Source organism: Sorex araneus, chromosome 2 (genome assembly GCF_027595985.1).
Source record: "Sorex araneus isolate mSorAra2 chromosome 2, mSorAra2.pri, whole genome shotgun sequence".
NCBI lineage: Eukaryota > Metazoa > Chordata > Mammalia > Eulipotyphla > Soricidae > Sorex > Sorex araneus.
The window spans coordinates 239,753,087-240,029,442 of record NC_073303.1 but is presented as its reverse complement, the minus strand read 5'-3'; the positions used below and the strand labels follow the sequence as shown (position 1 = coordinate 240,029,442).

At 56.4% G+C, this 276,356-nt stretch overlaps 14 protein-coding genes and 1 pseudogene across 24 annotated transcripts in view; 7 read left to right on the top strand and 8 right to left on the bottom strand.

Moving 5' to 3' along the window:
* The window catches only part of CLEC4G (C-type lectin domain family 4 member G), a 3,951-nt gene extending 373 nt beyond the window's left edge, over positions 1-3,578 (bottom strand). Inside the window, exons 1-8 of the mRNA XM_004614866.1 lie at positions 3,524-3,578; positions 2,744-2,845; positions 2,429-2,482; positions 2,166-2,228; positions 1,599-1,703; positions 1,206-1,295; positions 913-1,061; positions 654-769 (exon numbers count right to left, since the gene is read on the bottom strand). Of these exons, the coding sequence (XP_004614923.1) occupies positions 654-769; positions 913-1,061; positions 1,206-1,295; positions 1,599-1,703; positions 2,166-2,228; positions 2,429-2,482; positions 2,744-2,845; positions 3,524-3,578 (734 nt within the window). The remainder of the gene's footprint in view (positions 1-653; positions 770-912; positions 1,062-1,205; positions 1,296-1,598; positions 1,704-2,165; positions 2,229-2,428; positions 2,483-2,743; positions 2,846-3,523) is intronic.
* A 16,633-nt stretch (positions 3,579-20,211) lies between these two features.
* LOC101537848 (CD209 antigen-like protein A) lies at positions 20,212-23,313 on the top strand (annotated as a pseudogene).
* Positions 23,314-47,688: 24,375 nt separating this feature from the next.
* Positions 47,689-57,031, bottom strand: LOC101537047 (CD209 antigen-like protein E). Its single transcript, XM_055124694.1, has 8 exons — positions 56,983-57,031; positions 56,767-56,853; positions 50,565-50,636; positions 50,380-50,466; positions 49,553-49,624; positions 49,193-49,344; positions 48,716-48,828; positions 47,689-47,830 (listed from the first exon to the last, which is right to left on the bottom strand). Exons 1-8 carry the CDS (start codon positions 57,029-57,031, stop codon positions 47,689-47,691), a joined length of 774 nt encoding a protein of 257 aa, XP_054980669.1.
* A 2,621-nt stretch (positions 57,032-59,652) lies between these two features.
* Positions 59,653-62,922, bottom strand: LOC101559427 (CD209 antigen-like protein C). Its single transcript, XM_055125097.1, has 8 exons — positions 62,869-62,922; positions 62,681-62,752; positions 62,480-62,566; positions 62,150-62,212; positions 61,635-61,706; positions 61,268-61,419; positions 60,789-60,901; positions 59,653-59,892 (listed from the first exon to the last, which is right to left on the bottom strand). Exons 1-8 carry the CDS (start codon positions 62,906-62,908, stop codon positions 59,751-59,753), a joined length of 741 nt encoding a protein of 246 aa, XP_054981072.1. The 5' UTR covers positions 62,909-62,922; the 3' UTR covers positions 59,653-59,750.
* Positions 62,923-72,069: 9,147 nt separating this feature from the next.
* On the top strand, positions 72,070-103,648 carry EVI5L (ecotropic viral integration site 5 like). Of its 4 annotated transcripts, none has more exons than XM_055125048.1 (20): positions 72,070-72,254; positions 83,083-83,180; positions 85,132-85,321; positions 85,690-85,914; positions 86,499-86,573; positions 87,169-87,294; positions 88,923-89,066; positions 89,190-89,279; positions 90,916-91,013; positions 91,120-91,180; positions 93,611-93,664; positions 94,546-94,578; positions 95,708-95,848; positions 99,441-99,569; positions 101,105-101,245; positions 101,316-101,471; positions 101,571-101,717; positions 101,801-101,896; positions 102,157-102,252; positions 102,363-103,648. In XM_055125048.1, the coding sequence occupies exons 1-20, from the start codon at positions 72,234-72,236 to the stop codon at positions 102,633-102,635; spliced, it is 2,394 nt and encodes a 797-aa protein (XP_054981023.1). In that variant the 5' UTR covers positions 72,070-72,233; the 3' UTR covers positions 102,636-103,648. The 4 variants fall into 4 exon arrangements, with proteins under 4 accessions (XP_054981023.1, XP_004614830.1, XP_054981022.1 ...); XM_004614773.2 differs by having other exon boundaries at positions 72,096-72,254; positions 83,000-83,180; XM_055125047.1 differs by having other exon boundaries at positions 72,096-72,254; positions 82,996-83,180.
* Positions 103,649-105,696: 2,048 nt separating this feature from the next.
* PRR36 (proline rich 36) lies at positions 105,697-111,651 on the bottom strand. Its single transcript, XM_055125042.1, has 6 exons — positions 111,268-111,651; positions 110,485-110,759; positions 110,295-110,391; positions 109,285-109,397; positions 106,604-109,174; positions 105,697-106,430 (listed from the first exon to the last, which is right to left on the bottom strand). Exons 2-6 carry the CDS (start codon positions 110,750-110,752, stop codon positions 105,928-105,930), a joined length of 3,552 nt encoding a protein of 1,183 aa, XP_054981017.1. The 5' UTR covers positions 110,753-110,759; positions 111,268-111,651; the 3' UTR covers positions 105,697-105,927.
* Positions 111,652-123,081: 11,430 nt separating this feature from the next.
* On the top strand, positions 123,082-127,767 carry LRRC8E (leucine rich repeat containing 8 VRAC subunit E). Its single transcript, XM_004614772.2, has 3 exons — positions 123,082-123,219; positions 124,595-125,242; positions 126,160-127,767. The coding sequence occupies exons 1-3, from the start codon at positions 123,082-123,084 to the stop codon at positions 127,765-127,767; spliced, it is 2,394 nt and encodes a 797-aa protein (XP_004614829.1).
* A 4,074-nt stretch (positions 127,768-131,841) lies between these two features.
* MAP2K7 (mitogen-activated protein kinase kinase 7) lies at positions 131,842-141,072 on the top strand. Of its 2 annotated transcripts, XM_004614770.3 has the most exons (12): positions 131,842-132,099; positions 133,843-133,890; positions 136,185-136,326; positions 136,443-136,509; positions 136,598-136,711; positions 136,812-136,931; positions 137,435-137,542; positions 137,651-137,830; positions 137,920-138,000; positions 138,127-138,269; positions 138,968-139,013; positions 139,144-141,072. In XM_004614770.3, the coding sequence occupies exons 1-12, from the start codon at positions 131,976-131,978 to the stop codon at positions 139,276-139,278; spliced, it is 1,308 nt and encodes a 435-aa protein (XP_004614827.1). In that variant the 5' UTR covers positions 131,842-131,975; the 3' UTR covers positions 139,279-141,072. The 2 variants fall into 2 exon arrangements, with proteins under 2 accessions (XP_004614827.1, XP_004614828.1); XM_004614771.3 differs by lacking the exon at positions 133,843-133,890 and having other exon boundaries at positions 131,850-132,099.
* Positions 141,040-144,047, top strand: TGFBR3L (transforming growth factor beta receptor 3 like). 6 transcript variants are annotated; one of them, XM_055125062.1, is made up of 5 exons: positions 141,040-141,484; positions 141,871-141,983; positions 142,065-142,361; positions 142,938-143,519; positions 143,913-144,047. In XM_055125062.1, exons 1-4 carry the CDS (start codon positions 141,040-141,042, stop codon positions 143,499-143,501), a joined length of 1,419 nt encoding a protein of 472 aa, XP_054981037.1. In that variant the 3' UTR covers positions 143,502-143,519; positions 143,913-144,047. The 6 variants fall into 6 exon arrangements, with proteins under 6 accessions (XP_054981037.1, XP_054981035.1, XP_054981038.1 ...); XM_055125060.1 differs by having other exon boundaries at positions 141,847-141,983; XM_055125063.1 differs by having other exon boundaries at positions 141,847-142,361; positions 142,938-143,061; positions 143,170-143,519.
* Positions 143,630-148,065, top strand: SNAPC2 (small nuclear RNA activating complex polypeptide 2). Its single transcript, XM_055125080.1, has 5 exons — positions 143,630-145,285; positions 146,416-146,535; positions 146,658-146,726; positions 146,906-147,395; positions 147,484-148,065. The coding sequence occupies exons 1-5, from the start codon at positions 145,103-145,105 to the stop codon at positions 147,846-147,848; spliced, it is 1,227 nt and encodes a 408-aa protein (XP_054981055.1). The 5' UTR covers positions 143,630-145,102; the 3' UTR covers positions 147,849-148,065.
* Positions 148,066-149,390: 1,325 nt separating this feature from the next.
* On the bottom strand, positions 149,391-150,871 carry CTXN1 (cortexin 1). Its single transcript, XM_055125105.1, has 2 exons — positions 150,590-150,871; positions 149,391-150,263 (listed from the first exon to the last, which is right to left on the bottom strand). The coding sequence occupies exon 2, from the start codon at positions 150,241-150,243 to the stop codon at positions 149,995-149,997; it is 249 nt and encodes an 82-aa protein (XP_054981080.1). The 5' UTR covers positions 150,244-150,263; positions 150,590-150,871; the 3' UTR covers positions 149,391-149,994.
* A 375-nt stretch (positions 150,872-151,246) lies between these two features.
* On the bottom strand, positions 151,247-163,728 carry TIMM44 (translocase of inner mitochondrial membrane 44). Its single transcript, XM_004614768.2, has 13 exons — positions 163,572-163,728; positions 160,971-161,072; positions 157,979-158,149; positions 157,184-157,264; positions 156,678-156,827; positions 155,966-156,105; positions 155,783-155,868; positions 155,361-155,453; positions 155,115-155,239; positions 154,247-154,297; positions 152,287-152,376; positions 151,857-151,967; positions 151,247-151,756 (listed from the first exon to the last, which is right to left on the bottom strand). The coding sequence occupies exons 1-13, from the start codon at positions 163,614-163,616 to the stop codon at positions 151,637-151,639; spliced, it is 1,365 nt and encodes a 454-aa protein (XP_004614825.1). The 5' UTR covers positions 163,617-163,728; the 3' UTR covers positions 151,247-151,636.
* A 6,495-nt stretch (positions 163,729-170,223) lies between these two features.
* ELAVL1 (ELAV like RNA binding protein 1) lies at positions 170,224-198,676 on the bottom strand. 2 transcript variants are annotated; one of them, XM_055125081.1, is made up of 6 exons: positions 198,528-198,676; positions 184,507-184,694; positions 180,866-180,969; positions 180,579-180,732; positions 177,066-177,291; positions 170,224-174,637 (listed from the first exon to the last, which is right to left on the bottom strand). In XM_055125081.1, exons 2-6 carry the CDS (start codon positions 184,676-184,678, stop codon positions 174,313-174,315), a joined length of 981 nt encoding a protein of 326 aa, XP_054981056.1. In that variant the 5' UTR covers positions 184,679-184,694; positions 198,528-198,676; the 3' UTR covers positions 170,224-174,312. The 2 variants fall into 2 exon arrangements, with proteins under 2 accessions (XP_054981056.1, XP_054981057.1); XM_055125082.1 differs by having other exon boundaries at positions 177,066-177,201.
* A 15,414-nt stretch (positions 198,677-214,090) lies between these two features.
* CCL25 (C-C motif chemokine ligand 25) lies at positions 214,091-217,754 on the top strand. The gene is made up of 5 exons (XM_055125100.1): positions 214,091-214,381; positions 216,184-216,301; positions 216,398-216,495; positions 217,490-217,552; positions 217,631-217,754. Exons 1-5 carry the CDS (start codon positions 214,309-214,311, stop codon positions 217,648-217,650), a joined length of 372 nt encoding a protein of 123 aa, XP_054981075.1. The 5' UTR covers positions 214,091-214,308; the 3' UTR covers positions 217,651-217,754.
* Positions 217,755-219,218: 1,464 nt separating this feature from the next.
* On the bottom strand, positions 219,219-256,578 carry FBN3 (fibrillin 3). Its single transcript, XM_055124693.1, is given in 37 exon segments — positions 219,219-220,288; positions 222,857-223,010; positions 223,539-223,773; positions 226,023-226,142; positions 226,236-226,364; positions 226,670-226,786; positions 226,924-227,046; positions 228,057-228,182; positions 229,060-229,266; positions 229,849-229,974; positions 230,171-230,305; positions 231,571-231,693; positions 231,773-231,892; positions 233,399-233,524; positions 233,715-233,780; positions 233,910-234,062; positions 235,458-235,583; positions 236,409-236,528; positions 239,115-239,240; positions 240,065-240,133; positions 241,246-241,407; positions 243,152-243,274; positions 243,389-243,511; positions 247,458-247,583; positions 247,802-247,927; positions 248,472-248,597; positions 249,327-249,455; positions 249,950-250,093; positions 251,222-251,365; positions 251,454-251,606; positions 252,576-252,770; positions 252,773-252,973; positions 254,045-254,140; positions 254,970-255,065; positions 255,406-255,504; positions 256,228-256,310; positions 256,433-256,578. Coding segments are annotated over 37 exon segments (5,112 nt in total). The 3' UTR covers positions 219,219-219,949.
* Between the last annotated feature and the right edge of the window lie 19,778 nt (positions 256,579-276,356).

Genomic DNA, 276,356 nt, shown 5'->3' with positions numbered 1-276,356 from the left:
TGTATCCGCCATCCTATCGCCCAGCTCTGGGTAGCCTGATTATTGATTGGGTCTCACCTTAGATACCCTGCCTGAGCCGTCTGCACTCAGCAAGCACCAGGACCATAATTTCCTTTTATGCCTTGCGTGCAGCCAACCTGGGTTCGATTCCTCCGCCCCTCCCGGCAAGCTACCGAGAGTATCCCGCCCACACGGCAGAGCCTTGGCAAGCTACCTGTGGCGTATTCGATATGCCAAAATCAGTAACAAGTCTCAAAGTGGAGACATTACTGGTGCCCGCTTGAGCAAATCGATGAGCAACGGGATGACAGTGACATGACAGTGACATTAGGAACGCAATTTCTTAACACCTCTTCCTCCTAAAAGGGAGTTCTTGGGGCTGGATCAGGGAGGGCGTTTGCCTTGCACGCGGCCAACCCTGGCTCGATCCCCAGCACCTCATACAGTCCCCCGAGCATCGCCAGGAGTAATTCCTGAGTGCAGAGCCAGGAGTAACCCAGGAGCATTCCTGGGTGTGACCCAAAAAGCAAAAAAAAAAAAAAAAAAAAAAAAAAAGAGGAGGGGTGTTCTTTTCTCCTTTGAAGGCTGCCCATCCTGACAGTACCTGAGATTTTTGTCACATCTTCCCTCTGCTGCAGCTTTTCTCCCCTCACCTGAAGGTGAGCTTGACTCCGTCCACCCACTGGTAGTTTTGGATCACGTGACCCTTGCGCTGGGCTCTCAGGCCCAGCCAATAACCGAAGTTGCCTTTGTTGTGGGTCAGGAAGATCTGGGCAGGAAGAGCAAAGGGGACAGTGGCGTTGACACTGACACCGCCTCACATTTCCCCCTGCACAGCCCCCCAGCCCAAGCGCGCCCCCTGCCCGGGGCGAACGCTCTCTGCCGGGCTCCGACCGCCTGCATTGCGTGCACCTGCTCTTGCAGGTCCTTAACGATCACCAAGTGCGCCCCCTGGATTTCGCAGTGCCGCAGTGCCTTGTCCCACTGCGCTGTTTGCTGGGAGAAAAAGTAGCAGGAGCCCTGGAAAGGCAGCCAGGACGCAGGGCACGGCTGGCAAGAGCCTGGAAGGAGCGAGAGGCGAGAGACACGGAAGAGGAAGAGGGTGCTTGCAGGCAGAGAATTCCACTAAGACGTGTGTGGACGTGGGGCCAGATCACGGATTCCAAGGCCAGCTCTGACCCCCTCTCCCCCACACCCCTTCTCACCATTGGTCTGTCGGACCCGCTCCACCGCCCGGAGCAGCTCCGTGCGGATGTTCTCGCGGTCCCTCCCCGCTTCCGCCAAACTCTGGGTCACTGCGAGGCCAAGAAGGGGTGCAGAGGATGGCCGGGGTCAAGATCCGGAGTAGGGTCATGATAAGGGTAGGGTCATGCGTGTCCCTGACCCCGGCCACGGCACCAAGGCTGCTGGGGACCGCAGGGTTCAGGCTGGGGTTGGGGTCAAGAGTTGTCATCAAGGTTCAGACTCCCGTGGCCAAAGTCAGGCCTCACACGGGAAAGGAACCGGGTGTTCCTGAAGAGTCCAATGTGACTGGACGAGTATGATAAGGAATGGGGGTGGGGGTGGGGACAGACGGGGTGGGGAGATGCCATCCTCACCCCGCTGGTTCAGTTCACTCAGGCCGCTCTCCTGCTCCATCAGCTTCCCCTGCGCCTTCTGGAGCTGGGCATATGCCGTCTGGAGCTGCACCTGCATGCTCATGCCTGCTCCAAGAAGGGGGCGATGGTGGGGGCAGGGTTGAAAAAGCAACCGCCCATCACCACTGGGCCCACCCACAAGCCCCGCCCACACGCCTTGGGTCCGCCCACAACCCCACTCCATCATTGAAGCCACCCACAGGCCCCACCCACAAACCGTAGCCCCGCCCACCAGCCCCACCCGCAAACTGTGGGACTTCCCACAAGCTCCACACACACACCTTGAGTCCACCCACAGCCCCACCCACATCATTGGACACACCCACAAACTTTGAACATGTCCATAACCCCCACCATAAACCTTAGTCCCGCCCACATTCCCACTCACACCATTGGGCCCATTCACAAAGCCCCACCCATAAACCTTGGGCCTGCCCACAATCCCACCCACTTTATTGGACACACCCACAAGCTCCACCCACAAGCCTTGGGCCCGCCCACAATTCCCACCCAGCCTCCATGTCTCACAGCTGCTATTGTAGGCTTTGACCTCCTTCTTCAAGTCATCCAGGAGCGCCGTCAGCTTGGAAGCTGGAAGGAGTCCCCCCAGAGCCCCCCAGCACATTCAGAGTCACCCACAGAAACGCAAAGGAACCCTCCCTGCCCTTAGATCACACTCTCAAGCGAAGTCCCCATCCACCCGCTATCCGGACCCCAGGACCCCTGATACTCGGACCTCATCCGCGAGGACCTCAGCCCCGCCCCCACCCCTACCCCACTTTACTGCGCACCATTTGTCACCTGCTGGTCTTGGCGGCTGAGCAGCGTCCCGCACTCGGAGGAAGCTGCAGAGAGAAGTTCCCGCAGGCATGATGGCCAAGCCTGCCCTGTGTTGGGGTCCGCTTAGGAGGGGGCAGGCAGGCGGCGCGCACAAGCCCTGCACGTACACCCTCCGAGGGGAGCCGGTTCCCCTGCATTCATGCTCCCCCGCGCACACACGGGTGCATGTGCACAGACTCATGTTCCCCTCAGCTTGGTCCCCCACATAATTGGAGCACTGTGGTTTGGAGGTGCATGCCTCTCCACATCCTCAGGCAGCCGCTCACCCCTGGAGGAGAGGATGGTCAGCGCCAGGATCCACAGGATGGTGCTGGCCACCAAGGCCAGGGCCAGGATGAGCAGCCTCTGGCCCCAGCACCTGTAGGTACCTGGGAGAAAACAGGAAGATCTGGGTCCTGTAACAGACAGGCCTGGAATCCCCAGCCCCACGCTTTGTTTGGTTTTGTAATTGGGGGCCATGCCTGACAGTGCTCAGGGGCTACTCCTGGCTCTGTGCTCAGGGTTACTCCTGATTCTGTGCTCAGGGGCTGTTCCTGCCTCTGTGCTCAGGGGCTGCTCCTGGTGTTTGGGGGCCCACGCAATGTTGAGGACCAAGACCAGGGTTCCTGCACACAGCGTGTGCCCCTAGCTCTGAGGCACTGAGGATGGAGCTTGGGCAGCCTGGTCCCCCTCTAGAGTTCAGAGAGGTTTTTGTGGCTTGCCTGTGGCCACACAGCCCTTAAGTGGCAGAGTTAGAATTTGAATCCAAATTCTCAGCTGGTGCGAGGGGTAAAGAGTCCTTGCTGCACCCACACCTTAGACATGCTTTTTTGGGGGGAGGTGGCATCAGACCCGATGATGTACAGGGGTTACTCCTGGCTCTGCATTCAGGGATTACTCCTGGCGGTGCTTGGGGGACCCTATGGAATGATAGGAATCGAACCCGGGTCGGCCTGTGTGCAAGGCAAATGCCCTACCTGCTATGGTATCACTCCAGCCCCACCTCCCCACCCTCCCGCCATCAATCCCTGAGCTCTGCTCAGAGGGACTCAAGAAGCTGCTCTTACCTGCAGGGCGTTTCGGGAACCCTTCGTTCCACTCACTGTACCCCGTGTCATCCATGGTGGCCAGCAGGCGACTGTCCTGGGCAGAGACAGACAGGCAGCCCCGCGTCCCGCCCTTCACCCTGCTCCTCCCCTGTTCGCTTCCTTCCCATCTCTGTGCCGGGAACTCTGGCCGGTCAGACAGCAGCTTCTTTTCCGGGCTGGTAGGGACAGGAGGTGAGGTGAGGACACGGAAGATTGGGTTGGAGAATGGTGGAGGTATGGGTATATGAGCATGTATTTGTATACATGAGATTATGTGTATTCGTGTGTGAATGTGCATTGTGTGTGATTATGTGCGCTATTTGGGAATGCGTGGCAATGTGTATTTGTGCATGGATGTCTGTGAACATGTGCATGTGCATTCGTGTGGGTGTGCATATGTGTGCGGGTACATGTGCAGATAGATGTCTGTCCATAGCGTGTGTTAGTGCATGTCTGTTCGTTTGTCTTTGTGTGTGTGTTGTGTGATTATGCGGGGTGAGGGGTGTGCATTTGTGTGCACTTGACAGCCTCAAGAGCAGAACCCCTAAGTAGGCCTGCGGTGACAGGCCTCAGGGGGTGCAGGAGCAGACCCCACTCTGTCGGGTAATAGAACTGTGAGCTCTAAATGTGTCTTTTTGTTGTTAGGCGGCCGCACCCAGCTATGCTCAGAGATTACTCCTGATTCTGCACTTAGAAATTACTCCTGGCAGTGTTTAGGAGACCCTATGGGATGCTGGGGATTGAACCTGGGTTGGCCACATGCAAGGCAAACGCTCTCTCCCCGCTGGAGTGTCGTTTCAGCTTTCTAAATGGCTCTTCTTGTTATTTTCTTGTGTTTGTGGGGGGTGGTGTTTGGGCGACACCTCAGTGCTCAGGAGCGACCCCTGGCGGTGCCTAGGGACAGTGCGCGTGCAGGGTGGCAGCCACTGCAGCCTCATGCAAGCCCCATGCAAGTGTGTCCCACACTATTTCTCCAGCCCCCTCAAAGAGTCATTGTGTGTTTTCAATCGGTTTGAGGGTCACACCCAGCTGAGCAGAGGTCTTATTCCTGGTTCTGTGCTTAAGAATGTCAGGGACCGAACCCAGCCTGGCTGTGTGTAAGGCAGGCACCCTCTCCTCACCCCCTCCCCCACTACTGCCCTGGCCACTTTATTTAATTTATTTATTTATTTATTTATTTATTTGCTTTTTGGGTCATACCCGGCGATGCTCAGGGATTACTCCTGGCTCTGCACTCAGGAATCACTCCTGGCAGTGCTCAGGGGACCATATGGGATGCTGGGAATCGAACCTGGGTCAGCCGCATGCAAGGCTGTGCTATCGATCCAGCCCCTGCCCTGGCCACTTTAAATGGATTTATTTTTTTTCTTTGCTTTTTGGGTCACACTCATGATGCACAGAGGTTTCTCCTGGCTTTGCACTCAGGAGTTACTCCTGGTGGTGCTTGGGGGACCATATGAGATGGTGGAGATTGAACGCTCGTCAGCTGCGTGAAAGGCAAACACCCCTCCCCACTATACTATCACTCTGGCCCTTAAATGGGTCTTAAACGGGTCTTGCATGCAGCCGACCCGGGTTGATTCCCAGCATCCCATAGGGTTCCCTGAGTACCGCCAGGAGTAATTCCTGAGTGCAGAGCCAGGAGTAACCCCTGTGCATTGCCTGGTGTGACCCAAAAATGCAAAAAAAAAAATGGGTATTAAGCCAGAGAGTTTGAGGCCATCTGTTACATCCGCTGCAGGAAACTAATGAAGAGCTTACTTTGAAGTCACCCATAACCTGAGCAGAGTGGGGGTGGCCCCCCAAAAGTGGGGGCTGGAGAGATACTACAGTGGACAGGGCACTTGCCTTGCATGCATCCGGCCTGAATTCAACTTCTGGAACCCCATAGGGTCCCCCCGACACCCACCAGGAGTGATCCCTGAGCACAGAGCCAGGAGTCAGCCCTGAGCGCTGCCAGATGTGGTCCCCAAACAAAACAAAAACAGCAACCAAATAGCACAGACTTCACCCCTCAGCTTCCCAGCCCCTCCCCCCTCCTCCCTCTAGGAAAACAGCAACTCCTTGGCTGCTTCCTGTTTTCCCGGTTATTTGCTTCACTTTCAGCTGTTTCTGCTCTTCTGTGGTGTTTCTCTAACGACACACTGTGACTGCCTCGGTCAGGAACCCCGAGCCACAGTACAGCGGGGTGGCTGTTTACCTCGCGAGCGGCCGACCTGGAGTCGATCCGCAGCATCCCATAGTGTCCCAAGTCCCGCCAGGAGTGATCCCTGAACACCACTCAGTGAGGCCCCCCCAATCCTCCTCTTCACCATAAAAGGACACGGGACAGGAGTGGGGTGCAGGGACATAATGTGCAGAGATCAGAGGTGCTTTGTATGCACCAGGGCCGGGGTTTGAAGCACAATATATTGCAGGCTCCCTGAGCACCACCTGTGCTCTTGGGGGTCCCTGAGCTCCTCGGGGTGTCCCTGGTGAACCCCAGCATCGTAGCCAGACTCAGCCAAGTATTCCCAGTAGTGCTTCCTGCCTCCCCTTCACCCCCAAAGAAACTTGGGATGGGTGTGTTTCTTTTCTTCTTTTTTCCCCATTTTTATTTATTTTTTTTCTTTTTGTTCACACCAACTGTGCTCAGGGCTGACTCCAGGCTCTGTGCTCAGAAGTCACTCCTGATGAGGCTCAGGGAACCATACGGGAGGGGTTACTGGGGGTTGAACTTGGGTTGGCCACGTGCAAGACAAGTGATCTGCCCACTGTACTATCTCTTCATTCAGTCTTTAAGTCTGTTGAATTCTATTTTTTTTTTCTTTTTGGCTTTTTGGGTCACACCTGCGATGCACAGGGGTCACTCCTGGCTCTGCACTCAGGAATTACTCCTGGCGGTGCTCGGGGGACTATATGGGATGATGGGAGTTGAACCCCGGTCGGCCCCGTGCAAGGCAAACGCCCTACCCACTGTGCTATCGCTCCAGCCCCAGTCCATTGAATTCTTAACTCCAGTTCTTGACTCTAATTCATTCCATTTGAATGTTGACTTTCAAAGATCTTTCCTTCCTTTCCTTCTGTTTTGGTGTTTTTGTTTATTTTGGGGGGGGCACATCTGGCAGGACTCAGGGCTGACTCCTGGCTCTGTGCTCAGGGACCACTCCTGGCGGGACTCAGAGGGACCTTATGGGATGTCTGGGATCCAACTTGGGTCTGCAAATATCCCACTTGCAAAGCAAATACCCCACTGCTATTTTATCGCTCCAGTCCCGACTTTCAAAGATCTTGGCCCCCGTGCTTTTTTTTCTTTTTAGGTCACACCCAGCGATGCTCAGGGGTTACTCCTGGCTCATGCACTCAGGAATTACTCCTGGCAATCTCCGGGGACCATATGAGATGCTGGGAATCAATCCCGGGTTGGCCGCGTGCCATCCTACCCGCTGTGCTATCATTCCAGCCCCGGCCCTCGTGCTTTCTTTTCCGAGGGACTTTCCTTTGGAACCCACGGAAATAATCACCAACTCTCGGGAGATTGAGTCTCTGGTCCGGTTTTTTTTTTTTTTTTTCCAGTACTAAAGTGAGAACGAGAGTCGCAGGTCCGCAGCGCCCCCTGCCGGCCAGTCAGCGAATCGCCGCGACCCTTTATGGTTTTTGTTTGTTTGTTTGTTTGCTTGCTTTTTGGTCACACCCGGCAATGCACAGGGGTTACTCCTGGCTCTGCACTCAAAATCACCCCTGGCGGTGCTCAGGGGACCATATGGGATGCTGGAAATCGAACCCGGGTCGGCCGCGTGCAAGGCAAATGCCCTACCCGCTGTGCAATTGCTCCAGCCCCCCTGGTTTTTGTTTTGGGGCTACACCCAACGATAGCACTGTCTCACTGTTGTAGCACTGTCATCCGTTGTTCATCGATTTGCTTGAGCCTGCACCCGTAACATCTCCATTGTGAGACTTGTTACTGTTTTTGGCATATCGAATATGACATGGGTAGCTTGCCAGGTTCTGCCATGCGGGCAGGATACTCTTGGTAGCTTGCCAGGTTCTCCAAGAGGGGCAGAGGAATCGAACCCAGGTCAGCCGTGAGCAAGGTAAATGCCCTACCCGCTGTGCTATCACTCCAGTCACACCCAGGGGTTATTCCTCTCTCTCTCTCTCTCTCTCTCTCTCTCTCTCTCTCTCTCTCTCTCTCTCTCTCTCTCTCTCTCTCTCTCTCTCTCTCTCTCTCTCTCTCTCTCTCTCTCTCTCTCTCTCTCTCTCTCTCTCTCTCTCTCTCTCTCTGCTCCGGTGGTTATATGGGATACCAGGGATTGAACCCAGGTTGACGTGCAAAGCAAACGCCCTATCCATTGTACTATCACTCTGGCCCTTGTATCACTGCTTCTTGAACATTCCTACAGAATACACCTGTATACCTCTGCTGGTATTCCTTCTTCCAGAAACATCCCAGGGGCTGGAGCGATAGCACAGCGGGTAGGGCATTTGCACGTGTTTTGCACACAGCCAACCAGGGTTTGATTCCCAGCATCCCATATGGTCCCCTGAGCACCGCTAGGAGTGATTCCTGAGTGCAGAGCCAGGAGTAACCCCTGAGAATCGCTGGGTGTGACCCAACAAGAAAAAAAAAAAAAAAAAAAAACCAGAAACACTCCAACCCCCCGCCCCACTTTTGAGTCCCCAACTTTAGTTCTGTTTGGTCTCAAAATTCATATAACATGGGGCCCTAGTGTGTGCTTTCCCTTCCTGCCTTCCCTTTCCTTTGTTGCTGGTATGACTGGATGCGGTGCACTGGGGCGTCTCACCCCTGACTGAGGTGCTCACAGGCACTTGATTGTGGATGGGAAATCATACCTGAGCACCAAATGTGGAGTCATCCCTGAGCACAGATCGTGAGCACCAGCTTTTGGAGGGAGTAGGTCATATCTGGTGTTGCTCAGAAGTGACTCCTGTCTCTGCACTCAGGAATCACTCCTGGGGGTGCTCAGGAGACCCTACGGGATGCTGGGGATTGAACGTAAGTCGGCTGCACGCAAGACAGGTGCCCTACTAGAGGTACTATCTCTCCAGCCCCAAGTCCCCACTTTTTATTCTGCTTTAGGCGACACCCAATGATGTCGAGGGTTTACTCCTTGCTCTGCACTCAGGAATTAGTCCTGGCGGTACTCTGGGAGCCATATGGGATATTGGGGATTCGCTAAGAGCACTTGCCCTCCCTGCTGTACTATTGTTCCAGCTCCCCACCACCATTTCTTTCTTTTTTTCTTTTTTTGGCTGTTTGGGTCACACCAGGTTATGCTCAGAGGTTACTCCTGGCTCTGCACTCAGGAATTACTCTTGGCGGTGCTCAGGGCACCTTATGGGATGCTGGGAATCGAACCCGGGTCGGCCGCGTCCAAGGCAAATGCCCCACCCACTGTACTATTGCTCCAGTCCCTCCTCCCCCCCACCATTTCTTAAGAAAAGTCTGTTTCTCGCCCCACCCTCTCTTTTTTACCTTCTCAGAATAACTGCAGGATCTGCAAACAGAACAGCAGAAGAAGCCGCTGTGGCATCACACTGAAGAACTTCTGGGTCCAGGGGCCTCAGCGCTGCCAGGAGTGATTTCTGAGTACAGAGCCGGAGTAACCCCTAAACATTGCCAGGTGTGACCCCCAAAAGCCAAAACAAACAAACAAACAAACAAAAATCCCCTCTGGGTCGATTTTCCTCTTGGAGAAATCAACTCATCTTTGCACGGATCATTCAAGTTCTCAGAGCAAGAATCCCCCACCCCGCCGTGATTTCCCTGCTCACAGACCCGGAAGACGAAGGAGCGGGGTTCTGGTCCCAGCCTACTACCCACCAAGAACAATCACCCAACTTCTCTGTGCTTAGGCTTCATCTCTCTGCAAACTTGCGGTGCGGGGCGGAGGTGGGGAGGGGAATCTCAGAGTTTGACAGCCTCAATTTCCCTTCGCCGGCTGCTGCAAGCAGCTCAATTCTAGCTGTCTTTATTCCACATTGTAAACACCCACAAAGGCCCAGGTTCTTTCTGGGAATGGGAAGTCTACAATTTCTCAAGATGGGGCCAGGGAGCCAGAGCGATAGCACAGTGGGGAGGGCGTTTGCCGTGCACACAACCGGGTTCAATCCCCAGCATCCTATAGGGTCCCCGCCAGCCACGCCAGGAATAATTCCTTAGTGCAGAGCCAGGAGTAGTCCTTGAGCATAGCCGGGTGTGACCCCACCTCAAAGAAAGAAAGAAAGAAAGAAAGAAACAAACAAACAAAAACCCCAGAAAACTTAACCAGATGCCAAAGATGGGGCTGGAGTGATAGTACAGTGGGGAGGGCGCTTGCCTTGCACAAGGTCGACCAGATTTCACCTCAGTCATCCCAGAAGTTCCCTCGAGCATCACCACGAGTGATTCCTGAGTGCAAAGCTGAGAGTAACTCCTGAGCATCGCCAGGTATGACTCCAAAAGACAAAAAAAAAAAAAGTTTCTGAAGATCTTAGTTTCTTCCCCAGAACTTAAGCTCACAGAAAACGAAGAGAAAATGACAAAATATCTAACCAGACAGATAATTCAAGAGGCTCTAAAACTAACCAGATCACTGCACAATCCTTGCACTCGTTGTAACAGTCTTGTTATTATTATCAGTGAAGCAAGGTAAGTTTTCACTGAATGAAAGTTACAGCATATGGGCTGGAGCAATAGCACAGTGGGTAGGGCGTTTGCCTTGCACTCGGCCGACCCAGGTTCAATTCCCAGCATCCCATATGGTCCCCTGAGCACCTCCAGGAGTAATTCCTGAGTGCATGAGCCAGGAGTAACCCCTGTGCATTGCCAGGTGTGACCCAAAAAGAAAGAAAGAAAAAAGAGAGAGGAAAAAGAAAAAAAAGGAAGTTACGGCATGTAATGCATTTGCCTTGCACGTGGCTGACACAGATTCGATCTCCATCACCCCATAGGGTCCCCTGAGTACTGCAAGGAGTGATACAAGTGGAGAGTCAGGAGTCAGCTCCGAGTACAGCTGGGTTTGGCCCAAAAGAACAATGGAAACAAGAACCAAATAAATAAATAGGGCTGCAGCAATAGTACAGCGGGTAGGGCATTTGCTTTGCATGTGGCCAACCCGGGTTTGATTCCCAGCATCCCATATGGTTCCCTGGGCACCGCCAGGGGTGATTCCTGAGTGCAGAGCCAGGAGTAACCCCTGTGCATCACCGGGTGTGACACAAAAAAGCAGTGAATAACCAACCAACCAAACAAACAAATAAATATATCATAAAAGCCATCCTTAGCCCCATATAAAGTTCCTCCCCCACTAGGGAATCCCTTTCCCTTTCCATTTTATTTTCCAAATAAGCTTTTCTATCTTTCCAACTCTGAATCATAGCAACTTTATTCGTCAATATTTTCATTCTTGAAAATATTGAAAAACCTGGGGCCGGATGGGTGTTAGTGCATCAGGGAGGGCGTTGGCCTTGCATGGGGTAGACTCACTCAGGTTCCATCCTCATGGGCCCCCTGTGCACCGCCAGGAGTGGTCCCTGAGTCCCTGAGCACAGAGACTGGAGTCATCCCGGAGCACCGCCGAGTGTGGCTCCCCAACAAAACATAAAGAATAGCGTAACTGGGACTTTTGAACATGACCCACTGTCACCTCTGCTGCACCAGGCTGTGCCACGTGGGTCACCTCCCACGTCCCGGGGCTTGGCTTGAGCCCTGGGCTGAGCAGGACCAGGAGGTGATGGGGGCGCTGGATCGTGGTAGCATCCCTGGTACATGGTGCATAGCAGGGCCCAAGCTAGGGGCGCGGGGCAAGGAGGCAGACTTGCATCAGGACGGTGGGGGATGCAGAGCTGCCCCCTTGTCAGACCCTGACATCCTAGCCGGAGCGAACAACAGCCACCAGCCAGGATCAGATCCCGTGTTGAGTGGCTGAAAAAACAGCACCGGAATCTTTGGATGGCGGGAACCGCGGGCGGAACCAGAAGGAAATGCAGGGCGGACGCCACTTCCGGCGGCGCTCTCTGGGAAAGAGACCCGGGTGTGGCTTTATTGGCAAAGAAGCCACTCGGAATTGGACGCTGACCCCAGCGTCGATGCTGTCTTTGTTTTGGTTTTGGGTCCCCATCTTCGGGAACTCGGGGCATCATGGCACAAGTCGGGGAGCAAACCCAGAGCTCACCCCTTTGCAAAGCAGGTCCCCCAACCCCGCTAGGACAGATCCCCTGCTCACTGAGCCAGGAATCAGCCCTAAGCATAGCAGGGTGGGGCCCCAGGACAAAATGAAACAATAAAGCACGCGCAGCTTTGGAGCCACTTCCCAGCCCAGACGATTCCTCCTCCAGCGCCCTCCCCCCCCCCAACCCCTTTGCAAAAAAAGGGGGCAACTAGCAACAGTGGTTGGAACTGGAAGATAGCAGGTTGAGTGAAAGAAGACAGAAGAAAACAAACACAGGATGATCTCACACAAGAGAGGAAGTGTATTGTAGTAGGGATGTAGTAAATGTAAATAGGGATGCCTAGATCACCCACCACCCCATGTTTAGAGAGGAGAAGGACAGAGAAGGAAAGAAATCGGGGGTGGGGGAGAAGAAGAGAATAAGAAGTAATGGGTGAAATGGCATCAGGGCTTCATTTATACCAGAGATATGAATGAGGGGTAGATCCATATATCCAAAACACGGACTCAACAACACTGAAAGCATGAGATCTAAGCTGCAGCCCTTGAAACTCTGTAATGTGCCTGTCACATTCACAGGCAGGGAAGGGGTGTGGGGCAGGGCAGGGAGGGAATACAGGTCAAGGAAAGTTAACACTGGTGGTGGGTTTGGTGTTGAAATATTATATGCCTAAAATGCAACTCATTAACTTTGTAAATCTCAGTTCTTTAATTTAAATATATATGTACATATATATGTACATATATATTTATATTTAATATATATGTTTTAAACCTGGGCGCTAACATAGCCAGAATTGGCTTTATTTCCTGGGGGTGGTCTACACTCCATGCAATTGTTCTTTTCCTCCCAATAAATGTGTTTTCCGAGTGCCCGAGAACAGATGACTGGTTAAAGAAACTTTGGTATATCTACACAATGGAATACTATGCAGTTGTTAGAGAAGATAAGACCATGAAATTTGCATATAAATGGATTGACATGGAGAGTATCATGCTAAGTGAAATGAGTCAGAAAGAGAGGTACAGGGGGCTGGAGCAATAGCACAGTGGGTAGGGCATTTGCCTTACACGCATCCAACCCGGGTTCAATTCCCAGCATCCCATATGGTCCCCCAAGCATTGCCAGGAGTAATTCCTGAGTACATGAGCCAGGAGTAACCCCTGTGCATCGCTGGGTGTGACCCAAAAAGGAAAAAAAAAAAGAAAGGGACAGACATAGAATGACTGCACTCATTTGTGGAATACAAAATAATATAATAGGAGACTAACACCTAAGGATAATAGAGACAAAGGCAAGAAGGATCGCTCCATGACTTGTAAGCCGATCTCATGTGCTGGGGGAAAAGGCAGCTGGAATGGAGAAAGGACCACTAAGTAAATGATGGTTGGAGGTATCGCTTGGGATGGTAGATGTGTGCTGAAAGTAGACTATGGACCAAACATAATGGCCGCTTAGTGCCTGTATTGAAAACCATAACACCCAAAAGGAGAGTAAGATGAAATGTGTCTGCCACAGAGGCAGGGGGTGGAAAGGGGTGGGGTTGGTGGGAGGGATACTGGGAACATTGGTGGTGGAGAATGGTGGAGAGATGAGTACTCAAACTTTTTTTTTGCTTTTTGGGTCACACCTGGCGATGCACAGGCGTTACTCCTGGCTCTGCACTCAGGAATTACTCCTGGCGGTGCTCAGGGGACCATATGGGATGCTGGGATTCAAACCCGGGTCGGCCACGTGCAAGGCAAATGCCGTATCCGCTGTGCTATCGCTCCAGACCCCGACCCGTAGTTTTTTTTTTTTTCGTTTCTGGACTACACCAGGCAGTGCTCAAGACTTACTGGGGGCTCTATGCTCAGGGATCACTCCTGATGGGGACTGGGCCACTATGGAGTGCTGGGAATTGAACTAGGGTCAACCACATGTAAGGCAAGCACCTTACGTGCTGTAATATCACTCCAGTTCCTCAGTAACCAATATTTATTAACACATTTAACACACATGTCTTGGCATACACATTCTGTTCTCTACTTAAAAGCCACTGTGGGGTTTTTTGGGGGAGGGGAATAAAAGGCTGATTCTGGGATTAAAACAGGGAAAACCCCAGAACGTATTGCAGGGCAGAAAGAAAAAGAAAACCAATCAGCAAAAACCCAATAGACATATGCCAAAAAGACACAGAAGCAAGTCTACAAAACACTCCTTCAAAGATAATTTAAGCATCAAAAAAGTGGGGGGAAGAGGACATCAGCAAAATTTGCAGCCAAAAATTTGACTTTGCATAAAAGTTATGGAAATATTTCAAAACTTGCTAGAATCAACAGCTAGCCATTTTTAACTCACTCTAGTTTCATTCTCTATTTCCTGGCTTGGAAACAGTTTTGGAAATTACCTGCCCCTATTCTCAATGCTAGAGGGAGAAGTGTACAGTCTCCTGTCCAAGGAACCATCATTATTTGATCTGTCTGTTAGAGGGATCCCTGGCAATTTCCAGAACCCACTGGAAATCATTGTGTACTTGACCTCACTTGAACTTCTCTAATTTTGAAATCCTCTCCCTGGGATGGACATGTCAAAAAAATGGGGGGGCACACCCTGCGATGTTCAGGAGTTACTCCTAGCTCTGTGCTCAGGGGTCACTCCCACACACTTGGGGAACCCTATGAAGTGCCGGGGATCAAATCCGGGTCAGCCACATCCGAGGTAAGAACTGCTGTACTATTTCTCTGGCCCCTCAACAATATCACTTTTAAAAATATATAAAAATGTACATATAAACCATAATTTGTCAATAAAAGATTAAATACTTAAAATCCAATTAAAAAGTGGATAGGGGGGGCTGGAACAATAACACAGTGGGTAGGGCATTTGCCTTGCATGCGACTAACCCGACTTTGAGTCCCAGCATCTCATATGGTCCCTTGAGCACCGCCAGGAGTGATTCCTGAGTGGGTAAGCCAGGAGTAACTCCTGTGCATCTCCGGGTGTGACCCAAAAAGAAAAAAAAAGTGGATACAAGGGCAGAGTGATAGTACAGCGGGTGGGCCTTTGCCTTGTATTTGGCCAACCTGGGTTTGATCCCAGTATTCCATATGGTCCCCCAAGCACCATCAGGAGTAGTTCCTGAGTGCAGAGCTAAGAGAAATTCCTGAGCATTGTCGGGTGTGAACCCCTCCCAAAAACCGTGGGTTACAGGGAACAGAGAGATAGTACGGGGGGTGTGTATTTGCCTTGTATGAAGCCAACCCCAGGTTCGATCCCTGGCATCCCATATGGTCCCACAAGCACCACCAGGAGTAATTCCTGAGTGCAGAACTTAAAGTAACCCAAAAAAGTGAATATCAAATGAATTTTTTAAGTTAGGCAATAATTTATAAATTAGCAATGATTTATAAAATTATTGATCACTGAGTATTTTTTTTCTTTTGGGTCACATCCGGCAATGCACGGGGGTTACTCCTGGCTCATGTACTCAGGAATTATTCCTGGAGGTTCTGGGGGGACCATATGGGATGCTGGGAATCGAACCCAGGTCAGCCACATGCAAGGCAAACGCTCTACCCACTGTGCTATCGCTCCGGCCCCTGATCACTGAGTTTAAGGTATTCAATGTCCCAGCTCCAAACCCACCTCCAGTGTCACATCCCTCCACCAGTTCCCTAAGGTTCCTTCCTTATCCCCAGTGCACCTCCTTAGAAAACTCTTTCTTTAAATTGCTTCTTGGGTCACACCTGGCAGTGCTCAGGGGTTACTCCTGACTCTGCACTCAGGAATCACTCCCGGTGGTGTTCCGGGGACCTATGGGAAGTCAGGGATTGAACCTGGGTTGACCATGTGCAAGGCAAACCCACAGTACTTTCGCTCTGGTCAAAAATTCACTATTTTAAAAAATAGTTCATTTATTTTTTTAATTGAGTCACCATGAGAATAGTTACAGGGCTTTTAGGATCAAGTCTCAGTCATACTATGATCAAACACCTGTCCCTTCACCAGTGCACATGTTCCCCCACCAAGAACCCCTGCATACCCCCTTCCCACTCCCACTCTGCCTGTGTGGCAGATGATTTTCACTTTACTCTCTCCTTACTTTGATTACATTCAATTTTTTACAGAAAACTCACTATCATTATTTGGAGTTTTTCCCTCAACAGTCAGACTTGTTGGAATGGCATCATTAGATTGTATGTTTCCTATTGTCGATAACAAAGAGCATATGATGTTGCATGGTCACGAAAGCGGCCGCCCAGTTTTGGGATTCTGGTATTAAGTCCAGAGGTATTTCTGCCTGCAACCGCTGCATTCCGAGATTGGTTTGTGCGCCTCTGGGATCATGGTTGTTCAGGAGCGGAGGAGCTGTTCGTGGGTGACCGCTTGGTGTCTCATTTGGGCAGGAGGCAGGGCCGGTTCTGCCCCCACCATCGCGAGATTCCCCATGCGTCCCATCACTGCAAACTCCTACCTCTCTGTCCAATTGGTTATGAACGGTGGTGGTTGCCATGCTGCCGCAAAGGGGAAAAGGCCAAGGAACAAAAACCTTCCCCTCCCAGGGCTGCACGGGGCCGTAGCTTAGTTCACAGTCCAGGAGTATATCTGCCAGCAGCCGCTGTGTTCTGATTGATTTCTGTGCCTCTGGGATAATGGACGCTCAGGGGTGGCAGACCCATTCCTGAGCGTATTTTTTGTATATCAGGAAAGGTTTGGAGAGATATCCCAGTCCCTCATACCGGAGCCGTGTTAGTAGCTCAGTGTCACCGGGATTCCATTTGGAGAAGGCGGGGACACTGCACCTTCTCCGTCTGGAACCCAGGTGTTGTTGGTCCGGTCTGGGGTCTGGAGCATTCTCCGGCTTGCAGTGCCCACCAGCCCATATTCTTCACTGCTGGCTGCTGTGGCAAGATGGCATCAAGGGTGGGATGAGGACGTAATTTACGGCGGCAGGGGGTGTTGGAAGCTGGGCTAGCGCCGCCCCGTTCCAGGAAAATTTGCTATTTTTATTTTATTTATCTTTTCTTTTTGGGTCACACCCAGTGATGATCAGGGGTTAGTCCTGGCTTTGCACTCAGGAATCACTCCTGGCGGTGCTTGGGGGACCATATGGGATGCTGGGGATTGAACTCGGGTCGGCCGAGTGCAAGGCAAATGCCTTACCCGCTGTGCTATCGCTTCGACCCCCGAATTAGTTATTTTTAAAAAAATCATTTTTATAATTTGGGCCATATGCCAACATTAGAGTTGGTTTCTGTCGGGGGTTTCCTTGTTTTATCTTAGGGGCACAACTAGCGGTGCTCAGGATTCTGGGCATAAGTGATCTATCCAAGCTGGACTCAGGAGACCTATCGGGGTGCCAGGAATCAAACCCAGGTTGGCTGCACGCAAGGCAAATGCCCTTCCCACTGAATTATCACTCCAATTCCTGAGATTTTTGTTTGTTTGTTTTTGGGCCACACCCAGTAATGTTCAGGGCTTACTCTTTTTTTTTTAAATAATTTTATTTTTTTTATTGAATCACCATGTGGAAAGTTACAAAAGTTTCAGATTTAAGTCTCAGTTATACAATGCTCAAATACCCATTCCTTCACCAGTGCACATATTCCACCACCATGAATCACGGTATACCTCCCCCCTTCCCCCCACCTCCCCACCCCCCACCCCGCATGTGTAACTGGTAAATTTCAATTTACTTTCACTTTACTTTGATTACATTCAATATTTCAACAAAAAATTCACTATTGATTTGGAGTTCCTCCCCTCAGGGCTTACTCTTGACTCTGCATTCAGGGATCACTCCCAGCAGTGCTTGGGGACCCTATGGGATACCAGGAATTTATCCTAGGTTGGCTGTGTGCAAGGCAATTGCCTTCCCTGTTGTACTATTGCTCGGGCTTCTAAATTCTGGTATAGCTTGAAGGTCTTTAATAGAATTAGAATGAATTCTTGTGTAACATATGAGATACCGTTAAAATTTTATATTTTCACAAGTGGCTATTGAGTCCTAGGACCATTTCTTTTTTCTTTTGCTTTTGATTTTTGGGGCCCACCCAGCGATGTTCAGGGCTTACTCCTGGCTCTGCACTCAGGAATTACGCTGGGAATCAAATCTGGGTCAGCTGCGTGCAAGGCAAACGCCCTCCCCACTGGACTCTTGCTCTGGCCCTCAGTACCGTTTGTTGAATAGGCATTTTCCTCACTCCACTTCATACACCAAACTCCTTTTGCATAGGCTATCTATAGAGCTGAGGTTATCTAGGATCTCTAAATTCTTTTGCTTGTGTTTTGTTTTGAGGGTTACACCTCCCTTAATGCTCAGGGATCTCTCCTGGCTCTGTGCTTAGGGATCACTCCTGGCAGAGCTCGAGGGACCATATGGGATGCTGGGGATTGAACTCTGGTCAACCATGTGTAAGGCAAGCATCCTCCCTGCTGTACTATCTCTCCAGCCCCTAATGCAATTATCTATAAAATTTTAAATGGGGCCGAAGTGATAGTACAGTGAGTAAGGCAATTAACTAGTTGAATCAAATAGGAAGTCAAAGGTCCATACATAACAAATGAATGTTTTGTACACATCATGCCAAAGTGACTTTCTTTTTTTATTTTATTGAATCACCATGTGGGAAATTACAATGCTTTCAGGCATAAGTCTCAGTTATACAATGCTGAAACAACATTTCACCAGTGCACATATTCCACCACCAAAAAAAACCCAGTATTCCTCCCATCCCCCCAGCCATCCCCCCCACCGCCTGTGTAACTGATAAATTTCACTTTACTTTCTCTTTACTTTGGTTACATTCAATATTTCAACAAAAAAACTCACTATTATTGTTAGGAGTTCCCCACTAGAGTCAGACCTGCTGTGAAGAGATATGAGGTTTTGGATTTCTGTATTTTAGCAACTAAGTCCAGGGAAATTTCTTCCAGAAATTGGAATTGGATCATTGCAAGCTTGTATCTCTCATTAGTGGTCCTCATAATATGGTGGTCGCCACGCCCTCCCCCCACCCCCCCGCAAGGAAAAGGCAAGAGAGAAAAACCTTTCCCCTGGGCAGGCATGGGGCCACGGCTCAGTTCTCAGTTTGGAGACACTTCTGCAAGGAGCTGCTAGTACCAAAAGTAGTTCAGCTGGCCTCTGGAATCATGCTCGTGCAGCTGTGGTGAGGCCGCTGGGATCACATCTTGGTGGAGAGCCCGAAGTGACTTTCTTAAAACAAATCAGTAAATCACTGTCATCACTGTCACTGTCATCCCGTTGCTCATCGATTTGTTCGAGCAGGCACCAGTAACGTCTCTCATTGAGAGACTTATAGTTACTGTTTTTGGCATATCCAATACACATGGGTAGCTTGCCAGGCTCTGCCGCACAGGCTGGATACTCTCGGTAGCTTGCCGGGCTCTCCGAGAGGGGCGGAGGAATCGAACACGGGTCGGCCGCGTGAAAGGCGAACGCCCAACTGCTGTGCTATAATGGGAAAGAAAAACAAAAGCTTAATTTATTGATTAAAGCAGGATTCAGGCTCAACCTACCTGGGATCAACTTCTGCTCTCGAGATCTGAGCGATAGTACAGTGGGGAGGACACTTGGTTTGGTCCCCAGGATCTCATTCGGCACTGCCAGGATTAATTTCTGTGTGCACAGCCAGGAGTAACCCCTGAGCATCACCAGGAGTGACCCCAAAACCAAAAAACACCACCCCCCCAAAAAAAACAACAGCAAAAAAACACCCAAGACACTCCCACTGTTTATGTGCTGTGTGTTCTCAGGCACTAGCATGGCCTCTCTGTTTCAGTTTCCTTTGAGCTGTAGAGGCAGTGGAGCACCTTCCCCCTGACAGTTGTAAGAATTGTCAGAGACCACTGGGATCTCCATCTGTGGTGGATCAAATCTGAATTTTTTCCTTGGTGCGGCAGGAAACGGTACTTCCCACGGAGGGGACAAGGAAGCCCTGACCTGTGAGGGTCTAGGGCTGAAATAAGCCAATGCGTGAGCCAGGCATCTGAGTGCCTCAAACTTTTTTATCTGGGCTGGAGCGATAGCACAGCGAGTAGGGTGCTTGCCTTGCACGCGGCCGAGCCGGGTTCGATTCCCAGCATTCCATATAGTCCCCCAAGCACCGCCAGGAGTAATTCCTGAGTGCAGAGCCAGGAGAACCCCTGTGCATTGCCGGGTGTGACCCCCCAAAAAATACCCCCCCAAAAAAATCTAACAAAACTTGTCATCATCAAGAAAAAACTGAGTCCAGGGACCACAGAGGGGGCCGGGGAGACTGGACTTTGGGGCTTCTGTCTCCAAAATTGACCCAAAAATGACAGCCCTGCCCCCAAATCTCCTCTCCCCAAGCTGTGTCAGGAATTTCTCTCTCTCTCCTTGTACTTTTCTAAGAGGAAAGTGTGGCACCGGCTTCTTCTTTCTGAGGGAAGGGGGAAAATCAAGGAGTGGTTGAGGTAAGCCCTGGGCTATAAAAAAACAGAGTCCGGCGCAGGGGAGGAGAAGAGCGAGGAGGAAGGAGCAGGGTAGAATGGAGGAGCTGTTTAACCCCAAAGCCCCAGGAGGAAGAGGTGAGGCTGGACGGGACGGCAGAGCTTGGCTGGGGGGACCTCGGGTCGCGGCCAGCTTGCAACGTGGAAAGCAGGGGCCCGACCTGTGACAAAGTCAGTGGAACGCGTGTGTCCCTTGCAGAGCAGGAGACGTTTGGGGACCTGGCCCCGGCTGAGAAGGATGCTGGGATATTCCGAACCAGGAGCAGATGCTCAGGTATGGGGTAGCTCAGCCACCTGGGGAAAGGGGGACCGGGGAGGCGTGTCCAGCGAGAGCTTCAGCCTTGGGCCAGGTCTCTCCTGCAGGGATCCTGTCCCGGGTCCGTCTCGCTTCCCTGCTGCTTCTCGTCTCTCTGTGCTTCTTCCTGCTCCAGGTCATCATCCTGGTTCAAGGTGAGTTCAAGGGCATGAGCTTCGGCGGGATGAAGCCCTTTAGGTTTGTTTTTTTTGTTTTGTTTTGTTTTTTTGCTTTTTGGGTCACACCTGGCGATGCACAGGGATTCAGGAATCACCCCTGGCGATGCTCAGGGGACCATATGGGATGCTGGGATTCGAACCCGGGTCGGCCACGTGCAAGGCAAACACCCTACCCGCTGTGCTATTCCTCCAGCCCCTAGGTTTGGTTTTTACTCGTTTTCTCTCTCCGGAATACTCCCCGCCCTTTGTTTTCCAAAATGCTCCCAAGCAAATAGGTGTTTGGCTCCATGTCCCATGCTGTGGGATGTTAATCCTTCTACGCACCCTCTCTGAGCCCCATTTCCCTCTCTGTGGAGCTCAGCTCTGCCCTGACCCTGGGTGGGAGCTGGAGCTCTCGGCACCCCTGGATGTGACACAGAGTCATGCACAGTTTGGGAATCGCTCAAGGGGGCTTCTCTGCTCTGTGGTAGTCTTCAGGATCCACCACTGCCTGCAGAGAGAGCCTGGGGAGCTTCAAGAGAAACAGATCCTGGACAAGGCAACATGTATTGAGGAAGGTTCGAGTCTGTGGAGACTGGGAAGACAACCGGCTGGGGCGGGGGGTGGGGAAGAATAGCTGGGGGGGTTGCTGGAATCCTGAGTGCACTCGCGGGGCTGAGCTACTCCGTGAGCCTCACTCTTCCCATCTGTAAAATGGGCATCCACCCGGCACGGCCTCTCCGCCCACAGTCAGTGCTTGACGACTGAGTCCTTACCTGCAGTGGCGGCTCCTCAGAATCAGATCCAGGGGGACCTGCAGGTGATCAGCCAGTGGCTTGCCCGGATGAATGGCACTCTGGGTACATCGGGGTGAGGCCCCACGTCAGGAGGGGCGTACAGGGGCTGGAGGAGCAGGAGGCTGCAGGCCTGACGAGGGTGGGTGTGCTGGGGGCTCTTTTATGAGAACCCCATGCTCCGAGCTAACGCGGCACACGGGGACCCAGCGCCCCTCCCGCTCCCGATCTGACCCTGCCCTTCTCTCCCCAGAGAGGCTCTGCCGGCAGTGCCCCCTGGGGCTGGGAGCTCTTCCAGGGAAGCTGCTACTGGTTCTCCAGGTCCCAGAACGATTGGACGTCTTCAGACTCCGCCTGTCAGCGCATGAACGCCCACCTGATGGTGGTCAACAGTGTCTCAGTGTGGCGCCTAGTCTGGCCTCAACACCCTCTCAGCCACCCACTGGGAGGTCGAGTCTACTAAGCGTAGGGTGCAGTCAGGGAAGGCTTCCTGGAGGAGTAGGAGAAAGCCCCTGTGAGAGGTCACGTATGAGAGATGCCGGGGTGAGGGCAGATGAGGCCTCTCTCTACCCCCCTCACCCCATTCCAGGAAGGGGACTCAGCAATGAACACAGCTGCTCTGGTGCCTTGGCGTCGGGCTGTGCCTGGACTTCAGAAGGACTTTCCTGGGTGCAGGGTCTGCGGGGGCGCGGGCAGGGGTGCTCAGGCTGTGTTGGGGATCTTCCTTCTGATGCCTCCCCATCCTCTGCCCACAGAAATTCCTCCAGTCGTGGGAGATCCGGCATAAGAAAAGAACTTGGGTCGGCCTCAGCGACCACCACGATGAGGCGTCCTGGCGATGGGTGAACGGGAACCCCTTCAACTCAGGTGACCCCTCCCAGACACTACCTTGGGGGCGGAGCAGGGGAGAGTCCCCAACCCCAAGCAGATCCCGTAGTCGGCCTTCTGGGATCCCATCCCAGTCCCCTGAGTCACTACAGAGAGGCCCATTCAAGAGCCAGGCCCAGGAATCAGCCATTTATTCCCATGTCACCTGAATCTTTTTTGTTGTTGTTGCATTTTTGGGTCACACCCAGTGATGCACAGGGGTTACTCCTGGCTCTGCACTCAGGAATTACTCCTGGCGGTGCTCAGGGGACCCTATGGGATACTGGGAATTGAACCTGGGTCGGCTGTGTGCAAGGCAAATGCCCTACCCGCTGTGCTATCGCTCCAGCCCCTGAATCTTTGTTTCTTTGGTTTTGAGCCACATCCGGTGGTGGGCAAGGCTTAGTCCCAGCTCAGTGCTCAGGAATCACTCATGGTGGGATACAGGAGGCAAGACGGAATGCCAGGGATGAAACCTGAGTTTGCTGCGTGTGAGGCAAGAGCCCTCCCACTGTACTGTCTCTCCAGTCACTACCGGAATAATTTTTTACAATCCTTTCTTTGGGGCTGGAGTGATGGGACAGCGGGGCAGGCACTTGCCCTGCACGTGGCCAACCTGGGCTCAGTCCCCAGCACCGCTGGTGGTGTCCTGAGCCCCACCAAGGGCGACCAGATCCAGGAGTAAGCCAGGAGTAAGCACTGGCATATGTGGCCCCGACACCAACTAAATTAACAACCACAATCCTGCCTCGGAATATCTCACCTCCTGCTGGATATTGGCTGCAAAGTGCCAGAGGGCAGCCCCTCAGGAAGGGGGCCAGGTGGGCTAGGGTGGATCTGAGGACAGGTCAGTAGGGGGCTCATTGCATCGCTGCTGTTCACAGCTTCTGGAAACCAGGAGAACCCAACAACGATGGCGATGAGGACTGTGTGGAATTGTACAATGATGGCTGGAACAAGGACAAGTGTATAAGAGAGAAGCTTTGGATCTGTGAGAAACCCATGGTGTCCTGCACCAATCTGTGATGACCATTGTCCCCCTCAGTCAGGTGCTCCATGACACGCTCTTGCCCCCCACTGCTTGCTTCTTCTCCTGGACCTTGGAGATCCCCAGGGATCCAGAGACACCCTTGCCCATGGCCCACTTCCATCAGCTGGAGATCACCCCCTCCCTGGGTTCCCTCATCCTACTCTTGGCCCCAGTGGCATTTCCTGAATAAAATTACACGCTGGATACTGTTGTTGTTGAACATGGTGTCTGCTTTCACCACTGCTTCAAGTGCTCTTGTCGATGACATTTGCTGTAGGTGGACATCCATCCACCTACACATCCATCCATCCACCCATCCATCCACCATCCTATAATACATCAACCCACCCATCCACCCATCCATCCACCATCCTATAATCCATAAACTCATCCATCCATCCATCCATCCACCATCCTATAATCCATAAACTCATCCATCCATCCATCATCCACCATCCTATAATCCATCTACCCATCCATCCACCCATCCATCCACCATCCTATAATCCATCAACTCATCCATCCATCCACCATCCTATAATCCACTAACCCATCCATCCATCCACCATCCTATAATCCACTAACCCATCCATCCACCCATCCATCCACCATCCTATAATCCATCAACCCATCCATCCATCCATCCATCCACCATCTTATAATCCATCCATGCATCCATCCATCCATCTCCCAGCTCGGTGTTTTGCAGACATTTCCAGTAGTACTCCATATGGTCCCCAAGCCCTGCCATTAGTGAACCCTGAACACAGAACCAGGAATAAGCTCTTAGTACCAGCAGGTGTGGCCCAAATTCAAAAATAGAAGTCTCCTGCATATGAAATGCATAAGCTCCAGGTTTTTTGAATCACCATGAAATACAGTTATGAAGCTTTCATTTTTTGAGTTTTAGTCATACAATGATCGAACACACATCCCTCCATCAGTCACATTTTCCACCACCAATGTCCCCAGTTCCCCCTCCCTCACTGCCTCTGTGGCAGACAATTCTCCCCATACTCTCTCTCTACTTTTGGGCATTATGGTTTGCAAAATAGATACTGAAAGGCTTATCATGTTTGGTCCTTTATCTACTTTTAGCACACATCTCCCATCCTAAACAATCCCTCCAACCATCATTGACTTAGTGATCCCTTCTCTATTCCAGCTGCCTTCTCCCCTAGCTCATAAACTTCAGTTTCTTTGACTCATCTCTTTGACCCTTTACTTCGTGCCTAATATCATGATTATTCTTTTATCCTCACTCTACCTCTCTCCCGTGCCTTCTATTACATTTCCCCTCCAAAAAATGGATATTTTTCTCTCAGGGATAACTTGTAAGAATTTGCTTCCCCCTTATTTCTTTCCTGAGTTTATTCAGCTCCCTCTCACTTATTCCTTTTTAAAAATAAGATTTTTTTCAGCGCCTGCCATATAGGCAGACAGGGAGAGGAGGTGGGGGGTGATGGGAGGGAACCTGGGGACACTGGTGCTGGGAAATGCACACTGGTGGAGGGATGGGTGTTGGAATACTGTATCACTGAAACCCAATCATGAACAGTTTTGTAAGGGTCTATCTCACAGTGATTTGGGAAAAAAAACGTTTAAAAGAGTAACTTCCCCCACACACATCAGTACCAATTCTCCCCTTGAAAAAAAAATGTTATTAAAGAGCCACAGTTCTACCGCCGAGATGTGATCCCGGGGGCCGCACGCGTGTGCGGCCTCTCCGCAGCTGCACAAGCGTGAATCCAGACCCAGCAAAACCTCTTTCGGCATGGGCAACTCCTCGCAGAATGTCTCCAGCCTGAGAACTAAGCCTCGGCCCTGTGCCGCCCAGGAGGGGAAAGGTATTTCTCTCTCTCGCCTCTTTCTCTCCGGGGATGAAGGGCGCGGTGTCCGCCATATTAAGACGACCACAGATTGTGTTTTCAAGCCTGCAATGATCCAATATCTGGAAGAATCTCCCTGAACTTAGTGTTAAAGTACAGAAATTCAAAACCGCGCAGCCACTTTGTCTTCACAGTAGGTCTGAATCTAGTGGGGTACTCCTAACAACAATAGTGAGGTTTGTGTTGAAATATTGAATGTAACAAAAGTAAACAGAATGTAAAATGAAACTTATCAGTTACAAGGTAGGGGTTGGGGGGGCGGGATGGGAGGTGTACTGTGTGGGTTTTTTTTTTTTTGGTGGTGGTATATGGGCACTGGTGAAGGGATGGTTGTTTCAGCATTGTATAACTGAGACCTAAGCCTGAAAGCATTGTAATCTTCCACACGGTGATTTAATAAAATATAATTTTTATTTAAAAAAAATAAAAATAAAAAAAAATAAAGAGCCACAGTTCTATATTAACAGAGGCCAGTGGGTACGGCTCTGGTCTTTCACGAAACAGACCCGGGATTTATCCCGAGCATCCCATATGGTCCCTGGAGCGCTTCCAGGAGTGAAGCCTGATTACTGCCAAGTTTGGGCACTCCCCAAAAAATGTGTTGATTTCCCAAGATACTTCTTTTTCTGAGGCACTTTCCTTAGTGGATTTGTGTGAATTTTATCTCCCGAGTTTTATCCAGGACTCACTCTCTGGGGATGGACTATTTTTTCCCTTTTTTTCCTTCCCACCTATCCGCCCCCTTCAATCACTGCTCATTGAATGGGCTGCGTGGTGCTTTAGCGTCCCCTGTCGGTGAAACATCAAATCGCCGTGAGTCTGTGGGTTTAGATGGGTTTGGCTAGGGGCGGGTAGTAGAAGAAACCACCCATTCCGGGTCTCTCTTGAGTCCGCAAGGGTCCTTCCATGTCCCCTTTATCTCTGTTCCTCATCCTCACCCACTGCCCAGCGCCAGGCTATCATTTAGTGGCAGAGTCAAAAATTCAAAACGGACCGGAGTGATAGTACAGCGGGTAGTGCGTTTCCCTTGCACGCAGTCAAATCGGATTTCATCCCCAGCACCCCATATGGTCCCTCGAGTACCTTCAGGGATAATTCCTGAGTGCAGAGCCAGGAAGAACTCCTGAACGTCGCCGGGTGTGAACCCCAAGAGAAACAAGTATTCACGACATTCTCAAAGTGGCCTCACTATTGCAAGTCTCAGCACCCAGCCCCTTTGTAGATTGAATGTCCCTCTTTGCATCCAGAGACAGGATGTGATAACTTGTTATTATGTGTCATTATCAGGGGATGGACATCGGGGCTGTTTCCTCCTTCCTGCGACCCGATGATGCCTCTCGAGTTTTAATCTATACCCGCAGAGACTCCCTCACTCCTACACTGTTGTGGATGCCTGTGGACAATTTTCAGTGTGACACAGAGGGAAAAATGCCCTGAGAGTGGCCCCTGAGAGCCTAGAGACAAAGAACTTTTGTTTTGGGAACATGACTCTTTCCTAGGGGAGCAGCTATGCAACTCTCAGAGCGTTTTTTTTTGTTTGTTTGTTTTTTGGATCACACCCGGCGATGCACAAGGGTTACTCCTGGATCTGCACTCAAGAATTACCCCTGGCGGTGCTCAGGGGACCCTATGGGATGCTGGGAATCGAACCCGGGTCGGCCGCGTGCAAGGCCCTACCCGCTGTGCTATTGCTCCAGCCCCTCTCAGAGCATTTGATGGTGATAAATATCTGTCTCCCAGATATCCCCTTCCCAGAATCATCAAACAGCAAGAGGGGAAGCAGAGAGACAAAGAGAGAAAGAGAGAGGAGAGAGAGGATCAAAGGATAAAATTCCGGTCAGTTCCATGCAAAGCAAATGCCTTCTCCACTGTCCTATATCTCCATCCCCAAATTGTATGAACATGGAGGTTGATGAATGGATGAATGGACGGGTGGATGGATGGATGAGTAGATGGGTGGATGGATAGTTAGATATATAGGTATGTGAATGGATAGATGAATAGATTGATGAACGGATGGGTGAGTGGCTGTATAGTTGGATGGATGGATGGGTGGATGAATGAATTCAAGTAAACGTGATGAGTGGATGGATGAATGAGTGGGTGTATGGATGACATATTGACACATATATGTTCACAGGTGTACTTCCCATCAAAATTGCTTCCTGACTCAAGATGATACTGAGGGGAAAATGCATGTAAATTATGGCTAGAGAGAGAGTATAGTCTGCAAGGTGTTTATGTTACCTGCGACCGACCCAGGTTCTATCCCCAGGAGTGATTCCTGAATGCAAAGCCAGGAGTAATCCCTGAGCTTCTCCAGGTGTGATCCAAAAACTGGGGGGGGAAACCATGCAAATAGAGAAAAGCAGAGAGATAAAACAATATTCTAGCAAATATTCTAGCAAATGTACTGCTAAAGTAGAACAGCTGGCAAAGGCATTGAAACAATTCTCATGCATACAGAGTTCCATTTGTGACTTTATTAAGGATATGATATGGGGTTCTGAGGGGGGGCAGAGGCCATCAGAAAGGAGAGAGTTGGCATGTAGGCATCAGAAGTATGGATATGGAGGTGAGGAGTAGGCAATGGAAGAGACCACCTATTCTGGGTCTCTCTTGGGTCCGCAAAGGTCTTTCTTTACCCCCTTTATCTCTGTTCCTCATTTGCACCCACTGTCTCAGCAGCTCTTGGAAGAGCTGGAGAAAAAGTACAGTGGAGAAGGCATTCTCTTTGCACGTAACTTATCCACGTTTGATCCCTGGCACTCCATATAGTGCCCCAAGAATGAACCCTGAGTGCTGAGCCAGGAATAAGCCCTAAGCGTTGCCAGGTGTGGCCCCCAAACAAAAACAGTCAAAAAAGGGAACTCTTCGACTCTACAAGGTTCAGGAATTAAGGTTCTGGGTAGGAGAGCTGTAAGCAGTATGCCAGGGTTTGGGATTGAGCTGGGGGGGGGCATTAATATTTGAGGCAGGGGGTGGAGGGCTTCTCACAGATCCACATTCTACGTAGATTGCATGAGATATCATTCCATCCGTCATCTTGCATTTCCACACAGCCTTCGTTACTTTGGTTGTTGGGTTCGCCTTTATTCCAGAAGCTGTGGATAGTGATAAAAGTGTAAACTCGGAGGGGGCTGGAGAGATAGCACAGCGGGTAGGGCGTTTGCCTTGCACGCGGCTGACCCGGGTTCAAATCCCAGCATCCGATATGGTCCCCTGAGCACCGTCAGGGGTAATTCCTGAGTGCAGAGCCAGGAGTAACCCCTGTGCATCGCCAGGTGTGACCCAAAAAGCAAAAAAAAAAAGTGTAAACTCGGGGCTGGAGCGATAGTACAGTGGGTAGGGCATTTGCCTTGCACGCGGCCAACCCCTGTTTGATTCCCAGCAGCATCCCATATGGTTCCTTGAGCACCGCCAGGACTAATTCCTGAGTGCATGAGCCAGGAGTAACCCTTGTGCATCGCCGGGTATGACCCAACAAGAAAAAGAAGTGTAAACTCACCCCCCAGTGACTTAGAATACCTCCAAGCCACAGCTTACCCCACACAAAGCTGGAATGAGGGAGTCATTGGCAGCTGGTGGCACTAGGCCAAATCCCAACCAGAAGCACAGATGGGATACCCCCTGTAGGAATATTCCCCAATGATAGTCAAACAATATCAGAGTCACAATGTGGATCACCATGGGGCCAAAGGGATAGCACAGTGGGTAGGGTGTTTTCCTTGTGTGCAGGCTACCCAAGTTTGATCCCTGGTACCACCGGTATCCCTATAGGGTCCCCCAAGCCCTGCCAGGAGTGATCTCTGAGTTCAGAGCCAGGAGTCAGCCCTAAGGTGGTATTCCAAAAGTTGTGCATCATTGAACCCTAATAAAGCATGGGGGCGGGGCTGGAGTAATAGTACAGCGCGTAGGGCGTTTTCCTTGAACGCGGCTGACCCAGGTTCGATTCCCAGCATCCCATATGGGCCCCTGAGCACCGCCAGGAGTAATTCCTGAGTGCAGTGCCAGGAGTAACCCCTCTGCATTGCTGGGTGTAACCCAAAAAGCAAATAAAGCAAAATAAAATAAATTTAAAAAATAAAGAATTGGAATATACCCCACCCGGGTAGGGAACCACCATGCTTCTCTTCCGGTGAAACCTCAAGCTGAAGAGCGAGTGTTTTTTCCTGACTCTCCCTCCCAAGCCAGTGAGGGGCTCACCTGGATCTCAGGGGTGTATTATCCACCCATCGCCAAGACCCCTCTTGGTGAAGGTCACTGAGGCCAATCCATGTATCTTTTCTATTTCTGACTTGCCAAGATTGGAGGAATTTCTGGATGGGGTGTCGGGGCGGGGGTGCAAGATAAGGGAATTAGATGGAAGATTCCATAGACAACCCTACCCCTGTCTGGCCAATCCCCTCCCAGCGCCGTTCCTGAGGGGATCAGAGCCCAGAGCACGGGGGCTGTGCACTGTCTATCTCACTGCACACACACACACACACACACACACACACACACACGTGCCCCTGGCAAAGCTGGCAGGGCGGGGACAGGCATGAGTGAGGGGCCCAAACAAGTAGAACTTCCCAATTTGATCGCTCATGGGACCACCCCCCACCAATACCACACTGCCTCCTCTCCCAGGAAGTCTTCCCTGCATGCTTCTGCTTCTCTATCAGCTGCCTCCGACTCCCCCACGGGGCACACCTCCTCGGCCTCATTATTGATGATCACCAGCAGAGCATTCACGTGTTGGCAGGCTAAGAGGGCATTATTCCAGGTGCGTTTGGACCTGAAGAACAGGTAGCAGCTTCCCTTGAATTCCGTCCAAATCGAGGGGCAGGAGTGGCAAAGTATCTCTGGGGAGGAGAATGAGGGAGGATCAGAATGGGGGGGGAGTGAGGGCGGGGAGGGGCTGAGTCTAATGTGCTGCTGTCAGCTCAGAGTGACTCCAGCCCGCCCCACCCCCAACCTCCTGGAATCTGGGAGCAGCCTCCTCCCTCACACCCCCCCCCCAACGGCCCCTCTCAATCCTGAACCGTGACATACCCAGGGTGACTCTCATCTGGGTAAGCTGCTGCCTGATGGCATACAGGTCCGCCTGGATCTCCTTCCGAGGAGCCTCAACTGCAGACAAGGACTCAGTGATTAAGCACCGACCGAGTGTGGAGAGGTCGGGCAGGGTGGAGGCCACAGAGACTTCCAAGTCCATTTTACAGATGGGAAGAGTGAGGCTGAAAGAGCAGCTCAGGCATGTGAGCACACTCAGGACTCCAGCGCCCCTCCCTGCCATCTTCCTGCTCTGCCCCTCCTCACCCAATGCGCATTTCCCCAGATTCTGCAGACTCCGACCTGTTCTCATGCCAGATCCCGAGCTGTCTTGATCCTCATCCACGATCTCTTCCTTTGATGGCCCCCCAGCCTGGACCTGCAGGGATTGGTGGATCCTGGTCACTGCAAGATAACAAAGAAGCCACCTGAGTGGCCCCCAAACAAATGTCCAGGGGTTTTGGAGAGCGACAGCTACCCCGGGGGGGCAGGGCAGAGCTGTTTTGCACAGAGATGGAAATGGGCTCAGCGAGGGTGTGTAAAAGAGACAACATCACACAGCACGGGACAGAGCCCAAAGCCAATTGAGTTAGGGGATGACAGGGTGAAACGAGCTAAGAGCATCCCAGAGTGACAAAACCTGACTCCAAGCCCCTTGAACTCACCTTGAACCAGGATGGTCACGAATAGCACGAGGAGGCCCAGAGAGGTGAGAAGCTGCAGGTGCTCAGTGCTGACCCTGGGCAGGCGCCCTGCAGGAGTGGCCAGGGGCAGGGCTGAGGCTCAGGCCAACCTGTGTCTCTGCCAGACACGCCTCCCAGGAACCCCCTTCCCCAGCTGGCTGACCCACCTGAACACCTCCTCACGCTTTGGGGCTGTGGAACCTCATTCTCAGCAAAGTTCAAGTTTCCGTAGATCATTTCTGAAGGGGACAGATACATCTGTGGATGCCACAGCTGGGCTGGGGCTTTACACCCTGGCACCCAGGGGCCCTGTGGCACAGACCCACTAAGCCCCCCTGCCTTACCGGAATCATCTGGTTCCTCGTAGTCAGAGATGCTATCCATCCTGCAGTGCTCTCTGCTCCTTTCCAATGCCTCCTGCTTCTCCATCTTATACTCCTCCTCCTCTTCCTCTTCCTCCTCCTCTCTGGCTAGTTTTAGAGCTCAGGGGTTGCCTCGTGGCTCCTCACCTTGTCCGTGCACACAGAGAGAAGAACAAGAAGCCAATTGGACACAACACTTCTGCCCGCCAGAGAGGAGGGAGGAGGGAATTCCCTGACACCTGCGGAGATGTTTCTCAGTAACTCTGATGGCAGGAGCAGCCCGGCCCCCCGTCTTGGCCCCGTGATCTTCGGCACACATTATCAGATCCTAAACTTCCTCTCCAGAAAGGGACTCCACTTCACTGTCTCATGATGAAGTCTGACAGATCTGCGTCGGATGGGACCTCATGCATTTGTTTATTCCGGTGCTAGACACTCAGAAGGAAGAATTGTCCACAGCACCCCTCTGCTCCCTGGGGAAGGGCTCTCACCAGGTACCAGGAGGATGGACAGATGGGTGATATGTGAATGGATGGCTGGATGATGGATGGGTGGATGGACAGAGGGATGATGGGTGGGTGGGTAGGTGGATGGATGAATGGATGGGTGGACGTATTGACGGATGGATGGATAATGAATGGATGAATGGATGGGGGATGGATGGCTGATGGATGAATGTGTGGGTGGATGGATGAATTGTTGATGGATGGGTGGATGGAGAGATGGATGATGGATGGGTGGGGGATCGATGGGTGCATAGACAGATGAATAATGAATGGGTGGGTTCATGGGTGGGTGGATGGATGATGGATGAGTAGATGGACGGGTAGATGATGGATAGGTTAGATGAATGGTGAATGGGTGAGTACCTGTATGGCCAGTGGATGATGAGTGGGTACATGGATGGATGGGTGGGGAATGACAGGCAGACCCATGCTTTCAAAGGAAAATCTCATCAAAAGTTCACACCTACTCAAATGATCCCTGGACGATTAAATACTCAACAGGAGAGAAATATATGCAAAAATACGCAACTAAGACATCATCCTAGAAAATAGAACAGGAGTCTAGAGTGATAGTACAGGAGAGAGGGAGTTTGCCTTGCATACAGCTTACCCAGATTCAATCCCTGGCATCCTATATGGTCCCCTGAGTTTTCCAGGAGGGATTCATGAGCCCAGGGACAGGAGTAACCCGTGAGCGTCACTGGGTGTGACCCCAAACCTAATATCTAATATATATGTATATATATTTAACATATATAAAAGAAAGAGAATGGAAGCAATGGTAGACACACAGACAGAGTAGTATGTGTAATTTTATTAAGGGGAATGACAAGGAGGCGGGGGAGGATGAAACCCTCAACAGAAGGAGGGCGTTGTCTTTGGTCTACGGTGGGATGGACCATAGTTTGGGAGGGCAGAAGAGCAGCGAGCAGAGGGCATGACCCCAGGGTGCCCTGTCATGGCCAGAGCTCGGGGCAGGGGTAGGCTGGCTTCTCACAGACCCAAAATAGTTTTGAATGAAAGGGCATGTCATTCCAGCCATGATCCTTCACCTCCACGCAGTCCTCATCGTCATAGTTGTTGGGTTCTCCTTCATTCCAGAAGCTGTGAGAACAGCGGAGTCTGAGCCCCCTCCTTAACCCCCCCCCCAACTCCTAGCCCATCTGGACCCAGCCAGAGGAGGTGGGAGCCGGGAGCTATCTGCAAAGCCAGCAGACAGAGAAGGCGTCTCCAGGCGGGCAGCGTGAGCATCCGAACCACCTTCGAATAAAAGTTCAGTGGGTGCCATGCTGGGCTACAGCAATACTCCAGGGGGGAGGGTGCTGGCCTGGCATGAGGTCAACCCAGGTTCAATTCCCGGCATCCCCTAAGGTCTGAGCACTTCCAGGAGTAATTTCTGAGTGCAGAGCCAGGAGTCAGCCCAGAGCATCACTGGGTGTGGCCCAGAAACCCCAAAATAGAGAAACAAAAAACAAATGGTAGCATTCCAAGAGAGAATCAGAGTACCCCCCCAGCCCTGAGGGTGGTGCCAGGATTCCGCTGTCCCCCACTCCAGCTGCTCAGGGGGGCTTTCAAGCTGAAGGTCAGGCTCCCTCATCCTCCTTTGGGCCAATTTGGGGGGGACCACCTGTGTTGGAGGGAAGGTTTCCCAGTTCTCCCCACCTCCTGCCTGTCCCGGGCCAGTGTCTCTGAGGGTTCACCTGATATTGAGGGGACTTCCGTCTATCCATTGCCAGGACCCCTCACTGTGGTTGTCGCTCAGGCCAATCCACAGGCGCTGATTCCGCACTTTCCAAAACTGCAGGAATTTCTGGAAGTGGAAGGATCCGAGGGTGGGTGTTGGGGGGGAGGGGCATCAGAAGGAAGATTCCCCCAACGCTCCCCTTCCCTTTCCTGTTCCCAGAGCAGTTCCTTCTGCGGCTCCGTCTACCTTCAACCTCCAAACGAGCCCTGCGGGTGGAATAGCATGTGTGTTTCAGTAGGATGTGTGAGGTTCTGGAGCAATGGCACAGCGGGTTGGCTTTGGCCTTGCACGCCGCAGACCTGAAATCAATTCCCAGCATTCCATATGGTTCCCCCGAGCACCGCCAGGAGTTATTCCTGAGTGCAGAGCCAGGAGCAACCCTTGCGCATCGCCGGGTGTGACCCAAAAAGAAAAAAAAAATCCATAGGACGTGTGAGCGCACATGTGTATACGGTGAGCAAAGACCTCATGAAGAGCCCCTGTCTATCTGTCAAATAAATAAAAAATGAATAAAAGCTCCTGGGGGCAGGAGCAATAGTATAGCGGGGCAAGCGTTTGCTTTACACGCAGCTGACCAGGGTTCGATCCCCGCCATCCCATATGGTTCCCAGACCACCGCCAGGAGTAATTCCTGAATGCAGAGCTAGGATGAAGCCCTGATCATTGTTGGGTGTGACCCAAAAAACAAACAAAAAATCAAACAAAGAAACAAATAAATCAAACCAAAAAGTTTATTTCCTCGGGGCTGGAGCGAAAGCACAGCAGGTGGGTCGTTTGTCTTGAACGCGGCCGACGCAGGTTCGATTCCTAGAATCCCATATAGCATCCCATATGGTCCCCTGAGCACCGCTAGGAGTTAATTTCTGAGTGCAGAGCCAGGAGTAACCGCTGAGCATTGCCGTGTGTGACCCAAAAAATCAAAAAAAAAAAAAGTTCCTTTCCACTGTGTTCTCTCTCTGGGGACTGCCTAATGAGCACACAGCTTCCTCCTCCGGGTAGACTTCCCTGAGTGACCACTCTCCCCTGACCATATCTGAACCCCCGAGTCTCCGAAGCGCAGGGGATAGAGGAAAGTGAGAGAGGGTCTTGAGAGCAGCCAGGGACGCCCACCCGACACACCTCCTTGGGAGCACTGTTGACGACCACCAGCTGGGAATTCAGGAGCTGACAGGCTGACACAGCATGAAGCCAATCTCCCTTGGACCTGGAGAACCGGTAGCAGCTGCCCTGAAAGTGCTCCCAGCCCGAGGGGCAGGCACGGCAGAGTCTCTCTGGGGAGGAGAGGGCGCGGGTCAGATCCCAGAGACTCAGGCCTGGGTAAGTTCAGCGCATGGGACCTCCAGGGAACCGACCCAACCTGTGCAGCCTTCCTTTAGTCTAGAAAGTGGGAGCATCCCGCCTCTCCCAGCCCCCACGCCTCCCACAGCCCTTCAGACCTGGGACCAGGCTCTGACCTACCCAGGGAGTCGTTTATCCAGGCGAGCTGCCGGTTGATCAAATTCAGACGGGCCTGGATCTGTTGCTCGCAAGCATCAACTGCAGATAAAGACTCAGTGACTAAGCACCGATGAGAGATAGAGGCACCCCAAGAAAATGCTGGGTGGATCCCACAGAGACCTCAAGCCCATTTTACAGACAGGAAGAGAGGCTGACAGAGTAGCTCAGCCCTGCGGCCTCACTTGGGTCTCCAGCATCCCCTAACCCCATCCTTCTGCTCTGCCCCCCTCACCCACTGTGCATTTCCCCAGATTCTGTAGACTCCGACATTTCTCATGCCAGATCTCAAGGTGTCTTGATCCTCACCCAGGATCATTTCCTTTGATGCCACCCCCAGCCTGGACCTGCAGGGATTGGTGGATCCTGATCACTTCAAGAGAACAGAGAAGCCCCCTGAGTGGCCCCCAAACAAACGTCCAGGGGTTGGGGAGAGCTACAGCTCCCACGGAGGGCAGGGCAGAGCTGTGTTCCACAGAGAGGGAAATGGGCTCAGCGAGGGTGTGTAAAAAAGACATCACAAAGCACGGGACACAGCCCGAAGCCAATTGAGTTAGGGGATGACAGGGTGAAACGAGCTAAGAGCATCCCAGAGTGACAAAACCTGAGTCCAAGCCCCTTGAACTCACCTTGAACCAGGATGGTCACGAATAGCACGAGGAGGCCCAGAGAGGTGAGAAGCTGCAGGAGCTTGATGCTGACCCGGGGCAGACGCCCTGCAGGAGTGGCCAGGGGCAGGGCTGAGGCTCAGGCCCACCCGTGTCTCTGCCAGACACGCCTCCCAGGAACCCCCTTCCCCAGCTGGCTGACCCACCTGAACACCTCCTCTCGCTTTGGGCCTGTGGAACCTCATTCTCAGCAAAGTTCAAGTTTCCGTAGGTCGCTTATGAAGGGGACAGATACGGCTGTGGATTAACAGCTGGACTGGGGCTTTACACCCTGGCACCCAGGGCCCTGTGGCACAGACCCACTAAACCCCCCTGCCTTACCGGAACCATGTGGTTCCTCGTAGTCAGAGATGCTGTCCATCCTGCAGTGCTCTCTGCTCTTTTCCACCTCCTTCTGCTTCTCCATCTCCTCCTCTTCCTCCTCCTCTTCCTCCTCTTCTTGCTCTTCCTTTTCCTCTTCCTCCTCCTCCTCTCTGGCTAGTTTTAGAGCTCAGGGGTTGCCTCGTGGCTCCTCACCTTGTCCGTGCACACAGAGAGAAGAACAAGAAGCCAATTGGACACAACACTTCTGCCCTCCAGAGAGGAGGGAGGAGGGAATTCCCTGACACCTGCGGAGATATTTCTCAGCAAGTCTTATGGCAGGAGCAGCCCGGGCCCCCGTCTTGGCCCCGTGATCTTCGGCTCACATTATAAGATCCTCCACTTCCTCTCCAGGAAGTAACACTGCTTTGATCTCTGATAATGAAGTCTGACAGATAAGTCTGACAGATCAATATCAGACAGGACCTCATGCATTTGTTTATTCTGATGCTAGACACTCGAGGGAAGAACTGTCCACTGCAACCCTCTGCTCCCTGGAAAAGGGCTCTCGCCAAGTACCAGGAGGATGGACAGATGGGTGATATGTGAATGGAAGGCTGGATGATGGATGGGTGGATGTACAGTGGGATGATGGGTGGGTGGGTAGGTGGATGGATGAATGGATGGGTGGATTTGTAGATGGATGGATGAATAACAAATGGATGAATGGATGGGGGATGGATGGCTGATGGATGGATGTGTGGGTGGATGAATGAATTGTTGATGGATGGGTGGATGGAGAGATGGATGATGGATGGGTGGGTGGTTCGATGGGTGCATAGACAGATGAATAATGAATGGGTGGGTTCATGGGTGGGTGGATGGATGATGGATGAGTAGATGGATGGGTGGATGATGGATAGGTTAGATGAATGGTCAATGGGTGAGTACATTTATGGCCAGTGGATGATGGTGGGTACATGCTTTCAAAGGAAAATCTCATCAAAAGTTCACACCTACTCAAATGATCCCTGGACAATTAAATACTCAACAGGAGAGAAATATATGCAAAAATACGCAACTAAGACATCATCCTAGAAAATAGAACAGGAGTCTAGAGTGAAAGTACAGGAGATAGGGAATTTGCCTTGCATACAGCTCACCCAGATTCAATCCCTGGCATCCTATATGGTCCCCTGAGTTTTCCAGGTGGGATTCATGAGCCCCGGGACAGGAGTAACCCGTGAGCGTCACTGGGTGTGACCCCAAGCCTAATATCTAATATATATGTATATATATTTAACATATATAAAAGAAAGAGAATGGATGAAATGGTAGAGACATAGAAAGAGTGGTATGTGTAATTTTATTAAGGGGAATGACAAGGAGGCAGGGGGAGGATGAAGCCGTCAACAGAAGGAGGGCGTTGTCTTTGGTCTACGGCGGGATGGACTATAGTTTGGGAGGGCAGAAGAGCAGCTAGCAGAGGGCATGACCCCAAGGTGTCTTGTCATGGCCAGAGCTCGGGGCAGGGGTAGGCTGGTTTCTCACAGACCCAAAATAGTTTTGAATGACAGGCCATGTCATTCCAGCCATGATCCATATCCAGCACCTCCACGCAGTTCTCATTGTTATAGTTGTTGGGTTCTCCTTCACTCCAGAAGCTGTGAGGACAGAAGAAGTCTGAGCCCCCTCCGTAACCCCCCACACCCAACTCCTAGCACATCTGGACCCAGCCAGAGGAGGTGGGAGCCGGGAGCTATCTGCAAAGCCAGCAGACAGAGAAGGCGTCTCCAGACGAGCAGCGTGAGCATCAGAACCACCTTCGAATAAGAGTTCAGTGGGTACTGTGCTGGGCTACAGCAATACTCCAGGGGGGAGGGTGCTGGCCTGGCATGAGGTCAACCCAGGTTCAATTCCCGGCATCCCCTAAGGCCTGAGCAATTCCAGGAGTAATTTCTGAGTGCAGAGCCAGGAGTCAGCCCTGAGCATCGCTGGATGTGGCCCAGAAACCCCAAAATAGAGAAACAAAAAACAAATGGTAGCATTCCAAGAGAGAATGAGACTACCCCCCACCCCTACCCCCTGAGGGTGGTGCCAGGATTCCGCTGTCCCCCACCCCAGCTGCTCAGGGAGGCTTTCAAGCTGAAGGTCAGGCTCCCTCATCCTCCTCTGGGCCAATTGGGGGGGACCACCTGTGTTGGAGGGAAGGTTTCCCGGTTCTCCCCACCTCCTGCCCATCCCAGGCCAGTGTCTCTGAGGGTTCACCTGATATTGAGGGGACTTCCGTCTATCCATTGCCAGGACCCCTCACTGTGGTTGTCGCTCAGGCCAATCCACAGGCGCTGATCCCGCACTTTCCAAAACTGCAGGAATTTCTGGAAGTGGAATGATCCGAGGGTGGGTGTTGCGGGGGGAGGGGCATCAGAAGGAAGATTCCCCCAACGCTCCCCTTCCCTTTCCTGTTCCCAGAGCAGTTCCTTCTGCGGCTCCATCTACCTTCAACCTCCAAACGAACCGTGGGGGTGGAATAGCATGTGTGTTTCAGTAGGATGTGTGAGGTTCTGGAGCAATGGCACAGCGGGTTGGCTTTGGCCTTGCACACCGAAGACCTGGAATCAATTCCCAGCATTCCATATGGTTCCCCCGAGCACCGCCAGGAGTTATTCCTGAGTGCAGAGCCAGGAGCAACCCTTGCGCATCGCCGGGTGTGACCCAAAAAGAAAAAAAAATCCATAGGACGTGTGAGTGCACATGTGTATACGGTGAGCAAAGACCTCATGAAGAGCCCCTGTCTATCTGTCAAATAAATAAAAAATGAATTAAAGCTCCTGGGACAGGAGCAATAGCATAGCGGGGCAAGTGTTTGCTTTGCACGCGGCTGACCAGGATTCGATCCCCGCCATCCCATATGGTTCCCAGACCACCGCCAGGAGTAATTCCTGAATGCAGAGCTAAGATGGAGCCCTGAGCATTGTTGGGTGTGACCAAAAAACAAACAAAAAAATCAAACAAAGAAACAAACAAATAAATCAAACCAAAAAGTTCATTTCCTCGGGGCTGAGCAATAGGACAGCGGGTGAGTCGTTTGCCTTGCAAGCGGCCGACCCAGGTTCGATTCCCAGCATCCCATATGGTTCCCTGAGCACTGCTAGGAATTAATTTCTGAGTGCAGAGCCAGGAGTAACCGCTGAGCATCGCCGTGTGTGACCCCAAAAGAAAAAAAAAAAACCTTCCGTCCACTGTGTTCTCTCTCTGGGGACTGCCTAATGAGCACACAGCTTCCTCCTCCGGGTAGACTTCCCTGAGTGACCACTCTCCCCTGACCATATCTGAACCCCCGAGTCTCCGAAGCGCAGGGGATAGAGGAAAGTGAGAGAGGGTCTTGAGAGCAGCCAGGGACGCCCACCCGACACACCTCCTTGGGAGCACTGTTGACGACCACCAGCTGGGAATTCAGGAGCTGACAGGCTGACACAGCATGAAGCCAATCTCCCTTGGACCTGGAGAACCGGTAGCAGCTGCCCTGAAAGTGCTCCCAGCCCGAGGGGCAGGCACGGCAGAGTCTCTCTGGGGAGGAGAGGGCGCGGGTCAGATCCCAGAGACTCAGGCCTGGGTAAGTTCAGCGCATGGGACCTCCAGGGAACCGACCCAACCTGTGCAGCCTTCCTTTAGTCTAGAAAGTGGGAGCATCCCGCCTCTCCCAGCCCCCACGCCTCCCACAGCCCTTCAGACCTGGGACCAGGCTCTGACCTACCCAGGGAGTCGTTTATCCAGGCGAGCTGCCGGTTGATCAAATTCAGACGGGCCTGGATCTGTTGCTCGCAAGCATCAACTGCAGATAAAGACTCAGTGACTAAGCACCGATGAGAGATAGAGGCACCCCAAGAAAATGCTGGGTGGATCCCACAGAGACCTCAAGCCCATTTTACAGACAGGAAGAGAGGCTGACAGAGTAGCTCAGCCCTGCGGCCTCACTTGGGTCTCCAGCATCCCCTAACCCCATCCTTCTGCTCTGCCCCCCTCACCCACTGTGCATTTCCCCAGATTCTGTAGACTCCGACCATTTCTCATGCCAGATCTCAAGGTGTCTTGATCCTCACCCAGGATCATTTCCTTTGATGGCCCCCCAGCCTGGACCTGCAGGGATTGGTGGATCCTGATCACTTCAAGAGAACAGAGAAGCCCCCTGAGTGCCCCCCAAACAAACGTCCAGGGGTTGGGGAGAGCTACAGCTCCCATGGGTGTGGGGCAGAGCTGTGTTGCACTGAGATGGAAATGGGCTCAGCGAGGGTGTGTAAAAAAGACATCACAAAGCACGGGACAGAGCCCGAAGCCAATTGAGTTAGGGGATGACAGGGTGAAACGAGCTAAGAGCATCCCAGAGTGACAAAACCTGAGTCCAAGCCCCTTGAACTCACCTTGAACCAGGATGGTCACGAATAGCACGAGGAGGCCCAGAGAGGTGAGAAGCTGCAGGAGCTTGATGCTGACCCGGGGCAGACGCCCTGCAGGAGTGGCCAGGGGCAGGGCTGAGGCTCAGGCCCACCCGTGTCTCTGCCAGACACGCCTCCCAGGAACCCCCTTCCCCAGCTGGCTGACCCACCTGAACACCTCCTCTCGCTTTGGGCCTGTGGAACCTCATTCTCAGCAAAGTTCAAGTTTCCGTAGGTCGCTTCTGAAGGGGACAGATACGGCTGTGGATTAACAGCTGGACTGGGGCTTTACACCCTGGCACCCAGGGCCCTGTGGCACAGACCCACTAAACCCCCCTGCCTTACCGGAACCATGTGGTTCCTCGTAGTCAGAGATGCTGTCCATCCTGCAGTGCTCTCTGCTCTTTTCCACCTCCTCCTGCTTCTTCATCTCCTCCTCTTCCTCCTCTTCTTCCTCCTCTTCTTGCTTTTCCTTTTCCTCTTCCTCCTCCTCCTCACTGGCTAGTTTTATTTTTTTTCTACTTCTATTTATTTATTTTTTTTATATTTTATCACCATGTGGAAAGTTACAGAGTTCTCAGGTTTATGTCTCAGTTATACCGTATTCAAACACCATCCCTTCACCAGTGCCCATATTCCACCACCAAAATTCCCGGTATACCCCCCATCCCCCACCCCAACTGTATAACTGATGAATTTCACTTCATTTTCTCTTCACCTTGATTATGTTCCATATTTCAACACAAAACTTACTATTGTTGTGGGAGTTATACCCCCAAACAAGATAACCCTAATAAGGAAGCATTTGATAATTAGTTTTCCGTTAAAAGATTGTATGTTTTCAGGTTTTAGAAAAGGTCGCGCAGCTTCGTTAGCGGCCGCGCGGCTCGGATGTGTCCCAGTCCCGAATCCTGGAGCCGTGTTAGTTGCTGCTCAGTGTCGCCAGGGCTCCATCTGGAGAAGGTGTGCTGGCGGCACCTCCTCCTTCTGGCTCCCCGGTGTTGCTGGCCCCAATTCAGGTCCGGAGCATTTTCCGGGCCGCGTTGCTCACCAGAATGCCTGCCGCTTCTCTGTTGATTGTGGCAAGATGGCGCCGAGGGTGGGTCGAGGGCGTGACTTCCGGCGGCCAGGACCACTTGGAGTTTGGGCTGGCGCCACCCCACTCCAGTGCCCCCCTGTAGCTCGGATGTGTCCCAGTCCGGAATCCTGGAGCCGTGTTAGTTGCTGCTCAGTGTCGCCAGGACTCCATCTGGAGAAGGTGTGCTGGTGGCACCTCCTCCTTCCGGCGCCCCGGTGTTGCTGGCCCCAATCTCACTGGCTAGTTTTAAAGCTCAGGGGTTGCCTCGTGGCTCCTCGCCATGTCCGTGCACACAGAGAGAAGAACAAGAAGCCAATTGGACACAACACTTCTGCCCTCCAGAGAGGAGGGAGGAGGGAATTCCCTGACACCAGCAGAGATATTCCTCAGCAAGTCTTATGGCAGGAGCAGCCCAGGCCCCCGTCTTGGCCCCGTGATCTTCAGTTCACATTATTAGATCCTCTGCTTCCTCTCCAGGAAGTAACTCCGCTTTGATCTCTGATAATGAAGTCTGACAGATAAGTCAGACAGGACCTCATGCATTTGTTTGTTCTGGTGCTAGACACTCCAAGGGAAGAACTGTCCACTTAAACCCTCTGCTTCCTGGGAAAGGGCTCTCACCAGGTACCAGGAGGATGGACAGGTGGGTGATATGTGAATGGATGGCTGGATGATGGATGGGTGGATAGACAGAGGGATGATGGGTGGGAGGGTAGGTGGATGGATGAATGGATGGGTGGATGTATAGACGGATGGATGGATAATGAATGGATGAATGGATGGGGGATGGATGGCTGATGGATGAATGGGTGGGTGGATGGATGAATTGTTGATGGATGGGTGGATGGAGAGATGGATGATGGATGGGTGGGTGGTTCGATGGGTGCATAGACAGATGAATAATGAATGGGTGGGTTCATGGGTGGGTGGATGGATGATGGATGAGTAGATGGATGGGTGGATGATGGATAGGTTAGATGAATGGTCAATGGGTGAGTACATGTATGGCCAGTGGATGATGGGTGGGTACATGGATGGATGAGTGGGGAATGACAGGCAGACCCATGCTTTCAAAGGAAAATCTCATCAAAAGTTCACACCTACTCAAATGATCCCTGGACAATTAAATACTCAACAGGAGAGAAATATATGCAAAAATACGCAACTAAGACATCGTCCTAGAAAATAGAACAGGAGTCTAGAGTGATAGTACAGGAGATTGGGAATTTGCCTTGCATACAGCTTACCCAGATTCAATCCCTGGCATCCTATATGGTCCCCTGAGTTTTCCAGGAGGGATTCATGAGCCCCGGGACAGGAGTAACCCGTGAGCGTCACTGGGTGTGACCCCAAACCTAATATCTAATATATATGTATATATATATTTAACATATATAAAAGAAAGAGAATGGAAGCAATGGTAGAGACATAGACAGAGTGATATGTGTAATTTTATTAAGGGGAATGACAAGGAGGCAGGGGGAGGATGAAACCCTCAACAGAAGGAGGGGGTTGTCTTTAGTCTACGGCGGGATGGACCATAGTTTGGGAGGGCAGAAGAGCAGCGAGCAGAGGGCATGACCTCAGGGTGCCCTGTCATGGCCAGAGCTCGGGGCAGGGGTAGGCTGGCTTCTCACAGACCCAAAATCGATTTGAATGACAGGCCATGTCATTCCAGCCATGATCCATATCCAGCACCTCCACGCAGTTCTCATTGTTATAGTTGTTGGGTTCTCCTTCACTCCAGAAGCTGTGAGGACAGAAGAAGTCTGAGCCCCCTCCGTAACCCCCCATCCCCAACTCCTAGCCCATCTGGACCCAGCCAGATGAATGAATGGGTGAATGTATAGATGGATGGATAACAAATGGATGGGGGATGGATGGCTGATGGATAGATGGGTGGGATGGATGGGTGGATGGACAGATGGATGATGAATGGGTGGGTAGGTGAATGAATGAAAAAATGCGTGGGTGAATGAATCGATGGATGGATGAATAATAAATGGATGAATGGATGGATGATGGATGGATGGGTTGGTGGGTGGGTGGATGATGGATGGATAGGTGGATGGTGGATGGATGGATGATGGATGGGTGGGTGGATTGTTAGATGAATGGTGAATGGGTGAATGCATGGATGGCCAGTGGATGATGATTGGGTACATGGATGGGTGGATGGGGGATGACAGACAGACCCATGCTTTCAAAGGAAAATCTCATCAAAAGTTCACACCTACTCAAATGATCCCTGGTCAATTAAATACTCAACAGGAGAGAAAAATGTGCAAAAATATGCAACTAAGACATCGTCCTAGAAAATAGAACAGGAGTCTAGAGTGATAGTACAGGAGATAGGGAGTTTGCCTTGCATACAGCTTACCCAGATTCAATCTCTGGCATCCTATATGGTCCCCTGTTTTTTCCAGGAGGGATTCATGAGCCCAGAGTCAGGAATAACCCCTGAGCGTTGCTTGGTGTGACCCCAAACCTATATGTAATCACTGTATTACTGTCATCCTGTTGTTCATCGATTTGCTTGAGAGGGCACCAGTAACATTTCTATTCGTCCCTGTCGTGAGCTAGTGTAGCCCGATGGCATATTTGGGGCTCTTTCAGGGTCGGGGGAAAGAGGACCGTCCTTGTTACTGTTTTTGGCATGTCGAGTATGTCATGGGTAGCTTGCCAGGCTCGCTGTGCGGGTTGGATACTTTCAGTAGCTTGCCAGGATCTCCGAGAGGGACGGAGGCTTTTGGGACAGCCTCTAATCGCCTTTACATGTGTTCCCCATCTACCGAATGTAAGCTTTTGGTCAACTGGCATGTTGTCACGATCTGCACACTGACAAATGCACCGCCATATGTCTCTGGGCAGCACCTGGAACATCTGCAGCCTCAGATTGATCTCCTTGAGGTTGATGGAGTGCGTCCAGTGGTTGTTGAGAAGCTGGCAGAGCAGGACCCTATCGCAGAGGGTCTGTGCCAGGTCCAACACCTGTGCCGAGTCCCAGGTCACCAGGTGGTTGGCTGACAGCACCCCACAGTGGATGAGGCACTTTGCGCACTGCCGCCACAGCTCTATGTCCAAAGTCACTGCGACTCAGCCTGGCCAGGGCAGGTAGTGCCACTGCGGCAGCCGCCACGGTTTTTACGTGCCACACCAACGCTATTCTGTCCAAATCTTTCAAAACAGCCGGCAAAGTCCATCAGGAAACCCGCGTAGAGTTCCAGCAGGGATCACGCATAGAGTTCATTGCCTGGTGTGCTGAGCCGCGTGTCGTCTAAGGCGAGATGGTGAGCCGGGTTCAGGACAGCGCAAGGGGTTCTGGTGGGATTGGCGCCATTTTGCCCCCAATCAAATACAGTGTGGTAATTATGGAAAGTGAGTAGGGAGTGTCTTATGATGTGTCACGCGGCCGCATTTGTGGCCGCATTTGCGGCTGTGCTGCTTAGGTACATGTTTACTCATACATGAAGCCCGGCTCAAGAATGTGGAAAGTGGCCTGGAGCATGGCGGCAGTTGGACTGTGGAGGTCGGCTGTCGGAGCTGGGTCCCTTGGGGCTGGGAGGTCTCACCCGCCCCGCTCTGGGGTGCTCGAAGTGAAAACAGTCTGGTGTAGAGTATATATCTAATATATATGTATATATATTTAACATATATAAAACAAAGAAAATGGAAGCAATGGTGGAGGCATAGACAGAGTTCCATCACTTTTATCAATTGTATCACTTGTCATGCCGTTGATCTTCGATTTGCTGGAGCGGGCGCCAGTAACGTCTCCATTTGTCCCTGTCACGTGCTAGTGTAGCCCAGTGATATCTGCTCGCTCCAGAAACAGGAAGAGCCTCAAACCATTCATTCAGAGTTTTTGACAAAGAATTCTTCTTCTTTTTTTTTTTTTGCTTTTTGGGTCACACCCGGCAATGCACAGGGGTCACTCCTGGCTCTGCACTCATGAATTACCCCTGGCGGTGCTCAGGGGACCATATGGGATGCTGGGAATCAAACCCGGGTCGGCCTCGTGCAAGGCAAACGCCCTACCCGCTGTGCTATCGCTCCAGCCCTTGACGAAGAAATCTGACTTGGTGGGCTGCCACGCGGTCTTTTGAAATCCCGTGGAATCCAGTCGCTAACAGCTCTAGTCCAGCGGTCATCCGAGTCGCATTACATGTCAGACCCATCTGATTTTTGATGCCTTGGCAAACGAGACAGTGTCCCTGATTCTTTTTTTTTTTTTTGCTTTTTGGGTCACACCCGGCAATGCACAGGGGTCACTCCTGGCTCTGCACTCAGGAATTACCCCTGGCGGTGCTCAGGGGACCATATGGGATGCTGGGAATCGAACCTGGGTCGGCCGCGTGCAAGGCAAACGCCCTACCCGCTGTGCTATCACTCCAGTCCCGTGTCCCTGATTCTTGACCGTTGACGGAGGTCGGAACTCCAGATTCTTTCTCTCAGTTGATGGAGACGTGATACTCCTAGCATATGTCTCTTGATTCCTCTTTGAGATACCTGAATAGCGTTCTCATACTGTTTGCGTAGGGCCCAGGTCTCTCAGGCGTATGTTAGTGCAGGAAGAACAGTGGAATCGAAAAGATGTGCCCAGAGTTGGAGGATCTTCATCCTCTTAACCACTTTTTCGACACTCTTGAAGGCGTTCCACGCTGCTCTCTTCCTCCTGCGCAGTTGTGGCACCAAGTCATTCCACATGTAGTGTTCTCGACCCAGGTACTCATAGCTGCTGCACTCGGAGATGTTCGTTTCATTGAGAGCAAATGGAGCATCAGGGAGTACTTCGTTTTTCATGAGCATCGTCTTGTTGAGATTCAGCTGCCATCCGATTTTTCCACACTCGCGGTCAAAGTCAGACACCATTTGTGCCGCTTGGCTAATGTTTGGCATTGTGAGAACAATGTCATCAGCGAAGCGAAGGTGGTGTAGTTGCCAACCGTCTATCTTCACTACCATTCCTTCCCATTCCAGTCATCGCATGACATTCTCGAGGGTGGCTCGAGAAGAGTTTTGGTGAAATGGCATCACCCTGCCGAACCCCTCTCTTTACATCAATGATCACTTCCTTGTAGAATGGAGAGATCCTGGTGGTGAATTTGTAATACAGCTCGCAGAAGATCTTGATGTACTGAGTTTGAACACTCTGTTTGGCTCCTCATCGGCCACCATCCAGATCACACAGCTTTTTCTCCTGGAAGGGAGCAACATGATGCCCGCCAGAGCCATGCCACTGGACTCTGTGCCAGGTTGTTTCACTCAGGGTGCCCAAGAGAGGAGCGGGTGAGAGCCCTCCCCGCCCCAAGGGACCCAGCCTTGGTAGCTGAAAACCTCCTTGAGCGTGTCAGAACCCAACCACCGCCACACTCAAGGCCGTTCCTCAAAGCTTGAGCCGAGCCTCACATACAAGTGAATGTACTTCTGGAATGCGTGGCTGCAAATGCGGCCGCGCGACAAATCATAAAACAGGTTTCCACAACAGACAATATGAAATGTATTATTTCGATTGTGCTTTGGAACAGGGCTTGGGGCTTGGGATGGAACCATCTCAAATTTGGTCTTCAGAAGGTGTAATGGTGGTTGGACTGGTGTTTGAATATTAACTGCAATCAAATATTGTGATACATCTTATAAAAGAATTTTAAAATTTTTTAAAGAGAAAGAAATGGATGGATGGGTAGGTGTGGAGATGGATGGACTGATGAATAGATGTATAATGATGGATGGGAGAGGGGTTGGGCAGACAGATGGATGAACAGTCAGAACAAAGTCTGGCAGATATATGTGCGCAGGTGTATTTGTCATCAGCTTTACAAACCAACTCAAAGAGGTGTGTAGGAAATCAAATTCCCATCCATAGAAGAAGAAAGACGTTGAAAGAAACACTATCATAGCAAACAGAAAATGTCATCGACAAGAGCACTTGAAGCAGCGGTGAAAGCACAGACACCATGCTCCACGACGACAGTATCCAGTGTGTGACTTTATTCAAGGGATGCCACTGGGACCAAGAGGAGGATGAGGCACCCAAGGGATGGGGTGATCTCTAGTTAACGGGGTGAGGGGGGCGGTAGGCAAAGGTGTCTCGGATCCCTGGGGATCTCCAAGATCCAGGCGGAAGAAGCAGCAGTCGGGGTGGAAGCACCTGACAGAGGGGAACAATGGTCATCACACAATGGTGCAGGACACCATGGGCTTCTCACAGATCCATGCCTTCTCTATATAACACTGATCGTCGTTCCAGCCACCATTGTACAATTCCACACAGTCCTCATCGCCATCGTTGTTGGGTTCTCCTGGTTTCCAGAAGCTGTGAACAGCAGTGATGCAATGAGCCCCCTACTGTCCTGTCCTCAGCTCTACCCTAGCCCACCTGGCCCCCTCCCTGAGGGGCTGCTCTCTGGCACTTTGCAGCCAATTTCCAACAGGAGGTGAGATATTCTGAGGCAGGATTGTGGTTACTTTAGTTGGTGTCAGGGCCACATTTGCCAGTGATTACTCCTGGCTTACTCCTAGTTCTGTGCTCAGGAATTACCCTTGGTGGGGCTCAGGACACCACCAGCAGTGCCGGGGCCTGAGCTCAGGTTGGCCATGTGCAGGGCAAGTGCGTGCCCCACTGTCCCATCACTTGGCCCCAAAGAAAGGATTGTAAAAAATTATTCTGATAGGGGCTGAAGAGACAGTACAGCAGGAGGGCTCTTGCCTCACACGCAGCAAAATCAGATTTGATCTCTGTCATCCCATCTTGTGTCCTGTATCCCGCCATGAGTGATCCCTGAGCACGGAGCTGGGAATAAGCCTTGCCCACCACCGAATGTGGCTCAAACTGAAGAAATCAAGATTCTGGGGCCAGAGCAATAGCACGCGGGTAGGGCATTGGCCTTGCACTTGACAGACCCAGGTTGTATCCCTGGCATACCATAGGGTCCCGTGAACACTGCCAGGAGTAATTCATGAGTTCAGAGCCAAGAGTAACCCCTGAGCATTGCCGGGAGTTACCCAAACAGCAAAAAAAAAATCAGATTCAGATGACATGGGAGTAAATAACTGACTCCTGGGCCTGGCTCTTGAATGGGCCTCTCTGTCGTGGCTCAGGCGATAGGGATGGTGATCCCAGAAGGCCGACTACGGGCTCTGCTTGGGGTTGAGGACTCTCCCCTGCTCCGCCCCGAAGGCAGTGTCTGGGAGGGGTCACCTGAGTTGGAAGGGGGTCCCGTCCACCCATCGCCAGGACGCCTCATCATGGTGGTCGCTGAGGCCAATCCAAGTTCTTTTCTCATGCCGGATCATCCACGACTGGAGGAATTTCTGTGGGCAGAGGATGGGGGGGCATCAGGAGGAAGATCCCCAACACAGCCAGGAGCACCTCTGCTCGCTCCCCCGCAGACCCTGCACCCAGGAAAGTCCTGAAATCCTAGCACAGCTTGACCCCAAGGCACCAGAGCAGCTGTGTTCATTGCTGAGTCTCCCTCCTGGAATGGGGTGAGGGGGGTAGAGAGAGGACTCATCTGCCCTAACCCCAGTGTCTCTCATACGTGACCTCTCACGGGACCTTCTTCCTACTCCTCTAGGAAGCCTTCCTTGACTGCACTTTAGGTCCATCCTATGCCTTGTAGGCTCGACCCCCAGTAGGGTGTCAGAGAGGGTGTTGAGACCAGGCAAGGTGCCACACCTCCTCTGAGACACTGTTGACCACCACCAGCCGGGCGTTCATGCGCTGACAGGCGGAGTCTGTAGACATCCAATCGCTCTGGGACCTGGAGAACCAGTAGCAGCTTCCCTGGAAGAGCTCCCAGTCCCAGGGGCACTGCCGGCAGAGCCTCTCTGGGGAGAGAAGGGCAGGGTCAGATCCGGGGAGGTCCAGGGGCGGGGGATCGCTCGGTCCCCGTGTGCCACGTCAGCTCAGAGCATGGGGCCTTTCATGGAAGGGTCCCCAGCCCACCCGCCCTCCTCAAGCCTGTAGACTAGAAGCTGATAGAAGCCCCTGACCCCCTGCACGGCACTCCTGACCTGGGGCCTCACCCCGACGTACCCAGAGTGACGTTCATCCGAGCAAGCCGGTGGCTGATCATGCCCAGTTCCTCCTGGATCTGCTTCTGAGTAGCTGCAGACAAGGGCTCAGTGGTCAAGCACCAATCACGGGTGAGAGAGTCCCTGGCAGATGTGCTGGAGACCTTAAAGATCCCCCTTGGGTGTTTTTTTTCCTTTTTTGGGTCACACGCAGTGATGCTCAGGATTTACTCCTGGCTCTGCAACCAGGAATGACTCTTGGTGGCTCTCAGGGGACCCTAGGGATGTCGGGGATCGAATCTGGATTGGTCACGTGAAAGGAAAATGCCATCCCCTCTGTGGCTGTCACTTCATCGTCCTCGGAGCCCATTTTACAGATGGGAAGAGAGACTGACAGAGAAGCTCAGCCCTGTGGCCTCACTCGGGTCTCCAGCACTCCCAACCGCATCTTCCTGCCCTGCCCCCCTCACCCACTGCGCATATCCCCAGATTCTACAGAGTCCGACCATTTCTCATTCCAGATCCCGAACTGTCTTGATCCTCATCCAGGATCTCTTCCTTTGATGGCCCCCCACCCTGGACCTGCAGGAATTGGTGGATCCTGGTGACTACAAGAGAACAGAGAAGCCCCCTGAGTGGCCCCAAACAAACGTCCAGGGGTTGCGGATGTGGGGCAGAGCTGTGTTCCACAGAGAGGAAAATGGGCTCAGCGAGGGTGTGTAAAAGAACATCACACAGCACGGGACACAGTCCAAAGCCGATTAAGTTAGGGAATGATGGGGTGAAACGAGCTAAGAACATCCCAGAGTGAGAAGACCTGAGTCCAAGCCCACGGCCCCTTGAACTCACGCTGAACCAGGATGATCACGAATAGCACGAGGAGGCCCAGAGAGGTGAGAAGCTGCAGGAGCTCGATGCTGACCCGGGGCAGGCGCCCTGTAGGGGTTGCCAGGGGCAGGGATGAGGCTCAGGCCCACCCGTGTCTCTGCCAGACATGACTCCCGGGCACCCCCTTCTCCAGCTGGCTGACCCACCTGAACACCTCCTCGCGCTTTGGGCCTGTGGAACCTCATTCTCAGCAAAGTTCAAGTTTCCGTAGGTCTCTTCTGAAGGGGACAGATACGACTGTGGATTAACAGCTGGACTGGGGCTTTACACCCTGGCACCCAGGGCCCTGTGGCACAGACCCACTAAACCCCCCTGCCTTACCGGAACCATATGGTTCCTCGTAGTCAGAGATGCTGTCCATCCTGCAGTGCTCTCTGCTCTTTTCCACCTCCTTCTGCTTCTCCATCTCCTCCTCTTCCTCCTCTTCTTACTCCTCTTCTTGCTCTTCCTTTTCCTCTTTCTCCTCCTCCTCACTGGCTAGTTTTAGAGCTCAGGGGTTGCCTCGTGGCTCCTCACCTTGTCCGTGCACACAGAGAGAAGAACAAGAAGCCAATTGGACACAACACTTCTGCCCTCCAGAGAGGAAGGAGGAGGGAATTCCCTGACACCTGCGGAGATATTTCTCAGCAAGTCTTATGGCAGGAGCAGCCCGGGCCCCGGTCTTGGCCCCGTGATCTTCGGCTCACATTATCAGATCCTCTACTTCCTCTCCTGGAAGTAACACCGCTTTGATCTCTGATAATGAAGTCTGACAGATAAGTCTGACAGATCAATATCAGACAGGACCTCATGCATTTGTTTATTCTGATGCTAGACACTCTGAGGGAAGAACTGTCCACTGCAACCCACCCACCTGGGTGGGTAGGTGGGTGGATGAATGAATGGGTGGATGTATAGATAGATGGATGGATAACAAATGGATGAATGGATGGGGGATGGATGGCTGATGGATGGATGGGTGGGATGGATGGGTGGATGGACAGATGGATGATGGATGGGTGGGTAGGTGGATGGATGAATGCATGGGTGTGTGAATGGATGGATGTATAATGAAAGATTAATGGATGGATGATGGATGGATGGGTGGGTGGGTGGATGGGTGGATGATGGAAGGGTGGGTGGATGGATGAATTCTTGATGGATGCGTGGATGGACAGATGGATGATGGATGGGTTTGTGGATTGATGGGTGCATGAACAGTTGAATAATGAATGGGTGGGCTCATGGGTTGGTGGATGGATGATGGATGAGTAGATTCAGAGATGGATGATGGATAGGTGGGTGGGTGGATGGTTAGATGAATGGTGAATGGGTAAATGCATGGATGGCCAGTGGATAATGATTGGGTACATGGATGGGTGGATGGGGAATGACAGGCAGACCCATGCTTTCAAAGGAAAATCTCATCAAAAGTTCACACCTACTCAAATGATCCCTGAGCAATTAAAAACTTAACAGTAGAGAAAAATATGCAAAATTATGTAACTAAGACATCATCCTAGAAACTAGAACAGGAGTCTAGAGTGATAGTACAGGAGATAGGGAATTTGCTTTGCATACAGCTTACCCAGATTCTATCTCTGGCATCCTATATGGTCCCCTGAATTTTCCAGGAGGGATTCATGAGCCCAGAGTCAGTAGTAACCCCTGAATAGCACTGGGTGTGACCCCAAACCTATATCTAATCATAGTATCACTGTCATCCCACTGTTCATCGATTTTCTTGAGAGGGTGCCAGTAATGTCTCTATTTGTCTCTGTTGCATGCTAGTGTAGCCCGATGGCATATTTGGGGCTCTTTCAGGGTCAGGGTAAAGAGGACCATCCTTGTTACTGTTTTTGGCATATTGAGTACGCCATGGGTAGCTTGCCAGGCTCTGCTGTGTGGGTGGGATACTATCAGTAGCTTGCCGGAATCTCCAATGGGATGGAGGCTTTTGGGGTGGCCTCTAATCGCCTCTACAGGTGTTCCCTGTCTACCGAATGTAAGCTTTTGGTCAACTGGCATGTTGTCACGATCTGCACACTGACAAACACGCACCTCCCTGTGTCTCTAGGCAGCACATGGAACATCTGCAGCGTCAGATTGATCTCCTTGAGGTTGATGGAGTGCATTCAGAGGTTACTGAGCAGCTGGCAGAGCAGGACCCTATCGCAGAGGGTCTGTGCCAGGTCCAACACCTGTGCTGAGTCCCAGGTCACCAGGTGGTTGGCTGACAGCACCCCACAGTGGATGAGGCACTTTGCGCACTGCCGCCACAGCTCTATGTCCAAAGTTCTGCGACTTAGCCCAGCAAGGACAGGCAGCACTGCTGCGGCCGCCGCCACTGTTTCTCTGTGCCATGCCAATGCCATTCTGTCTGAATCTTGCAAAACAGCTGGCAATGTCCATCAGGAATCCCGCGTAGAGTTCCAGCAGAGATCACGCATAGAGTTCGTTGCCTGGCATGCTGAGACGCATATCATCTAAGGCGAGATGGTGAGCCGGGTTCGGGACAGCTCAAGGGATTTGGGTGGCATTGACGCCATTTTGCCCCAATCAAATACGGTGTGTTAATTATGGAAAATGAGTAGGGAGTGTCTTATGATGTGTCACGAGGCCGCATTTGTGGCCGCATTTGCGGCTGCGCTGCCTAGGTACATGTTCACTCATACATGAAGCTCGGCTCAAGTGTTTGGAAAGTGGCCTGGAGCATGGAGGCAGTTGGACTGTGGAGGTCAGCTATCGGAGCTGGGTCCCTTTGGGGGGGAAAGCCCTCACCCGCCCCCCTCTGGGACACCCCAAGTGAAAACAGCCTGGTGCAGAGTATATATCTAATATATATCATATATATTTTAGATATATAATATATATGTTTATAATATATATAAATATATATATATTTAATATATATGGCAGAGAGTCTCTTGCCTATGTGCCTGACTGTCTTCCCCGGGACCCCTCAGAGGGCATGGGCTCCAGCTTCCCTCCCCACCCCGAGCAGAGCTCCCGGTGGCCAAAGACCTCCGGAACCTAGCCACAGCCAAGCTAAAGGCTCCTCTCCACACGTTCAGACAAGCCTCATGCATGAAGGTACCGACAGAGGAACCCAGGTATGTGTAATCCCATCAACGGCCAACATCCAGAGACTAAAAGCGAGCTCCCAGAAGCGATGTCTTATACCCTACTTCTCCCTCTGGGAGAGACTGGCAAGCTACTGAGAGTTTCCTGCCCACATGGGAGAGCCTCTCAAGCTTCCCATGATGTATTATTCATATGCCAAAGCCAGTAACAAACTGGGTCTCATTCCCCTGACCCTAAAAGAGCCTCCAATGTGGCATCATTGGGAAGGCCAAGTAGAGAGAGGCTTCTAAAATCTCAGGGATAGGACGAATGGAGATGTTACTGAGACTGCTCGAGAAATTCGACAATCAACAGGATGATGATGATGATGATGATGATGATTAACATATATAAAAGAAAGAAAATGCAAGCAATGGTGGAGGCATAGACAGAGTTCCATGTGTAGCTTTATTAAGAGAATGACAAGGAGGCACGGGGAGGTTCAAACTGTCCACAGAAGGAGGGGGTTGTCTTTAGTCTATGGCGGGATGGACCATAGTTTGGGGGGGCAGAAGAGCAGCGAGCAATGGGCATGACCCCAGGGTGCCCAGTCATGGCCAAAGCTTGGGACAGGGGGAGGCTGGCTTCTCACAGACCCAAGGTAGCTGTGTCTGACACGGGACGTCATTCCAGCCCCGGTCCACCACCTCCGCACAGTCCTCATTCCCAGAGTTGTTTGGTTCTCCTGGAATCCAATAGCTGTGAGGACAGCGGAAGTCTGAGCCCCCTCCTAACCCCGCCACCCCCAACTCCCAGCCCATCCGGACCCACGTGGAGGACGTGGGAGTTGGGAGCTATCTGCAAAGTCAGCAGGACAGAGAAGATGTCTCCAGGGGAGCAGCATGAGCGCGTGTGAACCAAAACACCTCTGAATAAAAAGTTCAGTGGGTGCCATGCTGGGCCACAGCAATAGTCCAGTGGGGAGGGCTCTGGCCTGGCACGCAGTCAACCCAGGTTCTATTCCCAGCATCCCATATGACCCTAAGCACTGCCAGGAGTAATTTCTGAGTGCAGAGCCAGGAGTCAGCCCTGAGCATCGCTGGTGTGGCTCAGAAACCCCAAAATAGACAAGCAAAAAACAAATGGTAGCATCCCAAGAGAGAATCAGAGTATGCACCACCCCTACCCACTGAGGGTGGTGCCAGGAATCCGCTGGCCCCCCCAGGCTGCTCAGGGGAGCTTTCAAGCTGAAGGTCAGGCTCCGTTAACCTCCTCCGGGCCCAATTTGGGGGGACCACCTGAGTTGGAAGGAAGGTTTTCCGGTTCTCCACCCCCCCCACCCGCCCCGGGCCAGTGTCTCTGAGGGTTCACCTGATATTGAGGGGGTTTCCATCTATCCACTGCCAGGACCCCTCACTGTCGTGGTCGCTGAGGCCAATCCACATACTCTTCTTCCGCACTTCCCAAAATTGTAGGAATGTCTGGAGGTGGAAGGATCCAGGGGTGGGAGTTGGGGGGAGGAGGGGCATCAGAAGGAAGATTCCCCAACACTCCCCTTCCCTTTCCTGTTCCCAGAGCAGTTCCTTCTGTGGCTCCGTCTACCTTCAACGTCTAAACGTGCCCTGCGGGTGGAATTACATGTGTTTCAGTAGGACGTGTGAAGAAGGGCTGGAGCAGGTAGGGCATTTGCCTTGCATGCAGCCGACCTGGGGTCAATTCTCAGCATTCCATATGATCCCATGAGCACTGCCAGGAGTAATGGCTGAGTGCAGAGCCAGGAGTAACCCCTGTGCATAGCCAGGTGTAACCCAAAAAGAAAACAAAATCAGTAGGACGTGTGAGTTCATGTGTATATACAGTACATGTAAGAGCAAAGACCTCATGAAGACCACCTGTCTGTCCAAAAAAATAAAATAAAGCTTCTGGGGCAGGTACAACAGTATAGTGGGGCAAGTGTTTGCTTTGCACGTGGCCGACCCAGGTTCAATCCCCAGCATCCCATATGGTCCCCAGTGCACCTCCAGGAGTAATGACTGAGTGCAGAGCCAGGAGGAACCCCTGAGCATCACTGGGTGTGACCCAAAAGCAAAAAACATTTTTAAAACTCAAACAAACAAAAAACAAACTGAAAAGTTCCGTTCCTCTATGTTCTCTCTCTGGGGACCGCCTCATGAGCATGCCGCTTCCTCCTCCAGGAAGACTTCCCTGAGTGACTCTTCCCTGACCACATCTGAACGCCCGAGTCTCCGAAGTACAGGGGATAGAGGAAGGTGGGAGAGAGGGTCTTGAGAGCAGTCAGAGACGCCTGCCCGACACACCTCCTCAGGAGCACTGTTGACAATCACCAGCTGGGAATTTATACTCCGACAGGCTGACATAGCATGAAACCAATCTGCCACGGACCTGGAGTACTGGTAGCAGGTGCCCTGAAAGTACTCCCAGCCCCAGGGGCAGGCACGGCAGAGCCTCTCTAGGGAAAAGAGGGGGGTGGATCAGATCCCAGAAACTCAGGCCTGGGGCAGCTCAGCGCGAGGAACTCCCAGGGATCAGCCCCGACCTTCACAGCCCTCCAGACACCTTTAGCCTAGAAAATGGGAGCAGCCTGCCTCTCCCAGCGCCCCCCCACCCCCAGACTGGGACCCGACTGACCTACCCAGGGAGTTGTTTATCTGGACAAGCTGCTGGTTGATCAAATTCAGACGGGCCTGGAACTGTTGTTCAGGAGCGTCAGCTGCAGACAAGGACTCAGCAATTAAGCAACGACGTAGAGCCCCACCCCCGGAAGTATGCTGGGTGGATCCCACAGAGACCTCGGAGCCCATTTTGCAGATGAGAAGAGTGAGGCTCACAGAGCAGCACAGCCCAGTGAGCACACTTGGGGCTCCAGCACACAAACACCCTCCAGCTTTCACGCTGAGCTGGGGAATCCCTCCACCGTGGAATGTGTGATGTCCACTCCTCACCTGAGCCCTGGCTCTTCTGATTGGCCCCAGGCCAGCTCTGCAGGGATTGGCGGACCTTGGAGACTACAAAGCAACAGAGAAAACCCGCTGGAGTGACCCCCAAACCGTGTATGTGACGCTGCATCACATCTTGGGGTGCTGAGAGCTGGGACGCAGAGCTGCATGCCACAGCCAGGGAATCGGGCTCAGAGAGGGTGTGTCCGAACGGCAAGATCACACAGCATGGGACACAGAGCCCAAACCCTCGTCATTTGGTGGGGGGAGGGGGCGAGGAGAAAAGGGTAAAGGGCATCCTGGCAGGAAAAGCCAGCGTAAGCCTGGACACAGAGTTCCTGGGACTCACCGCGGACCAGGATGACGATGAGGACCAGGAAGAAGATCAGACTGATGAGAAGCTGCAACAGAGACAGGCTAATCCGGGGCAGGCGCCCTGCGGAGCGGGCAGGGGTGTGGGGGAGGCAGAACTGAGCAACAACGTTCCTAGTGCCTGTTCCAGAGACGCTTCCCAGCAACCCCCCCTCCCGCGCCTCCTTCACCAGGTGGCTGACCCACTCAGTACCTGACCACCTCCTCATGGTCTGGAATATTCCTGTCTCCTCCTTGGCCATGTTCACGTCCCCAAACGTCCCCTCCTCTGGTTGGGACAGACACACACTGAGTCTTTCTCTGAATAAACTCAACTCCCTGGAAGGAGAGCCAGAAGCCAGCCTGGGTTTCCCCAGCACCCCAAGGCTCTGCGCCCCCCAATATCTGCCGACCTCACCTTGGTCTCTTGGTCCTTGAGGGTTAAGCATCTCCCCCATCCTCTGTTCTCCCGGCTCCACCGCCTCACTGGGACTCTGGTTTTTATAATCCAGCGCTTGATCCCTGATCTAGTCCCCGTTTCCGTCAGAAAGGAGAACAAGGGATGGGTTGATGGCATCACTTTTGCCCCAAAAGTCACTGGGTGTGTGTGGACGGGGGTGCGGGGGAACGGAAAGGGCGGGAAGGGAAAACTTCCTGACACAGCTGGAGGGGGGACGTTGGGTAGGGCAGATCTTTCTTTTCCCTTTTTTTTTTTTATTTCATGACCCAGTTCAAAGATTTAAACTCATGGACATACTCAATAGGGTTCTGGGTTTCGCTTAGTCATTGCTTCCTTTGGGTGCCCTGGACTCTGTTGAGGGATTCCTGTCATTCGTGAAAAAAGCCACCAAAGTCTCCTGATGGACGGGAACACGGAAGGCGAGACATTGATGAATCCTGTGAAAGGGTTTGTGAAGGTTTGGAGGCAGGGCCAGGTACATGCAGCAACACTCCAATACTTTATTTCTCTCAATGCTATTGGGGCTGTTACTGGCTAATCCTGGCTCTGTGCTCAGGGATAACTCTGGGTGCTTTCCTGAGACTCGATACGGTGCTGGAGATTGAACCATGGCCAGTTGCGTGCAATGCAAACGCCTTAACCCCCATATTATCTCTCTCCTGCTACACCCCCTAAATTAGCTAATTATGCATCCTAGGAAGAAGGCAGGCTGAGAGGTCCACACTTCCCAGGCGAGGTACACCAAGCACTGTTGGAGGAACAGTGCACCAACCAAAACTGGCTGTGTGAAACTTTATTTGTGAGAGTGACAAGATCAAGACCTCTTTGTTCTAAATAAGCTGTGTCGCCCCCACCAAAAATGTTTAAAAACCGCCGAAGTTCTGAACCCAAGAGTAAGTAAGCCAGCACTGCCCTAACTCAACCATACTTCCATATGAAGAAGGCTTCCATAGAGAAGGTAGATTGGATGGGTGTGTTGGTGGATGGATGGATGGATGGATGGATGGATGGATGGATGGATGGATAAGTATATAGATGGATGCATGCATGGGAGGATAAATAGATGATAGGTGGATGAATGAATAGATGGATTAACTTGTGGATGGATGAATGAATGATTGGGTGGATTGGTGGGTGGGTGGACGAATGGATGGATGTGTGAATGGGCAGGTGGTGGATGGGTTGACAGATGGGTAGATGGGTGGGTGGATCGTGGGTGGGTAATGTGTAGCTGAATGGATGGATTGATAGGTATAGGAATGAATGGATGGGTCAAGCCTATAAGTCACCTCCTGCCAGCGCCAGATAATCTCCTCATCGGCCACCATCCAGATCACACGGCTTTTTCTCCTGGAAGGGAGCAACATGATGCCTACCAGAGCCATGCCACCAGATTCTGTGCGAGGCTGTTTAACTCAGGGTGACCAGAGAAGGACGGGTGAGAGCCCTCCCCGCCCCAAAGAACCCAGCCTTGACAGCCGAAAACCTCCTTGAGTGTGGCAGAACCCAACCGCCGCCACGCTCAAGGCCGTTCCTCAAAGCTTGAGCCGAGCTTCACATACAAGTGAATGTATTTCTGGAATGCGTGGCTGCAAATGCGGCCATGTAACACATCATAAAACAGGTTTCCACAACAGACAATACAAAATATATAATTTCTATTGTGCTTTGGGACAGGGCTTGGGGCTTGGGATGGAAACATCGCAAATTTGGTCGTGGGAAGGGGTAATGGTGGTTGGATTGGTGTTTGAATATTAACTGCAATCAAATATTGTGAAACACCTTATAAAAGAATTTTAAAATTTTTTAAAGGGCTGGGAGCGATAGCACAGCGGGTAGGGCGTTTGCCTTGCTCACAGCCGACCCGGGTTCGAATCCCAGCATCCCATATGGTCCCCTGAGCACCGCCAGGAGTAATTCCTGAGTGTAGAACCAGGAGTAATCCCTGTGCATCGCCAGGTGTGACCCAAAAAGCAAAAAAAAAAATTTTAAAGAAAGAATGGATGGGTGGATAGGTGTGGAGATGGATGGACGGATGGATAGATGTATGATGATGGATGGGTGAGGGGTTAGGCAGACAGATGGATGAACAGTCAGAACAAAGTCTGGCAGACATGTGTTCGCAGATGTATTTGTCATCAGCTTTACAAACCAACTCAAAGAGGTGTGTAGGAAATCAAGTTCTCGTCCATAGAAGAAGAAAGACATTGAAAGAAACACTGTCATAGCAAACAGCAATGACATCAACAATGACAACAATGTCATCAACAAGAGCACTTGAAACAGAGGTGAAAGCACAGACACCACGTTCAGCGATGACAGAATCCAGTGTGTAACTTTATTCAGAGGATGCCACTGGGGCCGAGAGGAGGATGAGGCACCCAAGGGAGGGGGTGATCTCTAGCTGACGGGGGGGGGGGGCAGTGGGCAAAGGTGTCTCGGGATCCCTGGGGATCTCCAAGATCCAGGAGAAGGAAGCAGCAGTCGGGGTGGAAGCACCTGACCGAGGGGGACAATGGTCATCACACATTGGTGCAGGACACCATGGGCTTCTCACAGATCCATGCCTTCTCTTTATGACACTTATCGTCGTTCCAGCCATCATTGTACAATTCCACACAGTCCTCATTATTATCGTTGTTGGGTTCTCCTGGTTTCCAGAAGCTGTGAACAGCAGCGATGCAATGAGCCCCCTACTGACCTGTCCTCAGCTCTACCCTAGCCCACCTGACCTGCTCACTGAGGGGCTGCCCTCTGGCACTTTACAACCAATTTCCAACAGGAGGTGAGATATTCTGAGGCAGGATTGTGGTTAATTTAGTTGGTGTCGGGGCCACATTTGCCAGTGCTTACTCCTGGTTCTGTGCTTAGGAATCACCCTTGGTGGGGCTCAGGACACCACCAGCAGTGCTGGGGACTGAGCCCAGGTTGGCCATGTGCAGGGCAAGTGCCTGCCCCGCTGTCCCATCACTTGGCCCCAAAGAAAGGACTGTAAAAATTTACTCCGGTAGGGGTTGGAGAGATAGTACAGCGGGAGTGCTCTTGCCTCACACGCAGCAAAATCGGATTTGATCTCTGGCATCCCCTCTTGTCTCCTGTATCCCGCCATGAGTGATCCCTGAGCACGGAGCTGGGACTAAGCTTTGTCCACCACCGGATGTGGCTCAAACCAAAGAAATCAAGATTCTGGGGCCAGAGCAATAGCACAGCAGGTAGGGAGTTGACCTTGCACTCGAGTGACCCAGGTTCTATCCCCGATATCCCAAAGGGTCCCCTGAGAACCGCCAGGAGTAATTCCTGAGTGCAGAGCCATGAGTAACTCCTGAGCATTGCCGAGAGTTACCCAAAAAGCAATAAAAAGTAAAATAAAATAAAATAAATCAAGATTCAGATGACATGGGAGTAAATAACTGACTCCTGGGCCTGGCTCTTGAATGGGCCTCTCTGTAGTGGCTCAGGGGACTGGGATGGGGATCCCAGAAGGACGACTTTGGGCACTGCTTGGGGTTGGGGACTCTCTCCCCTGCTCTGCCCCCAAGGCAGTGTCTGGGAGGGGTCACCTGAGTTGAAGGGGGGTCCCGTCCACCCATCGCCAGGACGCCTCATCATGGTGGTCGCTGAGGCCGATCCAAGTTCTTTTTTCATGCCGGATCTCCCACGACTGGAGGAATTTCTGTGGGCAGAGGATGGGGGGGCATCAGAAGGAAGATCCCCAACACAGCCTGAGCACCCCTGCCTGCACCCCCACACACCCTGCACCCAGGAAAGGCCTGAAGTCCAGGCACAGCCTGACCCCAGGGCACCAGAGCAGCTGTGTTCATTGCTGAGTCTCCTTCCTCGAATGGGGTGGGGGGGGGGTAGAGAGAGGCCTCATCTGCCCTCACCCCAGTGTCTCTCATACATGACCTCTCACGGGAACTTCCTCCTACTCCTCCAGGAAGCCTTCCCTGACTGCACTTATGGTCCATCCTATGCCTTGTAGGCTTGACCTCCCAGACGGGTGACTGAGAGGGTGTTGAGACCAGGCAAGGTGCCACACCTCCTCTGAGACACTGTTGACCACCACCAGCCGGGCGTTCATGTGCTGACAGGCGGAGTCTGTAGACATCCAATCGCTCTGGGACCTGGAGAACCAGTAGCAGCTTCCCTGGAAGAGCTCCCAGTCCCAGGGGCACTGCCGGCAGAGCCTCTCTGGGGAGAGAAGGGCAGGGTCAGATCCCTGGGTGGGGGGCGGGGCAAGGACAGGGGGCACTGGATCCCCGTGTGCCAAGTCAGCTCAGAGCATGGGGCCTTTCATGGAAGGGTCCCCAGCCCACCCGCCCTCCTCAAGCCTGTAGACTAGAAGCTGATAGAAGCCCCTGACCCCCTGCACAGCACTCCTGACCTGGGGCCTCACCCCGACGTACCCAGAGTGACATTCATCCGAGCAAGCCTGTAGTTGATCACTTCCAGTTCCTCCTGGATCTGCTTCTGAGTAGCTGCAGACAAGGGCTCAGTGGTCAAGCACCAATCACGGGTGGAGAGTCCCTGGCGGATGTGCTGGAGACCTCAAAGATCCCCCTGGGGTGGTTTGGGTTGTGTTTTTTTTTGGGTCACACACAGTGATGCTCAGGGTTTACTCCTGGCTCTGCACCCAGGAATGACTCTTGGTGGCTCTCAGGGGATCCGATGGTATGTTGGGGATAGAATCTGGATTGACCACGTGCAAAAAAAATGCCATCCCGTGTCGCTGTCACTCCTGCACCCTCGGAGCCCATTTTACAGACGGGAAGAGTGAGGCTTTCAGAGCAGCTCCACTCAGTAAGCACATTTGGGGCTTCAGCCCGTCCAGCTCACCCTCCTTTCCCCTGAGCAGGGGGCTCCCTCCAGACCCCGCAGCCTAGGACCCCCTCACTGGACTATGTGATGTCCAGCTCCTCACCTGGGCTCTGGCTTTTCTTACGGGCCCCAGGCCAGCTCTGCAGGGCCTGCTGGAACCTGGAGACTACAAGAGAGCAGAGAAGCCCCCGTCAGTGCCCCCCCCCAAACCGTTTGTGACTCCGCATCCCATGCATGATGCTGAGAGTGTCAGCTCCCACAGGGGTGCAGAGCTGCATTCTGTAGTGGGAAACGGGCTCAGAGAGGGTGTGTAGGAGGGACAATGTCACACAGCATATGAGATGGAGTCAAAACCTACTTCTTTAGGGAACTGCCGTACCAGAGAGAACCCAGAGGGACCTCAGACTCCAAGCCCACGGCCCCTTGAACTCACCCTGGGACAGGATGGTCACTAATAGCAGGAAGAGGCCCATGGAAATGAGCAGCTGCACGAGACGAAGACGGACCTGGGGCAGGCGCTCTGCAAGAGTGGCCGAGGGCAGGGCTGAGTCTGTGCCCACCCCTTTCCCGTGCACCCATGCAAGACACACTTCCCGCCGACCCCCTCCCCCAGGCAGCTGAACCACACACTTACCTGACCACCACCTCAAATTCTGGAATATTCCAGCCTTGTTCTCCATCAACCTCTGCTTCTCCAATGTCTCCTCTGTATGGGACAGATGCGTCCCACTGAGTGGGTCCCCGGCTGAGCCTCTCCAGACTGCGACCAGTAAGGGCTCCTCCCGCACCCCAGAACACCACCCCCTGTACCCCCAGTCTTACCTGGGCCTCCTGGCCCCTCGGGGGTGAACATCTCCTCCATCCTCCCCTGCTCTCTGCTCCTCTCTCTCTCCAGCCCTTCTCTAATGTGTCTGTCGCGCCCAGGATGGCCTGTGCCACTGTGACCTGGATCTCTCTCCACCCAGAAAGCAGAACAGGGATGAGGATGGTGGCACCACTTCCCCCGGAAAGTCCAAGGGGTGTGAAATGAAGTTCTTGGAACTGCCAGGAAGGACATGTGCTATGGGGCAGATGTTTCCGACCCGGGCATTCAGGGATGCCACACAGGATGGATGAAGACCTGAGCATTGGGGAGGGACCCAATGTTCAACTTGAACTTCAAGTTGAACTTCCAGAAGTTCAACTGTACAATAAAGTCTAACTTCTTTTTTCATTTGCTTTTTCCCCTTTTTTTTTTTTTTTTGCCTTTTGGGCCACACCCAGCGATGCTCAGGGGTTACTCCTGGCTCTGCACTTTCTGCACTCAGGAATTACTCCTGGCGGTGCTTGGGGGAACCATATGGGATACTGGGGATTGAATCCAAGTCATCCACATGCCAGGCAAATGACCTACCCTCTGTGCTATCGCTCCGACCCCAAAGTCTAACTTCTTTTGCTTGCTATTGCCTGTGGTTCTTGGGGTCACCCCTGGCGGTGCTCAGGGCTTCCTCCTGGCACTGTGTTCTGGGATCACTCCCGGTGGGGTTCAGGGGAGCCTCTGGGGTGTCAGGGCACTTGCCTTACATGTGGTAGACCCGAGTTTAATCCCCGGCACCACATAGGCTTCCCCGAACCCTGCCAGAAGTGATCCCTGAGCACCAAGCTGGAAGTCAACCCTGAGCACTGCCAGCTGTGACCATAACTTAATAAATAAATTAATAAATAATAAATCTTTCAGATTCCATCTAAAAGATAGAGAGAGCTCAGAGCCAGAGCAATAGTACAGAGATGATACGGTATTTGCCTTGCACATGATCGACCCTGGTTTGATCTCCGGCCTCCCACTGGGTCCCCAGAACACCACCAGGAGTGATCCCTGAGTGCAGAGCCAAGAGTAACCCCTGAGTATCAGCAGGTGTGACCCAAAAAGAAAAGTAAATAAATAAATAAATAAATGGAAAAGATAGAGGGAGTTCTGGAGAACAATACAAGGTAAGAAAGTAAGGTATTTTATAGATATTTCTCAGTATATGATAAAGGTGTTTTGGTTTGGGGGCCACATTCAGCGATGCTCAGGGCTTCCTCCTGGTTCTGTGCTCAGAAATGACTCCTAGTGATGCTCAGGGGACCCTGTGGGATGCTGGGGATTGAGCCCAGGTCGGCTGCATGCAAAACAAATGCCTGACTCATTGTCCTATCACTCTGATACCAGGATAGTGGGGTGTGTGTGTGTGTGTGTGTGTGTGTGTGTGTGTGTGTGTGTGTGTGTGAAGCAAGAAAGATTTCCTTGAAATTTGCTTAGAAAGATGTGAGGGGAGAGGGGGGAGAAGTGTGTGTTCAATAGAGGACACAGGTTTCTCTGGCTGGAAATAAGCAGCAAAGAAACAGCAAGTGAGGGGACCCTACCTTAGGAGACCCCTCCCAGAAGGATCCCTAACTTGTTCCCCCTTCTTTTCTGTTTCCCTGGAATTCTTTTTTTTTTTCCTTATGAATTTCCCCTGGCTCTGCACTCAGGGATTAGACCTGGCAGTGCTCAGGAGACCCTATGAGATGCTGGGAATTGAACCCAGGTCAGCCATGTGCAAGGCTAGCGCCCTCCCCACTGTTCTATTGCTCTGGTCCTGAATGTAGTTCTTGATGACTGTTCTTGTCCCTTGCTTTCCTTCTTTTTTTGGGGGGGTTGTCACACCTGGCGATCCACAGGGATTACTCCTGGCTCATGCACTCACTCAGGAATTACTCCTGGTGGTGCTCAGAGGACCATATGGGATGCTGGGAATCGAACCCGGGTCGGCCGCGTGCAAGGCAAACGTACTACCCACTGTGCTATCGCTCCAGCCCCCCTCGCTTTCCATTTTGACTGCTTGAGGTCAAGAACCCGCTACAGCCTTTGACAGAAGCCTTAGAGGAATTGGTTGTCTAAATCGCCATCACACACCAAGGGAAACTGGCTGAATTCGGTCCATGTCTTTTCTTTTCTTTCTTTCTCCCTCCGGCCTTGTCTCCTTTGTGGGACACACAAACACACACGGACACACATATACACGTTGGCCACTTGCTCTCCTACTGAACCCTTAAAAAAGAAAAAAGAAACAGAGCAAGTGAGATACATGTTCAAGAGAGAACATGGAAAAACCTCTAAGAGCTTTTAAAACAAAGAAAAAAGGATACAGGGGCTGGAGTGATAGCACAGCGGGTAGGGCATTTGCCTTGCATGCGGCCAACCTAGGTTCAATCCCCGGCATCCCATATGGTTTCCCCAGCACGGCTAGGAGTAATTCCTGAGTGCATGAGCCAGGAGTAACCCCTGTGCATCGTCGGGTGTGACCCACCCCCCAAAAAAGAAAAAAGGATACAGATGAGGGCCAGAGAGGTAGTACAACGGGTAGGGTGTTTGCCTGCACACAATGGACCCAGCTTCAATCCCCAGTTTCCATGATATATGATTCCCTCAGCCCTCACAGGAGCGATCCATGAGTGCAGAACCAGGAGTAAACCATAAGCACCGCTGGGTGTGAACCCCCACCCAAAAAAAAGGAGAAGAAGAAGAAGAAATGAAAAAGCTGATCTTTGAATTTATTTAAACTTGCAAGGGACCTCCAAGTGACAAAACAATCTTGTCAAAGGGGGAAAATATCATAAGACTCAGGTTTTTTTTAATGAATCCAAAAGCAACATTAATCAAAGTAGCATGATTCTTACTTAAGGATTAATGTACAAATCTACACAACAAAAATTTGAGCCCAGGGGCCAGAGCAATAGTCCAGCGGGGATGGCATTTGCCTTGCATATGACTGACAAGTGTTCAATCCCCAGCATTCCATGGGTCCTCTGAGCACTGCTAAGAGTGATGTTGAGCACCAAGCCAGGAGTAACTCCTGAGGACAACTGGGTGTGCCCCCCCCCAGAAAAAAATTGGAGTCCAGAAATGAGAACTTTGTGGTCAGTTGATTTCTTACAATTGTATAAAGGAAAAAGTGAATTTAATGGTGTGGAAAGGGGATAAAACCTTCAATAAATGGTGCGACTCTGTTTCATTTCCACAAATGACTGAAACTGAACCCTTAATCCAAACCACGCACAAGTTCTTAACAAGAACTGGAACAACAATCAATATAGCAGCACTGGAGCTGGAGCTATAGCACAGCAGGTAGTGCGTTTGCCTTGCACGTGGTCAACCTGGGTTAGATTCCCAGCATCCCATATGGTCCATCGAGCACCGCCAGGAGTAATTCCTGAGTGCAGAGCCAGGAGTAACCCCTGAGCATTGCTGGGTGTGACCCAAAAAGCAAAAAAAAAAAAAAAAAAGCACTAATGGGACTGGAACACCAGGAGAATGGGGAGGGTGCTCTCCTTACATGCTGCTGACATAGGTTCGATTCCCAGCATCCCTTAATGGCCCACTGCCAAGAGTAATTCCTGAGTACAGTGTCAGAAGAAACCCCTGAGAATCACCAGATGTGGTCCAGAAAACAAGAAAAAAAGAGAGGGAAGGAGGAAGGAAGGGAGGGAAGCAGAAGAAAGCAGAGAAAGGAAGGAAGGAAGAAAAGACAGAAAGAGAAGGAAAGAAAGAGAGAGAGAAAGGAAGGGAGGAAGGAAGGAAGGAAGGAAGGAAGGAAGGAAGGAAGGAAGGAAGGGGTTGGAGCAATAGTACAGTGGGAGGGAGTTTGTCTTGCACACAGCTGACACAGGTTCAATCCCCAGCATCCATATGGTCCCCTGAGCACCTCCAGGAGTAATTCCTGAGTGCAGAGTCAGGAGTAACCCCTGTGCATCGCCGGGTGTGACCCAAAAAGCCAAGAAAAAAAGAAGGGAGGAAAGAATGAAGGAAAAGATAAAAAGAATGGAAGGAAAAGAAAGAGAGAAAGAATGCCACTTTTCATCCTTGACACTACAGGATGCCCCAGCACTGCACAATACCACCCACCTCAGAAAAAAGAGAGAAAAAGGATGAAAGCTTCCCTTCCGCTGCAAAATAGATGGAACCTAAGGTTACAATGCTGAGGACAATAAGTTAAAAGTAGAAACAGGGGGCTGAAGCAATAGCACAGCAGGTCGGGTGTCTGCCTTGCACGTGACTGACCGCGATTCGATTCCCAGCATCCCATATGGTCCCCTGAGCACCGCCAGGAGTAATTCCTGAGTGCAAAAGCCAGTAGTAATCCCTGTGCATTGCCGGGTTTAACCCAAAAAGCAAAAAACAAAACAAAACAAAAAATGTAGAAACAGGCTGGAGAGAATAATATTGCTGGGAGGGTGCTTGCCTTGCATGTGGTAGACCCAGGTTTGAGCCTTGGCATCTCAAAGGGACCCCGACCACTGACAAAAATTATCCCTGAGCGCAAAGTCAAAACTAACCCATGAGCATCGCTGGCTGTACTGGCACCCACCTCCACATACACACAAAAAAAATATTAAAAGTAGAAAGACAAGGGCCAGAGAGATAGTATAATAGCTGGGGTGCTTAACTTGTGTACTGCCAACTCTAGTTTGATCCCTAGCATCCCATACATCTTTGAACACAAAGCCAGAAATAAGCTCTGAGCACAACCAGATATGGCCCAACATTCCCCCTCCCCATCCACATGCACACAACCCAACCAAAAAAAAAAAAAAAGAAAAAGAAAAGAAAAGAAAAAACAGCTCCTTCACTTCGAGAAGAAAAAAAAAAGGAAGAATAAAAATTTAGTCCCAAACAGCAACAAATAAATATTGTTACTTGCAGTCTCATCCCCGGAAATCTGACATCAAAAGTTGTAGCAATAAACCAGCGGCAGATTAGCTACAACAGCAGATTCCTGGGTTTGTGTGACTTGGGTACCACACCCAGTAGTGCTCAGGGCTCCTCCCAGTGCTGTGCTCCAGGACTATGTGGTCCTGGGAATTTGGTTTCTACATGCAACATATACACTCCAGACCAGAAAGATAACGGAGCCTAGGCATGCACTCAGCTATCAGCCATCTTCCCAGTCCTCTAATTTGATTCTAATGTCAAATCAGACATATTGTTGGGGTCAGGGATACAGTTAAAAGAGCTGGCACACCTGCAGCCCCAGAAGCACCACTGGGTATGTGTGTGGGGGATGGGGAAGGTTAGAGATACTTTGTATCTTGTTCTTGTTTTCTCTTAGTTTTTATTTGGAGCCACAATTGGAGATACTCAGGGCCCACTCCTGGAGGACAGTGTGGTACGAGATCACACCCCAACCTCCTGCATACAAAACCTGAACTCAACCCACTGATCTATTTCTCCAGTCCCGTATGTTTTAAGGTTGGTTTTTTGGGTTGGTTTTTTTGGTTTTGGTTTTTTTTTTTTTTTTTTTTTTTGCTTTTTGGGTCACACCCAGCGATGCTCAGGGGTGAATCCTGCCTCTGCACTCAGGAATTCCTTCTGGTGGTGCTTAGGGGACCATATGGGATGCTGGGAATCGAAGCTAGGTGGGCTGTGTACAATACGAATGCCCTCCTCGTTCTGCTATTGCTCCGGCCCCATCTTATCTGTGAATTGTAGAGAAGGCTTTTTCCTCATATTTGGTCACAGGAAAGGCCAGGAAGAATTTTTCAGTTCCTTTAAACCTTGGTCTTGTCTTTTATCCTCAGCACAAAACATACAGTAAAAGAAAAGGCTTGATAGTACTCGCATTCTAACAGCTCCAAGACGAATTTAAATATCACATTTTCATGCCGTTGTTACACTTACGCATAAAATATAATTTATCACTTTTTTATGTTAAATCACATGTAGCAGATTTGCCATTTGCAATTCTCCCCTCTGGAAGGGAGAATTTCTGGATTAAATAAATCTATGGATTTATAAGATATTTATAAGCTATTTTTCCCACTGAGCCATATATATATGCAACATTTTATATATGCAAGAACGTATCTTCTGAATGAGTTATAATTTAAATGAGCTCAGAAAACCATGGTCCCCCAAAAGGAGGTCAGTAAAGATATTTTATTTTGATTGGTTTTTGGGTTTTTTTTTGCTTTTTTGGGTCACACCCGGCAATGCACAGGGGTTAACTCTTGGCTCTGCACTCAGGAATAACTCCTGGCAGTGCTTGGGGGACTATGTGGGATACTGGGAATCAACTCGGGTCAGTTGCGTGCAAGGCAAACGCCCTATCCACTGTGCAATATACCTTATTTTGAAATAAATTGGAAGTAGTGGGTAAGGATACTTGCTCTGGAGCAGAAGGAGGAAAGGGGAAGAAAGGCGTTACATTTATTTTAGCCACCCAAGTTTTTGGAAATACACCAAATTGGGCTTTTTTTTTTCTGAACAGCTCCAAAATTTTAATTGCGGCAGTATAGTTAATCAGATAGGAGGGCAGAGATAGGAAATGCATTTGGAGTCAGAGCGAGTACAGAGAGTGGAACGGAAGGTAGAAAAACATCCAGAGAGTAGATAACCATTCGCTGCTTAGTGGGCCTTGCTTGCCACCGATCCCCACAGGACTGATCTCCAATACCACCAGGAAGGACCTCTGAGCACAGAGCCAGGAATAGTACCTGAGTACCACATGAGGTGGCCCCAATACAATTGTTTTTTTTTTTTTTGCTTTTTAGGTCAAACAGGGGTTACCCCTGGCTCTGCGCTCAGGTATTACCCCTGGAGGTGTTCAGGGGACCATATGGGATGCTGGGAATCGAACCCGGGTCGGCCGCGTACAAGGCAAACGTACTACCCACTGTGCTATTGCTCCAGCCCCTACAATTTTTTTTAAATGACAACTTAGCTATCAGTGAAAAACAAATTTTGTTCTTGTGGTTGTTGTTGTTGCTTAATGATTTATACAGAGACCAGAGTGATAATAGAATGGGCTGGGCTCTTGCCTTGCAGGTGACTGACCTGAATTCGATACCTGGCACCCCATAGAATTCCCTGAGCCCACCAGTAGTGATCCTTGAGCACAGATCCAGGAGTAAGCCCTGAGCATCGCCAGGTGTTGTCCCAAAACTAAAACCAGGGGCCAGAGTAATAGGACAACGGGTAGGGTGTTTGCCTTGCATGTGGCCAACCCGGGTTCAAAGCCTAACATTCCATATAGTCCTCCAAGAACTGCCAGGAGTAATTCCTGAGTGCAAAGCCAGGAGTAACCCCTGAGCATCACTTGGGTGTGACCCCCCCCAAAAAAAAACCAAAACCAAAAAGGGGGGAAAGGAAAATAAAATATAGTATAACCCTTTAAAAAAAAAAAAAAGGTTCAGGGGCTGGAGTGATAGCACAGCAGTAGGGCATTGCCTTGCATGCAGCCAATCCGGGTTCGAATCCCAGCATCCCATATGGTCACTGCCAGGAGTAATTCCTGAGTGCAGGAGTAACCTTTGAGCATTGCCAGGTGTGACCCAAAAAGCAAAATAAATAAATAAATAAATTTATTTTTTAAAAAAAGGTTCACATACTGGTGTTAGAAAGACAGTACAGTGGCCCAATTGATAGTACAGGGGCCCAATTGATAGTACAGCGGGTAGGGCATTTGCCTTGCATACGGACGGCCCGAGTTCCATCCCCGGCATCCCATATGGTCCCACAAGCACCGCCAGGAGTAATTCCTGAGTGCAGAGCTAGGAGTAATCCTTGAGCATTGTTGGGTGTGACCCAAAAAGAAAAAAAAAAGAAAAGAAAAGAAAGAAAGGAAGAACGGAAGAAAGAAAGAAAGAAAGAAAGAAAGAAAGAAAGAAAGAAAGAAAGAGAGAGAGAGAGAGAGAGGGAGGGAGGGAGGGAGGGAGGGAGGGAGGGAGGGAGGGAAAGAAAGAAAGAAAGAAAGAAAGAAAGAAAGAAAGAAAGAAAGAAAGAAAGAAAGAAAGAAAGAAAGAAAGGAAGGAAGGAAGGAAGGAAGGAAGGAAGGAAGGAAGGAAGGAAGGAAGGAAGGAAGGAAGAGAAAGAAAGAAAGAAAGAAAGAAAGAAAGAAAGAAAGAAAGAAAGAAAGAAAGAAAGAAAGAAAGAAAGAAAGAAAGAAAGAAAGAAAGAAAGAAAGAAAGAAAGAAAGAAAGAAAGAAAGAAAGAAAGAAAGAAAGAAAGAAAGAAAGAAAGAAAGAAAGACAGCAGTTAGGGCCCTTGCCTTCCAAGCAGCTGACCTAGGTTTGATCCCCGGCACTCCCTAGGGTCCCCTGAGTCCCGCCAGGAGTGATCTCTGAGCTCAGAGCCGGAAGTCAGCCCTGAGCACTGCCAGGTGTCGCCCAAACACCAAACAAAATGAATTTATAAGGAGTCCCCATGGGTCAGTATAAGCTATGCTAACACTGATCAGAACTTTGAAGGGATATGGCCCTCAGAGATACTTGATCAGGTCTAGACGAGGGCAGGGAAGGAGCGTTAGTCTGGTGTGTTAGCCTTCTGACAACAACCCGGCTTTTCTAGTAAGAGCGGGTGCAGTCAGCGAGAGGTCCCGGCCCCTCCAGACTAGGGATTCCGGGCACCTCCCTTGAGCCGCTCCCTCAACTGGCCCCGCCCCGTCGTCGCCTAGCCACGCCTACCCCTAATCCCCTCCCCAATTTCATTCAATCCAGGCCTCAAGCCCCGCAGACCGGCACATTCATCTCGCCACCCCATTGGTCAGAGTGTCACTTCACCGCCCTCCTTCAATATCATTGGTTAGTGAGTTGTCAATCTTCTTTATAGAGTACCAACAGTTGCCAGGGCTGAGGTTTGCGGGTCTGATAATAATGGACGTTTCAGAACGTCTCCTTATTGGGCAGAAAGCCCGGTTCTGGGCGGGCTTACTCCCCAACTCTAGTCTCTCTCTGTCTAAGGGCCCTCAGGGCCGCAGCCTTCCCTCAGAAACACACCTCTCTGTACTCGCTATTGGTCGTGCCAGATGTTCATCAATAGGGATTCTACATTTCTATAGGTAGAAACCCCTTTCTTTCACGGCTTCCTTCATTTCAATTCGCTTCTCCCCACGGAGGCGGTCACCTGCTGGCTGTAGCCAGGGCCCCCTTCACGGAATGATCGCCGATTGGCCTGGAGCCCCGTCACTCCGGAGCAGTGGGCGGAGCCAGAGAGCCTGGGGGCGGCGAATTGGCCGACAGGGCGTCGGGGGCGGGGCAGCGGCTCCTGTCAGCGGGTGAAATGGCAGCAGTGGAGCCGGCGGCGGCCGCGGTCCCGGGGGGCGGCTGAGGGGGCCGGGCCGGGGCTGCGGGGCGAGCGGCGCGACGGGGATCCGGAGGCGCGGCCCGGGACGGCGAGGCTCGGCACGGCGATGGCGGCGTGCTCCGCGCAGGTAGGGAGGCGGCGCGGGGCCGGGCCTCCCGGGCGCCTTCTCAGGCCGGTGGCTCCGCGCTGCGGCCCGCGGGGGACAAGGAAAAAAAAAAAACGCGAAGTCGGGGTCGCCTCGCCCCGGAACCCGCGCTGGGTGTCCTCAGCGCCCCCAACGCAGACCCGCATCGTCCCAGCCTCGGGCCTCCTGATCCCTCGAGACCCTCCCGGACCCCCGGTGGGGCTTCCCCCTCCCCCACCACGCCCCCTCTCCAGGAGGCGCCCCAGGGCTCAGGACCCCGACCCAGCCTCTCCCCTGACCCTCAGGACCACCCCCAGACATACACACCCTTCCTGTGGTCCCCCCAACCCCCACCCTACACACCTGCCCCCGTGTGCACACCCCACCCTCAGTCCCATTCTTGAAGATCCTGACCCTTGGCAGACCCCTGGTCACCCTGTCCCTCTCTCGGACCCCTCTCTCGGCACCCATACCTGCCTCCACGCCCAAGACTGCAGCCTCAGAGCCACCCCCCATCCTGTCTGACTCCCCGGGACTGCTTATCAGGATTCCCTCCCTGCCCCACAGCAGCCTGCAGCCCCGGTCTCCCACCCGCCCCTACTGGCAAGGACACCAGGAAACATCACCACTCTCCGGGTCCCTCCAGCACAGGCCAGGAGCATCCCCCTCCCCGTTAATCCCCAGCCCTGGAGAGCTCCCCGCCTCTTCCTGCTCAGGACCCTCCAACAGATGTTCCGGCCCCCTCCATGGATGTCCCTATGACAGGGGTCAAGCATGCGCGCACACACACACACACACACACACACACACACACACACACACACATCTGGGAACCAGCAGCTCTCGCACCCAGATGCCCACAAACCTCAACAGCGCCTGCTGACAGACACTCCAGCCCCCTTTGCACGAGCCCTGAAATAACAGCCCCCCACACATGTGCCACACACACACACACGGATCCTCTCACACAGACCCAAGCCAGTGGGTGCCCCCTACCCCACACCCATACAGGCTTCTGCCCACCCCTGGGCACCACCCCCCGCCCAACCCCAGTGCCAGCCCAGGCAGACCCCGTGTCCAGCCGGTGTCCAGCTCCACCAGCTTTCCCCAGCTGGCCACTTCCTGCTGACGCCCTGGAGGGTGACAGGGTGACCAGGAATCTGGCAGCTTCCCCGCATGTCTCTGCCCTTTCCCCTTCCCCAAAGGGACGGTCGCCGGTTCTCCCCGACACCGAGGTGTCCTTCAGAAGCTCCCCTGATGCAGCCCAGCTCCTGGCCAGGGGCTCATACAGGCCCCCCCCATCCTGAAGTCTGAGCAGATCAGCAGGACCAACCTCCACACCCCTCCACGCCCACTGGCACCTCAGACCATGGTGGGGCGCGCGGTCCAGGAGATGGGGGGCAGGCCCCCCACAACACCTGCCTACTCTTTCACCCCTGGCTCAGGCATTTTGCAAAAGGAAGTGACTGTTAGTGGTGGCGGGGGAGCCCTACTCTCCTGGTGTCTGGGGTCTCACCCCTGCCCCAGCGGGGGGTCACTGGCTGGAGTAGGCAGCACTCCTGTTCAAGAACATGTTGCTGGGGGCCCTGGTTGAGACAGTGGGGTGAGGACTGGGCTGGGCTGGGGCGAGAGTCCCCCTAACACACACACACACACACACACACACACACACACACACACACACACACCTGCTCTCCCTGTACATTGTGCATCTTCCTTGCTCCTCTGCTCCAATTTGGGGTGCCCCTGGAGTTCTGGGTGGTGAAAGGCGTGCAGGTGGCTTGGCCCAGGGCGCCCCCCCACAGTCACTGGCTGGGAATGATGGGAAAATGAGGAGAAGGGGGGGTGAGAGGGGGGAGTGCCCCAGTGTTCCCCGCCCCAGAGGAACCAGTTCCTTTGTAAAGACCTACAGATTTGGGGGCGGGAGGGGCCTGGGAAGGAAAAGCCTCGGCTTCCCCATCTGGAAAATGGGACGGGGAATACTTCCCACAGTCCTTTGTGCCGCGGGGCAGCTCATGAGGTGGGTGAGGTGGAGACTGAGTGTCCTCCTGGCCCCCGAGGCCTGACCAGAGGGGTGGGGGGGCAGTGGCCTGTGTCTGCGTTCCCAGGGCTCCTGCCTGGATGGAGTCGGGGTGTTGGCAGCTATCTGGCTGAGCTTTCCGATAGGAAGCTGGTTATGGGGTGGGGGGGTGTGAGGGAGGGTCTGCTGGGGAGATCCGAGGGCGGGGCGGGGGCTGGGATGCTGGGATGCTGTGTGCAGGAGCCCTGGAGGTCGGTTTCTGGAATTTGCTGCGGGGAGGAGGGACAAGGAAGTGTCCTGAAGGTCGCGGAGCACGGAGGGGACACTTGTGTGCTCCCCCTCCCCCACCACAGGTACAGACTGTGGCGCTGACCCTTCGGGGCCAGAAGGCTCCCCAGAAGAGACTGGGGGCTCTCTTGAAAGGAAACAAGGCTTCCCGAGGGGTGTGTGAGTGTCAGCAGTACTTCCTTCCTCCATGGGGGTCCCCACTCCCCCACAGTCCTGACTGATTGGGATACAGGAGATGTGATTCTTGCTGCTTGGTTCAGGGAACCCCCACCGCTCGGACCCCAGCAGGGAGTCAGGGGCTGTGATAGGAAGGTGTGGCAGATGGGGGTCCCTGGCCCTGTTCCCAGCCGCCTCTAGCAACCTTCTGGACCTTGGAACTGAGCAGGGGGTGGCAGGAGGGTTGGGGGGGAAGGCAGGGCTAAGCACCGGTCCCATATTATCTCATTTAATTCTCCACGTGCCGAGTCTCCCCGGTCCATCGCAAGGGCCCTGACACTGCCACGTGCAGCGGACTGAGGGGGCTCGGGCCAGGCAGGGCCCGGAGGACAGAGCACCCAGGAGGGGCCAAGGAGACGCACTCCCCAGGAGGGCAGCTCCCAGAAGGGCATTGTCAGGGGCCGGGGGCTGTGGGCTGCAGCAAACCAGCTTCATCCTAGATGCACTGGTGGCCCAAAGGGCACCCACACCACAGGAAGCCCTCCCAGCCCCCGGGAAAGCGACCCGTGTGTGAACTTGAACTTGGGAAGGCGGCCAACCACGGCTGCCCCAGCAAACCCTGACACTGCTGTGCTAGCAGGCAATCTCTCCACCTTTCCCCGCCCAGCCCCGCGCCGTGGCCCCTTCCAACTTCATTTTCTTCCGGAGGGGGGTGTCCCCCAGTCCTGCCAACTGGCCCAGTTGTCTTGAGCCGTGGCCCCATCCCCACACATTTTCACCTGTGTCCTCCCCCCACGCACCCACATATGCTGAGAAATACTACTCTATTTTTTGGGGCGTTGGGAGGGCATACTTGGTGATACTCTGGGTTGACTCCTGGCGATGTGCTCAGGGATCACTCCCGGCAGTGCTCAGGGAAAACCTATGGAGTGCCGGGGATCGAACCCGGGGCGGCCGTGTGCAAGGCCAGCATCCTCCCGGCAGTGGAAGGAGGGAGCTTTGTTCAGAGACGGGATCCTGGCGAACTCCGTGTGGTCACAGAAGCGAGTCATCTCCCACAGGCAGCACCGGCCTGGCCCGTGTGTGTCAGCAAGGCATCATGGGACTGACGCGATCCCTTGAGGTCTGGGTCCTGCCTCTGGCCTGCAGGTGCCCCGCGTGTCCAGCTCACAGCCCTCTCCCACATCTGAATGAGGACCTGGAGCCCCTCGACAGAGAGAATTGGGGTTTGGTGCTCCCCCGGCCCCCAGCCAGCTCCACTCTGGGCCCGGCTGCATAGGCCCTGTCTTGGTCGTCCAGCACCTCGACCAGACAGCACTTGTCTGTAGGGGGCACAGAGAAGGGAGTTTAAGGACCACACCCAGCAGTTCTCAGGGACTATTCCTGGCTCCGTGCTCTGGAGTGACCCCATGGCCGTGCTTGAGGGAGCACGCGGTGGTGAGGATGGGACAGAGGTAAGCCACATGCCAGATCCCTGAGTTGCCACCACCACATCTAATACCTCGCCCTGTCGGGGACCCTGAACTAGAGAGATAGGAGGGGTGGCTATTTGTTTTTTTGGGGGCCACCCCAGCAATGCTTAGGGATTACTCCTGGCTCTGTGCTCAGATATCACTCCAGGCAGTGCTCGGGGGACCGTCTGGGATGCCAGGGATCGAACCCGGGTCGGCCATGTGCAAAGCGGGCGCCTTCCCTGTCCTGCTCTCTCCAGCCCCGCAAACCTATTCTTGGGCCCAAACAGAAGCAGGTGACATTCCAGGGCCGGGATGCTTTTTTGTAGGTCAGAAGGGAAGGGACTTGGCCCATGACCCCCTGCACACCCCCTGCTCTCAGCCTGGGGGCACTCACTGCCGCTGCTGTTATTAACAATATTTATGATCCCAGCTGCACTGTGTTTCATATTGAAATAAGGCCACAGCTCGGGGAGGGAACCTCCCCGGGAGAGGACGTTTATTCGTGCCACAAATATTGGAGGCCTGGCTATCCTGGGCATCCGGTCACCGGTGAGACAGCCGCGGCCCTGCTCCCCCACACCCCTCAGGGACTTTTTGATCCTCCAGGAAACAAATGCAGCTGGGGATGGGGTGGGCAGAGACACCAGCGGGCTGGAGCCGGGCTCTGCCTGCAGGAGGTGCCCGGGTGGGTCCCCAGCACCAAGCCGGAAGCAGCCTGTGACAACTGCCAGCAGTGGGCCAAACCCCCCACGATGCAAACCATACTCAAGGGGCTGGAGCGATAGGAGGGTGCTTCCGTTGCATGTGGCCCACCTGGGTTCAATCCCCAGCACCCAAGAAGGTCTCCCGAGGAGCTGGAACGATCGTACAGCGGGTACCTTGCATGTGGCCGACCCGGGTTCGATTTCCATCATCCCATAGGGTCCCCTGTGTAATTTGCCAGGAGTAATTCCTGAGTACATGAGCCAGGAGTCACCCCTGAGCATCGCCAGTGTGACCCAAAAATAAATAAAGAAAGAAAGAAGAAAGTCTCCCAAGCACCACCAGGAGTAATCCTTGAGCACAAAGCCAAGTCAGCCCCTGAGCGAGTGCGCCCCCAAAACAAAAACAAAAACAAATTAAACATTTAAGAAGTAAAACAGAAAAAGTAAAATCTTAATCAATCAATCAACACAGCAGGTCATTCCTGCCTGCCAAACCTGTGCACTCATACCGTTCTCAGCCCTGCTTCCTGCAGGACTGCCTTGGAAGTGCTCCAACTCGGGGGTTCAGAGAAATGAGGGTTTGAACCTCTTCCAAGGGCTCGAAGTCCTCAAGTAAGGCCAGGAGATTGGGGATGAGCCGTATACACAGAGACACACATACCTTACACACAAACCCACATGTATCACATACATACAGCCCCCACACACAGATCGTACACAGTCCCCCACACACAGCCCCCCCACATGCATAGCACACAACACAGACAACCCACATCCACACACATCCCATAGATTACACACGGACACACAAAGTGCACGCACACATCAGACACAGCCCCGCCAGTCCCACACACGCATATCACACACATACAGCCCACACATGCAGAGTACCCCCACACATATCACCCAGACACACACCATCGCCATGCGCTGATACACACAGAACACAGTCATGGAAGATGCCCCGGATAAGGGAGTAGGAGGGAGAGGAGCGGGAGGGAGTGTGCTTGCCTTGCACACCACAGATCTGGGTTCCATCCCCGGCCACTGAGCACTGCCAGCATCCCTGAGCACAAAACCAGGAGTAAGTCCTGAGCACCACTGGGTGTGGCGCAAAACCCCCGATTTTCATTGCTTCCCATTGAACTATCTCCAAACCCGCTAAAGTCCTTATTGCCTTCATATTTTATTCCTACCTCTTTATCTATTGAAATTTTTTCAAAAAGTGGGGAAGGGGCGCACTGGAGAGATTATTTTTTTTATTTCCAGCATCCCATAGGGTCCCCGAGCACCACAAGAAGTGATCCCTGAGCATTGCTGGGGGTGGCAAAAAAAAAACCCTCGATTTTTTTTTCTTCTTGGTGGTATAAGGGGTAAAACCAGGTTTCTCGAACACAAGCCAAGTGTTCTACCACTGAGTCACATCCCTGACCCTAAATGTCTTCCTTTTGGCCTCAGAATGCCATATGCCGGGGGCTGGAGTGATAGCACAGCGGGTAGGGCGTTTGCCTTGCACTCGGCCGACCTGGGTTCGAATCCCAGCATCCCATATGGTCCCCTGAGCACCGCCAGGGGTGATTCCTGAGTGCATGAGCCAGGAGTGACCCCTGTGCATCGCCAGGTGTGACCCAAAAAGCAAAAAAAAAAAAAAAAAAAAAAAAAAAAGAATGCCATATGCCATCTTGTCCTAATGTCAGGCTTCTCCGGTCTGGGACAGTTCCTTTTGACCTTGAGGGGAGGCAAGTGAGACTGGAAGGGACCAAAATTCCCCTTGATATGGGGCTCCCTGGCTTTGTGCTCCCTAGGAGAGTGAAGGGCAATGTCTGCAGGGACAAAGACCCAGGTGAGGTGCTCCGTCCATGTCTGTCAGGGCGCTGCTGTTCCCACGACAGCCCTTGACCTTAATCTCAGGCCCCAGCAGCGGGAATGTTTGTCTTCCTGTGCTCAGCAGACACTTCTCAATCGCCTACTAAAATGCCAGCTGCTGCCTTAGAAGCTTGAATGAATGATAAAATTGGGGGGGGGGGGGCGGTGGCAGGGAGACGGTTCCCAGGGCTCGAGCACAAGTTCTGCCTGCCAGAGCCCCCAGTTCCCTCCCTGACACTATAGGGAGAACCCCCTTGAAAAAATAAAGAGGCCAGAGAGATAACATAGCAGGAAGGGCACTTGTCTTGCCCTCAGAGGACTTGGGTTCGAGCCATAGCAACCCCATATGGTACTCTGAGCATCGCCGGGAGTGATCCTTGAGCAGAGCCAGCAATAAGCCCTAAGCACTGCCACATACGGCCCCCCCAAAATGAAATAAACATATAGGGGCTGGAGCAACCTTACAGCCTTGCACGTGGCTGGCCCAGGTTCCGTCTCTAGCACCCCACATGGTTCCCACATACCGCCAGTAGAAACTCCTGAATGCAGAGACAGGAGCATTGCTGGGTGTGGTCCCAAAACTACAAAAAGAAGCTAAATTTCAAAAATAAATTAATTCTTTTTGAGGAGGCGGTGGGGGGGGGCAGGGCCCCCCACTGGTGCCTAGGGGCTGCTCCTGTGTTCAGGCAAGATTCCTGAGAAATAATGGGGCGGGGGTGGGGTGCATACGATCTGCAGTGCCGGAGTGACAGGATAAAACCAGGACTGGTGGTATGCAAAGGCAAGCATCTTCACCCCCGAGTGCTCCGTCCAGCCAAGGTTCTCAGTTCCTGGCTTCGGAATGTTCATGATCTCCACAGAACCCGAGAGATGACGGCGCCCACGTGTCTGGAATGGGGGGGCATGTTTTCCGAGCCGGAAGTGAGCCCCAGACACCGGAAGTGGGCGGGGCAGGGGCGCAAGAGAAAAAACAGCCATTCCAACTGGGCCTTGCAGACCATCTTTCCAGCCCGAGTGACCTGCCCGTGTAAAGGCAGGGCTAGCAGGAGCGGGCACAGCGGGACTGGGATGTAGGAGGAGGTCAGGGGAGCTGGGAGGCGGGCAGCATGCAGAATGGCTGGACTTCTCGAGGCTGGGGAGTACCTATTGGCCAGGTACAGGACTCTAGGTTCGGTGCCCAGAGTCTCCAGACATAGTCCCCACAATGATAGCAAAACAATTTTTTAAAAAGAAACCCCAAGCCGGAGCAGTCGTTCAGCCGATAAGGCACTTTGCATGTGGCTCACCCCGGTTCAATCCTCAGCATCCCATAGTGTCCCTAACACCGCCACAAGTGAGCACCAAGCACAGACTCGGGAGTAAGCCCTAAGCATCCCCCGGTCACACTTTTTGGGTCATACCCAGCGATGCTCAGGGGTTATTCCTGGCTCATGCACTCAGGAATTACTCCTGGCGATGCTCAGGGGACCATATGGGATGCTGGGAATCGAACCCTGGCCCGCCACATGCAAGGCCAACGTCCTCCCCGCTGTGCTATTGCTCCAGCCCCGTTTGGGTTATTCTTTGTTTTTTTGTTTTTTGGGGGTCTTTTTTTGCTTTTTGGGTCACACCCAGTGATGCACAGGGGTCACTCCTGGCTCTGCACTCAGTAATCACTCCTGGCAGTGCTCAGGGGACCCTATGGGATGCTGGGAATCGAACTCAGGTTAGCTGTGTGCAAGGCAAACGCCCTACCCGCTGTGCTATCGCTCTAGCCCCTGTGTGGGTTACTCTTGATGGTGCTCCAGGAACCCTGTGGAGCCAGGTATTGAATCCCGTGCCAGCATTTTGAACCAGAAACCCGGAAAAGAATCCTCTTTGGGAGTGACAGCGGTACGGTGATGGGGGACCCTAGTTCCTCAAGGAAATGGTGGCTCCAGACCAAGTGGGGTCTCTTTCTCTGAGTTTCCCCCCAATGCTCCTTAAATCTTCCATGCTGGGAAATCTTCCCGCCATCTACCCACTGAAGTGTGGAAATTCATTTTACTTAATTTTTTTTCTGTTTTTTGGGTCACACCTGACAATGCACAGGGTTTCTCCTGGCTCTGCACTCAGGAATCACCCCTGGCGGTGCTCAGAGCACCATATGGGATGCTGGGAATTGAATCCAGGTCAGCCGCATGCAAGGCAAATGTCCTACCCGCTGTACTATTGCTCCAGCCCTACACTTAATTTTTTTCATTTGTGTTTATGTACTGATTTGAGCAGGGATCGAGGGGGCTACACCTGGCTGTGTTCAGGGTTTCCTCCTGGCTTGGCGCTCAGGGATCACTCCTGATGGGGCTTCAGGGACCCCATGGAGTGCTGGGACTCGAACCTGAGTTGGCCACATGCAAGGCCAGTGCCTTCTCTGCTGGACCGTCACTCGTGCTCCAGCACAGCTTCAGGGTCCCATGGAGAGGGGGGGCCCTTGCTGCCCACACGCACAGCAGCTGGCTGGATCCCCACCCAAGCTCGAAGCTCTTGCCCGTCTAGCCGCCACCAGTTCCGGGCACTTTGACTGTGTCACCGGTGCCCCAGAGAGCTGAGTGCTGGCCCCCAGCAGCGCCAGACAATTAACAGTGGACAATAATTGCTTCTGGTCGTGCCAGCAGCCCACTTTGGTTGATGAGACGACAGGAGGGTGAGACGCAGGGGCAGACCACGGGCGGGAGCGTGATGGAAGTCGGCGGTGGGGCCACTGAGGTAGAGGCTTCTGTGAGGCTCCCTGACCTCTGACCCTGCTGATTCATGGGGTGCCATGACGTGCTTTGCAGGGGCCGGAGAGAGAGCATGCAGGGAAAAACACTTGCCTTGCACACAGCCAACCCAAGTTCGATGCCTGGCACCCCATTTGATTCCCCCAAACACTGCTGCCAGGGGTCACTCCTGCACCCAGAGCCAGGTGTAACCCTCCACCCCCAAGCACCACCAGGTTTAGATCAAAAATAAAATTCAGTGGCAGGGAGGGCAGAGAGATAGTACAGCATGGTGAGCACTTGCCTTGCATGCAACTGACCCAGCTTCTATCTCCGGCACCCTGTATGGTCCCCTGAGCTTTCCAGGAGTGATCCCTGAGCACAGAGCCAGGAGTAAGTCCTGAGCACCACTGGCTGTGGTCTAAAAATCAAACAAACTAAAAGACTGTGTGTGTGTGTGTGTGTGTGTGCGCGCGCAGAGCAATAGTAGAGCAGATAAGGCACTTGCCTTGCATGCAGCAGACCCAAAGTCTATCCCCTGCATCCCATTGGGTCCCCCAAGCACCAACAGGAGGAATTCCTGAATGCAGAATCAGAAGTAGCACCTGAGCACTGCCAGGTGTGACCCAAATCCTCCACCCCTCTCTCTCTCTCTCTCTATCTCACACACACACACACACACACACACACACACACACACACACACACACACAAAGACTTGGTCTTCAGAGGACCTCAAAAGTAGCCCTAGACACTGGCCAGGCCAAGGACTGGACATGGGTATTGCATGCAGCAGCCCTGAGTTCCATCTGTGGCACCACATGGTCCCCTGAACATTTCTGGGAAGGGACCCCCCAAAGCACCATTGGATACAACTCCCCAAAATGGGGGTACTCAGGCTGAATCCAGTGATGCTTAAGGCTGACTGCTGACTCTGTGCTTTTTAAAAATTTTTTTATTTTGGAGTCACACCCGGCGATGCTCAGGGGTTACCCCTGGCTCTGCACTCAGGAATTACCCCGGCAGTGCTCAGCGGACCATATGGGATGCTGGGAATCGAACCCGGGTTGGCCGCGTGCAAGGCAAACACCCTACCCACTGTGCTATCGCTCCAGCCCCTGGTTCTGTGCTTTGGAATCACCCTTGGCAGGGCTTGGGAGACCCTAGGAAGTGCCAGGGCTTAAACCAGGGTCAGCTGCATGCAAAGCCAGCGCCTTAACCCCTGTTCTCTCTCTCCAACGTGGTCTCCCTGTCCAGGGACAGTGGAACAAGCTGTGGACACCAGCCTGCTATCCCCCGGTCCCCAACATCCAGATGATACGGGCCAGGTCCCGGAGCCAGCACCAGGGGCAGAAGGAATGGCGAGGAGTCAGCTGGGTTAGGGTGCAGGGGGAGAGGTTGGCGCATGGACAGACAGAGCAGAAGTGGGGGAAGCCTGACCTGAGGAGAGGGGAGCTGGCCCCGCTGGCCCTGGCAGGAAGAGTGGGGTGAGCAGCCCACCCAGTGCTGACCACGCCTCTCTTGCCCCACGATCCCCAGACAGAACTGTGACCCGGCCCCAGCTCACGGCTGACAAAGCTGCCTGCCATGGCCAGCCCCACCCTGAGCCCCGACTCCTCCTCCCAGGAGGCCCTGTCGGCCCCCACCTGCTCCCCCACCTCGGACTCGGAGAACCTCAGCCCCGATGAGCTCGAGCTGCTGGCCAAGCTGGAGGAGCAGAATCGGTGAGTGGGGGGCGCGGGGAAGCCTCCAGCGGCAGTCCATGGGCAGGGCCGAGGGGCAGGGGCTGGCGATCGCCAAGGCTGAACGGTGTCCCATCCTCCGGGCCGCTGGAACGAGTGGATGAAGAGGCTGAAAATCCAGGCGCTTGTGTGAGAAGGTGCTGCTGGGGGCCCACTAGAACCTCGAGTCCTGCCCGGAGCCCGCCCACCCACCCCTGCTCGGCTGCCACAGGCAAATTCGTCATCCGTGTGGGGAGACCGTGCAAGGAGCTGGTGACCGTGAAAGGAAAGGTGGGGGGCTGCTGGGGAGAGCTCCTGAGCATCCCTGGGTGGCCCAGAGAGCGAAAAGGAGGGGCTGGAGCAATAGGACAGCAGGGAGGGCTCTGGCCTTGCAGGGATGGGGCCTTGGAACAAAGAAAGCAAAAAGGAGAGAGAGGGAGGGGAAAGGAAGGAAGGAAGGAAGGAAGGAAGGAAGGAAGGAAGGAAGGAAGGAAGGAAGGAAGGAAGGAAGGAAGGAAGGAAGGAAGGAAGGAGGGAGGGAGGGAGGGAGGGAGGGAGGGAGGGAGGAAGAAAGGAAGGGAGGGAGGGAAGGAAGGAAGGAGGGAGGGAGGGAGGGAGGGAGGGAGGGAGGAAGAAAGGAAGGGAGGGAAGGAAGGAAGGAGGGAGGGAGGGAGGGAGGAAGAAAGGAAGGGAGGGATGGAAAGAAGGAAAGAAGGAAGGAAGGAAGGAGGGAGGAAGAAAGGAAGGGAGGGAGGGAGGGAAGGAAGGAAGGAAGGAAGGAAGGAAGGAAGGAAGGAAGGAAGGAAGGAAGGAAGGAAGGAAGGAAGGAAGGAGGGAGGGAAGGAAGGAAGGAAGGAGAGAGGGAAGGCGGGAAGGAAGGAAGGAAGGAAGAAAGGAAGGAAGGAAGGAAGGAAGGAAGGAAGGAAGGAAGGAAGGAGGGAGGGAAGGAAGGAAGGAAGGAGAGAGGGAAGGAGGGAAGGAAGGAAGGAAGGAAGGAAGGAAGGAAGGAAGGAAGGAAGGAAGGAAGGAAGGAAGGAAGGAAGGAGGGAGGGAAGGAAGGAAGGAGGGAAGGAGAGAGGGAAGGAGGGAAGGAAGGAAGGAAGGAAGGAAGGAAGGAAGGAAGGAAGGAAGGAAGGAAGGAAGGAAGGAAGGAAGGAAGGAGTTATACCTGTCTTAAGGGCTTGCAAGGCAAACGCCCTCCTCACTGTCCTATTGCTCTGGCCCTGACATTTCATTTTTTGTTTGTTTTTGGATCACACCCGTCGATGCACAGGGGTTACTCCTGGCTCTGCACTCAGGAATTACTCCTGGCGGTGCTCAGGGGACCATATGGGATGCTGGGATTCGAACCCGGGTCAGCTGCTTGCAAGGCAAATGCCCTACCCACTGTGCTATTGCTCCAGCCCCCTCATTTTTTTCTTTTCTCTTTTTTTCCCCTTTTTTGGGTCACACCGGCAAGACTCAGGGGTTACCCCTGGGTATGCAATTCAGGAATGACCCCTGGCAGTACTCAGGAGACCCTATGGGATGCCGGGAATCGAACCTGCGTCAGCAAATGCCCTCCACACTGGACTATCACTCTGGCCCCAGACTTTTCCTTTTTTTTTTTTCCTTTTTGGGTCACACCCGGCGTTGCACAGAGGTTACTCCTGGCTCTACACTCAGGAATAACTCCTGGCGGTGCTCGGGGGACCATATGGGATGCTGGGAATCGAACCCGGGTCGGCCGCGTGCAAGGCAAATGCCCTCCCCGCTGTGCTATCGCTCCAGCACTAGACGTTTCCTTCCCTGAGGACACTCCAACCTGCTTTTTGTCAGAGCCGCTCCCACCAACCATACCAGAGGGTTCCCCCACTCCCCACGGCCCCTCCAACACCCTTCCTTTCCCGCCTTTGCGGGATGAGTGGGTCCCGCTGAGCCACGCCCCCGGGCAACCCCCGGGCCCCTCTCCCAGGCTCCTGGAGGCCGATTCCAAGTCCATGCGCTCCATGAACGGCTCCCGGCGGAACAGCGGCTCGTCGCTCGTGTCCAGCTCCTCGGCCTCCTCCAACCTGAGCCACCTGGAGGAGGACACGTGGATCCTGTGGGGCCGGATCGCCAACGAGTGGGAGGAGTGGCGGCGGCGGAAGGAGAAGCTGCTCAAGGTGGTGGCCTGGCTGGCACTTCCGGCCACGGGACGGCTGGGCCGAGGGTGGCTTGGGTGGCACTTCTGGTCATGGGTTGGTATGACTGGGGGTGGCCTGGGTGTACTTCCAGCCACGGGATAGCTGGGCCGAGGGTGGCCTGGGTGGCACTTCCGGCCACAGGGTGGCATGGTCAGGGGTAAGGGTGCCAGCCTGGGCAGCACACAGCCTGAGTGCAGACGGGCAGGCCCCCCAAGGAGGCGGGTGTCGGCCGTGGGGGCGGGGCGGGGCGGGGAGGGTTGAGGGCGTGCACCGTGGACCCTTGTGCGGGGGCGGGCCAGCCCCATTTCCCCGCATCTAGCCCGCATCCCCCCCAACGCCGTCCTCAGGAACTGATCCGCAAAGGCATCCCACACCACTTCCGAGCCATCGTGTGGCAGCTCCTGTGCAGTGCCACCGACATGCCGGTCAAGAACCAGTACTCGGAGCTGCTGAAGATGTCCTCACCCTGCGAGAAGCTCATCCGCCGCGACATCGCCCGCACCTACCCCGAGCACGACTTCTTCAAGGGCCAGGACAGCCTGGGCCAGGAGGTCCTGTTCAACGTCATGAAGGTACCCACGGCCCGGGGCCCGGCACCCTGAGCCCTTCCAGGAGGGTTTCCCGGGGTGCAGAGCCGGAAGTCGGCCCTGAGCACCACCGGGTGTGCCCCCTCCTCCAAATAATAATAATAATAATAATAATAATAATGCAGTGTTATGCAGGGCCTGGAGCAATAGCACAGTGGGGAAGACATTTGCATGTCTTGCATGCAGCCCACCTGACTTGTACCCCCAGCACCCCGTAGGATCCACTGAGCCCCACCAGGAGTAAGTCCTGGGCACCGCTGCATGTGACCCCAAAAACCAAAATAATAATAATAATAATAAAACAGTGTCGTGGGGCCAGAGAGATAATACAGTGGGTGCAGCACTGGCTTCCATACAGCCAACCCAAGTTCGATCCCCGGCACCCCACAGGGTCCCCCGAGTGGACCCCTGAGTGCAGAGCCAAGAGCCAGCCCTGAGCACCGCAGATGTGAGCCTCCCATCATAATAAAACAATGGTCATGAGAGTGTCCCCCACAAGTAGACCACCAAGGTGAGGGGGCCCGTCTTTGCAGCCTCAGCCCTCACACCCGCACCGTGTTCCCTCGCAGGCCTACTCGCTGGTGGACCGAGAAGTGGGTTACTGCCAGGGCAGCGCCTTCATCGTGGGCCTTCTGCTTATGCAGGTACGTGTCCCCCAGGACAGGGACACGAGCTCTGGGGGTGGCTCCCCGTCCATCCAGAACGACTGATTGTCCCCAAGCCAAGTGAGCAGGGCCACCTGGGAGGGCCGCCTCTCCTGTCCCCCGGCCCTTCCTTCCCTGGGGCCCAGGGAGCTCCCCGGGGTGGGCCAGAGACCTGGGCTGGAGTTGGGGTTCAGGGCTGGAGAAGGGGAGAAGGGAGATGCTGGAAGGGGGCGGGAAGAGGGCACCACCTGTGCCAGGGAGCCTTCTGGGGTGACCAGCGTGGGAAGCAGAAGCGGGGGCACAGGCTGAAGGGAGTCCAGGAGCCCCAGGACCCCACGGTTCCCTAAGATCACCGGGCTAGCACCCCACCCCCCAGAATACAGCATCAGTTGGAGGGGCCTCCTTCCTCCTTCCCGCGACACAGTGCCTCGACACCACGCAGTGCCAGGGATGGAATCCGGGGCCACACCGTCCCCAGCTCCACTGGTGGCTTTGTTGGAAGGGTCCAGGCCGACGGCCCTGGTCAGGCAGGGAAAGGAGAAAGGGCCCCCCCCACGCCGCCCCCCACCCTTGCCCAGGCTCTCGGTCCCCGCAGATGCCCGAGGAGGAGGCCTTCTGTGTCTTCGTGCGGCTGATGCAGGAATACCGCCTGCGGGAGCTCTTCAAACCCAGCATGGCCGAGCTGGGGCTCTGCATCTACCAGTTTGAGTACATGCTGCAGGTGAGGCCGGGCAGCGTCTGGGGGTGGCCAGGGGCCGTGCCAGGGACAGCGGGACCTCCTGAAACGCCCAGAGCTCGAGGCTCGGCTGGACCTGATGCACCTGGTCCTGGCGGTCAGCTGGGCTAAGGCGAAGCAGAGAGAGAAAATGTGTCTGCCAGCCCGGCTGGTGGGGGGGGGAGCAGAGCCGGGGGAGAGGCAGGGTCCTGCCACAGGGCCCGCCGGTGGGCACACCTGCACCCACACCCACACGCAGGCACACACGGCAGGCATGCTCACACACAAGCACACACACACACACACACACATGCCCGCAAGCACACCCCCATCCATGCACACACATACAACCTCGCACATTCGCACACACACACACACGATGCACGCAGTGCTGGAGAGATAGGACAGCAGGGAGGGTACTGGCCTTGCACACAGCAGACCTGGTTTCCATTCCCGGCATCCCCTTAGGGGTTCCTGAGCATGGCCAGGAGTGATCCCTGAGCACAGCGCTGGCAGTAACCCCTGGTTATAGCTGGATGTGGCCCCCAAACAAACAACAACAACAACAACAAAAAACCACACAAGCACACACACAAGTATGCCCCAGCTTTCTCTAGCCCTCAGCAGACATGGGGGGGTCTGGTTGGGAGAGCCCCCTCACCATGGGTAAACGTCTCTTCTGGGGACCTGCTGGCTAGCGTGTGACCCAAGGCCAGAGAAATGGTACTGCAGAGGTAGCTGCCACCTCTGGCAGGGATGGGGGTGGGATGTGGAGGGGACAGAGTCCACACTCGAGGTGACAGACATCCAGCAGGGTCCTGACGCCGTCCCCTACCTCGGTTTCCCAGCTCTGCCCCTTCCTTCAGTCAGGAGTTCAGGGCCATCTGACCGGGGTTCCCAGAGTAACGCAGACCAAGACTTCATGGGAAGGTGCGCAGTGCCCCCAAGGTCAGGATTTAGAGGTACCTCTCTCTCTCCCTGACTTTGGGACCAATCCCCCGCCCCCAGCCTCCCCAGCTGCCTCTCGGGGCAATGATGAAGATCCATCTGTGAGCACGAGGGCTGGAGAGATAGTCCGGTGAATAAGTCTCTTGCCTTGCACTCAACTGACCCGGTTTTGATCCCCAGCATTTAATAGGGTCTTCGATTTTTTGTTTGTTTGTTTTGTTTTTACTTTTTGGGTCACACCTGGCGATGCTCAAGGGTTACTACTGGCTCTACACTCAGGAATTACCCCTGGCGGGGCTCAGGGGACCCTATGAAATGCTGGGAATCGAACCCGGGTCGGTCGAGTGCAAGGCAAACGCCCTACCCGCTGTGCTATTGCTCCAGCCCCCTCATAGGGTCCTTTGAGCCCCGCCAGGAGTGATCCCCAAGTCCAGAGCCAGGACTAATCACTAAGCATAGTTGATGTACCCCCCCTAAAAAAACAAAAACCTCACAACCATGAGCACTTATATTCAGATCCCCCTAAAACCTGCCTCCCCTCCACCTGACTCTGGGGGTGCAGAGCATTCAGGGCAGATCAGGGAAGGCTCCCTGGAGGCGAGGGTGCCCCAAGGTCAGCACTCTGGGGCCAAGGGAGACCAGCGGCACTCTCCTCGGGGCAATGCTCACCTCTCTGCACCCCGCAGGAACAACTTCCAGACCTGAACACCCACTTCCGCTCCCAGAGCTTCCACACGTCCATGTACGCCTCATCTTGGTTCCTCACCCTCTTCCTCACCACCTTCCCTCTGCCCGTGGCCACCCGCGTCTTCGATATCTTCATGTATGAGGTGAGGCCTTCCCCACGCAGGGACCCTCCTGTCCCCACCCCACCCCAGAGACCATCCGCACCGGGTCCTGGAAGGAGGCAGGAGCATGGCCCCCCTGAGCCTGCTGCTTCCCCGCTTTCGCAGGGCCTGGAGATCGTGTTCCGGGTGGGCCTCGCCTTGCTGCAGGTGAACCAGACGGAGCTGATGCAGCTGGACATGGAGGGCATGTCCCAGGTGGGCCAGCATGGAGGGGGACGCCAGGGAGGGGGAGCTACCCAAGAGATATCCCAGGGGTCTGAGCCCTGGGACATTGAGGAGGGCGCTGGCCTTGGGCAGCCCAGAGGGTGCCACGAGTCCCACCCGGAGTGATCCCGGCTCTCAGAGCCTGGAAGCAGTGCTGAGCACTGCCGGGGGGTGGCCCAAAACACAGGACCGCAAGGACAGCCTGAGCAAGAGACGGGGCTGATTCTTGACCCTTCCGGGTTGCCTCTGTGGTCCCTGGACATGTAGACCATGGTGGACACCACCAGCCTGGCAGAGGAGAGAGGGGAAGGGCTTGGACCGGAAGCTGAGCTGCCCTGGAGATCCAGCTATCCCCCCCTCTGTCTACACACACACACACACACACACACACACACACACACACACACACACACACACCAGCATAATATACTGGAATGTCCCTACTGACAAGTAGCAATACCAGCCGTTGATGTGTGGCTCGACCCACTCCCCTCCCTAACCCCCAAATCGGGCCTGGTATGGGGTACAGAAGTGGCGGGGGAGGGTGGCGGGGGAGGGGGTGTTAGTGTAGTCCGTGGCCGCCCCCGCCCCCCACACCAGCCAAGGCTGCTGAGACTGCGGACACGCCCCGCCCCACCCGGGCCCCGCCTCTCTCTGGCCCCGCCCGCCCAGGGCCGCGCCCCCTCCAGCTGGTGCTTGAGGGAAAGAATTCACAAAGGACACAGTTGTGCCCGTGGACACGGGCGGCCTTTGTCCGGGCTGCCAGAGCAGGCCAGCTGGGCTGGAGTACGGGATCTCGCCTGGACACCCCCCTCCCCACCGCCGCACTGAGCTGGGGCCCCCAGCCGCTGCGCTTAACCCTTTGGCTGAAGCGGGGGGTGGGACTTGCCTCCAGGTCGATCCCCCTGAAGGGTGGTCCCAGCTGCCCTGATTTCTCATCCTCTGCCTAGGGGACCCTGGCCAGTAGCCCCCTGACTCCCCTCTGTCCTGACTTTCATTCACTTTCGGGGCTGCCTGCTTTTGTTCACTCCCAGCAGTGCTCGGAAGGGACGGCCAGCTCAGTGCTCCGGGGTTGCTCCCAGCCGTGCTGAGTCGGGGGACTGTGTAGTGTCAGGATCAAACCCGGGCTTCCGGGGCTGGAGCGACAGCATAGCGGGTAGGGCCTTGCACGCTGCCAACCTGGGTTCGCTTCCCAGCATCCCATATGGTCCCCTGACACCGCCAGGGGTAATTCCTGAGTGCAGAGCCAGGAGTAACCCCTGTGCATCGCCGGGTGTGACCCCAAAAGCAAAAAAAAAAAAAGTCTTCCTGCATGCTAAGACAGTGCTCCGTGCCACCCATTAAGCTCTCCTGGGCCCTCCCATCTGCCCTCCCCTGGCCACAGGCAGTGTCTCCACACTCCATGGACACTCCCCCCCCCCCCGCCCAGTTCTGCACGCACACCCCATTCTGGCTTCTCACCCTGTACGCCCATCACAGAACCTTGTGCCAGGGGGCTGACCCTGGCTGCTGCCCCTCCCCACCAAGATCGTCCTTCAGACCAGCTGGAGGCAGTAGGGATTCAAGCATCCCTTGCCCCCCAGCTGTTGAGTCTGGGGTTAGTGACCTCCCTGCTGTTCCCCCCCAGTACTTCCAGAGGGTCATCCCTCACCAGTTCGACAGCTGCCCGGACAAGCTGATCCTCAAAGCTTACCAGGTCAAGTACAACCCGAAGAAAATGAAGAGGTGAGTTTGGGGCAAGATGGGGTACTGGAAGTAAGGGGTTGCCCCCCCAGGTTTGAATCTAACCACATCTTCCCTCCCACCCAACCCCCCAAAAATTTCCCCTTAGGCTGGAGAAGGAGTATGCAGCTATGAAAAGCAAGGAAATGGAGGAGCAGATCGAGATCAAAGTGAGTCCCAAGCCGGAGGGACAGCTCAATGGGGGGTGGGAGGGGCTGTGCCCGGCTGGGGATCCATCCCTCCCCACCGAGGGAGTACTGATCAGTGAATAACCCCCCTGACCACATGGTGTGACTCAAAAACAAACCAGGGTCCGGAACAAGGGGGCTTGTGGAGGGAGGGAACATCACCCCAGAAACCCTCCTGCCTGGCCTGGTTCTCAGTGGCCACCGCTAGGGGGCGCCCCTGCCTAGCGCACGCTGCCCACTCCACACCGCTGTAGGGAAAGAGGCGATCCCAGAGCACTTAGAGGGGACTGGGGGGAACCTGGCAGATGGAGGGGACATCCCCCCCCCCCGGGGAAGATTGCACCTAAGCCTAGAGCCCCCCAGTAACAGCAGACGTCACAGCCTCTGGGTGCCTCACGGGGATTCCGGAACCTGAGGAGCCTCTAAACTCAGGCATCACCCCACCCTCTGGCTCATACCCAAGCATGTATGAAGCACCTACTGTGTACAAATGGTGGCAGAAAATGAGAATCCCCCACTTTCCTCCATATGGGTGGACATGAATCCAAAGCTCACCAGGACCTTCCCTCATCTTTTTTGTTTTGTTTTGTTCTGGGCGGGGACCACTCCCTGCAGTGCTCAGGGCTTACTCTTGGCTCTGCACTCAGGGATCACTCTTGGCAGGGCTCAGGGGCCCTATGTGGATCCAACCCGGGTTGGCTGAGTGGAAGAAAAGACCCCTGACCCCTCATCTTCCGGGGCTGTTCCCACGGAGCAGATTCAAATCACAGCTTCTCCTCACCCTTTGGCCTCCCCAGCAGAGCTCAGGGACCACTGGCCAACACCACTGGGCACGCAGGGCTGGACATCGAACCCAGGGCCCCCCTATGCCAAGAACATGTGCCAACCCTCTGAGCCAGCTCCCAGCCTTCTTCGTTGGGAAGAAGGGGTTGGCAAGATAGTACAGCAGGGAGGGCGATCACCTTGCCCAGGATAGTACAGCAGGTCAGTTTTGATCCCCAGCATCCCATACTGAGCACTGCCAGTAACTCCGGAGCACAGAGCCTGGAGTGAGTAACCCTTGAGCATCATCAGGTGTGGCTCCCAAACTAATAATAATAATAATAATCACTGTTGTCCCGTTGTTCATCGATTTACTCGAGCGGGCACCAGTAACATCTCCATCGTGAGACTTGTTGTTACTGTTTTTGGCATATCAAATACGCCACAGGTAGCTTGCCAGGTTCTGCTGTGAGGGCAAGATACTCTCCGAGAGGGGCAGAGGAATCGAACCTGGGTCGGCTGCATGCAAGGCAAACTCCTTACCCGCTGTGCTATCACTCCAGCTCAATAATAATAATAATGATAATAATAATAATAAATAATAGGGGCTGGAGCAATAGCACAGTGGATAGGGCGTTTGCCTTGCACATGGCTGACCCAGGTTCTATTCCCAGCATCCCATATAGTTCCCCAAGCACCGCCCAGGAGTAATTTCTGAGTGCAGAGCCAGGAATAACCCCTGTGCATCGCCAGGTGTGACTCCCCCCCAAAACCAATAATAATAATAATAATAATACCTACTTCATAAATGGGGACTGGAGCCATAGGATAGCAGGGAGGACGCTTGCCTTGCATGCAGCCAACCTGGGTTCCATTCCCAGAACCTTATATGGTCCCCCGAGCACTGCCAGGAGTGAACCCTCAGCCAAGAGCCAGGACTAAGCCCCGAGCACCACTGGGTATGACACAAAACAAAATAGCACATACATAGGGACTAAGAGGTGGAAATGAACCCCTGCTCCAAGGAAGGCGCCTCGTTTGATCCCCAGCACCACCTGGAGCGATGCTCATCCTAGAGCTGGGGGTAGCCCCGCCCCCCTCCCCCCCAAGCACCGGGCATACCGTCTCCCGAACACAGACAAAAACATCAGACTTCCTCCCTGCTTCCCAAAAGGTCCTGAGGAAACCTCCAGGCAGAAACAGCAATGCAAGCAGGAGAGCGTACAGGGGCTAAGGCACGGGCCTTGGCGTGTGGCTGTACCTCGGTTCTAACCTCTGGGATACACGTTCGCCCGAGTAGCCCCTGAGCACCCACCACTACCACCACACACATACACCCCAAAAAACAGCAATCCAAAATTTAGCAGCCGGACCAGAAAGAAAATTCATAGGCTGGAGGGCAGCATTGCACGTGGGAGCCCCTGATTGTACCCCAGCACCACGGAGAGTTACCGCCCCTTCGCCCCCTGCCCCCGCAGCACCGTTAATGGTGGATCATTGGAAGCCGGGGCGGGGGGAGGGGCACGGAGGGGTCTCAGGACCGCAGGTCTGGGAAGTGACAGCTGTGAGGTTGGGGGGGGGGCCCTGAGTGGGTCACAGGCAGGTCGCGGTGTGATAACCACGCCCCTGACTTTCCTTCCCCGTCCGCAGAGGCTGCGCACGGAGAACCGACTGCTGAAACAGCGAATCGAGACCCTGGAGAAGGTGAGGGGCGTGGCCACCGGCTGTGGCACCGCCCCTTCCGGGCCCAGCCTCAGGGGACCCCGCCCATAGCGTGTCAGCTGGCGCAGGTGGCGCCCTTTAAGCGTGGGGGATGTTGGCCCCCCCCCCGCGAGGACGGAGAAATTTTGACTTGGGGGTGGGGATGGAGCTACCCCCTTAATCATACACCTCAACAGTCTATTCGTGCTCCCTGCCCTCCTGGGCCACCTGGCTGGGGGTGGAAGGTAGAGAGGACAGAGTCGGGCTTTCAAGGGGAGGTGGGTAGCGGGGCTGCTCTGCACCCCACCCTGGCATTTTGAAGTCTCACCCTCCCAAAACAAGACAGGTGGACAGGAGGAAGGGGAAGGGGTTTCGCCTCACCCCCAGCTCCCAACTTGTTTATAAGATGCAAGTGGGTTGACCGCGAGCCATAGGGCAGTGGGGAGGGCGCTAGCCTTGCATGCAGGCGCCCCGGGTTCGATCCCTGGCATCCCATAGGGTCCCCCACCCCTCCGAGCACCGCCAGGAGTAATTTCTGAGTGCAGAGTCAGGTGTAGCCCCAGAGCATCACCAGGTGTGGCCCCCAAACAAACAAGATGCAAGTGGAGAAGGGCCCTCCACTTCACCGGGCTGACCCCCAGCCCCCGCCTTCTCCCCTTCGCACACAGACCCCTCTCCAGGACAGAGCTGCTGCTGGCTTTGGTCTTCCTCCAGGGTCCTCTGTCTGGTTCTTGGGGCTCATTCCTCTCTCCCTGCTTCTAGAGATAGTCGCTCGCGTGTCTTAGTGACAAGTGGTTCTTGTCTATCTCTCCCCTTCCCGTCTCCCCCCCGCGTCTTCTGCTCTGCCTCTTCCCCCTGTCGCTCGGACCCCCTCATCTGGGTAGGAGAGCGCGGCCCTGGCTGATAGGTTGATCCAGGTACTGTAGCTTTTCTGCTTCCTCCTCCACGTGCCTCCGTGGTCCCCGCTCACCACAGCCAGTGACCGCCTCTTCCCTGGCCGCTGCCATCCCTGGGATGGGGAGGGCGCTGGGGTGGCAGCCTGGTACCATGCATGTGGCATCTGAGAGACTTCTCAGGGGGGACAGAGTGTGTGTGTGTGTGTGTGTGTGTGTGGTGGAGGGGTGGGGGAAGATAAATGTGTGGGATGTGTCTGGTGTCTGTGTGCAGTTTCCTCTGACCAGGGACACTGGAAGGGGGAACCTGGAGGGCTCAAGAAGGCTGGGGGCACCCCAGACTCTGCTCTGAGCCTCCCCACACGCACACACGCTCACTCCTCCCAGCCCGTCATGCTCCTCTCCACTCCCTCCTCCAAACCTGGCATCTTCCCGCACTGCTTCTGGCTCCTCATCTTGCATGGCATTTTTCTGGAAACTTCTGCTCCACTCCCTGGTGGCTCCGAGCCTGGAATGGGGGCCCTGCTTGGGTGGGTGTGAGGGGATGAGATTGGGAGGAGGGGAGGCCGTTGAAAATCCCACAGTCCATCTCCCCAGCTGGCCTAGGCTGGGGACAACCCCCCACCCCACCCCCGCATCACACACGCACAGAGTCCAGCTTCTGGATAAAGATTTGCTTTCTTCGGGGCTGGAGCAATAGCACAGCGGGTAGGGCGTTTGCCTTGCACACGGCCGACCGGGGTTCGATTCCCAGCATCCCATACGGTCCCCTGAGCACCGCCATGGGTAATTCCTGAGTGCAAAGCCAGGAGTAACCCATCGCCTGGTGTGACCCCCCCCCAAAAAAAAAAAAAGATTTACTTTCTTCACCTCTTCACCTGGACCAGCCAGGGAGAAGCCTGGGGCTTCCCTATACCCCACCCAAGACCACCCAGATCCTGGCAGGAGGGTCCTCCGCCTGCCCTTGGCCACTCCTCCAGCCCAATCCCCGAGGTGGGGGGCGGGGGATGGGAGTCACCCCATCCCAGGCTCTCCTTGCCAAAAGCCTCAATCCCTCTTCCCTCCCTGTCCCGCCTCTGGCCTGGCTGGGTAACCCGAGCTGGGGAATGGGAACCCCAGGGTCATAGGCCACCCCCGTCCTCGCTGTGCTCAGGGGCAAGTGACGCGGGCGCAGGAAGCCGAGGAGAACTACGTCATCAAGCGGGAGCTGGCGGTGGTGCGACAGCAGTGCAGTTCGGCCACCGAGGACCTGCAGAAGGCGCAGAGCACCATCCGGCAGCTGCAGGAGCAGCAGGTAGCGGGGCGGGGAGTGGGGCGGGGCCAGTGGTGACCACGCCCACGGGCGCAGCTGCCTTCCGGGCTGGGAGCCGCCCACTTCAGCCCCCAGACTTGGGATGGGGTGGGCGTGGTCTCCTAGAGCCACGCCCACAGCTGCGCCTTCCTGGCCTGGCAGCCGCCCCTCCAGCCCTGATGCTTCTGGCTTTTGAGCCCACACCTGTGGCGGGAAGCGAGGTGCATCCAGGGCCTGGTGCACATACCCGAGCCGCGAGCAGCCCTCCAAGGCGGGGCGGGGCGGGGCGGGGTCGGGAAGGGGATTCTGCTCTTCCCTTCGCGGCCCTGGGAATCGGATAGTCAAAAGGCCACGGTGCACTGCGTCTTCCTCAAGATCACAAGGGCTCTTGGGCTCCCCTGGGTCCAGTCTTGCCACACAGGCTCTAGTACAGAGGACCAGAAAGAGAGGGCTCCCTTCTCCAGTGCCCAGGCCTGGGCCCAGTTGATCTGAGTCGTCCGAATGGGGACGTGAAAGAGCCGCCCACATATGTTGTGGAGTCAAAACCTCTAGATCCAGCGCCAGTAGGGCGCTTGTCTTGCACCTGGCCAACCCAGGTTCCATCCCCAGCATCTCATAGGGTTGCCCGGAGCGCACCAGGAATGATTCCTGAGTGCAGAGCAAGGAGTAACTCGAGGGGCTGGAGTGATAGCACAGCGGGTAGGGCGTTTGCCTTGCACGCGACCGACCCAGGTTTGATTCCCAGCATCCCATATGGTCCCCCGAGTAATTCCTGAGTGCATCGCCGGGTGTGACCCAAAAAGAAAAAAAAAAAGTAACTCTTGAGCATTACCTGGTGTGCTCCCGCCAAAAGACAAAACCAAACCTCTAGATCCAATGGTGGGAGAGACCCAGATACAGAGTCCCCTTATCTGATGAACCCACAACAGCTGCAGCCCCAAAGCCCCGCCCCATACTCCACCTTGAGCTCAAGGCCCCGCCCACCCCCTGCTATCCTGGGCTGAGGGTAGGCTCCACTATAAAGTGGTAGAGTGGGGCTGGAGCAATAGCACAGCGGGAAGGGCGTTTGCCTTCCATGCGGCCAACCCAGGTTCAATTCCCAGCATCCCATACGGTCCCCCAAGCACCGCCAGGAGTAATTCCTGACTGCAGAGCCAGGAGTAACCCCTGTGTATCGCCAGGAGTGGTTGAGCATGCATGAGGCCCTGAATTCTATCTCTGATACTGGGTAGGGGGTCATCTGTGGGTGCTAAATACTTAAGGCACTTGCCTTGCATGTAGCCAACCTCGTTTCAATCCTCAGCATGCCATAGGGTCTCCTGAACCCTGCCAGGAGTGAGCCCTGAGCACTATCAGTTGTCACACATACAAGAAAAATCATCTGTGGCCTAGAGACTTGACCCGAGGTTGTGGCTGGGTACTTGGGGTTCACTCTGCTCCCAAGAACAGGAACAGGGAGTTCGAGCTTTACCTTCCTCCTCCAGGTGTACCTCCCCCTACCCCAGAGCTCCAGCCTACACAGTGCTGGCACAACCTTATTTTATTTATTTTAATTTGGGGAGTATTTTTAGGGTGACGTCCGGTGGTGCTCAGGGCTTTCTTGTGACTCTGCACTGAGAGATTCAGGGGACTCGGGGGACCTGGCAGACTCGGGGGACCAGGTGGAGTGCCAAGTCAGCTGCATGCAAAGCAAATGCCCTCCCCACAGTCCTATCAATCCGACCCTGACATCACCTTTTTTTGTTTGTTTATTTGGTCATATCCAGCAATGTTCAGGGGTTACTCCTGGTTCTACACTCAGGACTTACTCCTGGAGGTGTTCGGGGAACCCTATGGGATGCTGGGGATCGAACCCCAGTCAGTCGCCTGCAAGGCAAATGCCTACTGTACTGTTTGCTCTGGCCCCTGACACCACCTTTTGAGGGAGAAGTGAAGGCCAGACCCGTCCATAGAGAGCAGAGAGGTGAGGCAGGGAGATCCTGCAGGCGTGGGAGGAAGGATGGCAGAGGGGGTGCCTGGGGCACTATTTCCTTAGGAAGCCCTTAGGGGAGGTGCCCATGCAGGATGCAGAACCCATGAGGGCCCAGAGCCTGCTTCGTGGGATCTCAGGGGCCCATAGTGGCTCAGGGTAGCTGGCAGGTCTGGGAAGGAGCCCAGCAAAGGAGGCCCCCTCTGGGGGAGCAGGGGAGGACCCACGTTGCCGAGGCAGTCTCCCAGACAACTGCCATTAGGAGAAAAGATGGGGAACCCACCGGGCTGCTGTAGTCTCCCTCAGTCACTCTGATCTTCATGACTGAACCCCAGCTGCACCCAGGGCCCCCACTGGAAATTTCTGGGCGCTGAGCCTGAAAGTAAGTCCAGGGGCTGGAGCGATAGGACAGCAGGGAGGTCGTTGGCCTTGCATACGGCCAACCCAGGTTCTATCCCCGGCATCTCCTAAGGTCCCCCAAGCACCACCAGGGGTGATCCCTGAACAGAGAGCCACAAGTAAGCCCAGAACACTGTCAGCTGTGCAGGTGTGGCCCAACACACACACACACACACACCCTCAAAAAAAAAAAAAAAACCTACGCCCAGAAAACTCTTTCCCATCCCTTTCTGAGGTTTGGAGGTCTAATGGCATAGCACTGACCTTGCAGGTACGAGAAAGAAAAGCGCCACCCGCACCCTTCCTGCTTTGAAAGGGAAGTGAGTGGGTGATGGTAGAATGGTAGACAGGAAGCCAGATGCCCTCCTTCACCGCCATTCTTGCAACCCTCCACAGCCCTTTGGAGGGTCTCCTTGGGCCGGATCCGCAGGCTCTGTGCAGGCTCTGCATGTAGGCAGCCCGGGTTCCAGCCCCAGCACCTCATCTTCACCTGAGCACCAAACTAGGAGTAGCTATAGCAATGCTAGTTGTGACCCCAAACTAACAAACAAACAAAAATTCAGAAGGCTCCCTCTGTGTAGCTTTCCCAGGAATAAGGTAAAAATACAGAGCCAGAGTGAGAGTACAGTGGGGTGGGTGCTTGTCTTGCACAAGACCAGCCTGGATTCCTTCCCCACACCCCATAGGGTCCCCTGAGCTCTGCCAGAAGTGACGCCTGAGTGCAGAGCCAGGAGTCAGCCCTAATCACAGTGGCAGGGAAATTAAAAAAAAAAAGTTCGAGACAGGGCAGCAGTACAGCGGGGAGGGTATTTGCCTTGTCCATGGTGAACCAAGGTTTGATCCCCAATATCCCATATGGTCCCCTAAGCACCACCAGGAGTAATTCCTGAGTGCAGAGCCAGGTGTAACCCCTAAGCATTGCTGGGTGTGACCCAAAAACACACACAAAAAAAGTTGCCACCCAAGCAAGTATCTGGATCCCCGAGCCAGAGCACCAGCCCCCTCAGAAAGGAAATGTAACTGACCCCAGCCCCCAGGACAGAGGCAGAGGAAGGGATGGGTGACTTTTCACCTCCCTCCCTGCAGCCTGAGCCCTCCTGCTACAGCCCCACTGTGTAAGGGGGGGCTTTTCGAGGGGACCCCACTTCCCAATCTGCACTCCTGGTGCTGGCAGGGAGCACCTGCCCTGCCAAAGCCGGTGCCACAGCAGCCCGTGCCCACCCCCAGGAGAACCCGCGGCTCACGGAGGACTTTGTGACCCATCTGGAGACTGAGCTGGAGCAGTCACGGCTGCGAGAGGCCGAGACGCTGGGCGCCCTGCGCGAGCTGCAGGACAAGGTGCTGGACATGGAGAAGGTACGCAGGGGCCCCCGCCACCACCTCCACTGTCACTGTACTAGGAGCCAGGCACAAGGGACACTGGGTCAGGGGAGGCCAATGCTTATTCACAAAGAGACGCATTTACAAATACGCTACACAAATGTACACAGAAATACACGCTCACACAATACAAACGCACACATCACATATATGCACATGCCTGTAAACACTTGTATACACATGCCACACATACATGCACATAAGTATGTGTTCATATATGTGACATGTGTACACATGTGTGCCTGCATGCAAGCACTTGTGCATATATACACATGTATGCCTGCACATCCATATACACACGTGCACATACACACACAAGCATATGTGTGCATAAAAATATATCCAGGGAACCAGAGTGATGGTACAGTGGGGAGGCATTTGCCTTGTATGCGCTTGATCCCGGTTTAATCCCAGCATCCCATAGGGTCCCTGAGTACTGCCAGGAGGGATTCTAAAATGCAGAACCAGGAGTAATCCCTGAGAATCGCCAGGTGTGGCCCCAAAACAACAATGAAGATACCACATGGAGTCATAAATATATGCACATATACACAGCGCTCACATGCATGCATATGTGCACATATACACAATGCTCACACACATGCAACATGCATATACATGCAGATAAGCGTATTATGTACATACATGCATGTAGCCATATATACATGTGCATGCTCATTTACATACATGCATATGTGCACATAAACATGTGCACACACACCAGGGCATACCCCCTATGTCATGTCACATGTGATGTCAGGGCACAGTACCACAACTGTTAAGGCTTTTGTGAGTTCCCTAAGCATCCCCTGCCCCTGCCCCCCGCCATTACATGTCCCCTAGCCCACTGGGTTCCAAGCCTGTTGAGGGACCCTGATGAAGGCAAAGAAGCCCCCCACCCAACCCCCACACTCCCCACCCCGCAAGGCCACCCAGCGGCCAGGAGGAAGGAGGCTCCTCCAGTAGGGTGCAGCAGGCACTGGGTGGGAGCAGTGGTCTAACCCCTTCCCCAGCCTATTCCCTTGGGGTGCCCCCCACAAGTGTCTCTGCTACAGCTAAGCTTCCAGCCCCCCCTCCACATCAGGAGGACACGCGTCCCCAGGATACCAGGACAAAGCCTGTTTCTGGGGTGAGGGGCTTCCCTGGGATGAAGGGCCGCATCCCTGGCCTGGTCATGGGCAGGAGCAGCCAGCAGAAGTCCTCAGCTTTTCAAGAGGGCAGCACCTGGCCTGCTGCGCCTTCCGGTAACATTTACGGAGCCCCGCTCTTCTCCGCGGAGTTAGGGGGCTGCCCCAGGACAGAGGCACCAGGACGACCTCTCAAGGGAGCGTATCAGTGTGTGTGTGGGGGGGAGAGTATTCACTATGCGCCTGCCCCGCAGTCCGCTCCCCCTTCCAGAGGTGTCTAGGGTGAGACTAGAGAAACTCGGGACCCTGGAAAAGAGCAGGACGGGCCACGCGGCCGTCCCTGCTGCCCGGGCCTCTGCCCACTTCTCGCCCGCTTCGCTGCAGAGGAACAGCGCGCTGCCCGATGAGAACAACGTGGCGCAGCTGCAGGAAGAACTGAAGGCCCTCAAGGTGCGGGAGGGCGAGGCGGTGGCTTCCGCGCGGGAGCTGAAACGCCAGCTGCAGGAGCTCTCCGACACCTGGCAGGTGAGGGCCCGGCGCGAGGGCTGGCCCGGGCGGCAGGGCTCGCGGGCTGAGCGCGCACCTCGGCCCGCAGGCGCACCTGTCCCGCGGCGGCCGCTGGAAGGAGTCCCCGCGGAAGCTCGTGGTGGGCGAGCTGCAGGACGAGCTGATGAGCGTGCGTCTGCGCGAGGCCCAGGCCCTGGCCGACGGCCGCGAGCTGCGGCAGCGCGTGGTGGAGCTCGAGACGCAGGTGCGGCCCGCGTGAGGCGCCCGTGCACGCAGGCTGGGGGGCCGGAGCACCCCCACCCCGGGGGACGGGAGGGCTTAAGGCCTCAATCTCCGCCCGCAGGACAACATCCACCGCAACCTGCTCAACCGCGTGGAAGCGGAGCGCGCGGCGCTGCAGGAGAAGTTGCAGTACCTGGCGGCGCAGAACAAGGGCCTGCAGACGCAGCTCAGCGAGAGCCGCCGCAAGCAGGCCGAGGCCGAGTGCAAGGTCCGCTCCCCGTCCACGCCCACCCAACCCCCACAGCCTCGGCCGCGCCCCATGACCCGCCCTCTCTGCCCCGCGCCCCACAGAGCAAAGAGGAGGTGATGGCCGTACGGCTGCGGGAGGCGGACAGCATGGCGGCGGTGGCCGAGATGCGTCAGCGCATCGCGGAGCTGGAGATCCAGGTGAGGGGCAGGGCCGGGCGGGGCGGGGTCTTATGAGAGGCGGGGCCTATGTCAGACGGGGTGGAGCCAAGGCTGGGTTGGGGCCAGGCCCTGGGAGAGGCGGGGCCCCGAGGGTGAAAGGGGCGTGGTATGATTTTGAGGCGGCGCCTGGGTAGGTTCGGGGCGGGGTCAGGCCCTAGGGCGGGGCCTGGGTTGGACAGGGGCTGGGAGGGGTGAGACCCTTGGGCACCAGCCCCGTGGTGACCAGGCGGGTCCCGCAGAGGGAGGAGGGCCGCATCCAGGGCCAGCTGAACCACTCGGACTCGTCGCAGTACATCCGCGAGCTCAAGGACCAGATCGAGGAGCTGAAGGCCGAGGTGAGCGCGGGGGGCGGCGCCTGCGGGGCTCGGGCTCGGGGAGGCGCGGTGGGGTGTGCGTGCGGCTCCCTCCCCGCCTCGCTCCAGCGCCGCCTCCCCGCCCGCCCCAGGTGCGGCTGCTGAAGGGCCCGCCGACCTTCGAGGACCCGCTGGCCTTCGACGGGCTGGGCCTGGCGCGCCACCTGGACGAGGACTCGTTGCCGTCGTCGGACGAGGAGCTGCTGGGCGTGGGCGCGGCGCTGCAGGGCGCCCTGTACCCGCTGTCCCCCCGCGACGCTCGCTTCTTCCGCCGCCTCGAGCGGCCGCCCAAGGACAGCGAGGGCAGCTCGGACAGCGACGCCGACGAGCTGGCCGCGCCCTACAGCCAGGGCCTGGACAACTGAGGCCGTGCCCGGAGGAGCCAGGGCCGGGGGCGCCGCGGGGCTCGGCGCGTACCCCACTTCTGGAACTCCCCGCCCACACCCCGCCCCCAGCGCAGCTGGACGCCTAGGGGAGGGCCGGGCTGGGCCTGCCTGCCTGCCTGCAGTGTTTACCTGTCCTGGACCGGGCCTGGACCACTGGCCCAGGGGGACAACAAGGAGGACAGGAAGCTAGCCAAGACCGGGGGGTCAGCGGCCTGCCCCGCGCAGTTCTTCCGGACAAGTGTGCCCTGCTGGGAAGGGTCAGGGCTGGAGGAGGCCCGAGAACGGAAGGGTCCATCGGGCCCGGCCTCTGGCAGCCGCAGCTGCTGCTGGGGTGGGGGGGGGACAGCCTGGTGTGGGCAGCATGGCCCCTGCCATCAAAACCAAAGTCCTCACATCTGTGCAGCATCAGCTGAGGGGACTCCAGGCTCTGCCCTGGGGGCTGAGGGCAGAACGGCTGCCAGGAAGTGGACATTCTTCCTCCCCACCTTTCCTCCTGTGTGACACTCCCATTTTGCCGCCTTGGCAGTGATGAGGGGTTCAAGCCTCCTGGGGGGGGAACCCAGGGGGGTGTTGTCCCCCAGCCTCCACTTTCCTTCTTTACTGTGGCCCCAGCCCCCTAATGGGGGGCCGTGGTCTCTGCCTAGTGACAAGTGAGACCAGTGCCAAAGTCCAACAGTGTCCCCCCCTTACCCCCCCGAGGGCCTCAACCACCCTCGCGGTGGAGTCTCTCGGTGCTCCCAGAACCCCCAAAAGCAGCAGCAGTAGCGTCACATGCAATCTCCCCGGCGCTTCCTGGGGTGGGGATCCACGCTCTGATACACACTCCCACTTCCTGGTTGTCCCCTCCTCAGTGTTACAGAGACCGGGGACCAGGGTGGGTGACGGCGGGGCGCGCCCACACTGCCCATCACCATTTTTTGCACACTGCCTGTTCACTCCCCACACGTCGCCCAGGCGGGAAGAACGGAAAAATAAAATGTATTGACACTGTCCTGGGTTGCCCAGTGCCCCCAGTCCTGGGGTGGGGTGGTGGTGGCAAGGCACAGCCAGCAGCCAGGGTCCCCACCCACCCATGACACACATGTGCATGTTGCCCCACCAAGTCACTCAGAGCATGGGGCACATAGTAGGCCCCAAGTGTGTCCCCCTAACCCCATGTCCCAGCATGAAGCATTTGGGATTCTCCCTCCCAGGCCCATGAGAATCCCTTGACATTTAAGAGAATTGGGGGTAGCATTTAGAGCGGGGACTAAAGATGCTGAGAGGAGAGACTGTCACTGTCGATTTTGTTCGAGCGGACACCAGTAACGTCTCTCATTGAAAGACTTATTGTTACTGTAGAGAAAACAAAAAAAATACTTGCTGGGGCCAGAGCTATAGGACTGCGGGGAGGGCTCCTGCCTTGCATGTAGTCGACCCTGCCAGTGTTACCTGGTTACCCGTGGTTACCAGTGGTTACCTGCCAAGCACCACTGAGGTGACCCCAAAACAAAAATATTTGCTGGGGCTGGAACAACAGTGCAGTGATTAAGTGCTTGACGCAGCTCAGCCCACAATTTGGTCCTTTATGCCACATAGGACCCCCTTTTTTTTCCTTTTTGGGTCACACCCAGCGATGCACAGGGGTTACTCCTGGCTCTGCACTCAGGAATTATACCTGGCGGTGCTCGGGGGACTATAAGGGATGCTGGGAATTGAACCCAGGTTGGCCTTGTGCAAGGCAAACGCCCTGCCCGCTGTGCTATCACTCCAGACCCCGCCGCCTTGAACCCGCGCAGGAGTAATTGGTGAGCACAAAGACAAAAGCGCATCCAGCAGCGGCCCAAATCCCCCCTCCCTCCTCAATAAAAGAGAGAACGCTTGCCAGGAGTAAAGCCCTGAGCAGAAGCAGAACAAGCAAGATGTCCCCTGGCTCAAAGAGAGTACAGAGATTGAGACACTTGCCTTGCATGTGGTTCTGCAGGGCAACTACGACCAGGTTCCCATCTCCAGGCCCCACCAAGAGTCACTCCTGAACACTCCTAGGTGTAGCCCCCTGGGCCCTCAAAAAGGACACCTCCACTCCATCTGGTTCCCAGGCACGGAGGTGTCTCTTTGGGACAGAGTTGATTTCTCCCCAGACTCTAGGCCAGGAGGGGGCCCCATTCAAAGATATGTGCTAGGACCCCAGTCAGAGGAAGCAGGTGGGCGGACACAGGTCCTCCAAGAAGCCCTGCGGAGTGCAGTTCCCTCCTGGCTGTCCTTGTCACTGCATGAAGCAGCAGCTCAAAGGCAGAAAAGGGCTTATGGTGTGGGAGTGGGGGACATCTCCCATATGCATACTTGGGAAAATGCAAGACCCAAGCCAGAGCACTATTGAGGGGCTCCAGGAACAAGGTGACTGCAAGAGGTGGCAGGGGGGCAACGGGAAAGATAGTCCAGCAGGGAGAATACTCGCTTCACACACAACTGACCTGGATTTGATCCTCACCGTCCCATGGGATCCCCCAAGTGCCAGTCAGAGTAATTCCTGAGTGCAGAGACAGGAGTAAGCCCTAAGCACCGCTGGGTTGTGCCAAAATTAAAAAATAAGTGGGTGATGATAAGCAAGGTCTTCGGGTTCAAAGAGACAAGGAGAGAGCATCATGGGATGCAGGCAAGGACTGGCTAGAGGGGCTTGGGGAGGACATCAGTCAAACTGGGGACCAGTGATATTCGTGGGAGACACGAGGAGGAAGAAGACTTCTGGGTCTTCCGAAGAGCTGGGAGAAACCAGACCGGACCCCCCATTACCAGACCCTCCAGAGTCAGCTGCAGCCTCCACCCCAGAAGACCAACTTTGGGGCCATGTACAGCTCACATTCCCATCATGAGCAAGCCAGAGGGAAGCTGGGTCTCCGGCATGAGGATGGAGCCACCCCTTCTTACTACTCCATAGAGCCGCTGCATCGCCAGCCAGAGCCACAAGCCACACCCGCACACCTCATTGGTCCGGCCCCTGGCCTCACCCAGGAATCCCATGGGACCTCCCCAATCCCCAAGAAAGACCTCAAAGGCGCACTGGCCGAAGATTCCGGCTTTATTGCAAACTCGGAGCAGACAAAGCGTGGGCTATGGGGGAGGGCGGCGAGGAGAATGGGACGTAAGTCTAGGTTGAAAGATTGGGGTCCTAGGGGACTAAGAACAATCCCCCCTCATCCCCAAGAGCAGAACTCCAGGAGCAGTAAGGGATGCGGGGAGCTAAGAGGCATAATGCCGGGGCTGGGGTTGGTGGACTGGATTAGGATCCGGCTCAGTGGAAGGTCTCCACCTCCACCACAGTCCAGTCACCCTGCGGGGAAGCCACATCGTCCGGGGAGAAGCTGGTGACCGAGGTGATGCTGGCGCGGGACTCATCCAGCGGAGACAACAGTTCGGCCCAGCGGCCCAGTTCGGCGTCGCTGAGCGCAGTGCGGGCCCCTCCAGTCACGCCGCTCCCTCCCGCGCCGCCGGGGCCGCCACCCGCCGCCCCCTCGGCCGCCGCGAGCATCAGCGTCCGGCTCAGCAGCTGCTGCACGACGCTGGCCTGCAGCGCCCCCAACGGCAGCTCGCCCAGGCGCGCCGGCTTCGCGCCCCGCGACGCCGCCCCCGCGCCCACGCCCGTCGCTGCCTTCCCACCTCCCGCGCAGGATTCGGACTCGGGATCCAACGTGTCTGGGGTGGCCGTGGCCGACTCGGGTCCTTCCGCCTCGTAGATGGTGCACAGGCCGTCGGTGGAGCCCGGTCCGGCCGCAGGAGACCAAGGCAGAGGCGCCCCTGCGGGATGGTAAGCCCAGGATGGATCGTGCAAGCCGGGAAGCCCCGCGCCCGCGCATGACAGCGCCCCAAGCTCACATGCGTCCCTCCGACTCCACTGTCCCGAAGTCTCGCCTCCGCCCCAGGTGGCTCTTGCCCTTCCCCGAGCCTCGCGTCCCACGCGCGCCACTTACCCGGGTTCCCCCGCAGGGCCAGCGGCGGCGCGGGACCTCGGCTCCAGGCGGCTGGGTGGCAGGCGGCGAGCTCCGCGTCGGCGGGAGGAGAGGCCGCGGTGCCACCCTCGGGCCCACTGTCGTAGCCACGCAACTCCTCGGGTGTGCTGGTGGCGCTGCTGCTGTGGCCCGCCAGATCCGGACCGCTCAGCGTACTGGACGGGCTTCGAGAAGGCGGCGGCGGCACTGGGGCTAGCGCCAGGGTCAGTCGCGGACCCGGGATCGGGGCATCGGGACCCGGGGTTGGGGGGCGGCGGGGACCCTGCCGCGGGGGTGAGGCGGGTGGAGAAGGGGAGGACTGCAGAGGGGGCAAAACCAGAGAAGGAGGAGCCTGTGGCTGGGGCGTGGCCAGGGAGGGCGGGGCCTGCGGCTGGGCCGTGGCCAGGGGAGGGGCCTGTAGCTGGGGCGTGGCCAGAGAAGGAGGAGCCTGTGGCTGGGGCGTGGCCAGAGAGGGAGGGCTCTGCAGAGGGGGCAAGGCCAAAGGAGAGGAAGCCTGATGAGGGGGTGTGGTCACAGAGGGTGGAGACACGGCCAGAGAAGGCGGGGCCTGTGGAGGGGATGTAGTCCTGGGAGAGGGCGGGGCCTGCAAAACGGGTGAGCCTGGAGAAGGCACCAGCAAAGGAGATAAGGGCCGAGAAGATGCAGGCTGTGGGAAGGAGGCCAAAAGAGGAGGGGCCTGAAGAGGTGGCAAGACCAAAGGAGGAGGAGTCTGAGGAAGGGGCGTGGTCGTGGAAGGGGGCGGTGACACAGACAGGGCAGGCGGGGCCTGTAGAGGGGGCGTGCCTCTGGGAGAGGTTGGAGCCTGTAGAGGGGGTGTGGCCCTGGGAGAGGGCGGTGCCTGTAGAGGGGACGTAGCCCTGGGAGAGGGTGGGGCCTGAAGAGGGGGCGTGGCCCTGGGAGAGGGCGGTGCCTGTAAAGGGGACGTGGCCCTGGGAGAGGGTGGTGCCTGCAGAGGGGGCAAGGCCAGAGGAGGTGGAGTCTGTGGCAGGGGCGTAGTGATAAGAGAGGGAGGCGCCTGCAGAGGGGGTGAGCCATGGGGAGAGCGAAGAACTTGAAGCGGAGACAAGACCCGAGAAGGTGGAGCCTGTGTCGAGGGCAAGGCCAAGGGAGGTGAAGAGGGTGAAGCAGGAGGAGAAAGAGGGATCTGGAGAGGGGGCAAGCCCTCAGGAGCGGCAGGGACCTGCAGCGGGGGTGAGGCAGGAGGAGAAGGCAGGGTCTGCAGTGGGGGCAAGTCCAGAGCCGGTGGGGCCTGGGGAGAGGGCGTGGCCAGTAGAAGGGGCGCGGCCACAGGAGGGGTAGCCTGCTTAGGGGCCAGTGGCAGCAGGGATGAAGAGGCCTGCTGAGGGCTCATTGCCCGAGGTGATGGGATCTGAGAACAGGTCGTGGCCAGGAGAGAGGAATGGGAGTGCAGAGATGGAGAAGCCAGGGGAGCTGGAGAGTCTGGAGACGGACTCCGAGGAGAGTACGTAGTCAGAGAGGGAGGAAGTGTAGCCAAAGGCGGGGCCAGCGAGGGAGGCGGGGTCAGGGAGGGAGGCGTGGTTTGAGGAGGGGGCGTGGACACGGGAGAACTGAGGGTCTGGAGCGTGGCCAGAGGGGAAAGGGCTGGTAGAAGGGGTGTGGTCAAGGCAGCAGCCGGGTTCAGCAGAATGGCTGCCTGAGAAAGGGGGGCTTGAAGAAGGGATGAGGCTGGTGGCAGAGGGGCTGGCAGAGGAGGTGTGGCCAACGGGGAGGGGAGAGGCGGAAGAGGGGACAAAACCGGAGATACTTGAGTGGGGGGCATACTCTGGGGTGAGGATGAAGCTGATGGAGTGAACAGAGAAGGGGAATTTGGGGAGGCCAGGAGAGAGGCAGATTCCTCCAAAGAGGTATCCAGGAGTGTGGGTGGAGCTGACAGAGGGGGCGTGGCCGGAGGAGAAGGGAGGGTCTGCAGACCTGGAGGGGCAGGTGGAGAGGGAGGAGCTAGTGGAAGGGGCGTGGCCAACGGAGCCGGCAGGGCCTGGGAAGGGGGCGTCGTGGGCGGTGAGGGTGGCAGCGCATCTGGCAGAGGAGTGGCTGTGACTTGGCGAGACTGTGGCAGCTGTGACTTGCGACCTGGTGGAGCGGGTGTGGCCAAAGGCGGAGGAACGCCCTGGGTAGAAGGGGCTCCTTTCCTTGGGGGTGTGGCCTGCGGGGGGCGCATAGTAGGCAGCCCTTTGGACCTGGGCTGGGAGGGGTGGCCCAGAGCGGAGGGTGCACAAGCAGCGGAGACCCCGGAACGTGCAGGGGAGGACAGAGGGGTGGTGTTGGAGCCCAGCGCGCGCGAGACTGGCCTCTGGAGGCCCCCGCCGGCACTTGGTCGTCTCTTGGTAGTGGGGCTTTGTTCAGCTCTGCTACGCTCAGGGGCGACGCTCACAGGTTTTCTGGGTGCTTCATTTGGGGGTTTGCCGGGGCGGGCATTTGGAGCGGCTCGAGGCAGACCCCCCTCAGCACCTGCAGCCCGGGACCGGCGAGAGAGAGCTGGGGAGGAAGCCCCTGGGGCGAGCCCAGAAGATTCTGGGAACAAAGCACAGAAGGGGGGAGTCATTTGGCATTTCCAGGCTGGTCTCCCTCCTGTCCCAGAAATCTCATGGTCCCAGAAATTTCATTCATCCCAAGTCACATACCTCTCCGAGCTACGGTACCCAGGGCACTGTGTCTGAGCACTTCTGGGGCCTTCCCTGGGACCACAGGCTCTTCTGCTAGGGGTCGAGGCCCCTTCTGTCCAACAGACCCTACCCTGGAAACAAGAGGGGGTCACACTCAGGGCAGCACCCCAGCTGCACACAGGACCTCCAAATCCACGTTTCCATCTGTGACCTGGTGCATCTCTAAACCCTCTGCAGATCAATAGTCTTTTGTGCTATTGCTGGAGCAATAGTACAGCTGGGAGGGACCTTGCCTTGCATGTGACCAAGCCAGGTTCAATCACAACACCCCAAAGGGTTCCCGGAGTGATCCCTGAGTACAGAACCCAGAGGAAGTCCTGGGCAGTTAGGTGTGACTCCAGAACAATAATCAAAAATAGTCTTGTTGGCCCCCAGTCATCTGCAGAGGCCCCAATTCTGGCATAAAATTGAATGGTAGCGCTGCCAAAACAATAATACAGCAGATAGGGTGCTTGTTTTGGGCATGACCAACCCTAATTCGATCCCTTGCACCCCCTAGGTCCTCCTGAACCCCACCAGGAGTGATCCTTGAACCCAGAGCCAGGAGTAAGCCCTGAACACTACTGGGAATGACTCAGAAAAATAAATAAATAAATAAATAAATAAAGATAGGGTCAGGGCTGGACTGGAGTAGAGTATAGGTTTTGCATGTGGAAGACCTCAATTTAATCGTCAGTACCCACTGACTCCCCACCCCCCCAAACCCCACCCCCACCCCCAAAAAGACTTGGGACTGGAGCCATAGTACACTGAATTACTTGGCATGCATGCGACCCAGGTTCAATCCCTGGCATCCCATATAGTCCCCCTGAGCCAGCCAGGAAAGATTTCTGGCAGAGCCAGGAGTTACCCCTGAGCATCACTGGGTGTGACTCCGCTCCCCCCCAAATTGAAAAAAAAAAAAGATCTGAAAGGTAGGTAGAGACATTCACCCTTGGTAGCGGGAAATTGGGAAGGGGACGTGTTACCTGGTGGGCCCACTGGCGCGCGCCCCACTAGTGGCTAAGCCGGGACCGGAAGTCTTAGCAGGAGGCTGTTCTCTCCCGGCTGCTGGGGCTCGGGAGGCTGTGGGGAAAGGAGGGAGAAGCCAGTTTCACTTGGTATGCCAGGAAGAAAGGGGAAAGAAGATGTGCTGAGAATGGGGAAGTGGCTGGGTACCTGGGCTCCGCGGGCCGGCCCCGGTGCTCCGCGGCGATCCCATCCGGGGAACAGCCTCGGCAGTAGCTGGGCCCCGGGTCCCCGACGCACGCTGGGCCAGAGGCCCTCGCCCCGCGGCCCCTGCAGCCCCCAGAACTCGGAGCGCAGCGCTGGTTACTGGGGGAAGGGGCCGAGGGGACCCAGGGGGTCTGGGGGTCGGAAGCCCGGGGGGACGAGAAGCTGGGGTTCGCGTGGCAGCCCCTGCTTTGGTCTTGTCCCTCTTGTCCATCTTCAACCTGAGTGAATACACAGACCCCCGGATCAGGACTGGCCCACCGCCGTTACTCTCCCCACCCCCTCGTTGCCCCTTCCCCAGCTTCGCCACCTCTGGCGCCCAAATCGCCAAGCTCGGCGTCCGTCCCACCCCATCCTCCTATCCACTCTGCACCCCAGGCTGCTCGCAAGCCACCCACATCCAACACCAGCCCACACTCCCACCGCCCTACCCCAGGCCCGGCTCACCCTCCTCCACCTCTGCTCCCATTCTGGACCCGAGATCCACGCCCCTGCCCTTTGCCCCTCCCAAGCCGCAGCCCGGGGCGAGTGGGGGTCGTGGAATGGGAGACAGAGGGGAGGGGTCCCTCTCCGGGCCTCCCGGGGGATGCTGGCACCTGCCAGGGAGGGGGAGCAGCCCCGACTGCCCGCGAACCGGCTCCGAGAGACAAAGAACCCCGGCCGGAGCCCGTCCCCTCCCCCACCGTGGGTCCCGGGTGGGCTCTGGCGCCCCGCCACCTGCTCTCTCACCTCGGGCTCCGGGGGCGAGCGGGCTGGCCTGGGCTGGGGCGCGGCGGGGCGCGGTGGCCGGGCGAGCCGAGCGGGATGCGGGCGGCCGCGCCGAGAGAGCCGGGCGCCCCGCCCCTCGGCGGCGGGCGGGGAGCGGGGGGCGCGCGCGCGTGATCAGGACCCCGGGAGGCGGCGAACGGGAGCGCGCGAGGGGTGGGGGGTGGGGGCAGACGCGCGCCTCTCAAGGAGGGGCGGGCTGAGGGTGCGCTGGGGGCGGCCGCTCTGCCCGACGATCTCACACGCCCAAGCGGAGGAGCTCCGGGGTCCCGGAGGGGATCCCCGATCTGCTCTTCCCCTCGACGCTCCCCAGTTACACACACCTGCACCGGCCGGCTCTCCAAACACCTGGCGGCCCAGGCCGGCCTGCACTGGGATAGGCTGCAGCCCGGCAACCAGGAGGCGGGACAACAACCGATCCACCAATCCCACCGGTCGGCGTCCAGATTCCCGGTCCCGCTCCTTAGCGACCGCGGAGGCCTGTCCCCTAGCCCCCGCCCCACCCCACCCCCAAGTCCCAGGAGCCTCTGTCTCTCGTCTCTTAATGCTTTCCCCAGACCCCAGGAAAGTCTCTAACGTAATTAAGGAGAGGCGGGGATGGAGGGGGGGAGGGTGTTACTGCTTTGAATTCCAGAATTGCAGTCCTGGGAAGGTAGAGCCCAGGTTTGGGGGAGCAGAGAAAGGGAAAGAGATCTTAGAGGCTTCTGCAGAATGGGGCATCCCCGGCCTCCACAGCCTTCTAGGGCACACGGGAAGGAGGCATGGCCAAGCCAGGCTTGGGGAAGTAGGACGGGAGAGCAAATGTTTGGGATCTATGCGAATTTAAAACTTATGTCTAGGGCCGGAGTGATAACACAGCGGGTAGGGCGTTTGCCTTGCATGCGGCCGACCTGGGTTCGATCCCCGGCATCCCATAGGGTCCTCCAGCACTTCCAGAAGTAATTCCTGAGTGCAGAGCCAGGAGTAACCGCTGAGCATCACTGGGTGTGACCCAGAAAGAAAACAAACAAAAAAAATAAAAACTTGTGTCTAGGGGCGGGAGCCACAGTATAGCGGGGAGGGCGTTTGCCTTGCACACAGCCAGGTTCAATCCTCAGCATCTTATATGGTCCCCCAAGCACCGCCAGGAGCAAGGAGCAATTCTGAGTGCAGAGCCATGAGTAACCCTGAGCATCACTGGTTGTGACATAAATAAAATAAAAACACTTTACATAAAAGTATGTCTAGGGGCCCGAGTGAAAGTACAGCTGGGAGGGTGCTTGCCTTGCATGTGGCTGACCCGGGTTCCATCCCTGGCATCCCATATGGTCCCCTGAGCACCGCCAGGGGAGAAGGGGAGAAGGATGAGTAGGATAGGGTTCCAGTTGGAATAGATGAGAGAGTTCTGTTTATGGGATCCATCCCACATCTCCCTCTTGCAAAGCATATGTTCCAGCCCTTTGAGTCATTTCCCTAGTCAGAGAGAAAGTTCTAGAACAGGAGGTGGGAGGGTGAGGGTGTGGGCGGCACAGCCCAGTGAATGTGTTTCAGGCCCCTGGGAAGTGTTTAGAAATGGTGCGTCTGAAACACCGTGTTTACTCATTACCACAATTATTTAAAAATAATATAAATATACAATTATTTTAAGATTATCTGCTGTCCTCTCTCTCCAGTTCTTGTCTTTCATGTGGCTGGCCCTGGTTTGGTCCCCAGAATTTTGAATTCTGATTCAAATCAGTGATCCCTGATTGCAGAGCCAGGAATAAGCCCTGAGCATCATGGGAATAACCCCCAAACCAAAATAATTAAAACAGGGGCTGGAGTGGTAGCACAGCGGGTAGGGCGTTTGCCTTGCACGGACCAACCCGGGTTCGATTCCCAGCATCCCTGAGCAACGCCAGGAGTAATTCCTGAGTTCAGAGCTAGGAGTAACCTCTGTGCATTGCCGGATGTGACCCAAAAAGAAAAAAAAAAAGAAAAAAAATTAAAACATAAAAGAACAGGCTTTGTAAGTGTATCTCATGGTGATTAAATAAAAAAAATAATGGGGGGGGGGAAGAACGGGGTCCAGGGAGTCACAGAGCAATAATACTTTCCTTGCACACAGCCTACCTGGGTTCAATCCCCAGCACTCCATGGAGTCCCCCAAACCCCAAGTGATTCCCTGAGCACACATCCAGGAGTAAGTCCTGAGCACTGTCAGGTGTGGCCCCAAAATAAAAAACTAAAATAAATTTTAAAAATAAATAAAAGGGTGAGCCAAAGAGATAGTAGAAGGATTAAAGTCCCAGTCTTGGGGCTGGAGCAATAGCACAGTGGTAGGGCACTTGCCTTGCACGCGACCGACCCGGGTTCGATTCCCAGCATCCCATATGGTCCCCTGAGCACCACCAGGAGTGATTTTTGAGTGCATGAGCCAGGAGTAATCCCTGTGCATCATCGGGTGTGACCCCAAAAGCAAAATAAATAAATAAATAAATAAATAAATAAAGTGCTTGCCTTGCACACAGCCAAGCCTGATTTGGTCCCTACTGCTGCAGGGTACCCTGAGCACTGCCGAGTAATCCTAGAGCACCCTCAAGTGTGGGCCCCCCATCCCCCAAGTGTGGGCCCCCCCATCCCCCAAGGGCTGGATGTTATCCATGTGAGAAAAAACTAACCCTCCAACACTATTAGTGGGAATGAAAAGAGGTCAGGGGCCCGACCTCTTAGTGCAGGAAGGAGGGGTGTTCACCTAGCATGCGGCAGACCAGGGTTCGATCCCCAACATCCCATAGGATTCCCTGAATTCTACCATAAATGATCCCTGAGCACAGAGCCAGGAGTTAGCCTTGAGCACCAATGAATGTGGCCCAAGAACAAAGAAAAATGCACGACAGGAAAAGGAAGACAGAAAAGAGGTCATCGCTATCTTAATTATTGTTATTACTCTCATTTAGGAAACATGGTTACAATATTGTGAACATTTAGGGTTCCGATGTTTCCTTCTTGTTTTTCCTTTTGCTTTGAGGTCACACAGGCCTGAGCTCAGGGCTCACTCCTGGCTCTGTGCCCAGGGGCTTGCTGGGACCCCATGCACTGCCAGGGATAGAACCCAGGCCCATTTGCCTGCTGGGCAAATGCCCAGTCCCCATTGTCCTCTCTCTCCAGCCCACTGGTTTTGATGTTGAAAGTGACTTCGTGGTCACCACCACCAACAGAAAGAAGGCAACATTTCTGGAGAGGTCTACAAAGCATATCACTAAGCTGGAGCAATAGTACATGGGGGGGGGGGGGGAGAGCGCTGGAGTGATAGCACAGTGGGTAGGGCGTTTACCTTGCATGCATCCGACCCAGGTTCGATTCCCAGCATCCCATATGGTCCCCTGAGCACCACCAGGGTTAATTCCTGAGTGCAGAGCCAGGAGTGATCCCTGTGCATCGCCAGGTGTGACTCAAGAAAAGGGGAAAAAATAATAAGTACAGTGGCTAGGGTGTTTGCCTTGTATGCGGGTGGCCCAGGTTTGATCCCCAGCATCACATATGGTCCCCGAGCACCGCCAGGAGGAATTCCTGAGTGCAGAGCCAGGAGTAAACCCTGAGCATCACGGGGTGTGACCCAAAAAGCAAAAAAAACAAAACAGTCCAAAGCATATCACTATGTCACCAGGCACAGCCATTCCACCAGAGTCTCCTTGGGATGATGCTTTAAGCCCTGCACTGTCCCCGACACATACTCAGGGAAAGTCAGAAGGAGGGCGTTGTGGTGAGAGTACCTGGGTTCTATCCCCAACACAGCAGAGGGTGCCCCAAGCACAGCCAGGAGTAACCCATGACTCATGAACACAGCTGAGTGTGAGTGTGGCCCCCAAGCAAAAAAAAAAAAAACACTGAAAACTGAGAAACAGGCCACAGAGATAGTATAGTGGGGAAAGTGCTTGCCTTGCACATGTCAGATCTGGTTCGATTCCTGGGACCCCATTAGATCCCCAGAGGCTGGCCAGGAGGCATCCCTGAGTCCAGAGCCAGGAGGCAGCCCTGAGCACCACCAGGTGTGGCACCAAAACCAAAGGAAATGAAAACCTGGAAACAGCTTGGCCGGGAGAGGCAGAGAGGGCAAGAAAGGAGAAACAGCAATGGAGAAACCTCCAGAAACGTTCCCTCTCTACGGTCCTTGTCCTCTGTGCCCTCTGGGCCCATCAGTTCTTGCAAACTGATACCATCTTCTGGCCTGTTGCCTATCCCTGCGCTGGCCTGCCCCCGGGACAGAGGCGTGGAGAACAGGGAGATTCCCTTATCGAGAGAGATTGGGGCTTCGGGGCCTGCAGAGCCAGCTGAGGCGGCTGGAACTCGGGCTTTGCATGCGGGAGTCCCCGAGTGCAATCTCAGGGACTGCTTGAGCTCTGCCAAGCTCCACCTAGTAGGGTACAAAGTGTTTTTGCTTGTCTTCAGACTTGGACTTCAGTGGCCAGTGGCTGCTATTGGTGGCTGATCCAGAGGGTCTTGTGAGAGAAGCCCCCTTAGCCCTGGCGCCTTCCCTCTGGCCCCTGGAATTGTTGACCCAGAAGATCAAGGTTGAGCCACAGGGGCCCAACCAGAGCTTAAAGGGACCATGCTTGCAAGCAAGAACCCAAAGGTTTTTTTTTCTTTTTTTTGGCTTTTTGGCTTTTTGGGTCACACCTGGCGATGCACAGAGGTTACTCCTGGCTCATGCACACAGGAATTAACTCCTGGTGGTGCTCAGAGGACCATATGGGAATCGAACCCCGGTCAGCCACATGCAAAGCAAACGCCCTACCCGCTGTGCTATCTCTCCAGCCCCACAAAGGTATTTTTGTTTTTTGGTTTATTTGTTTATTTTTTAAATTTTGGACCACACCCAGAGGGGCTCAGGGCTGACTCCTGGCTCTGTGCTCAGGAATCATGCCTGGTGGGCTCTGGGGACCCTATCAGGTGCCGGGAATTGAGCCTGACTTGGCCACATACTAGGCTTGAGCCCTCCCCACTGCATTATCGGCAGGTGTGGTCCGGAATCAAACAACACCGGCTTCAAGCCCAGAGGGTTGATTAGGTGATTAGCTCCTTTGTCCGAGCCCTGACCTGTCCCCCTGGTGTCTGTCCCAAACCCTAGGCCATGAGGTCTAAGTCCATTTTTCAGAGGAGCTGGACTTCAAGCCTGAGCCCCCAAGGGACAGAGAGGTAGTACAGTGGTTAGAGTATTTGCGTGGCAGGAAGCTGACTCCACCTGGGTTCGTTCCCTGGCATCACAGAAGGTGCCCTGAGCCCCACCAGGAGTCATCCCCAAGCACAGAGCCGGGAGTCAGCCCTGAGCACAGTTGGGTGTGCCTGCAAAACCCAAACCCAAAGAAAACAGATTATACTACCCGAAAGGCACGTGTCTCCTTCACTACGGCTGACCCTGGTTGGATCCCGGCACTTCGCAGGGTCCCCTGACACCCACCAGGACTGACTTCTCCAGAGTCAGCCCTGAACATCCCACAGTGTAATGCCCCCCCTGCCCAAATAAAGGCCAGCCTTGAGGTTGGTAGGTGAGTGCAGTGGGCAGACACCTGCTGGGTCGTGGCCAAAGCAGCAAGTGGCGTCACCCCTTCCCCAGAACCCTGGACACACACACACACATGCACACACGCCCGCCCGCCTGCCAGGTGACCGCATCTTGGGAGAGAGACGGCGGTCCAGATTGGGGAACGCGTGCCTCGGGGGCTGGCCCTCCTCGATCGCCCCCTTCCCCGCCCAGGAGCTAAATTCTCAGCTTCCTAGGCGCCCCATGTCCACCTCGGACCGAGCCGCACGAGCGAAGCTCGGCCGGTCCACGCCGATCCGGGCCGGAGCCCGGGGCAGGGGGTAGGGGGCGTCCCTGGGCGCGCCGAGGGGACGGCGCTGGGCGGGCGCGGGCGGGGCGGGCGCGGCGGGGCGGCTCCTGGGTCCTGTCCGGCCCGCCCGCCCTGACTCACCCACGGCCGCCCCAGCTCTGCGGGAGTCCCCGGCCGCCGGCTCCCAGGGACCCAGGAGTAGGGCCCAAAGTCCCGTCGGGAGCAGCGCGTAAGTGACCTCGCATGTCCGGGAGGCAGAGGCGGGGTGGTGGGGTGGGGGGATCTGGCTAGGGGCGTAGCGCCCGGGTTGTGGGGGGCTCGGAACTGGCATTGGTGGGCGGGGCAGGAGTCTGGGGTGGGGGCGGTGGCAGCCAGACTTGGCCCAAGGCGCCTGTCGGGCAATTGCAGGGCTGGCCTGGCCCCGCCTTGGCCCGGGACCCTGGCGTGCCAATCTGAAAAGTTAGGGATCCCCTAGGAGGTAAATGGGGGGGGGGAGTGCTCACTCCTTTCCACCTCCTCTCCGCCTGGAGTCAGACTTCCTCTGGTTGCCCGGCAATGTCCTTGGCGTGGTCACCAGGAGCACTGCCTCCCCTCCCACCCCCAGGGATTCCTGTACCTCAAGAGGCCCCAGATCCGCACCCGTCCCCCCCCCCCCCACAAAAATAAGTCTGGGCAGGACAGCTTGGAAAAGTACTGGATGGCCAGGCATGTGTTAGAGATTTGCTGAGCATGCGTGAGACCCTGGGTTCCATCCCTTGCCAAAGCTCAGGAGTGGCCAGATTTGGAGCCGGGTGTTCTCGGTTGTGTGTTTTGTTTAAGGGGGGCCACTCTGGTAGTACTCAAGGCTGACTCCCGGCCCTGTGCTCAGGGCTGACTCCTAGTGGGGCTTGGGGTACCCTATGCGGCATCTGGGATTGAACCTCAGGTGGGCCATGCGCAAGACCCTTTCCCACAGCAGGGTCCCTCGGGTCCCCAGAGTGCCCTTATTTGGGGGTCCCTGGAGCCATCTCTCCCACCCCAGTGCTCCCTTGTATGAAACAAAAATTCCAACTTGTATAGTAGACCTTAAACAGAATTGCAGGGCCAGGGCGGGGAGGGGCCTGGGGGAGGGGAGGGAACACTCAGCACTGACTGCTTCCGGGAATGGGAATGGAGGCGTGTAGGGATGTGGAGAAGGGGAAGTGGTCCTGGGGAGTTGGTTTGGTATAGGACACGCCCCCTCCCCCCTTCCCCCCTCCTTCTGGCATTGTCTCCCAGCCAAGATACAGGTTATTGCAGGGGCTGGGGGGGGGAGGAGGAGGAGTGGGGAAGGGGGGATAAGGAGGTGGCTCAACTTAGACTGAGCAAGTGGGGACCCTGGTTTCATTTCTGGGACCATGTGAGCCCACAGGGTGTAGCCCCCAAATCATATATAGGGTCTGCAGTGATAGGACAGCGGGGAGGATGCTTGCCTTGCACGTGGCTGATCCAGGTTTGATCCCCAACATCCCATAGGGTCCCCTGAGCCCTGTCAGGAGTAACCCCTGAGCATTGCTGGGTGTGGTCCCCCAATTTTTTATTTATTTTTTATTTATTTTTTTTTTACTTTTTAAGTCACACCCGGCAATGCACAGGGGTTACTCCTGGCTCTGCACTCAGGAATTACTTCTGGCGGTGCTCAGGGGACCATATGGGATGCTGGGAATCGAACCCGGGTCGGCCGCGTGCAAGGCAAACGCCCTACCCGCTGTGCTATCGCTCCAGCCCCCCCCCAATTTTTTAAAGGATTAAATTTATGGGATAGAATGGGATATACATGTATATATCTGCATATATGCAGATATATGCACATATGTAATAGAATGGGTGTGTCAGTATTTAGATTTAGGGGTTGGTTGAGCCCCCAAGAATACATATAATATTTGGAGTTAGGAATCCTTCCTCCATTCCCCCTAAGAAAGGAGGCTCCCCCACCCCGTCTCCTCATCGAGTAGGGCTCCAATTAGGACACTGGAAACATTTGCTCAGCGGAGTGTAGCCTGATTTTTTTTCAGGGGGGGCCTCCTCTGAGAACTCTTTCCCCTGAGTCCTCCCACAGCTCTGTTCAGACAAAGTGGGGGGGCAGCCTGTGTCTGCTGGAACTTTAATGGCCAGTTCCGGATGACGGGGTTTGAGTCACGGAGACAGATAATGATACCCCCCCATGCCCCCCCCCGTCTGCCTCTGACTGTGCATGTGCACTACCTTGCTCCCTGGGAACCACGCCGCCCTCCACAGGGACCCGGCCGTGTCTGCCTTCAGATCTGGGGTGACGAGTGGCAGAGCTGACAGATGTGACCTGGGTCCTGTAGGTGTGTGGCCCCAGAGTACGACTATCCTCGGGCATCTGTGTATCCTTCCTCTTATGGAGGGGGTGCTCACTGATGGTCACGCTGGCAGGGTCGGGACCAAGGCAGGGGGAACAATTGGTGGTTGGTGGGTCCCATAGTTCAGGCTGTGCCCCCCAACCCCCACCATGTGTAGTCCAGTGCATCCTTCACAAGTTTTTTTATTTGGGGGGAGGGTGGGTGTATTATATCCCGCGGTGCTCAGGGCTTACTCCTGGGTAAATGGTTCAGGGATCACTCCTCCTGGGGCTCAGGCAATCCTATGGGATACCGGGAATTGAACCCTGGTCTGCCATGTGCAAGGCAAACTCCCTACTCGCTGCCCTATTTTTCCGGCCCTCCATGGATTTCTTTTTATGCTGACAAGATACAACTAGCATGGCGAAGTGATAATACAATGGGCAGGGTGTTTGCCTGGCAATGGAGTGACCCTCCTATGGTCCACGGCATCCCGTAGGATCCATTGAGTTTGCCAGGAGTGATTCCTGGGTGCAGAGCCAGGAGACACCCCTGAGCAACACCAGATGTGGCCCCAAAACCAAAACCCCAAAGAATAAACTAGACACTGGGATGCTCTTGAGTTATCATGGGTATTTTTCTTGGTGGGGGACACCCAACGGGGCTCAGGGCCCTTCCCAGTGTTGGTGTCCGTGGGGACAGAGAGGTGGTAGCCACTCCCAGTGCTGGTGGGTCTCTCCTGGAGGGGTCCTGATGGAGCAGAGCCTGGGATGGAGCTGGGGTTCCCATAAGTGAAGCCCGCCGTCAGCGCTCTGAGCCCTCTCCCGGGGCCCCGCCCTGGGCCACAGCGATTGGACGCCCTGGTGAATGTCACTCACTATCCACCAGTGATGTCAGTCAGTGGGCGTTCCCCTTGGGATAAGGTGTCAGCGGTAGTGGGCAGGACCCGCTGCCCTCCCCATTTACCCCCTTCTGTGTCCCTGGTTCCGGGTGACTCAGGGCCTGAGTCAGGGGGCCCAGAAGTCCGGGGCGTGGGCAGGCGTATGACTTCCCCTGGCGGGCCCATCCCTGGTATTGAGGTGGGATGGGATTAAGGGGTGGGTTGGGCGCCATCCTCGCCCAGGTGGGCGGGGCCTTGCGCTGAATCCCCGCCCACCGCAGTCCCGCCCTCCTGGTTCAAGGCTGGCGTTGGGAGAGTGATGGAGTGAGGTGTGGGTCAGGGTTGGGGGACAGAGACCTCCCCAGGGGATGGATGTGAAGTGAGAGATCCATCTGGATGTATTTACCTTGGGGGCCACATCCAGTGGTACTCAGATCTTACTCCGGACTTGGTGCTTGGAGAGGAGGATCACTCTGGGGGGGCGGGGGGGGGTTCTGGTGGACCAGATGCGGTGCCTGAGATGGAACTCGGGCCTCCTATGATCAGAGCATGTGCTCCAGGGCCGGAGCCACGGGACTAGGTGTAGGGCGCTTACCCTGCACACAGCTAACCTGGTTGAATCCCCAGCAACCCATACGGTCCCTTGAGCCCCAACCCGGTGAAATCCCTGATCTGCGTGTGGTTCCCCCCAAAAAAAACGAACAAACAAGGAAATCCCAAAACATATGTCCCGCCATTGAGTTATCTCTTGCACCCTCGCCTCTCTGTATCTGAGGGGAGGAGGGTTTGGACCATGCACAGCGCTGCTCAGAGGTCGCTCCTGGCAGGGTTCGGGGAACTGTATGTGGTGCTGGGGGTCAAACCAGAGTCAGCTGTGTGCAAGCCAAGCTCTTTACCCCCATAATCTTTCTCCAGCCTGTGTATGTAAAACCAGGCCTCTGCTGGCTTTGTATGTATATATGTGTGTATGTATAATGTGCATACAGACGTGTGGGGACCACACCCAATTATACTTAGGCTTACTTCTGACTTCTAGACTGTTCTTGAGGGACCTTCGGTCAAGGCAAGTGCCTTAACCCGCTGTATTATATCTTTGGCCGAAATCTATATATGTGTGTGATGTGATGTGTGTGTTTTTTTTTGTTTGTTTGTTTTTCTTTTTTCTTTATGGGTCACACCCGGCGATGCACATGGGTTACTCCTGGCTCTGCACTCAGGAATTACTCCTGGCAGTGTTCAGGGAACCATATGGGATACTGGTATTCGACCCAGGTTGGCCGTGTGCAAGGCAAATGCCGTACCTGCTGTGCTATCACTCCAGCCCCGTGTGTGTGGTTTTTTATAAAAAAAATTTTTTTGCTATGCCTGATGGTCCTCGGGGGTACTCACAGTTCAGTGCTCAGGAAGGAACCCAGCCTTCTGCACGTGGTCCATGCCCTAGCCATCAAGCTATCTCTCTGCCATTTCCCTGCAGGGGCCCCCTTTTCTTGCCCAGCCTGTGCCCTGAATCTTCAAGATCCTGTGGGGGTAAACAGGACAGAGATTGGGGGATCCTGGCTCCAGGAACAGGGTAGTTGATGTCGGAGTCCTATAAGACCTCTATCCCCTCAAAATTTTTTTCTTTTAATCTTTAAAAGGGGCCTGAGAAATAGTACGGCAAAGAAGACACTTGTCTTGCATGCGGCCAACCTGGGTTCGATCCCCGGCATCCCATAGGGTTCCCCAAGCACCGCCAGGAGTGATCCCGGAGTGCAGAGTCAGGAGTAAGTCCTGAGCCTCACCAGCTGTGGCCCAAAGCAAAAAAAAAAAAAAACAAAACAAAGTGTGCCCTCCCTTTGCTCCTGCAGCCCCGGGGGGAGGGGGGTGGGGGGAGGTCCCAGCCCAGTTCCACCTCTGCCCCCATGTGACATGCACCGGGCATGGCCGTCTGTCTGGATCGGGGAATAATGATACCTTGGTGCAAAATGAAAGCCAGGGACAGACGGAGTGGGCCAGTTGCCCAGGAGTCCGGCTGCCAGGCCTGGCCCTGTCGGTCGTAGGTGTCACGCTGGCTGGCTCCCAGAGTCATGCCCACATCCGGAACCTCTGCCTCCAGCCATCCTGGCACCACCACCCTGCCCGCCCCTCCTGGTGGAGGGGGGCTGGCACCCACCACAGAGCTGGAGACTAGGCCCCTCCACAAACCCAGGTGTTCAGCTTTCCGGACTGCCCGCCTCTGGAGCGCCCCTCCTTCAACACGCCCCCCCCCCATGGAATGACCTGCTTTGCTACTCCCTGCCCTTGGGGCCCCGTAACCAGAACCAGGCCCCAGCCGGCTTTTCCGGTTGGAGGTGGTGCCCAGTGTGTCCCTGTAGGGGGCAGGAGGGGGTGGCCCACGCCCCGGAAGTCCTGAGCTTCGGCCTGAATCCTAGAGCTGAAAGGCCCGACCCAGCCAGGGGTTTCTGAATTTGGGCAGAGGGGCCGGGCCCGTCCGGGCTCGGCGCCACGGGTGGGTTGGACATGGCTGGATTCCGGCAGGAGGCCACAGCCCGGGACCTGAGCTCGGCCACTCCTGGGTGCTGAAGAGAACCGGCAGGCTAGGGGTGGCCGGCAGACCGAGGGCTGAGCACTCGGCTCAGGGAAGGAAGGAGGTGAGACTGGGGTGGGGAGGGGAAGGAGACAGCGGGATTCAGAGTCAAGGGGGACCCACGCAGCTTGGGGGTTCTTTCAGACCCTGGGGGTCCCACCACCAGCACACCCCCACCGCCCCACACCTCTTCCTCTCCTCTTCCCCATTCGCAGGATGATTCCCGTGGCCGAGTTTAAGCAGTTCACGGAGCAGCAGCCTGCCTTCAAGGTGCTGAAACCCTGGTGGGATGTGCTGGCTGAATACCTCACCGTGGCCATGCTCATGATTGGGGTCTTTGGCTGCACCCTCCAGGTAAGAGGCGGGGCCTATGGGGGCGGGGCCGACAGGGCGGGGCTTTGTGGGTGGGGCCTGGTAAGAGGCGGGGATTGGCGGGGCGGGGCTGATCAGGGCGGGGTCTGGTGGGGCGATACCCAATCCAGGCTGGGCTTGGGGAGGCGGGGCCTGTTCAAGGCGGGGTCTGATGGGGCGGGGCCTGGCCAGCGGGGCTGGGCTTTGTGGGGTGGTTCCCAATTTAGGCGGGGCTTGGTCTGGGGCGGGGCTTGGGGAGGCGGGGTCATCAAGGCAGAGCCTGGTCGGGGGCGGGGCCCTGGGAGTCCAGAAATGACCCCAGGACACTCCCATCCAGACCCATTCTGACACTTTCCCATTCCTGCCAGCACTTCCAGTGGCACCTCCAGGATGGGCAGCCCTTTCTTTTCTTTTCTTTTTTGGTTTTGGGTCACACCCACTAATGTTCAGGGCTTCCTCCTGGCTCTGCACTCAGAAATTCCTCCACGAGTTGTTCGGGAGACCCTATAGGATGCCTGGGATCCAACCCTGGTCAGCCATGTGCAAGGCAAGCGCCCTCCACTGTCCTATATTGCTCTGACTCCTGAGCCCTTACTTTCTTTACTAAATTATAGTGTTCGGGCCCTAAGCAGTGGTGCTAGGGGCTCTGTGCTCAGAGATCACTCAAGGCAGGGCTTAGGAAAAGCCTATGGGGTGTGAGAGATTATGGAAGCAGAATCAGCCAGTCAGTGTGCAAGGCAAGCCCCACCCACCTGCTCTATCTCTTTGGCCCCTGCCCTTTCTTTTGTGATACCCGTGGGTTTTGATTGCTTTTGTTGGGGCCCACACCCAGGGTGCTGAGGGTGGGGAAAATACAGTGTTTGGAATTCTGCAGGGCACCTCCCACTTGCAGAGCATTTGCTTAGCTTTATTGTATTGTCTGCCTCTGGCCCTAGTACTGGGTTTCTAGAATATTTCTATATTCTAGAATATATCTAGTATATTCTAGATACTGTATCTAGAAAAAGCCTGGCAGTACCCAACCCTAAGCTGATTGTCACAAAGTATCACCCAGACCAAGACTCTGAGATCCCAACCAGCTTTTCTGAAAGAAAAGTCCCTTCTGCCTTTCACCCGCTTCCCTCCCGCCTCTGTCCACCACCACCCCAACTCTCAGGGCCAGCAAGGCTCTTTCACCCTCTTTTTTTAGTTTGTCTTGGGGCCACATCCAGCGATGCTCTGGGCTTCCTCATGGCTCTGGACTCAGGGATCACTCCTGGCAGGGCTCAGGGGACCCTGTGGGTTGCTGGAGATCGAACCCAGGTTGGCTACAGGGAAGGCCAGTGCCAGCTGCCTTGTTCACTCTCTTTGACCTCTCCCCCACCCCACACCCCTTCAGGTGACACAGGACAAGATCATCTGTCTGCCTAGTCATGAGTCTCGGGAGAATCAGTCTGAAGCCCCCTGCCAGCAGCTGCTCCCGAGGGGGGTCACGGAGCAGGGGGGCGGCCTGCGGGAGGTCAGCGGCCTCAAAAACAACCTGGACCTGCAGCAGTATAGCTTCATCAACCAGCTGTGCTATGAGACGGCTCTCCACTGGTACGCCAAGTACTTCCCCTACCTGGTGGTCATCCACACGCTTATCTTCATGGTGTGCACCAGTTTCTGGTTCAAGTTCCCGGGCACCAGCTCCAAGATCGAGCACTTCATCTCCATCCTGGGCAAGTGTTTTGACTCGCCCTGGACCACACGGGCCCTGTCCGAGGTCTCTGGGGAGAATAACAAAGGCCCTGTGGTAGGCCGGACGGTGGCGGCGGCGGCAGCTGTGGTCACTGTGACCGGGCCAGGGAAGGCGGCTGAGGGTGAAAAGGAGAAGGTGCTGCCCGAGCCTGAGAAGGTAGTGACTGAGCCACCGGTGGTCACCCTGCTGGACAAGAAGGAGGGTGAACAGGCCAAGGCCCTGTTTGAGAAGGTCAAGAAGTTCCGTGTCCACGTAGAAGAAGGGGACATCCTGTATACCATGTACATCCGGCAGACAGTGCTCAAGGTTAGTACTTTTTTGTTTTGTTTTTGGGTCATACCTGGTGATGCTCAGGGGTTACTCCTGATTCTGTGCTCAGGAATTACTCCTGGTGAGCTCAGGGGGCCATCTGGGATGCCAGGAATCGAATCTGGGTCAGCCATGTGCAAGGCAAGCACCCTCCCCTCTGTGCTATGGTTCTGACCATTCTTTCTTTCTTTTTTTTTTTTTTGCTTTTTGGGTCACACCCAGCGATGCTCAGGGGTTACTCCTGGCTCTGCACTCAGGAATTACTCCTGGCGGTGCTTGGGGGACCATATGGGATGCCGGGGATCGAACCCGGGTCGGTCGCGTGCAAGGCGAACGCCCTACCCGCTGTACTATCGCTCCGGCCCCTGACCATTCTTTCTTTTGATTTTGGGGGCCACATGCTTTGGCACTCAGGGCATACTCCTGGTTCTGAGCTCATGGATCACTCCTGACAGTGCTTTGGGGACCCTATGGGGTGCCAGGGATCAAACCTGTATTGGCCGCATGTGAGGCAAGCACCTTATCTGTTTTACTGTGGATCTGGCCCAGTTTATAAGTTATTTGGGGTGGACATGGGGAGTTAAGTGGTGGGGGTCACACTCGAGGTGCTCCAGGGCTACTCCAGGCTCTGAGCTCAGGGATCACTCCTGGTAGTGCTCCAGGGACCCTATCCAGTGCCAGGGATCAAACCAGGATCAGGGACCAGAGAGAGAGTCCAGTGGGTAGGGTATCTTCCCTGCATGCAACAGATTCAATCCCCAAGACCACATAGGGTCCTTGGAGACCCGCTAGGAATGATCCCTGAGCATAGGGCCTCGAGTCACCCCTGAGCCCCGCTTGGTGTGGCCCCACAACAAAACCCAGGCTCGGCTGTGAGCAAAGCCAGCACCTTACCCCCATCCTGTCTCTCCAAGGTTTGCAAGTTCTTGGCCATTCTGGTCTACAACGTGGTCTACGTCGAGAAGATCAGCTTCCTGGTGTCGTGCCGGGTGGAGACGTCCGAGGTGACGGGTTATGCCAGCTTCTGCTGCAACCACACCAAGGCCCACCTCTTCTCCAAGCTGGCCTTCTGCTACATCTCCTTCGTGTGCGTCTACGGGCTCACGTGCCTCTACACGCTCTACTGGCTGTTCCACCGACCCCTCAAGGAATATTCCTTCCGCTCGGTGCGCGAGGAGACGGGCATGGGGGACATCCCCGATGTCAAGAACGACTTCGCCTTCATGCTCCACCTCATCGACCAGTACGACTCGCTCTACTCCAAGCGCTTCGCCGTCTTCCTCTCCGAGGTCAGCGAGAGCCGCCTCAAACAGCTCAACCTCAACCACGAGTGGACGCCCGAGAAACTGCGCCAGAAACTGCAGCGCAACGCCCGGGGCCGGCAGGAGCTGGCGCTGTGCATGCTCCCGGGCCTTCCGGACACCGTCTTTGAGCTGGGCAGTGAGGTGGAGGCGCTCCGGCTGGAAGCCGTGGGCGACATCACCTTCCCCCCTGGCCTCTCCCAGCTGGTCCAGCTCCAGGAACTCAGTTTGCTACACTCGCCCGCCCGGCTGCCCTTCTCCTCCCAGATCTTCCTGCGGGACCGTCTCAAGGTCATGCGGGTCAAATGTGAGGAACTCAGGGAGGTGCCCCTTTGGGTGTTCGGTCTGCGAGGCCTGGAGGAATTGCACCTCGAGGGGCTCTTCCCCCCGGAACTGGCACGCGCCGCCAACTTGGAGAGCCTCCGGGAGCTCAAACAGCTCAAGGTACTGTCTCTCCGGAGCAACGCCGGCAAGGTGCCGGCCAGCGTGACCGATGTGGCCGGCCACCTGCAGCGGCTCAGCCTGCACAACGACGGGGCGCGCCTGGTGGCGCTCAACAGCCTCAAGAAGCTGGCGGCGCTGCGCGAGCTGGAGCTAGTGGCGTGCGGGCTGGAGCGCATCCCCCACGCCGTCTTCAGCCTGGGCGCGCTGCAGGAGCTGGACCTCCAGGACAACCACCTGCGCTCCATCGAGGAGATCCTCAGCTTCCAGCACTGTCGCAAGCTAGTGACGCTCCGGCTGTGGCACAACCAGATCGCCTACGTCCCCGAGCACGTGCGCAAGCTCCGGGGCCTCGAGCAGCTCTACCTGAGCCACAACAAGCTGGAGACGCTGCCCAGCCAGCTGGGCATGTGCTCGGGTCTCCGCCTGCTGGACGTGGCGCACAACGGGCTGCGGGCACTGCCCCCGGAGCTGGGCCTGCTCCAGAACCTGCAGCACCTGGCCCTCTCCTACAACGCCCTGGAGGCGCTTCCCGAGGAGCTGTTCTCCTGTCGCAAGCTGCGGACTCTGCTTCTGGGCTACAACCACCTGAGCCAGCTCTCTCCCCTAGTCGGGTTCCTCCGGGCTCTCAGCCGCCTGGAGCTCAAGGGCAACCGCTTGGAAGCGCTGCCTGAGGAACTCGGCAGCTGCGGGGGGCTCAAGAGAGCGGGGCTCCTGGTGGAGGATGCCCTGTACGACGCCCTGCCCGCCGAGGTGCGGGACCGGATGGAGGAGGAGTGAAGGGGGCGGGGCGTTTTATGGGCAGGGTGTCTTGTAGGCGGGACCGTCGGCCTGCCCCGCCCCCTCCATCCCCCATCGGATCTTGCTCTCGTCCTGTTGGAAGGGAGGTGGCCACCTGGGCCAGGGGCCAGGAGAGAAGTAGCAAATGCGCCAGCCTGGAGCCCAGGCAAGATCCCAAGACTGGTTTGGGGAGATGGAGACGCTGTGGATTTGGGGTGGTACGTCATGGAGGGATTAACTCAGACCCAGACCGTGGGATTCTCAGAGACACCCCACCCCTGTGTTCTCTGGCTGGCTGGCCTGTCTACCCCGCCCCCACTCCCTCCCAGCCCTTGCCCGGGGCCAGTTGGGGCTGTGCTTCTCCTGTCCCCCCCTCCAATCCCGTCCTTCTCCATTGTCACTACCTACGGGGGGAGGGGACCATCCCAATGGGATTTCAACCCTGTCCCCCTGCAACCTAGTCGCTTATATCTGGGGTTCTCTCCCAAGGAGAGGACACAGATGCCACGGAAAAGTCCCCTGCCCCCAACTTGATGCGATTTCCTTATTTATATGCGGTTTGCTCTGCAGGTATGGACTCGGGGGAAAATGGTTCTCATGTTTGGCAAGGCAGTAAGATCAACCTCTTTGCCCTTAAAACAAAACACAGTAACACACCGTAACATTCCAGGCCCCACCCTAAAAATTGACTTAGGAACTTTGGAAGGAGACCAGGAACTTGCCGGTAACTCAGAAGCCCAGGTAATTCTTTTTTTTTTTTTTTTTTGCTTTTTGGGTCACACCCAGCGATGCTCAGGGGTTACTCCTGGCTTTGCACTCAGGAATTACTCCTGGCGGTGCTTGGGGGACCATATGGGATGCCAGGGATCGAACCCGGGTCGGCGCGTGCAAGGCAAACGCCCTACCCGCTGTGCTATCGCTCCGGCCCCAGAAGCCCAGGTAATTCTGAAGCAGGTGACCCAGGGCTGTGTGTGATGTATTGGCTGGTAGGATAGTTGGGGATCTAGATGAGGATATTTGTTTGGGTGGGGGTAGCGATCTGGTTTCTATGGGGGGCTGTACCCAGTGGTGCTCAGGGACGACTCCTGATTTTGTGCTCAAGAGTGACCCCTGGCGGTGCTAGGAGAACACATGTGATGCCAGGGTTCAAACCAGGATTGGCAATATGCAAATCAAGTGCCTTGCCGGCTGACCTCTCTCCCCTTCGAGTTTTTCCACACGGGACCCCTTTTCGCCTGAAGACATGCAATAAAAATGAGCACTGCCAGAACTCCCTGGAACTTACGACATAGTTGAATTTGGATTATATTTGGGAGGGTGTATTCCGATTGTTCTTGCAACCCCCACATTCAGTGATGTGACCAGTTGTGAGCCACAGCTGAAGAAGCTCGGGTCTCAGGCAGGGACTCTGATGGAATTCAGGAGCTGCTCTCCTCGGGAAATTACTCCTAGGGGCGCCATAACTTTCAGGAGGTTCTGCCAGTAATTTCCAGCAGCCAGCAGTTCCCGTTGGGCCCTCCAGGGGGCGCTAATGTGGACGGTGGTTTTTGAATGGTGAGCCGTGAATTTTTTTTGCACTTTTCTTGCAAGGACACTCAGATCTGTGGGTGCTTAATAAACGCTGCCAACGATGAGAACTGTTCTGATCGCTTGTGTTAATTTCTTCTAAGCCTCTCCTGTCGCTGGACAGGTTGGTGGCGCCATTCCAGTGCATGTGTCAAAGGTCTAACCTCTATCCTGGGAGCAGAAGTGCTGAGGAGAGGAGATGGGAGAGGGGATGTGGAGAGCTCAGCTGATCTGTGAGAGAAAGTAGATAGCAGCATCTGCCTAGCTGTTTGGGGATTCTCGGGGGCTATTCTGGGTTTAGTGCTTTGGGGACTGCTTGATGCTGGGTTTTGAACTCATAACTCCAGCATGTAAACCAAGTAAGCCAACCCAGTTAGCCATTTCCCTGGAAAATGTTTCCACTTTTCTTTCTTCATTGGGGGTGGGGCAGCAGGGGTTATAGGTAGGCCAATGCCCAGAGTAGCTCAGGAACTATTATTTTTATATCATGATTTTTTTTGTTTTTGTTTTTTGGGTCACACCCAGCGATGCTCAGGGGTTACTCCTGGCTTTGCATTCAGGAATTACTCCTGGTGGTGCTTGGGGGAACCATATGGGATGCCGGGGATCGAACCCGGGTCGGCCGCGTGCAAGGCAAACGCCCTACCCGCTGTGCTATCGCTCCGGCCCCTATATCATGATTTTGAGGTCAAACCTGGCAGTGCTTAGGGGTTACTTCTGGTTTTGCACTCATATGGGATGCTAGGGATTGAAACCGGGGCTAGCAAATGCCCTACCCGCTGTACTATTGCTTCAGTCCCTGCAGAATTATTCGTGATCAGAACAACAGTTCTCATCGTTGGCAGCGTTTATTAATCAGGAGTGACCCCTGGCAGTGCTCAGGGGACCCTATTTGATGCCAAGGATTCAAAACAGGCTGACTACATGCAAGGCAAATATCTTACCTCCTGTATTGTTTCTTTGGCCCACGTTTTCATCCTTCTTCCCCTCCTTTTTTTTTGTTGTTGTTGTCTCTTTGGGTTACTCCTGGCTCTCCAGTCAGGAATTATTCCTGGTGGTACTCAGGTGACCATATGGGATGCCAGGGATCAAAACCAGGTGGGCCGTGTGCCCTATTATCGCTCTGTCCCCCTCTTCCCTTTTATCCGTCCCAATGGAGTCTTGTAGCTGCTTCACCTTTAAGTTGTTGCCAGGAGACCCCACAAATCTTAAGCACCAGGCTGGATACTTAGCACAGTCAACTTGGTCCCATAACCTGCTACTTGGTCACCACTGTTTCTGCAGAATACAGTCCTCTTGCTTGTTTGTTTCTGGGACACACCTGCTCTGCTCAAGCCTAACTCCTGGCTCAGTGCTCAACGATCATTCCTGGGGGTGCTTGGGGACTACATGGGATACCGGGAATCGAACCTGGCTCTGCTGCACACAACACAAGTACTCTACCTGCTGTACTATCACTCCAGCCCCAAATACAGTCCTCTTGGGACTGGGGAAATAGTTCAAGTAGCTGGGTGCATTCTTGGTATGCAGAAACTGGCTCCCTGATCACCTCAAAATTCTTTTTCTTGCACCTCCTGGAAGATGGGGACATTTTCCCTTTGTCCTCTAAACCCGTTAAAGGACACATTCTGGCAGCAGGGATCATCATTCAAACGTCAGGTGCTGGGGACTCGTCTCTTGCCATCAGAAGTGGGAGCGGGGGGTGCTGTGTTCCAGAAGAGATTGGGGTGTCGGGGAAAGATATCTTCAATGTCCCACTGGGATGTACCTGAGCTGGTCCCGGACCTCAGCCCCATTGCCCACATCAGGAATCACATCAGTGGATTCCCAGAATTCCCCGCGACAGCTGACCTGAGTTCTAGCTCGCCCCTCCCGCCTGTCCTTGGCCAAACTCGAAACTTGCAGTAATGAAAGCGCGTCCCACGGTGCCTAATTATAGGGAGGCGACAGCATAACGGGGCTCCTAATGGAGCACTGTCCAAACCGTGACAGGCAGTTTGGTGAGGGCTAGGTGCCAAGCTTGGGCAGAACCAGAAAGAACGAAGAGGAGGGAGCGAGCCGGAGCGATAAAATTGCGGGGAAGGCGTTTGCCTCGCAAGCATCCGACGGAGTTCAACCAGCACCCCCAGCACCGCCAGCAGTGATCCCAGAGTGCAGAACCAGGAGTCAGCCCTGAGTGTGGCCGAAGAAACAAACCAAAACGGAGAGGAAGGAGGAGGACGCTGGCGATCCAACCATGATATTGAGCGCGCGCGCCAAGAGCCGTGGCCGCGCCTGCCTGCGCCGTGGCCACCTCGCGTGTGACCGCGTCTGGCCCCAGTGCGCACGCGTGGCTCACTGCCGCGCCCCCGAGCGCTGGGAAGCTTGCGCACGCGCGTCTCGGGGTCCACAAGGCTTGTGTATTGAGTGGGCGGGCTAGTGCCTGACTCGGCCTCTAGGTGGCAACGAAGCAACGTCCGGGACAGAATGCGCATGCTCAGTAGTGGGCCGGCGAGTAGGGCGGGCGCGCGCCGCGAGCATGCGCCGTGCCGGGAGAGAGACGGCGGCTCGGCGGGGTCATCCGTGCGCAGGCGCAGTGCGGTGTTTGTCTGCCGGACTGACGGGCGGCCGGGCGGTGCGCGGCGGCGACGGCGGCGGGGAAGATGGCGGCGTCCTCCCTGGAGCAGAAGCTGTCCCGCCTGGAGGCCAAGCTGAAGCAGGAGAACCGCGAGGCCCGGCGGAGGATCGACCTCAACCTGGATATCAGCCCGCAGCGGCCCCGGCCCAGTAAGCGCGGTGGCGTGGGGGAGGGGGCGGGCGAGGCGCGCGCTGCGGGAGGCCCCGCCCCCGCCGGCAGGCCCCGCCCCCGCTTCCGGGGCGCTCTCGCTCCTCCCCTCCGGCCTCCCCCCGCACGCTGTTGTCTCGCGGGGAGAGGGTCACGGTGACCCGGGGTGGGGATGGGAGGGCTTGGGGCCGGCGGGTTCGTCCGAGTCCCACTGACGGGATCTGGGAGCCGGGTGACCCCTTCCCTTCCGGGCGAGGTTTCCCCCCCACCCCCCGACCCCGCCCCACACCTGCTGACCCACCCGCCTTGTCCCTGGGATCCTCGGTGCGTCTGTCACCTGCTGGGAGCCGCGCGCGCCGCTCCACGCCACCGTGACCACGTCCAGGGCTCCCGCAGACACGTGCTTGTGCCTTCTGGCCAGAAGATAAGATCAGCCCGCCGCCCTGGGCGTCCGCCTCCCACATTTGTGCCCCTCTACCCTCCTCCGTCGGGGTTTGTCACCAGCTTTAGCAGAGGAGCCCTACACGCACACACATCTGGGTCTGGAGGCACCTGAGGTCACATGACCCCGTGCAACTCCCCCACCTCTCCCTTTTCATTCTTGGGTGGATGTCACCCTTCACTTCCCTGTGCACCCCCGTGTCTCCAGCTTCCCACCTCGTAGGCTTCCCCAGTCCCCGTACCAACTTTGTCCCCCTTTTCCTTGAGTGGGTTCCCGACAGCCCCCCCTCCCGCCTTGCCCTGTGTTGCTCCCCCTCTCCCAGGTGTTGCCATCTGGAGTTCCAGCACTGACCCTCTCAGCCCCCACAGCTGGCCTAAGAGTTACATGGCCACAGCTGGTGTCCGTGTTGGGTCCAAGAGAGAACACCCCCCCTCATTGTCTCAGGCAGGGGGCCCCCATTAGATTGGGGGGTTTGGTTGTGTATTGGAGGGCTATACCCGTCGGCGGTGCTCAGGGCTTACTCCCACCTCTGGGATCACTGCTGGCAGGGCTCAGAGGACCTTAAGCAGTGCTGGGAATGGCACCCTGGTCAGCCACATACCAGGCTGAACACCTTCCCTCCCTCCCTCTGGGTCCCTGCGTTAGATTTCTCCCTCCCTGCAAGGCCCCACAAAGAGCCGCCCGGAAGTATTTTTTCAGCTAATTTCCCTTCTGGGGTGACTGACCCCGATAGCTGATAGCTGATCAACCCCCCAGAGGTCATCAGGAAAAGCAGAGGTCAGACACTCCTGTAATCAGAGTACCCTGAGCACCAGGTTCACCCAGCTTGGCTTTCCCACTACTCCATGTGGGGACCTGGGTGGGTGGCGGTTGTTCCCGGAGGGGCTGGGTGGGGGTGGAATGTCTCTTGGGGGACCCAGGGAAGGCCCTTAAAGCAGTGATGCAGGAGGGCCCAGAAGGCCCACAACTCCCACCAAAGGGTTGGTCCCACAGTGTGGAGGGGACAGGTGGGGGTCCAGGGCACGGGGTGGCTGTCCCGGCTGTGTAGTGTGGCACGGCGAGGCCCAGGGCACGCAGGCTGTCAGCCCCCCAGCCCCCTCCTCTCGCCCAGGCGTATGTCCGTCAGCTCCATCCCATGCACCCCATCTGTCGGTTTCCGCCCATCTCTGCCCTCGGCGCCTGCCCTTCTCGTTATGGTTTGATTTCTTTTTCTGTTGGACGAATGGGTGGTTTCTGTTGTGATTTATCGTGGTGTTGTTTTTTTGTTTTCTTTTTTTTTTCTTCCTTTTCCCCCCCCATCCAGTTATTGTGATCACTCTAAGCCCTGCTCCTGCCCCGTCCCAACGAGCAGGTACCAGCCTTTTTATCATCGCTGCTTGGGCCTCTGCACCACTGAACCCCCCTAACCGCTGCCCGGCCGCAGAATGCCACCCTGGCTCCCGCTGTGTGTGCCCGTGCACCTGCCCCCCGACTTTCTCCTTTCACCCCATTTGTCTCGGGCCTGCCCCACTCTCCTTCTGTCTTCTCAGATTCTCTGCCTCCTGCTCCAGCGGGGATCCCCTAAGGGAGGAAATGGGCCCCCGCCCACCCACCTTAGGCCCCCTGTGTGCTCGTGTGTGTGTGTGTGTGTGTGTGTGTGCATGCTCTTGCACACAAGCAACAGCATGGGACCAGGTTGAGGGGGGCAGTGCCCCTGACTCCATTCCAACTGTTGAGCTGACAGGAGTCTCACCTTGGCATGCTAGGGACCTTGACAGGGACACACACACACACACCCCTTGGCCTCCCCGGGGTGGGGGTGGGATTTCCTGAAAGGGTGACCTGGAGCTTGGGGCAGAGCAGAGTCAGGTTTGAGGTTCTGCAGGGGCACTTGGGGATAGCATCTGAAGAGAGTGGGTTCTGAATGGGGGATGGGAGGCTGAAAAGGAGAGCAGGGATGACATACGTGTGTGTGTGTGTGTGTGTGTGTGTGTGTGAGAGAGAGAGAGAGAGAGAGAGAAAGAGAGAGAGATGGTGAGGGGGTCTGGCCATATTTCCCTGTGTCAGGGTGTGCAGGAGCATTGGGCTCAGGCTCATACTCACCTCTGCAGCTCCCGATGGTCTGCCCGGGTGTGTGAGTTTGCATGCAGGTGTACGTGTGTGTGTGTGTGTGTGTGTGTATATGTGTGTGTGTGTGCATGTGACAGTGCTTGTGGGGGTGCCCCACTCAGCCCCCTGCTCTTGCTCCCTGTCCTGAGCCCCCCCCCCGTGCCCATCACCCCCTTTTAGATCTCTGTTCTCACCCACTCTTGGTTTCTCTCCGCCCCTGCCCCCATCTTCCCACTCCCCCCCACTCCCGCCATTGGCACTTCATTTCTGGGGCCCAGATTCTGAGGCAGCTGACGGCCTTCACTTGAGAGGAACCGATAGAGCCCCTGAGGTGTGAGGAGGGTCCCCCAAAGTTGGGGTGCGGGGGAAGGTGGGGGGCTCTGTAAGCTATTGAGCCAGAGAGGGAGGGCAAGGACTCTGATGTGGCGGAGCAGAGCCGCAGGGGGCACCAGGCCTGGCCATATCCCCCCGGGTTGCCAGAGCTCATTCTTAGAGCGGTCAGGCCGTTGTGGCCTCTGCACCCTGCCAGGTAGTCAAGGGGCGCCTACACACAGGTCCCCACAGGGCGACAGAGGGCCTGGCTGCCCACCCGCAGCTCCGCTGCTGCGTGTCCCCCACCTTCGGCTAGGTGGTAGCAGGGACACCCGCGGGCCAGTGGGAGGATGACGGGCCCGGATCTCTGGGATGGGACCCCCTTCTGCTGCCCATCCGGGCAAGGCCCCCAGAACCTGTTCTCCCCTGTCTTGGGCCTCTCTCTGGCTGAGCCCCGAGTCTGTCTGTCTGCTCCCCTCCCCTAATACTGCCTGCCCCTCCTGGGGTGCCCGCTGCCCGCCCGCTGCCCGCCTGCCCGCCTGCCTGCCTGTAGCATGTCCAAGCTGTCTGCATGCAGGCTGCTGGGGAGAATGAGAGCACCCCACCCCTAAGCCCCCCTGTTCTGCCAGCCTCTGGAGTGCCAGGGCCACCCGGATCCCTGCCCGCCCCCAGAGTGTAGAGGCCCGGGCTGGAGTCCGGCCACTGCCCCTCTGGGCCCCAGCTCTGCAGGCCAAGCTGGAGTGGTACAGATGAGCTGGCCTTCAGCGGTGCGGGGGGAGGGGGCTAGGGGTCTCTGGGTCCCTGGCAGGGTGGGTTTAGTGCTGCTGCCAGCCAGTTACGAGCTGGACTGTGGGCAGAGAAGGAGAATGAAGGGTGGGGAGGTCCCAGCACAGGGAACACCTGGCTGAGGGGGGCGCCATTAGGATACAGCCTTGGGGTCTCATTTTTCTGCTAGTGTAGACTCCAGGTGGAAGCTTCAGCCTCTGGATGCCCCTCCCTCCCCTGCAGCCCACTCCCCGGCGGGCTGGGAGGAGGAACCCTCTTAGGATGATATGGAGTTGCCGGGGGGAGTCCCCCATCCTCTAGCCCAGGCGTGGGGGGTGTGGGCGAAAGCAGTACTGAGCTGTCTGAGCAGTCCCACAGGGGTAAGGTGAGGGCCCTTCCCCCCCCCCCCACAGTGGCAGCCCTAGATCTGGGGTGGCTGGGAGCTCACCCCTTCCCCGCCCCTGGTTCTCACCCCCCCAGCCCTGCAACTCCCGTTGGCCAACGATGGGGGCAGCCGTTCACCGTCCTCAGAGAGTACCCCACAGCACCCCACACCCCCCAGCCGGCCCCGCCATATGCTGGGACTCCCGTCCACACTGTTCGCACCCCGCAGCATGGAGAGGTGAGCTGGGGCAGGCCCACGTGGGGAGGGGCGATGCCGTCTGGACGCCCCTGAGGGGGGCACTTAGGTGTGGTGGGACCCCCTTCTTACGACCACACTGCCCCCTGTTCCCCCAGCATTGAGATCGACCAGAAGCTGCAAGAGATCATGAAGCAGACGGGTTACCTAACCATCGGGGGCCAGGTACCCCCTTCCCTCAGCCCCTGGGATGGTGGGGGTGGGGTAGGCAGAGACCCAGCAGCCCCTCAATTCTGGACTGCCCCCTTGCCAGCGCTACCAGGCAGAAATCAGCGACCTGGAGAACCTGGGGGAGATGGGCAGTGGCACCTGTGGCCAGGTGTGGAAGATGCGCTTCCGGACTACGGGGCACATCATCGCTGTCAAGGTGAGATTGTCCCATCCCCCCCCCCCCCGCAGCCCCCACACCTGGGGATGGAGGGGACTCATCACCCATGTGTGCTGAGGTGAGCCCCGACTCTGTGCAGCAAATGCGGCGCTCCGGGAACAAGGAGGAGAACAAGCGGATCCTTATGGACCTGGACGTGGTGCTCAAGAGCCACGACTGCCCCTACATCGTGCAGTGCTTCGGGACTTTCATCACCAATGTGAGCGCCCTGCCCCTGAGAGACTGGCCCGGCCCCGCGGAGCCAGGCTCCACCTCTGAGAAAAGACCCGCCCTGCCTCTGAGTCAGGCTCCGCCCCAGAGAGGAGGCCACGCCCTCGTCCCACCTCTGGGAGTCAGACTACTCCTGAGAAGGCCACGCCCCTGGGAGCTAGGCTCCACCTCTGAGAAAAGATCCTGCCCCACCCTTGCAGTCAGGCTCCACCCCCGAGAGAAGGCCACGCCCTTGTCCCACCTCCGGGAGTCACTGCTCCTGAGAAGGCCACGCCCTTGGGACTCAGGCTCTTCTGAGAAGGCCACGCCCCTGGAAAACAGGCACCACCTCTTATAAAAGATCCTGCCCCACCCCTGGAGTCTGGCTCCATCCCCAAGAGAAGGCCACGCCCTTGTCCCCGCCCCTGGGAGTCAGGCCTCCGTGCCCTGCCCTGGGGACAGGTGAGCCCTGAGGATCCAGCCACCCTCAGCCTCTGCTTGGTCCTCCCCCAGACGGATGTCTTTATCGCTATGGAGCTGATGGGCACATGTGCAGAGAAACTCAAGAAGCGGGTGCAGGGCCCCATCCCGGAGCGGATCCTGGGGAAGATGACAGTGGCGGTGAGCTTGCGGGGGAGTGGAGGGAAGAGTGGGAGGGGCACAGGCAGGCATCTGGACCCCGTCTCTCGGTCCACCCCCATCACCCTGTGTCTCCACCCACCGTCCCAGATCGTCAAGGCGCTCTTCTACCTGAAGGAGAAGCACGGCGTGATCCACCGCGATGTCAAACCCTCCAACATCCTATTGGATGAGCGGGGCCAGATCAAGCTCTGTGACTTCGGCATCAGCGGCCGCCTCGTGGACTCCAAGGCCAAGACGCGGAGCGCCGGCTGCGCCGCTTACATGGCAGTGCGTGGCGTGCTCCTGGGGATGGGGTAGGGGTGCCCCTTGCCCCAGTCCCCCGTGGCGCAGCCTCACCTGTCTCACCCATTCTGCAGCCTGAGCGCATCGACCCCCCGGACCCCACCAAACCCGACTACGACATCCGGGCAGACGTGTGGAGCCTGGGCATCTCATTGGTGAGCGGTGGCTTCTTTTTTGCGGGAGTTGGGGCATTGTTTGGAAGGTCTTTCCGGGGGCACAGAGGGAACAGGGAGGGGTTGCTGCTGTGTCCCTGCCAGTCCCGCCTGCTGGGTCTCGCCTAGGTGGAGCTGGCCACGGGACAGTTCCCCTACAAGAACTGCAAGACGGACTTTGAGGTCCTCACCAAGGTCCTGCAGGAGGAGCCCCCGCTTCTGCCCGGCCACATGGACTTCTCGGGGGACTTCCAGTCCTTCGTCAAAGACTGGTGAGGTGGGGTGCAGTCACGGTGTGGGGGGAGTGCAGGGAGCCCCCCACCGCTCCTCCTGGCTGCTGGAGGGGTTTGGGGCCTGGAGCTGGGATGGGAAGGGGGCACAGCTGTGGAGGCGTGGCGAGAGATGGCCTGGCGCTGGGAGCAGGAGTGGGGGTGGTCCAGGGAGGGCGGCATGTGCGGCTCAGCCACTCGGGGCCCTTGGAGCTGGCCGGGTGCAGGTGCCCAGGCCCTGCAGCCCTGACCAGCAGAGGGCCTGTGCCACACAGCCACTTCCAGGCCGCCTCTACTGCCTACCTGTCCCTGCTCAGTGCTGTGGCCTTTTCAGCGGAGGTGGCTTTTTTTTTTTTTCCTTTTTGGGTCACACCCGGCGATGCACTCAGGAGTTACTCCTGGCGGTGCTTGGGGGATCCTATGGATGGAATGCTGGGAATCGAACCCTGGTCAGCCGCATGCAAGGCAAACGCTCTACCTGCTCTGCTATCGCTCCAGCCCCTGGAGGTGGCATCTTGAAGGCCTACTCAGGGCCTCTTGACAGTCATTTCCCTCAAGCAAACCCTCTCCCCCGCCACCCCCCCCCCCAGCCCTCAGGGAGCTTTGCAGTGGGGTGGACATGGGAGCTGCTGGGGGAGGGCAGATGAGACCCTGGCCCGTGCCGGGCTGCTAACTCACTTCCCCGTCTCCGCCTCCCGCAGCCTTACTAAAGATCACAGGAAGAGACCAAAGTATAATAAGCTACTTGTGAGTACTGGGCCCGCCCAGTCCTGCCCCTGCCCCCAGCATCCCCGCCCTGGGGTGGCCACACTGTTCCCCACCCCTGGGCCCTGATGCCCCCAGCTTGCCCGCGTTGACCCTTGACCTCGGCCTGCAGGAACACAGCTTCATCAAGCGCTACGAGACGCTGGACGTGGACGTGGCCACTTGGTTCAAGGATGTCATGGCGAAGACAGAGTCGCCGCGCAGCAGCAGCGTCCTGAGCCAGCACCACCTGCCCTTCTTCAGGTAGCCGGGGGGCTGCAGCCGGCCTCCCCGGGGAGGCCAGGGGCACGGCCACGGCCCCCCCACCCCGGCCCCCGACACTTCCCCAGCTGGCCACCCTGCTGCCCAGCAGGGGAGAACTGGGTCCCGCTGAGGGCTGAGGACAGAAAGTGGGGGTGGGGGGCGCTGCCCCCTCGTCCCCCTGCCCACCTGCCGTGGACAGACGGGCCACCAGGCTGCCGGCCCTGGGCGCCCCGACAGACACTGTGAAGGGCTGTGAGCAGGCGCCGCACGGACTCGCTATTTATTCAGCCGGAACCTCGGGGCCCAGGAGAGCGCCGCCTGCGTGCCCGCGCCTTCCCGCCCCAGCAGACATGCTGTCTCTGCACCCCCCCTCTCTACCTCTCCCTCCCCGCCAGCCCCTCCCCCTGGGCGCCCCCTGCCCATTGCCGCCCTTGCCCCTTGCCGTGCGCGCTCCCCCCTCCCTCTCCTTTCCCCCCTTCTCTCCCTCTCTCCCTCGCTTTCCTCTCTCCCTCTCTTTCCTCTCTCTTTCTCTCTCTCTCTCGCTCTTTCTCGCTCTCGCTCTCTCTGATCTCAGGGGGTCCTTTTTGAAGTTTATTGTATTTTATTGTACTGGGGGGTGCGGGTGGGGAGCGCGTTCTGGAGCTCGTCGGTACCTTCCGAAACTACCAAAGTCATGTTGAGCTGCTCGGGAGTGGACGGGGCGCTGGCCACGGGGCCGTCCCGCCCTGGAGGGAAAAGTCCCTGAGGGGGGATCCAGGGGAGCAGGGAGGGGCTTCTCCCTGGGGGCCGGAGACTGGCCACAGCTTAGGGGTGGGGGTGAGTCGAGGAGCTCAGGGGGGCCAAGGAGGAGCAGCTGCTGCCGCACAGGTGCCCTTCAGGGAAGGAGGCCTGGCCGGGCAGGGCAGCAGGTGGGGGCGTAGCCGGGAGGTGTGGCGGGAGCTGGTGACAGGGGGTCCGGAAACCCCGGGCGGGACCATTCTTAGAGCAGGAGTGATGGGCGGGTAGCCAGTGTGGGAGTTCAGGGATGTTTGGCAGGGACAGAGTCAGGACACGCAGAAGGCTGAGGTATGTGGAGACAGATGCGCCCCCCTGAGCACCCCTTGACTCACTGAGACCAGCCCGCGGGAGGGAGACCCAGGGCCCCAGCCGAGGGGGGGGGCTGGGGGGCTTCCTCCCCCCCTAGTTTTCGTTGGTGATGCATGCAAATCAAAAGTGGACAACACATCAAATAACAAAAACGAAAAGCAAGACCCCACGAAACCAACCACCGCCAGAGGCACGTGGACGCAGCCTGCTGCCCAGTGACCACCCGGCAGTCGCCTTCGCCACATGTTGCAGATCGTCAAAGTCGTGTCTGCCCTTGCCCCGGGGGCTGGGGGGTTTCTGCAGGCCCCCTTACCCTGAGTGTCCTGGACAGCGGCTGTCATCGGGAGGCCTGGCCGCTCCCCTCAGCCTTGGGGGAGCTGGACACGGCAGCCCTGGACGTGGGGGCTGGGCCACATGGGGTTTATGGTGTTTTTTTTTTTTAACGACAAAAAAAAAAATTTTATTGAACTTGATTTTCTCTTGATGAGTGTGTCACCCCTGCCCCACCTTCCCCTTCACCAGCCAGCACCCCTGTACCAGGCAGGCTGGGGCCCCTGGACAGCCTGGCCCAGCCCACACCCAGGGTGGGGGTCTCCACCCACAACCCCCTTCTCAGGCCGCCAGTATTGCTTCCTTGGCCCCTTTTTGAAAGGAAACGCCCTCGTTTGTAAATTCTTAGATGCTTGAGAATAAAACCCTCCCTTTTCTTCTGGTCTGGTGTGTGGTGGGCCTGGGAAGGGGGGTTGGGAGTCAGGCTGGAGCTGGGGGTTGCTCTTGGCCCCACATCTGGCAGCCTGAGAGGGCCCCGCCCCCCTGCCGGGCCTTCAGCGCCTGGTCCTTAATCCCTAGACCTTGGGCCCTGGCTCAAGTGTCGGCCTTCAGGCCCCCGCCTCGTCCCTGTGCTCTGCCCAGCCAAGGACGCGTCTGCCCACCTGCCCTGGGCCTGCAGCAGCTGGCCACGATGCTCCTGCTAGTCGCACTGCTCGCGCACACCGGTGCCTGGGCCAGCCGGCTGCCAACCCCGGGGACCCCTGGGGACCCTCTGTGCACCTGCCCCTCAGCTCCCTCGGCCGAGGAAGAGGCAGGGTGGGGCGGTCCGCCCACTTCTCCAAAGCCCGAAGCAGGTAGGATGAGGATGGGGAGGGGGGGAGCCGTCCTCCCTGTCCAAGCCTCTCCCAAGGCAGGGGTGTGTGGATGCCGCCCCCAACCGTCAGCTGAGGCAGGAAGGGGGTGCACTGCCTGTCCTCCCAGGACCCCACCCCCATCAAGCGCTCCCCCCACCTGCCCCTGGCCCCCTGCAGATGGAAGGGGAGGTAGCCTAGCTATGATGTTTGCAGGGGAGGGGGGTTGGGGGCCACCCCTTTGCTACTGTTCCGCTGGCTCGCAGTACTGGGGTGGGTGGCGGGCGTGGGCTGAGTGCCCAGAGCCCCGCGGGAAGCAGCGCTACTCCCCCCGTCCGCCCGTGTCTCCCGCTTCTCCCCATCAGCACCCCCTTTCCCCGCGGCGCCAGGGTCCTGGCTCCGCCGACCGCTGTTCAGCCTGGAGCTGTCGGACCAGGAGGGCGCCTTCCCGCGCCGCGCCGGGCCGCTGGAGATCCCCGCCGACAGCCGCGTGTATGTGCAGGTGCGGGCCGAGGGCCGCAGTGGGGCGCGGGGCGCAGCGGGCGAGCGTGGCCAGGACCCGCGTGTCCTCTCTTGCCCGCAGGCGGCGCTGGCCCGGCCGTCCCCGCGCTGGGGCCTGGCGCTGCACAGCTGCTCCGTGACCCCGTCGTCCCGGCCGGCCCTGGGGCCCGCCCTAGTGCTACTCCGCGGCGGCTGCCCCGCCGACGCCTCGGTCGCCTTCCCGCCGCGGCACCCCGAGGCCGACGCCGCGCACTCTGCGCTCTTTAGCTTTCGCCTGCGCCCAATCTTCAACGCGTCCGTGCAGTTCCTGCACTGCCAGCTCAGCCGCTGCCGCCGCCTCCCGGCAGCCCGCCGCGCGCGCGCGCCCACCCCGTCGCCGGTACGAGTGTGGGGCGTCGGGGTAGGGGGAACAGGCGGGGTACCCGCGTTTCAGGCATCACTTTCGGGCTTGGGAAGTCTTCGGGAGTTTTCTGGAGCGGGGACCCCAGGGGTTCCGCACAAGGGCGTTGCAATCCAAGGGAAGGACTCCAGAGCCCCGTTGGTGGGGCGCTGGGATCCCAGCAGAGTTGTAAAGCAGCGCACTGGAGGGGGAGTCCCCAAAAGTACTCAGGTACCCAGGTGAGGTGCTTGGGAAGCTGGATCACGTGATCCAAACGGATTCGAGCTCCGGGCGGCTGGTTGGCGCTAGGGTCTCAGGCTGGAACTCAGAGATCACCCCCACCCCCCACTAACTGGTCCCGTGGTGGGAGCAGGGGAAATGAACACAGGGCTTAGGAATCTAGCGAGTACTCGCCTTCCACCCGGGTTCGGTCCCTGGTACCCCACAGGGTTCCCGGAGTCCCACCTGGAGTCAGCCCTGAGCGCCGCCGGGTGTGGCCCAGAAAGAGAAAGAAGGGGGTGCGCACATCCTTACAGGGACCGGATCCGCTGACCTCTCCGTGCCCTCCACCCCCAGTGCCAACCCCAGGACCAGACGTGCGCGGGCGCCGGCAGCGGGGAGACCCTGAGCGCCGACGGCCCCCAGCTGCACACGCTGACCCAGCCCATCGTGGTCACCGTGCCACGGCCGCCGCCTCCCCGTGAGCGCGCAACCCCCCTCCCTAGTGGTCCCCGGTGCCTGCGAAGCTGGGTGGAGCGGATCTCTGGGTCCGTCCGGGGTGCGGTCTCAGCTCGGCCCTTCCCCACAGGGCCCCCCAAGGGCGTCCCGGGCCGAGCCGCGCGACCCGACCCTCCTGCATCGGCCCCGGCGGCGCTGGAGCCCGCGCCAGTCGTGGCCCTGGTGCTGGCCGCCTTCGTGCTGGGGGCCGCGCTGGCCGCCGGCCTAGGTCTCGTCTGCGCGCACTCAGGTACGGACTTCGGATCGCCGGGACCTCCGCGGGGTCCACCACCTCCTGACCTACGCTACGCCCCCAGCAACCCCCAGAGGGCGCCCTTGCCCAGCCTGCAGCCGCTTCTACCTTTCAGGACCCCCACCCCCACGCCCACCTCCAAGAGCCTCGCCCAGCAGCCCCCAGCCTAGGAGGCCTCAGTAGGGCAGGTAATTACTTAGGTGCGGGGGAAGGCGGTGTAACGCGGGGCCCGGCAGGAAGGCTGGAGGAGGGCGTGGATCATCGGCCCTCCCCACTGTACTTTCCACCCCGCTACTCGTACGAACTAATTTAACTCCCATGCCGTCTTTGAGAAATTACACACGATAAATTCCTCTTTGAAAGATGAGGAGGTGGGGGGGAAATGAGGCACGCTCTGAAGTCCTTTGGCAAAAGATCCACAAGGGGGCGGGGCTGGGAGTCGAACTCAGGCGATGGGGCCATGCGTGGGGCGCAGTGGGGTAGGGGGCGGATCTCTGGGTCCGTCCGGGGCGGGCTAAGGAACCGCGCGCGGGGGTGGGTGGCACTCAGAGTCACAAATGAGACCTTCAGACCTCCCGCAGGCGCCAGGAGGACGAGGGAAATGTCAAGGATGGGCTTGGAAACGGAGGCGGTGTGCGTGGGATCTGCTCCCACACTCAGCCTGGGTGGTCCCTCGCTAGAGATGAGGCGCCCCCAACGGGGTCCGGAGATCAGGCCCATCAGGACTGGAGCAGCCGCCCTGGACCTTCGACCCGCTTGGACCAGCATCCCTGCATCCTGCTCTCCCTGGCTTCTCCCCTTGCTACACCTGGGCTCCAAATAAACACCTGGACTTCGAAGCTCTGTGTTCTGAGTTCTGTCTGTACCTCGGGGCGCTAGGGTGGGACCTTGGGGCTGGAGGGATTCCTGGCGGGTCCTGGCCCAGATGGAAGTGCCCACATACGCTTTGCTGAGATGAGCCGTGGAGACCCAGCGGACCAAAGTGATACTCCATCTCACTAGCTCACGTCTTAAACCCCTGCCTCCTTCCTTCACCTCTACCTCTAGCAATCGTCCCAAAGCCAGGCTGTCTCAGCTCCGCACACCGAATTGCGCAGACCCTGTTCTCGCTGACAGCCTTGGCCTTCAGTCTCTTCCTGTCTCTGCTCTGTTGTGGTCGACATCCTCTAGCTCCATTTTGCAGACGAGAAAACTGAGGCTCGGCAAGACTTCATTGAAAGCGCTTGCTTCAGATACCTGGGGCGGGGAGCTGGAGCGATAGTACAGCGGGCCGAGGGCTCTTTAGCCTTGCACGCCGCCAATCCGGGTTCGATCTCCGGCATTTCATAGGGCCCCCGAGCCCCGCCAGGAGTAATCCTTGAGCGCAGAGCCAGGAATAAATCCTGAGCACCGCCGGGTGTGCCCCAAACAAAAACAAAAAGCTCTTAGCCTGATCTGATCGCAGAGTACCGAGCTGAGGGTCCACCCCTCTGCCGGAGGAAAGGTGCGGCTTTCCCAAGCCTGGGTGGAGGGTCTCAAGTGTCTGCTCCAGTTCGCAAATGACGTCAAAAGCGAGCGGGTGGGTCTCGTTCGTTCCTGCTTGCACGGGATGCCAGGTTCTCAAGTCGTTTTCTACGGAGGTGGTTCCCTTCCGCCAGCAAACGCACCTCCACCTCTCCAGCGCCTTCCGCCTCCGCGCGGGGCCTTCTGGCTCCCGCGGCTTCCGTAGCCCCGCCCACCGCGGAAGCGACTGTGGAAGCAGCACCGGAGCGCCGACACCGCGGCCGCCGGCATGAAGCCCCCGCAGCGGCGGCGAGCGGCCCCGGCTCGCTATCTGGGCGAGTTGAGCGGCCCCGCGGCCTGGAGCGCCCGAGAGAAGCGGCAGCTGCTACGACTCCTGCAGGCGCGGCGGGGCCAGCCGGAGCCCGAGGCCGCCGAGCTGGCCCGGGAGCTGCCGGGCCGGAGCGAGGCCGAGGTGAGGTCCTGGGTAAAGAGCGAGGTCGGAGGCAGGGGCCTGAACGTGGAGGAGGACGGAGGGAGGGGGACGGAGGGAGGGGGACGGAGGGAGGGGCCCGGACGAGAATCTTCAGGGACTGGACGAGTCTCGCGAAGCTGGGGGCGGAGGAAGCTGGTGAGGATCACGGAGCGTGGGCGGGGCATAGCTGAGGGGCGTGGCGTGACCGACTGGAGTATGTGGGCGGGGGTTATAAAGGGCGGGTTTAGAGGGGGCGGGTCTACGAGGGTAGGCGGGGCGGTGACGTAAGATGTTGGTGATGAAGTTATTGACGAACCAGGGGAAGGGGTATGCAGTGGGCGGAGCCTAAGAGGCGGGGCGATTCAGTAGTGTTGTCGCGTCTCAGGGGCGGGGCTTTTGGTAGGCGTGGGGAATGACAGGTGCTAGTGAGTCTGAGAGGCGGGGCTTATGGTGGGAGGGGCCAAGAGGTGTGGGTGGGGCGAGGTGGCAGTCCTCTCGGGTCAGGGGTGGGGCCCTAAGGTGGGCGGGGCCTGGCGTGTAAGTGCCCTGGGTGCGAGGCCTGAGAAGCAGAGGACTAAAGAAAGAGGCCAGGGGGCTGGAGCGATAGCACAGCGGATAGAGCGTTTGCCTTGCACGCGGCCGACCGGGGTTCGATTCCCAGCATCCTGAGCACCGCCAGGAGTGATTCCTGAGTGCAGAGCCAGGAGTAACCCCTGATCATCGCCGTGTGTGATCCCCAACAGCAAAAAATAAATAAAAAGGCTGGTGATAAATCAAGGCTGGTCTTATACACGTGTGAATGGCGCAGGGGCAGGGTAAGGAGGTATGGGCGGGGGGGGGGGGAAGTCTGTGCAGCCTCACGTGACTGGAAGCAGACACCCAGAACTGGGTCGGAATGAGTGTGCAAATTGGAGACATGCAGATCTGGAGACATGAGGGATGGAGAGGGATAGATGGAGCCAAATAGGATGCATCTCAGAGGGGCCGTGATGGGCCGGGACTTGTCCCAACACCCAGCCACTTCACGAAATCCTTCCCACTGTGCTGGCAGGGAGGAGGGGGCTTCTCTTTCTCCTCCAGCATTGGGATTATAGAATGTCCTTTCCATCTTCTCTTTTCCGTCTTCCCAGGTCCGGGACTTCCTCCGGCATCTTAAGGGCTGCGTGGCCCGGGAAGCCATTCAGAAGGTATATCCAGGTGGCGCACAGGGCTCAGGGCGCCAGGAAACACAGACTCCGGCCCCCATCGAGGTGAGGCAGCAGGGCACGGCCTCCGGTCTGGTGCGGGGAGTAGGGCTTCGTGGGCCCTGCTCCGGGCTTGAGCCTGCAGCTCCGTGAGGCTGACCACTTGTACATCCGGCTGCCCTGTTCAGGTATGGCTGGATCTGGTCGAGAAGATGACAGGCCCGCTGGAGGAAGCCCTGATGGTAGCCTTCTCACAGGTAGAGCAAACCCTCCTCCCAGGCAGAGTGGGGGGGCTCCTAGGGGCCAGGGTTGTGGATAAGAACCCGTAGAGGGTGGATTTGGCTCCTGGGTCCTTCCTCTCGTCAACTCTGTGATTCTGGCTCACCATGGACCTCCTGAGTCTCAGAGGTCTGCCTTGGTCTCGCCCTGCTGACAGGTGCTCACCATCGCGGCCACAGAGCCTATCAGCCTTCTGCACTCCATACCTCCCAAGCCAACACAGGCGCGTGGACGGCCAGTGGTTGTCAGCGCCCCTGCAGGACAAGAGAACCCCACCGCTGAGCCCTCCTGCCCTGCTCCCAAGGCCCGCTGCCTGGCTCCTGACCCTCTTGGCTCCATCTCCGTCCTGGGGACTCCTGGCTCTGTCCCTGGTGCTCCAGACCCAGCCCTCAAGCCACCCAGCCCCGCCCCTAGCATCCCTGGCCCTGCCCCTAGCATCCCTGGCCCCACCCCTAGCATCCCTGGTCCCACCCAAGAAACTCCTGGCCCTGCCCCTAGCATCCCTGACCCTGGCCCAAAGATACCTGGTCCCGCCCCTCCTGACCCTCTGGAGCCTCCCGGAGACTTCACGGTGGATTTTGAGAAGATCTATAAGTACCTGTCGTCCCTGTCACGCAGTGGCCACGGTCCCGAGCTCTCGGCAGCTGGTGAGAATTGAGTGGGTGCAGTGGCTGGGCAGAAAAGGGATCACTGGAGGCCTTACCCCCTGATCCTGCCTCTCTCCATCACCCCCAGAGTCTGCTGTGGTCCTTGACCTGCTCCTGGCCCTCCCCGATGAGCTGCAGCACCTGCCCTGCGGCGCCCTGGTCCAGCACCTCTCAGACGCGTATCAGCACATGACGGCCCCCCAGCCCGACCTTGCCAGTGCGGGGTCGCCGCCCAGGGTGACAGATGCAAGGACAGATACTGACGCGCACCAGGCCAGCCCCACCCCCTCCCAGGCTCTTGGGAGCACCGAGCCCAGAGACTCGAGGTCGCCCTGGCAGGTCTCTGGCATCTGCCCCCTAAACCCATTTCTGGTGCCCCTGGAGCTCCTGGGCCGGGCCGCCAGCCCAGACCCGGCGAGGGGTGCGGGGCCAGAGGACACCCTGCAGCTGTGAGCCCCCGGAGCCTCGGTCCTGCTCAGGCTGGCACCAGGTTGTGGTGCCTGATCCCTGATGGGGTGTTTGCAGGGGGTGGAGCTGATCTTGGGGAGGGGGATTGGCCATGGCTGGGGGTAGGGCCCCCCTCCCCCCCGTCGCCTCCACTCTGCCATGCCCCGTCTCTGAGTCCTGAGCCCCGTGTCCTGTGACTGAATAAAGATTCGGTTTATCTGTCTCCCTTTTCCCTGAAAAATGGGGGGTGCAGGCAGAGAGTTAAATTAGGAGGCAGATCTCTCGAGGTCCTGAAGCCTGAGGGGTTGTGCCCCCGGCTGGTCACCTGCAAAGTCGCCCTTTGCCCCCTGGTTCTAGCCAAGGAGGCCTCCTGGCTTTGGCTAGCGAGTGTGTGGGTGTGTGTGTAGGGGGGAAGGGGCTGATGGTTGTAAGGGGTGGTGGGTGGGATTCTCAGAGTTGTCCAGGTGGGGTGACCAGATGCAGGGGTGGGGGTCCAGGGTGGGCCACCGTGTGGTACAGGTCACAGCAGATGGTCACTGAGGTGGCCTGGGGGGGACCAGAGGAGCTGGGGGTGAGGAGCGGAGCTGGGTAGAGCCAGCCCCGGGGGGTGGCAGAACCCCAAATCTCCAGAGGTGCCGCTGGGTCTCCCAGCACGGTCCCTCTCCAGCCGTGCCCTCGGCTGTCTGGGGAGGATCACGTCCGCCCACGGCGGAACCCTCACACACAGGCTTCCTTTTATAGAAGCACTCCCGCTCCCCGCGCCGGGTAGCGCCGCCAGCCCCAGCACTACGCAGTGGGGCCACCGGCACCCCCACCCCAGGGGACCTGAGCGAGCACAGGGAGACCCGTGGCCAGGATCCCAGGCTGAGGCTGGCAGGCCCAGGGCAGCACCGGGAGGCCATGCCAGTTCTGGGAGACAGGCGCCAAGGGCCGGCTGAGGGCGCCCCGGCCCAGCTCCGTGTCAGCCCGAGTCTGTCCCATGACACTCCCCCCTCCTCCCCGGCTCCCCAGATTCCGGGAAAGAAAAGGAGGTTCTCCGCTGGGCCTGGTGTGGGGGTGAAGCTAGTTACTCATCAACCACCACCCCCCCTGCAAGCCTGGGTCAGGGTGCGCCTGCGGTCCCCCACAGCTGCTGAGAACAAAGGGAGAGAGAATTCAGCGGGCTGGAGCTCAGGCTCTTTCGTAATGCGGGACCCGGGCACCCAAGACACCACCAGGCGGGGCCCCAGGGCACCATCCAGGTGTGCCCCCACAAAAAAACACGAGGGACTAGAAAGATTGCCTTGCACACTCTATAGAGTACCCGGTTCAACCCGGGTACTCTATAGAGTCCCTGAGCCCCATCAGAAGGCAGCCCTGAGCACAGAGCCCTGAGCACTCCTGGGTGGGGCCTCCAAACCAAAACAACAACCAGAACCCTTCAAGAGTCAGACCTGAGTTCAAATCCCAGTCCTGGGGCAGGGTGGGCCCACCTGGGGCCGCTTCGCTCTTCCCCTTCCTCAACAGACCTTCAGCCCCGGAAGCAACAGGCAGGCACTTAGCACGTCGTTAGCGCTCAATAACAGCTTTTATTATCACCAGGGATCAGAGGCGGGGAGTGGGGCGGAAGGGGAAGGCGCCCAAGGCGGGCAGTGGCAGAAGGGTCCGTGAGGGGCTGAATGACTGGCAGTGGAGTCAGGACGGGGGTCGGGGAACGCCACACGCATCCTGGACACAGGGGCCCTTACAGGCAAGCAAACACTCTCCCCGGGGACCCAGGAGGGCCTGCCCCGCCGGGCGGGAGCCCAAGGAGGGGCTTAACACTTAGGGGCAGGGGGGTCAGGGGGCTGAGGGCCACCACACAGGGAGGGAGGGAGAAAGGGAAAAGGGGGTTCCCATATCTAGAAACAGGCACGGCACTCATGGTCAGGGGCTGGACCACAGCCGAGAGCTACCTACAACGCTGGGGAGTGGACGGGCGTCAGAGTCGGGGGTCAGCCGGGTGGGGAGGGGCAAAGGCACAAAGTGGGTCTCGGGGGGGGCTGGCCAGAGGAAGATACGGGGGCACTGGGCTGGGGGAGAGGGGCGAGGAGCCGAGGCTTGGCGGCGCCCCCCTCCCCCGCAGGGTGGGGTGGGGTGGGGTGCGGGAGGCCGGCCCGGGGCGCCACGCCCCTTAGACCAGAGCGTAGTCGAACTGGCCGCGCTCGAGCGCCTCCTTGTGGTCGGTCCAGGACGAGGCGGGCATGCGGCTGTAGGGGTCGAGCAGGATGCGCACACAGCGCACCAGCAGCAGCACGAGCACCACGAGCAGGCACAGCACGAAGGCGAACACCGTGCGCTGCTCGGCGTCCAGGCCCGCGCCCACCGGGGGCCCCGTCGACGGCGGCAGCGGCTCGGGGGACAGCGTCCACGCCGCGCTCATGGCTCACATCGCCGCGCGCCCTGCGGAGGAGGGGTCCGGCCCCGGGAGTGGGGAAGGGGTGGGAGGGGGTGACAGACAGGGAGATGAGGTTGCGCGTCCTCTGCACCCCAGCCCCCCACCATCATGCCCCCAGCCCCCACCAGCACGCGCTCGCCTCCCTGGGCTACGCCCCTGCCCGACCCGCGGGCGCGACTCGGGACGTGCGCGCAGCTGGGGGGGCGGGGGCGCCGAGCGCCCGGAGCCCCGTCCGGCCCGCGCACAACAGGTGCAATTGTTCTCGAGTGTCCCCGGGACCCCTCCCCCACCGCCACGGACCTCGCCCCGGGCCCCCCGGCGCGCCCCTCACCCTGGCCTCCAGCGGGACGGGCACCGACCGCCCGGCTGCCGCGATTTCCTCCGGGCCCCGCCGCGGGCTCTGCCTCCGGCCTCTCCCGGGCGGCGCTGGCGGCCCCGGCTCGGCCCCGGCTCAGCCCCGGCTCAGCCCACCCCGCCCGCCCCTGGAGCGGCGGAGACGGAGCCGGGCGCCGCGGCTGTTCCCATGGCGACGGGGGCGGGGCCCGGCAGGGGCGGAGCCTGCGCGGGGAGCGGCGTGAGGGGCTTGGGGCCGCGCCCCGGACCAGCCAGTTCCCCGCGCCGAGGCGCCCCTCGCCCAGCCGCCCCCTCAGGCGCCTCGGAGACTCCCAGCGTGATTTCAGATGTTTCCCCGGACCTCGAGGCCCGCCCCCAAATGTCTAAATCTGGCACTCCAAGTCCACCAGCAGCCCCACGGATCCCCCAAGCTTAGAGACCCCTCCTTCTCCTTCCTCGGCTTGTCACGGGTCTCCACCCGCAGCCTCCAGAGCTCCGCACGGGGAGCCCCTCCCAGACCGCAGGCGGGGCCTCTGGGTCCTGTTCCGGGGGCCCCCCTCCTGCCTCAGTCGCCCCCCCACCCAGACACACACACACACACACACACACACACACACACACACACACACACACACACACACACGAGACCGCCACACCGTTTTCCTGCACGCCTGTGCTTTATTTCCAAATCTCAAGCGTATGTACAGGGTAAGGACACTGGTTAAAAAAATGAGTAGAGCTAAAATGGCCTGACCAGGGGGTCCCGGGGCAGGGCCGGGGCCCCCGCCCCCATGGAGAGTCCCTGGAACGGGGCTCTTGGCACTGTCTGCCCTCCCACCCCAGCCCTGCAGCAGCCCCCAGGCCAGAAGGGTGGTCAGGGGCAGGCGCGGTGGGGAGCTGCCCCTCCGTCTCCCCGTCCAGGTCCAGCTGGCTCTGCCGCTGCCCTCGCTGAACCGGGGGAGCAGCGCCGAGCCTGGTCCCGCTGGGCTCTGTCCCCGCGGCGATCCGGCCCGGGCCCCGGAGGTCCCGGGGGTCCCAGCGGCGCTCAGAGGACCTGCTCGGTGCTGGAGGCCGAGATGTCCAGGAGGCGCCAGGCGGCGTAGGGGTTGAGCTCGTCCTGGTCGCGGCACAGCGCCCACACGTACAGCATGCGCAGCACCTTGTCCTGGGGGGGCGGGGCGCTGGTGAGCAGCGGGGGTGGGGGGCACGCACACAGGGTGTGTGTGTGTGTGTGTGTGGGGAACGTGTGGGGCGCCCGCACTCACCGGGTCACCCTCCACCACCTCGCCTTTGGGGTTCTTGATCACCATCACCAGCTGCGCCTGGAAGGTGATGATCAGCACCGGGCCCTGCTCCATCATCTTGCCCATGGCCAGCTGGGGGCGAGGGAGAGGAAGGGGCGTGGCTCAGCGCACGATCCCGCCCACCACAGAAACCACACCTGCCCCCAGGCTCCGGGGGAGTGGGGAGCCCCAAGCCCCGCCACTTGGACAAGTTTCGCCCCTAATTGTGATCTGGAGTTGAAGCTGTCCAAAGAACCCACCCCGGGTCCCCCAAACCAGGGTGACAAGCCTGCTTCCCCCAGGAGAGAATGTGGGTGGGGGGCGGGGCAGACGCGAGCTCAGGGTCCTGCATGTTTCCCACCAAAGCCCTCTTCCCTGGGGAGGAACGGGGCCAGCCCCCACGGCCGCTTACGTCCACGTTGTCAATGTCCAGGACATGGGAGTGGAACTGCAGGCCGAGGGCCTTGGCCTGCTGGATGGGCACGGCGAGCTGGCTGTAAGTCTGCAAAGACAACCCAGGGGCTGTGGGCCAAGGCGCACACATGGCCCGCCAGACACAGGGCAGCCAGACACAGCGACAGCCCGAGGAGTGTCAGACTTCGCCACACACAGACCCACGCGCACACGCACGCATGGACACCCGAGCAGATGCCCCGGGGTGGGGGAGCTCCTGTGGGCACTATCCAGGTGTGCCTGCGTGTGTGCCCCTCCCCCCCAGGTCCAGCCCAGGGCTTCCTCTCTGTGGAGATTCCCCCAGCATCCCATATGGTCCCCAGAGCACTGCCAGGAGTAATTGCTAAGTGCAGAGCCAGAGTAACCCCTGGGCATCACTGAGTGTGACCCAAAAAGAAAAAAAACAAAAACAAACCCACAAGGGGCCAACTCAGGGCGCCGCTCCCAGGAGATGCCGGTGAGGACAAGGCTGACCCCCGACACTGCCCTGACTCTCTGCTAGGAGATGACCTTGAGGGCCGCCCTCACACGCCGCTGCCCCTTCCAGAAGGGTCCCCAGGACACACCAAGCCCCCCAGCACCACCCCCGTGCTCGCTACTGGGGCCCTGCAGCAGGCACCCAGACAGGCGCCCCGGGAACGTGGCCCTTCGGGTGGGAGAGTGGACAGACCCGAGGGCTGGGGGGTGGGGAGGGAGGGAGCCGTGGCTGTGTACCAGCCCCTGCTCCAGCTCAGCAGGAACACACACTCACGCGCGCCTCCCCCTCTCCAGCGATTAGTCACTGCGCAGGGGAGTATTTTAAAAGCCACCCTGACATCTTCTTCCCCTGCTTTTTCCCAGTTGTTTGTGAGCTGGGGACAATAGACTCAGCCCAAAAAGCGTTTCCTTGGCTTCATTTAAAGACGCCCCGGAGTGGGGGTGGGGGTGTGCACCCCACAGAAGAGACCCGGAGAGAGCCGGGTGTGGGGAGCTGGCCGGGGCAGACGCCTGTGCTCCCGGGAACACGTGGCGGGCCTCCAGGCCGCGTGCCAGGGCGCTCAGGCCCGACTCCAGGAGCCGCTGGGTGGCACCGGGTCACGCCTTCCCAGGCGGGAAGTCTGGGGCATCTGTTTCCACGGCTTTCGGGATCTTGCGGGGAGAAAAGCTCATGAATCTATCAAGTGCGTCTGGCACCATGAGGAAGGGGGGCACCCTGGGGCGGAGGAGGGCCCGAGGGGAGGCGAGGGGGTGCGGGAAGCAGGGACGGTGCTCGGGGGACAGCTCAAAGGGCTGCAGCGCGTGGACTCACACCCTCAAGCCCTGAGCGGGGTGCCAGGCACAGCATCCGCCCCGCCCCCCACCCCTCAGCACGCGGCAGTGGTCCCGGTGCCTCCAGTTCTGCTGGACCTCAACAATACAAAACAGCTGGGCTGGAGCACTGGGACCCAAAGCACTGCCAACCAAGCACATCTGGACCAGAACAACAGAACTCCTCATGCCTTCTACCTGCCCCCGACCCCTGGGCCTCTGGCCACACCTCAGGTTGATCCAGCCAAACCTAGGACCTGGATTTCTATCACTTGGGTCACCTGAAACACCCCCCCCACACACACACACCCCACCTTCTGATGGTCTAAATCCCTCCTGAGAAATAACACCAATTGGCGGGGGAGGGGTTGTGGGTTTCGGGGCCACATCCAGCGATGCTTGGGGGTACTCCTGGCTCTGTGCTTGAGGATGGTACCAGGATCAGGAGGGAGAGAGGACCGCTGAGACATTTGAGTCCCAGAGGCATGTCCTGCAGGCTGGGTTGTGGGCTGCACCCGCGAGCGCCCTTCACAGGCGCCCCAGAGCCCGGAGAGGGGGCCCTGCACCCAGGCCGCTTCCCCACGCCGAGGTGTCACTTCTCAGGCCTGAACAGAACCAGCGGGGGTACTCACAGCTTCATAGCACCAGTCTTTGAGGATGTCAAGCTCTCCAGAAATCATGGCCTAAAAAGGGAAAGACCAAAAAAGAAAAAAAAAAAAAAGGAAATTACTAAGCTGGGAAGGAGGCGGCTTTGGCGCTGAGGCCACTTGCGTGTCTGGGGGGGGGGTGGACACACGCACCAAGGGGCCCAGTACGGATGGGTTTGGGCTGCAGCAGGGGCGGGGCCCTCCCCCAGGTCCGAGGTAATAGGCTCGGTGGAGGCGCTAGCCTTGGTGGCAACCTGGGGCTTCCCCACAGTGGGCCGCGAGGGGGTGGGAGGAGGGGGAAAGGGGGGAGATGCAGGTGTGCTAGGCTCTGATACCAGTTGGGGAAACTGAGTCAAAGTACAGTGAGGCAAGGCCGTGCCTGGGGGGGCCTAAATGAGGAAGGGCCTAGATGAGAGGCGGAGCTAAGGGGAAGGGGGCCGTGTAGGCAGGGCCTAGAAAGGAGAGGCTAAGAGGAGGGGTGGGCCTTAGAGAAGAGACAGGCATAGAGGGGCAGGGAATCAAAGAAAGGGGCGTGGTCCAGAGGCGTGGCCAGAGGAGTTTGGGGGCGTGGCCTCAGGATAGCAGCTCCCAAGAAACAGGCAGGAGGGGCTCCAGAGAGTTCATGGAGGGTGGGCTGTGGAGAGGGTGGAGTTGTGGGTGGGCGCGCAGGGAGAGGGCTACGTGCGCCCCTGAGACGGGGGTTGGGGGGTCGGGGGGGCTGAGGTGAGAATCCCAGTCCCCCACTGTGGGGACCAGCTGGGACCCCGAGAGCAGCATGGTGGGGGGCCGTCTCCGCTCAGCCAAACGCCCTCCACAGCCCAAGGCGCCTGCCTGGGGGTGCAGGGGCGCCCACCTCCAGCACGTTGGGGATGATGTCGTTCTCGCACTGCTGCAGGAAGCGGTCCTTGTCGAAGGCGGGGTCCACGCGCAGGATTTCCGTCAGCACCTCCGACATCTCAGTTTTGGAGAACAGGCCCCCTGGTGGCAGCCAAGGTCGCAGAGTGGGTGAGGTGCTGGGACCTGGCCGGGCCGCCTGCCCACCCACCTGGAAGTGCGGGGGGGGGGGGGGGGGGGAGGCGCGGGAACGAGGGGGCCTCACCCAGTAGGTCTGTGACCTTGTCCGTCAGTGCCCGTGACGCCCGGATGAAAGCATTGTCGCTCTCGTCATACTTCATCTTCATCTCGAAGAAACCTGGGGGTGCGGGAGGGCAGGGTCAGAGGGGCCTCTCCAAGCCGGGCTCCCCCAGTCACGGGTGGGGGAGGCAGAGGGCCCACACCTGAGGACACAACTGCTTTGTTTGGGGGGCCACACCCCGCGATGCTCAGGGGTCACTCCTGGCTCTGTACTCTGGCGTTATTCCTGGCCGGGCTCGGGGGAATCCTATGGGGTGCCTGGGATTGAACCCGGGTGGGCAGCGTGCAAGGCAAAGGCCTTTCCGCCTTGACTATCAGGACCCACCAGTGACCGGCGGCTGCGGGGCCGGGTAACCCCCACCCCGGGCTGGGGGCGCCCCCACTCACGGGTGAACACCACGTTGTTGTCCTTGAAATCTTTCCACTGCTGGTACCACTTGGAGTCCTTGTGCAGGACGACACCCAGGGCCTCCCTACGGGAGAGGGCGGCGGTGAGGGGGCCTGGCCTTCGCTGTCCCCAGCCCCCCCACCCCGGAGGCTGGGACAGGGGCGCCCTGCCCCGACACCTACTCGTTGGGCTCGAACACTTTCTCTTCCTTGAGCTTCTCGCCGGCGAACTCCTTCCGCTTGCGGAGCCGCGTGGGCCGCCGGTAGGGCCCGGTCTGGCCCAGCACGCTCTCGTCGATCTCCTTCTTCACGGACTCCACGCCCTGCGGGACGGCGATGCCCGCGGCCGAGTGGGTGTGGGACCCCCAAGGCAGGAAGCCCTCCTGCCACTCCAGGTGCCCCTCGAGGCTGGAACTGGTCCCTCAGACGTCACAGGGGAGTCCTGCGACCGGCCCCGGCCCTAGCTGAGCCCCCCACAGGTAGGGTGAGCCCCCTCTCCCAACACAGGGAGCTAAGCCAGGCGCCCCTCACCCCCACCCCAGGCCAAGCCCCGTCTCCATGAACTGGGAGGTGACTGGACTCTATCCCCCACTTCTTTTTGGTCTGGGGGTCCCTCCTGGCTCTGGGGTGCCGGCAGGCGCCTACCCTCTGCATCATCTCTCGGGCCCCACATTCCTTACGAAGGACGGTTTGGATTGTCATCAGTTGGGGACCCACACCCACCCCCCACCAGGCTCCACGCTGAAGAGATTGAGACCCTGAGCTGCCCGAGGCCACCGTCTCGACAGGAGCGAGGAGAGGATGTGGTGGCAGCCCCCCACAAGACTGGCCCCTTCCAGGGGCTGGGCTCAAACCAGGGACCCCAAGGGACCCTCCTACCCCCCAGAGCCCTCACCTGGGACAGGGCTTTGAAGGCGGCCGTGCGGCCCAGCTTCTCTCCGCCCTTGGACACCGACTCTGCCGACTGCTTCGCCGTCTTGGCGGCCCCCTCCACGCCCTCCTTGATCTTCCGACCCAGGTCGCTCTTGCTCACTTCATCGAGACTCTACTGAGACACAGATGGGGGTGTCGGTGCTCCCCGGGGCCAGGGGGGGTGGGCGAGACACAGGTGCAAAGGCCCTCGGAAGGGCATGCTGGGGTTCCGATTCTTGGGGACACCCCACCCAGGAACCCGACATTTCCCCCCCACCTGTCTCTCCCCACAATGGGTGGGGACGGGCACCCACTGAGATCTAAAGGTCCCCGGATCTTAAGGACAGTGGGGGTAAGGGCGCACACCCACCCTGTCCCCCTCCTGCCTCTGGGCCATGCCGGCCACCACAGTGGATGATTGGGTGCCACGCCCCTCGACCCCCTCTGCTCCCCCCCAGCCCCCCCCAGAGGCAGGCGCGAGAGCAGTACCTCCTTCACGGAGCCCGTAAGCTCCCCCAGCTTCTTCCGGATCACCTCGCCTGTGCGTACCGTCTCCGACTCGATGGTTTTCTAGGGGGAAGAGGCCGGGCTGCAGGCGCGCAGGCGCTGTGGGCGGGATGCCCCACTTCCACCCCGGGGGCGGCCCACAGATCAGAATCACTCGTCAGTGGAACAAAACGAAGTGAAACCAAATCAAGCCAAGCCAAGCCAAGCCAGGGCCAGAGCGACAGGGCAGAAAAAAAATAAATAAATAAAAATAAAACAAGAGGGGCTGGAGCGATAGCACAGCGGGTAGGGCGTTTGCCTTGCAAACGGCCGACCCGGGTTCGATTCCCAGCATCCCATATGGTCCCCTGAGCACCGCCAGGAGTAATTCCTGAGTGCAGAGCCAAGGAATAACCCCTGTGCATTGCCGGGTGTGACCCAAAAAGAAAAAAAAAAAAAACAAACAGAGCGACAGGACGGCGGGGAGGAAGCTCGCCTTGCATGCGGCCAACCCAGGTCCAAACCCTGATAGGGGAGCCCTGTCAGGAGGGATCCCTGGGTGCTGAGCCAGGAGTTGGCTCTGTGCATGCGCGTCGCTGGATGTGGCCCCAAAACAGAAACAATGACCACCAAAGCACCAGGCCACGCAGGTGTGAGGCCCCGGGGGTGGACGCCCAGCGCCAACGGTGTGACACTCCTGGGGCCGTCACTCACCTCCCACCGATCGCACGCACTGCCCCGTAACAGGAGGCCCCCAGAACCATGTGCATCCCCTCCCACGTCTGCGCCCCTGCTCACGTATTTCCTCCGGGCTTCCTGGAGCGCATCTGACTCCTCCAGCTTCCGAGCCTCGTCGCGAAATTTCTGGATGCTTTCTTTCATTTCCTTGTTCTTGGCTAGCTCTTGTTTGATGTTATCGACCAACCCCGAGAGGAAACCTTTTCTGTTTCCAGAAGAATAGGATCTGGACTAGAGAGAAAGTACAAGATATGAAGGTTGTGAGGGGCTGGAGTGATAGCACAGCGGGTAGGGTGTTTGCCTTGCACGCGGCTGACCCGGGTTCGATTCCCAGCATCCCATATGGTCCCCCAAGCACCGCCAGGGGTTATTCCTGAGTGCATAGCCAGGAGTAACCCCTGTGCATCACCGGATGTAACCCAGAAAAGCAAAAAAAAAAAAAAAAAGGAGAAATGAAGGTTGTGTTTTGTTTTTTTTCCCTCAGGGGGTGGGGAGGCAGGCTGAAGAGTGAGGTGCCGGGGATCGAACCCAGGAACTAACACATTCACAACCAACTCAGCTACTAAGGCACCTTCCTGTCCCCAAGAACTGAGAATTTTTTTTGAGGGGGGGGAAGCACACCTAGTGATGCTTAAGGTTTACCCTTGGCTCTGCACTCATGGATCACTCCTGGTAGGCATGGGGGACCATATGGGGTTCACAAGCCTGGGTCTACTGCATGCAAAGCAAATGCCTCCCCAAATGCCCTCCCTGCTGTACTATTCTCCTGGGACAATTATTTTTTTTTAAACTTTCTCCCCCTTTCTTCGAACGGTCAATGGGTTTAGACCCATACCCTGTGATGCTTAGTACGGGTAGAGCTCTCAGGAGCATATGTGGGTCAAGCCAGGGGGAGTCAAGTGCCACACAAGTGCCTTCAACGCTCCCTGGCCCGACTTTCTCCTTTCTGTTAACAAACAGCCACATCTTTGATAAGGATGGTAAATGAAGGGCAGGGACACGGGTCACAGGGCTGAAGCGTGCCAGACAGACAGAAAGGCAGACTCCAGTTCGATCCCCGGCATCGCACAGGACCCCCTGAGCCCCATCACGAGTGATCCCTGAGTACGGCTGGGTGTGGGTCAATCCTGAGCACTGTGCCGGGTGTGAGTCCAAAACAGAACCAAAAAAGGCTGGCGCTCAGGCTGTGCCTAGGATTGAAGGTATTTATTTATTTATTTAGTTTAACTCACACGTGGCCGTACTCGGGGGTCAGTCCTGGCTCTAGGCTTAGGGATCACTCCTGGTGGGGCTCAGGACTACGTGGGGTGCTAGGGATCAAATCCAGGTCAGCGGCACGCAAGACCAGTGCCCATCTCTGTACTATTGCGTCAGCCCCATCAGGCTTCGCATGAGGAAGCTCCAGGCTCCATCCCCAGCCTGGCCTGCTCCGCCGGCACCTCTGGAAGCGAACCATGAGCTCAGAGCTCAGGGAGCGCCCCCCCAGTGCAGCTGGCTGTGGCCTCCAAACCACAACAAAAGAGAAAAGGCAGAGCCAGGGAGGTGGTTCAATCCCTGGCACTGAGAGAATGAAAAAAACAGGACAGGAATGAGAAAGAAAAAGACGCAGAGAGGCTGGAGGGATGGCCCAGTCAGTGGGAAGGGCACTGGCTTTGCATGTGGCTGAGCTGAGTTTGATCCTGGCACTGCAAAGGGTCCCCTGAGCCCCACCAGGAGTCAACCTTGAGCACAGAGTCAGGAGTCAGGCTGAGCACAGAGCCAGGAGTGATCCCTGAGCACTGGCGGTGAGTCCCCAAAACCCCCACAAAAAAATAGAAAATGACATGGGGGAAGCATCCATGAACAAGAACAAGGAAGAAGCCAATGTGAGAAGGCAACAGATGGGTTTTTGTTTTTTAGCGGGGGGGGGGGGACACAGAAGTTGTCAAGAAAAGTTCAGGGGCTGGAGTGATAGCGATAGCACAGCGGGGAGGGTGTGTGCCTTGCATGCGGCCTACCCGGGTTCAATTCCCAGCATCCCATAGGGTCCCCCGAGCACCACCAGGAGTAATTCCTGAGTGCTGAGTCAGGAGTAACCCCTGAGCAACGCCGAGTGTGACCCAAAAAAGCAAAAAACAAACAAACAAACAAAAAGAGGTCCAAGGCCGGGCCCCAAGGCTGGAGTGCAGACTTGAGCCTGGAAAGAACTAGGACTAGCTCCACGATCCTCCCTTCAGTCCTGCGGGAGCTGCGACATTGTTGCAGCTCATGGCCACACAGACACACTGTCAGTCCCTGAAGTTCAAGTTTCCCAAAGCGTCTGTTGCCTGGGTCCTTCAGAGGCTCCCCTGTCTCCAGGCATTAGTCTCCTCCTGTCCCTTCACTGCCCTAAATCCCTTCCCGCCCCAGTCACGGCACAGTTGACGGGCTACGTCCTAGAGGGGCCGGAGCCATAGTGCAACAGGCAGGGCACTTGCCTTGCACCACGGTCCACCTGGGGTTCGATCCCAGGCACCTCAGAGCCCCTCCAGGAGTGATTCCTGCGCGCGCAGCCAGGAGTAACCCCTGAGCACCACAGCCGACTCCCTTGCAAGGCAGGAACTCAACAATTTATTTTCCTGGTGACCAAAGTGGGAGTTCGGGCCATACCCAGCTGCGCTCAGGCTCTGAGCTCAGGGATCAAGGCTGGAGGAGACGGGGCGTGACCCTAGGCAGTGCGGGGAAGTCAGCCTTGCACGCTGACGACCTGGGTTTGAAACCCAGCATCCCATATGGTCCCCTGAGCACCGCCAGGGGTAATTCCTGAGTGCATGAGCCAGGCGTGACCCCTGTGCATTGCCAGGTGTGACCCAAAAAGAGAAAAAAAAAAGCCCTGGCCCCTTGCAGTATCCCTCGGGTCTGAGTCCTGAAATTATCTACACTTCGGGAGGCGGGGCATGGACCCTGCCAAGAACACCCCCCACCCACTGGCAGTGCCAGTCAACGGGGGGCGGGCAGCACAGCCGAGCCCTCCCAGCAGCCCTCTCTTTGGCCCACCCCCTGCTGCCCACTGGTAGGGGGCCCAGTTACTCACCAGGGGTAGCTCTCTGCCAGGTTGGCGCAGCTGATAGGTACCATGATGGAGTGGCACGAGGGTGTGGCTGGAAAGAAACGGGGCTCTGCTGCTGAGACATCTCTGATGGGTGGAGGAGAGAGGAAGATCCCTTCAGGAGAGGGGCCGGCAGGGGGGTGCGCACGAGAAAAGGAGGGTGTCCTGGGGCCCTCCAGTGATAGGACAGGAGGCAGGATGCTTGCCTTGCCTGCAGTTGACCCAAGTTCCATCCCTTGCATCCCATATGGTCCCCTATGCTCCATCAAGAGTGATCCCTGGGGCCGGAGTGATAGCACAGCGGGTAGGGCGTTTGCCTTGCAGGCGGCCGACCCGGGTTCGATCCCCGGCATCCCATATGGTCCCCCAAGCATCGCCAGGAGTAATTCCTGAGTGCAAAGCCAGGAGTAACCCCTGAGCATCGCTGGGTGTGACCCAAAAAGCAAAAAAAAAAAAAAAAAAAAAATTTAAAAAAAAGAGTGATCCCTGAGCGGGGCTAGAGTGATAGCACAGCGGGTAGGGCATTTGCCTTGCATGCGGCCGGGTCATCCCATATGGTCCCCCAGCACCGCCAGGAGTAACCCCTGAGCTTCCTCAGGTGTGACCCAAAAAGCAAAAAACAAACAAAAAAAGAGTTATCTGGGGCTGGAGCAATAGCACAGCGGGTAGGGCATTTGCCGTGCACGCAGCCGACCCGGGTTCAATTCCCAGCATCCCATGTGGTCCCCTGAGCACCGCCAGGGGTAATTCCTGAGTGCAGAGCCAGGAGTAACCCCTGTGCATCGCTGGGTGTGATCCAAAAAGAAAAAAAAAAAAGAGTGATCCCTGAGCACAGGGCCTAAGCACCACTGGGTGTGAGCCACCTCCAAAATTTATTTTTTTTAAATAAAAATATTTTTAAGATCTTTTAAAAAGTGGGGCCAGAGCAACAGTACAACGGGTAGAACATTTGCCTTGCACGCAGCTGACTCGGGGTCAAGCCCTGGCATCCCATATGGTTCCCTGAGCACTGCCAGGAGTAATTCCTAAGTGCAGAGCCAGGAGTAAGCCCTGAGCACTGCTGTGCATGGTCCCTCCAAAAAAAAATTTTTTTAAAAGGAGTCTTGCCTCCTTTTGTTGGGGGGGAAGTGGATGGGTGGGATTTGCAGGAGAGTGCTCAGGGGTCCCTAGCTGGTAACAGGGACTGAAGAGAGTTCCAGTGCATATGTGATAGGTACCTACATCCCTGTAGTATCTCTCTGGCCCCCTAACATTTGTCGTGCAGAAACAGGGATGGAACTGGGGATTTCACACGGGTGTGACACACCCCAGCCCGCTTTGCCGACCTGTACCCCCACTGAGAAGCAGAATTTGTAGGGGAGATTGTATGTTTTTTGTTTTGTTTTTTGGGGCTATGCCCAGCAGTGTTCAGGTATCACTCCTGGTGGGTTTTGGGGGAACCTTATGTGGTACCAAGTATCACACCCGGTTCAGCGGTGCAAAAGGCAAGCACCTTCCCAGCAGTCCTATCTCTCCAGCCCATGAGCCAAGTAGAATCTGGTGCGTACCAGAGGTCCGTATCTCGAGATCCCCCCAAACTCCGAATCTGGGGAAAATCAAACGGGATCCCCAGAAAGGCGAGGAGCCCCCAGGCACGCAGAGAGTTGCCATTTCTTGGTGGGGCGCCCAGCGACCCTTAAGACCGAAGACGTCTTTCTAAGCCCGGGAAGAATCGAAGCCCTGCGGGCCTGCAGACATGTTACAATGGCTAGGGCGTTGAACTCCCATGAAGCCCACCTAGGTTGTATCTCCCCGCCCTACATAAGGTTCCCAGAGCACCGCCAGGAGTGATCCTGGGGCACAGAGCCAGGAACAAGTCCTGAGCACCTCCGGGGTGACCCCCAAGGCCAAACACTCCAGAATCAAAGCCTCTTCCTTCCGACACTCCGATTTCTATTAGGCATTGTCCTCCCCTTCCCCTAGAATCTGGAAGCTCCGCATGCATCGGGATCGGGGCTTTGGACCGGGTCCGCCACGCTATGAGCCTGGAGGCCCTGCGGCGCGTTGCTTCATCCGTGACCAGTTTCTTCATCTTCAGGAAATAGACACGAAGCACGTATTTTCGGAACGCGCTCTGCCCGGCTGGGCTGCCAGGAGCCCAACAAGCTCTTGGCCGGGACGAGCGCGTCCTCCCGCCCTTCGTCGCCGAGGGGCTCCGAGACGCAACATAGGCTGACGCTCTAGGCGGCGGAGCCGGCGTGTCCACGCGAGCTGCGGCTGTCACCGGGTTTGTGCCTTTCCCCCTGGGCGCCGCGGTCACCATTCACTCCCCAGGGCACGTGAGCTGGGCCGAGCCAAGAGGCCATTCGTTTCCCGCCGGGCTCGGTGCATCGCCGCCCCCGGACCGGGTCCGCTCGGTGCCCCGCCTCGAGGCCTCGCTCCGGACCCCCCGCACCCCGCCCCGGCTCCAGCTGCCCCAACCCCATGGCGCTCACTGAGCCCAGGAAAGAGCCGCAGGAGCCAAGAACCTGCGGGGATGAGGCCCCTGGAGGTCGCGGACCATGAGCCCCCCTGGGCCCGCCTTCCCGGCCCCACGTCTCGGCTCACCCGCGGGCAGCGGCACCAGCCACCTCGCAGCGCCGCCGCCGCCATGTTGGAAAAGCCCGTGTGACCTTCTGGCGGCGCGGTCCGCTGACGTCATTCGCCACGGCCTAGTGCGGCGAAGGCCTGGGAAAAGCGGGTTAGAGAGGGCGAGCGTTTGAGGGAAAAAGTCTCTTCTGATTGGGCGGAACGGCCAAGGAAGAAGGCCGGGCCTGTAAGGGTGTTCCGCGTGATGGGTGGAGCTTGACTGAGGGGGCGGGGAATTCCTAGAGAGTTAGGTACGTGATTGGGCAGGTTTTGCTACGGCCTAGACAAGTGACTGGGCGGGGAGACCACGCCCACAAGACGGAGACTTGTGGTTGGATAAAACCATGCAGGGGCGGAGTGAGAGGGCGGGGCTTCTGTGGATTGCCCTGGGTTAGGGATGGAAGGAACCGGTACGTGACCTAACTTTCGCACTCCATAAAGATTCATTTCTTGGCTTGCAGAGGAAGAGGGGAACTCTGATAATGTGTACTAGGAAAATAAACACGACCTGGAGCAGAATCCAGCTCAAAGGCCCTCATGGACTTTGCGACGCCAGATCCAAGTCAGGAATCACGCATCAACAGCTTTTGTGATGAATTCCAGGCCCAGAGCACCGCTGGATCCCTGGATCCCTTGGGAGGACAGGCACCAGGAAAGCCAGGATGTCACGGACAAAGGCTGTGATAGACCTCAAGAATGGACTACCAGGGACTGGAGACAGAGGACAGTGGACAGGGCACTTGCCTTGAACGCAGCCGACCCGGGTTCGATCTCCGCCATCCGATAGAGTTCCCGAGCACTGCCAGGAGTAATTCCTGAATGCAGAACCAGGAGTAACCCCTGAGCATTGCCAGGTGTGGCCCCCCCAAAAAACAAAAATGTCAAGAAATTTTAAAATAAGGGGTCATAGTACACGTTTTGCACACAGCCAACCTGGGTGTGAAACCTGGCATTCTAATTAGTCCCCTGCTGCCACGAGTCATTCCTGAGTGCAGAGCCAGGAGTAATCCCTGAATATCACTGGATGTGACCCAAAACCTTAAATAAATAAATATAAATAAAATTTAAAAAAGGAAATGTCTATACTCTAAGATGAGCAAACTATGTAAGTGATTGCAGACTAACAGAATTGTAGCAGGGGAAAAGTCTAGATTTCTTTATTTATTTTAATTTTTTTAGGGGAACACCAGGCGATGATTAGGGGCAGTTCCTGACTGTACTCAGGAATTACTCCTGGCATGGGAACCATATGAGATGCCAGGGATCAAACCCGGGTCAGTCAGATGCAAGGCAAGAGACCTGCCTTGTATTATCTCTCTGGCCCTCCTAGTTATTATTATTTTTAGAGGGGTGGGGCCACACAGTGCTGGGGAGCCACCCCCCTGCCACACTTGTGGATCAAACTTGGGGCTACCAAGCCTCTACTCCAACCCTGGGAGTCATCTCTCAGTACCCCTCTAGCTCTCTTCTTAGAACAGAGAAACGGCGTATATCATAGAGACCAGCAGCGACTCTTAAGTCTTCGAGAGGGAGAAAGGAGCAGAGGAGGAGCGGCGGGGAAAAGAGGAATCAGAAATCCAGACAAGCAGAAGGTAGACAGATGGCAGAGGCCTGTGGGCAGCGGAAGCTGGGTGGGAGCTGGGCCTGGGAGCCTGAGAGAAGATGCAGGGGATGTGTGTGTGTGTGTGTGTGTGTGTGTGTGAGTGATGTGTGTGCACTGAAGGGAACACAGCAGTGCTGAATATCACTTCCAGGCTACCCTGCAACGCTGGCCTGACAGCTGGGGCTGGGCAAGGGATGTGATGCTGGTCGTTCAACTCAGAGCCTTGTATGTCTGTGCAGTGCAAGGTACGGGCTTGCCCCACCCCCTCCTCCAGTCCTCAAGTTCATTTTTAAATCGAGGTGAGATTCAAGGAACAGGAAATACACTGTTTTGGGAGCCAACAATACGGTGGCATTTACGTTTGTGATGTACAACCTTCTCCATCATCTGTCGCCAGAACCTTCTCCTCTCCACAAACTGGGGACACCCTTTCACCCCTCCCCTCCCCCAGTCCCCCGCAACTTCCTGTCCCTCTGCAGGGTCTCCTTTAGGAGGGAGGATCCCCCCAAAATGTGTCATATTGTGTCTGGCTCACATTCCTGATACTCCCATCCCCCAGATCTGCCCGCTTAGGAGAGGGGATCAGTGTCCCTACTTTTCAAGGTGGAATATTCCATTGTATGTTTTTTGGGGGGTGCTTGGCTGTTTTCACCAGGGCCTCTTGGAGAGGGTGGGTTGAGTTTCTCTCCCCGCCCCGAGCAGAACCCCGGCAGCCGAAGACCTCTGGAACCCAGGCACAGCCATGCTCAAGGTCACTCTCCACATGTTCGGACGAGCCTCACGCATGAAGGAACCGGCAGAGGAACCCAAGTGTGCGGGACCCGGGGGCTGAGATCTCCAAGCCTGCTCAGATCGGGACTGGGCCTCTTCCACCCAGATCCCCCATTTTCCAGTAGCTAGGCAGTCACACCCAGAAACTGTCCCCGGCACCATGTAGTCCCATCAACGGCCAACATCCAGAGACTATAAAACCACGCTCCTGGAAACAACATCTTATAGCTTAGTTCTCCCTCAGAGAACCTGGCAAGCTACTGAGAGTTTCCTGCTCACATGGGAGATCCTGGCAAGCTCCCCATGGCATATTCATATGCCTAAACCAGTAACAATGATGGGTCTCATTCCCCTGACCCTAAAAGAGCCTCCAATGTGGCACCATTTGAAAGATGAGTAAAGAGAGGCTTCTAAATCTCAGGGCTAGGACAAATGGAGATGTTACTGAGGCCACTCGAGAAAATCGACAATCAGCGGGATGATGATGATGATGATGATGATGATGATGATGATGATGATGATGTTTGGGGGAACGTGGAAGTGCTCAGGAGTAACCCTGGACGAGGCTGGGGGGACCCTAAGTGGTGTCAGGAATCAAACTGGGGTTGCCCACCTGCAAAACCAGAGCCTCCCTCCTTTGAGTCTTTGAGAAGAAGACTTCTTTTTTTTTTCTTTTTGGGTCACACTCGGCGATGCACAGGGATTACTCCTGGCTCTGCACTCAAGAATTACCCCTGGTGGTGCTCAGGGGACTATATGGGATGCTGGGAATCGAACCCGGGTCGGCCACATGCAAGGCAAATGCCCTACCCGCTGTGCTATTGCTCCAGCCCCCTGAGGAGACTTCTGAGACACCCCTCACCCTCTGTGTCTGCCACATCTTGTGTACCCAAAATTCTGAATACTCTCTGGACAAGGGCCCCCACAAATAACATCATCTCTTTGGGACTAAATTCAGCAACGATCCTTCTAGATCCTTGTAGAGCTCCGGCTTACTCAGTCTTCACCCTGAAACTCCCTAAGGAGGAATGGACTGGGTGGGGGCCATTCAAGGAACCCCACATGTGTTGCTTTGCTGGCATGGGGGTGGAGGGCTACTCAGGAAGAGCTGGTGGTCAGTCTGGGGAGGGGTCTCATGTGGGCAGAACTGGGTGGTTCAAAGAGGAAATGGGAAAATGGGAATTGGGCCCCCATGTATGTTTAAAGAGGGGCCTTTTCCCTCCCCACCTTCTATTTTCAAGGTGGGACACACCAGGAAGTGCTCAGGGCTTACTCCTGGCTCTGAGCTCAGGGATCACTCCTGGCAGGGCTCAAGGGGTCATATAGGAACCCGGGTCTGTTGTGTGCAAGGCCAGTGCCCAACCTGCTGGACTCTCTAGCTTTGATTCTGAGATTTTTCTCTTTGGTGGTGGTGGGGGGAACACCTGGTGATGTGCAGGGTTTATTTCCGGCTCTGCACTCAGGAATTACTCCTGGAGGTGTACGGGGGACCATATGGGATGCTGGGGATTGGACCCGGGTCAGCCACGTGCAAGCCCAGTACCCTCCTTGCTCTGGCTCTGATCCTGGAATTTTTTTTTTTTTTTGGCTTTTTGAGTCACACCTGGCGACGCTCAGGGCTGACTCCTGGCTCTGCACTCAGGAATCACTCTTGGCGGTGCTCAGGGGACTCTATGGAATGCTGGGAATCGAACCCGAGTCGGCTGCGTGCAAGGCAAACTCCCTACCTGCTGTACTATCGCTCCAGCCCCTGATCCTGGAATTTTTAAGGCTATAATCAGAACCTTGTATGTTGGGGCAGGGGGTGCCTGGGGAGGGATGCAAGAAAAAGGCACCAATGAGACAGAAGAAGGGAGTGGGGGCTGGACACGCATTTCTACTCCTAACACATTTACTGCATCTGGGTGGAGGGTTTAAAAATAACTTCCTCGACACTGACATTTACTTTTTTTTTCTGTAGGCACGTAAGTAGAATGTCTTGAGATTAAAAACCTGAAAATGAAAAAACCTCTCTTCCCTAAAAAAACAGAGTTGGGGAAAAAAAAAAGTTGGCTGGAGCGATAGCACAGCGGGTAGAACATTTGCTTTGCATGCGGCCGACCCGGGTTCGATTCCTCCGTTCCTCTTGGAGAGCCCAGCAAGCTACCAAGAGTATCCCACCCGCACGGCAGAGCCTGGCAAGCTACCCGTGATGTATTCGATATGCCAAAATCAGTAACAAGTCTCACAATGGAGACGTTACTGGTGCCCGCTCGAACAAATCGATGAATGGGACAAAGAGTGTGACAGTGCTACAATGCTCCCTAAACAAACAAACAAAAAAAACCAAGGGGCTGGAGCTATAGTACAGCAGGGAGGGCATTTGCCTTGCACACAGCCAACCTGGGTTCGATTCCCAACATCCCATAGGGTCCCCTGAGCACTGCCAGGAGAGATCCCTGAGCACAGGGCCAGGAGTATATAAGCCCTGAGCACTGCTGGGTGTGGCCCCCAAATCACTCATAAAAAGAAAATAAAACCATTAGGCTGAAAGTTGTGGTGGAGTATAGCTTTGCCTGTGCGAGCCCCGATAACTAAGAACCTACTGAGATTCCTGGCACCCCACATATGCCAGGTGGGGGCTCTGCCAGGGAGCAACTTCCCCAGGCCTACTGAGATTCAAGAAACCCCAAACCCAAGGGCAAGAAGGGGCCTCGAAGCCAGCACCTGGACTAGGGGCCATGAGAAACCCAGAGTCTACCCCGAGGTTTGTGGGAGGGGGGAAAAGCGCCCCCATGTGGCACTGGGGCTCCAACTCTGGGGTGAGGGGCAGTGGATCAGTGGGGCTGCCCAGGACACTCTGAAACCTCTTGCTTTTCACTGGGGGCCCCAGAACACAGACGGGGCACTCACTTGAGGGACCCTTAGAAAGCAGCCCCCCCGCCCCAACACACACATCCACTGGAGTCTAATCATCTGGTCTACCTGAGTCAACTGCTGCTCGGGGAGTGGGTGACCCAGGGACCCCCAAGCAAAGGGTTCTCACCCCGTGGGGTTCACATTCTATGGGAGGGAGTTGCATTTTCCTTTTTCCTTTTTCTTCAGGAGTGCCGGCCCCGCCCGCCCCTCTAGAAGATGGGGCTGACTCTGATGTGGTTCCCCCACCTCCTGGAGCTGGGGGAGCAGGAGGTGAGCAGAGTGCAGGGACACCCCAAGGACCTAGGCTGGGGGGAGGCTATAGCCAAGCCTCCGGGAGGTGTAACAGGGATAAGCATGGATGCCAACCTCACTCTGGGGAATCTCCCTCTTCATGTTCACTCCACAGGATGCAGCCCGTGATGCCTCTGTGTGTGTGTGTGTGTGTGTGTGTGTGTGTGTGTGTGTGTGTGTGTGTGTGTGTGTGTGTGTGTGTGTGTGTGTGTGTGTGACTGAGGCTCAGAGAGCCTTGCACACCCAGAATCCAGCACAGGGCTTAAGGCACTTGCCGAAACTGCGGCTGACTCCAGTTCCATCCCCCGCACCGCCTATGCCCACCCCACCCTGCTCACATCGGCTCTGCCAGGAGATATGCAAGCACTGAGCCAGGAGTCAGCCCTGAGCACAGAGCAGAGCCCAAGAGTAACAAGGATGGGGGCAGCGGGTGTGGGGTACAGGCTAAGTGGAGTCATGGTCAGGACCCCCAGCTTAGGTCGAGACAAGGCCAAGACAGGAGTCTTGGGAGCCTGGCTTTGGGGGTGGGGAGGGCTCCATGCACTAGGGGTCCAGGCTATGCAGGGGGGGCATGGGGCAAGGGGGGAGCAGGCAGAGGGAGGTTGGGGGGCGTTTTCTTCAGCTTCGATTGCTGCCAGGTGCCATCTAGCCGTCACCCCATCCCCACCCCAACACAGGATCCCCTTTGAACGCTGGTGATCGGTAACAGAAAGTGGGGGGGCGACCTGCCCTCCCCCAGGCAAGCAGCGGGCATGGGGGGGGGTCACGGAGTAGTTGGGAATTCTCAACCCGCCCAGTCCCCTTCATCCCACGCCCCTCGCCCCAACACCGGCTCACTCCAGAACCCCCGATAGCCACCTGCACAGCTTTGGAGACTGAATTAAGATATCTACACAGCTAGGAACAATTGTTTAATAAAACTTTTTTTTTTCCATGTTTTCCATTACATGTAAATATATCAGTTTGGCATCTCTATAAAAACTTTTGAAAATGGTGCAAAAGGTTCATTCTTGCTGAGAAAGCCATTGACAAAAAATATTCACACTTCACGAACGATTTGAAAAATGGTCTTCTTTCAAAGTTGCTTTATTAATCTGAAATCTTCTGGATTATCAAAATCTAGGTCTGTTTTTTTCCCCCTTTTCTCCCTCCCAAAAAAAAAAGAGCACTAAAGAACATTGATATTCACAAGATCCAAAGGCAAACGGGGCAGGGGGAAACCGAGAAGGGCTCTGTCCTTTCGTTGTTGTTGTTTTTTTTTTCCCTGAAAATAATTAAAGAAGAATGACCATCACTGGAGCTAAGTCACATCAGCATCCTCCAAAGAACACAATGGGATTCGTTTGACTTTTTGACTTTTGGACATCAAGTGCCATTCTTTATTGGAAACAAACCCAAGGGTAAGTAAAAACAAAGTTAAAAAGAAAAAGAAAAAAAGAAATGGTACCTGAAAAATAAATTATTTCATAGAAAACAAATCAATAACTTAAAACACACTAATTTCGGTACAAAAACGCTACCCAGCTACTGTACAACATGGGGAATCAGCGAGTACAGCGGGCCCCCCACCCCCGTCCAGAGCAAGTCACTGTAAACAGAAAAGCACATGGGAAGGTGGCCCCCCCATAGCCCCCACCTGCAGACACCCCTTCTCTTCCTCTGGAAGAAAGTCTAGCCCCCTTGAGAGGGATGCTCATGGCCCCAGGCGCCTCCCGGTCCTGGTCATAACCCACAAGTTCCAGTCAGACTGGCTTTGGGGACCTCCCCTCCGCCTGCCCCCCCTCCCCCCACCAGCCAGATCCCGAATTGCTATGGGTGTTGGATAATCAGGAGTCAGAGGCGAAAGTAGGGGTTGGCAAGGGGGAGACACGGACTTTGGGGTCTACTGCTCTTTCCCCACCCCTGGACACCTCCCTGGCCGGCCACTCGGCAGAATGCAAGTGGGTGGTAGGCCTGGGAGGTAACGCTTCCTGGGGGGGGGAGGGGCACACAAGACCTCAGATGCCTGAGGTCCTGGGGAGGGGGGTGAGGCTGCAGTTGTCAGGGACAACAGAGGTCCTTGACACTTTTGTCCTGCCCCAACCGCCCCCAGAATTGGAATGAAGCTGCCTTGGGCACGAAACGGAAGAGCAAGCTGAGGCCATCCCGGACCCACCCAGTGTGGGTGACCACTGGTCTGGGGGTGACCTTAGACATGCCTCGAAGACGTCCTGGGAACTCCTTCGAGACAAATCAGCTGGGTACTGGATTTACATTATTGCCAATGACTGTCAGAGGGTCCCGCTGTTGGGTCATTCCATGGGACCCTCCCACCCCAGTGGTCCAGATATTAAGGTTACGGGGTAGGGTCCTCTGGGGAACCAAGAAGGTGGAACCCCTCACCCCCTCACCCCAAACCACCTGTGAGCAGCCACCGAAGCCTGGCTTGCGGCTGTCTCACCAAGAGTGGCAGATGCCATGGTCACGGAGCATGTGGCTGGAGGCTCAGTAGAGCAGAAACTTGGATTGTTGGAGGGGTGTGGGGGGGCCCAGGAGGAGGCACGGGGCTTGGGGGGGGGATTCCAAAGGAGCAGGAGCAGCAGTGCAGCCACACGCCAGGGACAGGGAGTCACATAGGCCCAAGGCAAAGTCACTGGAGCCTCTTTGGTATCACTGCACCAAACCACGCGGCCTGTCGCGGCACACGGCCTCGGCTGGGTTCTTGGCCAAAGTCCCCAAGAAAAGGCGAGAACTGGTTTCTCGTGAATACAAATAGGATTTCATCCATGGAAAAGCCAAAGGGAGAAAGCCAGTTCCTCCTGGATGGGGACTTAGCGCACGCACACATACACATGCATGCACACACACACGCACGCACATGCATACCTACATGCACACATATGCATACACACGCACACACACATGCGCACACACACGCACACAATTTCCCTCTGGCAAAGCAGCCCAGAGCAGAGAGGATCAAATGGGGGTGGAGGGCAGCATGGGGCCAAGTGTGGGGCACCCTGATTTTGAAAGGGGGTGTGTTGCTTTTTAGGAAGTCGAGTCTTTCCCTGCTTGCAAAGAGGCCAAAAGACTCACAAAGCAGGGGCCAGGAGGCGGCTGAGAAGTGGGGAACCCGGAACTAGCTAGTGGGCTCCCAGGGCCTTCTTGGGCCTGGCTCCGAAGGCCCCACACGGAGCACCCCAGAGGCTGTGGGGCTCTTGGAGAGACACAATTCTGTGGGGACTCAGGAAACATGAGCTGCAAGGGGCCTTGCAGGCTGGGGCGCGGCATTATCCCCCAGCAGAAGCTGTGAGCTGCTCTGGGGCCCGGGGAGAGGGAAGGGGGTGAAGGGGTGGGGATCAAAAGGGTCGGGCAATCTCAGAGGGTTCCTGACAGTGGCTGAAGCTGCCTGGAGGACTCTCCTGCCGCTTCAACACTTACATCCAGAACAGACAGATGCACCCCGCTCCACAACGGCGACCCCAAATTACAGCCCTCATTCCACATCTCTGGCCTAAGACACAAAGTCCGGCTCCTGAGCTGGTCTGACTTTGGCTTCTGTCTGCAAGTGAGTTAGCAAAACTGGAGCTCGTTCCCGAGGCGTCTCCTGTGCCGCCCCCTACCCCCTCCCACCCCCCCTTTCCTACACCCAGCTCCCGGGGGGTCAACCCCCCCATCCCGAGACCTTGAAGTCCCAGCTCTGTGACCGCTGGGTCCGCCAGACCAGACTTGGCCTCCCTAAGACCTGACCAACGCTCTCCCGCACGCTGGCGCCTCTGGACCTGCCCTAGCCAAAAAGAAAGAAAAGGTAAAAACAAAAAAAAAAACAAAACAAAATTCGAGCAAAACGAAATCAAATTTAATGGTCTTAAATGCAAAAGTAAAAACAAACAAAAAACACAAAAAAAGCAAAAGAAAATTAACAGAACAGAACAACCCCAAATGGCAAGGCAGTTTGGAAGAGAACTTTTGAAGAGGGTTAATCTTTAAAACTACAAAACAAAGGTTACTTGTGGGTCTTTTTTTTTTTCTTCCCCTCGTTTTTTTTTTTTCCTTTTCTGTGGGTGTTAATAGATAACTGGTAAGAAGTAAGTATTTTTCCTGCTGAGTGTTCATACGAAAGTCACATTTCAAAAACAAAGTCTGACTAAAATAGAAAAAGGTCTGGCGCGAGAAGGGATGCGAGAAATACGATGCTCAAATGCTGGCACGGTGCTGCGGGCCCAGTTCTGTAACCCTGCAACAGCGCGCTCAGACGCAGGAGAAATGAGGGCAAACAACAGTATCGGGTTTTTTTTTTTGGGGGGGGTTGGGTGGGGAGGAAGGGCACCACATGCAAAGTGTGCCCAGAAAACGGGGCGGGCAGAGGAGCCTAGAGCCGCCTCTGGAAGATTCTGGAGTTTCCCGGAAACTCTTTGGTCAGTTCCATGGGCACCTGGGCTGAGGAAACACACCTGCCCCCGCCTCCCCCTCCGCCTCTGCCCCCGCCAAGGCCTGGCCTGGTGGTGGCCCAGGTGGCCGGGGCTGAGTAAGCAAGGCTGGGGGTTGCAGGGGCTAAGTGTGGGGGGTGTTGGCAGCTGGATGGGCCTGGAGAGCTGGTTTCCATCCAGCCAAGACTCCGCTGCTCTGAGAGCAGGGAGGGGAGCGAGCAGTGGGGAGCCCCATACCCCCTGCTCTTCTTAGCCGCTCCCTAATGCTAAGGGTGGAAGCCGGCCAAGGTGCTTTTGGGTTGGGTGGTGGGTTTGGGGGTGCCAGCTTGAGGAGACAGCGAATGAAACACGTGGTAGCCGCTGACAAGTCCTGGCCTGCTGCCGGCCCCTCGCCCAGGGACGGGTTAGTCACTGCGGTCAACTTGGGCTTCGGTTTAATAGAGTTTCAAGGAAATAACTTAAGAAACTTAAACTTGGTCTAGGGAGTGGGGGGGGGAGGGGTATTTCAAACATTTGAACATGTCGGTGCATCCCAGAGTATAAAAACCTTTTTTTTTTTCACTTCTCATTTTCGACTAAGACAAAACACTTCGTGAAAATGAAAATTGGCGCAAAATGAGTTGTACACTAACGAAAAAAAGTTTTCGACTTCTTCACTCTTAATTATCTATTCCGTACAAAAAAAAAAAAAACGAACGAACGAACAAACAAACGAACGAAACAAAAACAAAAAAGCATGAGCGCGTTATTTGTGGGACTTGTTGGTCTTGAAGGAGACCTGTAAGATCTTGTCCCCCAGGCGGTACCCGTTCAGGCTCGCTATGGCCATGGCCGCTTCTTCATAGTTTGTCATGGTCACAAAGCCAAACCCTTTGCACTTGTTGGTGTTGAAGTCGCGAATCACTTTCACATTGGTCACTGCGCCAAAGGGGCCAAACATCTGCCAGAGGATGCCTTCGTCGGCGTCCTGGCCCAGGTTGTAGATGAAGATGCACCAGCCCGAGGAAGCGTTGCCTGGGACATTGACCCCGGAAAGCCCGCTCATGTGATCTACGCCCATCGGGGAGAACCTACAGCAAACAGAGAGCACAGCGTTCAGGTCAAGGGCAACGGGCAGAGGCCAGAGGCCGGGAAGCGCTTTGACATGGGGTGGGGGGGGGCGGTGGCTAGGGGGCACCCCACCTCAATCACAGCCAGGCTTCCTTCTAGAAGCTTCTGCTCGAGACTTGTGAGGCATCAGTGATGGGGGAGGAGGGGGCGGGTGATGCAGAGCAGAGAGGCCTGTGCAGGCAGGGGGGTGCTGGGCACCCCCACTCAGTCCCCGTGAGTCAGCCGCCCACCTTCCCACCTCTTGCCAGCTCATTCCTCAGCCTGGGGGTGGCTCCAGGTCTGGGTGGGGGGCCTAATCCTTTCCTTTCTCCAGATTTCCTGCCGCACCTTCCCCTCCAACCTGAGTGCCCCCCACCAAGGCCTACCCCAGTGCAAGAACCTGCAGGGTGCACGGGGAGAGCTGCTCTGGCTCAGAACCTTCCAGAAGAATCAGGGCCCGAGGAAGGGCCAGCAGCTGCGAGCTCACTACACTCTTGATACCCCATCTCAGGACACCCCAAAAGTCTTCCCTCAAAGCCTTGGGGTAAGGACTTAGGGTGATAAGACAGTAACTGGCGCCGTGTGGCCCCCCAGGTCAGCGTTTCTTCCTCACAGGTCCCCTGTGGGACCCCAGGATAATCCCAGGGGCTCCAGGTGAAAACTGCATCAGTAGGTGCCCACTGGTAGGATAGGAGGGTCACAGGAAGGAAATGAGGCCAGAAGAGGGCCATGGTAGGGCACAGGTGGATGACTACTGCTCTAGAAGCTTCCGAATAAAGAAGCATCAGTGTCTGAATAACGGGTCCCCCCAGCATCTGTTCCTACACCAAGCCAGCCTCGGGAAAGTGGGTGTTTGCCAGGGCCCCTCCACAGCTTCTCTCTCTACACACTGGGGAGCCCCTTTTCGGGCTGGGCAGGGGAACCCAGATGCAGGCCTGGAAACAGACCCCAGGCATTAGTAGGCAGGGATAGATGGCTTGAGGGGGGGGCTTGGTCAGAGCCTCCTGGAAACCCCTGGGTCCTTGGAAGGGGGAGATGACTTGAAGCTGTGCTGGTTTTCCAGGAGAGGTGGGAGTCGGGGGCAGCGCCCCTGCTCCATCAGCTCTGCTCTCCCTGACACAGATCAGAGGGGAGCAGCTGTCTACGCAGGGGGCTGCTCCTGACACCCTCCTCTTCCGGGCCTTCCTTCTACCTAGCCTGCTTTCTGGGGCCACCCTCCCTTTTTTTTTCTTTCCTCCTCCGCAGACCCACCCTGGTTTGCCAGAGTCCTGGGGCGTTAATTCTCAGCTGTCCACTGTACCCTGGCCTGTAAACCTGGGTTCAGCACCCCCCCTTTTTTTTGTTTTTTTGGGGTCACACTTGGTGGTGCTCAGGGGTTTCTCTACACTCAGGACTCAGTGGCTCTACACTCAGGAATTACTTCTGGCGGTGCCTGGGGGACCATATAGGATGCTGGGGATTGAACCCGGCAAACGCCCTACCTGCTGTACTATCACTCCAGCCCACCCCCTTCTTTCTTTCTTATCCTTTGGGTTTTGGGTCACAACTGGCAATGATCAGAGCTGACTCCTGGCTCTGTACGCAGAGATCAAACCCGGATCCACTTTGTGCAAGGCAAATGTCTTCCCCACTTCCTATTGCTCCAGCCCCAAAGACCCCCTCCTTTTGGCCCAGAGAGACTACCCCTGCCTCTGGCCTGGGGATGAGAAGCTGCCCGCTCCTAGCTGGGGAGTCTGAGGAAGCCTCGAGAAATCCCTCAAGGCACCCTGGACGCTGACCAATAGTGACCCACACGGCAGCAGGCGCTCCCGTCCTCTCAGGCAGAACTTCCATCCTCCCCCCACAAGGGCCTGGAAAGGCTCAGCAAGCCTGGATGGGGACCTGAAGCAGAAAAAGCATCTGTTTTAGAAGGCAGAGGGGGTCATACTGGGGTCCAGGCCTGCCTCGAGCTGAGGCTACTGAAGGCTCCTGAAAAGTTCTGGAAGGAGTCCACTGTGCTGAGGAGCCAGAGGATCAGATTTTTTTTTTTTCTGGTTTCCTGGCCACCCTGGCAGTGCTCAGGGATCACTCATTGTAGGCTTGGGAGACCCTATGGGGTGCTGGGGACTGAACCCATGTCAGCTGTGTGCAAGGCAAGTGCCCTCCCTGCTGTACTATCATTCCAGCCCAAGAACCAGAGTTTTTAACGTCATGCCCATTTGGCTCTCTGCCCCTCCCCCACTTTGTCCGTGACTGGGGCGTTAGATACTGCACGCTAAGCAGCCCTGCCTCCCAGAAGCTGGCCTGGGTTTCTGATTCCAGTTGAAGCCACCACCAGGAAAGCTATGAGCTGTCACAGAGATACTGGGTCAGCTGGGACCCCCCCTGCCAGCAGATGTGGGGGGATGAGGCGCCTCCCTCCCGACCCACCTGAATCTCTGTGCCTGGTGGTGGACGGGGCCTCCGAACCTCCTAGCGGGCGAGTGGTAGAGCTGGGAGAGCAGCGCCACGTTCTTGTTCTGGTTGGGGTTGGCGGCGAACTTCACTGTGATGGGCTCGGAGGAACCTGGGGGTTTATGACCATTGAAACTGGTAATTGCCTCTTCTGCTTCCGACCGTTTGTCAAACCGGATAAACGCAACCCCTCTGGACAAACCTTGTTAACAAACCAACAGAGATGAAGTTAGGGGGAGAAAAGGGAGGCGCGGTGTTCTGTCAAACTGCAAAGCAAAATGCAAGTCAGTGGGCGCATTCAGTGGGCGGTCTGATGCGGGGGCCGCTCCCCCACCCCCCCTTCAGATAGGGGCAACACACGCAGGCAGTGAAACTAAACTTTGACGGGAAAAGGGTGAAAGTTTCTGAGTGTCTCCTGTGTGGGGGCAGAGAATCCGCAGTCTTAAGACCAAAGGGCGCGAGACACCCCAGGCTATCGCCTAAAAACACCTTTGCTGCTTCTTATATTTATTTTTAATTTTCTTTTGTTTTGGGGCCACCCCAGTAGTGCCAAGGGCTGACTTCTGCCTTTGTGCTCAGGGATCACTCCTGGTGGGTGCGGGGGACCCCATGGGGTGACAGGGGTAGAACCCACATAGAAGGTGTGCAAGGCCAGCGTCCTCCTTTCCTGAATGTCAGAGTGAACTGACTCTCACTAGCTCATGTCCAGTACGTGGGGTGCTAGGACAGACTGAGGAGCTGGTGAGAAGGGGGCCAGGAGCCGGGGCTGAGGAAAAGTCCCTGACGCCCACCCCTAACTGCTGGCCCTGTGAGGAGTAAAGAGCCTCAAGGCTTTTCTGGAGACCTGCCTTGAAGAAGGCTCTTAACTCCTCACAGGGCCCTTTCATGGACACAGGCACTAGCATGGGACCATAGCGTCCTACCGGCTCACTCACCTGGGGCCACTCCGCTCATAGGATGGCCCATGGGGACCAAATGTAAGAACTGCCAACGCCCCCACAATGGTGCTGACGCCACCCTCAGGCCCTCACAGGCTTAGGGGCCCTGCTTCAGGACCACTCCACACCCGGTACCTTTCCTGCATGGGAAGGGTCAGAGGCACCCCTGGGCCCCAACTGTTCCAGGAGGGCACCATCCCTTGCCACCTTGATAGTCCTTGTGGCCAGCCCAGGCTCCACCGCGGTGGTGGGGCATGGCACCCCAACTCCAGCCAGGCACCCAACATTCCAAGTCTGGGAAAACGATGAAACGATGTCCCTTGATGAACTTGGGCTGGGGGTGTGCAGAGGGCAGGGGACTGGGAGGGGCCAAGTGTGAAGGTCAAAGGCCACGGGAGGTCAGAGTGGAGGTCTGGGGATCTGAGGGTAATGGCTGTGGCAGACTCTGCGGGGCCGTGGTGGGGAGGCAGGTCTCCAGAAAAGCCAGTTAGTGTCAACTGTGCACGGCTGTGCAGGTGCACGGCTGGGGATGGGGGTCACCAACTGGACGGAGCCCCTTTCAGTCAGTCCTGGCCCGACCTTATCCTCTGCAGCAGGCCTGTGACATGGGTGCCTCTATAGGAAAACTGAGGTTCCGTTGCCACCCTTCTCTGGCTCCAGACAAGGATTCCTTCTTTACCACTGCCCCCTAACGCCAGACAGACCATCAAGGTTTCCTGGGGAGACTCTTATTCTGGGGGACCCTAGCACAGCACCCCGAGAGGCCAGAGGCAGGCGGGGTCTACTCTAGCAACCCCCGCCCAAAAATGGAAGCCATGAGCTTCCATCCATCTTCACTCTCAAAGCCCCTGGCTCCGGACAGCGACTTGAGCAGTTCACACAGGGCAGGAATGAGGGCTTCAGAAAAACACCTGAACACATGGACTTGGCCAGCACTGCTGGACGCTCTGGAAACAGTGACCTCAGTCTCCGGGACTGAGTCAGGGAAAAGACACAAGCATATGTAGACACGGGGGCCCTGCCCATTACAGTCACCATGCGGGGGACTGCGGGGACTGAAAGGAACCTAGGCCGGGGTGCAGGTGCTGAGGGAAGTTGGGGGACATGGCCCTGGCCCATGTGGGGACCAGCTGTCCCAGGTAGCTCTGCATCTCCTGCCACTGCTCCCAGGGGGCTTTCTTAGATGCCAGAGCAGAGCCTGGTGACAGGTAGAACCTGGGAACCTAGTCAGCTAGAAACTAAGGTCAGGGGGCAAGCAAATGGCTGGCGAGCAAATGGCTGGCGCGAGGGAGGCCCCAGGCTGCACTCCAGCCCGGCTGAGTCCCCAGTTCAGAGGGGTAAAGGAGGTGAAGACAGCAGCAGGGGAAGGTTTCTGACCTGCTGAGACTCCTTTCCCCCCAGGCTTCAGAGGGTCCTGGTGCCCTGAAGGGGTCTCCCCAGGGCCACCCCGGGCTCATCCCTGTGGTAGTGAAGGGGCCCAGATCCCCAGGGAGCAACCCTGGAGTGCCCAAGGGTCTGGAAGACACCAACTTTACAGGTTTTCTGGGAGGTGAACCCCACTGCCAGGCTGCTCAGCTCGGGCGGCCCCAACCAGCAGCCTCTGAGCTCTGCAAAAGGAGGGTCGGAAGGCTGAAGGTGGGGGGGGGAGGGGGACAGCATAGTCACCCACAGAGGTCCTGGGCAGCCTGCCCAGAAGCAGGGAACAGCTAGAACACTGGGGAGCACAGGAAACGAACCTGGTGCATACCGGGTGGTCACACCAAGTCGATGGGGTTTCCCGCCCCTCTGCTCCTCTGGCAGGTGACAGATGGGAGACAGCCATGAAGCCTGGTCTGGGGCTACAGCGGGGGTCTCCCCTTCCCCTCCGTGGGCACTGGGAGCATCTGAGCTGCCCATTCCTAGGCATGCGGCCTCGGGGACATGCCGCGGAGTGTGGGCGCAGCATGTCCTCAGTATGGCTCACAAGATCAGGAGGTGCCGCACCCCTCCATCTCTACTGTGCCCGGAGCACCCACCATCACCTGCCAACCACACGGGGTCACATGGGCTGAAGAACACACGAATCAGCCATAGAGACCCCCAATGGCGTCCCAGGGCTCCACAAGCCAACAGCTTCCTCCCCGAAGCTGGGCCACCCAGCTTACTGCTCCCCAGATGGAGCCACACACGGGGCCCACCAGGGCTGTCCTGACACCCAGCATCTGCCCATTCCAGGGGGCCGCTTGGGAACATGCAGGGTTCGGCTGCACAGTCCCTCACTGCTTAACACTCAGAACAGGTCTGAGCTGAAAGGACCTGGTGGCCAGAGGGCCCCACTGACCTTGAATTCAGGGCAGGGCACAGCTGGGGGCAGCGCATCCAAAAGGCACCTGGGAGTTGTGGGGCAACAGCCAGTGGGGCCACCGGCTCTGGCCTCACCTGTGCCGCCTGGCGGCCGTCACCCTAAAACACTGGCCTCACCCAAGGACGCCTGGCTGGCCTTCTAGAACAAAGGCCGCCGTCTTGTTCTTCCCGCGGCGGCCGTGGTCTGGAGGCCCGCCCGCCGCCCTACCTGTGGTCTGGTCCACCAGCACCCGTGAGTTGATGATGCGGCCGAAGCGCGAGAACATGTCCTCCACGTCCTTCTGGGTCATGGTCCGCGGGAGGCCACTGATGTACAAATTGGCATCTTTGATGACCTCTGAGCTGGGGCGCGCGTAGGACACCTGCCAAGACAGAGGCGTTTTCGAGGGTTTGGGCAGGGGCGAGAAAGCCCTGGGCACCCACGGGGCCCCTGAGGGGAGCGGTGTCACTCCCTGCTCCCCGAGATGCGGCCCCAGGGGCCGCAGCGCTGGGTACCTTGATGGTCTTGGACTGGAGCCGCAGGCCGTTGAGCGTGTTGATGGCCCTCTCCGCGTCCTTCGCGGTCACGTAGTTGACAAAGCCATAGCCCAAGCTGTGTCCTGCGTGGGAGACACGTGGACGGCAGGTCAAGTGACCAGGGTGGAGGGGAATGGAAGCCAGGAGGAGGGACAGTATGACTGATCAGAGGACAGGGCAGAGGCTGGGGAGGCCCGAAACATGGCCCTGACCCCACCCCCAGAGACTGAATCTCCAGCTCCTGCTGAGCTTCACTGGCAAACTTGTACATTTCTGTAGCCATCCACTTTGTTACTCTTGTCATCAAAAAGGTTACTTACAGCAGACCACAGTCCCCAACCCTGGGGATCCTCCCACGCTGGTGGGTTTGAGATGCGCTGCGGCCTGGCTCTCACAGAGGTGGGACTTTGGCGCCACCCAGCGTCAGTTCCCCCCTCCTTCCCCTGGGAACAGGCTGGGGAGCCGGGGCGCCAGGCAAGGAGTCAGACCAAGCACTTGGGGGCTCCCCTCCCCTGAGCAGCACCTCAGCATTAGCCTGGGCCGCTGTCAGGGGCGTGCAAAGCTGAGGAGCAGGTTCTGGCGTGCACCCACATGCCGGGAGCCCACAGAACTGCTTCCGGCTGTAGGTGTGTGCAGGCTGAGTTGGGGAGGTCACACACTCAAAAGCTACTGGCAGGGTGGGGGACACACTGGGAAATTCAGACTCTGCAGGGCACTGCAGGATGTGGGCCTGGAGGTTTCCAGAGCAGTGCCGGCATGACAATAGCACGCTGGGAGGGGCCTTGGGCCTCCCCCAAACTTTCCCTCCTGCTTGTTTCACATAACGATTTTCTGCTCTAAGCAACAAGTTTGATCCATATTAGGGGCAAGAAAAGGGGGGCTGGCTGGTGGTGTTGGGGGCCCCGGCACTGTGAAATCACTGGCAAAAGCTGGGCATGTGGCTCCGTGTGGCCCACAGAGGGCGGGCACGTGGGTGCAGCTGCTGGGATGACGGCCAGGTTCCTGGGAGATGCGCCGCGGGCCTGGGGCTTTTCTCCTGATCAAACGCTGGGCAAGTGGCCTGCATGAGAGCTGGTCCAGGAGTGGGAGGCCGACCCCCAATACTGGTGAGGGCCGGCTGTAGGATGGGGAGCACTGGAAGGCGATTGTGACAGGGGCAATGACGACACACCCTGCAGGAAGAGCGTGTCCGGGCCAGCAGCCAGCATGTCACACTGGCATTCCGACCACGCACCTCACCTCCCTCCTTCCTTCTGCCTCTCACACTGTTTGATCTGGGCGGCCGGGCTCAGCAAATCTCTGTCCAGTGAATAAAATGCCCTTGGGCGCAAACTCTAGATCTACTCAACTCCATCCATCCATCCATCTGCCCTTTGGACCAGGCACCCATGTCTACCCACCTACCCTCGCGCCCTCAAGCCATCTGCCCACTAGTACTGCCCTCGGCAAGCTCTAGGACACGGCTTGCAGGGCCCTGGGCCGGAGAATCCTATGATCCTACTGGACAAGAGAGTTCTGAGCCCAGTGTGGATGGGAATCCAGAGTGAGAAATGGGAGCCTACGGCAGCAGGCTTTCTGCAGTGCTCTGGGCACGCGCCAGGAGCACTGGGCAGAACTGGGCGCCCCCCCCCCCCCCCGCCCCCAACTCTGAATCTCTCACATACTCTGCCAATCTGGCCCATAGATAAGCCAAGTTTCCCTCGAAGCTGAAATCATGGCCAAGTTACACCTTTGCCGCTTTTGCCACTTGGCAAGCTGGGTTCTCTCTGGCCGGCCCACAGCTAACAGGTGGGCACGAGCCTCAGAGCTCTGAAGCCATGGCCAGCCAAGGGCCCCAGGGAGGAAGCAGCCCTGCAGATCAGACTGGAGGCTCAGGTGCTGGCACCAGCGGAGCTGAGACTCCCCCCCCCAGTCACAGGGAGAAAGGCAAGACCCACTACAAATCCCCTTTGAATTGCAAATCCCTTTTGAATAAGGACGCCAACATAGAATGGTTCCCTAGAATATGGAGGCAGTGGCTTCTGGGACATTCTAACAGTCTTCTATTCTGTGTACTGACTGAAGGTCCTACTCAGGAAACATTTATACATTTACTGAGGGGAGGGGAGTGTTCCCAGGCGGTGGTGACTCCTGGAGATGATTCCTGGAGGTTCTGGTCAACTCGGGAGGATAGGAAGCAGCTGCCACCCCCTGCCCCTGTGGTGCTGGGGAGCTCCAGGGCTGTATCAGGAGATGCCCACAGGACCATGTGGTGTGGGGATTGCATTGGCTGGGCCACATGCAAGGTACTGCTCTCTCTCTCTCCCTCCCTCGCTCTCTCCTTTCCTCTCTCCCCCTCTCCCTCCCTCCCTCTCTCCCCCCCTCCTCTCTCTGTCTTTTTGGGTCACAACTGGCGATGCTCAGGGGTTACTCCTGGCTTTGAACTCAGGAATTACTCCTTGTGGTGCTCAGGGGACCATATGGGATGCCAGGGGATCAAACCTGGCTCGGCCATGTGCACGGCAAAAGCCCTACCCACTGTACTATCTCTGCCCCACTGCTTCCTTTCTGACCCCTCCAGAAGCATTTATTTTGGGGTGACACCTGGCAGTGCTTAGGCTGACTCCTGGTTCTGCACGCAGGGATCACTCCTGATGGGCTTGGGGGACCCTATGGAATGCCGGGGATCGAATCTGGGGTGGCTCCTGTATGCAGGGCAAGTGCCTCCCCGCTGTGCTACAGCCCTGGCCCAGCTTTTCTGAAAGCAGAGACCCCATGGAAAAGAAGGGTTCTAAATTTTTTCTGAATTTAAGCTGTGCCCTCTGCCCCATCTGTCTCCGCACAAGGGCAGACAGGAGGGGTGGTACCACACAAAGCAATGTCCACAGGGGTTGCCCACAGCACCCAGTTTCCTGTAAACTTGATTGGTTCGATTTCCTTCCTAAAAGTACTGCTTGACTTTTGGTTTTCAGTGGAGGGGCTCACATGTGCAACAGCCCAGGGTCGCAGCCAGCGCCATGCTGGGAAGTCCTTTCACTCCTCAGAGCCCCACAGTGGGGCCGAGGGGGGCCAAGGGGTCTTCTCCCTAGGGAGGAAACAAAGAAGGGAGCCCCTCTCCCGCCAGTAGGGTGCCCCAGCCCAACCCAGGGAGAGTGCTCGGCATGAGGGGCTTCCCTGGCCTGGGGCCCTCTGCAGTCATGGGCAGGGTAGGGAGCGGGGAGGGGCTACCCTTACAAGGCAGGTGCCTTGATCTCCTTTTGCATGGCAACCTCTAGGTTCAAAGGTCACAATGAAAAAGGTGGGGAAGAGGGTTTGGGATAGGGCTCTCCGTAGCACCCCCACTCTGCGCTACTGCCCTGCTCTAGAGGTGTGAGTGGGCCAGTCCGTGGGGAGGGGGGGCAGCAGCCACAGCCGGAGCAGCCCCTCGGGGACTCAGGGCCAGGTAGTCCGTCTGGGGTCCCACCTAGCTCTCAGAGGGGCTGCCACTTCTGCTGACTTCTCCTTTGTTCTCTCCTCTCCGAGTCTCTTTTTGTACACGTTCTCTGCCTTGCTGACATCTCCCACCAGTGCAGGGGAAGAGAGAGGGCCTGACCCCCGGCGCCCCAAGCTCCCCTCGTGGCAGAAACACTGGGGGCTGTTACCTGCTACTTTATCCCGAATCAGTTTGGCAGACTCCACTTCCCCGATGCTACTGAAGAGACTCCGCAGCTCATCCTGTGTCATGTTCTGAGGGAGGTAGTTGACGATCAGATTCGTTCTCCCGATGTCATCCCTGCAGTCTTCGGCCATGTGGTCCTCATAACCATTAGACATTGTATTCTTTCAAAATCTGCCAAAGGTGGAGGAGAGGACCCAGTCAGTTCTCAGGAATCATCATACCGAGCAGGAAGGCAAAGCCAGTGGGCAGTGGGAGCTTGTGGGCAGTGGGAGGCAGCATGCCACGCGTGCACGTGCCACCTTCATAGGACGGCACGTGGGCAGCTGCTCCTGGGACGGTGCTTTCAGCAGCTCTGGCCAGAGCCGCCCCAAGCGGGAAGCCACCACGCAGCCTGTCGGGAGGTGAATGGAGACACAAGGCCCCAGGCTGGCCACACAATGGGCTACTTGTTTGGGATGAGGAAGGAAGGAGCGAGGCCGGCACGCTGACCTGCGCTGCAAGTTGCTAAGCAAAATGAAAGAGCCAGTGAGGCGCGCACTGTCCGGTGCCGGCGAGATGAGGTTCCGGAAAAGCTGAGCCCGGAGTGCGAACAGATCAGCAGCTGCCGCGCTGGGAGCGGGCGAGCAGGTGGACACGGTGTGTGTGTGGCGGGGGGGGGGGGGGGATGTTAATGATAGATACATTTGTCCATGGCCACCGATGTGACACAGGAAGAGGAGACCGAAAGCAAAGACCAGGCATTAAAAGGAGGCGGCAATGCAGGGCCATGAGGGACTCAGACCAGCACCACAGGGCTGGGGACCGAAAATGCAATGGTCTGGGGGCCAGAGCCGTAGGACAGTGGGGCGGGCACTTGCCTTGCATGCAGCTGTCTGGTTATTTGATCCCAGCATCCCAAATGGCTCCCTGAACCCCACCAGGAGTGATCCCTGAGGACAGAGCCAGGAGTAACCCCTGAGCACAGCAGGGTATGACACCCAAACCAAACAAGATATGGGGGCCAGACCAATAGTACAGGGGTTAAGGCAGGTGTTTTGCACACAGCCAATCCTTGTTCAATCCCTGGCACTGCATATGGTGCCCTGAACAGCCAGAAGTGATCCCAGAGCACAGTCATGTGTGGCCCAAATCCTCGCCCTCCAAATAAAGCAATGTCTTTTAATTTGATTAAAGAGTCTTTTTGTTTTTGAACCACACCTGGCAGTTCTGTTACCACTCAGAAGGTGTCAATGAGACCACCTGCTGAGCTGGAGTGACAGTTTTAAGGGCCCTGTGTGCAAGAGGGCCAAGTTCAATCCCCGGCCTTGTCAAGTCCCCTGAGCACGGCCGGGTGTGTGCCCCCTCTGCCTCCCCACAACAATGAAGAGAACAGAAACCCAGCACCTAGCACCTACTGGGGCTTCTATAAGAAGTGTGGCAGGTGGACTCTGGGGAGAGGCCCCGAGACTTCTGCTGGTCTCCATTTGTCTCCACATGGATGCATCTGGATGGACACTGTGGAGCTGCTGGCGTATCCTGGGGCAGCCCGGACCGGCCCAGCCCAAGCCCAGCCGGCGGCCAGTGTGGCTTCCACCCTTATCCCGAAGGCGGCCAGGGGCTGTTGGAACGAGGACTGGGGGGGCTCCAGCTTGCAGCCGCCTGCAGAGGCTTTTCCTTCGTACTCCAGGGAGGCTGGGAGACGACAAGGAGAGCTCCCCCGGGTCTCCTCTTAGTGCTGCCTCCAAATGTAGGCAAGCCCTCTGGGGGCTGGCCCCACCTCACCGAAAGTTTCTGCTGCCCCCCGCCCTGGGCCTGGGCCTCCCCATCCAAACAGAGTCGGGAGTTACACAAAACCCTGCCAGCGCCAACCATCATCCCTGCCATGCGGAAACAAGGTACGGCTTCTTTCCTGGGGGACCCGTCATGCCTCTGTTCCCTTTCTATCTCAAACTTGTTTCAGATTATTCCCAACGTGTAAACGGTGTTTCTCTCTTCTTCCTTTCTGGAAAATGTTCTCTCCTGCCTGCTCAAGAGCAGAACAATTAAGTAGGTCAGCTGCACACGTCACTAAAGGTTTGTTTTTTTAGGCCACACCCGGCAGAGCTCAGAGGTTACTCCTGGCTCTGTGCTCGGGGGTTTCACCTGGTCTCTGTGCTCGGGGGATCCTGTGGTGCTGGGGATCAAGCCTGGGCCTCGTACATGCAAAGTCAGTGGAGCCATCTCTCCTGCCTTAAAGTCATCAAAGATGATGAGAATGTTAAGACACGAAAAACGTCCAGATGGCAAAAGACACCAAAACCAGGGCAGCAGGAGGCACGGCCACCTGGGGCAGGATTCGGATGGGCCCTTCTCGTACAGGACATGAGGTGCGGCCTCTGGGAACACTAGGTAATGCCAGGACATCTATGTGTGTCCACACACTACAGCATGTCACGGTGAAGACAGGGATGCGGGGAAATGTCCCACAGCACTGGACAGCACCTCCACCCCAGCCAAGAGGTAGCCAGTCCCCACGACTATTTCTCTCTCTTTTTTTTTTTTTTTGGGGGGGGGTCACACCTGGCGATGCACAGGGTTACTCCTGGCTCTGCACTCAGGAATTATTCCTGGCGATGCTCAGGGGACCATATGGGATGCTGGGAATCGAACCCGGGTCGGCCGCCTGCAAGGCAAATGCCCTACCCGCTGTGCTATTGCTCCAGCCCCTCCCACAACTATTTCTGAGGTGGAGGAAGATGGGAGCACTGACAACAGTAAGAAAAAACAGCCCAGCATTTCCTGTGCAGGAGTGGAAAAGGGATACGAGCCATAGCTCACAGATGCTGACAACTCACACAGCCATAAAGCACAAGAAAGTGGCTCAAGTAGGGTAAGAATGAGGAAAATTAAAGCTGGAGAGAGACCGCCGCGGAGAGAGCCAACCTGTGTTCATACCTGACACCCCATAGGGTCCCCCAAGCCCTGCCAGGAGTGATCCCTGAGTGCAGAGCCAGGAGTGAGCCCCAAGTGCTTCCACGTGTGGCCCCAGAACAAATACAAGACAAAACAATAAGACAGGAGCCAGAACGATAGCACAGCAAAGAGGGCAGCCTTCCATAGGGTCCCTCAAGCACTGCCAGGAGTAATTCCTGAGTACAGAACCAAGAGTAAGCCCTGTGCATCACCAGGTGCAGCCTAAAACAAAACTACAACAACACACTACAACAACAACAACAAAAAAACCAATGTTCTTTTTTGACTATCAGATGAAAAAAAAAAAGCAATAAAATGGCTGTGAAAAGGAGCAAGAACCCTCCTAATCACAGATATGAACATGACACAGAACAACTGTTTTTGGGGAAGGACTTGGCAATGCCTGTGGGCAGACTCCTTTGGGTGTTTGGAATCAGGAGCCTCCTCCCTGCGATGTCCAGACCCTGCAGTGCGGGGCGCAGTGGGAACGTGCTTAAGCTACACCCCAGCTCCTACACCAAAACTTTGTGTGTGTTGTGTGTGTGTGTCTGTACGTGTGGTTTGGAGGCCACAACTGTCTCAGAAAAGCTCAGGGAATCGTGTGGGGCCAGGAAGCAAACTCAGGGTGCCCCAAGCCCCCGGAGTCATCTTCCTGGCCCCATGAAAGGACTCTGCAGAAGCCTCTTTCTTTGTTCTTGCAGAGCCAGGGATGGAAGCTAGGGCCTCACACGTGAAAGAGAAGTGCTCTCCTGGTGAACTGTATCCCAGGCGAGCTCTACTCCAACCTAAACTACAGAAGAAATCACAGCCACACACGGCAATACTTGCAAGGAACAGTCCCATGGCTGCTAGAACTAATTTAAGGGTACACTGAAGGATGATAGCTAAATAAATATCAATTTTCAACAGAAAGTACTGGATCAGGGGCCAGAGAGATAGTATAGCAGGTAAAGAGTTTGCTTTGCAAATTGGGGTTTCCGGAAGGTGGCATGAAGGGATGGGAGGGAAACTGGGGACACCAGTGCTGGAAAATTACACTGGAGGAGATTGGTGTTAGAGCATTATATGACTGAAATGCAATCATGAACAATTCTGTAATGCTCTTGCAGTGATTAAATAAAAGAAAAAAAATTAAAAACAAAAAGTTTGCCTTGCATGTAGCCAACCTGGGTTTGATCCCAGCAACCCCCCCAAGGGTCCCCAGAGCCATGCCGGGAGTGATTCTACTGGCAGAACTAGAAGCAAGCCTTCAGCACTGCTAAGCATGCCCCTAAACCCAAAAGGAGTGTCAGAACACCAGCACGGATAGGCTGGAAGAAGGCGTCCTCGACTTGATCCGTCATCTGTGGGGGTAGGACACCTCATAAGTACATTATCAGCACACACACATTTGTGCATGCGCACTGAGCTTTGCTCCGACTCTGCACTTTCTCTCCTTCCTTCTCTTCTCACCCTTTCTCTGAGGTCCTATATCTCTTCTGCTTCCCTGGACAATAGAACGGACAGGAATGACAACACTCCCAACCCCCACCATCCACAATGAGACAGCCTCTGTCTCCTTAAAAATAAATCACCTTCAGGGCCAGAGCGATAGAACAGCAGGGTGTTTGCCTGGCACAGAGCCGACCTGACCTAAGTTCCATCCCTGGCATCCCATAGGGTTCCCTGAGCACCACCAGAAGTGATCCCTGAGTGCTGAGCGAGGAGTAAACCTGGAGCACTGCCAGGTGTGGCTCAGAAAGCAAAAACCAGACAAATAAAATCATTTTCTAGAGAAGGGTCAGAAAACCATGGCCTGCCACCTGTGCCTATGAATAAAGCCTACTGGCGCACAGAACCTAACACATCTTCCCGCACGTCCCTGGCCGCCTCTGCACTAGTGACAGAGTGAAGCGGCTGTGACAGAGCGCCTACCACCTCCCAGGCACAACATATGTCCCAGCTGGCTCTCCTGACAGAAGCAGCATGCTGGTGTGTGCAGGATGCGCGGCCAAGGCTATCTGAGCAGTGTGGGACCTGGTGAACACTATCAGAGGCATGACCTTCTGAGAGCGCCTCTTGGTCACCACCGCCACTAGCAAGGCCAAAGGGGAGAGAGTCGGAGTGACAAAAGAAGTGACTCCCCCTCATCCCAAACAAAGAGTCTCCCCATCCACCCACCCCCGTCCAAGCAACAGAAGACTGAACTAGGAAGTTAAAATAAACGCAGACAGGAAGGAAACATTTACAGATCCCCGTACAGGAAAAGGAATCAGGGGCTAGAGAGCTAGACAGTCCTTGAGGGACTTGCCTGCACATGGCCAGGTTCAAATCCTGGCACCACCAGGCATTATCCTTGAACACAGAGCTGAGAGGAGCCTCTTAGCAAAGCTGGGTGAGGCCCAAACAATACCTCACAGTGCGGTGGGGAGGGAGTTGGCATTGCATGTAGCCAACCTGGGTTTGATCCCCTGCATTCCATTCAGTCCCCGAGCACTGCCAGGAATAATTCCTGAGCACAGAGCCAGGAGTTACTCCTGAGCACCGCCAGGTATAGCCTCAAAACTAAAAAAAAAAAACAAACAAACAAACAAAAAAACCCAAAAAACAAAAACACCACACACAAAAAAACAAAAGATGGTACATGGCTGGCAGATAAAAAGGTGAAGAGATAATTATTTGCTACTTTATGAGGGAAATGTAAATCAAAAGCACAAGGAAGGGCCAGATATATGAGGCGATGGCTAAGGTGCTTGCCTTATAGGCAGCCAATCCCAGTTTGAGCCCTAGCACCCCAAATGGTTCTTTAGCACTGTTAAAAGTGAATCTTGAGCACAACAGAGCCAAGAGTAGCCTCTGAGCACTGCCAGGTATGGCCCCAACCTTTCCCCTCCCCTCCCAAAAAGTCCCCACTGATATATCCCTACCCAATTTGGAGATAACATGGAGAAACGAGATAACTTTCATGCACCACAGGTAGAATTGCAAAACCGTGACAGGGCACTGTAGAAAACCAACAGTAGTCATGTGCAGTTCAACACGCTTAACCACATGACCCAGGAGTCATTCTGCCTCGTCTTGCCACCAGAGGAATGAAAGCTGATGTTTATTTCAAAGATCCAGAGAGAGAGAGAGAGAGAGCACTGGGGGTAAGGTGCTCTTGCTGGCCTTGCATGCAGAATTCCTGGCTCCTTTTCCTGGCTCCATATGGTTCCCTGGGCACTGCTGGGAATGACCCCCAAGCACCAAGTTCACAACAGCCTCTGGGTGCTGCAAGAAGTGGACTCCAACAAACAACTCACACAAATACTTATAGTCTCTGAATTCCTCATCATCCCAAACAGGAACAGCCCAAATGTCCTCTCAGCTGTTAACGGATATATTACAAAACATCAAGCACTGGAATAATACTTAGCAAGGAAAAAGGCACTGCTGTTCCTGAAACTTGCATGACTCACAAAAGCAGGCCCTGGAATAATACTGTTTCACTCAGCACCATGGTGTCATTCTCCCCACCTCTGCCTGGGCATTCTCTCAGGACCCTGGTTTCTTCCCTCACTCCAAAGATATGAAGGGAGGATCCCGGCGTAACGGCACATACCCAGTTGGGAATGAGGAAGGGTGGGAGTGTGACCTGTGACAGAAGGGGGTCCTACTTTGGGTTGATTCCCCTCTTACACCCTGAGCTCCCAACTGCTATGTTGCAGAGAAAGGGAATTCATCAACAGGGCAGGCAACTACTAAACACATTCCAGTTGAGGTGAGAAGAAGCATTAGTGTCTGTATTTTCAAGTGGGGAGACTTGGGGGGTGGGGTAAGGGCGGGGGTGCTTAGAAATATGCTGATATACTGAAAGCTGTTGGTATCCACTAGACGCTGGTAAAATGGGTTTCCTTACACCATCTCACAGAAAGCTGTAGCTTCCACCAACCAATCGCATCATTAAGTGAGCAGTTACTGCATGTTTTGCCAAGTGGGCAAGTGAGTCCAAGGCTCCACGGTTCATGCATGACTGCACTGATGGGTCGGAGAACAGAGAGGGCACAAGTGCCTAGTTCTATTTCTTGTGATGGAACTTTCTGGGATCTTCAGTGGTGAGTCACACGACTAGTATATTTGTCAATGCTAGAAGAACTGAATGAAGACCTAAATTTCAGGGCGAAAAGGGACTGCAGATTCTGCACATGGGAGGCCTGGGTTTGAGCTCTGGGACCTCAGGGGCCCTAGCACTAGTGCAAGTGACAGCAGGAAACTTTAAAAAAGGGGCCAGAGAGATAGTGCAGCAGGTAGGGCACTTGCCTTGCACACAGCTTACCCAGTTTCTGTCCCTGGCATCTAATATGTTCCCCTGAGCACTACCAGGAGTAATTCCTCAGTGCAGAGCCAGGAGTAACCCTTGAGCACCACCAGGTGTGGCCTCCAAACAAAAACAAAACAAGAGGGACGGAGAGATAATACAGGGTTTGCCTTGCACATTGCTGACCCAGGTTTAATTTCTGCATCCTTTTCAGGGTCACTCCTGAGCATGCCAAAAGTAAATCCTGAGCATTCCAGGGTGCTCCAAAACCAAAATCAAAACCAAACAAAAAACCCAAACAGGGGCTGGAATGATAGCACAGCGGGTAGGGCGTTTGCCTTGCACGTGGCCGACCCGGGTTCAAATCCCAGCATCCCATATGGTCCCCTGAGCACCGCCAGGAGTAATTCCTGAGTGCAGAGCCAGGAGTAACCCCTGTGCATCGCCGGGTGTGACCCAAAAAGCAAAAAAAAAAAAAAAAACACCCAAACACTGAATGTGGAGGGTTCAAAGGACTGAGGGTTCAAAGGACTGAAGCACATGCTTTGTCTGTGGGAGATCAGGATTTGACCCCAGGTCAGGTGTGCCCCTCCCTCAACCAACAACATCCCTAAGTTTGAAATGGCTCAGCAGAGTAATCGGGAAGCCAAGTTTTAGGGTTTCAGGGTCACTTCCTGATCTTTTCCAAACCTGCTCTGCTCAGCTTGACTCTTGCTGGCTCTCTCAAGAGGGGATGGCCTGTGGGCCCCTGCATTCACCAGGCACCTCCTTCCTGCTTTCAATCCATGATGCCACCACCCTCCCCACCCCTCAGTGGCTCAGAGGTCACTTTACTTGCTCCTGGGCAGTGAACAAGCTGTTAATGACTGGCAGGGCCCGGCCTCAGAGTGCACCTCTTGAGGAGTCTGCCAAGGAGGAGACGGAGACCTGCCAAAGAAGCCCCCTGCCTCTCCCCTGCTTCTTCCCAAACCTCACATGTCCATCAATCAATCACCTGAGCAAAAATTCTGAATGCATGAGTCTGGGTTGGCACCGCGTGGTTCCTCAAAGCAGTCAGGAGAAGCCCTGAGCACCACTGGGTGTGGCCCCCACAAATCAAACAAAAAACACCCCAAATCAAGAAGCTTAAGAGACCGTCAGGGCCAAGGGCTGAAGCGGGTAGGCACTTGCCTTGCACATGGCCAAACTGGGTTCTATCCCAAGCACCCCAGATGGTTTCCTGAGCACTGCCAGCACAGAGCCAGGAGTCAGCTCGTGTAGCTGCATGTTGCCCTCTCCTGCCAAAAAGACCATGAGGGCCTTGGGGCACTCAGTGCCTGCACACAGAGGCCGTCAGACATAGTCAGACCTGGACTTCTACCCAAGAGACTTGAGGACACAGGTGACAGCATGATCACCTGTACGGGGCGCCAGAGGCTCAGGCTGCCACACAGGCCAGGAGATGGGGACAGGTGCTGCTGGGTCTTGGCTCCCCTGTGAATTGGGAGTTTTGGTGAGTTTCTTCTGCTTTGGGAAAAAAAAAGACCCTGGAGACTATCCTGGTGGCTGCTGAGGACAGCTGGGACCTTCCTTTTCTGGGTTTGTCTATAAGGACCAAGCCCCCCACACCCCACCTGCCACCTCCCCGTCAACGGCAGGTGTGCAAAGGACACATGGGGCAGAGCAAAGTGTCTTCTCTGGATTTTGAGCCATGTCTAGTGACCGGGACAGTCCTACACGAGTGAGGGCTGAGGGGTCTTCAGTGCCATTATGCCAGCTCAAATAATCCCGACATGGGTACAAATGACAGCAGAGCGAACCACAGTGGGATGCCTGGGACAGAGTCAGAGCATGGCAGGCCTTGTGGCACCTGGGCAGAGTTCACGAGTGATGCTGCCCCAACCCCAGGTGGCCACAGGCTCAGGCCGGCCATCTTGCACATCACGAGACATAACTCAGTTATTCCCAGGCGTGAAATTCTTGTCTTTTTGTGGGCCACACAAAGCTGTTTCAGGGCTGACTCAGGCTCTGTACTCAGGGGTCATTCCTGGCTGGGCTCCGGGGGGTCACATGGTGCTGGGATCGAACCTAGGATGGCCATGAGCACGGCCGGCTTCGTGCCTGTTATCCTTCCAAAAGTATAAAGACTCTGTTAAATTTAATCTTTGCATTTCAGGGTCATTCCTAGGGGGCCACAGTCAGCAGGGACGATCTGGTCCCGGGACTCAACCCTCTGTGCAAAGCCTGCATTCCAGCTGGAGGAGCTGTTTCTCTGTCCCCAATCTGGAGTTCTTCAAGGTAAGTCCTGGGACTAGAAGGTCACCCAGGAAACGCTCTGGTGCCAGAAAGAACCGAAGGCGCTGGCTGACCCAATTACAGCCACTTGGCGGGGTCCCCAGCCCACAGAGGGGCCGCTGCAGCCCCATCCCAGCTGCTCCAGAGCTGCCGAACAAGCAGCTTGAGCCACCCAGAATCCTAGCCTCTTCCCAGCTGCTCTAGGCCACCCAGACTCTGAGATACAATGCCCCCAGGACTCACAGTGAAAGCCTGGTGGGGGGGCCGCAAACCCACTCACTCTGCTGCCCCGCGTCTAGTACTTCCTACCCAGAGCCTGGGTTGCTCGTCTACTGAATGGGCAGTGGGGGGCCCTAGCACCTGCCCTGGGAGTGACCCACCTGCTTGTCCATGGACCTCTAGGTGCAGTAAGGAAGGCTCCTCCTCCCTGGGAGATGGGAAACACCCCCAAAGCCTTGATGCCATCTGTCATGGTCCTAGGCTAAAGGAAAACACGGGGGGGTGGTGGTGACCATGGCACACCCTGTGGTGCTTCCTCCGAAGTCACTTATCCATCCCATGAATCCGCACGCCTTGGTCTGGTGACCGGAAGTGACGTTACTCCAGTCCCGCCCCTCACCCCAATCCACTAGCAGAGTAGAGGTGACTGGGTGTGTGGCACCAACCCCTTCTCCTCCTGAACTCCCCCTCCAGGCAGCAGACACACACCTGTCCTCCCAAACCTAAGCAGACACCCAGTTCACCACTCGAATGGCCATGATGCCTCCCAGAGGTCTTGGCCCTCATCCTGGGGGTCTCAGGATAAGACCCATCCTTCAAGTCCTCATCCCCCACAGATTCCTTCCAGCTTTGGCATCTCTGAGCCCACTCCGCAACCCTCTTCAGGTCACTCTCCTGCTTGCTGTTTCCACCCTGTGTCTGTCCATGGTAACACCTGCCTGGGCCCTGGCTGGCCCTGGACTGTCCCCTGGATCCTGCCTGGGAGGCTGGACCCAGTCCCCTCGGAAGCCCCACGTGCTCCTGTCCCCTGTGCTAATCCCGTGCCAGGTGCAGGCTGGGCAGTAGTTCCGGGCCTAGCCCATGGAGCCAGGCCAGTGCTCAGCCTTCTGGTCTCACGAAGCCTCCTGCCCAGCTCACCCAAAGTCACCTCCCCGCCCCCGCCGGAAAAGCCACTGCTCAGTACCCCACTTCACTGCCCAGGACTGTCCCTGGGCTCACCCCGGCGTCCTTTCCTCGCTGGAGTTGCAGCTTCACCTCTGTGACCTTCTGCCTGGCCACACAGGGCCACTGGGACGCGGGCCCTCCTGGTGATCTCCTCCAACTGCACCCTGACTGCACCCACAAACACACACACCTCTCATCACCACCGCCCCGTTTGGACTCCAGGTGGCCCACAACCCAGCTCCCATCAACAGTCTCTCCTCTCTACCCTGTCCCAACCCACTACTTCATCCCTTCATCTGGGCAGAGGGTGGTGCTCAGAGGCAGAGGGTGGTGCTCAGAGGTGACTCCTGGCTTTGTGCTCTGGGGTCGCTTCTGGTGCAGGTCAGGGGACGTTGTGGTGCTGAGGATCAACCCCAGGCCTGCTACATACAAAGCAGCGCTCAACCCACTGAACCACCTCTCCAGCCTTGAGGCCTTGGGTTCGATCCCCACACAGAAAACGAATCACCTCCTAACCGGGTGATTCACCTGGCTGTACTTCTCCCAACTCTCACGTGTCTGTGCAGATCTGAGCCCTTCTCTTCGGGGCTAAGGCTGGTGCGATCAGTAGCCACACTCGGCCTGGCCTCTGCAGGCACCACTCCTCCCCAGCTCTCTGCACAGCAGCTGTTGAGTACTCTTTGCCACATTCACTTCACCTTTCTTGCACCCCAAACACTGACCCCATGAGTTCTCTGTAAAAACAGGACCCCCCCCCACATCATGCAGTGACTGCTGCCTGCAAAGTCTTCCCCTCACTAACTTCTTCCTTCCCACATCATCACCTCCAGGCAGCCTTCCAAGATCACCTTTACCCACCCAGGCCTGGACGCGAGCTTCCTTTTTCTGTGTTTCCAATCAGCCAATGTCCCCACTCCTTGCCCCCCAGCCCCAGGTGTGCCAGGGTGAGCTCAAACCTTTCCTGCACAGATCAGCACCACCATGGCCTCCCTGAGCCCTCCAGAGCCCGCCTGGGACATGCTGCAGTGGAGAAGGGAGATTTGGTTCAAGGAGGGGAGTGAGACTCACTTCCCTTCCTCTGACCCACAGCCCCAGGTTGGTCTCTGCTGCTCCGCCACCGCCACCTAGGGGCGAACGGCTGCAAGGGCACGCCTGGCTCCAGTCCGCATTTAATTTGATTCCGGACGCTGACCGGGATGGGGGCGCGTAGGAGGGACCGGTGGACTCTGGTGGAGGAAGCTTTGTTGCAGTCAGAGGAGGCTCCAAATGGTGCGTGAACTCGCAGCCAGGTCCCTGAGCACAGGGACGAAGACAACAGTGTTCCACGCAGTGGGGGGCAACAGGCCGAGTGGGTCAGGGTCTGGGGTAAATTCAGGAAGGGAGGACCAGAGTGTGCACTCCTATTTTCAAACTTCAGCTTTTAAGCCACCTCAGGAGGTTCCCTGGCCAGAGTCTGGGAAGCAGGAGCTCCACGTTCAGCTCTGCACACCGTCAGCACAACCCCAGCTGGAAATGTGAAAATAGGGCAGAGGCGGGCAGCGGGCACAAGGAAGAAGCTGGCGGCGGGCGGCAGGAAGCGCGGCTGTTCTCTGCTCTCCTCCCTTCTTCCATGCCCGGCCCCGTGACCTCAGGAGCCCGGCAAAAAGGCTGTCCCCGAAATAATACATCACTTCTTTCCACCTTGAGAGGGGTCCCTCTAAAGGAGGCCTCTTCCGGGACCCCCAAGGTTGCAGAATTTTGTAACAGACAGCAGCCAAGAACTCTGTACACCAAGATGCTCAGTGACAAGTGAACACAAAACGGCTCTCGGGATCCCCTTGGCGTGCTGACCAGCCTGGCCCCTTGACCATGACACCAGCCACACTGAACTAACGGAACAATGGGAATGACGTGGGGCACAAGGAGCTCCAGGGCTGGAGACTGTGGGTGAAGGAAGTTATGCGGCCAAGAAAATCCTATAACACCGGCAACTGTTTCCCTAGCATGGCTCACGGCAGCCCTGACACATGGGCCATAGTGGTGGTGGTGGTGGTGGGGGGTACTTAGCACCAAAACTGAGGCTGCCATTGACATGGGGTTCCAGTTCCAGCCTTGGGGGTTCCTGAGGGGCCGGTTCTCAAGCACCACTTTCAGCATCCTCAGACGTTTCTGAGCCTCACAATTGGGAGTTGGGGGCCAAGAGGGTCCTCAGAGAGTGGGGATGATATGGGAAGCCCTGCAAGTGGAGAAGGCCTCAGGGTGCAACTCGGTATGCTACAAGGGAAGGGGGTCATCGCAGCACGCCCCCCAAAAAATCATGACCCATCACACCCCAAATGTAGCAGACAAGACCTTCACCACCAGTTCCCTCCATTTCCCCATCTCCCCACAACTTCCGATTCCACCTGGATGGCACGTGAGCACAGTCCCCCTTCTGAAGGGGCGCCCCCTATCCCAACCAGGACTGTGTTCTCTATGGCCGGGGGGTGCGGGGGAAGAGGTCAGCACCAACACAAACTCTCCCCCTCCAGGTTGGCACACAGTAGGGCAAAGAATCCATTTTTTTTGTTGGGAGCAGAAAAGGAAGCGCATATCCACCTCCATTGTTCAACTTAGTCCAGTTTTGTTTTTTTTTTTTGTGGGCGGGGGTGTGTGCATGTGTGTGGGACCCGCGTACAAATTTTGGGCCAATCCAAAATGTCTCACGCGCTCCTCCACCACCACCCCCCCCACTTTATAGGGACCCCCGCGACAAGCTTTGTTCAAACAGGGTCCACTCCCCCCCACCAAAAAAAAAATCATCATCATCGACATTTCTAGGATTCCCATCCCGATGAAGGTTTTGTGTTGTTCGCTCCTTTTTGGGTCTCCCCCCCCCCCCGCCCCCGCCAACACACACACACACACTTCACACTTCTACAGGGACCTCGGCGGGCTGAGGCGCCACCACAAAAGAATCTGTGGGGTTTCCTGGGGGGGAGTTGAGCCCCGCGGGCCGTGACCTCTGCGCGCCCCCGGGAGGCCCCCGGCCCCCCCGCCCGCGCGTCCCGCGCCCCGCTCGGGCGCCTCAGGATTCGCTCTCCCGCCCCCGGCTCCCCCCGCCGGCGCCCGGCACTCCCGGGGGGTTGGGGGCGCCCGGCGCGTGCCCACGCCGTGTCCCCCCCGCGCCTCGCTCGGGCCCGGCGCGCGGCGGCTGAGGAATCCGGCCCCGGGCCTGAGGCGGGCGTCCACACCGGCCGCCGCGGCCCGCGCGCGCGTCCCCGCTCGGCCTGGGCCTCGGCCGGTTGCAGGCCCGCGAGCGCCCGCGGCCCGGCTCAGGCGAGCTCAGGCCTGCCGCGGCCTAGGCCGCCGGGCGCCGCCGAGGGCTTCGCCCGCCTCACCTGAACGCGCGCGGGCAGGCCCGGGGCTGCTCCGGGACGGGCGGGCGGCGGCGGCGGCGCGGGACTAACGGCTCCGCTCGGCCTCGGTAGCGGTGGCGGCGGCGACGGCGACGGCGGCTCCTCCTCAGCGCGCACGACCCGCTCCGGCCCGCGGCCCGGACACGCCCCCCCTCGGCGCGCGCGCCCATTGGCCGGCGCCCGCGGCGCCGCGCTGCTCATTGGCCGGCGCGGCTGTCGCCCGCGACGCGGGGCTCGCGGCGGGGGCGGGACTTCCGGCCGGCGCCGCCTGCGAACGGCTCGGCGGCCGGCGGGGGACGCGGGCTGGCCGGCGATGGCCGCGGAGGGGACTGGCCGGGGCCTGGCCCACGGGCACGGAGCGAGGGCAGGGGCAGATGAGCCGCGTCGCCTGTCGAGCGTGCAGGCTGTGTGTCCCATGCCTATCTGTTCCGGCGGCGCCGCCGCCGTCGCCACCTTGCAAGGTAGGAACGGTCAGCGGGGCCAGGGCTCGGTGGGACCGGGGTTCGAATCCCAACTCCTGACGTTTCAGCTCTCCGTGGGGCTGGGCGAGATCCCGCCCGGCCTCAGTTTCCCTGACCGGGGTCGCGATGCAAAGGAGGCGCTTGGTACGTGATCAGAGCTCTGCGGGTGCCCCAGGCCCGGCCTCGAATTCATTCATTCACTCATTCATTGATCTGGCGGGGCCGGAGAGAAAGTGCAGCGGCTTAAGACCCTTACCTGGACCACGTTCGGCGCGGGTCGATCCCCAAAGGCTCCCAGCTAGGGTCCTCCCCCCCCCCCCCCCCAGCTCTGCCAGTAGTGATCTCTGAACCACAGCGTTTGCCCCAGAATAGGCAAATAAGTTGATTGGGCTCCTATTTTTTTTGTGTGTGCTAGCCACGATCTAGGACTTGAAAAGACAAAAGCCCCCGCGGGACTGCCCAGTGTGTCCCTGTAGGAGTCTGAGTAAGCTGCAGGCAGTCCCTTGCAGTATCCTGAAACTTGGCACCCTTAGTGCCCGCCTTCCTGGTAGAAATTCCAGGGAGCTCAGAAATGCAAACACACACATAATTGAGATCTCTTTAGCCCTCCAGTTAAAGGCGAAGGGGAGGAGTAACAAGATGCGGGTGGTGCTTCTTTTCTCCAGTTCTTATTTATTTTTATTAATTTTTTTTTTTTTTTTTGCTTTTTAGGTCACACCCGGAGATGCTCAGGGGTTATTCCTTGCTCAGCAACTCAAGAATTACTCCTGGCAGTGCTTTGGGGACCATATGGGATGCAAATGCTGTACCTGCTGTATTATCACTTGACCCTATTAATACTTTTTTTTAAACTTTTTTATTGAATCACTGTGAGATAGACCTTTACAACACTGTTCATGATTTAATTACAGTCATACAGTATTCCAACACCCATCCCTCCACCAGTGTACATTTCCCAGTACCAATGTCCCCAGGTTTCCCTCCCATTATCCCCCACCCCCCACCTGCCTCCTGCCTCTCTGCGTCTCTGGCAGGTGCTTTTCTTCTTCTTCTTCTCTCTCTCTCTCCCTCCCCTCCTTTGGGGCATTGTAGTTTGTAATTCGCAATATTAATACTGAAAGGTTATGAACAATACCTGATAGTAACAATACCTGATAGTACTTTTTTATTGGTCTCCCTGACCCCACTCCAACTCCCATAGGTTTTGGGGGCTGTTTTTTTTTTTCTTCACTTTTGGGGCCGATTTGGAACCAACCTAGCAGTGCTCAGGGCTTACTCTTGGCTCAGTTCTCAAGGATCACTCTTGGTGGGGCTCAGGGGACCCTATGGCGATACCAAGGATCAAATCTGGTTGGCACATGCAAGGTAAGTACCCCAGCACTGTCTACTTTTTTTTGTTTGGTTTTTGTTTTGTCTTGCTTGGGGGGTAGGGGTATGTGTGTCTTATCTGAAGTGACCCAGGGAACCTTGTAGATCCTGTATTGCCTGAAATTGAACTGGGGTCAGCCACATGCAAGACATAGGTTTATTTTTTGTTTTCTGGTTTTTGTTTTGTTTTGTTTTGTTTTTTGCTTTTTGGGTCACACCCGGTGATGCACAGGGGTTACTCCTGGCTTTGCACTCAGGCTTTGTACCTTATCTGCTGTTCTCTCTGTCCCACCCCCTTTTTTTTAAGATTAAAAAAAAATTGGGTAAACTCAGCTCCCCCACAAAGTAACAGCCTCAGAATAGATTGGGGGACGGGGCTTGCCAGGACAGTAGTGCAGCAGGGAGGGCATTTGTCTTGCATGCAGCTGACCCAGGTTCAATCCCTGGCATAGGGTCCCCTGAGCACTGCCAAGAGTAATCCCTGAGGGCAGAGCCAGGAATAAACCCTGAGCACTGTTGGGTATGGCAAAAAAAAAAAAATTACAGGGGTACTGAATGAAGACAGGCTTGGGACCAAAGGAATAGTATAGGGGGGTAGGCACTTGCCTTGCATGGTGCAACCCAGGTTTGATCCTCGGCACCCCATAGGGTCCTCAGAGCTCACCAGGAGTGATCCCAGAGTGCAGACCCAGGAGTCAGTCCTGAGCACCACCAGGTGTGGCCCCAAACTAAAAAATAAATAAGAAAAGAGCAGGAGCCAGGCAAGCCTGAACAAGCTCCCGGGAGTGCTGGCATCCAATCCAGTCCGTGTCCAGGTCCCGAGACGCCAGCCCTGTCGCCTAGCAAACCAGGAAGCTTCACTTTGTTTTTTTTTTTTGTCCGGAGGCAAGTGCATTCCTTCTTCGGTGAGTGACAGTTTAGGAGTCAGAGCGGATGTGGGGGGGGCAGCCGGCCGGAAGTGCCCCATGGCATCAAGCTTCCACCCTTCGAAGTACCTGGCCAAGAGTTCAAGTCTCAGTGCCACCGTGTGTGTGTGTGCAGGGCATGGCCCTAGTGGCTCTGCCCTGTAAGATGCCTAGTACCACAGGCCCTGTTAACCCGTGATGCAGCCAGGTGTGTGATTCGCTCCACACATGAATAATGTATGAGCTGCCCCCAGCCAGGCACATGTGTGAACAGTGCTTAGTCGTCAAAAACAAAGAGGTGCAATGAAATCATTTTCCAAAGTGGTTTCAAGGGCCAGAGCAATAGGACAGTGGGGAGGGCATTTGCCTTGCACACAACTGACCCAGTTTCGATCCCCGGCATCCCATCGGGTCCCCCGAGCACCTCCAGGAGTAATTCCTGAGTGCAGAGCCAAAAATAAAATTTAATAGAAATGGTTTTGGAATGGTAAAAAAATCTTAAGGGCTGGAGCCATAGTACAGTGGGTAGGGCCTTTGCCTTGCACACAGCCGACCCGGGTTCGATTCTGAGCATCCCATATGGTACCCTGAGCACCGCCAGGAGTAATTCCTGAGTGCAAAGCCAGGAGTAATCCCTATGCATCGCTAGATGTGACCCAAAAAGCAAAAAAGAAAAAAAATTAACACTATATGAAACAAAATAAAAGGCTAAATCCCCAAATTAAAGATGTGTGTAGGGGCCGGAGCGATAGCACAGTGGGTAGGGCGTTTTCCTTGCACGCGGCCGACCCGGGTTCGATCCCCGGCATCCCATATGGTCCCCCGAGCACCGCCAGGAGTAATTCTTTTTTTTTTTTTTTTTGGTCACACCCAGCGATGCACAGGGGTTACTCCTGGCTCTTCACTCAGGAATTATCCCTGGCGGTGCTCAGGGGACCATATGGGATGCTGGGATTAGAACCCGGGTCGGCCGCGTGCAAGGCAAACGCCCTACTGCTATGCTATCTCTCCAGCCCCCAGGAGTAATTCTTAAGTGCAAAGCCAGGAGTAACCCCTGAGCATTGCTGGGTGTGACCCAAAAAGCAAAAAAAAAAAAAAAAAAAGCAATAAATAAATAAAGATGTGTGTAAAACCGTGGTCTGCCCAAGTAAATGATGCTTGGAGGGCTCGCTCAGGATAGGAGATATGCGCTGAAAGTAGACTATGGATCGAACATGATGGCCAGTTAGTCCCCATATTGCGAACCATAACACCCAAAAGGAGAGAGAGAGTAAAAGGGAATGTGCCTGCCACAGTGGCGGGGTGGGGGGGGGGTGGCAGGAGGGACACTGGGAACATTGGTGGTGGAGAATGGCACTGGTGGAGGGATGGGTACTTGGTCATTGTCTGACTGAAACATAATGACGAAAGTTTGTAAATCTGTAACTGTATCTCATGGTGATTCAATAAAAAAGTTTTTTTAAAAATGTGTTGTGAAATGATGTGCACTTAAAGCCTGAGACTGCCTGGGGTTTGGTACCGAGGTCCAGCACTTGCCTTGAACACACCTGACTCTGGTTTGATTCCCAGAACCACATGGTTCCCCCAAGCATGGCTGAGTGCCACCCTGGTGGCCCAAATACTGCTGAGGTGGCCTTGGGTGTACCACAGGTCCAAAGAATTAACGCAGGGGCTGGGATGATAGAACAGCAGGGAGGGCGTTGCCTTCCAACGTGGCCTACCCGGGTTCAATCCCTGGCACCCTGAGCCCCGCCAGGAGTGATCCCTGAGCACAGAGCCAGGAGTCAGTCCTGAGCACTGGTAGGTGTGGCAATAAAAAAAAAAAAAAGATTGAAACTCAAAAACTGAATTGGAGGACAAGGCCTGGTGTCGGCCATTTTTTTTTCTTTTTGGGTCACACCTGGTGGTACACAAGGGGTCACTCCTGGCTCTACATTCAGGAATTACTCCTGGCGGTGCTCAGGGGACCATATGGGATGCTGGGAATCGAACCCAGGTCAGCCTCGTGCAAGGCAAACGCCCTACCCGCTGTGCTATCTCTCCAGCCCTCATTTTTTTTAATCTGTGCCCCTTCCCAGTGTGACCCGGAAGCACCAGACCCTCCCCACCACACACACACACACTCCCCGGGGCTGCCAATTTGGCCTCGCTCACCCAGGGCCAGCGCCGGCTTCTCTCCAAAAGGCAGGTGGTACCACCCACTGGCACACCCAGGCAGGCACGCCTGGCCCAGCACCCCCCGCGCCCCAGAACTGGACTCCCATATTCTCAGCTCTGCAGACACCCCCACCCCAGAGAACGGGGCACCAGCCCAATTGAGCTTGGCCACTTTTCTCTCTCCAGAAAGATCTTTCCAGATCTGACGGCCTCAGCCTCCCTGCTTCGCATCTCCCTGGCAGGAGCAGCGGGGGCTCTTTAGCACCAGGGGTGTCCAAGCTGAGGCAGTCCTAGCTGCCCGCATATCCGGGGTCCCGCCTAACCCCGACTGAACAACTGGAGGTGGCCGTGATGCCGGCTGAGCCCTGGACCCCCATCCTCACTCTCACACTTGCTTTTTTTGGTTTGTTTGCTTGCTTGCTTTTTGGGTCACACCCGGCGATACACAGGGGTTACTCCTGGCTCTGCACTCAGAAATTACTCCTGGCGGTGCTTAGGGGACCATATGGGATGCTGGGAATTGAACCTGGGTCGGCCGCGTGCAAGGCAAACGCCCTACCCGCTGTGCTATTGCTCCAGCCCCCTCACACTTGCTTCTTGTCCACTGTTTTGCACTTAACCCGGCCTCCTGCTATTTCCTGCGGCCCATCCCCCCAGCCATACCCCATCCTGTTTTGTCTGACACCCCCCCTATACACACTTGCTTCGCATGAATTTTTTTTGTGGTCCTTGTATCAAAGCCCTGGGGCTGCCATAGGACAGTGGGGAGGGCGTTTGGCTTATGTGTGGCTGGCCTGGGTTCGATTCCCCAGTATCCCATATGGTCCCTGAGTACCACCAGGAATGATCCTGTCTCACTACCTCCCCGTCCCCCCTCCCTCCCGCCCTGCCACTGTGTGATATTTTGTTTCTATTTTTGGGCCCCATTCAATGATGCTCTGACCTAGTATCACTGTATCACTGTCATCCCATTTGTTGCTAGTGAATTTGCTCGAGCGGGCACCAGTAACCTCTCCATTGTGAGACTTGTTGTTCCTGCTTTTGGCATATCGAATACGCCATGAGTAGCTTGCCAGGCTCTGCCATGTGGGTGAGATACTCTTGGTAGCTTGCCAGGCTCTCTGAGAGGGGCGGAGAAATCGAACCCGGGTCAGCCATGTGCAAGGCACACTACCCGCTGTGCTATCGCTCCAGCTCCCAGACCCAGTATATGGGGGTCATTCCTGGCATGGTCAGTAGAGCATGGGGTGCTGGGATGGATCCCGGGTAAACCAACATGCAAAGCTTGAGTTCAGCATGTGCAGACATCTCTATGTTCCCATGGTCACATTTGGGGGCAGGACAGGGGGTGGAACCCAAGGATAAGAATATGCTCTACTGCTGACCCATACCCCAGCCCCTTCTATCTGGCTACATATTTTATTTTGTCAGACCAGAGCGATAGTATAGCGGGGAGGGCACTTGCCTTGCATGCCGTCAACCTGGGTTCAGTTCCGCATGCCCCATATGGTCCCCTAAGACCTCCAGGACTGACCCCTGAATACAAATGGGTGTGCCCCCCAATAATGCATTTTGTTTTCTTTGGGGTGACCAGGGGCTACTCCTAGCTTGATGGCTTCCAGTCCCCTGTCCATTTAAGTATCTCTCTGGTCCCACCGCATCCCTTTTTATGGGTGAGTAATATTCCTCCATGCAGATGAGCCCACATTTGGGGCAAGGTGCGACCAGGGATTGGCCCCCCAGGACAAGGCATGGATGGGCATTTGATTGGTGTCCACCTTTAGGTGCTGCCTGAAGCACACATGAACCATTCTTTGGGGTGGTGGTTTGGGCTACCCCCAGCTGTGCTCAGGGCAAACTCCTGGCTCTGTGCTCCAGGATCACTCCTCACTCTTGGTGGGTAGCTCAAGGACCAAACCCAGGTCAGCTGTGTGCCAGGCAAGAGCTTTACTCCCTATACTACCGGGCCCACACAATTTTTTCTTTTTCTGGGGGGGTTTGGAGGGATGTCACACCTAGGGGTTACTCAGGGGTTACTCAAGACTCTGCACTCAGGAATCACTCCTGGTGGTGCTCAGGGGACCATATGGAATGCCGGGGATCGAACCCTTGTCTGCCCTTACTATAGTAACCTGCTGTACTATGGCTCTGGGCCCACACATTTTTTCAAGAAATGTTTATTACCCTGTGGTCTCGTGCTCTGCTCAGGAATGCCCCCTGGTGGTGATCGAGGGGACTGCACAGGGTGCTCAAACTTGCATCAGCCACTGGCAAGGCCAGCGTCTTCATCTTTTGTGTGATGTCTTAGGCCTCTGTTCTCCTTCCTCTAGAATGGATGAAGGTGGGTGGGCAGAGCGATAGTATGGCGGGTAGGGCGTTTGCCTTACCCGCTGGCAACCTGGGTTCGATCCCCAGCATTCCATATTATGGTTCCTGAAGCAATGCCAGGAGTAATTCCTGAGTGCAGAGCCAGGAGTAAACCTTGTGCTTTGCTGGGTGTGACTCAAAAAGAAAAAAAAAAACCATTTAGAGTGAGGGGACTGGAGCAATAGCACAGCGGGTGGGGCATTTGCCTTGCACACAGCCGACCTGGGTTCGATTCCCAGCATCCCATATGGTCCCCTGAGATTCCTAAGTGCAGAGCCAGAAGTAACCCTGTGCATTGCAAGGTGTGACACAAAAAGAAAAAAAAATTTAGAGTGAATGAAGACCTAGGAGTGGGATGACCGGGTCAAACGGTCAAACTCGCGCTGAACTTTTGGAGAAACTGAGAAACCAAACCGTCAGCCAGTTTCCCTTTTGCTTGACAAAGGAGGTGGTTGCCCCATGGGTACATGCACTAATTCAGCCAATCACTGGCTATCTGTGTGCTGTGACCGGTGTCCCCCCCTCCCACACCGCCCCCATCTTTGCTCTTTGTCCAGACACACTTACCAAAGTCTAACTTCCAGGTGTCTCACCGCTGCCCCCATGTGCCAAGGCCAGGCCGGGTGTGCCCCTAACAGTGCTCTGCCCTACCCTGGCAATTCCCTAATTCTGAGTATCAACAAAGCCTCCAAGCCGCCTGGCTCCCCAGATGAAAGGTCCCTGCCCGCATCTCTCATCCGTCCCCCCCACACCTTCCTCCCGCGCCCACACAGGCGGAGCTCAGGGCTCAGCGGGAGCGCCCCTGGGCAGCAGTCCCGTGATCATCAGCTGATTACAAGTCCCAGCAATGCGATAAAGGCTCCAGGGAGCAAAGATCAGAAACAGACACTTCAGCAGAAGAGAAACGAGAGTCCACAAACCTCAGAGCGCCTCGAACGCCTCGGTGGTGGCTAAGTTGACCTGTAGGACCCCCCTGCATGGGCCTTACCCTGCTTCTAAAAGGATCCATGAGGGGGGCAGCAGAGGGTGCTTTGTCTCGCTTGCGGAAAATCTGGCTTCAATCTCCAGCATCCATAGGGCCCCCCGAGCACTACCACGAGTGATCCCTGAGCACAGAGTCAGGAGTAAGTACTCCATGATAGCAACACCCCCCACCTCTATGATTAGCACTGGCTAGACAAGACTCCACCTCAATCCCTCTTCCAGCATCAAGGAAATTGGAGGCCACGGTGGGGCTTCACATGCCAGAAGCACCCCCTCTGCTAAGTATCCAGTCGGGTCGGGTAAATCACAAGCCCTAAGCAGTAGTACTTCAGCTGGGGATCATTTGTTTTTGTTTTGGGTCACACCCAGTGATGCTCAGGGGTTCCTCCTGGTTCTGCACTCAGGAGTCACTATTGGTGGTGCTCAGGGTATCCTCTGGGATGCTGGGGATCGAACCCAGGTTGGCCACATGCAAGGCAAACACCCTCCCCCATTGTACTATTGCTCCGGCCCCTTGGCCAGGGTTCATGATCTGTGACTATCCCTGGGACTCCCCGACAGGCCAGCCTCCCCTACAGGTGATAGGCCCAGCCACATGGGGAACACAGCAAGAAGCACCCCCACCAGGAGCATCCATAAACCCAAAGCCCTGAAAGCCAGGTTGGAGTGATAGTACAACACGGAGGGCATTTGCCTTGCATGTGGCCAACCCAGATTCGATCTCCAATGTCCTATAGGGTCCCCTGACTCCTGCCAGGAGTGATTCCTGAGTGCAGAGCCAGTAGTAACCCTTGAGCATGCCAGGTATGAAACCCCACCTCACCTCCCCCAAAAAAAGGAAAGGAAGAAAAAAGAAAACCAGGCCAGCAGTTTGCAAAGCATCCTGGGATACTCCTTTCCTCCCACCCTCCTGGTTGCCTGGCAACCACAGTACATCTGGACCAGAGCAGGAGGCAGGTGGCCAGGCACCGTGGGAGTTTTAGACCTGGCAGCCAATGCACCTGGGGCCTGGCATGAGCCGCTCCCCAATCTACCAGATTTCTTAGCGGTATGGGGGTGGACATTGCTTCTCGCAGACTGCTGGAGATCTCCAGGTCAGATTTTTGGGTGTTTTTTTGTTGTTGTTGTTGTTGTTGCTTTGGTGTTGGGCTATACCCAGCTCAGCTGCCTGCAAGTAAATGCCCTTCATGCTGTACTTTCTCCAATTTCTTTTCTTCAGCAAATTTTCTGTGCATTTTATTTTTTTTGGGGGGTGCACATCTGACAATGCTTAGAGTTTGCTCCTGCAAGAGTAAGCCCTTCTGGGGCTGGAGCAATAGCACAGTGGGTAGGGTGTTTGCTTTGCACGAGACCGACCTGGGTTCAATTCCCAGCATCCCATAGGGTCCCCTGAGCACCGACAGGAGTAATTCCTGAGTGCAGAGCCAGAAGTAACCCCTGTGCATCACCGGGTGTGGCCTAAAAAGCAAAAAAAGAGGAAAAAAGAAAAGAAAAAAGTAAGCTCTTCTGGCCATCTGCTGTAGTACAGCAGGCAGAGTGCTTGCTTTGCATGAGACTGACCAGGGTTCGATCTCCAGCATCCCATAGAGTTCCCCAAGCCCCGCCAGGAGTGATCCCTCAGCACAGAGCCAGGAGTAAACCCTGAGCACCACTAGTGTGGCCCAAAATGCATAAATAAATAAATAAATAAAAATAAAATGTGTTGAAGAACTAAAAGTCAAGGAGCCGATGACAGGGGCATGATCTGGTGACTCCAAACATTGGCCTGGTCAGCAGGAGGGAGGCCATGCATTTTGTTTTTATGGGTTTTGCTTTTTAGGGTTACACCTGGCGATGCACAGGGGTTACTCCTGGCTCTGCACTCAGGAATCACTCCTGGCGGTGCTCAGGGGACCATATGGGATGCTGGGAATCAAACCTGGGTCGGCCGCATATAAGGCAAACGCCCTACCCGCTGTGCTATCGCTCCAGCCCTGGCCATGAGTTTGATGCCACAGAGAGGCTCTGAGCACTGTCCCGTGATTCTGCTGTCTGGGTCCCCTGACTCCCCCAGCCCTGTGATACACAGGACGTGGGAGGGGGAGGAGATGGTGCAGCGACCTGGAGCTCAGGCTTGGAAGGGCAGGAAGTCCATGATTGGTCCCTGGCATTGCATGGTCCCCTGAGCACCACAGGGAGCACCTGAGACTTCTGGGTATGTGTGTCTATCCCCCTCACCTGCGATAAACAAACAGCAACAAAGGGAGGGGCATGGAGGAGGGAAAAAAGGTAAGAGAAAAGAAGAAAAGAAAGGAGATGGGGCTGGAGCAATAGGACAGTAGGCGGTGGGTAGGGTGTTTGCCTTGCACGCAGCTGAGCCGGGTTCGATCCCTGGCATCCCCCAAGCACTGCACTTCCAGGAGTGATTTCTGAGTGCAGAGCCAGGAGTAGCACTGTAGCATTGTTGTCCTGTTGCTCATCCATTTGCTCGGGCGGGCACCATGGACGTCTCCATTGTGAGACTTGTTGTTACTGTTTCAAATACGCCACGGGTAGCTTTTCAGGTTCTGCGGTGCGGGCGGGAGACTCGGTAGCTTGCCGGGCTCCCCAAGAGGGATGGAGGAATGGAACCTGGGTCAGCCGTGTGCAAAGCAATCGCCCTACTCTCTATGCTATCGCTCCTAGAGTAAGCCCTGAGAATTGCCAGGTGTGACTTCCACCCTGCCCCACCCCTCATCCCACCCCCCCATCGAAAGGGAGGGAGGGAGAGAAAAGGAAGAAAAGGAAAGGGACAAGGAGAGACATGGGGTTAAAGCGGTCGCCTGACTCACCGCTGTATATGGTTCCCAGCAAGGCCACGGGTCACTCCTGAACTCAGAGCCAGCAGTCAGCCCTGAGCACCGTTGGGTGCAGTGGCTACCAAACAAAAACAAGAACAGAAAAATCTTGGGTTTTCTGCCCCACCTCGCTCCCCTTAGCAATGACTGGCTTCTCTGTTCTGGAAAAGTGGGTTTATAGGGGCCAGAGTACAAGGGGTAAGGCACTTACTTGCCTTGCACACTACTGGGTGGGGGAGGGCGCGTGGGGTCTCAACCCCCATCACTTCATATGCTCCCCTGAACCCTCCAGGAGCTAAATCCTGAGTGACTTTTAGCCAGGACTAAACCCTGAGCATAGCCAGCCGCGCCCCCTCCTAAAAAAAAGAAACAAAGAATAAAAAACACCTTAATTAGAACAGAAAAATGTAAGTGGGTCTACATTGGGCACCTGGTGAGCACCTGGAGATCCAGGACCCCGAAAGAGGAGGGAGTTGGGTGCTACCACCACAACTCAGTCCAAAGGGGAGACAGAGCCTTTGCCCCCCATTCCGTAGTGGGGGGCACCCGACTGGATATCTCTGGGCACCGACTAGGAACCCAGACCTCCTCACCGGCCCTCTTTAGCTGCAGTTGCTGAGGTGCGGGCGGGAGTGGGTGTTTTCAGGCACCCCTAAAGGCGGAAACAACCCGTGCCAGGGACACCGGCAAAGCTGGGGGCCCGGCACCCAGAGGAGGAAGCCTCCCACCCCTTCCCCCCACATTCCCACCGGCGGACCGCGGGGGTTCCCTGCAGATCTGGCCCTCCTGCTGCTCACTACTCCATTGTATTGCACCGCTGGAGGGGCCCCCTAGGGAGCCCCCCCCGCCCCCGGCAGGACTCAAGAGCCGGCCAGGCCGGGTGTGCGCCGCGTCTTGGAGCCTCGTGGCTCTTCCACTCTGTACAGACCCGCCCCCACACAGTCCAGTTGGGGGGTCGCACCGGGTGGGTGGCTGCTGTCCCCACGGATTCTACAGGGGCAGTGAGCCGGAGCGGGGCGCCTGCCTTCCTGCCCGAGGCCGCCACGCCGCGTCCCCACGCCCGCAACCACGCGGAGCCGCGTCTCGGGCTCAGCGGACACAGCGCAGAGCCTTGAGCTGAGCGAGCCACAGCGGCGGGGACGGGGCTCGTTGACCACGCCCCGTTACAAACCTTTATGGCCACGTCCCATTTAAAAGCACTCTCCCTGCTGTACTACGGCAGATGGCCCCTTTAACAGCCCCGCCCACCTAAAACCTCGCTCACGCACCAAGTCCCACCCCCAGGCTAAGCCCCGCCCCGGCGCTAAGCCCCGCCCTCCCTCTCTGGGTTCCAAGAAAATAAAAGAGGATCCCGAGAGACATAGTCCAGCGTTTGCTTTGCAACCAGCAAGCCCGGGTTCGACCCCCCGCCCCGGCATCCCATAGGGTTCCCCGAGCGCTTCCAGTAGTAATTCCTGAGTGCAGAACCCGGAGGAACCTCTGAGCATCGTGGGGTCTTTGACCCCACCCTCCCAAAATGCTAACTAAATAAAACGGTCTGGAGAGATAGTACCGAGGGTAGGGTGCTTGCTTTGCATGCAGCCGACACGCAGACGACCGGTGTTCAGTCTCCACCCCACCCCACCCCACCAACCCGCCAAGAGTGATCCCTGAGCGCAGAGCCAAGAATTAGCCCTGAGCACGGCCAGGTGTGCGCCCCCTCCCCCTAAACCAAATAAAAGAAAATTTAACAGACTGCGTGCATGCAGTACAATATAGAGGAGGGCTGAGGCTCAAACCCCTGGCACTGAGCAGGAGCGGGGGTAACCCTCCACCCCAGTACAGAACGAGGAATAACCCCCATGTAGAAGGAGGGAAGGAGGAGGAGGGGAGGAAGGAAGAAGGGAGGGAGCCCCTAGTTTGGTTCCAAGACTTTAGACCGTCTTGGAGAGGACTGACGCTTTCCAGAGGCACGTGGGTTCAATTGTTTAGACTTCCGTTTGCCTCGAGGTGACGGTCACGTGGCCAGAGGCATTTGCGGAGTGACAGTCCCGGTGGCCTGGTACTTTCTCTTTCAGGAACTTAATGGTTAGGGAGTGTCCCTCTGCGTCTCTAAGGCCCCCTTGAATGAATCCTAGCATTTGGAGGGAGAAAGAGACCCGATTTCTTTATTTTGCCTGCGGCCCGGAATCGAAAGCAACAAAACCCATTTCTTTGTTCCCATTCCCACCCCTCCCCATTTGGTCTCCCTGGGTCATTTACACTTAAAAGACTGGCTCGTTTTTTTACAACTTCAGGAAGCTGGGGATGGGGGGGGAGGGTTGGTGCAGAAAGGCAAATGTTCTCCAAAGACTTTTTGGGGGTGCTTGCTACCCTTTCTTTTGGGGGGGTTACTTTTTGGGTCATACCTGGCGTTGCTTAGGGAAAATACTCAGGAAATTACTCCTGGCGGTTCTCTGGGGACTATATGGGATGCTGGGGATCAAACCCAGGTCAGCCACTTGCAAGGCAAATGCCCTCCTCGCTGTCCTGGCTATTTCAACCTTGCTACTTTAACCTTGCGCGGCAGAGCCTGGCAAGCTCCCCGTGGCATATTCGATATGCCAAATACAGTATCTATCAATAACGGATCTCATTCCCCTGACCCTGAAAGAACCTCCAATATGGCATCGTTTGTAAGGACTAGTAGGGAGAGGCTGCTAAAATCTCAGGGCTGGGACAAATGGAGACATTACTGGTGCCCACTCAAGCAAATCGATGAACAACGGGATGGCAGTGCTACAGCGATACTTTAACCTTCCCTTCTTTCCCTTTCTTGCCCTGAGAACCCTCCCTTTGGTCCAGGTGGCCCCCGAGCCTGGATCCTGGCAAATCCCATCTTTGCAAGCTGTTGTGCCCTGATCATCAGCATTAGCTCCTTCCCATCTTCCAAGTCCCAGGTGTGCCCAGGTATTGGCCAAGCCAAACGCACCCCCGCTGCCCCTGAAAGACAACACAGCGGGGAGGGCATTTGCCTAGCATGCAGCCGACCTGGGTTCAATCCCCAGCATCCTACATAGTCCCCGGGTACTGCCAGGAGTAACCCCTGAGCATCACCAGTGTGGCCCTCTTAAAAAAGTTTTTTTTTAATTATTCATGGTTGAGGTTCAGACGTACAATGTTCCAACACCCATTCCTTCACCAGTGTCTACTTCTGTCCACCAGTGATCCCAGTTTTTCTTCTGCACCCCCAACCTGCTTCTATGGAATGCACTTTTCTTTCTTGTTTCTTTTCCCATTTAAAGCTCTGTGGTTTGCAATAAAGTGTTGTTTTTTTTTTTCTGGTCTTTTTGGGTCACACCCTGCTATGCTCCTGGTCATGCTCGGGGGACCCATGGGATTGTCAGGGATTGAACCTGGGTCAGCTGCACACAAGGCATATGCCCTGCTGTACTATAGCTCAAGCCCTCGCAATAATGTTCTCAGAGGGTCTCATGCATGTCAGTTTCCCTCCTCTCAGCCCCTGGTCCTGGTCCAGAGCCATCATTTCCTTCTGCCATTATCATGGTCCTTTCCTCCACCTATCCCCTGGCCCCCCTGTTGCAAATTTCCCATTTAAATCTTTGGAACAATATTCCTCTGCTACATTCACATCGGGCATATGGAGAAACAAAATGACCCATTTCACCCAGCATGATACCCTGCAGATCCGACCAAACTGCATGACTCCATCTTTGTTCATGGCTGAGTAGTATTCCAATGTATATATCTCTCAAGGCTTTTTAAAAGTCTGTTTGGGGGTCTGCACTCAGGAATTATTCCCAGCGGTGCTTGGAGTACCCTATGGGGTACCAGGGATCTAACCAGAATCTGCTGCCTGCAAGACCAGCACCCTCCCCATTGTTCTATCTCTTTGGTCCTTACCAAGGCTTCTTTATCTAATCCCCTGGGTTATTTCAAAGATTCAGGCTATTGTAGATCACGCTGGGATGAGCATAGTCGCAGAGGTCTGCATAGGTGAACAGAGGTCTTTTCTGCATTGTGCTTGTGAACTCTTGGGGTATATTTCCAGCAGTGGAATTGCCTGGTCGTAGGGAAGAGAAATTTCTAGTTGTTTGGGGAATGTTCCCACACACACACACACATATACCCCCTCTCTGGATTAGGCCATGCAGTACTTTGCCCCTCTTCTCTACCCCCGGCAAATAGTCAGCTGGGTGCAAGGTGAGAGGATGAATCATCTGTATTATCGCTCGGGCAAGGATCAGATTTTTTTGTTTGTTTTGGGGCCACACCTGACCTAGGTTCAATTTCTGGCACCCCAAAAGTGTCCCCCGGATGAACGAGAGTGATACCCGAGTGCAGAGTCCAGAGAGCCCTGAACACCAGTGAGGTAGCTCAATACCCAAGGAGGAGAGAAAAGAAAAGAAAAGAAGGAAGAGAGAAAGTAGGTGGAGAGATCAGAGGAGGGTGAAGGGGGAGCAGGAGGGGCAGGGCGGCGGGGCAGCTGCTATAAAGGACAGATGGAACCTCTGGGCTGTGACCAGAACTGGGAGAAGCTCCAGGATACCCTGAGCTGTGGTGAGTCCGCCCCGAGTTCTTTCCAGGGACCCTCCAGTTGGCCTCGTGCCCCATCTGGTACCTCTGGGAGCCAGGGGTTCTGCACACTGTGGGCGCCTCTGCCGGACCCTCATCACCCGCATCGTGCACCCTCGGAGCCCCTGAGCGGGACCTCCCAGCTGGGACCATGGATGCACGGCTCCTCGTCACCCTGCTGCTTTGCTTCCTGGCCGTCTGGGCCCCTGCGGTGCAGCCTCAAGGTACTGCCCGGGTCTGAGCCCCCACTCTCCACCCTTTCCCCCTGCCCGGGCCCCTCCTCCAGGCAGCCTCCCGAGCCTGCCTCCACCCTTCTGGGGGACTACACCCAGGACTATGGAAACTTTGGGGGGCATTCTCAAGAGTGTCTGTGTGGTCTGAGTGGACCCCAACTCAGTGTCCAGAGAATATGGGGTGCAGCTGAGGCGGGGGTGCTCATACAGCCCTGGGTATACATGCAATGTCCTGGATAGAGGAAGGATCAGTGCTCAGAATCTCTGAGAACAGGGTTGGAGCGATAGCACAGCAGTTAGGGCATTTGCCTTGCACATGGTCGACCTGGGTTCGATTCCCAGCATCCCATAGGGTCCCCTGAGCACTGCCAGGGGTAATTCCTGAGTGCAGAGCCAGCAGTAACCCCTGTGCAATGCCGGGTGTGACCCAAAAAGCAAAAAAAAAAAAACAAAGAATCTCTGAGAACAATAGGGGGTCCCCCCATCTCGGGGGTTGCCTGCCCCGCCTCCCCAGAAATAAGAGTTGCCTTGAAGACTGGAGCCTCAGTTTCCCATGAGCATCCGATCCCTCAGCAATCCCCTCTCGCTGAAAGCAGGAGACAGGGACCCCCTGCCTGGTAATAACGTAACCAATGGGGCATGTCTCTGCCTTGTGTCCCCCGCCCCCCAACCCGCCATGGATGAGGCGAGAGTCACAGCCAGTTCTGCCAGGGAACCCTGGCAGCTGGGCAGGTTAGGGGGGCACAGAGACCCAGCATGAGGCCCGCCCCGCCTGCTCCCCAAAGTTTAGCCTTTGCCCTACCTGGGGAGGGCCCTGGCTGCTCCCATATTCTCACTATCACTATCCCAGGGGCCCTTTGACCCCGGGGGGGCCCTCACTTCCAGGATCTGCATCTAGGGAGCAGGTGCCAGAATTCCAGTGCCCCCGTGCCCTCTGGGGCCAAGGTTTGGGGAGGCAGGAAACGTGAGAGCTGGGGTGCTCCTCCCACCCCCTACACCCCATCCTTCCTGCTGCCGGCAGGGTTCAGACTCAGATGAGCGCTAGAGGGGGAGCATTTCGGAGCTCCTCAAAGGCCCTGGTAGCCCCTCTGCCCCCATAGATCCCACCTGCCCCCCCCCCCCAGCAATCGCTACTCTGACTCTGGCAGGACGGACAGGAACTGGAAGTCCCTCGGACACTGGGCCCTGTTCACTTGTTTGCCAAATGGGAACCCCTCTTTATTTGGGGGGCCACACCCGGGAATGCTCAGGGCTGACTCCTGGCTCTGCACTCAGGGGATCATTCCTGGTGGGGCTCAGGAAACCCTATGGGGTGCTGGGAATCAAACCCAGGTCAACCGCATGCCAGGCCAGCGCCCTCCCCATGGTCCTAGCATATTGCTCTGGTCCCCAGGAAACCAAGCATAGTACCCAGAATCTGGGGCCACCCCTGGTGATCCCCCACCGGCCCAGCTAGGTGACTCAACCCTGAGCAATTGTTGCAGTGATTGGCTACACCTCCCAGTTCGTGGAGGCGCCCCTCCACCCCTCACCCCCCCCAGAAAAGAGGTACCTGGACTCACCCCAGATGGCAAAGAGCCAGGTGGGGGCAGGAGTGGGGCGACCCTCGGAGCTGGGCATACTCGAAGTGACCCCAGCACCCTCGAAGTGACCCCAGCCCTCCGTGCCTCTCTGCCCTGGGCTCTCTGCTTCACCCCTGTTCCCTGCCCAGCTGTCCCTGGGTCTCTGCTGGGAGGGCCGCGTGGTATGCGGGGTGCCCCCAGTCCCCCGAGTGCATGTGATGCTGTCTGCAGGGGCCTTTGAGGACTGCTGCCTGGCCTACCACCGCCACATACCCTGGTCCCAGTTAAAGCTTGTCACCAGCTACCACTGCCAGCAAGTCAGCGGCAGCTGCAACCTGCCCGCCGTGATGTGAGTAGGGGTATGGGCAGCTTGGGGGGTGGGAGGGAAACCTGAACCCGCCCACCCCGCCCTCTCACCCTGGCGCCCCTCTCCCCCACCCGCCAGATTATTTCTACCCAAGAAGATCCTGTGCGGCCACCCCCGGGACAAGAATGTGCAGAGAGCCATCAGGCTCTTGGAGCGCCGGCGTAAGAAAAACCAAGGTGAGGGGGAGCCTGGTTCCTCAAGCTTCTCTGCCCCCCAAAAAGGGGAGGGTCACAGTTCAGCAACCGCTGATGCCCCCTCTCCCGTACTCCAAAAGAGCCATGTGGTGGGTGAGAGATGAGTGAACCCGCCTTTTTATTATAAAAAAAATATATATTGGGCTGGAGCTATAGTACAGTACGGAGAGCACTTGCTTTGCATATGTGGCTGACCTGGGTTCGAGACCCAACACTCCAAAGGGATCCGAGTCCCACCAGAAGTGATCCCTGAGCACAAGTACAGAGCCAGGGTCTGGAGCGATAGCACAGCGGGTAGGGCGTTTGCCTTGCATGCGGCTGACTCGGGTTCGATTCCCAGCATCCCATATGGTCCCCTGAGCACCACCAGGGGTAATTCCTGAGTCCATTGCCGAGTGTGACCCCAAAAGAAAAAAAAACTCAAGTACAGAGCCAGGAATAAGCCCTGAGCACCAGGCATGAACCCATCCCTCCAAATTTTGGGGGGGGCCACACCCGTCGGTGCTTAGGACTTACTCCTGGCTCTGCGCTCAAGGGTCACTCCTAGCAGTTCCCAGGGATCATCTGGGGTGCCCGGGAAAGAACCTGGTTAGTCTCAGGCAAGGCAAGCTCCCTCCCTGCTGTACTATCTCTCCAGTCCCTGGACTCCCTCTTTTAAGGAATATACAGTCATGGTCAAGAGACTGAAAAATGTCAACAGCAGGGGACTGAAGCAATAGCACAGTGGGTAGGGCGTTTGCCTTGCACGCGGCCGACCTGGCATCCCATAGGGTCCCCTGAGCACCGACAGGAGTAATTTGTGAGCGCAGAGCCAGGAGTAAACCCCTGTGTATCGCCGGGTGTGACCCAAAATGCAAAAAAAAAAAAAAAGTCAACAGCAAACTCATTGGTTTAAGTAACCACAAGAAGACTTCAGAGATGGCTGGATCCAGGTGCCGAAAAGGGATGGGAGCCTTGATCGCTTTCTCTTGCACAGGTTCTCCGACCCGGAAAAAGCTGGGTCTCCGGTTTCAGCCTAAGGTTTCCCGAGGCAATCAAGGTAAGGGGAAGGCTCTGGGTCAGCACCGGAGGCAGGAAGAGCTCACCTGAGGTCCTTACAGTGAACACTCCATCCTAGGTTCCTGTCTGCTGTCCTGATCCCATCCCCGCCGTCTTGGGGCTTCAGCAAGTTGACAGCGGCCCCGAGGCCCAAGGCCCACTTCCGATCTCAACAATCCCTCCAGGGGGGACCTGATCTCGACCTGCACGCCCCCAGACCCTCGGACATCCCCAGTGGGAGCCCTCCTGCCTGCTCTCAACCCTCCCCCCCCCCCGGCACCTGCAATGATGGAACGGGTGAGGATTTGCAGGGGCTGGTCTTACCTTAAATTCCTTCACTGCCAGGTCGGAGCATGGCTGGGAGCAGCGCAGGCGGACAGACATGACCCCCTGCCAGGTCACGCCTGCTCCAGGGAACTTTGTGTCCTTGAGTTTAAACCCTCTGCGGCCAGCCCTTCTCTACTGCTTTAAAATAAATCAGAACCCCCTTGTGATGTGTCTGAACGCGGGGTGCCATGATCTCGGGTGTTCTCAGCTCTCATAGCAGAGGAAACAGGTGAGCAGGGCTGGGTGGGAGTGTAACCCCACGTGTCCTAGCTGGGGACTTCGGAGGAGAGGCCACACCTCGTGGCGCTCAGGGGCTCACTCCTGGCAGTGCTTGGGGGACCCTCGGCAGCGCCAGGGATCAAACCCGTGTTGGCCAGCAGCCCCTTAACCCCCAGACTGTCTTTCTGGCCCCATAGCTGGTGGCTCTGAAATCTCCCTCCTGATCTCCCGGGTGGGGGATCAAACCCAGGGCCTCGCCCATGCTGGCGACGCTCAGCAATCCACTCCTCAAGGGGCCGGAACGATAGTACAGCAGAGAGGACACTTGCCTTGCAGGCATTTGACTGGGGTTCAATATCTGGCACCTCAGTGTATCCCCCGAGCACTGCCTGGAGTGAGCCCTGAGCACCGCAGGCTGTGACCCAAAAGCCAAAAATAAAGAGAAAATAGAAACCAGAATCCGGAGCTGCAGGGAATCCTGGGGTGCTCCCTTCCACAGCAGAGCAAAGCGCCCAGGCACCCCGGTCGGGGTACAGGTGGGGGTCTTCATCCAACTCTCCCTAGCTGGACCCTCGTCCCCCACCCTGAGCTGAGACCCAGCTCCCTAAAGCCACCCCCCTCTCCTCTCTGTGGACTGCCGAAATTAACCCCAAATAACTTTATTGTTGCATCCACTGTGATGTTTGCCAGCTCCCCCCATCCCGGGGTAGGTCATGAACACGACTGGGGTGTCCCCAACGCTGCTGAGGTCCTGGGGTGACCCCAGGAGCCTCTTCCTCCCCCAGCCACCACTTCCCAGTGTCCCGATGGCTCCTGGGGACGCAGTCACGTCGGGATGCGGAAGCCCAAGGTGGGTCCCGATTTCATCATCCTTGATGGACCCCGGTGTTCAGGGAGGGCGCGGGGTGCAAGGTGCATGCTTATCTCTTCCAGGAAACATGATATTGGGGTTACCACGGAGGTGGAGAAGGCTGGAGGTTGGAGCGGAGCATTTCCCGCTTCCTGAGTGTCGGGCTGCCTTGTACACTTGGGGATCCATTGATCAGTGCACCCCAGGCTGAGAACTTCCTGCCTCTGGAGACGGTGGCAGGGAGTGTGTGTGTGTGTGTGTGTGTGTGTGTGTGTGTGTGTGTGTGTGCGCATGTGCGTGTGTATGTGTGTATATGGGTATATGTGTACAGGTGTTTATATGTGTGTGAATGTGCGGATGTGTGTACATTATGTGTGTATGGATGTGTGTATGGATGTGTATGGGTGTGTGTATGTGTGTACATGTGTATGTAATATGTGTATATGCATGTGTGTATGGGTGTGCATGTGTGTGTTTGTGTATTTGTGTGTATGCGTGTGTGTATGCGTGTGTGGGGTGTTTATGTGTATTTGTAGTTGTGTATGGGTATGTGTATTTGTGTGTATATATGTATGTATGCATGTGTGAGTGTTTATGTGTATTTGTGTGTATGTCTGTGTGTATGGGGTGTGTATGTGTATTTGTGTGTATGTGTATGTATGCATGTGTGTATGGGTGTTTATGTATATTTGTGTGTATGGTGTGTGTGTATGTGTATGTGTGTGTGGGTGTTTATGTGTAATTGTGTGTATGTATGTGTGTGGGGGTGTTTGTGTGGAGGGTGTGTATGCATTTGCATGTATGTGTGTGTGAGAGAGAGGGGGGCAGGGTGCTGCTGAGGTCAGGCTTGGGGCGCCTCCCTGCTGTGCAGGACGGTCAAGACCCTGCTCCCTCAAACTCCCCGGAATAGAGTCGGGCTGGACTGTCCTTGCCGAGGGGCTGGAGGAAGAGACTCAGGGAAGGCGGGCGAGTGGGGGCCGGGCCAGAGGTGGGGGGCCCCCACTACAATACCTGGAACCGCAACTTTAGCCTCAGGGGCCCAGCCCGGGGGCCCAGTCGCATATCCGGCCGGGGACTCTCGGGCCTGGCTACGCTGGCCACGTCCAGCTGGTAGGTGCCCGGCCCCGGCTTCCGGCGCAGCTGGAGGGAGCTGAGGCCCCGACGGTGGCGGCGCAGGCGGAAAAGGCGGCGGCCGGTGCCCCCAACAATGACGTAGCAGCCCCAGGCCCCCGGGCCGGCCAGCGCAGACCGCAGGTCGAGGACGTGGCGGGCCTGGCGCAGGCGAGAGACGTCCAGGCTGAGAGTCAGAGGGGCTGTGGAGTCCAGGCTGGCCAGGCTCACCTGGGGACGGAGAACAGCGTCAGCGAGACGGCAGGGAGCCGGCAGGAACAGCTGGCCCTTCTCTCTCTCTTGTTGGTATTTGCCGGGCCATGCCTGGTGGCACTCGGGACCGTGCTGGGGATCGAACTCGGGGCTCCCCAACACACAGTCGGTGCTTTAGCCCACTGAGCCACCCCCTGTGCTTCTCCACTGCAGATGGGCTTCTTCCAAAACAAATACCCTCCCCCCACAAGAAAAAAGGGGGCCAGAGCCACAGTACAGTGGGGAGGGCATCTGCCTTGCACTTGGCCAACCTGGGTTCGATCCCCAGGGAATTGCCCGGCGTGAGCCCTGAGCACCTCCAGGTATGGCAAAAAGGGGGAAAAAAAGCAGAGGCGCTCTTTTCTCATGGGGGGGGTGGACCCCTGACCTCAAGCCTATGTTGACTGGTGATTTTTTTGGTGGCCACCACCCCCTGCTTCCTGGGGGCTTGAACCCGAGTTGGCCACAGCAAGGCAAAGGCCTTGACCCCCACCCCCTGCACACTCTCCATCCGGCCCATAGAGGTCACTCTGGGGGCTGGAGCAATAGCACAGTCGGGAGGGCATTGGCCTTGCACGTGGCCAACCTGGGTTCACTGGCCCTACCCAGCAGTGCTCAAGACTTACTCCTGGCTCTGTGCTCAGGGAGCACTCCTGGCAGGGCTCAGGAGACCCTATGTGTTGCCGGGAACCGGAGCGCCTTCCCTGCTGACCCTCCAGCCTTGTTTTCTGAAATTTTGGTTTTGGGCCACATTTGGCTGTGCTCAGGGCTGACTTCCTGGCTCTGTGCTCAGGGATCACTCCTGGTGGGGCTGGGGACCCTATGGGATGCTGGGTTGGTGCAAGGGAAACGTCCTCCCCGCTGTCCTGTCAGCTCTGTTTCATCTTTGTATCTGGGCTGTTCCCAGCAGTGCTCAGGGGCCCCGGTGGGGTCTGGGCTGGAAGCTGGGGCTCCTGCACCCAAAGCCTGACTCCAGCCTGTCTCCAGAGACGCAGCCATGAAACCACAAGGCCAGGTCCAGTGACGGACGGTGGTCAAAAGAAAGATGCTGGTTCCCTGGTGCAAAGCAGGGCTGGGGCGGGGACCTGGCCGGGGGCTCTGTACGGTGGGAGGCCTCAGGTCCTGCGATGCTCAGGACCCTCCCAGGTGGTTCCGGTGAAGGCTGGGGCCAGACAATCCACAGGGCAGCTGACAGCCTTTGGGTTCCCAGGTCTGCGGCACTTCCGGCAGCTCAGTGCCGGGAAGCCACTGTGTGTGGGGATGACAAACCCCTTTCTCTGCTGCCTCCAAGCCGCTCCGGGCCCTGGAAGCCAGCAGAGCCCGAGTGATCCGTGGGGTCTCCCAGGACCCACGAGCTAGCCCAGAGGTGATGATGATGTGCACTGTCACCCCTCAGCTCAGATGACATGCCGCTGGAGGGTGTGTGCATGCATGTGTGTGCATGTGTGTTTGTGTATGTTTGTGTCTGTCTGTAAGTGCGTGTGTGTATCTATGAGTATATGTGTTCATGTATGTGTCTGTGTCTATTTGTGTATGTTGTGCATGTTGCTTTATGTGTTTGTATATGTATGTCAATGTATGTGTGTGTGTGTATTTTGTGTATATCTTTGTGTATGTACATGTATATGTGTACACGTGTGCGTCCACATGTGCATGTGCCGGGGGAGGGGGGCAGGGAGTGCTGTCCCTGCAGTCTGATGGATGCTATTCAAGCATATGCTTTGACTGACCCCTCCTGGCTGACTGTGTGTATTGCAGGCAGAGTCAGGCACCTAGTTCTCTGCCCAAGACCTGCCCAACCCCAATTCCAGGACAAGTGCTAACCCCATACCCAGCAGCCGCAGGGGACTCTGACAGAAAATAACAATGGGCTAAAACAGGGCTGGAATGACAGCATGGCAGGAAGGGCACTTGCCTCGCATGCAGGTGACCTGGGTTTGATTCCTGACACCCCTATGTTCCCCTGAACCCCGCCAGGAGTAATTCTTGAGCACAGAGCAGGGAGTAAGCTCTGAGCTCTGCTGAGTGTGACCCCCAAACCCTCTTTAAAAGTCACATTAAAAAGAAAGGAAGACGGGGCCTGAATGATAGCACAGTGGGGAACGACTGCCTTGCATGCGGCCCACCTGGGTTTGTTCCCCGACATCCCATAGGATTTCCTGGGCTTCAACAGGACTGATCCCTGAGTGCAGAGCTGGGAATAATCCCTGAGCATTGCTGGGTGGCCCAAATACAAACAAACAAAACAGACAAGGGGTGTGTGTGGATACTCAGAGCCCACAGACACCACATTCAGGAAGTGAGGGGGTGACAAATTTGGGGGTGCAATCAGGATAGGGAGAGAACAAGGTTTTCTCCAGCACCCACGTGCCATGGAGAGGAATTTGGGGGAGTATCACCACAGAAGCTGGGTGGGAGGTGCCAGTGAGTGGGGTGCTGGGGCTTGTATCCCCCCAGTAGAGTTCAAACCCACAGGGCAAGTTAACTACTGTCCCCCGAGCCTATCCCTCACCCCCCACACCCCCACTCCCATGCCCCCTGTGGCACCTGATGGTCCCCGCTGGGCAAGCTGCGCCGAGCCCGATCCAGAGTGGGGGGCCCATTGATCCTGCATTCGTAGCAGGCTTCAGAGGGTTGCAGTTCCCCTTCTTCTAGGGGGTCCTGGGAGCCCCGGCTGAAGGCCGGGCTGGAGACACAGTGCCTGAATGAGGAAGCAGAGAAGGGGCAGGACTTCAGGCCCCAGGTGGGGGCTCCCCTGACACCCCTCCTCCAACACAGTCCTTCCGGAGCTGCACTGACCCCCGGGGGGGGGGGGACGGTGATGTCAGCATGCACAGGTGTCCGCGTGTGTGTCTCAGCTCACTTATGGGTGAGCCCTGGCACCGGGGTGACACGTGAGTGCACTTGGGGGCTGCGTTCCTGCGTGGCCCTGCAGGGGGGTGCCTGCATAGGCGAGGCCATGTGCACCCCGGGGTGCGAGCCTTGCTTGAGCGCTTTCCCAGCAGGCAGTGGGCGCCCCGCTGCTGCCCGTCCGCGGGGGCAGTGCGCGTGCCGGCCGTAAGGGGGCGCTGTGCGACCCGCTGGCCACAGCTGGGTCCAGCTCAGGCGCTCCTTTTTCTGGTCCCCTTGGTCGTGGTCGCTTCCCTGTGCCCACGTGGCTGCAGGCAGGGGCCCGTGGGAGTGGTGTTTGTTTTCCTTCTGAGGAGGGGTCGGGGTTGGCCTCACTCACCCTTGCCCAGCCCGGAAGAAGCCTGGGGGGCAGCCGCACAGGAAGCCTCCCGGCGCGTTGGCGCAGCCGTAGCTGCAGGGGACCCCTGGCGACGCGCACTCGTCCACGTCCTGGCAGCCGGCCAGCGCCTGGTCGAAGTCGAAGCCCGAGGGGCAGACACAGCGGAAGCTGCCCAGCGTGTTGTGACAGACGGCGCTGCCGCAGGCCTCGGGGGACAGGGCACACTCATTCTCATCTGGGGGCGGGAGGGGAACACAAAGGGGACAAGAGAGGGCGTGGGAGGGTGAGCGCAAGGGGCGGGGGGGGGGGGGGCGGGCACCGGATGCTGAAGCCCCACTTGGCTGATCTGTCTCCGCCTTAGGAGCCTAGAGCTAATGGTAGGAGCCCACTGCGGGGTGGTCAGCACCAAGCCCCAATCATGAGCATTCTGGGATCAATTTCTCAAAATTGCCCGGGGGTCCATACACAGAAATAGGTCTGAGCATGTTATGATATTTTGCTTTATTTTAAATATTAAAAAAGAATTATGCTCAGAAAAAAAAAAAAGAAATCGGTCTGGGTCTCTAGGTATGTTTTGGAGGGGATGCTCAGGGCTGACTCCTAGCTCTGCACTCAGGATCACTCCTGGCGCTGCTCAGGGGACCCTATGGGATGCCAAAGATGGAAGCTGAGTTGGCCGCGTGCAAGGCCAGCGCCCTCCCTGCTGGACTATTGTTCCTGGCCCTTTTAAGCTGATTTAGAAGTAGATTCTGCTCTTACTGGTGGTGAGGGGGATGATGAGGGCGACTGGTCCAGGCCACACGTCACAGCTAAGTGCATAGCAGGCACGGCCCAGGCCCGCTGCTGTCCCGCCCTCCTCCCCACTAGAGGGCAGCAGAACCGTCTCCAAGATACAAAGTGCCCCCGGCCACAAAGTGGGAGGGACTGGGTCACTAGCTGGGAGCTACTGGTCCAGCAGATCCCCAGCACAGCCAGGGATGGGTTCCTGACTTATTTGTAGCAGCCTCAGGACACCTGACGTAGGGCAGGGGCTGGGAGGCGCATGGCTGGAGAAAATGGGTAAGTCGGAGGAGGCCCCAAGCAAGGAGTGGGAAGTGGAGAGAAGGTTGACCCCTGAGGTGGCAGGTGCGTGGGACAGCCAGGTTACAGAGACCAGGACTGAAGGAGTGGCCTGGAGGGCCAGGCAGTGGTGCACAGGGCAGGGTAGGTGGACGCGGTGGGAAGGGGATAGGGGGGTTGGGTCCTTCTAGGGATGGGGCAGGGGAGAGGGATGGGATGAAGATTGCAGAGTGGCAGCAGGAGAGGTGATGAGACCAAAGATGAGGGAGCCCTGGGGCAGCAGAGAAGCATGTGCTGGTCAAGTTCAGGGCTTTCTGCTACAGCCGAGGCCAGGATACAGAAGCACCTTCCAACCGCCACGGCCTAACTCTGTCCATGGCAGACATCACCAATCAACAGCGCTGGACCCACAGACATCACCAATTACAGCACACATTAGAGATATCGCCAATCAGTCACTGCACCATCACAGACATCACCAATCAATCACAGCACCATAGACATCACCAATCAACTACAGCACCATCACAGACATCACCAATCAGCACCATCACAGACACCCCCAATTATAGCGCCCATCATAGACATTATCAATCGATAACCACACTCATGACCACCCATCAATTACAGCACTCATCCCAGCTACCACAGACATCACCAATTCAGCACCAATCGCAGACGGCATCAGCGAATGCAGCACTCATTCCAGCCACTATAGACATCATCAATCGATCACCACACTCATCGCAGACCTCACCAATCAATGACAGCACTCGTTCCAGTAACCACAGATATCATCAACCACAGCTTTTGTTCCAGCCACTGCAGGGGTCCCAGTCACAGCAGTGGCCCCTGCCACCAAAAGACATCACCAACCACTGCACTCATCCCAGCCACGACGATCACAGCAGGGGTCCCAGACATCACCGACCAATCATGGCACTCGTCCCAGCCATGACGATCACAGCAGGGGTCCCAGACATCACCGACCAATTATGGCACTCGTCCCAGCCACCACAGACCTCACTGGCCACAGCACTTATTCCAGCCACTACAGCACCACCAGCCACTGCACTGGTGCCCCAGCCCCTGGAGAATCACTAATCTCCCCAGACACCACTAGCGGACGTCAGTCATCACCAACCACAGCCCTCTCCCAAGGCATCCCTTGTGGTCATCCTGGTCACCACAGACATGATCAATCACGGCACACCTGCAGCCACTACAGGTCGATCTTGGATTCCTTCTCAAGTCCCCCAAGGACGATACACTGCCCCCCACCCCCGCTGCACTCCCCAGCAGTGAGGGGGCTCAGTGCTGCACAGGCTGGCCCGTGGCACCCGAGGGTGGCTGTGCTCATCATAACACCCCCGCACCTGGACCAGACGGGGCTCTGGGCTTCCTGCTGGCCCCCACGCCACTCACCCACACACTGGCTCCACTGGGAGTGCACAGTGAAGCCTGGGGGGCAGTGGCAGCGGTAGCCCCCGGGCTCGTTCTGACAGCCGTGCCGGCAGCCGTGGGGCCCGTTGCATTCATCCACATCTGCGAGGAAAAGGGAGGGCGTCACGTGGAGCCCGCCCCCGCCCCCGCAGCCCTTCCCAAGCCGAGACCCCCCACCCCAAAGCGCAGCGCTACCTTCACAGCCACGGCCTGATCTGTCCGGGGTGAAGCCTTTCGGGCACTCGCAGCTGAAGCTGCCCGGGGTGTTGCGGCAGTGCGCATGCGGCCCGCACAGGCCTGGCTGGCTCAGACACTCGTCACTGTCTGCAGGGGGCAGAGGGCGGGCAGGGCTGCCTGCAGGCTCGAGGCTCAGGCCGGACACCCCACATGCCTGGGTGGTTGGGTCAGAGGGATGCCTGCGGGTGGGTGGGCCCCCTGAGTCCCCAAGGAGAACAAGGGACCCTGACGTTCCGGATGCCGGTAGGACGCAGGCGCACGAGGAACCCTGTGTGTCCCCCATGTCCCGCACGCACAGGCTGACTGCTGGCTACTTCTGTCCCCCACCCGGCAGTGCCAATGGGGGCTGCCGGCCAGCTGCCATCTAGGGGTGTGGGAGGGCGGGGGCTCACCGAAGCAGGCCTGGTGGTGCTGGGTGAAGCCGGGGGGACAGCGGCAGACGAAGGCCCCGATGGTGTTGACACAGAAAAACTGGCAGTTGTGGCGCCGGGATGAGCATTCGTCGATGTCTGCGCACAGATGTCCCCAGGGTGCTCAGGGCAGCACGGGGGACCGGGGCTTGTGCGGGGCAAGGGGTGCCCCTCGAGCTGGTACCCCCATAGTACGGAAGGGAGCCCGAGGGGGCACGATGGAGGGGGGATGTCACCTCCGCAGCGTCTGCCTCCCTCCTCCGGCAGGTAGCCCCGGGGACAGGCACACAGGAAGCTGCCCTCGGTGTTGTGGCAGAAGAAAGCGCATGGCTTGGGGGTCTGGCTACACTCGTCCACATCTGGAGGGCACAAGGAGAGTCAGACGGACCGTTTTGGAGGGGCTCCACCAAGGCTCTGTGTCCTGGGGGCCCATGTGATATAGGGCAGCTGTGAGGGTGTTTGCCTTGCATGCAGCCAGTCTGGGTTTGATCCAGGCATCACACACTGCTGGGTGTGACCCAAAACACGGAAAAAAACTGTGTCTTACATCAGGAATTGGCACAATCTTTTTTTTTTTTTCTCTTTTCCCCTCTCTCCCTGTAAAATGCCATAGATGGGGTGGGAGATGAGTCAAGAGGCCAGCATGGATGCTTTGCAGGTGGGTTTCCTGGCACTGAGTGATCCTGAGCACCACCAGAAATGGCCACGCCCCCCGCCACACACACACACACACACACACACACACACGTCAAAGAAAATGTTTTATTTTGGTGGGCTGTGCGGGCCCAGTTCTAAAGACTCAACTCTCCCCTAGTAGCAGAATTCAGCCACAAAGGGGTCAGGAGCCCAGTGGGCATCCCCATGTCCCAATAAAACTTTATCAACAAACCACAAGCAAGGGGCCGGAGTTTGCCAAGCCCTGTCTTCAGTAGATGCCTGCGACACAACATAATAGGACATTTTAGGATGTGCAGAGGAACAGGAGGGAAGTGGCCCAAGCAGGGCGGCAGGGAAGGAGCCCCGATGCTCTGCTTCCAGGTTGCATTTTCTGTCACTGCTGCACAGGTGCCGGTGGTGGTGCTGGGGCTGCAGCGACGGTGCCAGAGAGAGAGCTCTGCCCTCACACTCACTGGGCATAGGTGCATCCCGGCCCCTTGTTTATCTCTTTGTTTAGGTTTGTGGGTCACTCCCAGTGGCGTGTGTGTGTGTGGGGGGGGGAGGATGCACTTGGCAGAGCTCAGGGCAGGGTTGGGATGGACCCTGGTGTGCCCCATGGTGCCCTCAGAGCCATGTTCCCCCCACCCTGCTTGTCATTTTTCTTATGGGAAGAGGGTGCGGGGGGTTCAGGCGTTGTGGGGGCAGGGCTCACCCAGGCAGGTGGTGGCGTCAGCGTCGGCGGTGAAGCCGGCCTGGCAGCGACAGTGGAAGGAGCCCAGGCTGTTGATGCACTCGCCGTGGGGACACAGGGACGCGAGCATGTGACACTCGTCCACATCTGGGGAGCACAGGGCTCAGCTAGCGGGGGCCGGGGGGGTTCCAGGTCTCTGCCTGCTGGCCCCCGGGACAAGCCCCACATCCCCTCCTGCCTTGGCCCTCCGTGCTGCAGGGAGCCAGGCTCAGGGACACTCAAGTGCTGCAGGCTGCACTGCCCGCACCCCAGGAACCCCTGCATGCTCCCTCCTGGGACCTGGCCTCACCCAGATCACACAAACACACTCACACACACAACACATATACATCCACACACACAGAAACACACATTCACACACACTCATACACTCACACATACACATACATACATACACACCAACACACACATACATTCACACACATGAACACCCTCAATATACAAACACACACGTACACTCAATCTTACACATATACATATTCACACACTCACACAATGCGTGCACACACACATACTCACACAGAAACATGCACAATCACTCACACACTCATAACACACGTTCACACATATACTCACAGTACAGTCACACACACAGACACACAACGCAAACACACCAGCCTGACACTCATGAGTCTGCACAGAGCACAAGACTCGTGTGACATACAGACACAGACACACGGCACCCAGGCTGGCTCCCACCCATCAGATCCACACACTGTGCCCACCGAATCCACACCCTGCACCACCAGATCCACGCCCTGCACCCGAGTCCATGCACTACACCCACCAAATCCACACAGTGCACCCTCTGGATCCATGCACGGTGCCCACTTCAAGAATTCACTCCACCCAAGCACAAACCTCCACCCTCCAGATTCCCGCCCCTCGCACCCACCCCCCCACACGCGCGCAGGGAGGAGAGGCTGGGGATGGCCCACCCCGTGCCCAGAACACAAATACGCACCTCGGCCCTCGGCCGTGTAGCCCGGGCCGTGGGGGCACAGCGTCCTGTGCGCGGGGGTGCCCGGCAGGGGACAGAGCTCACAGTGGGGCCCCCAGCCCCGGCCGCCCCCACAGCAGCACTCGGCGTGGGTGACCGGCTCCCCGCCACTCCACCGGGACTGGCAGGCCGCTGGCAGCACCTCAGAGAAGCAGGGGCCCCGCCGGACATCTGCGGAGAACAGGGGAGTGTGGGGGCAGCAGATACAGGGGCCCCTCCTCCCAGCACCCTGAGGGGTGGGCGCCTCTGCACGGGCTCCCAGACACGTGTGTGCGCGCCTTCTTCCAAGTTTTTGTTTTGTTTGGGGGCCACACCAGGCAATGCTCAGGGGTTCCTCCTGGCTCTGCACTCAGGAATTACTCCTGGCAGTGCCCGGGGGACCATATGGGATGCTGGGGATCTAACCGGGTGGGTCGGTGTGCCAGGCAAGCGCTCTCCCTGTCTTACTGGTCCCTCTGACCCCAAGTCTTTATCTTTTGGAGGAAGGTTACTGAAGTCACACCCAGCTCAGAGGACCAGGTGTGGTGCCTGAGATTGAATCTGGGGTTGGTTGCATGCAAGGTGGGTGCGCTACCCACTGCACCACCTCTCCGGCACCCAAGTCTTCCTTGCCGGGTGGCTCTGTAGCCAGGGCTGCAGATTCCCAGAAGTTTTCTCAAAGGGAACAGCACTAGACTGAGCAGAGCAAGTGGGTGAGGGTCCATGGGCTGAGTATCCCGTCACGAGTGGGGGTGCGGGCCCGGTTGCACTCACCGTGGCAACTGGTGAGGGCAGGACTGGGCCGGAAGCCGGGGTTGCAGTGGCACCGGAAGCTGCCCACCGTGTTGATGCAGCGGCCATTGGCGCAGGGACGGGGCTCAGCACCACATTCATCCTCATCTGAGGCGGGAGGTTGCAGGCAGGCCGGCCGGGGAGGAAGGGGGAGGCCCGAGACCCCCGAGCCGGCCTCCCTGACTGCCTGGTAGGGCTCGCCCGTCCAGGGCCACCTCCAGGGCCGGCTCCCCGCGGCCTGCGACCTCGTCTGCCCTCCGTGGGGGGCTAAAGGGACATCCCTGAACTCGGAAGCCACAGTTACCTGTGCAGCCTTCCCCAGCACCGGGCTGGGGTCGCAAGCCCGGGGGACAGACGCAGGCGAAGGTGCCGATGAGATTCTTGCACAGCATGCCCTGGGCGTGACAGTCCTGCTGCCCCGCAGCGCACTCGTCCACGTCTGCAAGAGGGGCGGGGCCGGGACCACGAAGAAGGGGCGGGGCGGTAGGTAGGGCCATGGAGAGGGGCGGGGCGTAGGCGGGGCCGCGTATAGGGCGGGGTCAGCGCAGGATGGGCGGGGAGATGGGTGGAGCCAGGACGCGGAGGGCGTGGCAGTGGCGAGCGAGGACAGGGAGGGTGGGGTAGTAGGTGGGGCCGTGATAGGGGTGGAATGGTTAGGCCGGGGTAGGGGCAGGTCCAGGGGTTTAGACGGGGCAGAGAGGGGACGGCCATTGGGTCAAAGGGTGGGGATGGGATGACGAGAGGTTGGGGGCATTGCACAGTTAAGGGACGGGGTATGGGGGGATTGCACGGTCGCGGTGGTTCAAGGAGTGGGGGAATTGGATGGTCCGGGTGGGTCAAAGGGTATGCCATGTGGGATGGATGGGGAAAAATAAGGAATCGATGGGGGGCAGGGGAGGAAAGATGGCGGGGGTAGGTCAAGGGCAGGCAGGAGAGTTGGCCAGGTGCAGTGAGCCCTGGATGGCCTCGCATGGGGCCACCCCTCTCGGCCTTGCTGTGGTGTCCCAAAAAGTCAAAGGTGGCCCCAAACACCCCATTTCCCGGCAGGGGTCTCTGTGACTGTCTGCAGCACGGTCGCTGCTGGGGAACAAGTGGCAGCCTTGGGGCCAGAGAGAGAGTACAGTGGGGAGAGTGTTTGCCTTGCAACGGGGCTGACCCAGGTTCGATCTCCGGCTTCCCATAGGGTCCCCGATGCACTGCCAGGAGGAACCCCTGAGCATCACTGGATGCTATCCAAAAAGCAAGACCAAAACCAAACACAAAACAAAACAAACAAGTGGCAGCCTTAGGGCTCATCGCTCGCACCCTCTTACTGGGGGGATGGGAGCGGGACTCGGGGGCCAGGAAATTCCTTGTGGTGGTGGCAGCGGCAGCAGTGCTTTTCTGTTCTTGGGGCCCGAACCATAGCACAGCGGGGAGCACACTTGCCTTACATGCAGGTGACCCGGGTTCGATCCCCGGCATCCCCGATCCCAGCCCCAGCAGGAGACATCCCTGAGCGCCACTGTGTGGGACCCCACAACACACCCCGGTCTTGAGCTTTGGGTGCTGGCCAGAGCGGCCAACACCCATTTTCTTGCCAGCAACATTCACAAAGAGCAGTAGCAGCAGGGTCAGCACCCCGCACCCGCACCCCCGGCCCAGCGAGCGCCCCCTCACTATTCCTGCCCACCCTCTGAGCCAGGGATCGTGCGAGGTCCCCACCTCGGCACATGGCGCCGTCCTCCCGCAGGGCGTACCCTGCTGGGCAGATGCACACATAGGACCCCTCCGTGTTGACGCAGCGGAAGGCGCAGAGCAGCGGGTTCCAGGAACACTCGTCGATGTCTGCAGAGGCCATGGAGTCAGCCTGGGTCACCCCCACTCGCCAGGTGCAAGGAGGAGGGACAGACAGGCGGGTTTGTACCCTCGCACGTCATCAGGGGTCCCGGCTCAAAGCCATCGGAGCAGGCACACTCGAAGCCTCCCTCGACGTTCGTGCAGGTCCCTTCCCCGCACGGCTGCCTGACGGAGCACTCGTCTGTGTCTGGGTAGGGGGTTGGGGGGTGCTGAGTGCCTGCAGAGACCCATCACTAGGCATGTCCTAGTGATCTGCCTGCGGATGGCCCCAGACCCCACAGGGCCTTCTGGGCAGGATACAGGAGAGGGGGGCAGGTGTGGGTGTGAGAAGGGAGGGAGACAGGAAGAGGTGAAGGCGGGAGTGAATGAGCAGATGAGGGAACGGGGTTCCAGAGAAGTGAATGAAGAAGGTGGATGAGCAAGTGCATGAAGGCATGAGGGAGAAGGGAACAAGCCAGTGGTCAACAACAAAAAGGATGAGTCAAGCCATCAGTGAATGAGCCAGTGAGAGTGTGGATGTGCCAGTGAAGGAATCCATGAGAGTCTGTCAGTCTTGGAAGGCAGGGGCCGGAGCGATAGCATAGCGGGGAGGGAGTTGGCCTGGCACATGCCCAACGCAGCTTCGATCCCCAGCATCCCACAGGGTCCCCCAAACACCACCAGGAGTGATGCCTGAGTGCAGAGCCAAGACCAGGAGTAACCCTTGAGCATAGGCAGGTGTGGGGACCCCGACACCCCCCAAAAATGTCTGTGAAGGCAAGCTTGAGTAGGTGAATGAGTGAATAAATGGATGAGCTGCTGAAAAAGCCAGCATCAATGACTAATAACGTGTATAGAAAGGTGGAAAAGAAATGATATTTAGGAATACCTGGTTGAATGCATGCATGAGAAAAATGCGTGAGGGAGGGAGCGAATGATTGAAAACAAAAGAGTGAGTGAAATGAATCAATAGTCAGTCAGTGGGCCAATTAATCCATCAATGAGCATGAAAATGCACGAAAAAGGAGTACAGAAATGTGTATAGCTGAACAAGTGAGTGCGGGCATGAGAAAATCAATGAGCAAGGGAATGGAGTAATGAAAGTGAATATATAAGAGCAAATGAATACAAATATATGAATACACGAACGTATAAATAAAAGAACAAACAGGAGGGACTGGAGCATAGTCAGTGGGGGAGGGCATTTGCTTTGCACACGGCTGACCCGGGTTCAATGCCCGGCATCCCATAGGGTCCCCCGAGCACCGCTAGGAGTGATTCCTGAGTGCAGAATCAGGAGTAACCCCTGAGTCTCACTGAGAGTGACCCAAAAAGTCCCCCCCCCAAAAAAAGAAAACCAGTAATTAGGAGAAAACACGCATGAGGAAATGAATGAGCAAATGAGTGAATGAAAGTGTGTGTAGACATATGAATGAATCAATCCACACATGTGCAGATATGGAAACGGGATGCGTGCGCAGGCAAATGAATGAGTGAATCGGCCAACTCCATGAATGAGTGAGTGCCTGAGCGAGCAGACAGAGGTGTGAATGCTGGAGGCCACGCATGCTTCGATACAAGAGCACAAGTTTTAAGTGAACAGAAGTGAACCGAGAGAAGGGATAAGTGGACAGGGAGCGAGGCCAGGACCTAGCCTCGGTGGGGATCTGCCCTGCCCGTCCCCACCCCATGCCCCCAATTCCTGGTGGCTCACCCACGCAGTTGAGACCCGTCACGTCCAGGTGGGAGCCGGGAGGACACTCGCAGCGGAAGGAGCCATCGGTGTTGATGCAGAGGCCGCCGCTGCAGAGCTGGGGCTTCTCCACACACTCGTTCACGTCTGTGAGCAGCAGGGCGCGGGGGTGGTCATGCACTCGCGGCTCCCAAGTCTCCTCCTCCTTTCCTTGCCTGAGAGGCCGGCGCCCACCCTCCCCCCAGCACCTAGGAAGCCTGAGAGTCCCAAAGCTGGGCGGTGCCCAGATGGGAAGCTTGGATGGGAGGGAAATGGGGGTGCGGGGAGGGGGGCTCACCTTCTTGAGAGTCATCTGGGCCTGGGACTACCCCGTGGCCAAAGGGGCAGAGCTCCTGAAAGGCAGCTGGACCCGGAGGGGAAAAGGGTGGGTGAGGTCTAGGGGTCAAGGGAGGTCCCAGACCCCCCCCCAGAATGTGGGTGAAGATGGGACAAAAATATGGGGGAGCTATAAGGGCAGATGGGGGGCACTCACCACTGCCCTCCTGAGGACACAGCTCACAGGGGTCGTTCCAGCCCTCGCCTGGACTCTTGCTGCAGCAGCACCGAGACTTGGTGGTGTTAAAAGCTCTGGGCATCGAGCACTTGCCAGCCTCGAAACGGGTGAAGCAGAAACTCTGCCTCGTGTCTGTGAGGCGGTGCCCGAGGGGGGGGGGGGAAATGCCGGGAGGGGCGGGGCGTCAGCTGCTTTGGTTGCCCTGGGCCCTCCCTGCAGCCAATCAGACACGGGTGAAGCAAAAACTCTGCCCAGGAGAAAATACCAGAAAGGGCATGGCGCTAGCTGCCTTGGCTTCATTTTTGACCAATTGGACGTCCTGGATCCTGCTAGCAGCCAATCAGAATACGCTTGGTCTCTGACCATGCTGATTGGCCTCAGGAAGAGCATGTGACTCATCCTGGGCCAATAAGGATTGACCTTCGGGTTTTGCTGCCTCCATCAGTAACACTCTTCCCCCTCCTTCTCACCCAATGTCTTCACTGTGCCACTTGAACAGGTCAAACTCAGGCAATAAATCTTGGGGATAGAATTCCCTTACCAAGATTTATGTCCTTCCACGATCTCAGAAAGAAAGAAAGAAAAGGAAGGAAGGAAGGAAGGAAGGAAGGAAGGAAGGAAGGAAGGAAGGAAGGAAGGAAGGAAGGAAGGAAGGAAGGAAGGAAGGAAGGAAGGGTGAGAGAAAGAGAGAAAGGAAGAAAGAAAGAAAGAAAGAAAGAAAGAAAGAAAGAAAGAAAGAAAGAAAGAAAGAAAGAAAGAAAGAAAGAAAGAAAGAAAGAAAGAAAAGAAAAAAAAGCAAGAGAAAGAGAGAAAGAAAGAACCCCCCCCCTTGCTATAGCGACAAAGAGATCCATTTCAGAGAGCTCCAGGACCCCAGACCTCAAACTCCAAACAAATCATCTTCACAGAAACCCATCCTCAGCCGCCTTATTGCAGGCAGGTGGTGGGGGTTGGCTCCCTACTAGCTCGCCAATGATCACTATTGATTGATTTGCTCCATCCTCTGCCCTCCTGGCCTGGATGTGAGTGAGAAAGGGCTGGGTCAGACTGGGTAAGGCTAGTCCAGATGGATGAAGCCTGCCCACACTGCCGGAAGTCAGCTCAGATACAGCAACTAGGACCATGTGAAGATAACCCGAGCCCAAGGGTGCAGGCTGGCCCACAGAGGACCAGGCTAGCCCTCTGCAGAAGAGACTTGTCTGGTCAAGAAGTTGGTTGGCCGGGGCTGGAGTGATAGCACAGCGGGTAGGGCGTTTGCCTTGCACGCGGCTGACCCGGGTTCGATCCCCGGCATCCCATATGGTCCCCCAGCACCGCCGGGGGTGGTTCCTGAGTGCAAAGCCAGGAGTAACCCCTGAGCATCGCTGGGTGTGACCCAAAAAGCAAAAAAAAAAAAAAAAAAAAAAAAAAGAAGTTGGTTGGCCTAGGGCAAAACCCCCTCCACTTTTCCTAGCAGGGTGGGGGTTTGCAACTTATACTTGCCCCATCTTCCAGCTCTTCCCTCAAGCCTTATGTGCTCAGACTCACCCAAACAATGACGTCCGTTATCAGAGAGGACAAAGCCCGGTGGGCAGAGGCACTGGAAACTGCCCCGGCTGTTGGTGCAGGTTCCAAAGAGACAGGGATTGGGCTCTTCCGAGCACTCATCAACGTCTGCATGGGCAGGAACACAAGTTGCATGGGGGCATGAGCAAGAACCCCACAAGTTGGGGGGCCATGGCCTGGGCCATCAGGAGAAGGGAGGGTAGGGGCCCCTAGGACCCCAGAGGCTGAATTCGATGGGGAATCTTTTGTAGAAGGTGATCTGCAGGGTAGGGGGCCCGGCCAAGGCATGTTTATCCTTGGAGATTAAATATGAATGACGTTCTCTGAGACTGAATGGAGTTGGCTCATTTATACTACACTCCCCAGGGGAGAACAGAGCAGAGATTGCCCCCCCACCCCCAGAAAAAACTGTACCAAAAGGGCTGTAGTGATACGACCGCAGGGAGGCACCAGTCTTGCATGCAGGCGACCTGGGTTTAATCCCCAGCAGCCCATAAGGTCACCCAAGCCCCACTAGCAGTAATCCTTGAGTCAGGAGTAACCCCTGAGCACTGCTGGGTGCAACCCCCAAACCAAAATAAATAAGTCACTCCATAAACAACAGTGTCTGGCAGCTGAAAAAGGTAATACAGGAACTGAGTCACCAACCCTGAACTTGATTCAAATCTCTGGTATCACACTGGGTTCCCCAAGACCTCCAGGGGTGGAACAGCCAGCTAGGACTAACCCCCGAGCATCCCTGGGCATGCACCCCCAGCCCCAAATACAAAACCAAAAAAGATAAATTCACAATAGTGCCTGGAGCTTCCGTGGGCTCTGTGTAAATACATCTTGACCTTCCCATAAGACCTGCTGACATTCCCATTTGACAGACGGGGAAAGAGAGGCCCAGAGGCACCTTGGTGGCTCCTGAGCTGAGAGGTGGAGCCTCACCGAGGCAGCGGTCATTCTGCTCCCGGAAGCCAGGCGGGCAGATACAGTGGAAGGAACCCTGGATATTCTGGCAGGTCCCTGGCCAGCAGATCCCCGCCAGGCGGAGACATTCGTTGATGTCTAAGGAAAAGAGAAGGAGGGTCCCATGTGATGGCTGAGGGGGGGCAGAATTTTGGGTCCAGCAACAGGGACATCCAGAGAAAGACATCATCTGGGGTGCTGATTAGACTATAGGTGGTGTCCAGGGTTGTCAAAAGGGAATAGTGGGGCTGGAGCGATAGCACAGTGGGTAGGGCATTTGCCTTGCACGTGGCCGACCCGGGTTTGATTCCCAGCATTCCATATGGTCTCCCAAATACTGCCAGAAGTAATTCCTGAGTGAAGAACCAGGAGTAACCCCTGAGCATGTCTGGGTGTGACCCCCCCTCAAAAAATAAAGCAAAAAAAAAAGGGAATAGCAGCCAAGATCTTAATTTCCACTTGCTTGCAGACCCCCTTTTGTGGGGGGGTCCACATCCGACAGTACTCAGGGCACACTCCTGGCTCTGTGCTCAGGGATCACTCCTGGTGGGCTCAGGGTACCCTATGGGGTGGTAGGGATCGAACCCAGGTCAGCCACATGCAAGGTACATCCCTTCTCCAAAGCACTATGACTCCAGCCCCTTGCATAAATATCACGAATGGTCCAGGCTTGGGTCGGCGCACCCCAAGGGATAACTGAGCAGGAATTTGAACCTAAGAGGCATCCAATAGTATTAAAATCTGAAAAGAGGGCTGGAGCAACAGCACAGCGGGTAGGGCATTTGCCTTGCACGCAGCCAACCCAGGTTCAATTCCCAGCATCCCATATGGTCCCCTGAGCACCGCCAGGAGTTAATTCCTGAGTGCAGAGCCAGGGGATTGACCCCTGTGCATCGCCAGGTGTGACCCAAAAAACAAAAAAAATCTGAAAAGAAACCAAAAATTAACATTCCCCTCCTGCTACCCAAGGAAGAAAAAAAAATACAGAGAAGCAGAATAGACGATACAACATCTATGAAATATAGAGGTCAGAGCTACAGAACAGCAGGGAGGTCCCTCTGGACTAGCATTCAATTCCCAGAACCCCAGAGTGTCCCTCGAGCACTGCCAGGAGTCATTCCTGAACACAGAGCCAGGAGTCAGCCCTGAGCACTACCGGATGTGGCCCCCAAACCCAACCCAACCAAATATATCTGAAAGAGAGTCCAGTGCTCTTCAACCAGACACGACTTAGGACAACATAACCCCTGCTCCAAAGAGAAGTCTCTGCAGACCATCCCTGATTCGAGATAAATACTGAGGGAATAGCAGCAACCATCTGGTATAACTGTCTTTGGGGATGGAGTTAGATATTAATCACAAATGGATGTCAGAGATTTCTCAGCCGGTGAGAAATAAGATCCATTTCAAAAGAACCAAATAGAGGCTGGAGAGAGTACAGCAGGCAGGACACTTGCCTTGCATGTGGTTGACCTGGATTCGGTCCCCGGCATTGAATTATGATTCCCCCAAACTCCACCAGGAGTGACCCCTGAGCATAGAGTTGTGAGATAGCCCTGAGCACTGCCAGGCACGCACCCCCCTCAACAAAGACTTAAAACAGAGACCACGGAAAAAGGGAAAAAGGGCTGGAGCAATAGCAAAGCAGGTAGGGCGTTTGCCTTGCACACAGCCGACCCGGGTTTGATTCCCAGCATCCCATATGGTCCCCTGAGCACCGCCAGGAGTAATTCCTGAGTTTAAAGCCAGGAGGTAACCCCTATGCATTTCCGGTGTGACCCAAAAAAGAAAACAAAAAAAAGGAAAGAAAAAGGGAAAAGATGGAGCTCAGGCTTTGCATGGGGGAGGCCTGGGTTCAATCCCCAGCATCGCATGGTCCTTGAGCACTGAGCTGGGAGTAGCTTCTGAGCATCACTCCAGGGGTATGGCTCAAAGACAAAACAAAATATGCACACTGACCGAAAAGTTAGGACAGGGAATGAAGAGGGGGGAGGGGTGGGAAAGAGCTAATTCTGATCTCCCATCTATTGTAAAAACAGGATCTCTGAGTTAGATTCTTTTTTTTTTTTTTTTTTTGCATTTTGGGTCACACCTGGCAATGCACAGTAACTCTTGGATAAGAGTTACTCCTGGCTCTCCACTCAGGAATCACTCCTGGCAGTGCTCAGGGGACCATAAGGGATGCTGGGAATTGAACCCGGGTCAGCCACGTGCAAGGCAAACGCCCTACCCACTGTGCTATTGCTCCAGCCCCTCTGAGTTAGATTCTTGCAGTATGCAAAGGAGAACAGTAAGAACAGTAAAGAGACATGCGGAGCGAGGGGTCGGAGCCATAGCTCAACAGGAAAGACGTTTGCCTGACACGCCGCTGACCCGGGTTCAATCCCCGACATCCCATGGGGTCCCCCGAGCCTGGAGTGATCCCTGAGCACAGAGCCAGGAGTCAGCCCTGAGCACCACCACGTACGCTCACTCCCAAAAAAGAAGAGAGAAGAGAAGCAAAGCAAGGAAATGTGGGGTGCCTTCTGTGTCCCGTTCTTAGCCCTGAACCTCTGCCTCAGAGGACTGTGAGCGACAGAGTCTGATCAGGCTGGGAGCAGGGGACTGGAGGGAAACGGGTTCCTGGGTGCATCTCGGGCCCAGGAAACAGAGGAGGAGAGGAGGGAGGGGAGGGCCCGCGCTCACCTGCACAGACGAGCGTGTCCTCCAAAAGGTGGTAGCCAGGCCGGCACTCGCACTGGAAGCTGCCAAAGGTGTTGGCACAGACGCCTCCCCGGCACAACTCCGGCAGCTTCTGGCACTCGTCAATGTCTGCCAGGAAGTGGGGGGGGGTGTTAGGAAAAGCCAAAGCAAACAGAGGACTCAGGGGTCCCCCATACCCGTTCTGGGCTCGTATGGAGGGTGTCTGGAAGAGCCAGTTCTGCTTTTTATTGTTTTTTTGTGCCACTCCCGGGCTTCCTCCTGGCTCTGCGCTCAGGGATCACTCCTGGTGGGCTTGGGGACTATATGGGGGTGCCAGACCCGGGTCAGCCGAATGCAGGGCAAATGCCCTCCCTGCTGTCCGCCCTCTCCAGCCCCACGTCCTGTTTGGATAAGAATAATCAAGCACTGGACCAGAGCGATATTACAGCGGGGAGGGCGTTTGCCTTGCATGTGGCCAATTCGGGTTCGATCCCCAGCATCCCATAGGGTCCCCTGAGCACTGCCAGGAGTGACCCCTGAGTGCAGAGCCAGGAATAACCCCTGAGCATCGCCAGGTGTGACCCCAAAAGCCAAAATAATAATAAAGGGAGAGAATCGATAGAAAGTCCCACCCCTGAATCTCAAGGGCACCACCAACCCTCCTGAATTGTCCCAGGGGTCCCCTGGAGTTGGTGTGGCCCGTTCTGTGGAACACTGTGCTAGACTAACAAAGTAGCAGGTGAAAAAAGAGAGAGATGAAAGTAAAGGTGGGGGTGGTGTGAAAACCTTCATCATAAGCCAAAGGCACACTTGGATCTGACACTGGCCTCCAGGTCTGTGTGAGCGCGAGCGTGTGTGTGTGCGTGCATGTGTGCGCATGTGTGTGCATGTGTGTGTGTGTGTATGTGTAACTCAGAGACGGGAAACTGATCAGGGGCTCCGTGGGGACTCACCTTCCAGAATGAACGTGACAGGGTGGGGCCGGAAGCCCATTCCGCCGGGACACAGGGTCCGGTGCTCAGCTGCAAGAGAGGCAGGTACCATGAGGGGCTCTGGGGACACTAAGGTAAAACCCCAGGGCTCAGGGCTCGGGGGCCCTCAAGAAGAGGGTCCTGTCTCCCTCTGCCACCACTCTATCCTTGAATCCTCACCTTCTTAGGGCCAGGAAAGCTGGACCATGCCTGGGGTTATGCCTCAGGCCTTCACACCTGCTGTTCTGTTCCCCTTTGTCACTCATCATTCCCTTAACTCTACCTGGGAGACTCCTATTCATGCTTCAAAACCCCACCCAGACACACACACACACACACACACACACACCACTGAGGAGGTGGGCAGGTGTCTTTTTCAAGCCTTTTGGTTTTGCTTTTGTGCTACACTCAGCAGTGTTCATGGATTACTCCTGACTCTGCACTCAGGAATTACTCCTGGCAGTGCTCAGGGCACTCTACAGGATGCTGGGGATCAAACCCAGGTCAGCCGTCATGTGCAAGACAAATGCCCTCTCCCTGTCCTATTGCTCCGGCCCTACCTGTCTCAGCCTTTGTTGTTCCCTACTGTCAGACATCCTTTCCCTTACTTTGCCTGGAAAACTCCTATTCATCCTTCAAAACACCATTCAAATGTTTCACTCATAGCACAGTGGGTAGGGCGTTTGCCTTGCACACAGCCGACCCAGATTCAATTCCCAGCATCCCATAGGGTCCCCCGAGCACTGCCAGGAGTAATTCCTGAGTTGCAGAGCCAGGAGTAACCCCTGAGCATCGCTGGGTGTGACCCATAAAGCAAAAAAATTAAAAAAAATAAAATGTTTCACTCTGGGAACCTTCCCTCCCATGCCTATCTCCTGAGCTGCCCCCCCCCCCCCGCCTCTTAGACCCGTGGATAGTGAGCTTACTGCCCCAGTGCCCGGAGCACTGACTCCTCGGTCCCCGCTCCAGCACAGGGCCTGGAGCAGCCCTCTGTGTTTGCTGAGCCGCTGAGTGAGCGAGCAGGAAGGCAGAGAGGCCTGCGCAGGAAGGGCGGGAGCGGGGCCAGAGCACCAGCGAGAAGGGCCCCTTTGCCCCTTCCAGTTCCCAGCTGGCCTGGTCCAGGCTCAGTGTCCCCCCACCCCCACCCCAACGCCCAGACTCACTGGTGTTGGCCACCGGGCACGGCTCACAGGGGCTGCCCCAGGCCCCGCCCAGGGAGCAGCAGCACGTCCCCCTGGGGACAGCGGCCCCGAGCTCAGCGCCACAGGACCAGTCCCCGTCCCCTCGGGGCAGTAGGTCCAGGTAACAGGTTCCCAGCCGGGCATCTGCGCGGGCAGAAACGGACAATCAGCAGCCAGCGGCGGGATGGCACGGGTGCAAGTGGGTGTGAGCATGTGAGTGTGTGTGAATGGTTGTATGTGTGAGTGTATGAGTGTGAGTCTGAGTGTGTGTATGTGAGTGTGTGAGTGTGTGTTTGTGAGTGTGTGTGTATATTTGAGGGTGTGTGTGAGCATGTGAATGTGTGGGTCTTTGTGAGTGTGGTTTGAGTGTGGGTGTGTGAATGGGGGTATATGTGAGCATGTGAGTGTGTAAACGGGTGTTCGGGCATACGTGTGTGCACACATGCCTCAGGGGAATGACTTCGTGTGCATCTGTATGTGTAGGGGGCAGCTGTGTGGGTTGCATGCACGCGTGCACTGCCTGGAAAACTGTTCTTCGAATCCCCACTCAGCGTGTGTGGGACTGTGAGGGCATGCGCGCCCCAAGTGTCTGCCTGTGTGCCTCAGCCTGTGCGTGGGTCTGTGGACATGTCTGAAATGTGTGTAAGGCTGTGTCTGTGTGCATGCCTCTGTCTGTGTCTGTTTTTGTGCATGTGGGTTCATGGATATGTGCATATGTTTGCAAGTGTCTGCAACATGTGTGTATACATATGTGTGTGAATGTGTTCGCAGATGTGCATGGACTGCATGTGTCAGTGTGCATGTATAATGTGTGTGCGTGCACTTGTATATTCATGTGTGCACACATGTATTCACGACGTGTTCACAGACATGTGTACAAGTGTTCATGATATGTGCATGTGTATATTCATGGGCACGTGTGCATGTGTGTTGATAGACATGTGTATTCATGGACATGTGTATGTATGTTGATGGACATATGGATGTACACTTGTCCCCATCTGTGGGGTGCAGAACCCAGGTCAGCCCCAGCCGCACCCACTGCCGGTTCTGCTCTCAGCCCCCATCCAAGGATGAAGCCCCGTCTCACCCCGGCAGGCCCGCTGGCCCTCCGTGCGTTCAAATCCTGGATCACACTTGCAGCGGAAGCCACCGGGGACATTAAGGCACTGCCCATGGGTGCAGACGTCCTCGTCCTCGGCACATTCATCCCTGTCTGAGGGTCCCCGGGGGGCAGAGGGCTGGGGCCAGAAGGCCAGGACCACGAGGTGGGCAGGTGGAACCCCCAGAACTTCCCAGACACCCAGGGTCACAGGCAAGAAGTGCTAAGAACCCAGCGCCTGGGTCAGGAGCAAGAGCACTGTGGGGAGCACACTGATCTTGCACACGGCCAACCCAGGTTCAATCCTTGGCATCCCATACGGTCCTCTGAGCACTGCTGGGTGTGGCCCAAAAATTCTCCCAAAGGGGGTGCGAGACACAGTACAGGGGCGGGAGCCTGCCTTGCACGTGGCTGATCCAGGTTCAATCACCGGCACCCCGCAGGACACCCCAGAGGCTCTGCTAGGAGTCGCCCTGAGCACAGAGCCAGGAGTCAGCCCTGAGCACAGAGCTGAGAGTCAGCGCTGAGCACAGAGCCAGAAGTCGACACTGATCACAGCTGGATGTGGCTCCCAAACCCTCCCAAACCCCAAAACTAAATCAGATGGTTCCAAGCAGAAGGACAGAGGGGTGTCCGAGGAATGGCAGGGGACGGGGGTGGGGGAGAAGGGTGCGGCAGACTCGGCCTATGGACAGGCAGAGGGTCAGCTTGAACCTGGAAAGCCACGGACCGCCACCGCAGGCAACCCCTGGCCCCCAACTCCCTGCGGCCTCCCAACAGGCGCACCTCGGCAGGAGAGGCCATTCCCCAGGAAGCCAGGCCGGCAGGCGCAGCGGTAAGATCCAGGGGTGTTGAGGCAGCGAGCATGCGCGCTGCACCGGGGCACGGGGTCAGCACACTCGTCCAGATCTACGGGGGTGTAGAGACAGGACCGTGGGGGCGGCAGAGCCCCCCGACATCACCCCGAGCCAGCCCCCATGGGGATAGGGACCCCCCCAACAGCTGCCTGTGTCCGGCACTCACCATGGCACGTGTGACCATCTCCCCTCCAGCCTGGCAGGCAGCGGCAGCGGAAGCTCCCAGGGACATTGAGGCAGGCCGCGTGGGGGTCACAGCGGGGTCCCCCAAGCTCACATTCATCCACGTCTGGAAGGTGGGGACTCAGTGACAGCAGTGGTGGGGCCCAAAGAGAGATGACGATGCAGCACCCCCCAACCCATCAAGGCAACAGAAACAGGGTTTCAAGGGTAGCATGGGGGTAACTGGGCAGGAGTAGGGGAGGGAGTGAGGATCCCCAGAGGGCCCAGAAATGAACTTTTGCCTTACCCAGGGCCCAGGAGACGCCCTCCTACCCCAAGCCCCACAGGTGTGAAGCCCAGTAGCAGAAGGGAATGGACTGAAATAACAGCATGCAAGACTTAGGAGAGATGTTCCAAGCAACTATGCTGGGGGCGAAAAAGATGGTTCAGTGGTTAGGGCCACTTGCCTTACATGCATAGGAACCTGAATTCTCTCCCAGGTATGGCATGACCCCCTGCCTCTAGGCACTGCTGGGTATGACCCTGGAGGCACTCGAGCACCGCCAAGCCCTCAAGCACCACGTCAATGGGTGAAGCATTGAAACCATGGCCCTGTTGGCTGATATATACTGGTGGAGTTCTCGTCCTCCTGAGCATGGCTTTGGGGAGACACTCCAGGGAGGAAAAAATTTGGGCTGGAGCAATAGTTGCAGCGGGGAGGGAGTTTGCCTTGTACATGGCTGACCAGGTTCGATTCCCAGCATCCCATAGGGTCCCCCAAGCACTTCCAGGATTAATTTCTGAGCACAGAGTAAGGAGTAACCCCTGAGCACCGCTGAGTGTGGCCCAAAGCCAAACCAATGTGAAGAGGGAGTGGAAGGCCATGAAGGCGGCTGAGAGGGCACAGTGCAGGCGGGAGCCCCAGGTTCCAGGCCCCAAACTACGGGGTCCCCTGAGCACTGCTTGGTGTGACCCTTCCCCCACTGGCCCCCAAATATTAAGTAGAAGTAAGTTAACGCTGGGGCCAGAGATATAGTATAGCAGGAAGGGCGTTTGCCTTGCATGCAGCTGACGCAGGTTCGATCAATGACCCCTTAGAGTCTCCCCAGGCTCTGCCTGAGTGATTCCTGAGTGCAGAGCCAGGAGGCAGCCCTGAGCATCACCGAAGGGCACAAAAACCAAAAAAGAAAGAGAGAAAAAAGCAGAGAGAGAGAAATAAAGAGAGAGAAAGAAAAAAGAAAGGAAGAAAGAAAGAAAGAAAGAAAGAAAGAAAGAAAGAAAGAAAGAAAGAAAGAAAGAAAGAAAGAAAGAAAGAAAGAAAGAGAGAAAGAAAGAAAGAAAGAGAAAAAGAGAGAAAGGAAAGAAAGAAAGAAAGAGAGAGAGAGAGAAAAAGAGAGAAAGAGAAAAAGAGAGAAAGGAAAGAAAGAAGGAAGGAAGGAGAAAGAGAGAGAAAGAAAGAAAGAAAGAAAGAAAGAAAGAAAGAAAGAAAGAAAGAAAGAAAGAAAGAAAGAAAGAGAGAGAGAAAGAAAGTGAGAAAGAGAGAGAGAAAGATGGGGGCTGGAGCCACAGTGCAGCGGGTAGGGCGTTTGCCTTGCATGCAGCTGACCCGGGTTCGATTCCCAGCATCCCCTAGGCTCCCCTGAGCACCGCCAGGAGTAATTCCTGAGTGCATGAGCCAGGAGTAACCCCTGTGCATCGCTGGGTGTGACCCAAAAAGAAAAAAAAAAGAAAGAAAAAGAGAGAGGGAAAGAAAGAAAAAGGGAGAGAAAGAAAGAAAGGAAGAAAGAAAGAAAGAAAGAAAGAAAGAAAGAAAGAAAGAAAGAAAGAAAGAAAGAAAGAAAGAAAGAAAGAAAGAAAGAAAGAAAGAAAGAAAGAAAGAGAAAGAAAGTCTCTCTGAAACATCATCAAATGGGTCAGAGCAATAGCCCAGCAGGGAGGGCATTAACTTTGCACAGGGCTGGCCCGGGTTCAATCCCTGACACCCCAGAGGGGTCCCCTAAGCAGTGCCAGGAGTGATTCCTAAATTCAGATCCAGGAGTCAGCCCTGAGAACTGCCAGGTGTGAGACCCACAAAAAAGAAGAGACCCTCGGCACCATCTTGCCACATTCAACAGAGAAGAGGCCAGGCAGTCTGGTGAGCAACGCCGCCGGAGAAATGCTCCGGACCCGAATCCAGGCCAACAACACCGGGGATCCAGACGGAGGAGGTACAGCAGGTACACCTTCTCCAGATGGAGCCCTGGCGACACTGAGCAGCAACTAAAACGGCTCCGGGTTGCGGGACTGGAACACATCTGAGCTGCACGGCCGCTAATGCGGCCGCACGACCTTTTCTAAAAACTGAAAACATACAATCTTTTAATGGAAAACCAATTATCAAATGCTTCCTTAGTAGGGCTGTCTTTCTTGGGGGGAAACTCCAACAACAATAGTGAGTTTTGTTTTGCAACATGGAACATAATCAAGGTAAAGAGAAAATGAAGTGAAATTCATCAATTATACAGTTGGGGGTGGGGGGCGGGGGCGGGGGGTATACTGGGGATTTTGGTGGTGGAATATGGGCACTGGTGAAGGGATGGTGTTTGAATATTGTATAACTGAGACATAAACCTGAAAACTTTGTAACTTTCCACATGGTGATATAATAAAAATTTAAAAAAAAAAGAAGAAGAAGAAGAAGAAAAGGAGATGAAGAAGAGAAAAAAAAATCACCAAGCTTGCATACTGCTGCAGGTAACTGGGGGTCTCCATGGATCCCCAACAGGTATTTGCTTGTTGCAAACCCCAAGGTGGAGCAGAGTCCCAGAAACGCCCCCCCTCTCCAGTCCTCCGTGCGGGGGACCCTCAAGCTCACCGGTGCAGCCCACAGCCCCGCGCCTGACGCTGTAACCCAGCGGGCAGTGGCAGACAAAGGACCCCTTTGTGTTCTCACAGGCCCCCTGGAGGCAAATGTGGGGGTTCAGCTCACAATCATTCACGTCTGAAGAAGGAATGGGAAGGAGCTTGTGAAGGTGGGCTCCCCTCAGCTCCCCCCCCCACCTCAAGCAGGGAGCTGAGGGCTGTGAATTCAGCCTTGGCTGGCTCCAAACGTGTCACCAGGTCTGCACCCGCATCCCCCCCGAGATAGGGCATTCCTGAAGGGTGAGGGCTGGCAGAACTCAGTCGTGCCAACCTCTTGCTCGGGGAATTTAAACCAGAAAGTTCGGAAGATCCTGCTGCCTTTATTTATTTGGATTTGGGGGCTACACCTGGCAGTGCTCAGAGTTAATGCCTGGCTCCATGCTCTGGGATGAATCATGGGGACTCCTAGGAGGTGCCAGGGTCTGAACTGGAGTCGGCCTCGTGCAAGCAGTGTCAGATGTACATTGTGCAAATCTAGAACTTCTCTATTTTTTTTTTTTTTGCTTTGTGTGTCACACCCGGCGATGCTCAGAGGTTACTCCTGGCTCTGCACTCAGGAATTACTCCTGGCAATGCTCAGGGGACCATACGGGATGCCTGGGATTGCATCCGGGTCAGCCGTGTGCAAGGCAAACGCCCTATACGCTGTACTATCGCTCCAGCCCCTAGAACTTTTCTTTGGGGGGAGGCACACTGCCAACTTTTATTTGGGGTTCCGCGTCAACACCCCTTGCTCTGCGGGCACTGCCCTTGGCTGCACCCGTTGTAAGCCCTGATTTGAGGCCAGAAAGGTAAGACAGGGCTGAAGGCATTTGTCTGGCAAGCTGCCCAATTAGTTTCTTTTTTTTTTTTTTTCGGAGGGGGTGCAGTAGCTCAAGGGTTACTCCTGGCTCTGCACTCAGGAATTACTCCTGGTGGTGGCTGGGGGACCCTATGGGGTGCTGGTGATCGAACTGGGGTTGTGCAAGGCAAGTGCCCTCTGAGCACAGAGCCAGGAGTCAGCTCTGAGCACTGCTGGCCGCGGCCCAAACTTGCCCCACCAAAATCGAAGACAGCAAATAAGAAAATGCCACGCCCAGCTGCCGTGGGCTTATTTCTTTTTTTCATTTTCTTGCGGGGGCACAAAGGACCCTCACCCCACCATCCTTCCCTGGAGTCCCCCTTGTCCTCACCCACACAGGCTCTGGCGTCCGGCGTGGCCCTGAACCCCACCGGGCAGAGACAGCGGTGGGCGCCGGGCGAGTTGGCGCACTGACCCCCATCACAGATCCCGGGGGTCTCCGCACACTCGTCCACGTCTAGCGGGAGAGAGATAGCAGCAAGGGGGCGGGGCTGCAGGCAGGGAAGGGACCACCGTTCCCCCAGGCCACCCCCTAAGGCCCAGCTCGGGCTGGGGGGAGGGATGGAGAGCGGAGGGACCCAGGAGGAGGTGATTTGTGGGAGTGGACCCAGGATGGGGTGCGCGGGGGGGGGGGGGGCGCTCTGAGGGACCTGCGGGGGAGGAGACCCTTCTCACCCACACAGCCCTGGCGGTCGGGGGTGCTCCGAAAGCCCACGGGGCACGTGCAGTGATAGGTGCCGACGACGTTGACACAGTGGCCGTGGGGACACAGGTCCAAGCTCTCGGCGCACTCGTCCACGTCTGGAATAGGGGCGCACAAGGCTGCTGCAGGGGTGCAGGGGAAGGGCGGGGTCCGCATCTGCCCCCGTGGCCCCGCCCCAACATATGGGGCCGTATGCACTAGGATGCACGCACCCCTGCACGCGTGCACCCGCCCACCCATGCACACGTGCACTCATTCACCGGCGAACCCACGCATGCGCACAACCATTCACAGCACACCCATTTAGGAGTGCACCCACCCATTCACGGGGTCATCCACGCATGTGCACACTCACTCATGCACGCGCGCATCCATTCACGGGCACACCCAGCCACCCATGCACTCACACAACTATTCATGGGAGCACCTATGCATGCATGCGCGAGCACACACACACATGCACCCGCCCCTTCTGTTCACACGTCCGTGCAGAGGGCATTTGCACACGGACACCCCAAGCCCTGGTGCCTCCCTCTGCTCTATGCGCTCAGATGCACAAGTCCTCAGGTGCTGCCAGACCAAACGCAATCATGCACCTCCCATGCCCATGTGCCAGCCCGGACCCCACCCTCTCCCACTCACCCTGACAGGCAGAGTGCCCCACTGTCAGCGAGTGTCCTGGGGGGCACAGGCAGGAGAAACTCCCGGCCGTGTTCAGGCAAGAGCCCGCCTGGCACAGCTGGGGGTCCCGGGCACACTCATCCACATCTGGGTGGGGGGGGGCAGGAGAGGTGGGCGGAGGGGAGGGGGTTGTTCAGGGTGGGAGAGAGAATGGGGGAGAGACGCAGCCAGGGAGAGAAAAGATAGAGAGGAGATGGGGAGAGAGAAGGAAAAACATAGGGGAGAGAGAGGGAAGGGGAAAAGAAAGAAGGGAAAGAAAGATGGGAGAGAGGAGAGATAAATGAGAGAGAAGGAAAGGGAAAGATAAATGATGGGAAAGAGGGAGAGAGAGAGGGAAGGAGAGAGAGGGAGAGGGAGAAAGAGGTGGATAGAGGAAAGAAGGGGACAGGGGAGAGAGGGAGAAGGGGAAGGGGGGCTGAGGCAACGTTCATGTCTCTAGCACCCATCCCTCCCCCAAAGCCAGACCTGGATCTTTTTCTCTCTTGCTCTGGGGTTGCTCTGAGTCTCGGGGCCTCAATGACCTTAGGGAGCTGAGTTCAGGTGAATCAGGGCCCCTCGAGGTCTGAGGAAGCCCCCCACCCTCCGCGTGTCTAGGGAGTAAGCAGGAAGGCAAGGTGCCAGGCCAACAGGTGGGGAGCAGATCTGCGGCCCCCCAACACTCCACACTCATGTCTCCTCCCGACCTGGCTCATCCCAGGGTCCCAGCTTCTGTGCCCAGCAATTTCCTCTCACACCCCCTACCCCAGGATCTTTGCACAAGCCTTTACCCTGGATGCTGCTCCCCACCATGGCCCCCTGGGGGTGGGGTTCACCTACCCACACAGCGGTTCTCCAGTGCCAAGCTGCTCTCGTAGCCGGGTGGACATTGGCACTCAAAGCTGCCCGGGGTGTTGTGACAGGTGCCCGGGCCGCAGAGCTCAGGGGAGATGCGGCATTCATCAATGTCTGCAGAGAGAAGGGGTGCAGGGCCTGGCCTCCACATCTATATGAGGTGCCGGGGATCCAACTGGGGCAGCCTCACGCAAGGCGGTGCCCTCCCCAATGCACTATTTCGGGGGGGCGTTGCTCAAGACTGACTCTTGGCTCTGTACTCAGGAATTCCTCCTAGCGGGTTTGGGGGACGCTATGGGATGCCGGGGATGGAACCTGGGTTGGGTGTGTACAAGACAAAGGCTCTCCCCGCGGTACTACGAGGCTCACACGCAGAGCCCAGAGACAGGCTTCACTTCCCGCACCCCCGACTCTTCGTACCCCAGTACTGTGTGGAGCTGGGCGGGGAGTGCGGCTGGGACGCCGTTGAGGGGCGTGGGTGGGCTGGTGTTAGGAATCAGTGGGTGTCATGCGGCCTCCCGGGCGATAGGGGGTGCTCGCGCGCTGCATCAGCGGAGGCCCCTGAGCACCTGCCCAGCAGGGGGCGCCCTCCCCTCCCCACAACTCACCTATGCATTGCCCCCCGACGCCCTGCGTGTAGCCTGCGTGGCACTCGCAACGGTAGCTGGAGGGCGTCGGCAGGCAGCGCCCGTGCACACACAGGTTTGCCAAGTGCAGGCAGATGTCCAAGGTCTGATTCAGCGTGGCTGTGCCTGGGGAGGGGGTGGGGTGCCCCAGGGCCCGTGAGCCTGGTGTGACACCCCCGCCCCATCTCTCCCTCCCATCTCTTGGCACCTCTCTGAGGCAGCCAGGATCCCGCCTCCGTCAGCCAGGATCACTCCTAGCAGTGCTCTGGGGACCCAATGGGGCCCCGGGGATTGAACCCGGGTTGGCCCCGTGCCAGACCGGAGTCCTCCCGGTCTGTCCTGTTGCTCTGGCCCAGCCAGGTTCTCGTGCTTCAACCTCTGGGATCTGTTTCTAATTCTGAGCTACTTAGTCAGGGTGAAACACCCCCCTCCCCCCCACACACACACATCCCCACCGCTGGGGATGTAGAAAGACACACAAACACACCCCAACCCAGCTCTAAGCCCCTGCCCTGGGGCCGGGTGGTATGGTGGGCAGGATGTGCCAACATAGAGATGGGCCAGCCCACAGGAGCCCCAGGAACCTCACCAGGAGTGATCCCTGAGCACAAAGCCAGGAGTCAGCCCGCCAGGTGTGGCCCCAAAATAAAAAATAATGATAATAGGGGCTGGAGCGATAGCACAGTGGAGAGGGCATTTGCCTCGCACGTCGGCCAACCTGGGTTTGATCCCTGGCACCGCATATAGTCCCCTGAGCACCGCTAGGAGTTATTCCTGAGTGCAGAGCCAAGAGTAATCCCTGAGCATCGCCGAGTGTGACCCAAAAAGTAAAATAGGGGCTGGTGCAATAGCACAGCGGGTAGGGCGTTTGCCTTGCATGTGGCCAACCCGGGTTCAATTCCCAGCATCCCATATGGTCCCCTGAGCACCGCTAGGAGTAATTCCTGAGTGCAGAGCCAGGTGTGACCCCTGTGCATCGCTGGGTGTGACCCAAAAAGCCAAAAAAAGTAAAATAATAATAATGATGATGATGATGATGATGATGATGATGACAGTAAACTCCTGTGCTGAGCCCAGATCCCTATCACAGGTCAAAGAGACACAGAGCTGGTACCCCGGTGTTAGAACCCCTACTCAGAGCCCAGACTCTTCGCATCCCCAACGTCCCCCACTCCCGATCCCTGAGAATGTTCTCAGGACTTTCACCCCAGGCGAAAGCCCTGGGGACTCTCCTCTCAAACCCTCCAATCTCACCTACGTGCGTCCCGTCCAGACCCATGCTAGGAACCGCTCGCTCAGCGCCTGGCGGTTCCTGCGGTGTAGACCTGAGGCCAGGACCCGAGGCACCGGATGCGAAGCCAGGGAGGGGCCCCTGAGCACACAGTCTCAGGGACTCGGCTGTGAGGGAGGAAGCAGGGTTTGAGGCTGAGCCCCAGTGGCACAGCGGGGTTAGGGGGTGGAAGGGGAGGCAGCCCAGGCCACTCACCAGAACCCTGGGCAGGACACAACTCTGGGCGGGATCCGGCTGCCCAGCACCTGCCTCGCTCACAGCAGCAGCCCCCGCGGCTGTAGCGCTCGGTGGTGGCTCCTGCGCACCGGCCCCCAACCAGCGCCAAGTAGCAGGTGCCAGCAGGGTGGTCTGCATGGATGTGGTGTGGTGGTGGGAGGGAAGGGTGAGGCGGGCCAGCTCCAGACCCGGGTTCTCATTCCAGTTTCTCCTGCCCTGCCGGCAGGCCAGGTCTCCTGGCTACCCCGTGCCTCAGTGTCCCCAGGAACAAAGTCGGGGTGCTCAGAGCACCTCCGAATATGCTCTGAATGTGTTGAACCGGCTCGAAGCGTCCTTGTCTGGCTTTCAGTTTCCTTCTCTCAAACACAGGATGTTGGGGGGATGTGTGATCTTAAAAAATCCTTGGGCTAGGACCGGAGCGATAGCACAGCAGGTAGGGCATCTGCCTTGCACACATCCGACCTGGGTTCGATCCCTGGCATCCCATATGGTCCCCTGAGCACCACCGGGAGTAATTCCAGAGTACAGAGCCAGGAGTAACCCCTGCGCATCGCTAGGTGTGACCCAAAAAGCAAAAAGAAAAACTCTTTGGGGGACCGCGGGCAAAGTGACTCAGTGGCAAAGTGCCTGCCTTGCGTGCCTTTGATCTGAGTTCCATCCCCAGCACTGCAGAACATGAGCCTTTGGGGCAGGGTGTGTATCGAGAGGTAATTTTAAGACACTTGTCTAGCGTGCACAGTCAGCCCCAGCGTCAATCCCGTGCACTGCATATGCTCCTGGGAGCACCGCCAAGGGTCACTCCTGAGCACGGCGCCAGGGATGGCCCCTGAGAACCGCTGGGTGTGGCCCTAACCTCCCCCACCCAAAAAATCTGGAGATGGTTTAGTGGCCAGAAGTCCCATTTCCAATGCTGCACATTCTGCTATACGAGACCCTCATGTACCCGCACCCCAAGCTGGACACCCCAAAAGAAAGAAAGAAAAAGAGAGCCCAAAAATGCAGAGGTGGGAGGGCTTCAGAGGGCTGCACGGGACCGCAGGTGGCACACACTCTACCCTAGGCCCGCCCCTCCACGACCCCCTAGAGGCTCCCCCGGCTCACCCAGGCAGCGGGTTCCGTCCTGGCTGGTGGCGAACCCCAGGGGGCAGGAGCACACGTAGCTCCCCACCGTGTTGATGCAGCGGCCCCCGGAGCAGAGGCCGGGCACCCCGGCACACTCGTCCACGTCTGCCGGACCCGAGAGTCCCGTCAGTGGGAGGAGCCGCGGCTGCGGGCCACGCCCCCCAACACACCCCACTCACCCTGGCAGGCGCCCGTGTGAATGTTGGGAATGAAGCCCCGGCGGCAGGGGTGCGGCTGCGCAGGACACCACTCACAGGGCAGGCCCCAGGCGCGCCCCACGGTGGCACAGCAAAGCGCTTTGGTGTACATGAGGCCGGGCAGCTGGTGCTGGCAGCCTTGGGGGCCCATCTGGCTAAAGCAGGGTCCGGTCCGGTAGTCTGGGGTGGGGGAGGGGGTTGGGGGGTAGAGGGGCATAGAGGTAGGTCTATCAGGTAGCTGGTCTCCAAGGCTGCCCCCAAATTAGAATCTTCTACAAGTCCCTGCCTGCAGCCTCAGCTTGGAACTCGCCCTCTACTCTTTCTCAGCCTCCCTCTGCCAACAAGTCTTAGAGCTTATGCTATTTCCCTGCTTGACTTAAACGAATTCCTATTCACCCTTCAAAACCCTTTCCCTCCAATCCATTCCCCAACCCACTTCCAAGAGAAAGGTCAGGATCTCCAAGGCCCCAAACGGAGCAGATCAAGAGACCCTCCCCCCTTCCCCACTGCCTCAGGCCCTCCGTCTCTTCTGGCCTAAGCAGGGGACCCACCCATGGACATAAAGGCCCATCTTGAAGAGTTTGCCTCACACTGAGCACACATGTGGCCCTGGCAAGTGTCCGAGATGTTGAGCAAAAGCCCCAACATCTGTCCAGATACTCTAGAACCATCCCCCTCCTCCTCTTCCTTGGGCCCAAAGTAACAGAGTCAGCCCCCACCCCAACTCCGACTGCCACCCACTGTCTGATTGGGGATTTCTGGATTCCAGGCTCCAGTGGGTCTAATCAAGGGGCTTGCCCAGGGCCAAGTGAAACCCCTCCTGGAAGCAGCAGCCAAAGCTGCCCCCCCCATGACCCCACTTCCCCAGGAACCAGACCTTGGGTGAAGGCGGGGCTCCCTTAAACCCCAGCGCACCCGCAGGTGGCACCATCTTCCTAAGTCAAGGCGGGCTTCCCAGAATCTGGCCCGATTCTCCACAGAACTTGCCTTAGTACCCAGCCCCACCTCAACTGGGAGGTTTTACTACCCTGGATCATTTTGTCCATTTTGTCATGTGTGTGGTCCAGCTCATGAACCTCTCCTCATCCTTTCCTCCAGGAAGCCCTCCCTGATGCCTTCCCTGACACAGATGGCTTCCTTGCCCTTCGCAGCAGCAGAAAGGAGGCAAGGGAACCTGGGAGAGCCTGGCTGCCCCTCTGTGCCCCGCTCCCTGCCCTCCCCCGGCTCCCCTCCCCACCCTGGGCTCCTAACCTCTCTCACACTGTGGCCCCATGAAGCCATATACACAGGCACAGAGGCCGGGTCCGATGCAGCGACCCCCATTGTGGCAGCCACGGTCACACACGGCTGTGAAGGGAGAGAGAAGCTGACTCTGGGGTCCCACCAGCCATTGAGGGGATGGGAGGGGGAGGGGGAATGACACCAGCCATTTTTTATCCACACCCAGAGATCCTCAGGGCTGACTCCTGGCTCTGTATTCAGGATGTACTCTTGGTGGTGCTCGGGAAGTCCTATGGGATGCCGGGGATTGAACCCAGGTTGGCTACGTGCAAGGCAAGCGCCCTCCCCACTGAACTACTGTTCCAGCCGCAGCAATTTTTAGGGGTTTTTTTGGGGGGGGAATCTACACCCAGCAGTGCTCAGGGCTGACCCTTGGCACTCAGGATTCATTCCTGGCAGTGCTGGGGGAACCTATAGGGTACCAGGAATCAAACCTGGGTCAGCCACATGCAAAGCAAACGCCTTCCCCACTGTAGTCCCAGAAACCCCATACTCTGGCCAAGATGCAGAGAAGCGGGCAGGGACAGAGGCGATGAAGGAGTTGTTCTAATCCCCAAGCTGAAGATGCTGAACCCTTCAGTGGGGGAGTGGCAGCAGAGACCCCTCCCAGACACATCAGACACACCAGACAAACACACGCACACACGTGCACACACGTGCACACATGCACGTGTACATGCATGTATACACGTGCGTGGATATGCACACATGCATATGCACAAACACGCATCATATATGCACACAGCACACATATGCACACATGCACGCATGGACACGCACACACCCAAAAACATGCACGCGCACACACCCCACACGCGCGCGCACACACACACACACACACACACACACACACTTTCTAATCCTGGTTCAGAGGCGCCAGGAGCCGGGTACTCACGCTGTCCACAGGCGGTGCCCGTGTAGCCCCAAGGGCACAGGCAAGTGTCTCCTCTACAGCTGCCTCCATTCATGCAGCTCACCCTGCACCCCAACCCTGAGGAGGGGGAAGAGGGGTGCACAATGGGCTGCGGACACCCCCAGACGCCCACATACAGTCCCCTCAGCTCCCGGTTATTTTCATTTGTTTGGGGGCCAAGCTGGGAAGTGCTGTTATTCCTGGCCCTGCACTCAGGAATGACTCCGGGCGGGGTCCAGGGGGGCCCTATGGGATGCCAGGGACTGAACCCCAGATGGCCGCGTGCAAGGCCAGCGCCCTCCCCGATGTTTTCCTGCTCCAGCCCCAAGCTTCCAGTTCCTCAGCAGAACCAGCCTGGACCCCCTGTCGCCTCCAACCTTCCCCCTCACCCCCCTCCTCACCTCTTCCAGCCACTCACCTGGGCTCACCCCGCAGCTGGGGGCGAGCTGCCCACTGGCGCAGACACAGATGTTGGGGCGGGAGCAGAAACCCGGGCCGCAGGCGTGTCTACAGACGGCTGGCATGGGCACAGGGCGTTACCATCAGAGCCAGGAACCCCGACAGTGCCAGGGCCGCCCCGACCCTGCAGTCCGAACCCAGGAGAAGGGGATCTCTGGGTCAGAGCCGCGGCCGGGGCATGGTGGGTAGAAGCTGGAGGGACCTGCAGGGGGGTGCTGGCTGTGGGGTAGGGGGTGAGGGCTCCCCTAGGGCATGGAGTGAGAGAGCAGAGTGGGAAATGCAGAGACTGAGAGAGATACCGATGGAGAGAAAAAGACAGACAGGATAGGTCAGACGCCCAAGGGGAGGGAGACTGCCCTGCACGCGGCTGGCCCGAGTTCGATCCCTGGCATCCTATAGGGTCCCCTGAGCCTTGCCAGAGTCATTCCTGAGTGCAGAGCCAGGAGTTCCCTTGAGCACCGCTGGATGTGGCTCAACAGAGAGAGAGAAATAGACAGAGAGAGAGAGAGAGAGAGAGAGAGAGAGAGAAGGGGGGGAGAGGATAAGACATAGACAGATCCAAGGGCAGTCAGAACCAGCCAGGAGCCAGGTTGGAAGACAAAGGAAACGGACTAGGTAAGTTGAACCGGGGCCTGAAGTCCCCACCCCCCTCATCCCCAGATCAGTGCACCTGTATCCTCCACCCCTAAGTGCTCCCCCCCTTCCCGCCATGCCCCCCAAGGCTGAGCCTCGCGTCTCCCGCCTGCACCACCTCCCGCGCCCAGTAGGTGGCAGCACTCACGCACGACGCACTGGTGCCCTCCCGGCCTTGTCCGCCAGCCCGGACAGCAGTAGGGGTGGACCCGTGAGCCGCACACGTTGGGCCTTGGGTGGGGGGGCAGAAACAGGGCTGGTGAGCTTCCGGCCCGGCCGGGCATCCCCTGGACTGCTGAGACAGGACCACCCGGCCCCACCCCGCCCTGCTCACACTACAAGGTACCACGCACCCCTGCAGGAGGCCGGGGCCGCCACGCCTGAGCACACGTCCGGGACCCGCAGGCTCCAGGGCCCCGTCCCAGAGGCCCTGCACACCCACCATGCACCCCAGGGCCATCCAGGCCAGCAGGCGCCGAGCCGGAGAACCCCGGGCCATGGCGGGGTGGGGGTGGGGGCCACCAGTCCTCGCCAAGCACTGTCCTTTGAGAATCAAGACCTTGGACGGCAGGAGGAGGAAGCAAAATGAACTCCAGCAGAACCCCTTGGCCACGGGACACTCTCTGGAGAATCCAGCCAGGGTTGGCTGGGCCGCAGGAGCAGTCAGGGGGTGCTTCCTGGAGGAGGTGAGATGGCACAGAGACAGAGTTCGTTAGTCAGCTGGGGCGCAGAAAGCAGAAGGGGCAGAAGAACCAGGGGCAGAACTTTGGCTTCAAGGTCACAGGTGATGGAGTGTCTCTATTTTATTGTTATTGGTATTTTGGTTTGGGCCACACCCTAGAAGTTCTGGAACAGAACTCAGGGCTTCTTGCTATGCACCCCCAGTTTCAAGTTCTTTGTTTTCATTTGGCGGCGGGATGGGGCGGTTTGAGCCACATCCTACAATGCTCAGATTCACTTCTGGCTCTGCACTCAGGAATTACTCCTGGCAGTGCTTGAAGGACCCAATGGGGTGCCAGGGATCAAATCTGGGTTGGCTGCGTGCATGGCAAGTGCCCTCCCTGCTGTCCTATCACTCTGGCCCCAGAAAATTGTTTGGGGGCCACACCCCGCAGTGCTCAGGGCTGACAGTGTTCAGCGCTCAGGGATCACTCCTGGAGGTCTCAAGGAGACCCTATGGGGTGCTGGGGTTCAAACCTGGGTCGGCTGCGTGCAAGGCAAGCGCCCTCCCCACTGTCCTAAGACTCCAGCCCTGTCCTGTAATTTCCAGATGTATTTGGTCCTGTGGACGCTATCCAGGGCTTCCCGCATGTAAGCAGAAAGTCTGTCAGAGACCTTTGAATTATTTGATTTCTGGGCCCTCAGGGCTTACTCCTGGCTCTGAGCTCAGGAATCATTTCTGGCAGTGCTCAGGGGTCTTATGGAATGCCGAGGATGGAGCCGGGGTCAGGGGCGTGCAAGGCAAACGCCCTCCCCGCTGTCCTGTCGCTAGGCAACAAGGACTCAAGGCTGACTCCTCGCGTCCCAGAGGAACGCGAGGGCAGGGTCCAGGGAGCAGAAGAGGGACCAGGGGTGGCTCCAAAAGAGCAAACCAGCAGGCATTGGAGAGCAGAAGACAAATGGGGGAGGCATTAAGGGGACTCCCCAGAATGGAGTCAGGACCAGGGCGTGGGGAAGGGCCACGCCCACTGCACAGGTGTGCAACCTAAGGCCCTTCCCGGGGGCCGCGGCTGGGAGGCAAACGGAAGCCTCCGTAGGGTGAGGGGTGGCGGAGAGGGGAAGCGCGACCCTCCACAAACACCACCCAGGGGATGGCTGCTTCTCTCCAGCACCGGAAAAGCGAGAGTGAAGGAAAGCCCCTCCCGAGGGGGGGAGCAGGGGGGGACGGCAGGATGCTGTGCGGACCCTTTCTGGGCCGTGGGAAGGCAGCAGCGCCAGACGAGGATCTCCAGAGAAGCGAAAGACTCGCCTCCTTGCAGAGGGGCGGGGCGGGGGGTGTCAGCGAGCCCGGCTCGAGAATGACACCCCCCCATTCGCTTCCAAAGGGCCCCCCGACGCGTCTGCGCGCTCCAAGCAGCTGCAAGTGTGCGCGCGTTCCCCGAGCCCACCGTGGGGGTGGGGTGGGGAGGGTGGGGAAGGGGGTGGTCTCGGGGCCAGGTGGGGGCGGGGGGTGGTCTCCGCCCCGGCCCACCACGCCCCGGAATCTGTCGAATGAATGAGCGGGGCTGGCGCGCTCGGCGCGGACGGGCTGGGCGGGAGCCTGGAGCGGCCGCGGGGCGGGGTGGGGGGCGGGGAGTGAGGGGTGGGGTGGGGCGGACGACGGGGGAACGCGAGCCCCTCACCCCCCAGCCCCGGGGCCGCCCCACGCTCGCGGCTCCGCCCTCACCTGTGCCTGCGGGACCCGGGGTGACCCGCGTGCGCCCCGGGTGGGACCCTCCTCCGGCCCGGGCGCCGGGTCCTCGCGTCCCCCCTCGGACTCGGGAGAGGGCGGGGGGCTGGGCCCGGGGCTGCTGGCTGCAAACAAAGGGCTCCCCTCCCCCCACGCTCCTGCCCACGTGTCCCCGCGCCCACCCCGCGCCGCGCGCCCCGCCCGGGCTCCAGCCTTTCACCGACCTGCCTTGCGGCCGCGCGCGGGGATCCGCGGGGGCGGGTGGGGTTCGGGGGAGACCCCCGGAACGGCCCCCGGGGCGGGATCGCGGAGTCGCCGAGCCCCGCCGCCTTCCCAGGCGAGAGCTGCCACTCGGGGGGAGTTGGGGGGCGGGAGGAGCTGGGGGGGTGGAGGGCGCGTCCCGCACCTCGAGCTCCGGGGGCGGGGGCCCGGGGGGCTCCGTTCCCGGGCTGGGGGAGGGGCTGCTGCTGGGGGAGGGCCTGGGGCTCCCGGGGAAGCTCCGAGGGGCGCGGAGCAGTGGGCGGAGGGGGCCGAGCTCAGAGCTGAGGCGCGGGATGAAACTTGGGGGGCGCGATTTCTCCTCTACACGGAGAGCCGGGGAGTGAGCCCCAACTGCCCTCGGAATCGGGCCCTTCTGGAAGAGTCTGTCCGGGAAGGGTCCTGGGGCTCACCTGGGAGGCCCTTTTACACCCCCCCAACCCCCACCCCCATCCCTGGGACTAGGAGAGAGAATTCCCGGGTGACGCATGAAACACACCTGGCCTCTGGCGCCTGGATTTTTCTCTCGTTAAACTAAGACCTGGAGGTCTTCAAAAACCGCAGGCAAAATATCTGAGCAAAGATGCATTTGCTGGGACCTGTCCACACTTTCCGTCTGACGGTCAGGACTCAGAAGGGCCTGGCGCTCCGCCACTGCTCATTCTCTTACCTGGCCTCCATGGTGGGCTGCAGAATTTGCACCCCACCTCTGGCCTTTACAGACCAAAAGAACATTTCTAGGTTTCGAACCCCACCCCAAACCCTGTTTTCCACCTTGGAAAATTAACACCACCTGTCACCCCTCAGAGGCAGGGATCACCACACACACCCACATACACACACACACAGAGTCCTGGAAGCTGTCCCTGTGTAGTTACTCAGCAAGCTCCTATGCATTCTACAAAGCCCAGTACAAATAGCCCCTCCTCACCCCCAAAGTGTTCATTTATTTTATCAGTTTCCCAAAGCTATACATATACACATATACATATATATATATATATATATATATATATATATATAGTTGTGACTGATTAATATGTTGAGTTAATATTCACTGGGTGCTTACATGCCTGGCTGGGAATTAAGAGTTTCACTCACATTATCTCTTGCTGATTTCAAAAGAAATAAAACACTCCTGTCGAATAGGGCAGAGGCTAGGACTCCCCAAGCACCACCAAGTACAGCCCTGGAGAGCCCTAACTGAGTACCATCAAGAGTGCCCGCCTGCCCCCTCCCAGGCCCTCACAATAAAAGTCCTAGGAGAGAGACTGAATGTCCCATTGTGTGTCCCTCAGACTACATACACACGGCCAACCCGAAACAGGAGCATCCAGGCTGGTGAGAGCACTGTGGGGAGGGCACTCACCTTACAGGTGACTGACCTGGGTTTAATACCCGGCATCCGATATAGTCCCCCAAGCACCGCCAGGAGTAATTCCTGAGTGCAGAGCCAAGAGTAACCCCTGAGCATCGCTGCGTGTGACCCAAAAAGGAAAAAAAAAAAAAGAAAGAAAGTGGGGCCAGGGCGATAGTCTAGCAGGCAAGGCACTTGCCTTGCACGCTGCCTAGCTGGGTCCCATCCCGCACCCGTAGGGTCCCCTGAGCGCTGCCAGGAGTGAGCCCTCAGCCTAGAGCCAGGGGTGAGCCCTGGGCGATGCCTCCACGGGTGGCCACCAAACTTCACCCACAACAGGCCCGGGCATGGGGAGCCTCCGCGCTGCCTCGTCTGTGTGTGGGAGGTGGGGCGGGTTGTTCTTGTCCAGAGAAGCTCCTGGGACGGTCACCCTCTTGCCTTCCATTGTCCATGACAGCAAAGCCTTCCCTCCCCCAGCCCCCATCCAGCACCATGCAGGGTGGTTACAGGCTCATAGGAAATGTGCCGTGGTCTCCCCAGCGATCAAGGACACGGCACCCCCACCCCAGTATCTATACAGCTCCCGCCCTCTCTGTCTCTTTCCACAAAGCATGGTGGGGGGGAGTGCAGGAGCTGACCTAAAGGGCTCGTGGGGTTCTGGGTTCAATCCCCGGCATTGCAGAGTCTCAAGTCCCACCAGATATGGCCCTGGTGGCCCCCAGTTCTGTTGGATTCTAAATCAATGCATGCTGGGTCTGGAGCGATAGCACAGCGGGGATGGCGTTTGCCTTGCACACGCCGACCCGGGTTCGATTCCCAACATCACATATGGTGCCTCGAGCACAGCCAGGAGTAATTCCTGAGTGCAGAGCCAGGAGTGACTCCTGTGCATTGCTGGGTGTGACCCAAAAAGCAAAAAAAAAAAAAAAAAATCAGTGCATGCTTGCAGGACTGGGACGATAGTACAGCAGGTAGGGCATTTGCCTTGCACGTGGCCAACTTGGGTTCAATCTCTGGCATCCCACACAGTCCCCATGTACCACAAGGAGTAATTTCTGAGAGCAGAGCCAGGAGGAACCCCTGAACACCGCTGGGTGTGACCCCCAAAAAGTAAAACCTGCATTTCTTGGCCCCCTTTCTGGAGAGGGAGGAGTTGGGGGTCAGGGGGAACAGCTTCTGGGTCAGGGACACATGCTTGTATGCCCAGAACCGAGTGGGATTCCCAATACCAAATGTCCCCGCATTGCGGGGGCCCTTGGGCATCATCGCCATCTCATACCCCAACATTGAATCTTGGGGCGCAGCTGAGTCTCACTGGGAGTGGCCCCTGGGAGTGATGAGCACTGCTGAGGAACCCCCCCAAAAAAGGGGGGGACTTAAGAAAATGGATCAGTGTGATTCTCCCATAGGGCATTTGCCACTGGATGCAGCAACTTTCCAGACTTTGAGACGGAGTACCCTGGCAGATGACAGAGATCCCCTGGACGCTAACCATCCTGCTGTGACACCCCGTCTCCCGCCCTCCCTCCTCTGCCTCCTCTCCCTGCTACATCAAGTCCCCACTCAGGCACCATTTCCATGCACCCACCACCCCTTATTGTTCTTGGACCTCCCCAACATGCATCCCTTTACTAGGATTGTCTTTGGGGGCTGAGCTCTCTCCTGCACTGCCAGGGCTGGAACTTGGGACTCCAGATACCTCCCCGGCCCCTGGTTTCATATTTATTTTTGGGGTCCATATCCAGCAGTGTTCAGGAGTTACCTTGTGTTTGAGAGACCTTTGAGGCATGCGCAGTGCACCAGGATCTAACTCGAGGCCTCATACCTGCAAAATACACGCTCCAGCACTTTGTTTCATCAGCCCCAACCTTGCTAGGGTTTTTTAGGTTGTGTTTGAGCATGGGGTACACCTGGCAGGGCTGGAGACTATTCTCGGCTCTGTGCTCAGGAGCAACCCCTGGTGGTGCACAGGGGGTATTCCTGGCTCTGCTCAGGAGCGACCCCTGGTGGTGCACAGGGGCTATTCCTGGTTCTGTGCTCAGGAGCGACCCCTGCTGGTACTTGGGAACTATTCCCCACTCTGCGCTGAGGAACGCCCCCCTAGTGGCGCTGGGGTGGGGTGGGGGGGGCTATGCGAGTGCTCAGTGCCTATACTCTAGCACTGTGGCTCTGGCGCTGGGGGTTTAAATGTCTGACCACGTCACCCCTGTCTCTTCATTTTCACCATGTCACTTCGTGTTACCCCTCCCTGCAGGTTTTCCTGGTATGGGTACTCATTGCTGCTCTGCCATCCCCTCCCCCCCACACTCTCACGTTTCCTGGATCTGCGGTGTAGCCCCCACATATAAACAGGATTAGACTCTGCAGGGTTGGAAACCATCCAAGTGACCCCAGGTGCCACCCTGAGGGGAGAAACAGAAAGTTGTGGAAGCAGACTGTACCCCAGGGGTCACAGGGCAGGGCTGGGACGGGGAGAAGGGGGTGGGGGGCTGGCTGATTTCTGGTGTGTGGGGTGCACAGGGCCAGCTCCTGGGGTGGCCTAGGGACAGAGGCTCTTTGTCTGAGCTCAGGAGCAGCTGCGCTAAGGAAGATTAAGTGCTGGGGCGGGGAGTTTGGCCGGATTCCTGGCAGGAGATTGAGAGGGGGGGTTGGCTCTGGATGCTCCAGGAAGCCCCCACACACCCTGCCAAGGTCAGCCAGGGGTTAGGGAGAGGAGAGAGCAACTTTACCCCTGGGGTTCCCTGCCCCGTCTCTGAAGATTACAGCCTCTGCCCTCCCAAGCCTTCTATATTTATTAATTTATAGAATTTTTGGGTTTTTTTAATAGAACTTTTGTTTTCTTGTGCCACACTTGGTGGTGCTCAGGGGTTATTCCTGGCTCTGTGCTCAGGGATCGCTCCTGGCGGAGTTCAGGGGACCCCTAGAGTGCTGGAGAATTGAACCCAGGTCAGTTGTGTGCAAGGCAAGCGCCTCATATGTGGTACTGTCTCTTCAACTCTTTACCCTTAGTGTTCTTGATTGGCTAAGACTTAATATTCAGGGCATTATGGAGGCTCCCTGACCCCAAACAGAAACCATGGGCATCAGTGTGGTGGGAGGAAGGAAGGAAGGAAGGAAGGAAGGAAGGAAGGAAGGAAGGAAGGAAGGAAGGAAGGAAAGGAGGGAGGGAGGGAGGGAGGGAGGGAGAGAGGGAGAGAGGGAGGGAGAAGGGAGGGAGGAAGGGGGAGAGAGAAAGGGAGGGAAGGAGGGAGGAGGAAGGGAGGGAGGCCAGAGATATAATCCAACTGACTGAGAGCTGGTATACAGGAAACTGGGGTCCAATCCCCAGTACTACATGATTCCCCAAGCACAGAGCTGGGAGTAGTTCCTAAGAACATCTGGGTGTGTTTCTCTAAAATTTAAAAGAAAGAGGCTGGCATGAGGAAGGAAAGAAAAGATGGAAATGGAGAAGGAATAGAGGAAAGAAAGAAATAAAAGAAAGAAGTGAAATAAAAGAAGAAAGAAGGAAGGAAGGAAAGAGAGAGAAAGAAAGAAGGAAAGAAAGAGAGAAAGAGAAAGAAAGAAGGAAGGAAGGAAAGAGAGAGAAAGAAAAAAAAGGAAGGAAGAAAGAAAGAAAGAAAGAAAGAAAGAAAGAAAGAAAGAAAGAAAGAAAGAAAGAAAGAAAGAAAGAAAGAAATAGAAGAAAGGAAGGAAGGAAGGAAGGAAGGAAGGAAGGAAGGAAGGAAGGAAGGAAGGAAGGAAGGAAGGAAGGAAGGAAGGAAGGAAGGAAGGGAGGAAAGAAGAGGGAGGGAGGGAGGGATGGAAGAAAAGCAGGAGGGATGGAGGAAGAGCGGGAGAGAGAAGGCAGGGAGGCAGGGGGGAGGAAGGAAATCACCGGAGAGGAGAGAGGAGGGGAAGTCTCCTGCCCACAGGACTTGGGCTGAGAAGAACCTTAAGGTCTGGGAGTCAGCACAGGGTTGGGCACTTGCCTTGCAAGGAGCTGGCCCAGTTCAATCCCTGGGGAGTCACTTCTGAGCAGAAAACCAGGAGTATTCCCAGAGTAAATCCTGGTGCGGCCCAAACACCTAAAAAAATGAAAGAAAAAAAATACCGAGAAGGGCCTTGGTACCTACAAGAAGGAGGGGCTTGCATCTGTTGATGAACCTGGACATTGCCCCAAAGGGTGCAGTTAACTCAGCCCGCCACTAGGGGACACTCACGCCTTCGTGCCATTTGCCTGTCCTGTGCTGGCTCTGTGCCGAGTGCAGGGGTGTGGGGGTGTGGTGAGGGGGCCCGCCCTGCCTGCCACTTGGAGCAGTTGTGAACTTGAACCTTGTCTTGTCCCCATGGAGATGTAAGTGTGAAAAACACCCTGAATTCCAAAAGCTTCATCAGTGAGCAAGAATGTGACACACCGCATCCACGCTTCTCAAAGCTGTCAATGACTTGCTGAAACGTTGGAATTCAGGGCCCCATGGGGCTGCGTCAATTAAATGGTTATGATTTCATCTGTTTCTCTTCTGTACTGTGGTTAAGTCTTGCATATAATGGGTTGCATTGATCCTTCTTCCCAACAGCACCGGTTTAGAGAGAAGTTACTATTTCCAACGTTGTCAGGGGACAGAAACTATTAATTCTCTTGTTTTCTCGACTTTGGCCACCTTTTAAATTCTCTGTCATCATTTCCTACTAGACTCTTCACCATGCCCCCAGTGAATAAAAATACACCACCGTCAAGTTAGAGGCCCAAAGGACCAGGTTGGGGGGGGGGGGTCGTGGTTTTATAAATATGGAATCAGGGCTCCTGGGGGACATCACCGTGGCTTAAAGCCAGCTTCTATCTGGAGGGTCACAGGGCACTGAGTCTGGAGGTCACAAAAATTGTGCTTGGGGGCTGGAGAGATAGTATAGGCGCTTGTCTTGCACGCAGCAAACCCAGGTCCGGCATGGCATATGGTCTACTGGCGCTGCCAGGAGTGATCCCTGAGCACAGAGCCAGGCGTAACACTTGAACATTGCCACGTGTGGCCCCCAAACAAAAACAAACAAAAAGATGCGCTCTCCCGGGTTGCATCTCTCCAGCGAAATGGGGTTGTGAGTGTGAAATGTTTGAGAAATTCTTGTCCGGAGAACCTGCATTGCAAGTAACTGGTGTCCAGGCTTTAATCCTGGGAGCTGCTGCTGAAGCTTCCATGCATGTCTGGGCTGTTTCACTGCCAGAGTGGTCGCTCTATTCTCTATGATCTCCAGTGGACAAGTGATTTCTGACTGTACCGCCCCCTGCTGGTGAGTACAGTCCTGCACCCTCGGTATGAAGCTCAGCACCACCACTGAAAGATGCGCAAACACGACGGTCAGGAAGTGCGACCCCTGGTGGTCACCAACCGCCAGGCAGTTGGTGACCTAACCCTGATAACCAGTTGGTGAGCTAACCCTGATAAGACCCCAGTCACCCAACTCCAACGTAGCACTGTAACACTGTCTTCCCGTTGTTCATCGATTTGCTTGAGAGGGTACCAGTAACGTCTCCGTTGTGAGGCTTGTTGTTACTGATTTTGGTATATCGAATACACCACGGGTAGCTTGCCAGGCTCTGCCGCACAGGAGGGATACTCTCGGTAGCTTGCGGGGCTCTCCAAGAGGGATGAAGGAATCAAACCCGGGTCGGCCGGGTGGAAGGCAAACGCCCTACCCGCTGTGCTAGCAAAAGGAACTACATAGAGACTTGTAGGGGATTCACTCTTTTATCAGAAGCCCTTAGGAAATTGTCCTGCTAAAACCATTTTCTTGTCCATCTTCCGGGGCGTAGAAGAACCATAATTTATTCAACCACATTGCCTCTGATTTTTTTTTTCTTTTTGGGTCACACCCAGCGATGCTCAGGGGTTACTCCTGGCTTTGCACTCAGGAATTACTCCTGGCAGTGCTTGGGGACCATATGGGATGCCGGGGATCGAACCGGGGTCGGCCGCGTGCAAGGCAAACGCCCTACCCGCTGTGCTATCGCTCTGGCCCCGCCTCTGATTTTTTTAATGAGTTTTGCTTCATTTTGTTTTGGGGCCACACTTGGAGGTGCTGTGGGAACACGCGGTGCTGGGGATGGAACCCAGGCTCCCCGCATGCAGAGCCTGTGCGCATGGACCCTTTGAGCTATCTCCCAGGTCCTTCTGTTGATTTATAGGTTTCTTCCCCCAGCCCTGTCCTCCTGGCTAAGCAGAAGAAAATGAAATACTTCTGCAGTCTGTTAGGCCAGGTCCCTATGTGAAATCCATTAGTTAGGTCTAGGTCCCTAAGTGCAATCCATTAGTTTTGTAGGTTTCTAAATGCAGGTGCACTGGTGAGGTCTAGTTGTATACTGCAGGTGCGTTGGGTGACTCTAAGACTCCAGAAAGTTCTAATAAAGTTGGCAAGTTTGTGAAAGCAGGAAAAACAGAGGTGACCAGGAGCTGGTGGAGGAGGGGCATTGGTGTCTAAGAAGAGCTCTGTTTGGAAGGATTAAGAGTTCTGAAAATAGGAGCTGGAGCGATAGCCCAGCGGGAAGGGCGTTTGCCTTGCATGCAGTTGACCCGGATTTGATTCCCAGCATCCCATATGGTCCCCAAGCACCGCCAGGAGTAATTCCTGAGTACAGAGAAAGGAGTAAGCCCTGAGTATCGCTGGGCCTGAGTATCGTTGGGTGTGACCCAAAAAGAAAAAAATAATGGGGGACATTGCCTTGATATTGGCAGTCTAGACATATAGGCTCCCCAGAAATGGAATCACCCCACTTGAGTTTCCTGCTTTGTGGGGTAGGCACACCCTGGGGTGCTCAGGGAGCACTCCTGGTGGGCTCGGGGCTGCGATTTGCTCGAGCGGGCACTAATAACGTCTCCATTGTGAGACTTGTTACTGTGTTTGGCATATCAAATATGCCACAGGTAGCTTGCCAGCCTCTGCCATGTGGGCGAGCTACTCTCCGAGAGGGGCAGAAAAATCAAACCTGGGTCAGCCGAGTGCAAGGCGAATGCACTACCCGCTTGGCTATCGCTCCAGTCCTCCCCATGTCGCTTGGGTGGAGAAAGTCTTTCCCAGCAAGTGGCGCTGTTCGTAGGGCAGCAAGAGCCCAAGAAAGCTAGCTAGCAGGCTGGACACAGCTTCCACCCCTCTTCCCCCATGACCAGCCCTAATAGAAGCAGGAAGGAGAGCAGAGGTGAGCGGGAGCCAGTGGGGGTGGCGGTGGGGTGTTGGTGACTAAGGAGAACAGCTCTGCCTGGAAGGAGCACAAGTTGGAAACAGGGGGGACATTGCACAACTGTCTGGGCGCTTCATGCCGCGGGGTTGTATACTTGGAAGCTGGTTCACGCGGGATCAAAGCCAGAGTACAGCAGCAGGTTCCATCACCGGCATCCTGTAGGGTCCCCTGAGCACCTCCAAGAGGTGATCACTGAGCCCAGAGCCAGGAGTCAGCCCGGAGCACCTCTGGGTGTGCACCCCTATATATATATATAATATATACATTTATAATATATATTATATATTATAAATATATATTATATATATTTATAATATATAATATATATTATAAACAGGGGCTGGAGTGATAGCACAGCAGGTAGGGCATTTGCCTTGCATGCAGCCGACCCAGGTTCAATTCCCAGCATCCCATATGGTCCCCTGAGCACCACCAGGAGTGATTCCTGAATGTGGAGCCAGGAGTAACCCCTGTGCATCACCGGGTGTGACCCAAAATAAAACAAAAAAGCAAAAAATATAGATAAACAAGAACAAATAAAGCTGGTTAAAGTGGCGCAGGATAGCCAGTGCCTATTTCTATTTCATGAGGACAGGGCTCTCCGATCAGTGCTCAGAGGCATAATTGGGTGGGGAGGTATCAAACCAGAGTGGAGATGGGAGTCGAACCAGGGTTGGATGCATGTCAAGACTTAACCCTGGAACTCTCTCTGTCTCTGTCTCTGTCTCTGTCACTGTCTCTTCCCTGGTGCTGTTTTCTGGGGAAGGGGGAGATTCACTAAGCAAGATTTGGTGCTCAGGGGACACTTCTGGACCAGATGGCTCAATGTTTAAACACAAAAACGCTTGGGAGATTCTGAGGCTACCTCTCCCCCAGCCCCTGGAGGGAGCAGAGCAAATGGTGCCAGGGATTGAACCCAAGTGTAGGTGTATGTAGAACATGAAATCTGCCCACTGAGCTCTCTCCTGGTTCCTCTTGGCACTTTGATTTTATATTGTCATTTCAAAAAAAATTTTTTTGGATGCTGGACTACACCTCACGGTGCTCAGGACTGACTCATGGCTCTGTGCTCAGGGATCCTCCTGGCAGGTTCAGGGGACCACATGTGGAGCCTGGAATTGAACCACGTGTGAGGCAAGCAACTGCTGCGCTGGGTTAACACTCCAGATTTTTGCCTTGTCATTGTTTTTCTTTTTATTGTCTTGGGGCTGTGCTCAGGATTGACTCCTGACTCTGCATGCAGAGATCAGTCCTGGCAAGGCTTGGGGACCCTATGGGGTGCTAGGGATGAAGCCCGGTCAGCCACGTCAAGGCAAACACCCCCAATTTGACTTTTGTTGTTGTTTTGGGGTCACACTGGCGGTGCTCAGGGCTGACTCCTGGCTCTGCACTCAGGGATCTCTTCTGGCAGGGCTTGGGGGACCTTCTGGGGTGATAAGGATGAAACCCAGGTGGCCTGCTTGCAAGGCAGGCACCATCCCCACTGTACCATCTCTCCATGCCCCCCTCATCTTTTTGTAATCCTCATATAGTGTAGATTATATAGTTATATAATCAGCACGACATATTCAACCATTACCCTGTTTCTGAACATCAAGATTGCTTTCGATGTATTATCACCATTTTTATTTCTAGTTTGGGGGCCACACCCAGTAGTGCTAATGGTTGACTCCTGGATCTATGCTCAGTTATCACTTCTGGCTGGGCTCAGAGGACTCTATGAGGTGCTGAGGGTTCTTCTTCTTCTTCCTCTTCCTCCTCCTTCTTCTCTTCTCCTTCTCCTTCTCCTTCTCCTTCTCCTTCTCCTTCTCCTTCTCCTTCTCCTTCTCCTTCTCCTTCTCCTTCTTCTTCTTCTTCTTCTTCTTCTTCTTCTTCTTCTTCTTCTTCTTCTTCTTCTTCTCCTCCTCCTCCTCCTCCTCCTCCTCCTCCTCCTCCTCCTCCTTCCTTCATCTTTTTCTTCTTTTTCTCTTCCTCATCCACCTCTTCTTCCTCTTCCATCTCTTCTTATTCCTCTTATTTCTCTTCCACCTCTTTCTCTTCCACCTCTTCTTCTTCTTCATCTTCATCTTCTTCTTCATCATCATCATCATCTTCTTCATCATCTTCTTCCTTCTTTCTTCTTCTCTTTCTCCTCCTCCTCCTCAATCTCTTCTTTCTCCTTCTCCTCTTTCCCATCTCCTCCTTCTCCTTCGTCTTCCCTGGTTAAATCTGGCAATGCTCTAGAGACCACACAGAATAATCCAACTCTGGGCCTCTTGTATACTAGGTATATGTATTAGCCTTGAGTTCCCTTCCTGGCCTTTCTAACTATTGTCATTCTAGACCCAACAATACAGCCAGGCATTGCTTCATTGGCAGGGATTCAATCTGAGAAACTGTGGTCAAGGTGATTCCGTTATTGTGCAAACATCAGTGACATAAACCTCCTCTGCTCCCGAGCTGCATCCCTGGCCCTCGGGGTCCACAGGTGTGTGCGTGTGACAGCTGTGAGTGACAGTGGAGAGGCTCAAACAGCTGGGCACAGACTGAGTGTACAGGAGCCCCAGCTCCATCCTTGCACCCCATAGTTCTCGCAAGCACAGCCAGGGGCAATTCGACCCAAAAAAATAAAAAGTGGGAGTCTGAAGAGATAAAACAGCAGGGAGAGTGCTGACCTCACACGCAGTCAACCTATTTTCTTTTTTTTTCCTTTTTGGGTCACACCCGGCGATGCACAGGGGTTCCTCCTGGCTCTGCACTCAGGAATTACTCCTGGCGGTGCTCGGGGGACCATATGGGATGCTGGAAATCGAACCCAGGTCAGCCTTGTGCAAGGCAAACGCCCTACCCGCTGTGCTATTGCTCCTACAGGGTGCTGAGGATATTTTCTATCCTCAGCACCCTGTAGGGTTCCCTGAGCCCCACCAGGAGTGATCCCTGAGCCCAGAGCCAGGACTCAGCCCTGAGCATCACTGGGTATGGCCCCCTAACCATACAATAAATAAATCAAAGGGATTACATGATGGGACATAACTGTATTAGATGCATGTAGCTATGGAATTGCACATTATACATGCCATACTACACCTAGATTATTTAATTATATATTTAATGTTATATGCATGATATATATAAATACTACCTATGGTTGGGCTGGAACGATAGCACAGCAGTAGGGCATTTGCCTTGCACGCAGCCGACCAGGTTTTGATTCCTCTGCCCCTCTCAGAGAGCCTGGCAAGCTACTGAGAATATCTCGCCCGCACGGCAGAGCCTGGCAAGCTACCTGTGGTGTATTCGATATGCCAAAAACAGTAACAACAAGTCTCAAAATGGAGACGTTACTGGTGCCCACTCAGGCAAATCGATGAACAACGGGATGGCAGTGATATAGTGATGCCTATGGCAACTTTTGTATAATTATGGATTGAACTTTAATGGTTTTTCTTTGTTTATTGGGTCACACCCAGAGATATTCAGGGGTTACTCCTGGCTTTATGCTCAGGAATCACTCCTGGTGGTGCTCGGACGACCCAATGGGATGCTGGGAATTGAATCCGGGTCAGCCTTGTACAAGGGAAATGCCCTCCTCACTGTGCTATCACTCCAGCCCCTTTCTTTTCTTAAAAAAAAAATGTTTTTAAAACTATTTTCTGATTGAATCATCAGTGGAAAATTTCTGACCTAAACCTGGTTATCAAACCACTTTTATTTTGTTTGGGGGCCACACCCGGCATTGCTCAAGGCTGACTCCTGGATCTGCACTCAGGAATTACTTCTGGCTCGGGGGACCCTATGGGATGCCGGGGATCAAACCCAGGTCAGCTGTGTGTGAGATAAGTGCCCTTCCTGCTGGACCATCACTCTGGCCCCTGGTTGTTGTTGTTGTTGTTGTTGTTGTTTTTAGTTGCTGTTTTTGTTGTTGTTGTTTCTTTTGATTTTTGGGTCACACCCGGCAATGCACAGGGGTTATTTCTGGTTACTCCTGGCTCATGCACTCAGGAATTACTCCTGGCGGTGCTCAGGGGACCGTATGGGATGCTGGGAATTGAACCTGGGTTGGCCACATGCAAGGCAAATGCCCTACCCGCTGTGCTATTGCTTCAGCCATGAGTTGCTGTTGTTTTTTACCTGGCAGTGCTTGGAGGACTGCATGGTGTGGGGGATTGAAGCGGTGCTCCCACACGCAAAGCCTGTGCACCAGCCCATTGAACCATCTTGCTCTACACCATCACACTTTTTCATGGTGTTTTGCCAGAAGTGTCCTTTCCCCACCTTGCAAACAAGCACCCACCCACAGGCCAAATCTCTGGGGTCCAGCCACTGTCCGTGGAAGGAAAATCAAGAAAATGTCCAGGCGTTGGGGCCGGAGCGATAGCACAGCGGGTAGGGCGTTTGCCTTGCACGCGGCCGACCCGGGTTCGATCCCCGGCATCCCATATGGTCCCCCAAGCACTGCCAGGAGTAATTCCTGAGTGCAAAGCCAGGAGTAACCCCTGAGCATTGCTGGGTGTGACCCAAAAAGAAAAAAAAAAAAAGAAAAAAAAAAGAAAAAAAAAAAAAGAAAATGTCCAGGCGCGGTGAATGGGAGAGAAGAGGCCCAATGCCAGAGACAGTCTGTCTGCCAGCCCACGCGGGGAACAGAGGGTTTGACGGGACTGGGGAGCGACTGTGGCTTAATGGGGCTCCCGAGATCCCAGGGCAAGGCAATTAAGACAGCATGTTCCCGGAAACCGGAGGAAGAACAGAGAATTCCTCCCAGAAGTCCCGGGACTCTGGTTCAATGCATTCCACCCGCCTGGGGGCTGCACCCAAGAGAGCGACGAGTTCTTCTTCCTTTTTTTTTTTTCCTTTTGGGTCACACCCCGCGATGCACTGGCTCTGCACTCAGGAACTACTCCTGGCGGTGCTCAGGGGACCATACGGAATGCTGGGAATTGAACCCGACTTGGTCATGTGCAAGGCAAATGTCCTACCCGCTGTGCTATCGCTCCAGCCCCCAGAGCGGCGCCTTCTTTCCATGTCTGTGCGGAACCTCCACCCTGTCTCGCCTTTGCTCAAAGCTCTTAGGTTTCCACCTTGCGAAGGCTTAGCCAGCCATCCGAAGAAGAAAATCAGCAATAACAACTCTGGGGAATCGGAGGGGCAGGCAACCATGGTTTAGCAGCTGGAGCATCTGCCTTGGAAACGCAAGACCCCGAGTTGGATTCCCGGCGCACGGGCAATCCTCACCTGCCTGGGGGCCCTGGGGCTGGCAGGCGGCACAATCAGGGATGCCGTGCTGGCCCACCATCGAGTGTGTGAGCCCCCGAGTTGGGATAGCATGCACATGGACCACCGGCAGCATGAGGGTAGTGATAGCACAGCAGGGTAGAGCATTTGCCTTGCACGCGGCTGACCCGGGTTCGATTCCTCTGCCCCTCTCGGAGAGCCCTGCAAGCTACTGAGAGCATCCCACCTGCACGGCAGAGCCTGGCAAGCTACCCGTGGTGGATTTGATATGCCAAATACAGTAACAACAAATCTCACAATGGAGATGTTACTGGTGCCCACTCAACCAAATCAATGAACAATGGGATGACAGTGCTACAGGGGAAGTGGCCCAAGGGAGAGGGCATGCGCCTTGCATGCAGCCCACCCTGGTTAGATCCTTGGCACTACATGGTCCCCCGGTTTTGACACTATCTATCACACCCAATGGTGCTTGCCAGCTGCTCCCAGTTCAGTGCTCAGGGGTCGCTCTGAATGCTTTTCATGTGATGTCGAGGTTGAAAATGACATGCAAACCATGTGCCCTAAACCCTGTCCTGATCCTCCTGCCCCCAACCCCCACTGGTTGAGATTTTTCATTTTTGTTTTAGGGCCACACTAAAGGTGTTCAGTACTTCCTCTTGGCTCTGTGCTCAGGGAATCATATGGGATGCCAGGGATGGAACCAGGTGTTCTGCATGCAAGACAGAACACCCTACATGCTGTACTTTTGTTCCCGCCCATTTTTTTTGGTGGGGGGTTCTTTTGGGGCCACACCCAGGAATACTCAGGCATACTCATGACTCTGCACTCAGAAATGACTTCTTCTTTCTTCTCCTTCTTCTCCTTCTTCTCTTTCTTCTCCTTCTCCTCCTTCTCCTCCTCCTCCTTCTTCTTGTTCTTCTTGTTCTTTTCTTCTTCTTGTTCTTCTTCTTCTTCTTGTTCTTGTTCTTCCTTCTTCTTCTTCTTTCTTCTTTCTTCTTCTTCTTCATCCTCCTCTTCCTCTTTTCCTCCTCCTCCTCCTCTTCCTCCTCCTCCTCCTCTTCCTCCTCCTCCTCCTCCACCTCCTTCTCCTTCTCCTTCTTCTTCCTGGCTCTGTGCTTAGGGATCACTCCTGGTGGTGCTTGGGTGAGCCTATGGAATGCCAAGAATCGAACCCAGGTCAGCCTCTTGGAAGGCAAATGCCCTTCCCACTCTCCTATTGCTCCGGCACCCCAAAAGCAACTTTTATCTTTCCCACACATACAGTTGACACACACATACAGTTGAATAGTCTTTGACTGTATGTTACGGATTATATACCACTTTTCTCCCTCAAAATATGAGGAGCAAACATTATATGAAGCTTTTGAAGAATTATGCCTGGGAGGGGCAGAGTGATAGTACAGCGGGTAGGGCGTTTGCCTTGCATGTGGCCAACCCAGGTTTGATACCCAGCATCCCATAGGGTCCCCCCAAGCACCACCAGGAGTAATTCCTGAGTGCAGAGCCAGGAATTAACCCTGAGCATTGCTGGGTGTGACCCAAAAAGAAAAAAAATATGCTTGGGCCCAGAGACATAGGACAGACACCTTGCAAGCAAATGACCCGGGTTCAAACCGAGGCATCCCATAGGTCCCCAGCTCTATCAAGAGTGATTCCTGAGCACAAAGCCAGGAGCACCATTACGTATAGCCCCAAACAAACAAAATTCTATTTCATGCTTATTGTCCTCTGAATCTGTTACAACAGACTTTTCTGTATTGATTCTGTAGCCTGCCACTGAACTGTGCTCATTTATTATTTCTACTAGCTTTTAGTGGGACCGTTAGAGTTTTTTAATATAAATATATATTGTCATATCATCTGCAAATAACCAGTTACTTCTTCAAATCACCCACCTGGAGTCTTTTTATTTTCTTGCTAGTGTAAAATTGTTGGGCCTAAGACTTTTCATGCTTAATCACTTTGTTCTTCTGTTTTGTTTTGTTTTTGGTTTCTGGGCCATACCAGCAATGCTCAGGGGTCACTTCTAACTCCGTGCCTAGGAATCACTCCTGGTGGTGCTTGGGGGACCACATGGGATGCTGCTAATTGAACCCAAGTCAGCCGTGTGCAAGGCAAACGCCCTACCCACTTTGCTATCGATCTGGCCCATCTTGCTTAACCACTATGAAGACAACCTTGTCTCATTCGCAAAAAAAAATACAAAAAACTGGGGGCTGAAGTGATAGCACAGCAGGTAAGGCATTTGCCTTGCACGCAGCCGAGCCGGGTTCGATTCCCAGCATCTCATATGGTCCCCTGAGCACTGCCAGGGGTACTTCCTGAGTGCAGAACCAGAAGTGACCCCTGTGCATCGGCTTGTCTAATTCGGAATCTTCATGGAGAAAACATCCATTTGTCAGTTAAACATGGTATGAGTGGGCTTGGGCAAGGGTAAGCGGGTTGAGTGCTGGCCTTCCGTGCAGCTGACCTGAGTTCAATCTCCGGCACCCCATAGAGTCCCCCGAAGCCCATCCAGGAGTGATTCCTGAGCCCAAAGCCAGGAGTCAGCTCCTCGGAGCAACACAGGGTGTGGCCCCCAAACCACAATAAAAAATTGAATTGGGGCTGGAGTGATAGCACAGAGGGTAGGGCGTTTGCCTTACATGTGGCCGACCTGGGTTCAATTCCCAGCATCCCATATAGTCCTCTGAGCACCGCCAGGAGTAATTCCTGAGTGCAGAGCCAGGAGTAACCCCTGTGCATTACCAGGTGTGACCCGGAAAGAAAAAAAAAATAAACAAAAGTATTGTATGAGTTACAAAGATAGGTTCCTCCCATTCTCATTTTATTTAGAAATTTGTTTCTCTTTTATAGACTTCATCTTGTAAAATGCTTTTTCGGCATCCAACGAGGTGAGATAATTTTTATTCTTTCTTTTGCTGACACGCAGTATCACACTTATTGATCTGTGTATCCAAAACCACCGTGCATCCTGGAATAAACCCCATTAAATCAGGATATATGATCCTTTTAATGCATTGCGAGAATTCTACATGCTAGTTGTTTTGTTTTGTTTGGGAGTCACCCCGGGTGGTGCTCAGGGTTGACTCCTGGCTCTGTGCTCAGGGATCACTCCTAGGGGTGCTGAAGGGACCCTCAGGTGCTGGGGAGTGAACCTATGTCAGTCATGAGCAAGGCACGTGCCCTCCCCACCTTCCGATTGCTCTAGTCCTAATGACAAAATTAAATAAATAGACTTGGATTAGAGCCGTGACACAGCAGTGGCCCCGGGCAGGCAGGAGTCGAGTTTAGTCGAGTTTTTCCGTAACCCAGAAGCCGCCTGCATTGTTCCTCCTGCCTGTGCATAAGCCCCAAGAAAGCTCCTTCCCATCACACCAGCCTGGGAATCCCAACTTCCTCCAACGCCCAGATTCCAGCTGCCAAGCTTGGGGCACTGTGGGCACAGGCCAGGGGCGTGCCCTGGACACAGATGGTTGTACAGTCTCCAGGGGCCTCAGGAGCCCTATCAGCTACACTCTGGGGGTCCCCACCTGGCCATGGCGCTGGGTTAATTATGCACTTTGTGTGAATATGGACATCTGTGGTTTGGGGTGGGGGTTTGGGGGTGTCATACCTGGCGGTGCTCAGGGTGGATTTCTGGCTCTGTGCTTGGGGATCACTCCTGGTGGGGTTCGGGGGACCCTGTGGGGTGCTGGGGATCAAACCCAGGTTGACTGCATCCAAAGCAAGTGCCCTCCCCACTGTACTCTCTCTCTGGCCCCGTATATGTGTGAATAGGTTGTGTGTGTGTGTGTGTGTGTGTGTGTGTGTGTGTGTGTTATGAGTTGCTAGATCTTCTGTTCCATC

Excerpts from the sequence above, each read along its gene's own strand:
- TIMM44 (XM_004614768.2), bottom strand. The coding sequence starts at position 163,616 with ATGGCGGCGGCGGCGCTGCGAGGTGGCTGGTGCCGCTGCCCGCGG. Across the intron at positions 161,073-163,571 it reads GCTGGTGCCGCTGCCCGCGG|AGATGTCTCAGCAGCAGAGC; the intron begins GTGAGCCGAGAC and ends TCCACCCATCAG. Across the intron at positions 151,757-151,856 it reads AGGTGGTGGAGGGTGACCCG|GACAAGGTGCTGCGCATGCT; the intron begins GTGAGTGCGGGC and ends CCGCCCCCCCAG.
- TGFBR3L (XM_055125058.1), top strand. The coding sequence starts at position 141,040 with ATGCTTGAGAATAAAACCCTCCCTTTTCTTCTGGTCTGGTGTGTGGTG. Across the intron at positions 141,485-141,846 it reads TTCTCCAAAGCCCGAAGCAG|CACCCCCTTTCCCCGCGGCG; the intron begins GTAGGATGAGGA and ends TCTCCCCATCAG. Across the intron at positions 142,362-142,937 it reads GCGCGCCCACCCCGTCGCCG|TGCCAACCCCAGGACCAGAC; the intron begins GTACGAGTGTGG and ends CTCCACCCCCAG.
- EVI5L (XM_004614773.2), top strand. The coding sequence starts at position 83,044 with ATGGCCAGCCCCACCCTGAGCCCCGACTCCTCCTCCCAGGAGGCCCTG. Across the intron at positions 93,665-94,545 it reads GAATCGAGACCCTGGAGAAG|GAGAGCGCGGCCCTGGCTGA; the intron begins GTGAGGGGCGTG and ends TCATCTGGGTAG. Across the intron at positions 94,579-95,707 it reads TGGCTGATAGGTTGATCCAG|GGGCAAGTGACGCGGGCGCA; the intron begins GTACTGTAGCTT and ends CGCTGTGCTCAG.
- LRRC8E (XM_004614772.2), top strand. The coding sequence starts at position 123,082 with ATGATTCCCGTGGCCGAGTTTAAGCAGTTCACGGAGCAGCAGCCTGCC. Across the intron at positions 123,220-124,594 it reads TCTTTGGCTGCACCCTCCAG|GTGACACAGGACAAGATCAT; the intron begins GTAAGAGGCGGG and ends ACACCCCTTCAG. Across the intron at positions 125,243-126,159 it reads TCCGGCAGACAGTGCTCAAG|GTTTGCAAGTTCTTGGCCAT; the intron begins GTTAGTACTTTT and ends TGTCTCTCCAAG.
- CCL25 (XM_055125100.1), top strand. The coding sequence starts at position 214,309 with ATGGATGCACGGCTCCTCGTCACCCTGCTGCTTTGCTTCCTGGCCGTC. Across the intron at positions 216,302-216,397 it reads TGCAACCTGCCCGCCGTGAT|ATTATTTCTACCCAAGAAGA; the intron begins GTGAGTAGGGGT and ends CCCACCCGCCAG. Across the intron at positions 217,553-217,630 it reads GGTTTCCCGAGGCAATCAAG|GTTCCTGTCTGCTGTCCTGA; the intron begins GTAAGGGGAAGG and ends ACTCCATCCTAG.
- ELAVL1 (XM_055125081.1), bottom strand. The coding sequence starts at position 184,678 with ATGTCTAATGGTTATGAGGACCACATGGCCGAAGACTGCAGGGATGAC. Across the intron at positions 180,733-180,865 it reads TCCAGTCCAAGACCATCAAG|GTGTCCTACGCGCGCCCCAG; the intron begins GTACCCAGCGCT and ends CTGTCTTGGCAG. Across the intron at positions 174,638-177,065 it reads CACCAGGCACAGAGATTCAG|GTTCTCCCCGATGGGCGTAG; the intron begins GTGGGTCGGGAG and ends TGTTTGCTGTAG.
- LOC101537047 (XM_055124694.1), bottom strand. The coding sequence starts at position 57,031 with ATGGCCAAGGAGGAGACAGGAATATTCCAGACCATGAGGAGGTGGTCA. Across the intron at positions 50,637-56,766 it reads CATCGTCATCCTGGTCCGCG|AAGAGACCTACGGAAACTTG; the intron begins GTGAGTCCCAGG and ends TGTCCCCTTCAG. Across the intron at positions 50,467-50,564 it reads AAGCGCGAGGAGGTGTTCAG|GGCGCCTGCCCCGGGTCAGC; the intron begins GTGGGTCAGCCA and ends CAACCCCTACAG.
- LOC101559427 (XM_055125097.1), bottom strand. The coding sequence starts at position 62,908 with ATGGAGGAGATGTTCACCCCCGAGGGGCCAGGAGGCCCAG. Across the intron at positions 62,213-62,479 it reads AGTGACCATCCTGTCCCAGG|TCTCCAGGTTCCAGCAGGCC; the intron begins GTGAGTTCAAGG and ends GCTCTCTTGTAG. Across the intron at positions 60,902-61,267 it reads TCAACAGTGTCTCAGAGGAG|AAATTCCTCCAGTCGTGGGA; the intron begins GTGTGGCACCTT and ends CTCTGCCCACAG.
- CTXN1 (XM_055125105.1), bottom strand. The coding sequence starts at position 150,243 with ATGAGCGCGGCGTGGACGCTGTCCCCCGAGCCGCTGCCGCCGTCGACG.
- SNAPC2 (XM_055125080.1), top strand. The coding sequence starts at position 145,103 with ATGAAGCCCCCGCAGCGGCGGCGAGCGGCCCCGGCTCGCTATCTGGGC. Across the intron at positions 145,286-146,415 it reads CGGGCCGGAGCGAGGCCGAG|GTCCGGGACTTCCTCCGGCA; the intron begins GTGAGGTCCTGG and ends CCGTCTTCCCAG. Across the intron at positions 146,536-146,657 it reads AGACTCCGGCCCCCATCGAG|GTATGGCTGGATCTGGTCGA; the intron begins GTGAGGCAGCAG and ends TGCCCTGTTCAG.
- MAP2K7 (XM_004614770.3), top strand. The coding sequence starts at position 131,976 with ATGGCGGCGTCCTCCCTGGAGCAGAAGCTGTCCCGCCTGGAGGCCAAG. Across the intron at positions 137,543-137,650 it reads TGGGGAAGATGACAGTGGCG|ATCGTCAAGGCGCTCTTCTA; the intron begins GTGAGCTTGCGG and ends CCACCGTCCCAG. Across the intron at positions 139,014-139,143 it reads CAAAGTATAATAAGCTACTT|GAACACAGCTTCATCAAGCG; the intron begins GTGAGTACTGGG and ends CTCGGCCTGCAG.
- PRR36 (XM_055125042.1), bottom strand. The coding sequence starts at position 110,752 with ATGGACAAGAGGGACAAGACCAAAGCAGGGGCTGCCACGCGAACCCCA. Across the intron at positions 109,175-109,284 it reads GGGTACCGTAGCTCGGAGAG|AATCTTCTGGGCTCGCCCCA; the intron begins GTATGTGACTTG and ends CTTTGTTCCCAG. Across the intron at positions 106,431-106,603 it reads GGCCCTGCGGGGGAACCCGG|GGGCGCCTCTGCCTTGGTCT; the intron begins GTAAGTGGCGCG and ends ACCATCCCGCAG.